Here is a 243,793-nt window from a genome sequence, read left to right as displayed (position 1 = left end):
TCAAACTTATAACACCTCGTCGTCGGGGGTTTTGCGTCGAGGGTTAAAAATAGAAGAGGCGAGCTGTGACGGGTAGTGATACGCTGATGGACGTATCTTATGTAAAAATTTTGCAATGGACAAACAACTATGTAAGTATGCGGCAAAACAGTCTATCAACACCTAGCGGTAACCACTGTCTAACCGTTCGTCGCTCAGCCGAGGGTTGACCGTAGCATTTGGTCGTTTAAAATAGACGCGTCGAGCGGCGGCGGGTAGTGATACAGTGATAACGCGTCGACGCCGACGCCTCCACCGTTGCCGCGAGTGACCGTGAAGTGTTTCTTGTTTGGATTTTTGTTGCATAGGTGAGTTTACGGGGAATTTTTTGAATTGATTTTTTTTGCGGAAATTGGTATAAAAAAATATTTTATAGATTTTGATATTTTTTATTATAAGTAATGATTTTGAAATAAACTACTTTGAGTTTATTTTATTTATTTTAATAATTTGTTAACGTTTTGTGAATAAAAATAAAAACGTATTAGAGTCGATAAATATTTAGGTTAAACGTTTATTAAAATGTGTATAATATAAAATATTTAATAATTTTAAATTCTAATTCACATAATAATAATTATATATTATTTAAATGACATTATATTCTAGAAGCTAACAAACTGCACTTTGGTAAATATAAATATTTAAAATGAAGGTAGTCTGATTTTTTGGCGGTTAATAACATGTGACTTCAAACATATTCATATGGAAATAACTAATTTTACTAAATTAATTAAACACCAGGTACCACTTACTGTTTTTTATTCTAAATGTAGTTTTACATATTATTTTGCTAATAAATTCGATTATGGATTAGCCTTTCTTGCCCATCGAATATGACACAAAAAAAATACATTTTCTATTTATTTAACTCCTTAGCTTCCCATGAGGTGCATATAACTATTATAAAATGTATTAATAAAAATTAAAATAATATTATAATATAGTTATGGAATCAACCTGTATGAGCAATAATTGGCTTGAAATAAATTTAGATTTTTTTATTTTTTATTAATAACTATGTATATTTTTATTTCTAGGCCCACGAATTATGTATCATATTTTACTTATACATATTTATACATATATATATATATATATATATATATATATATATATATATATATATATATTATTATTATCATCTTCCTTGGGTTGCTCAAACGTATTGATTGAGTATTGACATGGCTCATGGAAATTTAATTTATGAATACCTACATTTAAATAAGGTTTAAATTTAGTCAATAAACCCATTATTTATAAGGTGAAGAAGTTACGAGACCTTGCCGTTTAGGAATTTGCCGGCGCCGGGGACATTTTTCACATTTAATTACTGTTTCGTTATTTATTAGTTTTATTAATTAGTTATATAATTGCTAAGGTCGCTTCCGCAAGTAGCTAGTGAAACAGAAATTGAGAAACAAACAAATAATTTCTTTATTTCTTGTTATAAATGCTACTTTTTATTCCATACTCTTATTTCATATATTTTGGTAATGTTAATTATTTAAAATGACTAACAGTGATTTGAATTATTAACAGAGCTTAAAAAAAGGTTAACTGGAAGAGATCCCTCAAAGGGATAAGTTCGCCTTTGTACTTCACATCTCAATGTATGCTATTTTTTTAATGTGTTTTTGTACAATAAAGAGTTACTACTACTACTACTACTACTAATACATGCATACATGTGTATGTGCATAGAAAATAATGCAGTCACTAACTCTTTATATACCTACAACCTACATATTTTATAACTGAAAAGTAAGGTTCAAAATTGCATATTTACGTAGGTATAGACAGATACTTTTAAAAATGCATTCAAAATTTTCTGGAGTCTGCTATTGCTAAATTTTACAAAAAACAATGTCTTATGAATAAAAGGTGAAGGTACGGGGCTCTTGGTAATGTTAAACGGACAAGGGGCAAATGCCATTATAAAACATCATTATTACATCAGGTGTGTGTATTTTTTACCAAATATTACCTTAAAGTTTTGCCTCAGTAAGTAGTTACTGCCCTAAGTTAGTTCTCGAGTATTGAATATAGGTAAATCCATACGAATATTATAAATGGGAAAGTGTGTGTGTCTGTTTGTTTGTCCGTCTTTCACGGCAGCTGCCGGTGATTAAGGCTACCAGAGCTCAACGAGGGTGTGGTGTGCTGGTGAAAGGAGGACTTACGGAAATAATTTGTTCCGTCTATTGTCCTTTGAGTCGCCGGCAACCCAAACCCTCCTTAGAACTTGTACACTCTTTTTTGCTGTGTACTTAAATACAGAAAAAAGTAGTGTAAGTAAAAGTTTCTAATGGGTTGGCAACGCGCACGTGACACTCCTTGAGTTGCAGGCGTCCATAGGTTACGGTGACCGCTTTCCATCAGGCGGACCGTATGCTTGTTTGCCACCGATGTAATATAAAAAATAATAATAAGAAGAATTTGGTAGTAACTTTTTAGGCATTATTTTATGTCCTCCGCAGAACTATCTTTATACACAAGGAGCTCAATGAAAACTTATTTCCATCTCAAACTTTAAGTGGGTAGGTAATTTTAACTAAATTTAAAGTGTTTAGAAAGCGACACGATACCAAACTTGGGAATCCCTTCATCAAAATCGAACGGTTTAGTATGTATGTAGTACACATGAGAATTTCCGGAAAAAGTTGGGTCCTAATCTGAGTTTAAATTTAAAAAGTCAACATATACCTAAGTGTACCTAAGTATGTAGTTAAAATTCATCGTCATTTTAGTTAAGACCGCCTTCGGCTTCGGGCTTTAATCCTTACTCGCTCGGAAAGCCTAGTTACCGCCTTGTCTAACTCAGCTTCCTATGAAATGAGAGTTATAAATGTAATAATGTATAAAATTGCACACGGCCTAACCCTAAACTTTGGCCCTAGGGTGATTTCAGAAAGGCGTATTTTGTAGATTAGGCGCGTCATATTCTTTGTGGATATCCCTAATTCCCTATGTTTTTAACGAGCTTTCACACGCATTATTTTCCCTGCATTTAAATCGTAGGTATAAAACGATATATTTTTTTTAATCTTTATTTATTTAGGAGCTTTTGTCTTTTTGACATGGCCATGGCTCCATCGTTTCAAAAACAGTTGTTAATCATCAGATTTTAGACATAGATTTATTGTATTTAGAAGCCCCTATACTTGTGTATCTACTGGCGGCACTCCACTAAACTACACAAGTACAAGGTTGCGTCAGATGTAGGGTTGTTCAGAATACTCTGAACGATCATCTGAAACAGCTTTTTTTAAAGAATTGCATTATAACACGTGGATAAGATTATGTTTTCGCATTAGCCAAAATATTACATAACGATAGCATTGACCCTGACCGCGGCCGGTACCTTGGTTCGATTCCGCCGGTGCCTATTGCTTATGCAAGCTGCTCTTTCCTGGTTCAGAAGGAAACTAATGTTTATAATAAATATGTTTTGGCAAAATATGAGTTATGCGCCGGCTGGGCCTTGGGCTAAGGCCAAATTTGGGAATATTTTTTTAAAAGCTGTATAACGTAAATAAGCTATGGAGTGATATTAGCATTTAGGTTTATATATTAATTTATTTATTTTTTAGGATTGATCTTACTGTTTTTTTAATAACTAAATAAAATAAAATAAATCTAACCTAACCATTACATTTCAAATCTAGACGACGAGTGTAATTAAAACCGCATGTCATACAATATGTATAATAAATGCAATATAATGTCAAATTATAGAAAATAATGAAATTTTAAGAAAAATAATTAATTTAAATAGATGAAATATTATGTATTCGATATTTTCATCATTATTTGGCTGCATTAACATTAATTCAGAATAAACTTATCACATTATAAAATAGTATCGAAGCAATGACATAACAAATTAAGGTACACAACAAACCTAATTATTGTGCAAATATATATTACCTATTAGTTATTTTTTACGTGCCCATTCTATTGTACTCGTAATACAACATTGTGTATATCGCATTGCTAGAGGTTGTTTACCTTTTTTCAGTATTTAGGGGTATTAATACTGGCTGGTTACATGGACGATTATTTTTTCCGCTACTAGTTTGACGTTGTTTGTCAGTTCAATCTTAATGTTTATCATAAGTCATAACAAATTCAACTCTTACCTAATTACAACCTTGTCATTTTGAATATTGAGTTTATTTGCTTACTGCGATTACCTGTCCAATTTGAAGTTTACTGTGACAAAGCTTTAAAGTGTTTTACAGTGACATCTTAGCTGTCTATTGGTAAACCTTATGTCGTTGCAGTAACGTACACAAATAAATAGTCTTATGGTTTATGATGGTAGTTAGCAATTATTTTATTGAGTGTAGAGCTAAAAGTCAAGTAGAGCTGTACAGAAAATTAAAAATTCAATTTAAAAAAAAGTAACGATCAGATTAAAAGGTGTAAAATATAATAAACAAGGGAAATAAAAAAACACACAATGAACCAGGAAGATATATTAGGGTGCAAATATACTTTTTTTTAAATAAATGCGTCACTTCATATTTGCCACGAGATAAGTTTTATGACGTCTTAAACATATTATACAAATATCCGTTAGTTTTCGCGGTAACTCGCTAATTTTACTACAGGAAAATAAGTAGTTTTCTTAACGTAATTATTTTGGTGATTTAGGATTTAGGTAACTCATTGTTCACTGACATACATAAATTCAGGGGGCCGAATTACACATAGGCAATATTGAAATCACATACTAACGTTATAAACGAAAATTCTCTTTGGGTAGGCGGTACTTTAGGGTAGTTTAGTACTGTAAAGATCGTTATCAGCGTGCTGTATTGGTGGCAGAGTATGGTTGGCAAAAAAACAAATACACAAGTATTTAAAACACTACATATACTTAACAAATTATGAAATATATACATATTTATAATTACTTAGTCAAATTACATTGAATAAATAACTAAAATTTGTTCAACATATTTGGCTGTCAGTCGTTTACGTCGATTAGAAAAAATCCATTTTAAATAACTAAATGACCTTTCTACGTTGACAGAAGTTACAAGAAGGTTGTTATAAAATCTAGGTATTGTGTCATATCCATACTGTGAATGAAGATACTGGGATTATTCGTGCACTTTATTACACTCCTCCGTGCTCGTCTTACTTCGTGCACTACTTTTGACTTGAACTCACCTTGAACTACTTGAATAACAATTCTAGATAATTAGTCGTATCTAGAGTGCATTTGATTATTTGGATTTAAATAATATAATTATATGTCGCGTAATGTATTTTTATGGCATACATAATTGTCATTTGACGTATATTGTTTTAAAATATAGGTGTAATCCTAAGAAGGTAAGTATTTATTTTGTAGTTAAGAACAAAGTGAATATTTAAATGTGTTTGTTTTTTTTTGCCAACCGTACCACTTGCCACGAAAAGTGCACCCTGATAACGATCTTTATAATACACAATAATGTCTTGATTCATATATATATTTTTACAAACGAATCGAATCAATATGATAAAAGACAAATGACTTTGACTAATGGGAGTAGCTAGGGAGGATACAAATATACTTAAAATAAATGTAATTACCTACATAGTTACAATAATTGGTATGAAATAAATTTAATTATGTTTGGTGTAGTAAGTATTTGAATAGGATTTAAAAATTAAAAGTTAATGATTTTCGAGATGACTATATGACTAACCTTAACCTGTCAATAAGCAGCCTTGCCGACGTGACGGATATGTAAGCGATGCACGTTCTCTGAAGTGCATCACGGTGCAGCAGCGCCCTTTGCACGTCTTAGTTTATAAGGATGCATGCTAACGAAATATTGGATGAATTTATGTAACATAATCTTTTTCTTCTTATCGTGTCGACGTTCCTTTCTTTTTATACAGCAGATGCCCAATAGGCAGCAGCATTTATGAGCGCAAATGTACCTACTTTCTTTGTAATTTTCTCCGACCGTTCTTAGTCTGGGATCGGTCTGAAAACCAGCGCCGGGCATCTTGTCCCGGCACTCGCTGAGACCGAAACCCTTTGCCCAATACAAAAAAAAAATATCTCTTTACTCACTATAATAATAGATATAACTCATCTGTAATAGTTTTTAATAATTGCATGTATTTTGTTGTAACGGTATGTATAAGGCAATAAACCTTTCTTATTCTTATTCTTATTCATTAACAGCCCTGGCTGTTGCGTCTCTCATAATTAATTAATATAATTAATTTTACTAATACTATTATTTAATTAACCTTTCAACCATCGCAGTTCCATAAATCGGTCATACAAAGAGCGCACGTTAAAGGCCGTCGGCATTTCTCCGAAGTCTGACAAATAGAACAAATTTTAGTATTTAACTTGGTTTTACAGGCGACCACACGAAAATTCTGAGCGGTTAAAATGTAAAACACATAAAACATTGGCTTTAGATAAAATTTAATGAAAATACGATAAGGGCTTTCAATTCTGAAAAGAAGACTCGAATTGTGGCTGGGTCGCCATGTACGGACGACATTAATAAAACAACAGGTTCTATAAAGATTATCATATATTCTGAATCGAAAAGCCAAGATAAAGCTAAAGCAATGCTTATCTCTTACATTACATACTACCAAAGACATATATAACTCCGTATAGACCGATAAAGTCTAAGAAAAAACGTACCTCAGTACCATATTACAGAAAAAGGTACGGTGGCCTAGATGGCATTACACCTTTGGGGTACGCTCAGCTAGATGGCGCTAATATTAATATTTGACACTTTAAAACATATTAAGCTAAGAATATGGGCCAAATTGTCAAAACTGAGGTTCAAAAGTTTCAAGCCTGTGTCAAGAGATGGCAGTCTATGCACTGTGATTACACATTTTACTTTGACAGTAACTCTCTATAATACTAGATCCTCTTTGATACTACACAACAAACATGCATTTAAAATTAAAAACATCCACTGTTAATAAGGGTCTTAGTATAAACAAACATTTGTAGATAATATAAATGAATAGACATTAACTATGAATATGTAGGTATGAATTTACTGATTAATATGAAATAAACAAGTCTCAATCTGTACCCTATTTGTCAAGTTCATGGCTCGTGGCTTGAATATTCAAACATATTAAAGTTCTATATGATTAACAACTCAATGCATGTCCACACTTTTTTTATAAAGTATTTTACTTCGTGATGAATACAAAAATGCATTAAATTCGACTGTGTATTTTTAATGAGGTGTTATATTCTGCTAAACAGATACAAATAATATGCATAATTTGTTGACAAAGTCATTTCGTCACTACTTTTAAAAAATCTCGTATCTCACGCTGTTCCTCAAAGTTAAAACGCAGTAAGTCTATATGCATTCCATACATACTTACTACAATTTTCTTTTCATTGACAGACGAAGATACAAGTTTTTTAAAAGTAGTGACGATTTGTCGCTTATCGAGTGACATGCTGGCAGTAGCCTCAACATAAGTCAACACAGGGTCAAAACTGACTATGACATATGTCTGCGCTGCGTATTATTCTCTACACATCTTGCTCTTTCATATGTATAATGAGCGAGATGTATAGAAAGTAGGTTAATCGCTTGTGAGTGGATATGCTACTTTGTTAAATAAAATTAAAATACCTACCAAAGATAACAAACCCAAGGGTTATTTGACGTCATGTCATGATTCAATTTTTTTCAGATCATAAATTACTAAGTCCTGTAATATAATATATGCATTTTTCCACCATGATAATATTTTTTCACCACACCAACTGTAATCACATACAAATTTTAACTCGATGTCTTAACCTGGCTGCTAGATGTTATCTATAAATGATGATTTTGAATCATAAATATTGAATAAATTGATGGATTTCATTTATTTTGATGTTTTATAGTCAGTATTTTGTTCGTGTTGGTGTGGTGAAAAATTTTGTGTTTCAAACCCCGACGCAAAAACGACGCTTGCTCGGGTATCAATATTGTGTTATAAGTTTGACGTATCTATCGTCTGTCTGAACAGGCATCTTCTGGGCGATCTCGTCTGTGTGTCAAGAGTAAGTTTATAATAATAATAAAAAAAAAACTATTAAACCCCGTGTGTGGACATCATATCTATCTGCTCCCCGAACGGATGAACCGATTTAGATTTTTGTTTGAAAGCTGAGTTAGTCTGGAGTGTTCTTAGCTATGTTTCATGAAAATCGGTCCACTATGTCGCGGTCGGGGGTTTTTTCAAAATTTTAATTTTGTTGTTAGGTTATGACCAGAGATCGGATTTTTGTGCGTCATCTCATACTAAAAGTCATTAAAATGACGTAAGTCACTAAGAATGTCGCAAATCCGTCCGATCTCTGGTTATGACAGATGATCAGCTGGACTAGAAACATTCGTATCATTTTCATAAATTATGTAGCATTGTACTAATTGACGATCGAGTTGAGTATCAACATCCATGGTGTCTTCTTGTCGCACTTAAGATTCGCCGACGATATTGTTTTGTTTGCCGAGTCCCTGGATGATCTCCAAAGCATGCTTCAAGGTCTATTCCATGCTTCTTTAAAGGTAGGTCTCAAGATGAATATGTCCAAGACCAAGGTTATGTCGAACATCACTGGAGATTCGAATCCTACTATAACGGTTGGAGCCGAAAATCTGGAGATGGTTAAACAATACGTTTATCTTGGACATATTCTATCTTTTGATAAAGAACAAGACAAGGAGATATCCAGGAGAATCCAGCTAGGCTGGGCGGCATTCAACAAACTAGCGGACATCCTTAAGTCAAATAATGTTCCACAATGCCTGAAGACTCGTCTCTTCAACCAGTGTGTCCTGCCCACCATGACATATGGTGCCGAGACATGGACGCTCACTAAAAAAGCTGTGCATAAGATACGGGTAGCACAGAGAGCGGAGTTGAGTAGCTTATCTAGTATATATAGTAGTCTGTTTCAGTACTTCATGAGAGTGAACAGGATGACATATGGTTACTTAGATCCTTCCTTCCGTCTATATTTTTCTCTGTCTATAGCCGATACGTAAGGCAAGACGAGACATAAGTGTAACATAAGTCATAACATCCAGAGAGATACGCATTGCAGAGATTTAGGCAACCATGCGCCAACTGGGTCACCGAAACCGTATTTATTCCGATAACCAAATTAGTTTAAAGTAGAACTTTCTAATAATAGCTGATAATAATGTTTTGTTGGCCTATTTATTAATGAGATTTACCAATAAAAATTACTTAATAATAATATCTGTGTCCATTTTGTAAGAATTATCAATATGGTGATGTGTAAGTAGTACATGTTGACAAACACGTAGATTTTGTGTAATACGAAAGTCCGGAGTATCTGTCTCAGCAGCGGCTGGTCCATACAAGCCGATTCTCACCGGCTTGCCTAAAATGGTTTACTAGTAAAGTACCTAATGTTAAGGTAGGTTTCTTTTTGCTCAGTGTTGCCTAGCAGAAATTTTCACCAGCCGCCACTGGTCTGTCTAGAAAACGATGGCCAAACTTTTTTTACATCAAAAAAGCAATTTTTCTACACTGCTAGTCTATATTTTAAAGGACGGCCGGATGTAGCCTTTCCGGTCTAGAATAAAAAAAAACATATAGAAATGACGAGTACATTTGTTTCCACCCAAAGCTCGGCCACACATGCGCGTTTTGAGAGCGTAGGCCGAGAGTTAGCGGATCGCAATGATTGCGGTGCGCCGGACGAACGATGGCGTTGCGCCCAGCGTACGCCGGCGGGAACTAACGCGCACGGATTGCGAGCGGAATGCGCGCACATTCAGCGCGCTTTACACTCCACTGACGCTACGCTTTCAAAACGCTTTATGTGTGGCGGAGGCTTAAAGGCCACCCACCATACATTCATGTCACCTTTAAGTTAATCACTCAATTAAATCATGCTTATTTAAAGACACAGAACTCTATTCTAAATAATGATTCTCAGAAATTGCATGGACCATATTTTTTATAAACCGTGTTTCGAAAAAAAAAATGGTTCATACCGTGTAGTGAATACGCACCCTTAGTACATAAGGTTACCGTTTCATTGATGTGTTAATTGTGACTTATTGCATAATTTACTATTTATTTGCCATGAACTCTTGAATGAAATGTTAGGTTACTGCTAAATACCTATACCAGGGGGGTTACCATGACGTGCTAAAGCCGTTCAGTTTAGGTTGAGAGAGAGGGACGGAGCTATGTAACTGCTATCTATCTCAACCTAAACTGAACGTCTTTAGTACGTCATGGTAACCCCCCAGTACTCTAACCAAACTCTAACCCAGTCAAAGCGGTCGACCTCAATGTACTAAACACTATTTAGCAAATGGATAATTAATTATTCATTAAAAAAAAATATTTTCTTAAAGCTAGATTAATGTATTTTTGAAGTAATTAGCGTTGTCTTTGAAACTAAATGTGTACTGAAGATAACTTAGATTAAACTCTAACGGTACGTAAATAAGAACTTACATAAAAAAAAACAAAAAATGCATTTATTTATCGCAATTTTATTATTTAAGGCTTGTAATTACAAAAAAGCTTAACTACACATCAATTTATTGTACATACAGATACTTAGGATTTTGAGGCAATGTACAAATTTATTCAGTTTTAAACCTCATACACACTCAAATACATTTTTTTTTCTTTTATAGGTTATTACAAAAAAGTAAGAATCAGACGGATCTGTCTATCCACTGCTAAAAACGTCATCAAAAGCCAGTTAAGTCCACACCGTGGATGATTGTATCAAAAATATGCAATTTAAATTTTATGGCTAATCTAAAACAACACTATTTAGCAAGTTACCCATGAGACAAGACACGTGTAAGCGAACACGTCATCAGTTTTTTGGGGTCCCACAGTCAAAAAAATAGGACCTTCTTTTTCTTACCCTTATCCTTGTCTTCCTATTTCATTCTTCTCTATATTTCGTCATCTCAGCACTAACTTCTTTCTTTCTTATATCTTCTTATACGAGTAGGTACACCAACCATCTATCGTTGTCCAAAAAACTAGGACCTTATAGCTGTTTGATATGGCCTTAGGACTTTATCTTATATTTATAGTACCTATACCTGTCGTCGTCATCTGCCCCTCTAGCACAACTTGCACTGTCGCGCGCGAGTCCATACTTGAAGTCGCGTTTGATGTATGGACTCGCGCGCGACAAGCCAAGTTGTGCTAAAGGGTCTGTTCCGTTCGTGGTTTACCTAAAGTTGTATAATTTTCATGGATTTTTTGAATCAACCATCAAAAAAATTGTAATAGTAATTTGTACAAGCAAGATAGTAAAGTTGATATCTGAATCGAGTGACAAATTTGAGTTGCAAGGAAGCGAAAGATTCTAATTTTTGGAGTAGTGAGGGACTCAAAAGTCCTGAAATGTAAATATTTTCTCAAACATGCAATGAAATATTGTCTTTACGTTCTATATAATGGACTCCTCGGAAGTATCGCTTTTTGAGCGCAACAACTCGAGAGGCCTGAAAAGATATTTCATACTACTTTTCAGGCCTAGGCCTCGGTACGCCCGCGATTCGGAACTCGCGAAACGAAAACGGATACGCACCATACACAGCCACAATGGAACATATAATACCTACCTTATAGTTTTGAGTAGTATTTTAAGTAGACAGAAATTTCATATGAAAATCTATTTGACATCAAACTTGATCTCATTTCATCACAAAGCCGTTTACCGGAATAAGGTTTTCCCCGTATTCCATAAAATATATAAAAAATAAAATTCGGTTATTGTAAGTAGTTATTGAATGCGCAAAAAAATATGTTTGTTAAGAACAATAGATTGTACCGTTTAGTTAACATGTTGGTGACATGATTTGTTATGTTTTGTATTTTGGGAAATACGTCATTTGTACTTAACTACGTAAATGTGAAACACCTGATGTGCTACTTTAAAAAAAGTAATAAACAAAAAATACGCATTATAAATTTCAATGTTTTTCAGTTCAGTATTCAGAGTTTGAAAAAATAGTATTGATCCGAGTGAGACCATATTCGGTATAGTGCTACATCCAATTTTGAAAACGTAGAAATAATCTTTAAAAAAAAATTGGTTGAAGTCGGATAACCTTCCATGCAAAGGTCAAACATTACATTACTTTTTTAAAAGAATCCTTTAGATAATTTTTGAAAATAATACATATCCTTTAATGGGATCCGTGAACGGGGAAACTAATTTGTCACAAATTAAACTTGATGTACCTACAAAAAAAAAATAGGTAGGTACTCGTACATCGCTCTCAAAACCGATGAAAATTCTACAAGATGTCGACTGATAAAGTGATTGAACTAAACTAGGTCATATGTAGGTAACTAGGTATCAATATCTTATATTTACCTATCTATAGATACCTGTCTCATTCACATTGACGAGCAAATTGGTCAAATATATACTTGAATGCAACGTGAATACGAACTAAGGCACACGGTTTCGTGAACGATATGTTCTAAAATGAACAAATTCGGCTGTCTTTTGCGGACGTTGTCCCGTAGCCGTTTGGTCTTATCTATCGTTGGAATAGAATGGCCACAACGGGCCTAGCCAAGATGATAAATAAATAACTAGATATTATCAGACATTTTTTACACAGATTGACTTAGCCCCACGGTAAGCTCAAGAAGGCTATAGTATCGTGGGTATTCAGACAACAATATATATAATATACAAATACATTTATACATAGGAAACATCCATGACTCAGGAACAAATATCCTGTGCTAACATCACACAAATAAATGCCCTTACCGGGATTCGAACCCGGGACCGCGGCTTAGCAGGCAGGGTCACTACCCGTTAGGCCAGACCTGTCGTCATATATATTACTAGCGACCCGCTCCGGCTTCGAACTTGTACTATACCTAAATGTAAACCTCTAGAATCACTCTATCTATTTACAACAAACCGCATCAAAATCCGTTGCGTAGTTTTAAAGATTTAAGCATACATAAGGACATAGGGACAGAGAAAGCGACTTTGTTTTATACTATGTAGTGATTGGTCAGTGATATAACTAAGTTCAAAATAAAATTTGAATTTATCGGAATGATAATCTATAGGTACTTAGGTATAAGCTTCAATGAGGGCTACTGCATTTTGTTTCGCTACTAAGGACGCTACTTAAGATAAATGTAGGTACCCCTACGGTTTAATTTATAACCCGTATAATGCTTAATTAATACACACTGTATAAGCAGAAAATAAGTAATCAAGAGATGTTATATTTTCTCAGAAGGTTATCACTTTTGAACTACAATAATAAAAGTGATCTCTTTTGTTTTGTCGCGTTGAATAATTTTATTGAGCGAGTATACTTATGAATGAATTACGATGTTTATTTTATTGTAACTATCAACTTCCTTTTTTTGTATCACTGTAAAATTGGGTTAATAGTTATTTGTTTTACAAGGAGCAAAATTATATATTTTACGGCGAAGGCGTTTATTGAATCTTAAGTGAGGAGTCTATGCTGAGTTGCATCCTGAGCATATTATGCGAGGCGTGCGGTGGAAATTGTGAGGAAAACATTATTTAACGCAAAATGTTGTATCACAATTAATATAAAAGTTCGACCTGTGTGTGTTTTTAAAAAATGTGTACAAAACGCGAGAACTTAAAGTGTAATATAAAAGTGGCACTTTGTTCGTAGTTGGCACGCAATTGTCCTTTTAAAAAAAATGCAACAATAAACAACGTAAACTGTACTTTTATGTATTTCTACTTTTTGGTGGTTTAGTGGTCTCTCCGTAGGTGGGCATTTTCAGAATTTAGGTTCCCCCAATTAGCATAAGTCGTTAACAAAAATTAACTCGCTGTCAGTTTTGTGACGACCACTAAGCATAAAATATGTATAAAAATTTACTTTTTTCACATTCTGAATGTAGATTATCGCTTAAAATTGATGTAACTAACACAAAACAATATTTTTATTGAAATTTCATGCTTAATTATCATCACAAAACTGACAGTGAGTTAAGTTTTGTTAACAACTTACGCTAAGCAATTGGGGGGTCCCAAATTCTGAAAACCATATCTCATAGGTAAGCGTGCTCCACCGTAGACCGCATCATCACTTACCATCAGGTGTGATCGTGATCAAAAGTCTACCTATCTATACTAAAAAAAAAAAAATTCCCAGGTACTTTTGACAAACTGTGAAATACGTTTTTTACTTTAGCTTAGGCTTAGTACGATTTGATGTAAGTACAAATCAAGACATATAGAATATTCTAGAGCAGCTAAGAAGATACCTACACCATGATAGTGAATTGTTGACGGTCGTGATATAACGGGTCAACTGATAACTATTTAGTACATGGCCCTTCATGTTTACACATCCGTGTATCATGTCAGTGTAAACACATGTTCAATTAAAAATTCACAAATACAATCAATAGGCTAGTTTCCTATACTTAAAATGAAATATTTTATGCAGTGCACGAAATAAAACACCATCTAAGTAGAAGAAAAATGTGGACAGTAGTTATGTTTAAACATAACTACCATTTAATAAGTCAAAGAGAAATATATAAAGTAAATGAATTGACCGTGATGTCACTCCTCAGTATTTCATAGTAATTTTCTTTTCTCAAACATGGTATGAAATATTGATGTTATGTGTCTTATAATTGGCAGCGAAGTATGACGTTGCAGGTGCGGCTAGGACGATTGATAGATAATGGAATTTCATACAAACCTTGCAGGCCAAGGCCGGCAAAGTCCTCTTTTTTAATTTCCAAACACAGATAATTGTGACATAACATCCAGGTATTTAGCCAATTAAAAAAAACTATAAGGGGCTTTATAGACGTGTCGACTGCAACTGGTACGGGCCCTAGACAATATTTGATTTTGGGTGCGTTTTCATACAAAAAAAATTTTTTTCGTTTTTTTTTGAATTTTTTTTTAACTTTTTGTTTTTTTATAAGCGTATACGGGGTGTCAAAGGGGAACGAAAATTCGATTATTTTTGCGCTACGACGCACCGTTTAGGAGATACAGCCATCCAAAGTTACTATTTTCAGTAGACTTTATTTATTTCATACCATGTTTGAGAAAAGCACTATACATACCTCGGCGGGAAATGGGGTTGCCGGCCGAAGACATATAGACGGCCGAGCTAAGCGAGGCCGGATAGGTCTGAGGCGGGCAACCCCATTTCCCGCCGAGGTATGTATAGTGCTTTTCTCAAACATGGTATGAAATAAATAAAGTCCCTTTGTCCCGGCCTCTGTAGTAATGTACTAATGTATATAAGTATGTATTTATCTATTTAAGTATGTATATCGTCGCCTAGCACCCATAGTACAAGCTTTGCTTAGTTTGGGGCTAAGTTGATCTGTGTAAGGTGTCCCCAATATTTATTTATATTTATTTATTCCATATTAGCAAATCGTTTTGACAGTTCATAAAAAGAAGCTGATTTGACTATTAGGAAACTAGTCAATAATAGGGTTGGTATACTATTTGACATCTCTTTGCGCGCACACAGTACCTACATTGTACAGTCAGCACCAAAAGTAGCGGATCAAATAGCGCTCCAGAAGTTTTGTAACCACTATTTTGTAACCGCTAAACGTAAAGAGATGTGTCTGTACTATCAGCTGCAAAAGTGCATGGCGAATTTATCAATGAACTAGCTTTTTCCCGCGGCTTCGCCCGCGTAGTACCTAATCTATTTTCCCATACAAACTTTGGAACCCCATTTCACCCCCTTAGGAGGTGAATTTTGAAAAATCCTTCCTTAGTGCCAGCGGTTTCGATTCTGCGTTGAAATGTCAGTCAGTTTCTTCTTTTATATATTTAGATTCATTCATATTTTCTCCATGCACTTTTGCAGCTGATAGAAAAAAACCGGCCAAGAGCGTGTCGGGTCACGCTCAGTGTAGGGTTCCGTAGTTCTTCGTATTTTTCTCAAAAACTACTGAACCTATCAAGTTCAAAACAATTTTCCTAGAAAGTCTTTATAAAGTTCTAATTTTGTTATTTTTTTCATAAAAATATTTTAACTTTGTCATTTGTAACTGCGAACTGTACAGATTTATATATAGGTATTTAAAGAAGTTCTTCAGGATGTCAGATACTTTTGGTGCGTTGTTTCATCCGCTACCATTGATGCTGACATTGCTGACTGATGTTACGTACACACTATATGACTTGAATTTTGACAAATCTAAATAGACGAAGGGTTAGTGCCATACATAGTCGACCCTGTCAAAGTTTGGTTTTATAGGAAGTCCTATCAGTCCGATTCCCATCATGTGGGTCTTCGGCTAGTTTGCCGATTATCACGTAAAATACGTCTTTTTGTAATATTATTAATTTTGCAGTAATGTATCTACATAAATGAAGTTAAATGTGAAGTTAACAATACTTATTTGTTTCAGATATCATAAGTCAAAATGACGATTCAACACGTGCCTAGTAAAGGAAGGATATCTATAATAAAATTCCAGAATTTCACCATACAAAGAAGACGTAAGTGTTTTTTATACTTTTAAATGTAATAATTTTGAAATTAATTACCACAAATATTAACATAGTAGTAGGTATGAGTCATAGATCCCATACATTTTACTTTAGCGCTTTGCAATAATAAAGGTGAATAAGGTGAAAAATGTACTCATTTCTATGAAATCGACTGTACGGTTGGTGTGAAAAGTATTTTACTAAAATATCTAAGTAGGTACAAAAGTGCTAAGGTAGGTAGGTAAGAGCAAAGACTCTTACACCCAGAATGTAGAAAAATGCGAAAAATGAAAAAAAAAAAAAAAAAAAAAAACTAGGCGCGATGGGGTATCATTCTTTTATGGTACATTTCAACTCGCTGGTGCTAGTTGTGCTACTAAAACAAATCTAAATGGCACTCTAATCAATAGGAAGCCATAAAAAACTAAAAACTTGGCTACAGTCTCAAAGGCTCAAGGATTATTTATATCTAAGGGCACGGCAGTGCCCCCGCCAAGTCGAGCAAAAAATAGGATTTACAATCTTCATACTAAGAATCGTACCTCGATTTTTTTAGCGCCACCTATTAAATACTATCATAACTACACTGATGATGTCTACATTTTTTTTTTCAAAATATGTATTGACTTGACATCATGATTTTAAAATAAAGAAATATGTCATTTGTTCTTATAAAAAATAAAAACACGCAAAAATATTTGGGGAAAATACGATTTTGGCCACTTCCAGGCCTGGAACAGCGCTGTCTAGTTTTAAACCTAAAAGGCCCATGGGTGAATCAACTTTTTTTGCCTGTTATTACCATGGTTACGGTCCCCTGAGTCACGCTGGTTTTATGCAAAATTATGCTACTTAAACTATGCAAAGTTGCAAACAGGCATTTTTCTGGTGTTAACATGCCCTTTCCTTAATTTTGCCTTTGTCTGTTGTATTGGTTTTGACTGTCCCGTATTTTATGGTCCTTGGTGTCGCCAGTACCTTTTTTAATCGTTCGTCGTTTTGTTTTGTTACAGAGCCTGTCATACGATTAGTGTACGGTTTCCTCCTAGTGGTCATAGCGATCATTATGGTGATCATAGATCCCATAGAAATATTCACAGAATGGGTAAGTTCACTTATATATTAAATTATTCATATACGGTGTAACATGAGAGAACCGAAAGCTTTTAACTACGCATGTCGGAGGGCAAAATAAAGATAAAAGACGTCAAGCTAATTTCGCAAAAAAAATTTTTTATAAGTTTTTTTTTGATGTGTTTTTGCATAAAAAAGAAATGTTATTCGTAAAACTGGCACTTCAAATAAAAATTTACATTTTTTTTAAATACTCTTTTGCAATGAGTTACTAGTTATTTTTTGACATCTATCAACGAGGATAGTTAGATTATGTCCAATAACGGCATCATCGCCATCAAAATAGCGTTTTTCTTCTGAGAAATAATAATTAATTGTTATTTTTTTTAAATGCTTATAACCCTGAAAGTAGGTAAAATCCAGAAAAGTTTATAAATAACATTTTACTCTCCTAATATGATAAGGAATACGCTGATAATATTATTCGGCTTTCTTATACAGGGTGTAACATTAATGCTGGTGATCCATTTAAGAGCATAACCGGTATTGAATAGCGGTTACGAATACCACGTCCTTTTTTTAAAATAAACACCATGAAAATTAAAGGTACTATAGATAGAAGGTAATGTATAAGCCGTAGGATTTATCTTCGGCAATTATGTTACATAGTGTATTACACCGTGTATAACGATCGAAACAGAACTTAATTCTGTAGGTGTCCTGTTATCTCTGGTCTAAATTTAATTAGAATACGTCAGACGTGGAAATAAGCCTCATATTGTGTTGACTTTCCTAAACTTTTCGTTGGCCCCGCTGTTGAAACCCATACAAATCGTCACTACTTTGAAAAAATCTCGTATCTCACGCTGCTCCTCAAAGTTAAAACGCAGTAAGTCTATATGCATTTCATACATACTTATTACAATTTTCTTTTCATTGACAGACGAAGATACAAGTTTTTTTTCCCCTCACTAGCTCGGAAACACGTGTTTTGTCCTTTAATACCAGCGGGTAAAAACGCATTTTATCCACTAGTGGGTAAAGTAATTTGACCTTGAATAAAGTCAAATTAACTGCTTTAAAATTGATAAAAGTAGGTGTATCTAGTAATAAAGATGATTTACCACCTGTGGAACTAGTGGAAGCAGTGATAAACGCATTTTTTGCGTTTTAGTTTCCTCGCTATAGTGAGGGGATAAGTTTTGTGTTACACTCGGGTGCAAATGTATTTTACTTCTCGTGTGTTAAAAACTCGCAAGTTCAGGATTCTATTCTAGAACCACTCGCTTCGCTCGTGGTTCAACTATAGAATCCTTTCACTTGCTCGTTTTTCAATTCCACACTCGGCGTTAAAATACAACTTTGCCCCCTTGTATAACAAATAACTATTAAAAGTAGTGACGATATAGACAATTCTCAAAAATATGTAAGTACTACAATGTCATTTTCATAGGAGTTACAGCAGTTGTTGTTTAACCGCACATGCCAACGTTGATATAAAATACTAACTGTAAAATATCAAACTAAATCAAATCCACTAATTTATTCAACATTTATGATTTAAATTCATCACTCATAGTTGGTTATATGTAAATTATATCAGCCAGCTTAAGACATCAAGATAAAATTTGGATGAAATTACTTTGCACTCTTGTGGATAAAATGCAATTTTGCTATCCGTTTTCGAATTGGTTGGTGTGGTGAAAAATTATTTTTCCAAAGTTAAAATTTGTGTCAGCCCCCTTAAACACTCAAAACCTGATTTTATACATTGACAAGTGTCACTCATGTCACGTTGACATACACGTTTTTCACATACCTTTTCTTAACTGATCTTAAAAATCTTCTTACTAAGGTCCACATTGTTGTCGTACCCCTGACTCGTATTTCGTCTATTCTACGTAACTAATCCAGTTTGGCCGAATACAAAAATCGTACATTAAACGATCGTGTCCTGAAACCGGTTATGGTGTGACGTCAATACTTTACGTAATTTCACTTGTGAAAAAAGAATCTTATTTCTAAGGTGTTAAGGGATTTACAAGATTGAGAGATCAAACCCGAAACCCCGAAACCTGAGTTTGTGGCGTAGGCGAGAGGCTGGCAACCTGCCACTGCAATGTCACAATTTGGATTTCTTTCAACCCCTTTTTGCCAAGAGTGGCACTGAAACATAGTAGTTCATGTGCTCTGCCTACCCCTTTATGGGATACAGGCGTGATTATATGTATCTATGTATATGTATCTATGATAGATCAAAGAAGAATGACATTAACGAGCCTGTGTGCGTAGAATGCACAAACGCTCACGAAACGCTCACGATAATATATCTTTCATACTATCTCTCTCTATCGCTCTTGCTTATTGGCGCGACAGAGCCAGACTACATTTCTGCGGCGTTTCGGTGGCGTTTCGGGTCGCCAAAATGCCGTTCGGCTACGTCCCCTGGTAGTAGGTATGGGTCATGCTCATGAGCCTGACTGTGAAGGGGTTCGTTCGGGGTTCGAATCTTGTTAAGGGCATTTATTTGTGTGATGAGCACCAATGTACGGTACACTCTTAAGCTTACAGTCAATTTGTGTAAAAAGTCTAAAATTATTTATCATTTTATCATTATTAGAGAATTTTTAAGTCCGCGATTTGTACAATTTTGGGTAATACAAAATTATTCTTACCTACCTACTTCAGAGATCGGTGGCTATCACGGGTTCTTGAAAAAGCCTTCTTTAAAATGTTAAAATGGCTCAGAACACGCAGTCTTTGAATAGTCATACCACTTTTTGAAAATCACGATAAGTTTCCCAAAATATTAATTTGCAATACACATTTGTCAGGAATGGCTTGTTTTGGCGCTAATTTTGAATCAATTTATTTCTCTGACTATTAGCATTAATAGTTTCCTTATTATCAAAGTTAAACAAATCAAGGTCCACACAGTGCAAACAGACTGCAGCTACTTTTGTACACAATGTATAATCTATTGTGTTAATGTATGCTGTGTAAGGTGACACATAGCTAAATACTTAATGAACCTCAATTAGTATTAGGGTTCTAGCAGAATTATCAGTAGCTTCGTCCGAAAGAGTGGGGCATATTACTGAGCCAGGACCCTTTTGTTTTTGCTGCAACGCACACAGCAAACCCACCCACATTTTAATTGTATGCTATTGTTGTTTTTTCTGTAGTGTTAGTACTTATTATTGTTTATTTTTGTTTTAATTGTGTAATTTTGGTGTGTATTGTTAGCAAACAAATAAATGATTATCTTATTTTATCTTATCAATGTTATCAATTATTTGTCGAATTTTCGCGTCAATCATACTTTTGTGTTTTATTAGATGAGCGGAAAGTAGGTATATAATATGAGATCTAATCCATTTTTATATAATGCATAAAAAACCATGTAAAACTTTAGGAAATTGCCGCAGTAATTTGCAGTTTGATAATAATTACCATTTGAGTTGTTACGCTGCAACATGTCTTCTAAATTAGAATGATTTTAAGATGCGATTAAGGTGACTCTACGATGCGATATCAATATCAATACTTCAGTGTCTAAATTAAAAATTTATTAACAAACACGTCAACTATCCAAATTTTTTGACGTAGGTATTAAAGTTCAAATCAAGCCGTAAGTCATAGACAATCCGTTCAGTGTCCATCGTATCTCATTACGTCATAGATAGCAGACTTATTTCACGAGTACGGTCCCTGACCCTGCGCATCGCCGCATCGAAAATCTGCGCACGCGCCACTTAGTCCGTTTATGCCACTTTCCTTGATCCGTCATAGGGTCCGCAGGACCTTGATATTGACGGAAAAATAAGGAAATTTCCAGCTTTTTATTTCCTGTTTATTTGGATGTATTCCAGAATCCTTGTTTGATTTAAATTTTTTATGATTTTAGTCATAATTACTGAGTGTTTATATTGCTTACGAAATAATATACATAATATTTTCCTTACATAATAACGTTTTACTAGAAAATATCACTTTCACTAAACGTAACTTTGAGTCCTAGGAAGTCAAACATGATTTTCATCTAAAAAGTTTAACGGTTTAAGGATTTCTCGCTAGAACTGACAGACTCTAGGCCGGAAAATCCATAACTTTGTTTTTTAAAATTACGACACGTCAGTAATCACATTTTTTTATGTTACGGAACCCTAAATATGAAGTGACGGCCGCCCCGACACGGGCCCGTATGACTCACTAAAGATGTAACAGACAGATTTTGTATTTATTTACTGTATATAGCCTATTAGGTACACATAGCGAATCAAATATTGATTGATAGAAGGAAGACCGTAAGGTTACAGCCTCGCGTCTGGCCTTCAATGTGTCTCAGGGCGAATACGAAACCACATTCGCGCATGTCACGAAAAAATGGCAAATGGAAAAACACCAATGTCGACTTTCAAGATGTCTCCTGGACCACCCTTTATAGACGAACTCTTTCTCAAAAAAAAAAAAAATATTGTTCACAATCTTTAGGCGTGCGGATGATTTTAAAATTTAGTTTTTTTTTTACTTGCCAGTGAAAGGGTTGAGATAATTTCTATTTAGGTATATTAAATCTCTAGGTTAATTAGGCATAATAACTCGTTCTTAATCGCGGCTCAACTTACCTCAGTAAAAAATATCTTATTGTATATTACACGTATTTTGAAGATTTTAGGGCTTTAGGTTTTCTGAAATTCTCATTTAAGGCTTCTCTAAAACCAATTCCTCTTACAGTCTTAAGCAAATAATCGGCCAATGTTGAAATATTGTTGTGTTTAAGCGCGTTATATTTATGGTTTTGTATGCTTCAATTTATTTTGTGCAATAAGGTTTAAACAAACATTCAATTACGTCTTCTTTACACTTTACAAATAAAGTCGACAGGCAAAAGCTCTCACGTGCGGTCTTTGCCATTGTACCACCTTGTACTATAAATTGAAGATAACAAAACTTGTGTCAACGTAGCCTAAGCTGACTTTGGGTTCGCGGTATTTCCCCTGTTTGAGGACATCTGATTCTAAATATCAAAAACTCGACGGAATAAACATTACGATACAACTGCGGAAAAGAGGAAGTTCGGAACGAGTGGCGATAAGTCAAATCGACATTTTTCTACAAAGCTACGTAATTAAAATAAAATAAAACAATTTAGTAATTAGTATTAAGTAACTAACTATGTTTGTAACTTGTACTAACACTTTAGCACCTAAGGTTAAGAAACAACAGTAAATGTGATGAAAGGGAGCCTATTCCTGCCAACAAACTGTTCTACAGTTTGGCGGAAAGTTTTATGTAAACTGTTCACTTTTATTAAATAAATAATTTAAAATTTAATTTTTTTTTTTCTGTATATATGGTCATTTTGACGCCCGGTTTGGCTCAGTCGGTAGTGACCCTGCCTGTTAAGCCGCGGTCCTGGGTTCGAATCCCGGTAAGGGCATTTATTTGTGTGATGAGCACAGATATTTGTTCCTGAGTCATGGATGTTTTCTATGTATATAAGTATGTATTTATCTATTTAAGTATGTATATCGTCGCTTAGCACCCATATTTAGTACAAGATTTGCTTAGTTTGGGGCTAAGTTGATCTGTGTAAGGTGTTCCCAATATTTATTTATTTATTTATTTGAAGTTTCGCTCTGATAAAAAACGAACTACTTTGTGAACTAGTGCGGGAAAAATACCGGCTGAAATACAATTACTGATGAAAAAAATGTATCCGTTAGAAATTGAAAGGTTGTAAATTTTGATAAATTTTCTGATAAGTTTTTTATTTAACACATAACCACATAGTTAGGCTATAAAACGTCCAATACAAATACTTGGCCATAAATTAATTATTAATTGGGCGATTAACGCCCAATGTCACGCTATTTAAACAAATTAATTCACAAAAGTGGCCGATCTGACATCATGAGACAAACTCGTGAAGCCTTCGAGAAATTAAAAAGTCGTTTGAGCACATTTCTACCACAAAACTAAATATCCTCTAGGTCCAATGGGTCCTGGTGCGAACAAGGTTTTCACAGAAATCGCTATTAAGGTGCGACCACACCGCTGCTCAAAAAACGCAGACTGTACGGAAACGCAGTGACGTATCGTATCCGTACCGTTTTTACCGCATGCTCCCCACACCGCTGCTTAAAATACGCAGACGGTACGGAAACGCAGTGACTTTCGTATGGGACACGTCGTGCGTTTCCGTACCGTCGCCGTTATTTGAGCAGCGGTGTGGTCGCACCTTTATTTACATCTTTTTTGATTCAGTCTGCTGATTACGAAAAATCATGAAATTACATCACGATATTTGACAATATTGGGTCAAAATTTTGAATCTTCTTGATTGTTTATTGGGTTTACGAAACGCGCTTTCATGTTTTGTCAATTCTACACTTTTAACCGACAAAAGATAATGTGTAGAAGGATACATTTTTAATCTCACGGTAAAGTACACTTTATGTACCATACATACCATGTACCATATGAGTATGTCCCACTTTGTCGATTGCTATAAAGCTGCTTTGTCAGTTTATTCACATAAACCGTAACAAACAAAGTGGGGCGTTTTACTAAACACACTCACATAAATGTAGACATACAGGTAATTTTTAGGGTTCCGTACCTCAAAAGGAAAAAACGGAACCCTTATAGGATCACTTTGTTGTCCGTCTGTCCGTCCGTCCGTCCGTCTGTCAAGACCCTTTTTCTCAGGAACGCGTGGAGGTATGAAGCTGAAATTTATATCAATTACTCAGGTCTACTGTCCCTTGAAGCTGTGAAAAAATCAAACTTCTAAGCCAACGCAATCAAAAGATACAGCCGTTTATGCCGCAAATTTTCGACACTTGCGAGGGAATCAAAACCTACAGGGTGCTTCCCGTGAACTCAGAATCTTGAAATTTGGTACGAAGCAACGTCTTATAGCATAGATAAAGGAAAAATTACGAAAACCATAAATTTTTAGTTACATCACATAATATATTTTTTTTTAATAATTTTAACCTTACTACCCATTTCCTCATAAACGCGTAGAGGTATTAAATTGAAATTCATACCAAATACTCAGGTCTATAATACCTTTAAGCTGTAACAAAATCAAACTTCTATGTCAACGCAATCAAAAGAAACAGCAATTCAAGCTGCATATTTTGAAACTCGCAAGTACTCGCAAGGGAATCAAAACCTAAAGGGTACTTCCAGTCGACCTAGAATCTTGAAATTTGGCATGAAGCAACGTTTTATAGCACACATAAAGGAAAAATTTCGAAAACCTTAAATTTTTAGTTACATTACAAAATATATATTTTTTAATAAATATAAACTTATTACTTTTTTCCTCATGAACGCGTAGAGCTATCAAGTTGAAATTCATATCAAATGCAGGTTTGTACGGAACCCTCGGTGCGCGAGTCCGACTCGCACTTGGCCGGTTTTTATAAAGCAATTAACTAGGTAAACTACCTATGATATTTAAATGTTGCACAAAGTTTTTCCTCAAAAGTTCTGAATGACCGGGGTTCGACGACCGGTCTGGCCTAGCGAATAGTGATCCTGCCTGCTAAGCCGCGGTTCTGGGTTGGAATCTTGGTAATGGCATTTATTTGTGTGATGAGCACAGATATTTGTTCCTGAGATGGGGGTGTTTTCTAAGTATTTATATATTATATACATAGTCGTTTGAGTACCCACAACACAAGTTTCCTTGAGCTTACCGTGGGACTCATTCCATCTACGAGACTTCCTATAACCTACTGTTGTGCCTACATTGAGAGAAATTACAACCAGTTTTCATGGTCGTTCAACAAGTTTTTTGGTTAAAATAGCGCCTACGTGCTCTTTGGTTCAAACAACAAGCTACTTGACATTTGAATCGGCAATATATTTGAATCAACAAGTCGATTTTATAAAAACAACCTGACACATATTGTTTTAAACATACGTTTGGCTGATTTAAACGGATAAACCGCAACAAGTCGAACTTGTTAAATTCACAATGCAAATTTCTCTCAGTGTACATTTGTCCTACCCATAGGACATAAACCGGCGGTATGTATAAGATACACAGTTCAAACTAAAAATACGTGTAGGAAGGAGGTTAATATTTATTTATTTAATGCACCTTTATACTAAACGTAGAAGAGGAAAAGGAGTGTCAGCTAACCTTTACTAGTCTACTATTAACTTAAGGCTGATAAGTTGCTATGGTTATTTTCGCCTAATAGGATATTTAGTCAAAACCGAGTCAAGGATAGCCGGATATCCAGTAATTTGCCAGACGTTCCGTGCAAAACACAAACAACCTTGCAGTGAGCTTTATTACTTATTTACTAAAGTACAGTCAATAACATTAGGAGTTTTGTTAATCAGAAAATATTAAAAAGAAAATATCTGAATATCATCATTCCATTGCCCTTTTCCCATTATTTGGGGTCGGCGCAGCAGATAATCTTCCTCCATTCCTCTCTATCAGCCGTCATTTCCATACTAATACCTTTCAATCTCATATCATTTATCACACATTCCATCCATATTAGGCCTTCTACTACCATTGTATCCATCCACCTTCATATTTACCACTCGTTTTATAACATTGCTTTCATCCCTCCGCATTACATGCCCATACCATGCTAATCTACTTCCTCTCAACTTCTCTGTCACTGGCGCTACTCTCAGGCTTCCTCTTATATACTCATTCCGGATCTTATCCCGTCTTGTCACACGTCACACCACACATCCATCGCAGCATTCTCATTTTATTCACATGCAGTCTTCTCTCATCATTCGTCTTGGTGGCCCAGCACTCACTTCCACACAGGACGAGAAGAAAATATCTGAATGTGCACCAACGTAATGAAATAAGCGATGGATGGGTATATAATTTTAGATTAATTAATTAATTGTGCTGCCCGAAGTGTTGAATGTTATTTGTTTACCAACTATTTTTCGCCACTTTTCCATAGCGATTTTTATTAACATTGAGATTGACTCTGCTCTGATAATTAGATTAGATTAAGATTAGAATATATATGTAATGAACTATTCATAAGAGCTTGTAATTAGGCCTACATGAATAAAGATATTTTGAATTGAATTGAATAATAATATTTTTCTCATATTTGATGCAATGCAATAATGCACCGATAATATAATATTTATATATAAAAAGTATGGTTTTATATTTTTCATTATCTTACGTAAAAATGTTATAAATTATTTATCAAAATTATCTTGCGAATGAATGCGTAATTTGGAAAATTTTCATGTGTCACATATTTCATCCCCTGTGAAAAATATTATAACGATAAATGGGCAAAATCATGCGGCTTGATAAATCTTAAACCTCAGCTACCGTGACGTAAAATGTGACGTCAATTGTGCATCAGTCCCCTTGACGAATGCTACGGCAGCCTCTACGTTTCAAGTTTGTCCACCCGTCGATATAAATTAACCGAGCACGTGCGTACAAGCGTGTTCTTGAAGTATGTAAGCAGGTTTTTATGTAATTGTAGTTTGTTTTGATTTTGCACATAAATTAGGTTAGATTATAAATTATCGAGTTTTATTGTATAAACTGGTCCAATATGATATGATACCTGCGAGACGAATCTGTTTAAAAATTAAAAGGGCTTCCGTGTTTTGACCTAGGATAATCTTATTAAGAGCAATTTAAATTATTCTCATAGAAAATAATCTGTATTTTTGAAAGAAATCCAAATTATGTTCTATCTTTTTTAACTCATATCCCACAGTTACTAAATTATAACCCATGAAACGTACTTGTACCTAAATTATAACTGAAACGTACTCCTCTTAGTCAGAAGAAAATAACGAAAAGTTTTCAGTAAATACTTATGGTGTTTTTTCCGCACTACTCTCATTAGTAGTCACGTCTAAACTTTAAAAGGCCATATTGTACCTATTGAAAAACTTCGTACGATACAGGTGCGAAGATGGACACTTATGTGACTAAGTTTTCTACTGATAATTATAGCTGGCGTGCCAGAGTACCAATCCTAAATTTAAAATAGTTATTTGTTATACAAGGGGGCAAAGTTGTATTTTAACGCCGAGTGTGGAATTGAAAAACGAGCAAGTGAAAGGATTCTATAGTTGAACCACGAGCGAAGCGAGTGGTTCGAGAGTAGAATCCTGAACTTGTGAGTTTTTTAACATACGAGAAGTAAAATACATTTGCACCCGAGTGTAACACAAAACTTTTCCCTCACTATAGCGAGGAAACTACAACGCAAAAAATGCGTTTATCACTGCTTCCAGTAGTTCCACAGGTGGTAAATCATCTTTATTACTAGATTCACCTACTTTTATCAATTTTAAAGCAGTCAATTTAACTTTATTCAAGGTCAAATTACTTTACCCACTAGTGGATAAAATGAGTTTTTACCCGCTGGTATTAAAGGACAAAACACGTGTTTCCGAGCTAGTGAGGGGAAAAATAAATTAACATCTTCAGTACTTACATTTATTTTTACCTGTATTGTCCACAGAAAACGCAGATAAAGAACGACTCGTACATAATGCGGATGTGGGAGAACCCTACGTACAAGCTGTACGCGGATATCTATGTGTTTAACTACACCAACGTGCCGGAGTATATGGCGGGCACGGAGAAAACTCTGCGGGTGGAGGAGGTCGGCCCTTTCCATTATCAGTAAGTACATACCTACGTAACATAATCTTGTATTTAGATAACCTAACCACAAACTTTAAATTTTGAAAAGCCTCCGACGTAGTGGACCGATTTTCATGAAACATGGATAAGAACACTCACGACTCAGCTTTCAAACAAAAAAAAACTAAATTTGTCGCGGTGGGGGTTTTTTTCAAAATTTAAATTGTGTGGTTAGGTTATTAAGGCTATAGACTGACGCTAAGGATTTTTGTTTATGCCCGTTATAGGGTTAAAATCGGCCATTGTAAATTTATATTAGCAAATAAGTTTTCGAAGAGTTTCAATATACTCGTGTCTTGTCCAATATCCGAATGCAGGTCATTGCTGACAGAAACGAGGCGAAACACGTGACCCCCGAAAAAGACATAAATATCCATCTAGTAGACATACTAGTTTACCGTATGAGAACGGATGGTCCGCTTTATGGTGCAATTTAAATAAATTAACAGATTCCGTGAAATGTGTGTTATCCTAAATATCCTAATAAACAATATTTTAAATAGTCCACCGTCAGTTCGCGTCAAAAAGTGTCAAGATTAAAAAAAAAGAAATGTCCAATAAATCTTGACACTTCGGACAAAACCTCTTCAATTCAATCAGGTAAAACCGGCCAAGTGCGAGTCGGGCTCGCGCACAAAGGGTTCCGTAGCAGCAAATATAATTACAGTTAAATCAACCTATCTCAAAAACTATAAGAGATACTTTGATCAAACCAAAAATCGTTGAAAGAGTTAATTAGCATGCATCACCTCTATTTTTTTTAGAATTTTATACCCCGTAGTTATAAAAATAGAGGGGGGGGACGACTTTGAGCTGATATCTCAAAAACCGTTCACTTTAAGAAAAATGTTTTTTAGAAAACTTTATATCATTTTAAAAGACCTTTCCATTGATACCCCACACGGGTATGTACATCGAAAAAAAAATTTTCATCCCTCAGTTACATGTATGGGGGCCCCCCCAATTCTTTTTTTTACTATTTAGTGTCATAATTTTGTAGCGGTTCATACAACACATATTCCCATCAAATTTCATCACTGTAGTACTTATAGTTTCCGAGTAAATCGGCTGTGACAGACGGACAGACGGACAGACGGACAGACGGACAGACGGACATGACGAAACTATAAGGGTTCCGTTTTTGCCATTTTGGCTACGGAACCCTAAAAATGCGCACTTAACCGTAGTATGGGATAAGTGAGCGTAGCTAAATTAAGTTGAAGTATGTTTTTTTATTATTATTTTAAACTAACTAATTTTGATAACATAAACTTTATTGAGACATAACCTAGCTTCAAATGTTATAACTGAATAAAATACTTAAAAACATTATTTACAACTTTCGTCGTGCCAACTTTTACATTTAATTTTTTTTTGAGTAAACGAATAATTTCATTTGGATTTTAGGTAAATAAACGAATTATTCACCAACATGTATTCAATTTGTACACATATATCACAAAATTCTCAGATATAAAAAACAAATAAAGGAGTTGAGCACACTTACCCGCTGCGCACAGTTAACCCACTTGATCTTTCTCTCTCTCTCTTGTAGTAATTAGTAATTACATAGTTACATATATATTCCATTTGATTTAAAAACTTTAATATGATGTTAAAAAAATAAAAATAATATGCCTTTAATATATACGATAGTAACTGATATATTTTTTCACCTTTATCCATATATATTTACCTCTATAATAATTTTACTCTTTCAGAGTTTTGTAAATATCTACAGTTGATTTTTTCTATTTACGTCATGTTTTTCAGCAATTATTTGTTTAAAACTATGAGGCTTTGACGCATGTCGACTAGGGCACAGGGGTCACAATTTTAGAAGCGTAGATTTACATTTTGCACAAACTTTAAAAAAAAGGTTTGATTTCGCTATTTTACCATGACTAGGAGCACTGTTGCTTACCTATAACAATTTTTAATGGCAAAATGACATTCAATGAGTAACCAAATGATTTTTACCCATTAATTCAACGCACCTATTCTTTATGAAATAAATGGTATATGTAGAGTCTGTTCGGAGAGAAGAGTCATGAAATGTATGGGGTCCAATACATTCCACGAGTTCCACGACTCTTCTCTTTCCGAACAGACTTTAGGACATTATTACACACTTACACAGATTGACTAATATGGTAAACTCAAGAAGGCTTATGTGGGTACTCGAATAAAGATATATAAATAGTAGTAGTAGTAAACTCTTTATTTATTGTACAATTAATAACAAAAAACACAGTAATTACAGTAAAGAACACTACAAAGGCGAACTTCTTCCCGTGGGTGTCGTAGAAGGCGACTATGGGATATGGGTTAAATTGTGGCGTAGGCGAGAGGCTGGCAACCTGTCACTGCAATGTCACAGTTTCGTTTTCTTTCAACCCCTTATATGCCAAGAGTGGCACTGAAGCTTAATAAATAAAATAAAGGACATTCTTACACAGATTGACTGAGGCCCACGGTAAGCTCAAGACGGCTTGTGTTGTGGGTACTCAGACAACGATATATATAATATATAAATACTTATATACATAGAAAACATCCATGACTCAGGAATAAATATCTGTGCTCATCACACAAATAAATGCCCTTACCGGGATTCGAACCCGGGACCGCGGCGTAGCAGGCAGGTTCACTACCGACTGCGCCAGACCGGTCGTCAGAAGTAACTTAAGAAGTTTCATGTGCTCTGCCTACCCCTTTATGGGATACAGGCGTGATCGTATGTATGTATGAATGAGAGGAAGAACAGAAAACATCCACGACATGACTCAGGAACCAATAACTGTGCTCGCCTCGTGCTCGCCATACAAATATTATGGCTACTGGGATTCTAACCCAGGACCATTAACTTAGCAGGGTCACTAACCACTAGGCCAACCGGTCGTCAAACTGTCATATTAAATGTCGTTTAGCAGTTGTCATGCCGAATTCTGGTTATACAGGCTGCATTATTATTACAAGACAACTTTTAAAAAGTCAATCCCATCAATTAAAAACGTCTAGGTCTATAAAAAAACGAAGAATTTAGAAAATTTGTAATTCTGGTTTTAAAACACGTGACTACACATAGTAAGGCGTTAGTATTCTAATAGATCGGAGTAACGTTTATGATGGACTAGCCAAGGTGATAACCAAAATGATTTGTATATTCTCTAACATTCTAAACTACAATTTAATACCAAAACTTCAAAGATGGCCGACTGTCACTGACACTTGTCAAACAAGTGTCAGTGTCATTGTTGTTAAACTTGTTAATATCACCAAAATAACAGTGTAGTACTTTAATAACAGGGTCTAATCTAAAATGGTAGTTCTAATCAAAATAGGTGTCTAAATCAAGGTCTTGGAAGATAAGACCGTGACCGCCATTATAAATAGCTTGTTATAAACGGCTTTTCGGCAATATTTCACTATTTTTGAGCCATGCAATGTTAGACAGGGTAGTTGATGTTTCAGCATTTGACGTACAGAATATTATGAGTTTCATATAAACATCTATTCCTGTAATAGGTAAGATTGTTTTCAAACGGTTGAATTAAATGCTAATAAACCTTAAAAAATTACTACAGGTATTGAAAATGTCATTTCTATAAACCTTTTCTGTGTTTAATGACAATAAAATATTGGTACCAATTTAACTTTTTTTAAGTTTATTTGTTGTTTCTAGTATATATTAGCGCCATAGTGGCTAACGTTTCGCTACGTAGCGTAAATATTGGCATGTTGGCTACACAGCCTGTTGTCTGATGTCACAAGCACGACATAGGGTCGTGTTTGGAATTTCACGTTTTAATTTACATTTGTATTCCTCATTTAGTTATGATCCATTAAAATTTAGAAATGTAACATGAGAATCTTGGACTATTTATTTTTAAATTAGAAATTCAGAAGTTATAAATACTTTTAGAAATTAACAGAAACGTCAAAATCCGCGCATTAGATAAATTTCCGACATTTCTGAAGAGGGAGATTGAAATTGGGTAGGTAGGTAAATATTTTTTTTCTCTTTTTGTAAATTTTAATACTCTTAAATATTTAGTTATAAAAAAGTAGTAGTTAGTAGTTAATATTTATAATATTAAATAAATAAATAAATAATAAATAAATATTGGGGACACCTTACACAGATCAACTTGCCCCAAACTATGGCGCTGATCACCGCCTGCATAGCGTTCAGATATGTCGGAAGGGCAGGCCGCATAGCTGCGTGTGGCCCACAAACTAAGATCTTAGGGGTCAGCATTAGGAAGTTTACTTATGAAATTTATCTTTATAATTTATATACATATCTACACTATTAAGATGTCTTTTCCGCAGTAGCGTTTATCAAATTCGCCGGAAAATTAATGGATTATTTAAATTGACTCAACTGCGAATCAAGACAAATTATAATTCAATTTGCCATACAGAAGCAACAATTATTAATCATATTGTGTGTAGGTATCTACGTACAAATATGTTATCAACACGGCGCTTTTTTTCTATCAAGCCAACTCATTTTATGGTTTTATTTTTATTGTACTCCAAATATTTCTGTGTAATGTATTCATCATCCTCCTTGCGTTATCCCGGCATTTGCCTCAGCTCATGGGAGCCTGGGGTTCGCTTTGACAACTAATTCCAAGATTTGGCATAGGCACTAAGTTTTTACGAAAGCGACTGCCATTTGACCTTCCAACCCGAAAGGTAAACTAGACCTTATTGGAATAAGTCCGGTTTCCTCACGATGTTTTCCTTCACGGAAAAGCGACTAGCAAATATCAAATGACATTTCGCACATAAATTCTGAAAAACTCATTGGGGCGCTCGCCGGGGTTCGAACCCGCGACCTCTGGAACGAAAGTCATTGTAATTGTAATTTATTAATTTACATAATTACTTACCACTAAAATTGAACCCTTAATATAACATTCTTCAGCAATCGTCGCAAGAACACTAGCGACGTTTTCTCTCTGCACCTCCAGCGCCAGACTTAGACTTTGGGCAAAGAAAGTGCCAGGTCGTGTGCCCTCGTCGTCACTAAACTAAACGGATGAGTCCAAAGTCAGACGCCTTCGGCGCGTTCATAATTAATGAGTCGGGCAAGCCCGACGCACGCAGTCCAAAGCTGATGGTGCCTCGGGCTCATATACTTAAAGAGTCGGGTGAAGCCCGAGGCATGCGTTCCAAAACCGGCCTTACATGGCTCCGCAATTCAAAGATAATCCTGGCTTCCAAACGAGAGACAACTCCTCTAGATCCGCTACAACACTGTCGCCCCAGAGGTATTTTGATAGACCCACGTCCTGGCGTCCTCCATCTGGTATTATTTTCTTGCAGTTGGTCTTCCCAGATACGCCCTCTTAGCAGCCCGGTCCTCTCCCATTCTCACTGGGTGACCATTGTGACCAAACCAATTTTCACTAAACTGGTTGTATTTTTGCAGGGAGCTACGAACAAACGAGAACATCACAATCAACGAAGAGGATGGGACCCTCACCATCATGCCTAAGATCGTGTTGAAATTCCTTCCAGAAGAATCGATAGACCACACCAAAAATGTCAAGCTGTATCTACCTAACATCGCTCTAATTGTAAGTATTTTTGGGTTACTGTTTACTGTACATTCAACCAATTGGAACCCTAGGCCACTGTAGAACTATGTGACAGTGACGTTATAAACAGATTGTAAGAAATCTCTTACTGCTTGTCATTTTGACATGGTTGTAGACTGGCCTAGGGTTCCAATTGGTTGACTGTACCTTAAAACAAAATTAAATGCTTTGAAAATCCTGTCACGACCCATTTTACATGACGGTGACGTGCGAACTCACACAGATTGCGGACTGTTGCTGTTACGTACAATCAAATACCGTAATGTAATGAAACTCGAATGCGAGTTTTAGGCTGTTTATTCTCATGCCGTGTAAATGGTACCTTATGGTTCTTTACCTTACGTTTCTGTTTTGTATTATAATTCATACTCGTAACTGTATTCAGTCAGTAAGCGTCGTATTTATCATGTTTCGACCATGACTTCTTGATATCTCTTCTTGTGTTAATAACCTATTTGACGTCTGTATTTACTATAACCAAAGACCTATATAACTTCGTAAAGACCGATAAAGTAAGAAAAAAACGTACCCTAAAACCATACAGAAAAAGGTACGGTGACTAGATGTATTTACACCTTTGGGGTACGCTCGGCTATAATATTCATATTTGACATTTTAAAACATATCAAGCTAAGAATATAAATTGTCAAAACTAGTTCAAAAGTTTTAAGCTTGTGTCGAGAGATGGCAGTCTATGCACTGTGATTACATATTTTACTTTGACAGTCATTCTCTATAATACTCGATCCTCTTTGCTATAACTAAGTATAACTCCAGTATGCAACACTTAGGTTTCAGATGATAAAAAGTTCTTAAACACAGACATATTTATAACTAGCAATATCCAAGATACTAACCCAATATCTGCGTAGTTATAGTTATAAACCTACTTACACGTATCGTATTTAGAATGTCCACATGTTAATAAGTGTCTATGTCAGGTACATTATTCCTTTAAGACGATACGATACAGGTCAATTCTCCATACAAACGCTCTCGACTATTTCCTCCCTGGTTTTTGAAGATAGAGCAATGATTTTTTCAACACAGATTATAATTATTTTTATCTGTGTCGGACCGTTTAGATTTTTTTGCTATTTTTTTTTAAAAGACGCTAGAGCCAATCAAAAATTTCTAAAAACGGCCTTTTTCAATATGGCACAAAAAAGGTGTAATACTCAAGATCGGTAACAATTAACCAAAAATTGTTATTCAGATTCTCAAAATTTTAAAGATTTTTTCGCAATATCTTTTAACTGAGTTGTTCTTAATGGACATTTTTTTTTTCGATAAATCTAGTTAATAACACTAGTATATTTAACTGAAATTCCCAAATTGAAAGGGGGACTCCTTTCCATTTTAGCATTTTCGCTCCCGTAGCGTCTTAAATTATCTTGATCAAACTAACCACCTTATTCATAAAAAGTTTTTGTCCCTTTCTGTCATGCTGACTTACGTTTTCGCAAGAAAGAGACAAAACACTAATCAGTTCAGTAACTTCTTTATGAATATGGGAGTTGGACTAGAATATTCGGTTACCAAAGCTAGTCCTTCACGACAGGCCCTTCCAACCCGTTTTCCTTGCGGTCGCACTATTACCAACTATTATAATTATTATTACCCTTGTTACGTGTTTAGACCAATTACATAAGTCACCCACTTTGGCAAATGAAGGGTTGGGTTAACCGTTCACTTTAAATTTATGGCAATTAAACTTATAACGGTATTTAGATATTTACACTAAATATTTGAAATTGGCTAGAATACCGTAGAGGAATAAGTAAGGGAAGAGTTTTTAACTCCATACATCAGAAAATGCGGGTTATTTGTATAGGCATAGTTAAGTGACATCTAGCGACAATCACGCGTCAATCACGCGTCAAATGTGTGAGTTATTAGTACCACTACTCGATACTAGGTGGCAACAGTGTCTCGTCGGCCAAAAATTTAATATTAGAACAGTTTACAACTTATATTACAAGCAGAAGGAATTGAAAACAGAATACTGATTGATACTATTTTAATATTATAAAAATTGGTGAGCATTACAATCTTTGTTCGTCGCGACATCTATTGACAAGTAGCAGTACTGATAATTTACGCTAGTTGACGCGTGATTGTCGCTAGATGTCACTTAACTATGCCTATACAAATAACCCGCATTTACTGACGTATTGAGTTACAACTCTTCCCTTACCCTCTATGGTTATACTGTAAACAAACATTACTATATTCTGTCAAACAAGTTTGTCAGTAAATAAGAACTAAGAAAACTATAGATAACCTTTTCTCTTGCACCCTAAAGAAAAGGATGCATATATTTTTCTTTGTTCTTATTTACTGACAGACTTGGTTGACAGAGTATAGTACAACAGTATTTACTAATTGTCAACCGGGGTATCTTAAAATAAAGAAATATGTCATTTGTTCATAAAACATAAAAACACGCAAAAATATTTGGAGAAAATATGATTTTGGCCACTTCCAGGCCGCACTGAGAGAAAATACAACCAGTTTTCATGTCCGTTCAACAAGTTTTTTGGTTAAAATAGCGCCTACGTGCTCTTTGGTTCAAACAACAAGCTACTTGTCATTTGAATCGGCAACATATTTGAATCAACAAGTCGATTTTATAAAAACAACCTGACACATATTGTTTTAAACATACGTTTGGCTGATTCAAACGGATAAACCGCAACAAGTCGAACTTGTTAAATTCACAATTCAAATTTCTCTCAGTGCGCGAACAGCGCCATCTAGTTTTAAGCTTAAAAGGCCCATACATTTCAGGGGTACTTACGGTTTTTTGTATGGGTTTTGTCAGTCCAGTATTAAATCGTTCTTGGTTCAAATATATCCCGTTTAGGAAATATCCTCAGAAGACGCAGTTATCCCACCACACGCAAATACTCCGGTTGGAAACGTATCTTATCAAAGTATATAAAATATGATTTATCTGGCCATAAGTATTTATTTATAGGCCTAAATGATATTCGTATTAATAATTAGTATCATTAATATCATCAAAGACATATATAACTCCGTATAGACAGATAAATTCTAAGAAAAAACGTACCTCAGTTAGTACCATACAGAAAAAGGTACGGTAGCCTAGATGGCATTACACCTTTGGGGTACGCTCAGCTAGATGGCGTTAATATTAATATTTGACATTATAACACATATTAAGCTAAGAATATGGGCCAAATTGTCAAAACTGAGGTTCAAAAGTTTTAAGCCTGTGTCAAGAGATGGCAGTCTACGATTACACATTTTACTACAACAGTAATTCTCTATAATACTCGGTCCTCTTTGATATCATTATCGATAACTAGCTTGATTTGAGTAACATTTATGAAATGTTTTAAAACTTTAAAAGTAAATATTTGGTAGTGCGAATAGGTATGTTATTTACTTTACAACAGTGAAATGGTCTTACACGCCCATTCACCAAATTCCAGAAATTTCCAATGCCATCGACCGATAATAATATTTTAAGACAAAGAAACTTATCTGGAAGGTCAAGACTTTTGTCTCGTTTTCATAACCCACTTAATTAGCAGTAAAAAATATAAAAATTTTACCTTCCAATAAAATTGTTATTATTTTGCCTGGTATATCCGAGGTCTTATATAGAGAGCACGTCGTAGACGTCGCATCGGACCGATAGATGGCGCCATCGTTCGTTGCAAGTCGCTCCGGCGTCACACCGCCGCGATGTTGGTAGTCCCGTTTTCCCCACCTGCAACATAAGGCTCCTACGCGCCCCCACCCGCCACCAGCCACCCTCATTGTTGAGGAGAAGTGCCGACGGTATATTAAGCCTACCAGGAAGGCATCACTCAGACCTCGGATATACCAGGCAAAATAATAACAATTTTATTGGAAGGTAAAATTTTTATATTATTTGTGCCGTTTGTATATCCGAGGTCTTATATAGAGACCTGTTTATTATCTCCTGGTGGCGAGTCAGCTGGCGCGCAAGCCTTTGGTAGCCCTATTGGCATAGCATAGAAGAATAAGTGAATCGGTTGTTGAACCGATTTGACAGATGTATCAGTCGAAATCGCCTTCGATCCGCGAATATCTCGGTGCCAGAAACGCCTAAAGAGATTTTCGTGATGACGTTTAGCTTTAGTCAGCGAATAGTTAGAGAAATGACATTATTATACATTGTAGGCGAGGCTGACTTGAACAAGATACAAAAACCTTAGATACACTTTTATTATTAACAGACACGTTATTTTATCAGGTTATTATAAACCCAATTTCAGACACAAAGTGTGGAAATTAACTGTAAAAGTAGTGTAACTATCTGTACTGTAGCAGGGTAACGTAATTGATACTGCTTTTGTCAACCCTTTGTAAAAATTATCTAAATCAATATTAGCTTTGATATGACTATTTAAAGTCCAACGTCTTACGTCCATATCAAACACAGAAAAAGGTCATCACTCACGCGCCCGAGGGCTATTTGTTACGATACTGGTATTTTCGATCAGACTATTTCGCGTCAAGCGAGCGCGGTTACAAGCGAGACTCCTGAACTCTGAACTCTTTTTAGTGAGGGCATTTGAGGATACTGATCGCTCGGTAAAACTAGCCTAGAAGATGAAAAGTACGAGCGCTGTCGATTGCTACTACACTGGACGGAGGTATCAGTCGATTTCTTCAAGTCAGTCATTGACTCTTAGGGTAATCCATTACCTAATCCAAAACCCGATGCGACGTATTTCTACTTCGTGCAATGAAGGTCGACAGTGTAGACTGAGAGGTGACGTCCGTGTCGCATCGCTGGTGGTTGCTGAACACGTCGTGGTAGCAGGTCAAGGAGTGAATTAAAACACCGCCACACATGCGCGCTTTGAGAGCGTAGGCGGAGCGCAATAATGGCGGTGCACCGCACAAACGCTGGCGTTGCGCCCAGTGGGCACTAGCGGGAACTAACGAGCGCGGATTGCGAGCGCAACGCGCGCGGGACGCGAGCGGAATGCGCGCGCATTCAGCGCGCTGATAGCGTAGCGTTAGCGAAGCGGAATGCGCTTTATGTGTGGCGGAGGCTTAATACGTACCGTTGTACGGCGTAATGCAGGGCTCTCGCAGACGAAGAGGTACGATGACGGGCGAAGCAGAAGAAGGCGAGGTCACCGAAGGTCACTTACTTGGCTCCCAGGGGGTGCATACTGACCTCGTACGACAGTCTGTTGGAGTCAGCAGTTACTGTCGTAGTTACTCGTAACAGAAGAGATGTAGTCCTGCCATCGTACAGCATAACATAACATACAACCGAACTGTGCATAGCATATAGTGCTATGCGAACCTTAATCCGGCTGCATGTCACTTCAGTCGCCAGCGCCACCGCCTGTTGAAGATTATTTTCCATCGGAAGAGCTTTACTTTGTACAATATTCCGATTATTGAAGGTCTTATCGGGCTGCAAATGCAAGCAAAACAGGAGCGATTGGCCTACAGCTATCGGCAGCTGTACGAGGTAATGCTGGAAACTGCAGCGGTGCAACCTTCCTCTGTAGACTACGAAAGTTGTGAAATTGATGAAATCAGGTTCTACGATCGAATCAAGCACTATATTAATTCAGTATAGTCGAGCCAGATGATAACTACTGAAGTCCTCCTGAGTTCCTGGCCCCTTTCGCTTTGAGCTGGAATCTCAAGTTCACTAAGGCGAAGCGGGTTTATTTTTCCCAATTTGTTTATTAGAGGCTCGGCGAATAAGTTAATCTCTCGAATGGACAGGAAGCGCCACAAGCCTCCGGGAAATCGTCGTGTACTTGGAACCCCCGCGGCCAGATTACCGATCGGTTTTGGTGTCCGCCCGGTAAACAGACGCACGCTCAGGATGCAGCACGCTGGCTCGAATTCAGATCTGGACATTCTGAAAGAGTTTTTTTTTTTTTTAAATTCCGCAAACCTTTACGATGTCTTTGACCTACACAATGAGCGACGTACAGGAATCACAGGGTCGTCTCGCGAGGCGCCTCTCCGATTAGATAGCTCGCGAACATCTTCAGGACACCCTCGCAGCAGTGCGGCTCCTCGTCCGGTTATTGACGTCTTACCTCGTTCAACTATGGGTGGCCAAGCCACGTTAGGACGTAGCATCTTTAGAATTTATCTGTTCTCACTTCGGCGACGGAGGAGTCATTGGTCAAAATAGAGTGTAAATACTGTCGAAGTACTTCACGGGAACTGGAAAGAGAAGAGTGGATACCATAGTGTACGGGATGTCAGCTGATAGCGGCGCCCGGCGTCACATTGGAGGGCAGTATCAGCCTGGTTAGCAACAGAGTCTGCAACGATACCGTAGCAGACGGAGCCCGGATATGGTCGTGGCACCATTGTAGGGGAAGACAGTGCTCGCGGTGAGCGTGACATCTTAGGCGCGACGGACGTTATCAGCGTGGCGGCTAGCAGTACCAAGGGACCACATCAGCAATCTTACCAGCTTGTCACTGCAGCAGACGATGTTACGTTCGGCGGTGAGATTGAGACGGCCGTCGTCAGCTCGAAAGGCGTCTTCGATGCCCCTGTCGCGTCACGCAGTATCGTGTTCGGTGGCCCTCTCGAGGTCGCCGCCGTCAGCGCGGGAGGCACCGGCGCCAGCATGACAGTCAGCTACATCGGTGAACAGCATCAACAGAGTTCGCGGCGTCGTCACGGCAGACGCGGCAGGAAAATTAGCGACGCCTTCGCGGCAGCCGCAGTATTGCGCTCGGTGGCGCGATGAAGGTCGCCGCGTCTGCAATCTTACCTCGTGCGATCGAGGCGACATCAAGGCACCAGCATCAGCGTGTCGGCCGACGACACCGGTGGAAAACTTCAAGTAGCTTGCGGCGATGTCACGGCAGACGCAGCAGAAGGATTGCGACGCCTGTGCAGCGGTTAACAGTATTACGCTCCGCATCACCACTGAGGCTTGTCACGGCAGACGAACGCTCTGCATCACCATCGAGGCGCCAGCATAAGCGTGGCGGCCAGCGATACTGGTGGACAGCTTCAGCAGGGTCGCGGCGTTTTCACGGCAGATGAGCGCGCTGCATCACCATCGAGGCGCCAGCATAAGTGTGGCGGCCAGCGATACTGGTGGACAGCTTCAACAGGATCGCGGCGTTGTCACGGCAGATGAGCTCGCTGCATCACCATCGAGGCGCCAGCATAAGCGTGGCGGCCAGCGATACTGGTGGGCAGCAGCAGGATCGCGGCGTTGTCAGGGCTGACGAACGCTCTGCATCACCATCGAGGCGCCAGCATAAGCGTGGCGGCCAGCGATATTGGTGGACAGCTTCAGCAGGCTCGCGGCGTTGTCAAGGCAGACGCACGCTCTGCATCACCATCGAGGCGCCAGCATAAGCGTGGCGGCCAGCGATACTGGTGGACAGCTTCAGCAGGATCGCAGCGTTGTCATGGCAGACGAACGCTCTGCATCACCATCGAGGCGCCAGCATAAGCGTGGCGGCCAGCGATATTGGTGGACAGCTTCAGCAGGCTCTCGGCGTTGTCAAGGCAGACGCACGCTCTGCATCACCATCGAGGCGCCAGCATAAGCGTGGCGGCCAGCGATACTGGTGGACAGCTTCAGCAGGATCGCGGCGTTGTCACGGCAGACGAACGCTCTGCATCACCATCGAGGCGCCAGCATAAGCGTGGCGGCCAGCGATATTGGTGGACAGCTTCAACAGGATCGCGGCGTTGTCACGGCAGACGAATGCTCTGCATCACCATCGAGGCGCCAGCATAAGCGTGGCGGCCAGCGATATTGGTGGACAGCTTCAGCAGGCTCGCCGCGTTGTGGCGGGGGCAGGTGGCCGCGCTGGTAGCCTGCATATTGACGACAGATCACTAACGGCGCGGCGCTCGCGTCGGGGCAGCAGCAGACATACTTGTTCGGCGGCACCGCAGAGATGGCCATCGTTAACGAGGAGGCAACTTCTACGCAACTTCGGCGGCGCCGACGCGGCGGACAACACTGCCGCGGTCAGTGGCGCTATCGCAGCGCTACAGTAAGTTTCGGCGCCGACACGTGTCCGCCGTCCTCCGCACCGAATCGGAAACCGAACATGTTCTTTCTAAAATAATATGAAGCTGCTCACCCATTCGTCGGAGAAATTCAAACCTCCTTGGAGCGCGGTATTCCTCCACCGCGCCCGCCGCCGCCGCCGCCGCCGCAGCCCGCAGGTCGCGCAGCCCGCGGTCGCGAAGCACGTGGTCCCCGGAGCACGTGGTCCCCGGCGGAGCAACTTACCTACGTTACCGCTTATATTCTCGCGCGAAACTTTTAATACGCGGATAACACTTCCTACTTTAGTCTCGGAAATGCGAATTTTAAAAAGAAAACTGATTAACGGTAACGATTTTTGCAGCATGGAACTTTCTTACAAAAAAAGTGGGTAGAATCATAAAGCACCGCTCGTTCATTTCTATCGTGAGAACCCCGAAAGACGAATAATGATCGCTAGCGAGGCATAATATATCTCATTATTCAAGACGAACGAGCGTAAATTAAAAGGGAAGAAAGAATTGACGGATGAAATTGAAAAATTTCATAATTCCGAAATGTGTTATAAGCCACTTTTTAAATAAAAACACGAATAACTCTGGTTTGACCAGAAGTAACAAGGAAATAGAAACTAAAAGATTAATTTCGAGACACCATGCTGTAAAAATGTTCGAACGGAATACGCGACAACCGGTCACTTCGGCGTTCGACGAAACAATGAAGGTGGCTGGTGGCGGGTGGGGGCGCGTAGGAGCCTTATGTTGCAGGTGGGGAAAACGGGACTACCAACATCGCGGCGGTGTGACGCCGGAGCGACTTGCAACGAACGATGGCGCCATCTATCGGTCCGATGCGACGTCTACGACGTGCTCTCTATATAAGACCTCGGATATACAAACGGCACAAATAATAACAGAAATAGATCAATCGTGTAGCGCTATCGCAATATTCGCAATACATATAAACAAACCTACCTTGTGTATCTTATTTATACATATAAAATCCATACTAATATTATAAATGGGAAAGTGTGTGTGTCTCTTTGTTTGTCCGTCTTTCACGGCAAAACGGAGTGACGAATTGACGTGATTTTTTAAGTGGATAATTGGATATAGTTGAAGGGATGGAAAGTGACATAGGCTACTTATTGTCTCTTTCTAACGCGAGCGTAGCCTCGGGCAAAAGCTAGTAAAGAATAACTATAAAGTAACAATAAACTATAAGACGTTGAAGTATGAAATACTAGCTTTTTCCCGTGGTTTCGCTCGCGTTAGAAAGAGACAAACAGTAGCCTATGTCACTCACTCTCCATCCCTTCGAATTTTCGAGTTTTCATGCGTTTTTCTTTCGCGTTAGTCAACGTAAACTATGGTTGTTAATTTCGCCGACCGCACGTCGGCTCCGCGTAGCTCAGTCGTAAGAGGTCGGTCTAATGTTCGCAGGCTGATCGCAGGTGTCAGGTTTCAAATCCCGGATAGAAATTAGGTTTTTTTTTGTATTTATAAGAGTTTTTTTAATCTAAAGACGTGATATAATCAAATAGAACCGAGCGAAGCTCGGTCGCCCAGATATTGTTATTTAAAACGTCAAACTGCGGCGAAATTATGACGTTGACTTAACCCTTGTAGAGGCGGTGCTATGGATATAGTTACCAACTTACCTTCGCCTGACTTAATTACTGCAAAAATATGCAAAGTTAATTTTACGAACTCACATGTACTTAGCAGTCACGCGACATGTTTTTTTTAGAGCTAAACATATTTTTATCCAAAACGTTATAAAAAAGTAAACTTTGAAATATATAAAAAACCGGCCAAGAGCGTGTCGGGCCACGCTCAGTGTAGGGTTCCGTAGTTTTACGTATTTTTTTCAAAAACTACTGAACTTATCAAGTTCAAAACAATTTTCCTAGAAAGTCTTTATAAAGTTCTACTTTTGTGATTTTTTTCATATTTTTTAAACATATGGTTCAAAAGTTAGAGGGGAGGGGGGGACGCACTTTTTTTTCCTTTAGGAGCGATTATTTCCAAAAATATCAATATTATCAAAAAACGATCTTAGTAAACCCTTATTCATTTTTAAATACCTATCCAACAATATATCACACGTTGGGGTTGGAATGAAAAAAAATATCAGCCCCCACTTTACATGTAGGGGGGGGGTACCCTAATAAAACATTTTTTTCCATTTTTTATTTTTGCACTTTGTCGGCGTGATCGATATACATATTGGTACCAAATTTCAGCTTTCTAGTGCTAACGGTTACTGAGATTATCCGCGGACGGACGGACGGATGAACGGACGGACAGACAGACATGGCGAAACTATAAGGGTTCCTAGTTGACTACGGAACCCTAAAAATGAACTTGACTGAATCTATTTTCACACGATCCGATATTTGTATAACCTTGAACAGTGTCATCGTCAACATGACTTTCTGCGGGGTCAAGATCAATAGGAAGACACTAATGTTAATCGTTGATGGAAATTATTTACTAAAACTCGTTAATGGAGGAACTAACGGCAAGGATGGTTAGTTTACGGCGAGGCTAAACTGTGTAATTGCGCATTTGACGGAGCTATACTTAGTTGTCAAAGTAGACCTCAGGCCCCCATAAGCCGTGGCAAATGCCGGGATAACGCAAGAAGGATCATGACGGAGCTATACTTACCAGTGGCGGCTGGTGAAAATTTCTACTAGGCAACACGGAGCAAAAAGAAACCAACCTTTATATTAGGTTCTTTACTAAGTAATCAATTTTAGGCAAGCCGGTGGGAATCAGCTTGTACGGATCAGCCGTTGCTGATACTTACTTACTTATTTTACTGGGCCCTCACCCAACTAAGAATTTTGCCTGATACACGAGGGAGCTCTTTGCCTTCCGAAGTCGGACAGGTTTGGAGCAACTTGAATGTACGAGTATAGACATTCAAGTTGCTCTAATATAGTGCCAAAACGAGGTAGCACTACTACAACTGTAACCACCCTAGTTCCTCCTCGATTCCTAGTAGGATTTTCTCCTACCTTCTTTATTGCAAAATGGTTAGCTCTTATTCCTGTAGGTATTGAAAATACGAGTATTCTAAACTACTATATTTTTCAGGCCATCAGCACAGTAGCAGCGGACCACTTGCCCTATCTTGCCAACAGTGGCCTCTACCTCTCTGCGAAGACCATGGGCTCAAACCTGTTCAACAATATGAACGTGCATGAATTCTTCTGGGGCTTCAAGGACCCCGTGGTCACGGTTGCCCATAAGCTGTTCCCTGGCTGGATTGATTTTGACTCCGTTGGGTTGTTGGATCGGGTAAGTCTTCATCTTTCACTCTAAATACAATGACTATTTCAGTGATCTCATCAACAATAACACAGTATAATAAAGAGTACTATCGTACAGTATGGCCACTCCTGCTCCCCGCTGAAATCGCCGCCCACCCCGTCTCGGTTACCTGACAGTTACCGCCTGTCAAAAACGCGAACAGTCGACCTGTCATATGTCACTCATACAAGCATAGTACGCGTTCACCTACACGAGCTTAGACTGTGTGCTAGGAACGAGCCTCTTTCATATATTTGATCGCCAGTGTCCGAGGTGTAACAATAATCAGACGAAAACTCAATTTCAAGATGAGTATATCTTTTCTGTTTTTATCAATAAAAATATCGTATTTTCAAACTAGAGTATGAAAAAAACTAATGATGAATGGCAATAGTCTTTGCACCAGGTACGAAATCGCAGGGACCTCTCCCTTGTTTTACGGCCCACTTTCTCAATAAAGGCCCTACCTATACCATCAGACTAGGCTCTCTACTGATCTTGAAGGTGTTTCAGTTTTGGAAGACTAGGTTTAGTAAAGGAAGTTCAGTATTCTGGTATGCAAGGGGTAGCTAAGAGGTTTACAGTTATTTTACTAAACCTTTTACAATATTTCACAGTTCTATGCCGAAAGCCCAACGAAAGTGGTGCTCGAAATGAAAGATGAGAAGAGACGTTACTCCATCAACTCTTGGGGCGGCTTGGGAGGTATCCCGCAGCAGGGTTTCACCAATTTGAATAGCAGGTAATTTGTTTTTTAAGTTTAGATAAGTCAAGATCGACTAACCAAAGAAATCTAAAGACGCTCTTTTGTTCAAAAGATGCAGCTGTCCTCCCAAACTATATTCTTAGAGATTATGGTCGCTAACTGATATTTTCTGTAACTTGTAGATAGAAATGAATAAGACTGTGCATGTTACATGTTAATTAATGGTCTTAGATTAAATCCCTGGTCCCTGTAAAATCGAAAATGAAACTCTCTAACTCTCATCGTTGCTCTCGTCTTGACTAAAAATACTTTTATTTTACTGTTAAATAATGTATATTATTTGTTTTGCAGCACCCTTTGCAATCGCATAAAGGGATCGTACGAGGGTCTCATGATCTCACCTCGCATGACTAGAGACAAGATCATCCCACTGTACAGACGACAAGCCTGCAGGATCTTCCCCCTCACATACGTCAAGGACATGAATGGATACAGCGGACTTAATTATTATAGGTAAATTAAATAATGCTACAGTATAATAAAGAGTACTATCGTACAATATGGCTACTCCAGCTCCCCACTCCACTGAAAGTGCCGCCCACCCCCTCTCGGTCACCTCACAGTTACCGCCTGTCAAAAACGCGAACAGTCAACCTGTAATTTTTCAGTCATACAAGCATAGTACGCGTTCACCTACATGAGCATATTTGATCGCCAGTGTCCGAGGTGTGCCTATGCAGATAACTCCTGATAAAAACATAAATTTTTGATGATCTGATGGCTGAGAGATAAGGAGGAACAGTGGAATATGACTTACATGGCACTAGAATTATAATCGTGGTAAATAAGACATTCGATGCCCGCGTTGCAAATAAGAGCGAATTTGATGGATAAGAGAATAGTGTCATTTACATGTCGTTCTCATTTCTGATGCTTCTGATTTTGTCTATTTTCTAGGGCACCAATTAAGTCAATAAGTCTTATTCTATAATCTGGGACTTCAGTTGGGGAATATACTTCGCTTTTACACATTTTTATTTACCTAAACTTTCTAACTCATTTAAAGAAATCCTTTTCAACCTACTGACTGATGTTAAATTCTTATGAAGTCGGTTAAAAATAAGACAAATGCTTAATTCTTGTCGCGTTGTACAGATAATTCAACATGGAATCTATCACTGCCTACTTAAATACGTACTCGTAATATGTGAAATGCATAACAAGTAGCTAATACAATGATTAAATGTAAAATTCAAGTGACATACATTCAATGACAACAAAAAGAATAAAAGTGGTCATAGTGCCCCTCCTTGGAGAGTTCCTAATTTTTTCAAGATGAACCATTGTTTAAGCTGTCAAATGCCTATCTAAAATCAAACTAGTTTCTGTCAAGAGTTAATATTAAATCCATATCAAACTATTTTTTTGGTCTACATAAATTGTAGGTAAATTTATATTTTGTTTACAGATACGAGATAGCAAAGAACGCTTTCAGTAAGAGTTCGCCCTTCGCTTGCAACTGCACGTCAAAATGCTTGCCTGAGGGATTCGTCGATATTAGCGGTTGCTACTATGGTATGTTTTTGATATTTATTATTATTTTTATTCTCAGTAACATTTACATTCGTTTATTGTTCAATACAGGAATCAATCGCCATATTATTGTTTCGTGATACTTATACGTAATTGAATAAATGTAAAGTTTTAAATACACAATAATGACTTAACAAACACTAAAAACATTGAAATATATATATTTTTTTAATAGAAAAGGAACTTGATGTCTCAAAAGCTAAACGAGCTACTTGACCGAGTACGTCATTCGCTAGAATTAAAATACAATAATGGCGGGTGTCATAAATTTTGGCTGCAGCCAAAAAAGGCCCTCGCGCGCATGGTGACACGACAAATAGTCGCGTAGACATTGACTTATATATTAATTAGGACATGGCATACAGAACTCAAAAATGGTGTTAGCAAAGCGGCATCGAAAACACTGCTGATGCGCGTCAAGCGTGCAGTTTATGCGACCGCGTGATGTGTTAACTCATCAACAAATCTCGTTGGAGCATTCCAATCCAAAGCGCATTGAATGAGAATGTTTAGTCAGAATTATATGAATTGCCTCATCCTTACTTTTGAAATCATTGTGCGTAGATCAATTTGAGATCGTAATTAGTATGAAGTTTGCGTAGTAAGGGATATGGTAATCCTGTTGACGGGTAATTAAAGTCACTGCCGAAAAGCTGCTTCGGTAAAATCTAAGTTGCCTCTTATTTTAAAATGAAGTTATCACAATATTTTTGAAGAGTTCTTGTCGTCCTTGTAAACACAAATTGTTTTCAGAAGTGGACTTTGAATTTCAATATTATACACGTTAAACTAGTAAAAGAAATAAAAACCCTTAAAATTTATGGACGTACCTATTAAAAATTAATTACAAAAATTGTCGAAATACCTGTTATTTGAATAAAATTTGCTTCTCTTGACGTCACAAGAGTCGGGTCCTTGCCTACTTCACGCCGCTTAAATAAATCTTAAAAGATTTAATAAACAAGTACATAAATAAGTAGATTAAATCAGTGGTTGGTATGTACCATATTTCTGGTTATTACGTAATGTCATACGATTTATCATTTGTTGATCTATATCGATAAATCTTCCAAACTGGAGTGTTGTGTTTTAGCATTACGAAGATTAATTAGATTTGTACTAACATTAATCAAATTTTTATCGGCTATGTCAAACTGCTATGCAAATATGCGATTTAGAATAATAATGAAAACAACGATGTTTTTTTTCCTATGAGGTGAAATGTCAGCCATTTGTACAGTTCTAGTTTTATTTATGCAATAAACATTAAAAAAAAATAATAGGAAGGCGTTCCTGAATTTATGATTTGATTTATAGTGGTAATGTTCACAAGTTTGCAACGTTTATAAAGTTTGATTTCATGCCTAGAAACAGTACAAAAGGTGATGATGTAAAAGACTGGTGGTTTTAAACGCTACAAGATCTTGCAAGCTAGTTTCGTTACAATGCGGAATTTGATCGACTGGCTTAATTAGATGTAACCTCAATGCCGCAAAGTTTCTAAAATCGCACGCAAATCGCGTCGTCTAATCGAGCCTTTAGTTTATAAGTACGTTTTTGTTTTAGGTTTCCCGATAGCGTTGTCCAAGCCTCACTTCATGGACGTGGACCCCGAGCAAGCCAGCTACTTCACCGGCATGCACCCCGACCCTGAGAAACACACCACTAAGATCGACGTCGAACCTGTAAGTGTCATTGTCAGCTGCTGATTATTCAGGCACTAGTCCCGCCAAAAGCAAGAAAGCGCTATCGCTATCGGCGATAGAAAACGAACAAAAGATACTCGCTATCATCGCGTCTCTTTTATTTATACGGGAGCGACTGTCTTTTGTTCGTTTAGAACGCCGATAGATCAACGGTCATCGCATACTTTCTTTTAATGGGAACAGTGCCTAAGTATGTGGTGGTCTTTGTTGTGCTGTTAATCTCAGTCAAATGGTCGTGAGGCTATCATATCTTCTTTAGTTTTATGCTAAGAGATTTGGCTTGATATTTAAATCTGATAATTTGAAAATATTTAAACGAGGCAGCCTCATCAAAGAAGATGCCTAAGGATTCGAAGACCTGATAAGATTTTTTGCATTGCATCGATGGAATTCTCTTTGTCATATCTTTCCAGCTGTTCAGTATTCTTACCAGTTTTTTTTTCTTTCTAGACTCTGGGCGTTCCTCTATCGTTATACTCGAAGATCCAAGTGAATATGGCGGTGCGTACTTCAGCTGGGAATCCCATCACCAGCCCGCTCAAGGATAAGGTCCTACCTCTGGTGTGGCTGCAGATGGTAAGAATTTTTAACAGATTTGGAAAATCCTCATTTCAAACTTATTTCATATTATGTACCGCTAAAAGTCCTGTGCAAGAAAAAAATGCAAGAAGATGGTGTTGTAGGATGGTCATTTTCGAGACCGGTGCCCTATAAAGTAGTAGTTTGAAACTCTGAGAAATGATTGCTGGTTGCAGGTATTGTCGAAAGCCTTGACAGTAAAACTTACCAAGTCTGAAAAAGAGAAACGAATAAGGGTTAGATGAAAGTTAGTATTAACACACAGGTTCTCTATTTGTCTCGGATTCTCTCGATCAAAATTACCTATGCAGTTTTCGCTCGCTTATAAAAAAGGTTCTTACTCTCTTCTCCAGTACTGCAAGGAGCCCCCAGCAGACGTCATCGAGCTGCTCCGCCTGCGGCTGATCATCGGTCCCCCCGTCGTCATCACCATCGAGGTCCTCCTCTTTCTCGTTGGCTTCTGCCTCGGCGTCCAAGGCGCCTACCGCCTCATGAGGCCCAAGTACAAGCTCAAGGAAATCAGACAGGACTCCAAGGTCATCAGGAGGACCAGTATCAGGAGGACTAGTCTTGTGATTAATATTGCTGAGAATAAGTGCTTCAGGGAAAGTGATGAGACGGAGGCTGTCTCGCTCCTTGGAGATCCTCGGGAGTTGCAAGAATTCATAAGTCGTTCGTGAAGGTTCAAAGTGAGCTTGTAGTAACTGGTATTAGTTCATAGCATTCAAGTTAGTTTTTAACACCTATAGTTGTGAGTTCCATTTATGGGAGCGAAATTTTATTTGCTTAGTCATCACGATAGGCCAAAGTAGGATCTCACGTACCTATTTGAATCATTTTGTTGATGTAAGCAGGTTGACAAGCTTTCATCCTACTAGTGTCCCCCAAATTAATTTTGATGAACCTATTTTCTGTAGTCTAGAAAGAAGGAGACAATGCTTTTGTGTTAAAATCATCTATAAAGTAATCTTTATACCAAATAAAATGTTTAGGTTCTAGGTACATGAATGTTGTGTCAGCCTTAAGAGCTGATGATGGCCTAAATTAACATTCCCTTAGTTTTAAAGTACTCCACCTATTGAGTCGGTTGTAAGTCATGTAAGCATATCACTGGTTGAATTGTAAATGTACCTAGTAATTGTAGTTTGTTCATAGATTTTTATGAACTAATGTCAAAGTATGTGTGCTATGCCAAGAGAGCCTATCTGTGAGAAAGACAAACATAAAACAGTATGCATTTTAATTATTTTTGATTTACCTAAACATTTTTGGCAATTAGAGACAAAGTATGTTTTATATGTCAAAATGTAATGTTGTTAAATATTTTTTGGTATTTCGTGAAAAGGATCCCTAGAAAGTGCCATCGGGTCCAATGTTGGCTCCCGGTAAAAATGAGCTAGTGGCAGGCAATGTAAAATAGGACTAAGTAAGTTTTGAAATAAATTCTTGGGATAGCACAGCAGATCATCAAACTGTTTATCGTCTGCGACGATAATGATTTATATCATATTTCAAAGGTGGATTCAGAGTCAAATACTTTGTAGACGAAAAACAGAGTATTAATAGTTACCGTTGAGGTATTTGTAAATAGAACGGTTAATTTCCTTGTTAATGTAATTAATTTTAATTAAATGATTAAATGAACTTCACTTAAGAGTTCGCAGCCAGTTCGGCTCAATTTCACCTTCCCATAAAAACTAATATTCATTCTAATTTTAAAACAGCGTTGTAAATAAACTTGACACAATCATATGTGGCTTATTTGTTTATTGTAGTCCAAATATGTACATAACTTCAGCTGAAAATATCGCACTAAATATGTATAGCAAAACCAAGTTTTGTACAAGTTTAATCTTGCTGTATTTTATATTATTATAATTATAATGGTACCAGAAGCCACATAAATGAATTACTACGTTTTATGGAGTGGAAAACGAGGCTTCTTGCAGACTCTTAAGTTCTAGTTAGGTTGTGCAGTTAGTACGAGTATGGTGATCGGGATTGGTTGAAACCATTTTATAATTTTATTTATTTTATTTATACACGTAAAACAATGAATATTTTAAGTAAATTGTGAACTGATATTGAAATAAGATTGAATGATTAGTCAATTTATAAATGCAATATTTTATAAGTACAAGATATTAATTGGCGAAATAGATTAAGTCTAAATAATTTTAATGAATAGGGAGGCATGACGCTTAGAAAAAATATGGTGATATATAATATCTGTTTCTAAGTTTTTACTACACCAAAATTTGAAATAATTGTAATTTTATTTGATAATTTAATGATTTGTTTTATTTTATGACGAATTATTTGCTTCGGAAAGTTAGGCCATTTTTGTTATATTATTATAATTTGTGTTTAAAATTGTATTTTGTCGATATCTATACAAGTGTACCACTGATCTGGGCCCGATTTAACTCAAAGAAAATAAGTGTCTAAATATTTGGTGTTTTCCTCATCTAATTGGTACCTAATCTAATTAGCAGCAAAAGTAGGAATAAATAATAAATGATACTCGTAGTCACATTACGAAAAAATATCTTAAGTGAAGTCGGGCCTTAAGCTTGGTAAGTGAAACCAGATTATATCCATAAAGATAATCAATATTGAATCTCTAAAATCTTGTAAAAACTAAGTCCTTACTTTAAATTTAAGTTGGTAGGTGGTTAGACTAAAATGAAACAAAACCTGAAAAATTTGCTCAATTGCTCTCTGTCTACATATTTAGGTTATTTATTTATGTTTAATGTTACTTAAAAACGAAAAGAATAGTACAGACAATTTACTTTGTTCGTTATAAGAATAGTGAAGTTATGAACACAAATAATAAAATAATCTGGAGAAAACGTTTGCTATGTATACACTATATTATGTTTATAATTTTAATGAAACAATACCTACGTTTTTTTTTGTGGCAAGTACTGAGGTCATTATCTAGAATCCAAAATTTACATCGCAAACCAATTGGACTTGGCTTATTATGTTTGTAGGTTATATAAAATTGATTTCATGTCTACTATTTTATGTGTATATATTTAAGTGTTCAAAACGCTTGCCTTTTATTAGTAAGATTTTTGTAAGTCACACAATTGTCAATTGTTTTTGTAAGTAATATTGAATAATCTGATAGATTTGCCGAACAAAAATAAAACATTTTTCTCAACTTTATATAACGTAAAGTGAGGCACAGATTACAGTAGAATCTCAAAAAAGGAACAAATAAGGCATTTAAATTCGAAGTCTGGTATACTTACTATTTAGTAAAAATACATAATTTACATGTCTTACATAACTACTATACCTACATAATAATCACCTTTAGGTGCGTGGCAGATAATTTTTACAAAATTATAATTTCAAGAAAATAATTTCAATTCAAACTGAATTAAGATTAAAACACAAAATTCAGTTGTTTTTGTTGTGCTTTATCATGTGAGTGCTCAAAAAATGAAGAATAACACTACTGACTTTTAAAAATCTTGTATCTAGAAAACTTGAATCTCGTCCATTACATAAATCCTATACATTTTTTTTGTTATGGATAGATTTTTTTTTCAAATTAGTGCCGACAAGAGATTCTATTGTCCTAAGATTCATAGTTCCATAAAATTAACAGAATCGGAATTATTTAATGCAGCAGGCAGGTTATACATTAATCTAATGTTTTTTGCAAAATTGTTTAAATTCCGATTTAGAAATTCATTTTCTTCACAACCGCTGACCCCACTAAAGCCACGGTCATTGTGATATTATTGTTTAATACTAAAACCTGACAAGATTTTATTCGGCCCCGAGATAGTGTCGATATAAGCAGCTGTATGTTCACAATTTACTGATGTGCTGTGCAACGAAAATTTCCAAAATTGCGAAATATTCAACGTTGGAATAATTCTGAAATATTCTTCAACTTTGTAGGAGATTGAAACTTTCCATTCCATACATTTAAATGTCCTATATTTCTTGTGAAATTTTCATGAAATTTCCAAGAAATATTTTTTTTGGAAAGTTCCGCAGCATGCACCTCACTATATTTAATTATTTTAATTCGCAAAGTGACAGATTAAGATGCCTTCAGTTTGCTCCCAGCTACGGTTGAACCTTTTTAACCGACTTCAAAAAAAGGAGGAGGTTCTCAATTCGACAGAAAGTTCTTTTTTTTTTATTTTTCGATTTGTTTTGTTATTTTATCATTCTAAAATTTTTGCACGTCTTATTGACATTTTTGGGGTTTTTATAGTTGCGAAAGGCTTGGTTTTTAAATTGAAATTCGAAGCGTTTGTTCTCAAGAGCCACTAAAAAAAAAAAACAAACCAAATAAAATCTTGTCAGCATAGGTACCCGACTAAGGCCGTTTTCACATTATCCGATCCGATATCGGGTGTCGGAAGGACTTCAATAGAAAAAATCCAAGATGGCGCCTGTAATGTATGGGATATTGGTCCGACATCCGATATCGGATCGGATAATGTGAAAACGCACTAACACGTTGATACATTAGTATTAGGTTGTAAATATTACTTAAGCGAGGCGATGTGCTGTTGAATAAACATTGTGTATGTCAATGTTTGGCTTTTATTTTAAAGTTTATTTGTGTTTCCTTGATCTATGTTAGTTGTTTTTTCACATGATATGTTACAAAAAATAACATATCTATCATATACCTACTTCCTAATAAATACTCATTACATGATCATTGGGCTATTTTTGATATGTAGTACACTAGTACAGCGGGGCAAATTTTTAAATATTCAATTTTTTTCCTTTTTAGGGTTCCGTAGTCAACTAGGAACCCTTATAGTTTCGCCATGTCTATCTGTCCGTCCGTCCGTCCGTCCGTCCGCGGATAATCTCAGTAACCGTTAGCACTACAAAGATGAAATTTGGTACCAATATGTATATCAATTACGCCGACAAAGTGGTAAAATAATAAGTGGAAAAAAATGTTTTGTTAGGATACCCCCCCTACATGTAAAGTGGGGACTGATTTTTTTTCATTCCAACCCCAACGTGTGATATATTGTTGGATAGGTATTTAAAAATGAATAAGGGTTTACTAAAATCGTTTTTTGATAATATTAATTTTTTCGGAAATAATCGCCCCTAAAGGAAAAAAAAGTGTGTCTCCTCTAACTTTTGAACAATATGTTCAAAAAATATGAAAAAAATCACAAAAGTAGAACTTTATAAAGACTTTTTAGGAAAATTATTTTGAACTAGATAGGTTCAGAAGTTTTTGAGAAAAATACGGAAAACTACGGAACCCTACACTGAGCGTGGCCCGATACGCTCTTGGCCAGTTTTTTTTCCACTATTAACTTGAGCTCCATATGCATCCACTGAAAACGCGTGCCTTTTTTAATGCAAAAATATGTAAAGAAATAGATTAGTTAAAATTTGTACCCAGTCTTAATTGCCCTGCTGTATCTACTCTTGACTAGCGCGATAACCAAAAATGAGTTTGGCCCCCAACCAACAAAAGAGCACGGCACATGGCGATAAGTAGTTAATTTAATAATTAACATGTATATTCATTTATCTTTATAATAGTTCACTGATTCTTGTATTTAATATACTAAAATTACTGCTCACTTTTTGATGAAGGTAATAATCAAAAGAAATACTTACTACAAATAAGAGAACGCATAAGAGTATTATAACATTCTGTTATTCTTACAATAATTTATTCGATTTCTTAGTTTTGAGCGCATTTATACAGATGGTCATATTTACACTTATGTAAGTAACTATAGTTACTTCAATGTAAATGAAACTATTAATCTTAAATATTGTACACAATTAAAACAAGAATTAAAAAATAATTAAATTTAAAAAATATAAGTACAGTATTTATCTATATACAAATGAATCACAGATTTTTGAGTGGTTTCAAATTTACAGAATTATAATCTAAAATCCGATAAGAAAATATCCTCATTTAAAACTAACTTAAGTCGAATAGGTATTAGGTACCTGTAATGCCTAAATTTTAAACAAGACATAAATTAAAATAATAAGATAAACTTACTTTAAAATATCAGAAAAACAAAAACATAAGTATATAAAAATTTAAAACTAGAGGTACGCTGAGTAGTGGTATAATTAAATAAAAACTATGGAATTGGGTTCGTTACATACTAAATTATAAATAATAGACTAGAAATTATAATTAAAAATTGCATGGTAATCAAATGTTATGAAATAAATTAATAAAAATAAATAGGTAAACTTTATATTTAGTCTAAAAAAAATATGTATATTTCACCCAATCACAGGCAACTTTAATTACTAGTCTCCTAAAGTACATACTTATAACACCTTTTGAATGGGCCATTTTTTTTTCTAAGTTGTCCAAATGTTCACCCCACGTTTTTTTTGGATTTAGAAATTTTTAGTATGTAGTTTCCACTCAGAATCGCGAGTTCTTTTAATCCAAATCAGGAGGAACAAAGTGTCCCGAGGTTTCTTTCCCATTCCACCATGGTTTGTTAGCATTTTTTTAAACATTTTGTATGGCGGTAACGGAATGGAAGGTTTGGAAAATGTATGGAAATCTTGGGACATTTTTTTTCTCCTATCAGGATCGAAAGACCTCACGATTCTGAGTATGAATCGCGTAAGAAATACCCATGTTACAAAAAAAGTGAGGTGGACGACTTTGAAAAAAAAAAATACCCAAATATGCCTAGGTGCCGTAATTTTTTACTATGTTGAACGGGCAAAGTTATAAAATATTACGTATACTACTATAAATGTCATGGATTTGCTTTCGGTTAACTTTACATTGCACAAAGATTTTTCATACCTTCAATTAGAATCAAGGAATAAATGATGAAGGCACTTTGTTGTACTTTCCAGTTAAGCCTGACCAGAAATGTACATATGTATATAATGTCATATACAAAGAAAACTCCAGCGTAGGTACTCCGTTTTAGTTTATCTTGCGGATAAAAATAATGATTAAAAAAAAAAAAAAAAAAAAAAAGCTTACCGGGCGAATGTGATTTTTTTTTGTATATGACATTTATTTAATGTTTATAACATAATAGTAGTGTTACTACTTAAAAATACAAGTAAAATATTTTCTGAAAATAATTTAATTTGTTCTTATATACACCACGCCGTACACCACAATTTTATTAGAACTATTTTCTTGATACTAAACTGAATTGTCACCCCATACATCAGAATAACAGCGCCCTCTTGACAATACTCATATATTTTTAGTCAGGCTTTACATGTGACCAATTTGAATTCGTCAGAAAAAAAGTAGACTTTTTCACAGTAAACTTCAAAGATTCTATTCTATTCTAACGTGTGTCGACATCGGGTAATAGCTCTCTGCGCGCGCAGCCGAAACCGAAAGATGTGGGTCCGCGCAGCTCCTAGGGTATACCCTAGCGGCATTTAAGCATCAATATCAATCTGCAGTAGCCACGTTTTGGTAATCCCTATATTGTCTAAACGACGTCAGCCGTGATAGTTTCCAGGAGTACTCCAAGGGGCTTTTCTTTTAAGAGAGCAGTCTAGTTGGTTCGACCGGCTGGTGGCCGTCAGGCGGGTCAACCCTGGTATCGCTGGGAGGACAGTGTGGCACGGATTGCGTCAGCTTCAAGTCAGTGACTGGCAATAGGCCGCGGAGGATCGGGACAGGTGGCGATCTCTCAATTCAGTCAAGATTCACTTTAGATCATTGAGCCAAAATAAGTAGATAGTTTAGTTAGTCTCATTGCTATTGTAGCATACACGTGGGCGTGGGCGTATCCAAGGGACATACACATTGGGCGTCATATCCAACTGCGCGCGCACACAAGGATGCTCCGCGCAGCTTTCAATTTCTGTAAAAGTGACCAGTGTGCGTAGCCGAATGCACAAACGCTCACGAAACGCTTGCGATAATATCTCTTTCGTAGCTATCTATCTCTATTGCTCTTGCGTACTGGCGATGGCGCGACAGAACCAGACTACTTTTCTGCGGCATTTTGGTGGCGTTTTGCGTCGCAGAAATGCCATTCGGCTACGGGGCCAGAGGATCACCAACATTTGGCTAGCGACGCTTTAGCAGCTCCTTTATCTCATTGCTACGTAGCATACACATGGGCGTATATCCAAGGGACATAATGTTCGACGTTGGTGTAGACATCGGGTACTCCCCTGCGCGCGCAGCCTGAGCCGAAGGATGTGCGTAGCTTCTAACGGCTGCTGCCCAAGCTGTTATAAAAGGGACCAGATGACCACCAACATTTGGCTAGCGACGCTTTAGCAGCTCCTCTATCTCATTGCTACGTAGCATACACATGGGCGTATATCCAAGGAACATAATGTTCCACGTTGGTGTAGACATCGGGTACGCCCCTGCGCGCGCAGCCTGAACCGAAGGATGTGAGTCCGCGCAACTCCCATCGGCTGCCTGTCCGGCATTGGAGGGGACCGCCGCTGTCACCCTGAAAAGTAAATAGAAGTGTTGTCAAAATGTACTTAAATAGAAATTTTGACGTTCATATGCGCATTAAATATTTACTTGAAAAATAAATATTTTATTTTCAATGTTAATTATAATTTCTAATAGTTTGTCAAGTTTATCAGCTGACTATTGAATACTCATTGATCCAATTCGAACAAATCCAAAAACAAATGGTTTGAGTTTAGAAGGCGTACTGAGGATATTTTGACTTTCTCTACTCCTGTCTACCTCATATATGTTACCTCTTGATGGTAGGTAGGTACTTGTTACGAGTACAATATTTACTGAACTCGTAATAGGAGAATTGTGTCAGTTAGTGCGTTTTCACATTATCCGATCCGATATCGGATGTTGGACCGATATCCCATACATTTCAGGCGCCAACTTGGATTTCCATTGAAATCCTTCCGACATCCGATATCGGATCGGATAATGTGAAAACGGGCTTAAGGAGTTTTACTTTTAGTTAATCAGGTTTTTTTTAAACTCGAACAGAATTATTTTATCAAATAAAAATTCGTGAATTTTGCCTTAAACCCACTCCCATTCTTGCATGCGATTTTATATATTTCTACGCCAGGTGTTGGCAGAATATGCTGTACCATACAATGCAACTTGTTATAACATCTCAATTGCACCTACCATATTCTTTGAAATGTAAATAAGTAGGTATTTAATCATTTTATTCATTGTAATATTTTGTAAAAACATGTAAAAAAAAAACCTTAACTAAAAATATTTACAAACTATTCTTTGAAATAAATATTATGATATGTATAACCATATCATAATATTTATTTCATATGTAGATAGGTTCTCCTTTGCGAATGATTTTGTGAGATTTAGATTGGTAAGCTATTAATAAGAAATGCAAGTGGTAATTGTTACCTAATGGGCAGTTATACTAGTTATCAAATATTGTAATCTATGTCATGAAAGCATTGAAAGTATTAGTCACGGGATATACTCATCAAGTTGTCTTAAACAAATATGTCGAAGCTTATCTTGATTTGAAGCTTGATGTTATGCTTCGATGGGAGATAATAACACACAGTATACTTAATGTTAGCAGTACTTTAACCATTTTGGCCGGTGCATCCATAATAATAATTGATTGATACGATACCCCGTGTCAAGATAAAGTGTCCCCGCTATATCAAAAATTGCTAATAAATAACTCTTATTCATATTGTATTGAACAAAAGATGTAATGTATCTACTAAATTCATATCGTCCATGTCAGTGAAAAGGTTATGTCGTGTTAACTGAATGATAGCACGGCATACACTAAAGAAAAGGGACTAAGTCCAGACTAAAAATTTAGCCACATTTTACCACATCATGAAATTAATTCTAAGCTTGGAACACAAGCTTCAGATCAGTATCTCTGAGTGCGTAGCCGAATGCACAACAAACGCTCACGATAATATCTCTTTCGTCGCTATCTATCTCTATCGCTCTTGGGTATTGGCGCGACAGAGCCAGACTACATTTCTGAGGCGTTTCGCGTCGCAAAAATTCCATTCGGCTACGGGGCCTGGTCTGGCGCATGAGTAACAAATAAAAATTTTACACGGCTTCAAATACGAGTACATAAACAAACAGAAAAACTTCAGTTAAGGTACTGTTAGTAATGTTGTCACTGTGCACTGTGGTCTATTAGATATTATTGGACTATTGTCTTGTATATTTTAATTGTCTTCTTATTCGTTAATAGACGTCCTTGATTTTAACATTGGAAAGTTAATTGGATGCTTTCGCTTTGCCGATGTTTTATTTCCTAGATTTTTTTGCGATGACGCAATGGTTAGAAATAAGCATAGCTTTTTTGGGTTAGTATGCAATGCAAGATATTTCTTGAATGGCGTCGTTATCATTTCAATATTGTGGAAACTGGCAGAATTACTTTTTTATAAAAATGAGTCATTAATAAGCTTTATATAATAAGTAATTTTTTTTAATTTTGCACATTACGCGGTATTAAATTCAATGAACTCTCTGGCGGATCCCAAACTACGCTGAGCCTGTATCATGGGACCGAGTGCAATACGATAACTAAAGTTGGTCGGTCACGTGCAACTTTAGTTGTAAAGTCGTATTCGAAGACCGCAATAATATCTGATACGATCTTTTTTGTAGAGTCATAGAGGGTGTCACATCTTTTTGCGACCTTCGTAGATAACTTCGTAGGTAACATTTTATCGCAGGTGACTGGACAAGGGCATCAAATCAAGGGTTTCATTGCATTTTCACGAGACAGGAAGAACAAACAACGTAGATACTTAGTTATATTTTTCCTGGTCCTCATGAATCAGAAATCAAAGTATTCAGTATGTTTAACTTACCACACACGCTCCCGTGCTTCCATCCGTACTCCCCGCGCAAAGATGCCCCTCATTCAGCGGCAGCGTCAGCGAGTATCTCTCCCGGCAGATCCTCAGCGGAAGCACTGGTACCTCCGCCTCTAGGAGCACATCCGTTAGCGTCCCATTCGTCTGCTCTCGTCCCCAACCCGTCGCGTAACACTCATCCTTGAAATCCAACCCGTTATTATCATCTATAAACGGATCTATCTCATCATCGAACATCAACTTCTTATCAGTCCTCTCTGTTTTCCTCCTATCTTTAGACATTTTTGTTTTAATCAGTTTAACAACACTATCTAAGGTTGCACTTGGGTATACTATATCACTTTTCCTTTCTTCATCAGCTTTTTGGATATCTTCATCGGTCTTCCTATTTGTATGTCTGTTGCTATCGTTAGCTACTCTCACGTTGTATCTCATGTTTTTGTTCTTTTTACTGACGAACCCCGAGAATATCGTCTTGGTTAAATTATTAAGTTTTTCTAAGTATTTTGTGGCGGTGTCTGGGTTGGGTTTGGGTGGTCGTTTGGCCTTTTTGGGCGGTTCTGTGGAGGTGCTGGGTGGGTTGAGATCTGGCCGCATGTAGAAGGTGGTCCGCTCTGTGTTGAAGGCGGGTGGCTCGAAGGGGGGTAAGCAGATTGTTTTGATGCGGCTTCGGGCACTCACGTCGGCAGGCTTTGTGAGCTTCATTAGAGCTGGAATTTCAAAATGTTTGCGTTAAGTTCATAAAAAGGAAATCAAATGGGATCAATAAGAACCAGACAAAATCAAAAAAATTTTTGTTCAGGATTCAGGTCGTATTTCCTAAGATACGTATGCTACCCAGAGCCAACACTGACATCGTACTCGTAGTTTAAACCTAAACAATTTGGTCAATCGAGTTATAATAATGGGATTCATGAGGAATCGAGGGAACTCCTCAAACCTTAATGGTATACGTAAGTACATAATATATATTGATTTTTATTTCCATCAAATACTATCAGGATTTTATGATAGTGTGTCCTTTACCTATATCATGCTGATAGTTATGGAAGCGATGATGCAGCACTATCCTCTCAATCGGCACGTAGGCTCCCTTTTGTTCAGCTCGGTCCCATTCGCCGAGAACTGCTGTCCAGAGCGCGGGTACTGGCAGGTTGAACAACTCACTGGAATGAGAGGGGACGAAGCTGAGAGGTTTGATATGATGGAACGTTTAGTAGGCCCTCTTTGGACATGATGTGTCAAGTACTTTTTTTAATGGACCCAAAACTTGGATAACAGATTCGAGTAACAAAAAATACAAAAAAGAGTCAAAGGTTACGTCCATTAAGTATTTAAAACATTGTAAAATGAATTTGATGAGCCAACAAATGGTTGAGTGCTTAGAGAATTGGCAGCAGCTTAAACGCATAGAAACCTTGCAGCACCACTATCTCTTCGATCCTCGCTTCTCTTCTCTATCGCGCTCTGCATGTGAAACAGAGCGCGATAGTGACCACACCTAGTAAGACATGGGAAACCATCCGAATGCCCCAGATGCCCGAATATCGTGGTTGATGCACGAAGATCCTGGATCTGTATCGATTATAAATCATGGAAGTATCTGGAAGACCTGGATGAATTTGCTCGTTTATACAGTGCACGATAGTGAGTATGAGCCAGAGTCTCGACAGCGGCCGGACAGGAAATCTGGATGTTCAAAGCTTGTGAGCAACTGCAAGACCTTGAGACCTGGATGCCCTTACTTGTGTATACAGTGTGCTGTTGTGAGCAGCCACAGAGGATGTACTAGGACGCCGCCGCACCAGTGCCCGATGAGCCCGAAGTTTGGGTGCAGCAGTTGCAGAGACACCTGGAACGTGCAACATTCCTCTACAAATTATGAAATTCTGCCCGAATCTTGAGGTAACATGCTCTTTTCGTACAGATCCCAAATAAGGCAGGCGTCCATAGGTTACGGTGACCGCTTTACATCAGGCGGGCCGTATACTTGTTTGCCACCGACGTAGTATTAAAAAAAAAAATAAGAAAAAATGCATCAGGATGGGTGATATGAATAAGAATATGATGGGTGGTATGAAGTCAATGTTTGGATTAATCTCCATTCGTTTCTTTCCATCATCTAGATGATCTAGAGATAGTTGGCACTTGGCAGTCCTCAACTGTACCCTTCTCCAGAAACTTCCTGTCTAATTGTGAAATGATCTGTAGGCAGTCTTTTGTTTGCAAACTGGTCCAACCTTCACTTCCAAGAAAAGAGTGTTCTCCCATGATTTGTCATCCACTCACATGATAACTGTAGCCTTCTTAGACTAAGTTCAGGGTATACCTGCCACGGTCATGCCCCGCGTTTGGATTCTCTTCCCCAACTGTTGCCTGCTGTGTTTCCGGACTAGTATGACCTTCGTGAAAAGAGCGTTCTGCTGTCTATCATGTGTGTGTGTGTTTGTCTTGCCTGTGTTCACGAATAAATGTTTATTCTATTCTATTCTATTCTATTCTATTCTATTCTATTCTATTCTATTCTATTCTATTCTATTCTATTCTATTCTATTCCTATTCTATTCCTATTCTATTCCTATTCTATTCTATTCTATTCTATTCTATTCTATTCTATTCTATTCTATTCTATTCTATTCTATTCTATTCTATTCTATTCTATTCTATTCTATTCTATTCTATTCTATTCTATTCTATTCTATTCTATTCTATTCTATTCTATTCTATTCTATTCTATTCTATTCTATTCTATTCTATTCTATTCTATTCTATTCTATTCTATTCTATTCTATTCTATTCTATTCTATTCTATTCTATTCTATTCTATTCTATTCTATTCTATTCTATTCATTCTATTCTATTCTATTCTATTCTATTCTATTCTATTCTATTCTATTCTATTCTATTCTATTCTATTCTATTCTATTCTATTCTATTCTATTCTATTCTGTTCTGTTCTGTTCTGTTCTATTCTGTTCTGTTCTGTTCTGTTCTGTTCTATTCTGTTCTATTCTGTTCTATTCTGTTCTATTCTATTCTATTCTATTCTATTCTATTCTATTCTATTCCTATCTTAAACTTTCTTCCGTCAACATGGCTGTAGCCCATTGAATCTAAGGGTATACCTGCCACGGCCCGATATATGCTTGGGTTCTCTTCCCCAACTGTAACCTGTGTTTTTGGACTGGTGCAGTCTTCAAAAATATTAGCCTACTCCCATTTTTTATCACCCGTCATCATCATCCTCCTTCCACGGCTCATGGGAGCCTGGGGTCCGCTCTGACAACTAATTCCAAGATTTGGCGTAGGACTAGTTTGACGAAAGCGACTGCCATCTGACCTTCCAACCCGAAGGGTAACTAGGCCTTGTTGGAATGCTGTATTGTAATATGCAAATTAATATAATATTATTGGTGTCAAATATTTAACATTAAAATCATGTGAATTACAGCAAAAAATACTTTAACATATTACACAATAAAAATTACACGTCAAAAAAAAAAAACTAAACCTAACTTAACCTAGATATGTTGGAATTAGTCCGGTTTCCTCACGATGTTTTCCTTCACCGAAAAGCGACTGCCAAATATCAAATGACATTTCGCACATCAATTCCGAAAAACTCATTGGTACGAGCCGGGGTTCGAACCCGCGACCTCCGGATGGAAAGTCGCACGCTCTTACCGCTAGGCCACCAGCGCTTCACTTCATTTTTTATCACCCGTCTACGTAATGATTGCTGGGGGGTTACCATGACGTGCTAAAGCCGTTCAGTTTAGGTTGAGAGAGAGGGACAGAGCTATGTAACTGCTATAGCTGTGTCCCTTTCTCTCGACCTAAACTGAACGGCTTTAGCACGTCATGGTAACCCCCCTGAGCATTGAATCTAAGCTAGATGAATAGAAGGTATACCTGCCATGGCCACGCTCCGCGCTTGGACTCTCTTCCCTTGATGATGCGCAGTTGTCCCGCTGTTCGTTCCCGCGGCTGCCGTGTGTGTCGGCGGAGCGGGAGGCCGCACTCTGAAAGTAAAACGATAATTCTTGAACTATCTTGTGTTGTGTTCCTGCCGGTGAGTAAGGCTGCCAGAGCTCAACGAGGGTGCGGTGTGCTGATGATGGGAGGACTTACGGAACTGACTTATTCCGTCTATTGTCCTTTGAGTCGTCGGCAACTCGAACCCTCCTTGGAACTTGTGCACTCCCTTTTACTGTGTATTTAACACAGCAAAAGGGAGTGTACAAGTTTCTAATGGGGTGGCAACGCGCATGTGACACTCTTTGAGTTGCAGGCGTCCATAGGTTACGGTGACCGCTTTCCATCAGGCGGGCCGTACGCTTGTTTGCCACCGACGTAGTATAAAAAAAACTATTTTCAACAAATAAAACTCACGTCACGTGACCCTGCAGATATAAATTTTTAATCAGTCATATTTTATACGAAAATCTTTGTACAAAAATATGGGAAGTCTCGAAGGTTTCCGATGCAGAAAATTATCATCACAATCTGAGTTCGAGTACAATCATTTAGTAACGTAACCCATTATTGTATTGACACTGAGTATCAGTTTAGTCTAAGCTTTTTTCTTCGTCCCAAAACAAAAAGAAATAGTGGCTAACTTTTCTAAAAAAATAATTATGGATCTTACAAATTGTCACAAATCCATGTATCTACATTCTACATACAACTAAATGTAGAATGGCAGATTTACACGTACAGCTTCATTCGAACTTTATACATGCAAAAAAATCATCTCGACAAAAAGCCGTTTTGTGTGTCACACTTTTAACTGTGTCAATCCTATCCATATCGTATTTACGGCAAAATTTAAAGTCCAAATCGAGCAGTAGAGGAAATAGTTCACAATTACTCAATTACTTTACCCACAAATTTAACAGTAAAATCAGTGTACTTTGTATTTCTATAACATTAATTAACATTAGTTAAAGAATAATGTAAACAATGACAAGGGGAATCCTGTTCCACCGTGATACAGTTTTTACTAGTACGGGGATCAGATGCCGCTTACTCAAAGTTTCATTCCAGTTACCATAAAGTTATAATTATAACTTATGTAACCGTTAAATCACGATATTTATAAGTTTACTATTAACTGTAAGCATATATGTACTACACAATGCTAAATAAAGTTATTTTATTTATTTTATTTATTTTATTTACTATGTAAACAAAGTCGTTACATGTAACTTAAACGACAGTTAAACCAAAACGGTAGTTATTAAAATAGTTGACGCTACAGGCAACAAAATGATCGAGTATGTGATCGCGTGCCTTCATTTAAATAATGGAAGTAGCATTCTGTCGCGTATAATACTGTCTGAGTGACATAGTACGAGTACATCCGCTAGACGTTATCACAGTATAATAAAGAGTACTATCGTACAGTATGGCCACTCCCGCTCCCCTCTGAAAGTGCCGCTCACCCCCTCTCGGTTACCTCACAGTTACCGCCTGTCAAAAACGCGAACAGTCGACCTGTCATATTTCACTCATACAAGCATAGTACGCGTTCACCTACACGAGCTAAGACTGTGCTAGGAATGCTCCTCTTTTAATATATTTGATCGCCAGTGTCCGAGGTGTGACGTTATGTAGATTTTTTTTTATAATAAAGGAGACAAATGAGGGTGAGGATACAATTTGGTTAACCTCAAAAGTCTCAAAACAAGAGGATTCGCTGTTACAGCACGCTTTCCTTAAAGGTTTGATTATTGAGCGCATGTTACAGACAGGCACAGTCTTTCCTTAAAGAAACTGTTTATCTGAAAATTGCCTTTGTTGCTTTATATGTATTTTGTGTTTCTTTTTTATTCCTTTTTGTGTTATTTAGTTATGTATAACTATGTATATATTTTTATCCATTGTCTTTATGACATGTTTTGTTAAACTCTTTCCTCTCATTTACTCAAAAGAACTGTAATGGCGGGTGGTGTTTTTGTACTACAAAACTATTGACGGAATGATGACAGCTTACAGATGAAACAAGCGCTTTGCATTAGGACCCTTGAGTGGACGACATCCGGAAAATTGCGGGTCACAACTGGATGAGACTAGCTCAGGACCGGGAGAAGTGGCGTACTGGAAGAGAGGCCTTTGCTAAGGCAGTGGACGATAAAGGGCTGATATGATGATTGTTATTGGTATGATCTTTTCTAGGATTGGACGGAAATACCGTCGGTGACTGTTCTTTCCACAGTTTTGTCGTAGAGTCGTGTAAAAATGTTTACACATCTCACAGTTTTTTTTTCAAAGCCCCAAACATTGTGGATCGATTTCCATTAAACATGGCTCTCACACTCTCGACTAATTCAGCTTTCAAACAAAAAAAAAACTAAATCTAAATAGGTTTTTCCGTTCGGGAGCTACGATGCCACAGGCATCACACACAGACAGACAGATACGTCAAACTTATAACACCGCGTCGTTATTGCGTCGCCGTATTTATTATTGGACATTTTTTACACAGATTGACTGAGCCCCACGGTAAGCTCAAGAAGGCTTGTATTGTGGCTACTCAACAACGATATATATAATATACAAATACATATATACATAGAAAACATCCATGACTCAGGAACAAATATCTGTGCTCGTCACACAAATAAAATGCCCTTACTGGGATTCGAACCCGGGATACCTACATTTTTTTGAAAATACGACTGAGTGTAAATAATACAGTAAGTACTTATGCATGAATATTATGCAAAAATGCAGGGCGTGAATAAAATCAACATATTATCTGTCGGAAAAAGTGAATTTCCTTGGGAAATTCAGAAAACGCGCGAAAAACGACGGAACTGTTTACGGGAAACAATATATCGGCGCACGCGACGATCCACGCTTAACTTCCTAAATTTCAACCTTAACTAGTCGTAATTAGAATGAAAATCGTAGTGTAGAAACTTTGATGACTTTGCTTTGTATTAAATCGTTTACTCATGCGTGGTTTTTTTGCTTGGACTTTTTTTTGCGGTTTATCATTAACACGCTTTTATTAGGTCGTCGTGTATGTAACTATGTATGTAATGGAATCTAAGGAAGCTAATTTAACCATCTTCCAGGAGTCGTAGCGTAATGAAAATTGGCAGCTATATGTAGTTCCGATGACAATACAATAATATGGTACTGTTGAGCTGATCTGATGATGGAGTCGGAAGATATGAACTGGAACTACATGATGGAACATCGTATCATAGCCGTTTTTGGGTTTCTTAGAAAAGTCTTGTAATGAACTTTGACTACAATTAGGTTTCAAGGTCTGATGATGAAGCCAAAAGATATGAACTGGAACTACATGATGGAACATAGTATCATAGCTGTTTTTGGGTTTCTTAGAAAAGTCTTGTAATTAACTTTGACTACGATTAGGTTTCATGGTCTGATGATGGAGCTGGAAGATATGAACTTGAACTACATGATGGAACATCGTATCATAGCTGTTTTTGGGCTTCTTAGGAAAGTCTTGTAATGAACTTTGACTACAATTAGGTTTCAAGGTCTGATGATGGAGCCGGAAGATATGAGCTGGAACTACATGATGGAACATCGTATCATAGCTGTTTTTGGGCTTCTTAGAAAAGTCTTGTAATGAACTTTGACTACGATTAGGTTTCAAGGTCTGATGATGGAGCCGGAAGATATGAGCTGGAACTACATGATGGAACATCGTATCATAGCTGTTTTTGGGCTTCTTAGAAAAGTCTTGTAATGAACTTTGACTACGATTAGGTTTCAAGGTCTGATGATGGAGCCGGAAGATATGAACTGGAACTGCATGATGGAACATCGGATCATAGCTGTTTTTGGACTTCTTAGAAAAGTCTTGTAATGAACTTTGACTACGATTAGGTTTCAAGGTCTGATGATGGAGCCGGAAGATATGAACTGGAACTACATGATGGAATATCGTATCATAGCTGTTTTTGGGCTTATTAGAAAAGTCTTGTAATGAACTATGACTACGATTAGGTTTCAAGGCCTGATGATGGTGCCGGAAGATAAGAACAGAAAAAAGGGGGAGGGGGGGGGGAGGGCTCGAGGGGGGAAGCATGAAAGAAAGTTCAACGTAGTATTTAAAATAAGTTAGCGTTTTCTTGTGACCTTTCAGAACAAACAAAGGGGGGCTCGGGGGCGAAGCCCCCGCTTAAAAGAAAGATCAACGTTGTATTTAAAATAAGTTGGGTTAAGGTTTTCTTGTGATCCTTAAGAGAAAAGAAAAGGGGGCTCGGGGGCGAAGCCCCCGCATGAAAGAAAGATCAACGTAGTATTTAGAATAACTTGGGTTAGCGTTTTCTTGTGACCTTTAAGAGCAAACAAAGGGGCTCGGGGGCGAAGCCCCCGCATGAAAGAAAGATCAACGTAGTATTTAAGATAAGTTGGGTTAGCGTTTTCTTGTGACCTTTAAGAGCAAACAAAGGGGGGCTCGGGGGGCGAAGCCCCCGCATGAAAGAAAGATCAACGTTGTATTTAAAATAAGTTGGGTTAGGATTTTCTTGTTATCCTTAAGAGCAGCGAAAAGGGGGGCTCGGGGGGCGAAGCCCCCCGCATTAAAGAAAGATTAACGTAGTATTTAAAATAAGTTGGGTTTGGGTTTTTTTGTGACCCTTAAGAGTAACGAAAAGGGGGGCTCGGGGGGCGAAGCCCCACCGCATAAAAGAAAGATCAACGTAGTATTTAAAATAAGTTGGGTTAGCGTTTTCTTGTGACCTTTAAGAGCAAACATAGGGGGGCTCGGGGGGCGAAGCCCCCCGCATAAAAGAAAGATCAACGTAGTATTTAAGATAAGTTGGGTTAGCGTTTTCTTGTGACCTTTAAGAGCAAACAGAGGGGGGCTCGGGGGGCGAAGCCCCCGCATAAAAGAAAGATAAACGTTGTATTTAAAATAGGTTGAGTTAGGGTTTTCTTGTTACCCTTAAGAGTAACGAAAAGGGGGGCTCGGGGGGCGAAGCCCCCGCATAAAAGAAAGATTAACGTAGTATTTAAAATAAGTTGGGTTAGCGTTTTCTTGTGACCTTTAAGAGCAAACAAAGGCGGGCTCGGGGGGCGAAGCCCCCCGCATAAAAGAAAGATCAACGTTGTATTTAAAATAAGTTGGGTTAGCGTTTTCTTGTGACCTTTAAGAGCAAACAAAGGGGGGCTCGGGGGGCGAAGCCCCCCGCATGAAAGAAAGATCAACGTTGTAATTAAACTAAGTTGGTTTAGGGTTTTCTTGTGACCCTTAAGAGTAACGAAAAGGGGGGCTCGGAGGGCGAAGCCCCCCGCATAAAAGAAAGATCAACGTTGTATTTAAAATAAGTTGGGTAATGGTTTTCCTGTGACCCTTAAGAGCAAATAAAGAGGGGCTCGGCAAAAAGAAATACTTAAATTTTGTTTGAATTAGTTGAAATGTGACAATATTTTCTAATCGAGTCAAACAAAATCCCACTAGCTGAGAGCTTCAAAACAATGTATGGCGAAAGTATGTCTCTCTAATGTCTTCAAAAAGTCCGCGATGGCACATGTCTATATTGTCTATCTTTTACGGATAACTTACTAGGTATAAACATTTTTATGATAATACCTTAATAAGAAGGTAGCCGCTATTTATTATTAAGTAGCAATTAGCAATAAGTACACGTTAAGCCACAAATGGCATGTAAAATCCGCCTACTTGAAATTTTTTTTTTTTTTTTTAGTTTATTCAGAAACCAAACAGTCACATAAACACATTACATATTGGCAATACAAAAATGTACTGCAAAAAAAGAAAAACAATAACAAAAGACCTGGAGGTTCATAATTGTAAACCAAATAAAGTTCACTAAATGAATATAAGAAAACAACATACGTAACGTAATACAAGAAAATTAAACTTATGTATAAATGTTAAAAGTATTTTATTATTAATGACTAAAAAGTATAAAATAAATTAATAGTTTAAAAAACACTATAAAACACGCTTTTATAAATGCACGTAAAAGCCAAAAATAAATTATGGATCGTTCAAGTTGTCTCTATTTGTGAGCTGAAGTTTAAAAACTATGTGCTTTTAATTATAATATTTGATTGTAAAAGCGTGGGGCGCTGGAACAGGAAAGACTTTCTTGTAAACAAATACTAATCCGAACTTCCTGGCGAATGAAGTTGCATAAGAACATAACGTTTACATATGCCGCCTAAGGGTTACCAAAGAGAACAAAAGATATCTCGTCCACGAACAAGAACTCTGCATCCTGTCACTGTAGACACTTTCCCCTTTTGTACTTTGATTACCGGAAAAAAGCGGCGTTCTAAGTGTCGGTGACTGTCGACTCTCCTCGCTACTAGCGCATATTTTGTCTGAGTTCAACAAACTGGTACCTACTTTGAACACTGACTTTTAATTGATTTGACTGTTTAATGTAGAACCTACTAGTACAAATAGAGACAACTTTTAATCTGATTTATAAAAGCGTGTTTTATAGTGTTTTTTAAACGACAGTTTTATAGGTTATTTAGTTTCAATAATTTTGCGTGCAAAACAGATTGACTAGACAGAATTATTTTACAAAACATTCATCATCCTCCTTGCGTTATTCCGGCATTTGCCATCGCTCATGGGAGCCTGGGGTCCGCTTTGACAACTAATTCCAAGATTTGGCGTAGGCACTAGTTTTACGAAAGCGACTGCCATCTGACCTTTCAACCCGAAGGGTAATTAGAGGCCTTATTGGATTTATTTCAGTTTCCTTACGGTGTATTCCTTCAACGAAAAGCGACTGGTAAATATCAAATGACATTTCGCACACGAGTTCCGAAAAACTCATTGGTACAAATGAGCCGGGGTTCGAACCCGCGACCTCCGGATCGAAAGTCGCACGCTCTTACCGCTAGGCCACCAGCGCTTCATTACAAAACATTAATTGAATTAAAAATAATTATAATTATTAAAATGCATGTAGCTACATATTATAAAATATATCGAGGACAGTTCGTAAGACCGGAAAGTCCTGCAGGGCAATCATGGTCGCACGATAAATGATAAAGCATCAGGTCGTCCCTATCGCACTTACAAATAGTGGCCCGATGTTTTATCATTTATCGCGCGACCATAATTGCCTGCCTGCACAGGAAGCACTTACAAATAGTGCGATATGGGGGACGGCCTGCTATTTTATTGTCTATCGCGCGACCATGCTTCCCGTGCTGGTCTCCTGTCGACTCAGGGTACGTAATTAGCCGAATGCACAAAGGCTCACGAAATAAAACGCTCGTAGATATCTCTTGCGTATTGGCGCGACAGAGCTAGACTGCGTTTCTGTCGGCGTCTAGCGTCGACGATAGCCATTCGGCTACGCCGGCTGGGAACGAAATGATTTTTTCAGTACAGATGGTGTTTTTTTACGCACTAGTGCGAGAAGTGGTTCATTATATGCCAGGTCGAAACTTCTAAGGCTCATCTGTACTGAAAAACGTCGTATGATACACGTGCGAAAAGGAAATTCGTAACTCGTGTCGATTTAAAACACTCCCTTCGGTATAGTGTTTTAATTTATCGCCACTCGTTTCGAACTTCCTTTTTTACGCACTTGTATCGTAATGTACAATTGCGTTTCACGATATGCCTAGGTAATTCACGATTACAATTATGTTTTCCCCTCACTAGCTCGGAAACACGTATTTTGTCCTTTAATACCAGCGGGTAAAAACGCATTTTATCCACTAGTGGGTAAAGTAATTTGACCTTGAATAAAGTCAAATGAACTGGTTTAAAATTGATAAAAGTAGGTGAATCTAGCAATAAAGATGATTTACCACCTGTGGAACTACTGGAAGCAGTGATAAACGCATTTTTTGCGTTGTAGTTTCCTCGCTATAGTGAGGAGAAAAGTTTTGTGTTACACTCGGGTGCAAATGTATTTTACTTCTCGTGTGTTAAAAAACTCGCAAATTCAGGATTCTATTTTCGAACCACTCGCTTCGCTCGTGGTTCAACTATAGAATCCTTTCACTTGCTCGTTTTTCAATTCCACACTCGGCGTTAAAATACAACTTTGCCCCCTTGTATAACAAATAACTATTATTTATTTCTTCGTTTTAAAACTCTCGGGTCTTTCGAGCCCGGTCATTTATAAGGCGTGCGTGGGGATATAGATCCAACATGTAGAGGCAGTTTGGAGATATTTGATGTAATTTTATTAATTATTATTAATGAGGTGAGTAACGAAATATAAACACTATGGCACGTAATGGCAATTGCTTGCTATAGCCCTATAGGCTTGTTTGCTTCCTTTATGATAAAAGTATAATTTTATTGTGTGTTAAGGGCGGTATGTGAAGCATTGCAAACGACAGGCTACAAGTCCGACGCAGCATGGCCGGAGGGATTTAATAATGTGGTATAATAGTAAATATAAATACCTACTATTTAGCACCAACTTGTACCTAATAAAAACAAATGCCAACTCAAAAAAGTTTAGACATTTGGTCACACCTCGACTTGCAATTCGGTTTTAGTCACGCAAGCGCGACAAAACAACACAATACTGTTTAATTAATGGCTCTTTGGCTAAAGAACTATCATTTTCACACCATTTGTCTCTACATTGTAATGAATATTGCCATTAAACACGTAACTAATGCCCACTCACTACTCATTAATTATAATTGTAGCTCGTGACCTAGGTTTTGCTCTATGTTTTATATAGAGGCGAGTTCTGATTGATATAACAGGGTATGAATTTGTTCGGCAACCCATGAAAGGAAACGAAACGTCAATTTAACCGAGTCGAATCCCGTGCTCCCCTGGATTTGGTATATCTGGATATCTTATCTATCTTTCAGTGTCAAGAGACCAGAAATTGAACTTTTTACATTAATTAATCATAGTTACTTTTAGTACTGAATGAACTTGCATACTTACTTACATCCGTGGGTTTCCGGGAAATGTAATTTTGTATTACATCTGTAGGTACCTTATTTTTAAATACGTCTCTTCTCTTCCCACACAGAGCCTATCCATAACAAATGAAGATCAAATCATTGATATCAGAATATGCCTCGTTTTAAGTGTCTATAGAAATAGGTGTTTGCTTTTTCAAAATCTATTTGGACACACACATAAAAGCTAATGGCGTTCACTTTATAAGAACAATCACAATGATAAGTTACTTTTTAACTGTTTAATGCTCTGCGTGTTCAAAATTGTCAGCTTAAAAACTAATTGACAAAAAAGTATAGACAATACTGAGAAGTAAATGTAGAAACTCTATAAACTTAGTAAGTACTTGTTACAATTAGTCTTTAGTGTTAATTACCTATGAGCTAAGGTTAAATCTGTTCATGCTCTGTCGTGGTTATTAGTAGCAAAAATAAAACAATTAAGGTAGGTATTAAGTTTTATAGGTATGTACTTAGTCTTATACTCTGTACTTAAGGGATTAAAATAAATAAATAAATATTATAGGATATTCTTACACAGATTGACTGAGGCCCACGGTAAGCTCAAGAAGGCTTGTGTTGTGGGTACTCAGACAACGATATTATAAAATAAATAAATAAATAAATATTGTAGGACATTCTTAGTATTCTTACACAGATTGACTGAGGCCCACGGTAAGCTCAAGAAGGCTTGTGTTGTGGGTACTCAGCAACGATATATATAATATATAAATACTTATATACATAGAAAACATCCATGACTCAGGAACAAATATCTGTGCTCATCACACAAATAAATGCCCTTACCGGGATTCGAACCCGGGACCGCGGCGTAGCAGGCAGGGTCATTACCAACTGCGCCAGACCGGTCGTCATAGACATAAAAGAACATAAACAAATATTTTTTACATTTTCCAACATAGCAGGTAAGCATTTGTTGGTCATCCAACCAAATAAACAACCTAGCGAATCTGTCATTGAGTAACTTTCTTATTCGGTCGTGTAATCTTTTTATTTACCCTCAAGCAGGATAAGCCTTTTGAGGTTATATTCTGTTTACATTTATCCCTAAAGATATAGACTACAGGCTAAGGTCAAAATCTATCTTTTCGACGGTGGAACAAGCATCTCCATCACTCATTCATATTATAGTGACACGATAGTGACAATAGGCTACTTGCCTCTAGTCAAATCAGCTTCTTTTTAAGATCTGTCAAAACGAGTTTGAACGAGTTGCTAATATGGAATTAATATGAAATCAAAATGAGTGACGTCACGGTCAACTCAGATACTTTATACAGAGTGGGGCCTGTAACAAAGGCGAAGAATTGAACTGTAGGCTATTCTCCTTATACTGATCAACATTTGTTCAGTGACTTTTAAAAATTATGAAGTCTTTAAATTTTTAATTTTTCATACAAAATAAATATTAGCTTCAATGTACGCCATTATTGTTGTCATTGACGTTGTCTGTCACACTTTAGACTTAACAGAATTCGCAATACATTACCTCTTAGAAAAAACTTTCAAGGGTGATAAAAATCAAAATACAAGTTATTTTTAAACCGAACAAATGTTGATCAGTATAAGGAGAATAGCCTAGGGTACAATTCTTCGCCTTTGTTACAGGCCCCACTCTGTAGATTTCTACCCGACTTATTAAATAGAAATTGGATTTATAAATAACTTCTGTCCATGTTTTTCTTATATGATGCTTTATTTCGTGCATAGTATAAAATATTTTATTTTAACTATAGTCATGTTTCTTATTCCTTGCGTTCCTATCACTAAAGAGCGTCTAGGCTGTCTGTTGTAAAACTTTAAAAATACCTAAATAATGTGATTTTTTAGACCATATATATCTCTTTATTTACTTTAACTCTCAGGCTAGGCTATTATATACTATTAAATAAAAATAAAATACAAAATCACTTACAAAAAACAAATACAATATATAAGGTTAGACCCTTGACCTTATTTTTTAGACCATCTGACTACTCTAGTTGCATTTTGAAAATCGTGACTAACCTTTAGGAGAAGCGGTCGTCGCCTCTCCTCTTGTCGGATTCAAGTGTTGTGTAAATAGAGTAGGAAAGTGAAACTAGTTGCGTTTGCTTTAATCTCAAACCTACTTCAATAACAGGACACGTAGAGAATAGAGAAAGACACAAATATCAATGTTAAACACTTTGAAGTATAATGTCTGTGAGTTCTCGGAAAACATAAAAAAGGCTTCGAAATGCGCGTTTGATATTTTACTTCTAGCTATGTCAAAGTTTGTCCTCGAAAACCTGCACCATATAGCATAGTTTATCGCAATTCACCATATAGAATACCCAGTTTATCGAAAATATTTATATCAATATATACAGAATCAATTCATGAAAAGTACGGAATATAATTCGACAAATCGGCTACAAACTATGAACACGTAACTAGTACGTAATACTCTTTTGTTGTAGGCTTGACAAATCTTCACAAACGGGCTGTTTAGGGAGTGTAAAAAAGTGGTATAGTACTTAAAGTAAGTTTTACCTATTTGTAGTTGATAAATCAACTGCAAAGTCACAACCAAAAATATATTGTTACTTCAGGTAACTTCAGGTACCTTAACAGTGAACCTTATTGTGTCGACGCAAGTGATATTTTCTTTTGTTAAACTTTTTAAGTAGGACACAATTTGAATACACAGTTTCCTATTACGCCTATTGCATATACCTAGTGTGATTTACGCTTGAATAATACATGTCATTTCACACGTCGCCGCCTGCATGCAAAGCCGGTATGTGTTCTCATTGAATGCGCGAGCGCAAGTGCGGATAAACCAACATATTTCGGTATCGCGGTTACTATCAGAATAATACAGGTGTCTCGACAGATATCCGCGCTTCCCGCCGAAATTATCGAATCGAATGATTCGTTATTCGATAGAAAACTAAAATTGCTATTAATTGAACTGGCATGTTATAACATGGACGAATTCATGAATAGAGAAGTGGCTAACCCAACCACAAAAAAAGGTTTAAATTAAATTTCATGTAAATAGGTAAAAATCAAATTGTATAATGTATATTTTTATCATGTGAAATATCTTAATACTAATTTACTTAAGTTTAAATTATTGTATACTTACTTATAAAAAATGACGTGTAAAATATCATATTTTAGCAATAAACAATGTGAATCTGAATCTGAAAAATATCAGCGTGCGTAGCAGAATGCACAAACGCTCACGAAACGAAACGCTTGTAGATATCTATCTCTGTCGCTCTTGCGTATTGGCGCAACCGAGCTAGGCCCCGTAGCCGAATGGCATTTGTCCGACGCCAAACGAAAACGAAACGCCGCGCCAGTTTGTCCGGCTCTGTCGTGCCAATACGCACAAGCGATAGAGATAGATACTCGTATCTAATTACTAGCGTTTCGTTTCGTGAGCGTTTCGTGAGCGTTTGTGCCATTCCGCTACGTACCCTGACTACCATTCGCGGCGTTTCGTTTTCGTTTCGCGTCACAGAAATGCCATCGGCTACGTACGAAATGCACAAACGCACGCTATCTAATATCGTTATCGTAGCTAAACCTCTATCGCTCTTCCGAACAGGCGCGACAGAGCCAGGCTGCGTCAAAGCGTCAACGATTGTCATTTTGGCTAGGCCGGCAGATTTTAAATATAAATACAAAATATTTTCTAAATTTTTTTTATGGCCTGGTGGATTTCACCCCTTTCTATCCGTCTCAAAGTCTTTAACGAATGCGCACACGACGCCGCTCGGTAACAAGTTAACAACACGCGCTTGGCGAGTTGATCGGACGATTCGAGCGATTTTATATTCTACTAGCTTTTGCTACGACCAAAGACATATATAATTCCGTATAGACAGATAAAGCCTAAGACAATGGCCTAGATGGCATTACACCTTTGGGGTACGCTCAGCTAGATGGCGCTAATATTAATATTTGACATTTTAACACATATCAAGCTAAGAATATGGGCCAAATTGTCAAAACTGAGGTTCAAAAGTTTTAAGCCTGTGTCAAGAGATGGCATTCTATGCACTGTGATTACACATTTTACTTCGACGGTAACTCTCTATAATACTCGATTCCTCTTTGGCTACGACGGATAAACAAACAGACACACACACTTTCCCATTTATAATATTGGTATGGATTGTACCGCCGCGCGCTTAGTGTCCAAAGGAAATTTTAGGAAAATATTGAGTAAGGTTCTGATACAGATATCAGCTATATCATCACACCTCTTTAAATATTGTCGCTTATAACATTGCACCCTGTAGAGTGTTTCAGTTTCATGAGTGTTGATAATCAGTAGTTTTTGTCGTCTTTGATTATATTTGTTGTTCATCCTTTTCTTCTTCCAGCAAACATTTTTTGGGCGATTGAAAATGATGCTAAACAAACCTAAAGTATTAGTTGGACGTCGATAACTCTAATCGCTTTGGGAATGCGTTGATTACGCCATCTGTGGAGACCGTTCGGAAAGTGTTTGTACAAATTTGCTCGCATTTTAATATCCTTATTACGATGCTTACTGTAACATTTGGAAACCCAGTGTCTTGTTTTTTTTAATGGTCAATACAGTAGCTGGATACCGTTCTTCCGTTGTAAAACTTGTAAGCGACAAAATGTTATTTTTAAAGTTTGACGTGTCTATCTGTAAAATCATCAGTAGTCGAAGGTTCCAAACGGATGAACCAATGCCGATGATTTCGTGATTTTTTTGTTTTCGACAATTTTACGTGAAAACTGAATTAATTTTTAAAGTTTGAGGAAGTGATATTAGCCATGTTTTATGAAAATCGGTCCACTAAGTATGTCGGGGCGGTAGCTTTTTCACAATTTAAATTTTGTATCGTGGTTATGACGTAATTAAGTAATTTTTAAGTAAACTTGTGTATTTGCATTTGGACGTCATTTACCGAAAACCCCTTCGATTTCATGTACACAGAAATTAGTCCAGGGGGGTTACTATGACGTGCTAAAGCCGTTCAGTTTAGGTTGAGAGTGAGGGACGGAGCTATGTAACTGATATAGTTGTGTCCCTTTCTCTCAACCTAAACTGAACGTCTTTAGTACGTCATGGTAACCCCCCTGATACTAGCCATATTTCAAAACACTTTCGATAAATCAAGTTTCAGACGCGGAAGCGTAAGCAAGGTTCCCAGATCACTAGCCATTCCCATCTATCCCATTATGTTAGAGTGAAAGCTTGTGCTATTACAGAAGGTCGTCGCTCCGCCACTGCGTTCGATTTGTCGCTTTCTTGTCATTGGGCTTTTTGTATGATCATGCAGCTTAATATGCAACATGCATAGTAGATCCACAGTATAATAAAGAGTATTATCATACAGTATGGCCACTATAGATCGATGCTATTAGTGTTCATCGTCCTCCTTGCGTTATCCCGGCATTTGCCACGGCTCATGGGAGCCTGGGGTCCCCTCTGACAGCTAATTCCAAGATTTGGTTGGTTTGGTTTGTTTTCCTTCACCGAAAAGTGACTGGCAAATATCAAATGACATTTCGCACATAAGTTCCGAAAAACTCATTGGTACGAGCCGGGGTTCGAACACGCGACCTCCGGATCGAAAGTCGCACGCTCTTACCGCTAGGCCACCAGCGTTCTTGATCGATGCTATTAGTGTTGTGATGGAAAAAAGTTTTTACCGACATCAATGTTGCTATTTCAGTCAGTCTCAGTACAAGATATTGACTGAACTAGCATCACACGTTTCCGGAAAAATACGAAGGAAACCCTTTTCGCACTGCATCTGTACCTATAAAAATTTCATTATTTCATTTCATTATCTGTACAGTCACGGACTTTACATCTCACAGTTAAGCATAGTTAAGCTATGACGTTCCAGTATAAAACGAGCTAGAAGTGGATCAACAATTAAAGTCCGTGACCGTACCTATAACAAATTGATTTTGAATCGAGTTTTCGATAGCTCATATTACGAATAGGTACCTATAATATTTAAGACTAACATAATTATGAACATTAAGTACTGTAGTTTCCAAAGAAAACATCTTGTCGCACAAAAAAGTTGGTCGCCGAGAATGACAGGTCATTTGTACTTATAAAAATACAAGTAAGATTTATTTATTTTATTTATTGTTTATTAAGAAACAAACGGTCGTGTACAATCATTTTAACATTTATATAAGTAAAACTATATTAAACCTACAGTTTCCTTAATTAGTTAAAAATACGATAGCTTATTTCATATAAGAGGTACTTACAATTAATCAGTAAATATTTAAGTTGCAGTGTAACTAAGTACCTATAATGATACAGCTAAGGTTGCAAAACTACCTATTGTTATTTTTCGTAGTACTTTAATTATTATTTTTCGAACTAACTTAACTTAACTAATATTGTTAATTTGAACTAATAATTACTATTTCAAAGCTTTCTTGACTTGAGTAAGATGATTCAAGGGCGCTATCTGGAAATTATTTCACAGAGATCAAGCAATCAATCACAAAGGGATCCTCCAAGCGCATGAAAATCGATCTGACGTCTCTCTTGATTATCTCAATGACCTATCCTATTACGATAGAAGTGACATAAACAACATAAGCTATCCATCACGAGCACCATGAATCCAGAGAAAGTAGCCGCGACCTGCTGGCATTCATTAAACGAACCTATGTAGTATCAACTGTGATTACGTAAACATTGCAGTAGAAGGTTTTTGCGTATTTTACAATGGAGATACTGTAGTTTGGAGCCATTGTTATTCAATTTTCTGTTAAAAAAAAAACAAAGTAGTATATTTGACGCGAGGCGTGGGCTATATGATAGTCAGCATAACAGTTTAGTCTGGTTTTTAAAATAGGTAATTGATGACAAAGGGGCTTTTTAACAGTCCGATTAATCAATCGGGTATCTTAAATATTACAGGGCCATCTTTGACATTCGGATCGAGTAGGTAATGTAAAAAAGCACTTATATCACTAAATAAATACAATGTTAATTATTAAAAAAAATGATGACATCTATTTAAGTTATAATTACTAAAAATATCGAATTTCCCAGAATAACCCCCCCACTGACCCTACAACACAACGTTTGTATGAAGAAAACCCACTGTCGGAAACAAAATGAGAAGATATTACTGACTTTATTGTAGTTTCTAACCCTCTTAATGTTTTAACTTTAGAAGTATCTGACTGCCTTTTATCGATCACAAAATTTTGATTCATCTTAAAAACAGATGAGAGGGCTGCCTATCACCTGATCTTTAATGTAAGTTGGATCACATTACAATCAAGATGTTCTGGATACCATTCTGATTAAGAGCAATTAATGTTAAGCCAAGAAGCGTTATAGCTGAACGAGGAAAATATTCAAAAATGTAAGGTTTGCAAAAGAAGCGCCGTGTCGCGAGGAGCTAAGAGATTCGGCTGAGTAGAAAATAAAACTGTATTCGCCAATTCCAGAAATTTTATAAGGTTAGTAATAAAAATGTCGGAGATACCGACTTGTTCTAACCTGATATTTTGTTTTGTAGTTTTTGTGTGAAACTAACAATTAGCAAGAAGCTGTGCAGGGTCGGGATAAGAGGCGCGCTCTCGTGATCGTGAAGATCCTCTTTGGATCGCAGAGCCATATTAGTTAGTTGAAAGTTTAGTTTGACGACCGGTCTGGCTCAGTCTGTAGTGACCCTGCCTGCTGAGCCGCGGTCCTGGTTTCGAATCCCGGTAAGGGCATTTATTTGTGTTATGAGCACAGATATTTGTTCCTGAGTCATGGATGTTTTCTATGTAGGTATATAAGTATTTGTATATTATATATATCGTTGTCTGAGTACCCACAACACAAGCCTCCTTGAGCTTACCGTGGGACTCTAATCTAGTCTTATCTTGTCCACAGCTAGTTGTAGGCTTTTTTTTATTTGACGATCTAATAGTTTGAGAATAAAAAACTTGAAATTTGTCAAGAAAAGTGTTTCCAGATTGTAAACGCAGAAATTATGTGTATCAATAACCATTTAAGCTACCTTAAAAATACTACAAACTTATCTAGTGGCATAAGGAACCCCAAATCGTGATATCCAGGTCGAATCCGATGGTATCGCGGACGGAAGTGCCGTACTGCCTAATTGCCGATGGGAGATTACATTCCGACTGATAATGAATCTTTTGGTAAAGTAGCCGAGATGAGCCGAGGCAAAGATGCCACTGAAGCTTTAGTAAAATAATGAAGAGTTTTCAAAAGCAACGTAAAGTTTTTGATGAATTTATAGTTATTTTCGCTAGAGATGCTGTAAAGTGTTTTTTGTAAATTCCTCTTCTTTGGTTTCCCTCTCCTGTTACTTCCACTACCTTCCACGTTCATTCGTAATATCTTTCTCGTTACATGCCTTTCATCCCTCCGCATTACATGCTAGTCGTTTCGCTCTTACGCCGTGTCTTGCGTGGGCGACGGTCGCGTGACCGTCGCGCGACCGTCGCCGTCGCGTCTCATACTTCCATATCGATAAGGTTTGATTTCGTATGCGTTGCATCGCCGTCGCGCGTCCATCGCGCGACCGTCGCCCACGCAAGCCACGGCGTTACTTTTTCTACTATCGGTGCTACTTTCAGGCTTCCTCTAATATATGATATACAATTCCATATATATGCCGATGACATACAGCTCTTCATATCGTTCAAACCAGAAGACATGCAACAAGCTGTTGATAGTTTAAATGAAGACCTACACCGCATTAACAGCTGGTCAGAAAAGAATAGCTTGGTACTAAACCCGACGAAATCTAAGTTCCTAGTACTGGGTTCAAAAAAGCAAGTTAGCCGTATCATAGCTTCTAATCCTCAAGTAAGCATTTCAGGAAAACATGTGGAGAGGGTTTCAGAAGCTCGCAACCTAAGCCTGCTCATGGATAGCTTTCTACATTTTGAGAACCACATTTTGGAAACCGTAAGGAACTGCTTTTATAGACTAACTGTCCTATACAAAGTTCGTAACTATCTCAGTGTTGATATGCGTATAAAACTGTGTGACACACTCATCTTGTCGAAACTTAATTATGCCGACACTGTATATGGTAACTGCTTACTCTCTCAAACTAAAAAAGTCATACAAAGGCTACAAAATGCCTGCACACGTTTTTGTTTTCCAATACCCCCGCGATCCCACATTACCCCGCAGGCCCGCATCTCAATAAAAACAATTTATTAAATATGAATGGTCGTCGTACCCTGCATTTTGCTACACTATTGTTCGGTATCGTCAACACTAAGAAACCCTCATATTTGTACAATAAAATTTCTTTCTACCAGCGACGTGTCAGGCGTAATCCTCGACTGATCTGCCCAAGGCACAATACCGCAGCATTTCGTGGCAGCTTTCGTTACGCTGCCACGAAATGCTGGAACAATCTTCCACCACCAATTTGGGAGAGCACTACAGTTAGTGGATTTAAGGCAAAACTAAAAATACATTTAATGGCACAACAAGGTGTTGCTGCCCAATGGCATCAGTCTAAATAGCTCGGATAATAATTATATTACTATTAAGCCGCAAGTAGCTGTGTACTGGTAAATAGCATAATTATATTACCTATATATATATATAGAACGCTGGAACAATCACATCCTTAATATTTATAAATTAATATAATCCCTATTTATAATATACGTATGTATGTATCACCCAATTGTATTACTTAAGTCGCGCAATATGCCGTCCCGCACTCCTCGCTGGCTCCACAGAATACCAGCGCCGTTGGCAACGCCTAGTCGTGCCAACTGCATTGCTGAGTGGAGACCATTTCAGCTTCACATATTCTTTTCATCTGTTTGTATTGTTTTCTTCTTCTAGATTTTATAATTGTTTCTTTGTACTTTATTTGTTATTATGTAATGCAATAATGTGTGTTGCCTGAATAAACATTATTCTATTCTATTCTATTCTATTCTAATATACTCATTCATTATACTCGATATATTAATCCGTTTCCATAGTTTTTTAACCCCCGACGCAAAAACGACGGGGTGTTATAAGTTTGACGTGTCTGTCTGTGTGTATGTCTGTCTGTCTGTCTGTCTGTCTGTGTGTCTGTCTGTCTGTGTGTGTGAGTCTGTCTGTGGCATCGTAGCTCTCGAACGGATGAACCGATTTTGATTTATTTTTTGTTGTCTGAAAGCTGAGTTATTTTCATGAGTAACTATCGCGGTAACCGAAGACAATATTATGAAAAATATATACTTGTCTTTGTTGTCTTACCACGGCGCTTGGTAAATTACTCAGGCAGAAGTTTTGAGGGAGTTGTATGAAAAACTTGTGCCACTTACCTATAGCCTGAAGTACGATAAAACCTAGGTTTTACCGTACTTTGGGCTTTTATACTGACATAGTATGTGTCGCTTAACTTTAAACTCGGGTAAACCCATTCTGAATTAAGGTTGATGTATAAAAAAAAATATATATATTATCTGAAAAAGAATCAACCTTATAGCAGAACTAGCTTTTACCCGCGGCTTCGCCCGCGTAATAAAAGTATTCATTAAGATTTTCATTTGGATCCTTAGGTTTCTCTGTAGGTATATTTATCTGCGATTATTTCAATTGCACATAATACTTTTGCTTGCAATGATTGTAGAAATATTACACATCGACCACAGCGTAGGTAATTTTATACACGCTGGGGAAACCTTTATAAACATCCCACATAGCCCGTATTTCGACACTATGATCGGTGGGTAAAAAGTACTTTTTTCTATTATCCCTTATAATTTTTTACATTTTGCTTATACTTATCGCAAACGTAATCTTCAAGCAAGCAAACAACGATCGTCTTAGAGCACATTGATTGTAAGAGACCGCCGACCGATTATCCGTATCCCTCTAACGATACCCATATTATCCGTATCCGTATCCCTATCGCTATCGCTATCCCTATCGCTATCGCTATCCCTATCCCTATCGCTATCCCTATCGCTATCCCTATCCCTATCCCTTATCAAGACACTTTAAGTTCTCGCGCTTTGTACACATATTTAAAGTCACATACAGGTCGAACGCGATTAATTAACATTATTTTTACCTTTTTTCCCAACGTTTCGGCCAGGTTGCACTGGCCGTGGTCGCGGAAGACTGACGTCCCAGCAAAATGTCGCCGGAGATGTAAACAACACAAAACTACCCGATATTAATTTATATAAATGTTCGGGGTAGACAAATAAATATAATCTACCCGCTTTTAGTTAATGTTTATTTCCCACCATGTTTATTTTAAAGGTAAAAATAATGTTAATTAATCGCGTTCGACCTGTATGTGACAAATATATGTTTAATGATTTCTTATCAAGTGCTAAAATATAAAGTTTCATGGTTTTATCTTTTAAAATTAAGAAATCCCATACAAACTTTCAACCTCTTTTTCAACCCCTTCATCCCTTTTTTTTCGAAATAAAAAGTAGCCTATGTTTTGTCTCAGGGTCTAAAGATTGTCTGTTCCAAATTTCATCAAAATCGGCTGCGTGGTTTAAGCGGGAAAGCGTAACAGACAGACAGACAGACAGACAGACAGACAGACAGACAGACAGACAGACAGACAGAGTTACTTTCGCATTTATAATATTAGTATGGATTAGTATGGATGGATGGATTTACCCAAGTTTGAAGTTAAGCGACCCATATACAGAGTGGGGCCTGTAACAAAGGCGAAAAATTGTTATATACATATATTAGCTTCAATGTACGCCATTATTGTTGTCATTGACGTTGTCTGTACACTTTAGACTATTTGTATTGTAATTAATGACATAAGAAAGCTTATTATTGTCTAACTATTCAGAATATCCCTCCCAATCATCTACAAATAAGTTTCCTTTAGAGTCACTTCACTGACAAGTCAATAGTCAAAACTAGACAAATTAATCTAAACCTCAATGGAGTCGAGAGTAAAAACAAAAGATCCAAACAACTGTCAAAAGAGATTAAATAAAGCTTGAAAGTTGTCCTTTGAAAAGGCATTTAACATTGTACGATTCGCTTTCGTACCTCTATTTAAAAAGTTATGGCTTTCGGACAAATCTTAATCTAAAAGATGTTTGCGGTTAGGTAGGTTGTGTATGTATGTAGGGTAGTCATAAAACTGTATTAATATGTATAACGTGTTTATTTATATGATATAACGTCTATATTGCTATAGTTTGTAGGTTAGGTGTAGGTTTAGCTTAGGAAAGTCTACCGTCTCCAATTCTCCTTTAAATTCTCTAAGGTTTACTGGAATAAATCCCTTAATGGGATAAGTTCACCTTTGTACAAATGATGTGTGTGTTCTTTTTTAACCCCCGACGCAAAAACGGAGGGGTGTTATAAGTTTGACGTGTCTGTCTGTGTCCGTCCGTCCGTCCGTCCGTCCGTCCGTCCGTCCGTCCGTCCGTCCGTCCGTCCGTCCGTCCGTCCGTCCGTCTGTCTGTATGTCTGTCTGTCTGTCTGTCTGTCTGTCTGTCTGTCTGTCTGTCTGTCTGTCTGTCTGTCCGTCTGTCTGTCTGTCTGTCTGTTCGTCTGTCTGTCTGTCTGTGTGTGTGTCTGTCTGTGGCATCGTAGCTCCCGAACGGATGAACCGATTTAGATTTAGTTTTTTTTAGTCTGAAAGCTGAGTTAGTCGGGGGTGTTCTTAGCCATGTTTTATGAAAATCGGTCAACTATGTCGCGGTCGGGGGTTTTTTCAAGTACAATAAAGTGTATTACTACTACTAATATTTAGGGTACCATATAATAAGCATTGAAAGCAGTGAGAAATGGTTAAAACGACATCCTACGAGTAAAATGTAAGTAAATACCAGGGATTATTTATGTAGGATTTACATACTTCATACTAAGAATCGTACCTCGATTTTTTAGCGCCACCTATTAAATACTATCATAACTAAACTGATGATGCCTACAAATTCATTTTTTTTTTCAAAATATGTATTGACGTGATATCAGGGGCGGCTCACTCCGCGATTCTATCGCCGCGCTACAAGGACCTAAATGCCGGTGGCCGCGATATCGCGGCCCGTTCACTCGTGACGACCTTCGCGCGGCGCAATAGAATTCAATGTCGGCTGCTCGCTAGCGGTCCCTTTGTAAATGTAGGTAAGAATTTTAGAATGGCGGCATTTTGTAAACATCAAAGGAGTGAGCCTTCTGTACTTGTACTATTATATATTCTGCGGTGATATCATGATTTTAAAATAAAGAAATATGTCATTTGTTCTTATAAAAATAAAAACACGCAAAAATATTTAGGGCAAATATGATTTTGGTCACTGTCAGGCTGCGAAACAGCGCCATCTAGTTTTAAGCCTAAAAGGGGTACATTTCAGGGGTACGCTTTTTTGTATGGGCTTTGTCAATCCCGTATTTAATTAAATAAGAAACTAAGACTAAACTTAAAATGTTGGGATTTCGGAAAATTATTTTTTCAGTTAATTTAAATAACTATGTATAAAGTCTAGACTACAGCACTTAACTACTTACCTCCTATTTATTTAACAATGCCTTTGAAGTACATGATCCAAGGCGGTTTAAAGATGTCGAGAAAGATAACTCGCTCTCGACTTGACCTTTTCTTATGAATAAAAAACAGACAACGAAGCCTTAGAGATGCGTTTAGTTACGTGCATTGTAATCCAAATCATACGTCAGCTTCTGATTAGCTGTTGTGTCATTCACGGAGACGCGTGCTTTGATACGTAATTGCTATGCTTTTAAAGGCTAAATAAATAATGTGTGCGTCTTTGTGAAAGACATGATCTATAATTTCGTATTCAATGAGGCATTGTTATGTGGTCATGGGTCATTCTCGTTGCGTAACGTGATTTTGTAACTACAAATAGTACTATCTTAAGAAAGTGTACTAAACAGAATCATTCTCAAGTAGGTAGGTAAGTATATTAAACTTTTTGAGACTATAAACTGTGAGTTAGCTTAATAAAATATTTATTTAAAGAAAAATTAAGTACGTGTATTGAAATCCGTAAATCCCATGAATATACCTGTATTCTTTTGGTTTTGTGATTTTTAGTATTGCAATTATTTAAATCAAGGATAATTTATATAGGATTTACAACCTATATACTAAGAATTGTACCTCGTTTTTTTAGCGCCATCTATTAAATACTATCATAACTACACTGATGATGCCTACAATTTTTTTTTAAATGTGTATTGACGTGATATCATGAAATTAAAATAAAGAAGCATGTCATTTGATCTTATAAAAAAAACACGCAAAAATATTTGGGGAGGATATGGTTTTTGCCACTTCCAGGCTGGGAAACAGCGCCATCTAGTTTTAAGCCTAAAAGGCCTATACATTTCAGGGGTACGCTCTTTTGTATAGGCTTTGTCTGTTCCGGTATTATAGAGGTATGGTCATTGATTTAAAATAATAATTTAGTTCGTAGTTGTTTGGAAGTTAAATAACAGACTTAAAAAGTACATATTTAAAAGCTTTCCCAACCTCTTAGTTTACTCTTTTCCAATTGAACTTTGACCAGCAAGCAGGCGCCGGCCTAATGCTATTAATAACACGTTACGTGCGCAGGCGCAGGCGCCACCGGTCGAGCGTACCATTTGTTGCGCTTCCGGTAGCCATGTTTGATTTTAAGGGAATTTGTCTAGTTTACCCTTCGGGTTGGAAGGTCAGATGGCAGTCGCTTTCGTAAAAACTAGTGCCTATGCCAAATCTTGGGATTAGTTGTCAAAGCGGACTCCCATGAGCCGTGGCAAGTGCCGGGAGAACGCAAGGAGGATGATGATGATGAGCATGTTTGATTTTAGAGGCATTATTTTTGACGACCGGTTTGGCTCAGTCGGTAGGACCCTGCCTGCTAAGCCGCGGTCCTGGGTTCGCATCCCGGTAAGGGCATTTATTTGTGTGATGAACAAATGGATTTTCTATGTATATAAGTATTTATTTATTTATTTATTTAAGTGTGTATTTCGTCGCTCGCTTGTCGCTAGCCTGTGTGGTGACGGGTTAAGAATTTCACCACCCCTTTCTTCCCGTGGGTGTCGTACGAATGGGCTATGGGTTAAATTGTGGCGTAGTTTCACTGCAATGTCATAGTTTCGTTTTCTTTCAACCCCTTTTGATCACTGTGTAATGTGTTCTGCCTCCCCTTTAATATGATTATTTATGTATTTCGTCGCTATTACAAGCTTTGCCTGATGGATGGTGTCCCCAATATTTATTTATTTCTGATGGATGATACTTTGACCCAAAATTAGGCGGACACTTTAGGAGTTACATGACTGTCTAAAGAAAGACATCAACGCGCATTTGACATGTGCATTGTGAAGAAACAAAGTCACGCTAATATTCTAAAGAAGTTTTTAGTTTTTATGTAAGCAAATGGAAAGAAACCTAAATCAAAAAGTGTCACAAGTGCGAATGCAGACCTTATTGGAGTTAGTCCGGTTTCCTCACGATGTTTTCCTTCACCGAAAAGCGACTGGCAAATATCAAATGACATTTCGCACATAAATTCTGAAAAACTCATTGGTGCGAGCCGGGGTTCGAACCCGCGACCTCCGGAACGAAAGTTGCACGTACTTAGCGCTAGGCTACATTTGCTATACTAAAACATGCATCTGTTTTTATAATGATATCTTGACTAGACCGCTGTCTATCCATTTGTTACCACTTTTTACTCGCAATTGCGTCACACTGCAACGTTCCATAACCCACTAGGCCAATGCATCTTTACACCAATTCCCTTAATGGCCTAAGTCCAGTTTCGGGCGGTAATGGCCACGATCCGTCATGTGACGCAACATCCGACCCGCAGTTAAGTCATAGTTGACCGCTAACCACATACGGCTGAAGTGATGTAATGGTGATGTGTGGTACAATTGGGTGAACTTTTGAACTAGCAAGTTAGTCTGAAGCCTGAAAATATTGTGATTTACTCTGAAAATGTTGGCACACAACGCTTAAATGTACTAGTAAGTACATCAATTCGTAATAAGGACCGGTTGCATCAAACCGTCTGTAACCGTTAAAGCGTTCGTTAAATTTTATTGTATGGGAAGTTCCATAGATGTCTGCTGCGTGACGATGATGTGTCTGTTAAATGTGGTTGATGCAACTGTCCCTTAGTCAGTAAAATTTTACAACACAATTTTTCGGGAATGCTCTTTCATACTTATTTAAAACAGGTCAAATAAAAATACGTTTCGTGTATATTATCGGTGGTTCCTGGGTCCAGACGTCTTTTTCTCATAAAAATGGATATGGATATGGACTGGATAATGGTATTTCAGAAGAACGAAATAAACTAAAGCTTCTTAATGTATTAATGACATAAGGTCGGGTAGTCTATCTCGCGGCGACATACTCTCGCGGCAACCATGTGCTAAGCCTACAGGATTTGCGAACTTTATATGGGTACTTTATAGGGTTACTTAAAGCTGGATCATTCTGTATGTCTTACATTATTTATAATAAGCCTTATCCAAGGAGATTAGCAGACACAGATTCAAATAAATATCACGACACGAGCTTATTCCACCATCCCCATTCTACCATCGGACTCTTAGACGCACGGCCGGTCTCCATCCTTACTTGGTAGATATTCCGCGAATCCGCACGAAGCGCTTTGCTTCTTCTTTTCTTATGCGCACTGCCAAGGAGTGGAATTCCTTGCCGGCGGCTATATTTCCGAGCTCATATAACCCGGCAACCTTCAAGTCAAGAGTGAACAGGCATCTTCTGGGCGAGCTCACTCCATCGTAGGGCACGTCTTTGCCTTTGGCTAGTCTGTGGCCAAGAGTAGGTACCTAAGCCCATTTATAATTTAAAAAAAATCACAACGCTTTTCCGTGGGTTTATTACTAATGGTGATGATATTTCCGCTTCCTCTTATAATCTGGCAGCAAAGCTCCGTTGCAGTGAAAATGCATTCCGCGGCATGCAACCTCGCTGGTTGCGCAAGCGCTGTACTTTTCATTTCCATCACGTGTATCTTAGATCATACTCTCTCGATCTATGCGTTATAGTTCATAGTTCTGGGTATACGTAGCCAAATGCGCAAACGCTCACGGTGCTTAATATTTGTTTCGTAGATGTCGACAGAGCCAGACTGCATTTCTGTTGGCGTCTGGCGTCGACGATTGCCATTTGACGACGACGACGATTGGCAGGCGTTATCGGGCATTTTCTGAATTTGGGTCCCCCCAATTAGCGTAAGTCGTTAACAAAAAATAATTCGCTGTCAGTTTTGTGACGACCGTTAAGCATAAAACATGTCTAAAAATTTACTTTTTTCACATTCTGAATGTAGATTATCACAAAAAAATACTTTTATTGAAATTTCATGCTTAATTATCGTCACAAAACTGACTGTGAGTTAATTTTTGTTAACAACTTACGCTAATTGGGGTGTCAAAAACTTTGAAAATGCACTATCAGTGATAGCCTATCACGTTCTGTAAGTACGAAAAGAATGCACAGACGCGATAGGCTATAGGTATTATACTAACTTGTTGTAATTAAAAACCGGCCAAGAGCGTGTCGGGCCACGCTCAGTGTAGGGTTCCGTAGTTTTCCGTATTTTTCTCAAAAACTACTGAACCTATCAAGTTCAAAGTAATTTTCCTAGAAAGACTTTATAAAGTTCTACTTTTGTGATTTTTTTCATATTTTTTAAACATATGGTTCAAAAGTTAGAGGGGGGGGACGCACTTTTTTTTCCTTTAGGAGCAATTATTTCCGAAAATATAAATATTATCAAAAAACAATCTTAGTAAACCCTTATTCATTTTTAAATACCTATTCAACAATATCACACGTTAGGGTTGGAATGAAAAAAAAATATCAGCCCCCACTTTACATGTAGGGGGGGTACCCTAATAAAACATTTTTTTCCATTTTTTATTTTTGCACTTTGTTGGCGTGATTGATATACATATTGGTACCAAATTTCAGCTTTCTAGTGCTTACGGTTACTGAGATTATCCGCGAACGGACGGACGGACGGACGGACGGACGGACGGACGGACGGACGGACGGACGGACGGACGGACGGACGGACGGACGGACGGACGGACGGACGGACGGACGGACGGACGGACGGACGGACGGACGGACGGACAGACAGACGGACATGGCGAAACTATAAGGGTTCCTAGTTGACTACGGAACCCTAAAAATTATGTGTTTAAATTAAGACTTTAATATACTCTGTCAACCAAGTCTGTCAGTAAATAAGAACAAAGAAAACTATATGCATCCTTTTCTTTAGGGTGCTAGAAAAAAGGATACCTATAGTTTTCTTAGTTCTTATTTACTGACAGACTTGTTTGACAGAATATAGTTTACAAACTAATTGGTGAATAAATAGTTTTTTAGGGTACCTAGCAAGAATTTGGAAACATAACACAGCACAAATTACAAATTATAAAATCAAAATACAAGAAACAATAATTATACAAAATAATTGAATAAAAATTATAATATCTGCCCTATACGTAATAAAACGTCTCATTAATCAAAGACACATTCCTTGACTTAAAATGTCATATTGTCAAAGGTTAGAGTTGACAAATCTGCATGTCATCTTGGATGTCAGGAACGTGGCTTCGGATGCGAACTATATGGCAAAGGGTTAAGTCATGTCTTGTCTTTTAAGACTCAGGTCAATATTTAAGGGTTAGGAGTTAAGATATGTCTTGTCTTTAAGTCATTAGTCATTTGTTGGCGATTTGTTGTTTTGGTTATAATATGTTTAAATGAATAGAATACCTATATAATTAAATGATTGTTGTATTGTATAACATCTACCGCGGAATGGAATGGGTATCGAGACAAACCTTATTGGTTTAACGATACTTTAATATTTTAAATAGGTGTCTCTTTTTTTTTTTTTTTTTATACCACGTCGGTGGCAAACAGTCTGCAAACGTCTCTTTTTGCAGCCCTAACCACCGGCAGCTTGGGCCCTGCCCCCGCTGCTGGCGGCACCCTAGGTTAGGTTTATTATAATGTGTTTATCTGTTTTTATTTTGTTTTGTATTTTACTTTTATATACATTGTAAAAACCCTAGCCTAAGAGAAAAAATAAATAAACGAAATTTTAAATAGTACTTATTAAATTAGCATTAGCAGCAATTAAAACATGGATCATGCTTTAAAGAAACGGGTCTATAAATATTTGGAAATAAAATCTGAACGTGCCTTTACTTTGTTCAGCTCTTGAGTGGTCAATGGTAAAATTAAGGTTTTTCCATCCCAACTCTTAGAGGAGAATATGGCGGTTACAAATGTAGTGTGAAAAGCTTTACCTTCGTATTTTTCCGGAAGCGTTCGTATTTGATGCATCGACCTACAATAGGGACTGAGCTCACACTTTTTTTGCCATACTAAATTGAACCTTATCACCTGCGCATAAAGGCGTTCTTGACAGACTAGCAAAAGTGTGTCCACATGAGAGGGTCAAAGTTGGGGCTGGTGTCCCTCTCGCACGTGTGACCAGTGTTAAAAAATTACTATAGTAGTAGTATTTTTACCTGTATGATAACTAAGTTTATAAACTTCTTAAATTATTTTCGTATTATATCGAGGCAAGGGTATTAATACCTTGTAACGAATTGGTAAGTCATTACTATGAAGCCATAAAACCAAAAAATTGCGCAATTATTAAAAACCTTTAATTGGGTATTAGTAGATTTGGTAGTAACTTTGAATATTGACTGGTATCCCCAAATGATGACAGTGATGACGTCATTCAAATGATTTTGATAGTGGTAATAAGTGCGAGAGGGACACCAGCCCCAACTTTAACCTCTCATGTGGACACACTTTTTGGCCTAACAACTCATTCTGGTTTAATTATAATTCTGTGATTTGATGCTAGTTCAGACAGCGTCAGTACGTCTTGTACTGAGACTGACTGAAATAGCATGACTCGTTACTACGTTTCTGTAAGAATACGAAGGAAAAGCTTTTCACACTCTACCGATTATTGGAAAGAAGAAAAAATATTCATTCAGGGTTCGAACCCAGGACCGCGTCTTAGCAGGCAAGTTCACTACGCGCTAGTCCAGACCTCGTCTATACCACTCTATACCTACAAGTAGCAATGAGTAAACATTTTATACATTATATAAAAACTGAACTATGCACTATGTCTCGTACTAAATTAGATCTCAAAGCCGTACGAGTGGCGCCACAATTAAACACAAAGCTGTCTGTGTTGTCAAATGCCATTGTTGTCAACGAACGGTCAACGAGAACAGAATGGCGGCATTCCTGCGCGTGCGCCTAGTTTCTCGTTGCGCAACCGCAGCTCACCACGTGCTCTATGTTTGTGTCCGGTTCCGGTGCCAAAATGTCAATATTTAACTACGTATGTTACTACGTTCGGATCATTCTTAGAAAACTCAATCATATAAAGAAAACTAAGGTGATTTTAATGTACAGTTCCGTAGTCAAATGTGAGATTTACGATCAAAGTTTTTCATTGACCATCCGTCTGTCTGTCCGTGTAAATATCACAAAGCTGAAATTTGACATGAATGTATTTTATCGACAATAAAATGAAAAATACAGGCATTCTATTGCGGTCAAGTAACATATTTTTTTTTATTAATTTATTATTTTTTTGCTACAACCCTATAAGTATTATTAACACAAATAAATATGTATTAAACTCAAATTTAAATTTTAAAAATATCCAACGATGACCCAAAGACTTGTAAACACTGCTTTAAACTTTGAAACTACACACACATTTAAATTAATTAAGGTAAAATATGTTTGAGAGCGCACTATTCGCCAACAAACTGGTTCCAGTTTGGCAAAAAAAAAAAAATTTAGTCATAAGTAATTTTTAATTTAATGTATTTTAATTTTAATAATATAATTATGATCCTATGTTGATCGCAAAACAAATAAATGAAATAAAAAGAAATAAGTTTTTTTTTAAATAACCTAACCTAACCACAAAATTAAAATTTTGAAAAAACCCCCGACTGCGACATAGTTGACCGATTTTCATGAAACATGGCTAAGAACACTCCCGACTAACTCAGCTTTTAGACAAAAAAACTAAATCTAAATCGGTTCATCCGTTCGGGAGCTACGATGCCACAGACAGACACACACACAGACAGACAGACAGACAAACAGACAGACAGACAGACAGACAGACAGACAGACGGACAGACAGACAGACAGGCAGACAGACACGTCAAACTTATAACTCCCCTCCGTTTTTGCGTCGGGGGTTAAAAAAAATAGGGACTTAATCGGGTATCACTACATTTTAAAACTAACATCCAATGTTACAGGGACGGGATATCCCCGTCGTGGTCTCGGAGAAGACTTCTCCGCAAAACTTGTCGAAAAGTAATTAAATTAAACTTACATACATTATTTCCCATTACCAGCAAGAACTTTGGAAAATGAACTTTTAGCTAGTCCAACGTAATGTCAGTTACGTAAGTACCGTCACACTCGGTTTCCAATCTGGCACGTGCCTTGCCGAAAATGACAGTCATTTTGTTTTATTGCACTGTACACGAATTTTTAGATCAGGAAATCATCAGTTTAATGAAAGTTAATGGTGCAATACGGAAGTGTTATATTAAAAGGACAGGAAGATGACTTAAATAGATGGTAATAGCTTGATTACAAAAAAAAACTAAAAATATTTTTTGTACTTTAACATTAGGTAAAATAAGTCCCAAAAAAGTGGAATGATTTTAAATAATTCATAATTTATACATAATAAAATAGAAACATGTACGTTATTCAATCATAACAATATATTTTCAATTGAGTGACAAGCAAAATATGTCAACAATGTCAACAACAGTAACTAGGCAATAAGTATGAGAAGGTTTGATAGTTAGATGGCCCCTGTACACACATGGCCAACGGTTCCACCAGCCCTTTGTGAAACCCTTTGGCCAAGATAAGAGCCGCTGTTTACACATTGGCGAACCAATCACTTGGCATTGGCTCTTCATGAAAGATGGACGTGGAATGGAAAAGTCTAGGAAATTCTAGATCATAGACATTGACAGAAAAATTTGATTAAAAAATAATAACCCCGTAGTAAAATTTAATTATTTGATATATTAACAATTTTTTTAATATTATGATAAGGACATTTATCTTTTTTAGGAAATACATTAAACATTTGCAAGGTTATTTTATTTCCTAAAATCTACACTATTATTGACATAGATAAACTTATTATTTTCGTAAATATTTCACTACCGTCCTCTCTGACGGCTGACGACCAACTGAATGAAGCGCCAACGTGTAAACGCAGTTGGCCATTGGCGCCAAGATCCTTTGATGTGTGGACAAAAAACCGACACGAATCGGTTGGCCGGCAAGCGCAAGCGCCAACTGCCAACTTACGGCCAAGTAGCCCTCTACACACATGGCCAAGGGGGTTGGTGGAACTGTTGGCCATGTGTGTACAGCGGCCATATGACAATTTCCAAACACAGATAATTGTGACATAACATCCAGGTATTTAGCCAATTAAAAAAAAAACTATAAGGGGCTTTATAGACGTGCCGACTGCAACTGGTACGGGCCCTAGACAATATTTGATTTTGGGGTGCGTTTTCATACAAAAAAATTTTTTTTTCGTTTTTTTTTATTTTTTTTTTAATTTTTTGTTTTTTTATAGGCGTATACGAGGAATTAAAGGGGAACGAAAATTCGATTATTTTGCGCTACGACGCACCGTTTAGGAGATACAGCCATCCAAAGTTACTATTTTCAGTAGACTTTATTTATTTCATACCATGTTTGAGAAAAGCACTATACATACCTCGGCGGTAAATCTCGCTTCGCTCGGCCGTCTATATGTCTTCGGCCGGCAACCCCATTTGTCCCGGCCTCTGTAGTAATGTACTATTTCACCGGTGAGGCTGTCAAAATCATTTTAGAGGTGCTACTAAGCTGTACTTAAGACGCTACAGGAGGAGTAAATTCTCCATACAAACGCTCTATTATTTCCTCCCTGGTTTTTGAAGATAGAGCAATGATTTTTTCAAAACAGATTATTATCTCTATCTGTGTCGGACCGTTTTGATTTTTTTGATATTCTTATTTTTAAAGACGCTAGAGCCCATCAAAACTTTCCAAAAACGGCGTTATTGATTATGGTGTAAAAATGTGTGGTATTCAAAATTGGTGACCATTAGCCAAAAAAATTAAACGGTCCGACACAGATTATTTCATTGTTATTCAGATTCTCAAATTTCGTTACTATTGATTAAGTTTTGAAGGGGGAACCAGTCGAGAGCGGAACCCCGATTTTAAAGATTTTTTTGCAATGTCTTTTAACTCAATTGTTCTTAATGGACAATTTTTTTTTGATAAATCTAGGTAATAACACTAGTATACTAAACTAGAATTCCCAAACTGAAACCTTTCCATTTCATCATTCCATTGTAGCGTCTTAAAGTAAGAAATAATAATGAAATATGATACCCAACTTCATAAAGAAACAGTTTTTAAATTACCTGATCGAAATAAACGCATTACGTTCCAATATTATTAGCTATGTAAAATAATATCGCAACAAACGACTTTTCGTATTTCAGAAGCTCATATTTTCGAACATCGCTACTCGAACCTATGACGCAACCAACGCGCAAATACAATAAGGCCCCGTTTACACTAACGAGCGGATTGAGACGCAATCGTGTCATCTCCCGACCCCGGAGAAAGCGGTCTAGGGTTGCAAGTAGGAAATAGCTTTCCGCTGTATCGGGTAAATGCCAACGAACTGTAATGCTATACGTAATTAAGCTAATCGCAATCGATATTGGACATCCGGCGTTTTCTCGACTTGCAATCTGCAATCACTTTTTCTGGTGATATTATGATTAGTAATCACTTAGAATTACTGGTAAGAAATGTGAGAATTTGGTCTCTTATCTGGTGATATGTTACAAGTCTGGCGTCAATGTATGGAACCCAGACGGCAATCCCCAAAGTCAATATTTGCCAGGTTTGCCACGACGTCGAACGAAAATAACATGTAAATTATCAATTCATCCGAATCAGCTTATCTCCCTGTACCAAGCACAGGTCCGATCGTGCGTGGAATACTGCTGTCACCTTTGGGACGGTTCCGCCAAGTATCAGCTGGCGGCTCTGGATGCGATAGAGCGTCGGGCACATAGGCTCTTCGGCGATGACCCTACTCATTTTTATATTAAAGGCTAAAAATTGCAGACCCTACCCCCTACACCGCCGTCGAGTTGCTTGTCTGTCGATATTCTACCGGATACATTCTGGGGAGTGCGCTCAATAACTGCACGACCTAATTCCTCCTTCTCCTTTCCATCTTCGGACGTCTAGACGAGGGGAACGAATGCACCCGTATGTGGTTAGTGTTCCATTTATCCGCACAAAGCGATTTGCCTCATCATTTGTAATGCGGACTGCAAAGGAGTGGAATGCGCTCCCAGCATCGTGTTTCCAGAGAAATACGACCTCGGTCTCTTTAAACGTAGAGTGAATAGGCTATTACTGAATCGGTGAGCTCCATCTTAGACTCTGTCTTCACTTCCCATCAGGTGTGACTAGGATCAATCGCCGATCAGTCCATAATAAAAAAAAAAAATTTAAAAACAAATGAAAATTACCTACTTTAACCTTTTACCTAACCTTTTAAAAGTAAAACCTGACCAAAAATATATGACTATTGTTAAGACGGCGCTGATATTCTGATGTATGCGATGAAAGTTCACTATACGTAGTATAAAGAAAATAGTTCCAATGAAATTCCGCAACATGGCGCGTAGTTTATGTTTATGGTCAGCCTTTTTATCCTGATGATGACAAGTATATCCTCGTTGAAAGACAAAAAAGACCGTCTGCACTAAATACAATAGAGTAAGAGCGTTGGCAGAGGAAGGTTCACAGATTCTCGGTCAAAAGTCTAGTCCATTTGAAAAAGACTGATTTGTGTCACACCTAATTGCTATATTTTTCCCATGACCCTGTTTTAATGTAAATAAACCGAGCATCAGATATAATCGTCGTAGAAACTGTTCTTTTAGCTCGCGGCGGCTCAGGGCCAAAGTTATTGCCAATTGTTTGTCATCCCGTGTTCCAATAAAGTTTTATGATTGCTTTCAATATAAAGACACTCTGCTTTCTGAGAAGTATGAGTGGCTGTGTCGATTTTTGAACTGGTCTTATTTTTGAGTCTCACGCGTACGAATTCAGAAAATTGTCACTGAAAATAATAAGCAAGTGACCATTTTCGGATGGTACGGTATTTTCGCTGAAAAATCCACGTGGATGTACGAAGAATGAGAAAGGAGAATTATAATTGACAATGTTGAAGATACGAGTAAATGAGGAAAAATATTGGACATATACACATGACGACCAAAAAAATTTGGAAGGAGGGAATACTAATGATGAGGATGTTATTTGTGGTCGGATTCCGAATGAAGACGAAGAGGTGAAAATACTGGTCATGTGTAAAGTTACGAGTACGCTCATGTAAAGTTATCATCATGAATGAATGTTGATCAGAAGGATAAAAACAAACAAGTCATACTGTGTGAATAGAAACACAGATTTAATACGTTGATGTAAACCGCAACATTTAATACAATTTTTTAAAGCGTCGAGGCGTTTTTACGGAAAAATGAAATGGAATTTTTCAATAGTCATTACGAGCATAGATTGCACTCTCACTGGCCTTCTCACCGACCTTGGGACGGCTCCTTGCTTATGCTGTCACGCACACGCGTGCTCCGTCATAGCGGAAACTATCGGCTACGCTCTGTATAAGTCTGCACATAAGAGTAATTTGATTTCGCGAATTTAGGTACTTAAAGTTTTATATATACTGTTTTTATTTTCATTTAAGGTGGCTCGCTTTCCATACAAAAAACATCTACCATTTATTTAGTCATCGCACACTACAACTAAATAAAAATATGCGCATACATCTACTATACATTATCCGTCGTCGCGGTAGTGAATGAAATACATTGTTTCATACAGAAATCATGGACAAATCCTTGTGAATTTTTTATTAATTTTACGTAAATGTGCGTGCCAAATTTTGTGTACAGACACAGAGCCGTCATATTTCGCGCATTTTTAGTTGACATTGTCATCAGTGACATTTGGAAATGGCGTCTCGGTCAAACGACTGACTATGATGCAGAAGATCGTGGGTTCGAATCCGAAGTTTTTTTTAATCATTTGAACTTTTATGGATTTATTAAGTATTTTTTATTTTTTTAATGGAATATTTGACTATTACTATATTGCTTTCCTATTTTTTATTTTCATACAAAAATACAATACAATCCTTTATTATGCCTTTGTTGATAAAATAAAATATTACACGTCTGGTATAATACATTATACATAGGTCATAGTGTGGGCATAGTATTAATAAAGTATTGCATTTACTGAGCTGGTTGACCTATGTTATTGTTGTGTGAATGTTTTTCTTCAACAACTAAATGGTTATATACAAGAATATGGGTACGAGTAGCTTTTGCACATTGTAATTTTTCCTCAGTCACCCGTTGACCACGAACGCTGTAAAGTGTTTGAAACATCGGGATGAATTTTAAACTCATTATACGCGATTTAATCCGTTTTCATAGTTTTTATTTCATGAGTAACTATCGCGGTAACTGAAGACAATATTAACTAAATGGTTACAAATAATAATTATCATCAATATAATCTGGTCCAGGCAGGCAATTATGGTCGCGCGATAAATGATAAAACATCTGGCCGTCCCTATAATCGCACTTACTAATAGTGCGACAGGGACGGCCTGATATTTTATCGTCTATCGCGCGACCATGCTACCCGTGCTGTACTAGCTTTTGCCCGCGGCTTCGCTTGCGTTAGAAAGAGACAAAAGTAGCATATGTCACTCTCCATCCCTTTAACTATCTCCACTTAAAAAACATGTCAATCCGTCGCTCCGTTTGGCCGTGAAAGACGGACAAACAAACAAACACACATTATCTTTGGTGAAACAACGAATTCTTCCACTTCAGATTATAGAGTAACCAGCTTTTCCCATTTATAATAAACTAGCTTTTGACCGCGGCTTCGCTCACGTAAGAAAGAGACAAAAAGTAGCCTATGTCACTCTCCATCCCTTCAACTAAATCCCCTTAAATAATCACGTCAATTCGTCGCTCCGGTTTTGCCGTGAAAGACGGACAAACAAACAGACACACACCCTTTCCCATTTGTAATATTAGTATGGATTTGACATTATTATTTATATTTAATTAATTATATATGTATAGCCCAATTTCGTCGGGAACAGCGTGTTATGTAATGGCGTCGTTGGTGTACAGTCGTCTGTCACGCCGTGAAGGTGCGTTCGATTCCCAGGATTCTATTAACTTTTTGTATTTTTTTGGATATAAATTTCGTATTTTTTATTAACCGAGCAAGAATGGAGAGCCGAAGGTATCAATTTTATCTTAGAGAACCTATTGATATTTTTATTGTCATTTTGATTTTCTATTTATTAAGTTGAGATATAAAATACAACTTTTAATACCCTCGCTAAATATAATATTTTATCGAAATTAGGTACTCCTTAGATAAAAAAAGTCCACTTGAGTTTTTAAAGCATTACGTTACTCAGTTAACTATTGCATTTTCATTTACTAATTTAAGATTTCAAAAGCGATTTGAATACCAATTGTCCATCGAAAATAAACAATTAGAAAAAAAAATCATTCGAAGAAACTAAAATTTATATACTTTTTTGGAATTTTTAAAAATATCAGATTAGGATAATTATGTTAGAAATTCTGAGTTCGACGAGCCCAAAAATTATTACCATGTAAGAGAATAGGTTTTCAATCTTTTTTGTGGAAAACCTCAGTACTACTGTACACCATAATAATAAAACAAAAAATAGTGTCTCATAGTGTTGTGTTTGCCGGTGAGTAAGGCTGCCAGAGCTCAACGACGTCAACTAATTTGCCGTCTATTGTCCTTTGAGTCGTCGGCAACCCAAACCCTCCTTTGAACTTGTACACTCCTTTTTGCTGTGCACACGCAGCAAAGGGGAGTGTACAAGTTTCTAATGGGGCGGCAACGCGCATGCGACACTCTTTGAGTTGCAGGCGTCCATAGGTTACGGGTTACTCACATAATTCTAAAGATTCTAGAAGTATAGATTCTCTAATGAGCATAATTGTGTTTAGCGCCACCTCTCGACGAATTCGCGAACAATTAGCCAGTTTTATAATGGTAGCTTGAAAGTATCCAGCCGATAAAGTTCGCTTTTGGGCTTGATCTTTTAAAAGGTCTTTCAGTGTATGGTATCTATTTTCAGTTTATAATTTATATATAGTAGTGTTACTACTAGAAAAACAAATCAAAAAAATATATAATTAAATAATTTGATTTGTTCCCTACATCATTTGTATGTGACTTTAGCTAAAAGCCATGTGAGAAACCGCCAATCAAAAATGAGGTATTTTAAAAATGTAAAAAATCACGTGAAGATCGCGATAACGTTCCCGTATCAGATTTCTATCTTTTTTAGTTTTGACTGGTTGTCTTGATAAGATTTTATTTTTTATTTTTTATTGATATTGATTGTAAATATAGTCATAGGTATTGACTTACATGTGACATCTAAACCTGCGTGCACGCCAGTACCGGCAACAATTTTGTCAAGTTAGAACCGTTTAGTTTCGGCCAAGGTTGTTGCGGATTATCGACTTTTACTTTTCTGCACGTACGGCGATGAAAGTGGCGCCCGCGCCGGGATCCAGAACGCTGCGCATGCTCATCCGAATGTAGGGATGCTGCGTGGGAGTTAGAGAGCGCTGTTTTTCGTGCGTAAAATGGGAAAAGGGCCTGAATATTGACGGTGAGTAACAATGTTAATCATCAACCAAATAGGCACAGAATTGTCAGAGTCAAGGTCACTGGTGAAATAGCTCACTGGTGGAAAAATACCCAAAATCAGAAACTCCACCTCACATATTTAAGTACCTATTAAGACTACGGTTCACAAATGCGTCACATAGTTAACTGTTATCAATGTATTTTATACATAGACAGTCAACCAAATCTTGGCACTAAAAAAACAGCACATTTGAAAAATGCACGGCTCAGCGGCCAATCGCATCGTGTTCATACAACGCGTAACTACTATTAACATTGACACTTAAAAAAATATTGAAAAGGGGCAAATGTATGATTCCCATAGAAAATTTGAATTTCGCACGTTTTTTAGTGCTAACATTTTTAGTCCGTCTGTAACCAAAATTAGATACTGAAACACCACCACATTAAGACTACGGTTACAAGTTTGACACGTACTTAAGTGTTATCAATGTATTTTATACAACTTGTTTCCGGTACCACTCAAAACCTCAGACACCCCAACTGATTTTTATTTTTTTAAACTCATCTAGAGTATTCATCTTTTAATCTGATGGTTACTTTTTTTTATTTAATTTTCAATTTTCTGTATAGCTCTACTTGACTTTTAACTCTACACTCAATAAAATAATTGCTAACTACCATCATAAATCATAAAACTATTCATTTGTGTACGTTACTGCAACGACATAAGGTTTACCAATAGACAGCTAAGATGTCACTGTAAAACACTTTAAAGCTTTGTCACAGTAGACTTCAAATTGGACAGGTAGGTAATCGAAGTAAGCAAATTTAAACCCAATATTCAAAATGACAAGGTTGTAATTAGGCACGAGTTCAATTTGTTATGACTTATGACAAACATTTAGATTAAACTGACAAACAAGGTCAAACTCGTAGCGGAAAAAATAATCGTTCAAGTAACCAGCCAGTATTAATACCCCCAAATACTGAAAAAGGTAACCAACCTCTAGCAATGAGATATACACAATGTTGTATTACGAATACAATAGAATAGGCACATACAAAATAACTAATAATACTAATTTAAACAAAAATATTACCCCCATCAAGATATAGCTCAATCGATTCTACTCTCGATTCTGGACAAACGGTTTTCAGATTTTTAGTGTTAAGTGAAACACGGTGCAGAGGTAGTATCGTTCAGAAACATAGTACCAAAAGCAAATAAATTCTAATGCTGATTTTTACTTGCCAAATGGTTGCAGAATAATTTGTTGTCAATTTAATAGTTACCTACTACATATATCATTATGTCAATAATGTTTTACGATTATTCTCTTTTGATGTCTTTATTTTATTAATCAATAAAAAATATATAGTGCAGTAAACACACGTAGCTACTAAAGAGCGTACCTGTTTTATGGATTAACCTAAATCAAACCGTGTCCATGCAATAATGCAGCTCGCTGTACGTTTAAACAGTGATTTATTTTGTAAAGGCTAGTAGTCTATTAAAACTTCCTTTTCGACCACAAAGGCCGTTTTGAAAATGATACCATGTCGTTTGGATTGACAGACGCGCCATGGTCTTAACCCAATGAAAGCATTGGAGAGTGAATAAATCAACACTTCCACAGTCTTACTATCACAGAACATTGGTAAAAACCCGGAATAATCAGCAGACAAAGGTACCTTTCCATCATTCCGAGAGCAGGGAAATGATCGATTGCCGTTACGGGCCGCAAAACATGAGAAACTATGGGGAACACTATTGTTTGCAATAATCGAGTGTGAATTATGGTTATTTGTTTGTTATCGTATTATATTTTATAACCTTTATAACTTTGCAATCATGTTATCGTTGTAGATACTTATCGGAACCTCTGACCATATCATGGTCGTATTTTTGTCACTTGTCATGTCATGCATCACTTTCGCACTTACATACTTGTTAGAACGTGACAGACATGGTGACATTGGTGACGAATGACAGATAGCCGTCCATCTTAGCCCTGCTGAAGGTCATTTGTTTATTTTCTAATTATTTCAATGTTTATGGAACAGTGGATCTGAATGAAGATACAAAATTACAACATCAAATCTTTTATAACGAATTAAGCACGGGAAAGTGGCGCGAATCCAATTTGGATCAAAAACGCAGCCTATCCAGTTGAAATATTATTAATTTCTGTATAATTTTATGAATCTCATCGCTGATGCATCCGTAAATGTTATGACAATTTTCCTTGTGTTTGAGATCAATTATTTTTTATTTTTGTTTATAGGGAATGTACATTTCTAGAATAGTTTTAATTTTAAGGGACCTCAATAGGTGGGTGAAACTAATAGGTAAATATTATGATGGTCGCATATATTCTTATATGTTTATTCAGTTAAATAAAAACCAAATTAGTTCATAAACTAACTAACTAATATGGCTCTGCGATCCAAAGAGAATTTTGGCTTCCAAAATGACAGCACGCCACTTATCCCGATCCTGCGCAGCTTCCTGCCAATTATCGGCTTGTAGCTGACACAAATCCGCCATCACACTGTCTTTTCAGCGGTATCTGGGTCGACCCACCGGGCGGCCACCAGTTGGTCTTCCCAGATACGCCCTCTTAGCAGCCCGATCCTCTCCCATTCTTAGTAGGTGGCCAAACCAGCAATGTCTGTGGGGTTTTGTTACGCCGATGATATTTGCTTCGCCCACCGTTCCTCTCTTTCGGTCTTCCTCCTTATCCTCCACGTGTCGTCGTCTCGTCTCTCTTGACAGGTCCCAGGATTTTGCGATAGATCTTTCTTTCTGCTAGGAGCTGACTTTCCTCTTTTTGTGTAAATTAGTTCATAATCAACAAAATCAAAATTGTATTCAAGTTCAAGAACAAAATTTCATTCCTTCCTACTTAAAATCCCATGAAGTTGTAACTTCTCTAGTAGCAATAATTGATTTGCCTGTACTTTATATAGTAGTAATTGGTGCAGAAGCCTAAATAAGGTCAGACAGTTTTGTCAGAACAAAATATTTCCTTTAGTAGAAAATATAGATTTCATCTAAAATGGTTTGGAGATTTTTATCATCCCGAACAAATCTAACCCTTATAAATCCACTCTTGGAGCCTGTAGGCCTAGCACATAGACCAAACATCTTTTTCTAACTTTATTAATGACATGATGATGGGTAGTCTATCTCTCGGCGACATACTCTCGCGGCAATCATGTGCTAGGCCTACAGAGGTCCAAATCATGCCAAATCTCTAATCCACCAACGTAAACCACGAGCTGCACAACAATAGTGACAATGACCTCCAGCCAGGTTTCATTTCGCTATCTTGAACGTTTCATTTCAAAGTTCAAGTCAAAGTTTACAAACTTCGAAAATCGAACGCGACAAGTGGAACTAATCAAAGCGACAATTTCGCCGATTGATCCATTGTGACGTCACACTATAATCATGTTACCGACTCCACTTTTTTACTCTTTTTTCCTTTCGACCGTTTCGTAATGGCCGGATACTGTACCCGATAATAACCCACCAACCTTATTTTCAAGCTTTTAAGGTCTTTTATACGAGTGTAATATCACGTTTCAAGATCGGTATATTTCGGTGTAACCAAATAAATGACGTTTTCATAGTCTGTGGTTATCTTTATGTGGTCGGTATTACCGAGTATTACACAATTACAAATTGTGTTACATAAATATTATGCGTGCTATTGGATTTTGTTATTAGCTGCGCTTAAAATGGATCTGGGTTAATTATAATTTGTAATCAAAATATTTACATCGTTTGCTTCCGATGTAAGAGTATGTTAATGTCAGATACTTAATGGATACTTACCGTAATCTTAAAATTAAGAGGATACAATTATAATTAAATGGTTAAACGGTATGTCTGTATTTTTTATTTCTAATCTTCCGGTTTTTTAATATCTTACAATATTTCAACGTTTGTTTGCAATCGTATCGAAATTGTTTTTCAGAATTCAGAAAACACGACATTTTTAATTAAATTTTCGTTGGTGGCCCTTAGATGTTTGTTGATCATTCTGATTTTGGTAGGTTTGATTTTGAGTTGCGCATTTTGTTTTCAAATTCCGTCATATTTCCATAAAATATCTGGGCTTCCACCCAGTTTTTTAATATGTTTTTTTATCAAGAGAACTCATACAAGAATGTACAAACTACAAAGAGAGCTCCAATACTGGAAGAATGGTGACGGATTTATCAAGCTTGGTAAGCCCCTGATATAAAGATCATAACAATTTGACGAAGACGATGGTGTAGCGATAAAGAAGAAAATAAAATATCAGAGTTAGACACAATCGTGACTGTTCGCAAAATGGTAAAATTCCGAGAACCTAGGTCCCTAATTTAAATACGAGTGTGACGACCGGTCTGGCTCAGTCGGTAGTGACCCTGCCTTCTGAGCCGCGGTCCCAGGTTCGAATCCCGGTACGGGCATTTATTTGTGTGATGAGCACAGATATTTTGTTCCTGAGTCATGGATGTTTTCTATGTATATAAGTATGTATTTGTCTATTTAAGTATGTATATCGTCGCTTAGCAGTTAGCACCCATAGTACAAGCTTTGCTTAGTTTGGGGCTAAGTTGATCTGTGTAAGGTGTCCCCAATATTTATTTATTTATTTATTTATTTATTATATATACGAAGCAAAAGCTTGATTTTATTTTTAAATGAGAAACAAGAGTGTGGTAAAACAAAACCAGTCTTAGATAATTATAATGAAGTTTATGAAGTTCTTTATGTTATAATATGTGGTGTTTAATTTAATCTGAGTTTTTTCTCCTATTTGTGAAACATTTAAATGATTCATGAGAGTTGCCTCAAAACTGTCTCTTAAAAATCAAAATGATACATTGGGATTCGTATCCTTCCATAAATATTTCGAGGGTTTCCTGGAGAAATAATTTGTCGTTGAAATAAGAAATCTGTGTAAATTGCACATTGTTCGAATTTCAAATACCAGTTTGCTCAACTTATCGGGTTTCACTAGTAAACCCTCGATTTGTCAGATTTGGTCTTTTAAGGTAACTATTTTCTCAATTAACAGTAATAAAGAAATCGTCCTTAAATTGATACAATCGCTTAAAGAAACTACAATAAAACAAATCGGTTAGTGCAAAATTGATTCAATTCAATTAGAAACTCCGTTATATTTCGTAACAGTCCGATCGAACTATCCCAGGCACATGATTGGTTGCAAATTATCGCTCGCCAATGGTTTCTATTCTACTTATTATGTATTGTTCGCGAAAACCCCTTATTTAGATTATTATGGATATCGGTGATATGAATAATGGGATGAAAGTGAACGCCCGAAAATGTTTAAAATTTGCGGAAGATTATTGCGAATTTATTTGTTGATAATTTGGCATTGTACTTCCTTAATGTACCATAGTAATCATAGCTTCCATTGTACTGTCAATACGTGTCACATAGTAATATTATGGTCGACATGTAATTGTAAGCTTTACTGTATTATCATGAAATAAATTACAGTAATCTTTGGTACGGCGCTACTTAAGGTTTAATTGTGTGTTGTAATATGTTTTTTTTTTATTTATTTATTTTTATTTTTTTTATTTTTTTTTGTTTCATGGAAAACCAACAGCGCTATATGTATCTAAAAAATTACAATAAAAGTACAAAACCAATTACAGGTTTTCTTCACTTATAGCTACATAATAAATTATGAAAGAAAATGATTTTTCTAAATATGAGTCTTTTCTATACGTGGATAGGTCGATTCGAATATAAAAAAATAATGGAGCCTATTTGATGGCGAATATGATGAACATTAAATCTATAGGATATACCTTAGTAAGGACTGTGTATTTTGTACATTCCCAGAAAAAAATAAGGATTTTATTTTGTGAGCGCTTGCAGGAAAGATGAGAAGAGAAGATAGTACATGTTTACTGAAAAAGTTTCTAACCCAATTAGTCATAGGCAAGGCACTACCTGTACGTAAACCTAAGTATATGTCTATCAGTATACCTAGATATTTTTCTAGCACGAACGAAGTGACACTAGTGACTTCCTTCCGATATTTAGTTCATCGATAACTTACATTATAATATGTCATTAATTATTGCCGTGGCACTGAATCTTGAATAGCTTCATGTGTTCTGCCTACCCCGTTTAGGGAATATAGGCATGAATTTAGGTGTACTATGTAACATTTACTTATTATAAAAATGTCACATATTTGAAAATAAATTTAGAATAATAATAAAACGAACCATATTTTAATAGTTTACATAATTTCTTACATGATTATTCAAGATTTTATAATAATAAAAAAAAAGATTATTATTAGGGGTAATTAATAACCTTATGTAAGGCTATTTATCGATAAAAGGATTGTCGATGTTTTTGACATAATAAATGCTTGTTGTTGATAATATGGATTTTTTTTTTATCTGAAATAAATGAATTTTATTTTTTTTTTTTTTTTTGTTAGTACAACAGTAACAACTCGACGTTCGTGCCGAAAAAAATATCTAGGTATAAACATCAGTCTTATGTTCTCTACCTATTTAGACTTGTCAAAATAGTTAAACGATTTCAGAAATTAGATTCAAAGTTACAACATTGTGTTGCCTACGCATTTTATCTACACACAATTTATGTACACGGACCGTTTCAGGGTGTTGTATGGCTGCTTTTTTTAATCATGACCTATGATAACAGAATTTACTATGACAAAATAATAAAAAAGGGAATAAACAAATAATTAGGAATTGGTTTTGATGGATACAACGTTTCTGATTCGATATTTTTTTAACTAGAAAATATTTATATAAAATCAAAAATAAAAGATCAATAAATAAATACAAATTGCAATTACGTTTTGTTCAGTACTTTGCCTAATTTAGTTCTACATAACTGAAAAAAAAACATATTTTATTGGCTAAGATTAGGTCTATGGCGTAAAAATAAAAAATAACAAACTCACCTCTCGGACTATAAGCTCCCCCAAAGTCCAAAAGTTGTCCGAAAATTAAAAAAAATATGACACTCCTGCTCACACCAACAAAACTACACCGGACAACATTATCACTACACAACACTAATATCACTTAAACATTACTATTTAAAAAAAATGTTATGTTACTAAATTAATTTGGTAATCGAAATAAATTCGTGAACGCATCTGTATTATTTTTTTAAAGTTTTTTTTTTTTCAGGAAGCGACCGCTACGGGCGGCGTCCGATTTAGAAATGGCAGGAAAAAAGCTACGGCTGATTGTTGTTGTTGACTAACGATACAATGTTTTTACTTTTTTCCGCGCCTGTCATCCCCACTGGGAAAATGTTGCGCCGATTCTGGGGTCCGTAACCTTTTATCTGTAATTCGTTTTATAAAGGTAAGTTCTTTGGAATACCTTTATTATGTTAGTTTTTTTTAATAGGTACTTTATCTGCATTCATTTTGTAAAACATACAAAACACTTCTATGAAATTATTTTACAGATTTAGCATTCATATCGTTCATTGTTGAGATTCACGGCACATGTGACGTTAATATTATATGATTTACTATATTAAATGTACGGTCGGCAACACCGTCCTACAAACTACAAATTTTCAAATACCTAACAAGAAAATTAAAAACAATAACCCATTTTGGTTGGGATGCTACCTGTTCCCACTTACAAAGATATAGAATTCCCTGAATTCCCGAAAATCAAAGAACAGGGATATCCGGGGGGCAATGAACTAAGATTTTATGAATTTTACTATTTCTAAGCGCAGTGCGACATCAGCTCACAGATTGATTAGTAAGTAGGGATTCTAGAAATTCTAGAATAAAAACCTTAACTCGGAAAGAAACAATAATTGTACCAAACAGTTGACGAACCCTGCGCTATAGAGAGTGAAATGAAGGCTCGCCGGCGCGTGCGCAGCGTGAGTTGCAGTTGCCGGGCGGCTCCGGCGCACCGCACACATTAGGGTTTGCTCCCGGGAAATACCGGTACCGAAAGTACCGGGAATTCCCGGGATTTTTAGCCAAGCAAAGAACCGGGAAATCAACTTGAAAAATCCCGGTACTTTCGGGAAATATTTTTAGTAAAATTTTTTGCTACAAAATTTATTTATTTCTGTTTATATTATTTAAACAGTTAAAAAATAGTTGTAGGTACAGTAACACGCGCTTAATCACTATTTAATAGCGTGTGCATGTGCATGGCAGTGGCAGCCTGGCAGCCGTAGCCACCGCGATACCCTAGCTAGCCCCACTAGCCAGTTCAGTAGTCGAGTTTTGTATTTTTGGTGAAGGTTTGTTATATTAAGTTGTGTATTTATGTTTTTTCTCTCAATCTCATTTGACTCATTTCTCTGCATGTTATAAAACCCTGTTCGCGAATTTTGCGATAGACTCAAAAACTACCAAACGGATATTTATGCGTTTTTCACGTATGTATGAATAGAGTGATTCATGAGGAATGTTTAAGGTTTTTCTTATTATAAATTAATTATTAAAACATGACATATGTGCTAAAAGTCGGTGAAAATCACGCTGCTAAGAGCTTCAATCGAAAACCCTGCCCGTACGTACCGATCGACTTATAACAAAATAATGTATGGTGGAACTGTCGCTCTGATAGGTACATAAATGTAGGTCTAGAAAAAAATTCGGCAATGGCTTATGTCTAACTTTTAATGATAACTGCTATAAACATGCTTAACTTGTAAAAAGATGTTTAGATATATTGTGATATTACGGTATTCCATAGAAATTTTCTCGAAAACGATCCCTCTGACTAGCAGAAAAATAGTGCACCATCTCAAATGTTTTGTTTCCTGGAGTTTAGGTATATTCTTTGATTCAAATAACATGTTTGGGGAATTTTGTGAGGTTTTACTGCCGGGCGATAATAAATTATTATATTTCTTTAATAGCATTTGTCTTATTTCTTTTACTAAGCGATTAAACATCTCCCAGTAATGGCAGATCGCTTAATCGGAGCAATGTATTGCAACGGTAACCATTGGTGTCTATGGTAGCCAGATAGTAGTAGTAGTAGGTTGCAGAATTCTTCACGATTTTTTGTTGTTGTTGCACGGTATAATCTCACTATGAAAATGACTATGAAATAAAAAAAGGCAGATAAAACAATACGCCGAGCGAAGCCGGTGCGGTTCGGTTATGGTAATATATCAATAAAAGATGAAAAATGCCAAAAAATATGTTGATATATTTGAAAAAGCGAAAAAATTAGACCAGTCCCGAAAGTACCGAAAATCCCGGGAAATCCCGGTTCCATATTGCTTCGGTACCGAAAATCCCGGTTCTTTAAAACAGTACCGGTACTGCAATCCCTAGCACACATATGCTGAGGGGGAAGGGGGGAGGGGATGTGATAAATATATCCCATTTTTTTTAAAGTATATCTCAGATTTCTAGATTAACTTGACCGCTGCCTGCACCCATATTTGCCCCTATGATTGATCAGAATCTTAATACATGAGGAATATGTATATAGAAAAATTATATCCCACATCTTGAAATAGTTGCTGTTAAATATTTAAAAATGTCTATAAAGGACATTCGGCAGTTAATATAACAATAAATAAATAAAAATATTGTATTTTGCCAGAATACTTACGTAGGTGTTGAAAATATTCACATTTGTTACTTGTAACTATTGTAAAAACGAAAGCTAAGTTCTGTTTAGTGTGTAAATCAAATACTTACAGTACACTATTTTACAAAAATATGTCACTTACAAAATCCGGTTAGACGGACCAAATGGTCCTCCTAGCCGGACCACCATCTGAAATTACTGACATTGAATTCCTAAAACTTAGAAATTATTCTTTATCATTATTATATTATTCAGTCTTACAGATTATAATAAAGACAGTACCTGATCAAAAGATCTTTACAACTGATATAATACTTCTTCGTAAGCTCCATCTGGCGGCAGTACATCTAAATGTCACAATGATACAACTTTTACTTTCATTTTCTATTTTTTATTACCACGCCCTCTAGCAAAGTTCTACCGAACTAACAAGAAAGTCGATATACGGAGAAAGGGACTAGCCGTTGTCGTTTCAAGCTACACCCACAGATGGCGCTAACAACGCTAATTAGGTTAAATTGCAATAACCGTAAGGTTGTTCATCCTTCTCGCTCCTACACTTAACTATGACCGACGAAAGAGACAAAAACGCAGTGTCAATGTATCGTAACGTAAACATTTCTGTTAGTTGCGACTCAGGTTCCACGGTAGCGGGTGTCGACGACTATCCAACGTGTTTAAATACATTTTACACGAAATACAATACGATATAAAGTGTAATTGTTTAACAAAACAGTGTTATAAGTTTTTAAACAGTGTCCAGTGTTGTTTGAAGTTAAGTTTTGAGTGTTTTTAAGTGATGCAGCCGAGTTTTTGTAATACTAACGGTATTAGTGCCTCGTGAACTTTGTCTGAATTTTAAGACACACCTAGAGGCTTTTGAAGTCTGGTTTTTGTTGGAACACAAAAGAAACAGGATGTAACTGGGCACGTGTTATTTTCACTGACAAATAGATTTAACGGTGAGTTCACTTTCGTAATACATTAGTCAACCGGGATTGTTAACCTTTTGCGATTCCTAATAAGTTTAGTAAAGATGTAATTAAGTTTTGCAGCTGTTCAACTGGATGACTAATTTAGACCTTAATCACATTGAATTGATTACAAAATGTTTTAAAAGAAGTGTTAATTAACCGTCGTAACCCCAACTCCGCATATAAAAAACAAAAAAGAAAAAAAAAACATCTAGGCACAGGCATCCCATACAGCCAATTATTTTTTTTAATCATAAACTTTTATAAGTATCGGGGCGTGTTTGAATGCCAGTTATTGAAGAGTTTTATATATTTATCAGGTTTTTACACGTCTGGGCTGCCATTTAGCGAACGGCCTTGCTTAAAGGTCCGCCATTCTCTCGTTTGTCACGCACGTTGTTGATGTCGAAAATGCAGGATTATGAATCATTTCTATACAAGGTGTGAATGAGTTTTGTATCAAGAGGTTTATCGGCCGTATGCTTAAAAAATTGAGGAAGGTCAGATGGCAGTCGCTTTCGTAAAAACTAGTGTCTACGTGGAATCTTGGGATTAGGTAGTTGTCAAAGCGGACCCCAGGGTCTCATGAGCCGTGGCAAATGCCGGGATAACGACAAGGTGTGAAGAGTATTGTACTTAAAAGGGGTTTCTCGGCCGTGTGCTTGAAATGTATAACCAGGAAGATCAGATCTCTGATCAGATGCCAATCGCTTTCGTAAATCTTGGGATTAGTTGTCAAAGCAGACCCAGGCTCTGATGAGCCTTGGCGAATGCAATGAGGATGATGATTCTTAAAATGTAGTTCTTGAAACATGCCAACGTGCGTACGTAACCTCGGGCCTGGAGTTACACGCGTTAACAGGTTACCTACCTACGGTGATCGCTTACCGTTTAGCGGACTATATGCTTCTTTGCCATCGACTTGGTATAAAACAAAAAAAAATCTTTAAAGAAACTGCCAAAAAACTACCAGGCCTGCCCTGTTTTGGACCGTCATGTCATCCACTCGTCACACTCTATTTTTTTTTTTTTGACTGATTCTTCACGCCCTGTAGGTAAAATCCTAAATTGCTTATGTTTAATTGTCTTGGTTGGTGGTTAACCAACTAGACTAGTATCATTATAATGTGCATTGCATAAAGTTTTCAAACAAAAAAATGTGTTATTTTTTCTGTGATGTAAGGTTTGTGATCCATGGCGTTAAGAGGAAATAGGATTACCGCGTCTAGATAGGTGTATTAATGCCGTTTATCGATCTTCAGATAAATATACACGCTATAGTGAATTTCAGTTAAATGTTCTCGATTTACCGAGATAATCAATTTTAGTCAAGCCTGTATGAATGAAAAAAAACGTGGTATCCATACTCATTACCTAAATTTCATAGACAACTCCTAGGTTAAAAAATATTATGAAAATACTGAAAATATTTGCGAAAAATATTCAGCGAAAATGAAAAGAATTTCAATTAGAGAGTTTCAGTTAAATGTTCTTGCTTTACTGAGAGAATTATAGAAAAAAACGTGGCTATATGACAACTCAGGTTAAAAATATCCTAAAACAATCTTTAAAATCGAGGTGCCGCTCTCGACGGAAAACTTCGTAATGAAATTTGAGAATAACAATGAATTAATCTATGTTGGTTTGTTTAGTTTTTTTGGCCAATTGTCGTCAATATCGTACAGTTTTTTGCGGCATAATCCATTGGGCCGTTTTGGAATTTTTGTATGGGCCTTTAAGAATAAAAATATCAAGAAAAGCAAAACAGTCTGACACCGATAAAATAGAATCTGTGTTGAAAAAATTATGTCTCTAGCTTCAAACACGGAGGAAATAGTCGAGAGTGTTTTTATGGAGAATTGACCCCTCCTTGGCGCCTTAAGTAGTTAGGGTAATGTTATGCGGGTGTATAATACTCAAGTATACTGTTGCATTAAATTACAAATTCCTGCCGTCTGTGGGAAGCCAGGGATTCAAGCGGCAAGCGTATGTTCAGCCACCGGCATAAATATGTGATGAATGGAACCTTGTCACATTAACGTCTTGTTTGAAACGTCATACGAAATTGTCTAACGATTTAAAGCGACAAGGGACAGAAACCGTCACTTATTTATGCCGGTGACTGTTCATGTTCCATGGAACGAGTTGGTGTCCCTATAAAACGTTTTTTAAGTTTGTTATGTGATTCCTGACGGGATCGGAGAGGTGAGAGTTGGTAAAGGATATAAAGGTTATAAAGAAATATTGAGTTATTTTATTCTTTCCGACTACTCATAAATATCACGCTTTATTGTTATCACAAAGATGGCCATCCTCTTTCCAATCTGGGACCTGTTTCTCGAAATATATTAGTTACCTAGTATTAGAGTGTTGCCATGGCAACCCGACAGTTCCTGACCCCGTAGCCGAATGGCATTTCTGCGACGAGAAACGAAATCGAAACGCCGCAGAAAGGTTAGTCTGGCTCTGTCGCGCCAATACGCGAGAGCGATAGAGATAGATAGCTACGAAAGAGATATTATCAGGCATCGGACAAAAAGTGCCTATTGTAATAAAGCAAATGTAGCTGGAAGCAGTGGTTTAAATGATAAACCCCCATACCGGAGCTCGAGGGCCACGGACATGCCCTCACATGAAACTGGAAGCAATAGATTAAATGATGGAACCCTGTGACTGAGCTTTTGAGCCTTGGCTTGGCTCACATCTCAGAAGTTGGATAAAGGATCTAATGTCCACAAGGTGCGTAAACGTCACTTGGCCTTCTAAAAGTTGGTTTGATAATAGAAACTACAGAAAATATGTGTATAAATGATACAAGATTTCATTAACTTGTTCGATAAGAGGAGCAAAAGACAGATTGTTTTGTTTACTTAAAACCAAAAGGTTTTTGTTTGGTGCATCTAGCATAACTTTGTTTTCAGTTGATCAAATTATTAACCATTTCTTTTGTATTGTTTGTTTTTGGGCTGTGAGATGAGAAGCTGCCATACACAAAGGAACAACTCAAGGAATCAAACAGCTGATGTATGATGAGAGGTAACTTAAGGGTTGAAGCATTAGCTCTTTGGTGAAACTAACTATGTCATCAGCACAAGCCTTGAACATGTTGATAAGGATATGAAATGCTAGATGGTAAGAATGGCATTGGACAGAATACACAGTATTCTGGTGCAGTGCAGGTACTCAGAGAAAACTGATTAACACATGTAAGTTGAATGTATATTTATTCTTTTGGATGGTTTACTGAAAAGTACTTTTTTTTTAGTTCAGACACATTGGTTATATAGTACCTATATATATGTATGATGAAATATAACAAAGATAATGATATAGATTAACAATCCAAAGTTTTAGCTATTATGAAAAATGAGAAAAGAGCTTCAAGCAGTAGCATGCTAAATTAAATTGTTAGCAGGCTATGTCGGGTTTCAATATAAAGAGATTTTTACCAAGCGGCACACAGGTCACAGGTCATAGAATATATAAACTGTGGTTCATAAATCAGAATACATAGCTCAATCAGTTATTTGAGGTATAAGGTACAAAGAAATTAGTTTTGATTCCGTAGCGCAATATTTATTTATAAATATTTTGAGATCTAGGCAAATGAATACTACAATGTACATAGTTGATGTTGAATGCTTTATTTAATAATTTAAGGAGAGTAGGCAAGTAAAAAGTGAATAAATAAAATCCCAGATGATAAGAATCCCAAATGTGTAGCGGTACTGGTAGTGACATATTAAAACTGGTAGAGTGAATCAGATCTCTATTCCAGACTATTACCTATTGTGTAGTAAGCTAATCAAAGGTCCGCTTATACTATCAAGCCTGAATTTTGTGAAAGTATGAGTAATATTTATGCAATATAAAGATATAATGGGTTTTCCTGAATTGATTACTCCTCAATTATGGATATTATTAATTACTTCAAATTCTTCATTGATTCTCTAATGATTTTTGTGACCGACTGATATGGATAACTGGCATGATTAATCACGGGGTTACATACAAAGGTAGTTAAGTAATGTTACTAATGATATAAACAGTACATGAGTGTAAAAGAGACACACAACCATTTCATGGTGTCACTATCTTTTAACACTAAATTTCTAAAAGGTTACTCCGAAAACAAAGGTTACAATTTCAAAGCATCATCATTTTCATCCAGGGCAATTGGCCTCTGATTCCATTTCGAATTTTGGTACTGTACAATGTACATCACGAAAGTATGCCTTTGAATATTACCATGTGATATTTATCTATGTTGATGATCAAATATGTATGTAAGTATATAAGGTTTAGTGATAACCCGGTTCTTTTTTTAGTTTTTGTTTTAAGGGATTGAGTATGCACATTACTTTTCCCCACTACCAACATGTTAGAGAGTCAGTAATTCTATGGAATTATTCTAGAAAAGAACACAAATAATTTATAGTATGGTAGATTCAAGTTAATAGACAGAGTAATTATTGATGTATTTTAAGTAAACACAACTACCAGGTCGTAACTTTTAGGTCACTATATTTAAAATTGCAAGTGCCTAGTAAAGGTAAAAATTACAAGCCAGTTCAAGGTATACAGTGCCTAGTAAAGGTAAAAGCAGGTGACCTGTAGGTACCTACTAATTAAAATTTAAAAAAAAAATCAAGTTATATAAGTAATTTAAATTAAATATCAAAAAAACCATGCTTGTTTGAAATACCAGCAGAACTTTTTTTTATTCAATTATCATTGAAAATGGACTTTAAAAAAAGTAACAATGGTAAATAAAAGTATCTACTTCAAATTGTTTAGGTACTACCAAGTTTTGGTATTAATACATTTATTTGTTCGGATTCCTGTTGTATTGATACATCATTGGCCACAGCATCTTAGCAGATGATTGTTGCAGTGATTTTATTGTGTGGTGTCGATATGCCGTACATTGTCTTTGGTGGCTTAGTACCTAGTCCAATGATACAAAAAAAAGGTAAAATCTAGAGTTTCCAGAGTGACTTAAATGTACTTATGTGGTTAACGGTAAATGACATTTTAATATAAAGAAACCTTGCGAAATAAGCCAGAAAGGGAGGAATTTGGAGTTGGTTTAATTTTTCATAAAGCATCATGAAATCAACTTTTGATCATAATATTTGGTCTAATTAATTATTGTATGATGGAGACTCAGTGATGACCAGAAATAAGTAGGTAAATTTAATCGTATTAAGGTAACCAACGAATACAAAATTGAAGGTTACATTTTATTTAGAAGAGTGCTGTTTACATCCAAATAGAGCTCGACGGCTGTACCAATGTAACAAAAAGAAGAAATGAATAAGATATAAGTAACTGAACTTATTCTAAATAATATGGCTGGTATGCAAATAGCGTTTTCGGCTCCGGCCAAAGACTTCAGAGGTTCATTTGATTTTGTCTGAATAATGTTGTTTGTTGCGCCCTCGTGAGTCGCTGCAGAGCCAGAGGTTGAAGAGATGTTTCTGAAATTTCCGATTCCAATAAGTAGTTGATTATTGCCATTATGAATCTGCGGGTTAATAAACAATTAACGTTATAAAACTGCAAGAGAAAGAGAATGTAATACGTAGGAAAGTTCATTGAATATTTGTATAGGTACCTAAGAAGTTTTGTTTCATTAAAGGTTACTAATAGCTACAAGATTTCAATAGCTACCCAATATATTCCCAGGGATGTTGCATTTAATTAATATTTACTGATAAACTTACATAACGCCATGTTTGTATTTCAAAATGGGGTAGGCAGAGCACGTGAAACTGCAATTACGAAGCCAATTTGGCAATTAAGGCGTTAAAAGTAACGGAAATTGTGAATATAATACTTAATTTTCTAAATATATTCAAGGTTGATAAATGAAATTAGTATGAATGTCATTGTATTAAATTAATGATATGAATCTTTGATTAAAATACTGAGAGTATCTACTGAGACTAATGTCCATGACGTCTGATTACTGATTTAATTTCAATACTGATAATTTTAGGTTTTAAGGTACTATACTCAATAAGTAGCAGGTCTCTTGAGGGTGATTTTTCTATGCTTTTCTATGTTGACTGAAAGTTTGTTTCGATGTATATAACAGGGTTAATAACCAGATAAAATCGATGATGGATTATAATGATGGTAATAATCTTATACCTAGACGAATTATAATGATGATGATCGACTGTGTCTGATCGAATTTTTAATGTCTGTGGCTAGAACGAGAATTAGGTACTGACAATAGTATAATGTGTTTCTATTTGTTTTATGTTCCAACGCTGGTAATATGGCTGATCGGATGAAATTGATGATTTGGAAGAGCCTCGCTGCAAGAGCACACTGATGTAAAGAAGGTTAAATCTGATAGATGGTGGAGCCACTGCCAGCGGACCGAGTGCCAAGCTGCTGGTGATCAGGGTCGCAGAGTCGCCGTACTGCAGTGCCGTGTACTTACACGATAAGGAAGCGAATCTCTCTATATGTGCATTGATTGAGTGTCGAGATTCAATGTTATAAGATTAATAGCTGGCACGACTATACTAGTCTTTATATACATATTGTAAAATCTTAATTGAGTGCCGAATTATGGCAGTGTGTAGTCTAGACCAGGCCATGATAGTAGGTAAAACAAACAAAGCTATGTATAGATTGTGACTTATGTCGATTCGAAGATTCTTGTAATGTAAGCTTGTTGCGTGAATCAAATTTTAAACAAAATATTGATAGGTAAATTTATGTTGGAAAACTGCTCAGAACAGGCCTTAAAGGCAGACTGTCTGGGGCAGGCCCTGATTGTTGATGATGATATTATTTACCATAACAAACATATAAGATTGAAAAGGTTAATACCTTTTGATTGATTGATTATGATGAATGAAGGAGCAGACTGTCTGGAACAGGTCCTGACTGGGTTGGGCCTAACATTCTAGAGCAGGCCGTGAAGGCAGACTGTCTAGAACAGGCTATGATACCAGTTTGGCATTCTAGAGCAGGCCGTTATGGCAGACTGTCTAGACCACACCAGTCTAGAGCAGGCCATACCAAATTATAAAATTATATTGATTGATTAGGTTGAATGAAGGAGCAGACTGTCTGGAACAGGTTTGGGTAGTAGCCTGACATTCTAGAGCAGGCCGTGAAGGCAGACTGTCTAGAACAGGCTATAATACCATCTTGACATTCTAGAGCAGGCCGATATGGCAGACTGTCTAGGCCACACCAGTCTAGAGCAGGCCATAATTTAATTGATTGATTGGCAGACCGCCTTGATTAGTCAAGAACGGGCCATAACAAATTATATTTTGTTGATGAAAAGAGCAGGCCTTAAAGGCAGACTGCGGATGTTTATGGTATAATATCTCTTATTAATATGTTCAGAACAGGCCTTTAGGTTGACTGTTAATGATATATACTTTGTTAATATAATTAGAACAGGCTTGTAAGCAGACTGATTATTAGTGATATAATATACTTTATTAATATGATAAGAGCAGGCCTAGTCAAGTAGGCAGACTGTGATGGTAATTAGAAAATATACTTTTGCTAATATGTTATACTTTGGAACCGGCCTTGAAGGCAGACTGAGATAGTTAATGATATAATATAAAAACCTCGATAATATGATTAGAATTGACTTTGTAAGCTGAATGTGACTATTAATGATATATTATACTTAGTCAATACTTAAATAACAAGCCTAGTAGGCAGAGATTGATAATGATGTTTTATATACTTTGATAAAATGGATAATCATACTGGTTATAAAACAGGTATTGTAAACAGACTGAGATAGTTAATGATAATACTTTGTTCATATGATTAGAACATTTGTGGACAAACTGAGAGTGTTAATCACTTTATATTATGTACAAAATTCAAACTGCCTATGACATTGTTAATGATACATAATTCGTTAATATGTTTAGAACTGACCTTTGAAAGCGGACTGAGATTATTATTTATATATATACTTTGTTAATGTGATAAGAACAGTTCCTGAAAGCTGTGAAAGACCGAGGGTTGCGATTGATCAAGACACGCATTGAATATAATGATCTAATTTGCCAGAATGTTGAGTAGGCCTTGAAGACAGGCTGCGGTTGTTAATGGTCGTTTATACCTACTTGTATTAATTGCTTGGAGCAGTCTATGATTGTAAATTAGTTGCTAGATTGGAAAACTTCAACGAAATGCAAGCTGTTACAGCTACTTGATGTAGGTAATGCAAGTGTTTATAATATGTTGAATATTACAAAAAAAAGTTATGCATAGGTTTAGAGCAGGCATTAGGACAGGCTGTATTGATGTTGATTTTTACTTACTCATAAACTGTCTAGAAGAGCATGATTTAAGTTCCTTAATATATTAATGAAAGATAGGTAACTGCAGATTAAAAGTGATCTTGATTTGTGATTTTATGAGATTAAAAGGCTGATGATTTTATATGTGTTAAACTGATAGCTCTTGTATATTTAATAACTGTAATAAGGTTACGAAAGAATTTAAGATTTTGTATATGTGTTATACTGATTATTTAATAAGGTTTAGGAGAAGGATACTGTAGTAATGAATGTCTGTGGATTGATACTGTAGTAATGAATGTAGACATTAAGCGTAGATAGGTACCCGTACCACTGTTATTGAGGTGAATATGTTTAGTGAGAGGGCTCACTTTATAATAAGGACGGCCGAAGCTGTAAGCATCACAATGAATAACATTCTGTATATATAGCCTTATACTGATCGTAGCTCATCTGTGCATGGGCTTAACGAATGTCAACAGTAAACGTCAGATTTGGCGGCACTTCACTTTTTAGGTTATAAGAGTTTTTGTACGGATTGTAACTACTGATAGTAGATGATTAATGATTTGATTAATGTTATATTCCTGATTATTATTTGACACTGTAATTGAAGCAATCAATGTAATAAAGCAAATGTAGCTGGAAGCAGTGGTTTAAATGATAAACCCCCATACCGGAGCTCGAGGGCCACGGACATGCCCTCACATGAAACTGGAAGCAATAGATTAAATGATGGAACCCCTATGACGTCAAACCACTTATAGGATGATTTTAAATAGTATCTATGATTTTCATAAACAATTATCACTTATCTGTTTATCAACCTCGTTATTAAACGATATCGCCACTTGAAATGAGTAAGTACGTACGTTACGTTTTTTACTAATCTTACCTACTGTTCCCACCTTTGAGTTTTAAACCTATTTATCTGAGGTTACCACAGATTTATTCAGTCCTAATTGAAGGGATGTTTACAAAAACAACATAACTGACTACACTGGTTGACACCTGTCACGATCAAAAATGTTGTTCTAAAAGTGTCAACCGCTCTAAGCAGTTATGTTGTTTTTGTAAATATCCCTTCAATTAATTTCAAATAATCGTACTTTATGTTAACAAATCTCGTGAATACATATTTTATTCACTAACATAATCCTACCTGTATTATGAATTCCATAGATTTATTTACGATTATTTTGTTACTTCATTAATACTACTTTGTTACTACATGTCACACGGAAGTTTAAATACCAACATCCTGTGTAGAAGATTACCTACGTCATTTTTACGTCATCCGCACTTTTTGTCCGATGCCTGGATATTATCGTGAGCGTTTGTGCATTCGGCTACGCACACTGGACTATATTAGTCAAATATCATTCGTGAAATAGGCCCCTTCCCCAATCGCATGAGATGATCGTGACGTTTGTACAGGCCATTACATAAGTACTCCTCATTAGTCAATTACGTACCTAACGGTCGTTTGTCACTCGCCATTGTCATAGGAATCTGCTAATTTTAACCGCGTGTTGATTTAAAGTTTTAAACTACAAACTTGCCTAGTTAAAGGCCAGTGACTTGAGATTCATATCTGCTTTTAAAGACTTTAGCAACACGTTAAACATATATATAAAGAAAATTCAGTAGAGACTTACTTAAGGCCGAGCCACCCTACATACTTTTTTTTTTTTTTTTTATTTATTTTGAAAAAAAAAACAACTTAATACGCACGTCTAATTACGCATATTACGCATCCGGTGTGGCTCTGCCTTTACTTCCGTTGGCGCTACAACCCTTTGTGGATCTTGGCCTCCTCCAGAATCTCCCTCCAGTTGTCACGATGCTTGGCTACCTTCTTCCAGTTAGTAAACACGCTGAGATGAGGCCATTTCGTGGCACTTCATTACTTTCTGTCTTGTTGTTATTATGTGTTCTTTGTCTTGTCTGTGTTCACGAATAAATGTTTATTCTATTCTATTCTATTCTAAACTGTCCCATCTTTCTCAGGTCTTCTTCTAAACATTCTATTCAGCGTTTCTTCAGTCTGGATCTCGGTCTTTTTTGTTGTAGCGTCCATCTTGTCATTATTTTTGGAGTACTGTTGTCCGGCATCCATCTAGTATAGAAACATGTGAACATAATGTAACCAATATGACTTTTCTTGCAGTAATGCAGTCGGCAGTATTGAGGTCAGATGTGAACTGTAGCTGCATTACTGTTACTGCGCTGTTTCGCCACTGTACGCTGGCTATTTCATTTATAAAATGAGTGACGGTCGTCGCAGCATTACTGGCATTACTGCCACGATCAGGAATTTCATTGCGTCTCACATTTTATCATGGAATCTGACAGACACAGCTGCAACAACGACGCCAGAACAGTAACGCTGCTGCAGTTGCTAACCGAACCTATACTGCAGCATTGCGTCGACATCTGACAGACGTAGCTACAACAATGGCCCTACAACAGTAAGTGCGTTTTCACATTATCCGATCCGATATTAGATGTAGGAAGGATTTCAAAGGAAAAAAAAAACAAAGATAGAGGCGTTAATATATGGGATATCGGTCCTACATGCGATATCGGATCGGATAATGTGAAAACGCACTAAGGCAGCTGAGCAGTCAGCTGCAGTTGAGTACCAAAGGTTACCTTTACTGTAGCAGTATTTCAGTGCTAATTTGCTACCGATCGCATTGCTGTGGCACATGTCAAAATGACCTTCAAATTCAAACCGGCCAGCCATACTGCCAGAATGTTTGTCTCACTGCGATCTGTAGCGAGACATTGTTGCAGAAATGGAGTGTTGTCTGAATCCGAACGACACCTTAAAAGGGCGGAAAGCGAACACGGTAATAATTTTGAACCAACTCCAATAACTTTCTGATAACAAACTGACAGAACAAGGCGACAATAAGTCTAACTAAACCTTGCAAAGCTCACATTTTATCAAACCTTCCACTTTAAAATAACTCTTATCTTCACCATTAACAAGGATCATATTCATCTGTTATCACACAATACTTGTTTATTGTATAGCACAGACGTTTCATTGATAAAGGTCGTATAAACCTTAGGGTTTTAGGTTTCTAGGTCATTCTAGACTTGAACGATGATAATGACACGTTATCCGGTGTAGTGGAAAGCAGCTGAACCGTAGGTCAGCTATAATTATGATTTAAGATCTGTATCGGTCTGTAGAATAGGTAAAGTAGATACGGATAAGTAAGTGTGTCATAAGGTGAAGTGTGTCAGGTCTTCATTTCGGCTGTTTGATGGTCAGTATTTATTGAGAGTTCAATACGTTTACCACTAATCATGAGTAGCTATAGTAGCAAAAGTATGAACTCGCAAAACCACCTGTGATAATGAGTAAAAAGTCCAAATGTAAAGGCCAGACATCCGTATTGACTTTACTGGATTTGAAAAAGGCCAAATGTGATAAGGTATTGACTTTACTGGATTTGAAGGGATAAAACTAAGGAAAGGTTTTTTTATATGTGGCCTGTCATACTAATATCTTAGAAGCTACCTGAAGGTTTAACAGACAGAGCAGCAGGAGGAAGATGTTACAAGACTTTTAAAGATATTACAATTCATCGATTGAGTTGTCAAAGCGGACCCCAGTCTCCAATGAGCCGTGGCAAATGCAGGGATAACGCAAGGAGGATGATGATGATTGATGACAATCCACGATTGTGTTGAAATTTTGAATGACTTCGTAGACCTAATCTGATGATGGATGAATGGAAACACGCTAATAGTTGTCCTTACCTCTTCTCCTGATCCTCAGCATTGAGGGAATGAGGAAAAAGAAGATGATGGAGTCAGGAGGTGTTCATGAGAACTGTGCGAATTGTGTGATACGACAACTTACTCAATGGAAATTTTGTCAGTTTGTTGTGTTGTAGGTTGTAGGTAAAAGTTCTTACTACACCCAGTTAATATATAATAACGCACAATTTCATGATGTCATTGCGAACGACAGTGCAGTGTCAGCGTGGGAACATCGTGTTGTATTCCATATTTCCTACTTACTCAATATAAAAAGCAAGATCAACATTCGAAATCATCAAAAATGAACATACTTGCTTTAAAAATTCTTTATTTGCATGAACATATTTACATAATTAAAATAAGAAACTAAACCTAACCTTAAAAGCTAACTAATGTCTAAAATAGGCCCTTCAGGCATTGTACCAATGATACTGGCGACATTTCCTCGCTGTATCGCAATGCTGATACGTTGTGCGAGGAAGTCGCCAGATCTTCGGTCACCACTTGCTTAAATTAAATAATCTTAATTTGGATTTAGAGAAAAAAGGTTTATCAAACCCAGAAAAGTTAAACATATTTCTGTTCTAATAGGTTACAAATGTTCAACAACCAACATCAAATCAAGATTAGATCAACAACCTTCGAATGACACTAATCTCAAAACACACTCTGCAGTCGCTCATAGCACGTTGCATAAGGCGAGGCCGGTTTGGTACAACTGGTTGCAGGCAATCAATCGACCAAGAATGCCGTACGAATTTTAGATGCAGACGACCTACATTTTTAAAGATTACTGTACGTTACAAAATATAACTATGACTATCAACTAGATACGTCAGCAATGTAATAATATTTTTCCTCTCTCAGTTATTCTAAGGTTAGCTGGAAGAGATCCCTTAAAGGGATAAGCTCGCCTTTGTACATAACCGTTATAATTATTCTCTGTACATGTAATTTGTTCTGTGCAATAAAGTGTTTACTACTACTACTACTACTAATAATAATACACATTTTAAAACCACTGAGACTTGAACTGCATGGCGACCTTTTGGAACTCCAGTCCAATAGATTTTTAAACAACTGAGCTACCAAACAGGCATGTGAACAAGAGTCAAACCGATAGAGTAAAAACCGGCCAAGTGCGAGTCGGGCTCGCGCACAAAGGGTTCCGTAGCAGCAAATATAATAAACTTATTGATCTATCTTATAAGGTTCAGCCATCGTTTTCAGTGTAAGCACAATAACTTAACCAAAATTACAGTTAAATCAACCTATCTCAAAAACTATAAGAGATACTTTGATCAAACCAAAAATCGTTGAAAGAGTTAATTAGCATGCATCACCTCTATTTTTTTTAGAATTTTATACCCCGTAGTTATAAAAATAGAGGGACATACTTTTTACGACTTTGAGAGCTGATATCTCAAAAACCGTTCACTTTAAGAAAAATGTTTTTTAGAAAACTTTATATCATTTTAAAAGACCTTTCCATTGATACCCCACACGGGTATGTACATCGAAAAAAAAATTTTCATCCCTCAGTTACATGTATGGGGGGCCCCACCCCCAATTCTTTTTTTTACTATTTAGTGTCATAATTTTGTAGCGGTTCATACAACACATATTCCCATCAAATTTCATCACTGTAGTACTTATAGTTTCCGAGTAAATCGGCTGTGACAGACGGACAGACGGACAGACGGACATGACGAAACTATAAGGGTTCCGTTTTTGCCATTTTGGCTACGGAACCCTAAAAACGACACGTCTGTGGACAATATTATAAAAGTTCTGGTAACATATTCGTACCCCGCTCTATTAGAGTCTCAAGAACTGAAAAAATATTTCCCGTCAGAATGTATGTAGCCTAAAAACTAGCTTTAGATTTCTTAGACTTTTGGCATTTTTACAAGAGATGCAGATTAAAAAAAAAATGGACACCTATTTTTTTACACAGATCAACTTAGCCCCAAACTAAGCAAAGCTTGTAAATATGGGTGCTAAGCGACGATATACATACTTAAATAGATTAATACATACTTATATACATAGAAAACATCCATGACTCAGGAACAAATATCTGTGCTCATCACACAAATAAATGCCCTTACCGGGATTCGAACCCAGGACCGCGGCTTAGCAGGCAGGGTCACTACCGACTGAGCCAGACGGGTCGTCTATTATTATTCCGGGGATTATTCCGTTTTTCTTTTAGTTTATAAATTTAAAACGGGACTAACATTGACTTTGGGTCATAAAAGGCCACTTTATGTCGGTTACACGCGACTTGACACCTCACCTAAGTTTTTACGAGCATGGGAAGTGGACATTTCATTTTACTTACAGTTATGTTTCCAGTTTCCCTATTTTTATAGACAGTCCATGTTCTCTGCGACCTTGTTAGGCAGTAGTAAAATATAAATATAAATTATATGAATGTTAGGCAGTAGTAAAAGGCAGCAAATTATAAAATGTAGGCGCGAAGAGTTGACTTCCCATAGGCACATCTCGGACACTGGCGATCAAATATATGAAAGAGGCGCGTTCCTAGCACACATTCTAAGCTCGTGTAGGTGAACGCGTATGGTACGCGTTTACCTACACGAGCTTGAGTGAGATGTGACAGGTTGACTGTTCGCGTTTTTGACAGGCGGTAACTGTAAGGTAACCGAGATGGGGGGTGGGCAGCACTTTCAGCGGGGAGCGGGAGTGGCCATGCTGTACGATAGTACTCTTTATTATACTGTGCCATAGGGTACAGAATATTTTTAATTTAACTGTTTTCTCTATTCACTTTTTGGATAATGTGTGTCAATGCCTTGGTATGTGGCATTCCATGCTTTAATGGTTCTTCCGCTTCACCTAACATAAAGACTAATTTCTGAAGTAAACCAGTAAAATATTTCTGAGTAAGAGTTTTCCTTAGTCCTGTCCTTATTATCTACTTGAAGCGTATGGAGCCTTCTGATAGTGGAAAGCCACAGATTATCTAAATACGCACTGTGTAGGCACTAGGCAGTCAGTGTTACGTTAGTTATCACCGAATAAGAAAAGTGAACGCATACCCATTTGCGGTAGGATATCCAGTCCTTCCTTGTCAACGTTCCGTAACTGGTTCAGCGATTAAAGGCGTTTAAAATGTGATCTCTCGTAGGTACTATGATAGCTGTAGATTATAAATAATCGTTGGTTGGACAGTAGAGAGTTGTAGGGCGTATGTGCAAGGAACGAAAAAGTTTCCACAAAACAAATAGGGGATAGCTCATTGTCCTCATTATTTTAGATTTGTCTATTAGATCAGGAAAGTGAGTTTTTAGGGTTCCGTAGCCAAAATGGCAAAAACGGAACCCTTATAGTTTCGTCATGTCCGTCTGTCCGTCTGTCCGTCTGTCCGTCTGTCCGTCTGTCACAGCCGATTTACTCGGAAACTATAAGTACTACAGTGATGAAATTTGATGGGAATATGTGTTGTATGAACCGCTACAAAATTATGACACTAAATAGTAAAAAAAGAATTGGGGGTGGGGCCCCCCATACATGTAACTGAGGGATGAAAATTTTTTTTTCGATGTACATACCCGTGTGGGGTATCAATGGAAAGGTCTTTTAAAATGATATAAAGTTTTCTAAAAAACATTTTTCTTAAAGTGAACGGTTTTTGAGATATCAGCTCTCAAAGTCGTAAAAAGTATGTCCCCCCCCCTCTATTTTTATAACTACGGGGTATAAAATTCTAAAAAAAATAGAGGTGATGCATGCTAATTAACTCTTTCAACGATTTTTGGTTTGATCAAAGTATCTCTTATAGTTTTTGAGATAGGTTGATTTAACTGTAATTTTGGTTAAGTTATTGGTTTATTATATTTGCTGCTACGGAACCCTTTGTGCGCGAGCCCGACTCGCACTTGGCCGGTTTTTTTCTACATGGCATGTGGATTTTTTTCGAAATTTTGAAAATTTAAGTTCCTCCTTGAGTTGCAGGCGTCCACAGGTTACGGTGACCGCTTTCCATCAGGCGGACCGTGTGCTTGTTTGCCACCGACGTAGTATTAAAAAAAAGTTGCCACATCTAATCTATGGTCATGCGGCCAGGAAACATTGGTATTTGTTGTTGACCTTCTGCACAAATATATATGTAACAAACAGTCTATCTTTAGAACTGTATGTAATATGTGGTAATATGTAATGACGATATAATATACATAACTCGGGTAATACCACATGAAATAATATATGCCCCAATTTGTCCTACTTTGTGACATCGAAAACATAAACCTGACGATAAAAAAATCGCAAATAAAAATGAAGATATAAAGTTTCTACTTTGCCCCTTTACACACACGTCTTATTAATATGGTAATTTAAATAATCACGTAATCACACTGATGCCTGTAACTTTAAAACGTGATTAAAATTAATAAGCGTCGCAGGCGCAATCAGAGGACTTGCAAACAACATGCAGCATCAAGGTCAGCTGCATTCTTGCGGTCATAGGAACAACGTTAGCTGTATAGAATGCATATTAGTGGGAAAGAGGCAGGTATTGTATGTAGCCGAATGAATAAAAGCTTACGATAACAAGCGTGGATCCAGCTTCGTGCCCAGAGGGGGGGGGGGTCACGTAGTCTATTTGTATGGCCAAACTAGGCTCCAGGGGGGTCATGACCCCCATGACCCCCCCCTGGATCCGCGCCTGTACGATAATATCGTTATCGTAGCTAGCTATTTCTATCGCTCTTCCGTATTGGCGCGACAGAGCCAGACTGCGTTTGGATCGGCGTGGCGTCTAACGTCAACGATTGGATGACGTCTTTCCGATATAGGGAACTTAAAATAAAATATTTTATACCATGTACGAAAAAAAGCGTCAGATGATTATAAAAAAAACATGGACCGAAGTTATTTTTAAATCGAATTTATATTTAATAAGTCAGGTAGAAATATACATAAAGTAATTGAGTTGACCGTGACGTCACTCGATTCGGTTTCATATTAATTCCATATTAGCAAGTCGTTCAAATTCGTTTTGACAGTTCTTAAAAAGAAGCTGATTTGACTAAGGAGGCAAGTAGACTATTATAATTATGTATACCTAGAATTGGCCCGCATCACCCCGCATGTCTTTACTTTTTGTTCAGAACGCATCCAAAGTGACGTCACTGATGGCTGAATGGAATGCATTTGAAATTCGAAGAACGGCGAGGAATGAAAAACAACTGCTGACACAAACAAACGAAGACGCATACATTTTTATAAATATTCGTATTTTGTTATGGTTCAGGAATTAAAAAGAAAACGTCGAAGCCTGCCTAAATCTCTGCAGAGCCCGCGCTTTGCCCCACGGACCGAGTGTTTCGACACAATGAATAGGCTAGTTTCCTATACTTAAAATAAAATATTTTATGTAGTACACGAAATAAAGCACCACATAATTAGAAGAAAAATTTCGGCAGTAGTCATGTTTAAACATAATTTATATTTAATAAGTCAAAGAGAAAAATATAAAGTAAATGAATTGACCGTGACGTCACTCCTCAGTATTTCATAGTATTTCCATATTAGCAAATCGTTTTGACAGTTCTTAAAAGAAGCTGATTTGACTAGTAGGAAACTAGCCTATTATCATAAACATCGAAGATATTATAATCCGAATAATAATGATTAATAGGCTACTTTCCTCCTAGTCAAATAAGGTTATTTTTAAGAACTGTCAAAACGATTTTGAACGACTTGCTAATATGGAATATGAAATCGAATTGAGTGACGTCGTGGTCAGCTGATTTACTTTATATATTTCTAGCTGATTTATAACATATAAATTGCATTTAAAATAACTTTTGTCCCTGTTTTTCTTATAATTATCTGATGTTTTATTTCGTGCATGGTATAAAATATTTTATTTTAAGTACAGTCAAGTTGCCTATAGTGTTTATTGAAAATTCACTTAGGCATCTCGTCATCTTCTTCTTTGTAAGAAGTGCCTTGCTTCCGTTGGCTCGTTTCTTTAGGTCGACGGAATCCGCAAAATTGCCGGTCACAATTATATGAGACTAGCTCAGGACAGGCCAGGATGATGATGCTGATTTGTTCATTGCCTAAAAAGCAGAACCAACACATTTTCTGACCAGTCTGGCTCAGTCGGTAGTGACCCTGCCTGCTAAGCCGCGGTCCTGGGTTCGAATCCCGGTAAGGGCATTTATTTGTGTGATGAGCACAGATATTTGTTCCTGAGTCATGGATGTTTTCTATGTATATAAGTATGTATTTATGTATCTATTTAAGTATGTATATCGTCGCTTAGCACCCATAGTACAAGCTTTGCTTAGTTTGGGGCTAAGTTGATCTGTGTAAGGTGTCCCCAATATTTATTTCTTTATTTTTATTTATTCTCTTTTCTATGAAAGTTGTAGGGTCAAGTCAGATAGACAGACAGACGAATAAATAAAAAACCGGCCAAGTGCGAGTCGGGCTCGCGCACAAAGGGTTCCGTAGCAGCAAATATAATAAACTTATTATGTCAATTTATACACCTGCCAAAATTACAGTTAAATCAACCTATCTCAAAAACTATAAGAGATACTTTGATCAAACCAAAAATCGTTGAAAGAGTTAATTAGCATGCATCACCTCTATTTTTTTTAGAATTTTATACCCCGTAGTTATAAAAATAGAGGGGGGGGGACATACTTTTTACGACTTTGAGAGCTGATATCTCAAAAACCGTTCACTTTAAGAAAAATGTTTTTTAGAAAACTTTATATCATTTTAAAAGACCTTTCCATTGATACCCCACACGGGTATGTACATCGAAAAAAAAATTTTCATCCCTCAGTTACATGTATGGGGGCCCCACCCCCAATTCTTTTTTTTACTATTTAGTGTCATAATTTTGTAGCGGTTCATACAACACATATTCCCATCAAATTTCATCACTGTAGTACTTATAGTTTCCGAGTAAATCGGCTGTGACAGACGGACAGACGGACAGACGGACAGACGGACAGACGGACATGACGAAACTATAAGGGTTCCGTTTTTGCCATTTTGGCTACGGAACCCTAAAAACCGGATATAACTAGCGGCAGGTTATAGCAAGTACTTTTATGGATTCTAAGGAACGCCAGATGGTATTGGTAACGCGTATTGTTCGGAGGCGCTTTCGTTTTTCTTCCTTTCTACTTACAATGCCGATAATGTTTCATAACGACACCTTTGTATTGAAACAACTTTGGCATATTTTATGTAACGTCTATTGAGAAGTTTTTAAACATTGTTCCGTCTGGAAAACAGACGATGATTCACAGTAAGAAAAATAAGTGTCATTGTTTCAAATTCACTTGACACAGCGACAAAGGAGGGGTAAACCAAGGCAGCATCGGTGGTGCAATGTTATCTCCAAAGATAGGTAACCTTATAGGTGACCGGCCACACCAGAGCGTCGCGTGTCTCGGTGCGCGCAACGGGCGTCCGCGCCACGCCGCTTCAGTGTAATTCAAAAAACGCCTCCTCAGTACATTTTGTATAGGAAAGACGTAAGACGCGCCCCAGGTGGCGTGGCGGCGGCGGGGCGCGCGCCGCGCCGCTTGGCGGCGCGCCTTACGTCCTTCCTATACAAAATGTACTGAGGAGACGCTTTTTGAATTACACTCAGGTGGCGTGGCGCGGACGCCCTTTGCGCGCCCCGAGACACGCGACGCATAAGTGGGAACGCTGCCTAACGGACAAACGGACACATAAACTTAAAATATATAAACTTAATATACACTACAATATGCCCATATGGCAATAAGGTAGTGTATATTTTTGGCACCTTGCTCGTATCGATACATACATACATACAATCACGCCTGTATCCCATAAAGGGGTAGGCAGAACACATGAAACTACTAAAGCTTCAGTGCCACTCTTGGCAAATAAGGGGTTGAAAGAACTGTGACATTGCAGTGACAGGTTGCCAGCCTCTCGCCTACGCCACAATTTAACCCATATCCCATAGTCGCCTTCTACGACACCCACGGGAAGAAAGGGGGTGGTGAAATTCTTAACCCGTCACCACACAGGCTCGTATCGATATTCTGAATATACACATACATGATATACCAAAGGAAGCAGGATCCGTTTTGAATATGCATCTGATATGCACGACTATAAATACTATTAAGTTTAAGATAAGCGTAAAGATTATTAATTCTGCTAAATCAGCCATTATACGGCCGAAGCCGGTTCTGTGTGAACGGAGTATGTAAACAAGTTTCGTATCCGCAAAGGACGGTCGTTGGTCTCAAAAGTGGCCGGTTGTACTGTGAAATGATGTATATTAATGACCTACCGGATATAACAACACATCAATGCACACTCTTTGCTGACGATATATCGATTCTAGTGACATGTAATAATGAAATGCAATATAATAATGACATTAATAATACAGTAAAATCTATAATTGAATGGCTAGAATACAATAATTTATCTGTCAATATTGACAAAACTCAATATGTCCAATTCCGTAGTATAAGAAACAAAGGAAAGTCATTAGATGTCCGATACAATAACTCACAAATTAAGGAAGTCGATGTTGTAAAATTCTTAGGCATCACCTTAGATATGCACTGTAGTTGGAAAAATCATATAGACATAGTGTGTGATAAGCTCGTAAGATTTGCATATGTACTAAAACGACTTCGCAATATATCTAGTTGGAATACAGTAGTGATGGCTTATCATGGATACGTAGCGTCTCAGCTAAGATATGGACTGCTTGTATGGGGTAACTCTACTGACACAATTAGGGCTTTTATAGCGCAAAAAAAGTGTGTAAGGGCAATGTGTGGAGTACCCCAACGAGAATCTTGTAGGCCACTATTCGCAAAGCACGAAATTTTGACACTGCCTTGTATGTATATTTTTGAAGCTGCTGTGTTTGTAAAAAAATATCCACATTTGTTTGTCAAGGCTAATCAAGTATTCCATAGAAACACAAGAAATCCTAATAGGCTTGTAATTGATTTTGTTCCTAATAGTGCCCTTTTTATGAAAAGCAGTTATAACATGTGCATACAAATATTTAATGCTCTCCCAGATACAATAAAAGATCTTACCCTTAATTCATTTAAGACACAACTCTATCGTTGGCTAAAAATTAAAATGTTTTACTCTATTGACGACCTGTTTTGCATGTAATAGTATTACTTTAAGTATTTAGTTAAGTTTAGGTTAAGTGTATTTGCATGCTGAATCAGCAAAATATGTATAGCTCGATAAATGTATATACCTACCATCTCATTGTACCATATTTTAAGCGAATAAAGAATTTATTATTATTATTATTATAATGTTTAATGGAATTTTGTGTAATAAACGAAATGACAAATAAACGAAAATGACAATTGCATCGCTAATATCGCTATCCGTATCATCGAATTTTCCTTTGCCATTATGGTAATTCCCATTTTAAGCTGAATTGACACTATTGGCAGACGGATACGTTGACGTAGCTATTATTTCTGTTTATATTCAACAAATAAACGATTTGATATAAGAGAAACCCGAATTACGACAACTGTCTCTTAATTATTTTTCCGAAAAGCAGATTACCAACCATTAAGAAACCAATAATTAACAAATGACTATCGTCATATAAGCCTTCCATTCAAATATTAGCGTGTTCTGCGCTCGCGCAGCGTCAACCATACGATGTTTACAAATAGGTAACCCGCTTCCCAGCATTATTGTACACCGAGGTACTGCCGTATTCTCATCAGGTCTTAAGACAACCAGAGTCATTTTACTCCAGAACTTATGGTAGTGGAAAACTGCGTAAAATTAAAAAAATCTTCCGTTTGTGTTTTGTCAATCAATCAATCATTATTTATTTGCAATAAAACATAACTAAATGCATGCAAATACAATTATAAAATGTCACACAAGAAAATCAACAGAATATAATAAAACAAACACAACAATTATTATAAATGAAATAAATATAGCCTAGAATATCACAGTCAGAAATGTCAGAATCACGAAAGTTTGATAAGATATATTTTGGTCGTTTTAGAGCTCAACATGCCAGCATGTCTCTTGGGAGACGCTTCAAACTTTGTAGCCTACCACAAGCAAACCACTTTTGACATGTTGTCACACACAAGTGCGAAAAAAGAGAGAAAACGCGTTGAACGTGGTTCTTCTAAGATATTATGGCATTTTGTATGTATGTATGTAAACACTTTATTGTACATACTCGTAAGACAAGTTAGGACATAGAAATACAGTATAGTTATGGTGTACAAAGGCGAACTTATCCCTATAAGGGATCTCTTCCTTTTTGTCGTTTTTTTTCGTTTAAGAGGCATTTTGATCGTTTTAGAGCTTTAAAATTCCAGCATGTATCTTGGGAGACGCTTCAGACTTTATGGCATAAACTACCACAAACAAACTGCTTTTGACATGTTGTCACATAGAATGCGATGAACGTGGTTCCCGGTAGTCACCACCCTCCCTCCCCCTGAACTACGCGCTAACTAGTTCAACCTTCTGACTTTGCAACCTTCGACTCGACGCTGTATTAGGAACAGGTACATCTAAAAGATTGAGATTTGCTATATTACATAAATACATGTCTTAAAATTTGTATGACTAAAGTCAGCTTCCATCTGGGTTCAACCGTGACGGTTGTACCAGAAAATAAGAATCTTTTGTGGAAACATGTTCGTGTATGGTTTTCGCGAAAAGTCAGCTCGCGAAGCGTTGGAAAGAGCTACCTGCGGCAGATCCGAGATAATGTGTGTATTATAATTAAATATGTCGCTTTTACAACGTTTAGCTAAGTCAAGAACAACAAAATGTTATAAATGGGTATTAAGACGATACAGGAGGGGTCAGTTCTTCATACATACGCTCTCGACTATTTCCTCCTTGGTTTTTGAAGATAGAGCAATGATTTTTTCAACACAGATTACTATTATTTTTATCTGTGTCGGACTGTTAAAAAACTAAACGGTCCGACACAGATTATTTCATTGTTATTCAGATTCTTAAATTTCATTACGATTGATTATGTTTTGAAGGAGGAAACAGCCGAGAGCGGAACCTCCATTTTAAAGATCGTTTCGCAATATCTTTTAACTGAGTTATTCTGAATGAACAGTTTTTTTCTCCATAAATTTAGTTATTAACACTAGTATATTTAACTAAAATTCCCTAATTGAAAGGGGGGCTTCTTTCCTTTTAGCATTTTCACTATTGTAGCGTCTTAAAAAAATATAGGAACACCTTTTGCATATATTTTCTGCTAAGAAATTAAATGTATGTATTTCGTTTCCATATACAGTTTTTGAGAAGGTTCTGGAGAGCTTTACGGTTTACTTAGTTTGATTAAATTCATTGATTTGCAGAGACGTCTAGCTCTTAACTTGTTAGAACAAATTTTGAAATTTTTGTCTGAAGCTATTCTTATAAAAGCATATTCACAATAGGAGTTGGTATTCAAACTTATATTCACAATAGGAGTTGGTATTCAAATGTTCGTGTGCACCACAATACACCTTTTTCCACAAGAATTATCTAATTGTAAAACCGTTAGATTTTCATGTAGCCACGTAACACTCCGCAGTATCTGCGCCCGCGCACAGGAGCATAAAAACGCTTGCGTCACGCTTATACAAGATGTTAACCAACCGACGAAGCTAAGTATGCGTTTTAGTTGGAGTAATCAAATCACACATGATTTTAAGTATGTTTATGCGTTATCGACCGATGTGTTTGAAGTCGGTGCCAAGCCTTCTCCTTCTGGTTAAAAAAATCGAAAAAAAAACTACTATTCCTGCATTCCATATTTTAGATCGCTACTATAGCTGCATTCCATATTTTAGATCGCTAAGTATACTGACCTTGCCCAGTTTATACATTCTGGAAATTGCTATTTTTGTTAAATGTAATCCACAATGATATGAAAAAATTGCTGACATTCGAAGACTCCCGGTAAGACCTCAGTATGAAAATGCATTGCGTAATAAAGCTTGTCACACAGCCTTAGTACGAAAAAGTCTGTTGGGAATGGCCCCACAAATATTTAACAAAATACCAGACCATATTAAAATATTAAAACTTGGAAAGTTCAAGACAGAACTTAAATTGTTATTAATTAGAAAATGTTATTACAGTGTACAACAATTCCTAAATGATATTGACTTATAATTTATTACACTAATTTTATTTTTAATCTTTTGACATGTTACTACTATTATTATTAATTTTTTTTATATTAACTCGTGTTCGTAACAGATATTTATCATCTGAAATAACTCACCTACCTTTATCAAATGTTAACGTTACTATTACTTTGAGAGGTTTGTGACCTTAACGCGTTATCTTTTATACTAACGACATAAAAAAAAAAGACATGCGCGAAGAAATTTGTTTTGTCCTATTACTGGTAAAATTCTTTATGTATTGTATGAACAGAGCAACAAATTTTAATATCCTTCTCAACATGCTAACCTAGTTACTGTCATTTGTGTTTCATGGAAAATATAGTCATTCATTAAGTACCCATATTAGGGACAATTAGAATCAAAATATATTAGTACCTAAACTTATTCTTCATTATTACTTGAATGTAACTATCAACATTGAATAAACTTTTTAGAGATACAAACATCCAACAAAATATCACTGAAACATGAAGTTACTTATTTGAAAACATCCAACAAAATATCACTGAAACATGAAGTTACTTATTTGAAAATGAAAATTGAAATCCCAATAAATTAGGCACATTTTTTTGTGAATTTACTATATCAAACTTTAAAAACTTCTAGCCATGACATGGGAAGCTCTAATTTTATTCTTCAATTATAATCGCACAACTTCTAACCCTTGACACCTACGTTTTTTTTTTAATCAAGCCACTAGTACAGTTTGTAAGCCCAGTCATTTAGTTAACTCGAAATAAAAACACGCGTTCACCGAAAACAATTCGATTTTATCTAGTAATTCAATCAGATCAATAAACAGTCCTCTCAGGACTCAGGTTGTAACATCCGAATGCCAGCAGGCGCTCCAGCCAGCCGCGTAACATCAAATTTAAGAACTCGCCTGACTTCGTAAGCTCGTTTTTAATTACTCGTAATCGTCAACCAAATTTTAACTACCAATAGCTAACGTTAACGTTGCGCTACTAAGATAGCACACACACTAAACAGACATAGGTAAATCAATCTAAACAAAATGGTATTACAATATTCTTCCCCACGCTTCACCCGATAATTGTTGGTATACAGGTACTATAATGAAGGCTGCGTAAAAATGCTCAAAATATTTGAAATTGCATTTTCGATAAGTAAACCAGGTTAATTGCACAACATACTGAGCTAAGACGGCTAAACCAAATCCCACATAGTCTTAGTAAGTAATCTGTTCATTTAGTACGTCTACGTATCGAAACTTCTATACGTACATGGAGAACATCAGTTCACATACTCTCCTACATAAATCCCGTATCGCTAACCTTGTGAGGCACATTCAACCAATACAGTAACAGATCATAATAGAATAGAAGCAACTCACGGTAGCATTTAGCAGTCTGGCAGAAGCTTACAGTAGCAATACCAGTACCAGTTGGATCTTCACGGTTTCTGTAATAAATGTATTGGAACCAACCATCGTTTAAGCAACATTAGCTCCCATCTCAGCAGCAACTTTATCTTCATAGTTCATGGTGCGGTACCTATAAGATTTTTTTACGTTCTCTAGATACAGATTTTACAACAATATTAATTAGTAATTAGCATTACATAACATCAAATAAATTAACACAACAGAAATGAATCACAACAAATCACAATTCATAAAATTTTTACGTCAACTGTCAGATGTCAAGTGGGTATTTTTCATCATAACGTTTACGTATTTTTCACCAGCATCATCATGGGATTTCTTCATTATCTTCAGCATAAAAACTCTTGACTTGACTTAGGAATACCAGCTTTCTTTCCGCTTTCAGACCATCGTTAGGTATTTGCCAAATCTTGGCTACTAGGAGGAATTCCGTAGCGAATTCCAGTTGTTCGGCCCAGCTTCTGATGTCGGATCGTGGGCGTATCATACCAGAACCGTTGTCAGGACCCGTTGTAGTTGTTTATGAGAGCTTTTCAATGAAATACCATGTCCTTTTCACAGAATTTACTTCACAAAATCGATTACAAATTAAATTACGTTATAGATTACATCCCGCCTATTATTTCGAGCAAACTGCCGGATTAGACCGACGAATCTCCAATAACGCCAGCACTCCTCAACCATTTTCACTGCAGATCGATTGACAGCCTCCAATCATCTGTCCATCATCTGTTTTTCGATTCTGTTCTTTTAGACAGTAGCGTCCTCTCTGGCGTTTTGGCAGAACTCAGTCGAATACCAGCCAGGTTGTACAAAGTTGTAAACCCTTGTTTGCTCGTATTTGTCAAATATAGCGTCATAAAACGTATCTTAAACCACATTTTGGTCATTCTCCGACATATATATACAAATATTTATTAATTTTGAATACTGTATTTGACGAAGCAATTGTTTTTTTGTATTAGCACTTCAATATTGTTTGCATAAATTTCTGGTTGTATAGTATAATTCATGCTTAACAAAATATTGTTAAGCATGAATTATATCTTGTAATTACGCATGATTAATATAAGGAAATAGTCGTACGCCAGCAGGCAAAACATAGTGTTACTGACATATTTATTTATAAGACCAAATTTTTGTACTACTTACCTATGTTTAACGAATAAAAATATTCTGATTCTGATTCTGATTATTAAATATCGAAATTATTTTTTTCTTTGGTGTATGGCATCTTCAGTTTATACTTTTAATTTAAATATAGAATGGGTTCCCAAGCAAAATCATATAAAATAGAAAAAGAATAACACTGATTGTCTGAACGGATACTATTATTAAATTATAATATAATAATAATATATTATTATAAACTGTGGGAAATAAAGAGTATTGTAGTTTTTGTGGGAATATCGGCTCTACCACAGAATATATAATAGTACAAGTACAGAAGGCTCACTCCTTTGATGTTCACAAAATGCCGCCATTCTAAATTCTTACCTACAGTAACAAACGGACCGCACGCGAGCAGCCGACATTGAATTTTATTGCGCCGCGCGAAGGTGGTCACCACTGATAGAGGTGACTTAAGAGGTGAAAAGTTGGGTCCACGCCTATCAGAAGGCCTTGTATCCGGTTGTCGGGTTCTTTACTACATTTCATCATCTGCGGGCCGATTTTTGAGTCTCACGCGTTCGAATTCAGAAAATTGTCACCGAAAATAATAAACAAGTCACCGTTTTCAACCGATACCTATTTTAGTGACGAAATCCCGTATGCGAGATTAAAAAATCGCCCTCCTGGCTTAAAAACAACATAAGATAGCTAGGTGACAGAGCATATAATTACTTCTGTAACAAGAAGTTAGTGAAAAGCACAAACGTTAATGTATGCATTGTTAGACTGCATATTTACGAGTATTTCTAACTTTTACTTAAGTTCACAGTTCACATGTTTATTGTAAATTATGCACTAAACGCAGCTTCGTTATTAGATGGCTTTAAGTGGATGGAAGTTGTGATAGTCGATGGCTTGGCACCGACTTCAAAAATATTAGGTAATAAAATGTAGTTGCAAGTTTATAGCTAAAAAATATTGTTTTCAGTACAGATGGTGTTTTTTTTACGCACTAGTGCGAGAAGTGGTTCATTGTATGTCAGGTCGAAACTTCGGATGGCCATCTGTACTGAAAAACGTCGTACGATACACGTGCGAAAAGGAAATTCGTAACTCGTGTCGATTTAATGCACTCCCTTCGGTCGTGTTTTAATTTATCGCCACTCGTTTCGAACTTCCTTTTTTACGCACTTGTATCGTAAATGTACTATTTTCTAATATCAAATTTCAGGTAGGTAACAGATAAACCAGCCGGATTCAGTAAATATTTTTTTTATATTAAGATAATTGACCAGAACCGATAGCACGGTCGCGCTATAAACAATAATATCAGGCTGGCTTTCGCAGTATTAGTGCGATAGGGACGGCCTGATGTTTTATCATTTATCGCGCGACCATGCTTGTCTACCTGCTTGTGTATCGCTATAATTGTATAACATCGATTGCACTACATTGTTTCCCTAATCTCTAACGCCTACGAGCCTATTGTTCGCTAGACACTTTATTATAATGTAGAGCTTGCGATATTTATCACAGCGACATCTAACGACATATTTGGTAAACTTGACACAAAAAAAAAACTAGTTTCGAACGTCTTATCAAATTTTGATCCAAAGTAGATTGGGAAACGTTCTGATTCACGTATTGTTCTCCTAATCGCTAACACCTACGACTCCTATGATATGAGTGTCACAAAGTTTCCAAACTCCGTAACACCGTAAAAATATCTCTAGCGTAATGCAGAATTGTTATTAAATATAGCTCCATTCATTTCATCCATTATCTATAATAAATTTCTTTCCGTTGTCCTCTACACAAACACATATAATGTCCTCTATGCTGTTAAAATGTCGCTAGCGCGATGTAGAACTCGAGCTGTTCAATACAGTGCCATCTACCGGCATTTTGAGTAAACTTTACAACGTAACTATTTTCAAAGCAACATACTATTAAGATTTAGACCACACCAGATTGCGTGTCGTTGTAATACCCTTCATTGTTCTGCTAATCGTTAACACCTACGACTCCATTGTAATGGCTTCTGACTGTACTTTCTCAACTTTATGGTTTTAAGGTGGACATTACTTTTGAGCGAGGTATCCATTGTGTAAGTTTCTAGTGGTTTAGAATTTTAGATGAGGTTACTTCCGCGTGTTTTGTGGTTTGAGTTTGCAAGATAAGTAAAAAAGTTGGTAAAAGGTATGATTAAAACAGACGTTTACTGTGGGAACTAGCGGATCATACTTTTTTTTTATTAGCCCGTTATAGTGTCCCACTGCTGGGCAAAGGCGAAGTTACTTGTGGGAACTAGCGGATCATACTTTTTTTTTATTAGCTTGTTATATTGTCCCACTTGCTGGGCAGAGGCCGCTCCCCTTGATTTCCACAACTCCGTCTGATGTGCTTTTTCCGGACAGTCACCCATAAAGGTGTCCAAGTCGTCCCGCCATCTTCGCCTAGGTCTGCCACGTCCCCGCTTCTTTGTCGGCATCCACTTGGTGGTTATGTTAGCCCACCTATCCTGATGCAAACGGCAGAAGTCGGCCTGCTCAGCCCCACTTCTGCCTGGCGGTCTTTTCCCCTACGTCAGCTATGCGAGTTTTTGAGCGCAGCGTAGTGTTTACTTACATATAATTAATAAAAACTGTCTATTTACCAGCAATGGTTATTAAAGCACAATCATTAATGTTTAAAAGAAAACTCTGAAGTCTTAGATTATCAGGCCCCGTAGCCAAATGGCATTTCTCCGACGCGAAACGAAAGCGAAACGCCGCTGGCTCTGTCGCGCCAATACGCAAGCGCGATAGAGATAGATATCTACTAGCGTTTCGTTTCGTGAGCGTTTCGTGAGCGTTTGTGCCATTCGGCTACGCACCCAGATCAGAGAAACAAGCTTTTGCTATTTCGTAGGTTTAGTTTTTTTAGAAGCAAAGCGCTTAGTGCGAATTGGTGGAATATTTACCAATTGGACGGTGGAATAAGCTCGTTCTTGATTACATTCCCAGATACAATATTGTATTCGACCATGATTATGTTGTAGCAACGGAAATGAAAGTGGGATACTTTTTGTCTCTCACAAAAAGTGCAAGATCTCTAACTTAACCGAACACTGTCCTATACAAATAGATTTGAGTAGCGTGAGCGGTTCTTAAATGAATGATGTTGCACCGTATTGTAACAGTTTAAAGTTGAGATTCGAATAGCCTAGGTAGTGTAGGTCTACAGATGACTTATCAGCGCAGAGGCTTGACTTGGGAGCTTTTAATTTAAAATATATAATGAGTAAGTTGATGAAATTCATAAAAAATATTTAGAAAAAACAATGATCATTTTCTTTACCACGTGACCCCCCTGGGCACGACGAAGCTTGAAATGGGGTAGGTAGTTAGGTACATTCAACTCAAGTAGGTACATAACATATTCTAAACAAATATTTTAAAGTCAAGCTTCTGCATTACCCCACTTCTGCTTCACCCTACTAAGCCGCACACGAAACGTCACATTATGCGAGTGACCTCCACAATTTGCCACCGTTACCCACTCCGCCGATTACAGTACAGTTAAGCGTTAAGCCGGTTCCGATCCGACACACGTTGCATTTGTCGTAACTTGTCTATTTACCATAAATAAAGTGGTTATTGATCGCTTTTCTTAAGATACATGTCATCATGAAAAAAAAAATGTGTCTATGATTTATCGCATGTCAACAAGCGCACTGCACATTTCATTGCCAACGATTTAGGGATCGTGAGAAAACACTAAATTAAATACCTACTGGTGTAGTGTAGATAAGGTTCTGCAGCCTTCGTGGCGTCTAAAGAGCGGCCAAGATGTTCTGAAAATACGTTGATTGACATTTTATATTTGAATTTGGAACAAAAACTGTATTTCAAAAGAGCTTAATTCTCTAGGGAAATATTACAAAATTATATATTTTTTATATATATTTTTTTTTTTTTATTTATTTACACAAAGAAAATTACACAGTATGACAGTAAATAAAACTAAAGCACCGTGAATTTTAAATAAACATTACAACAAGTAACACAAAATAAAATATTAAACAGCAAAATTAAACATAACATAACACACTAAATATACTAAATAACAGATGAAGGCCTAGCATCCAATCTCACACAAAACCTCAGGCATTCGTCACGTACAAACGCCCATCTGCTCGCAAAAATATCTACATTAGGTGCCCCGTCTAAAAACTCATTCACCATTTGTATTGCACGAACTAACGGTGACTTGCGGCGAGACACGGTCCGTGCGGCCGGCACCGCCAGTAAAGGGTGCCTACGTTCACGGAAGGCATATTTCGTCACAGGAGGAACAAACAGACGTACCAGCTGGGATACTAAAACCGGGCAATCTGACTCCCCTTCAAAATACCACAAGCAACAGACATCAGCACGAAATTACGCCTAACTTCTAACGAGAAGAAACCCAACGTCCCCAAAAGGAATTTTGTTGGGTACAAGAATGGGTAATACCCGTACCTTTTTTTATAAAAGAAGCGCAAAAATGTTTTTTGGACCTTTTCAAGCAGCAGGATATAGGACGCTTCATGGGGATTCCAAACGGCTGATGCTGTCTCTAGCTTACTTCTCACGAGGGCAGCATAAAGAAGCTTTATGGCCCTGGGATCGTCAAATTCTTTGGCGTTGCGGACAACAAACCCAAGCCTGCGGTAACAGTCTGCAGCAAGCATTGTCATATGCTCGTGAAAGTTAAGGTGGGAATCTAAAACAACCCCAAGTCACGTATTGATGTGACACGGGCGATGGGTTTCCACCCCAGGAGATACTGCCTACACAGGGGACTACGCACTTTACTAAAAGTAATAACCGCACATTTGTCAACATTGAACTGAAGTTTGTTTACAAGACTCCATTCATAAACCCGATCAATATCACTTTGTAAAGATTGTAAGTCAGACTCTTCCTGGACCCTGTAAATCAGTTTCAGGTCGTCAGCATAGAGTAGGCATTGCGCATGCTTAGGCACCAAGGCTAGATCATTGACCATAACGCCAAAGAGCAGAGGGCCCAAGATAGAGCCCTGACTGACCCCGGAACGGGTGGGGTAGGCACCCGACACAAAGCATCCGTGCTGCACATATTGCCGTCTATCACGTAGATAACTAGCAAAAAGGCAAAGCAGTTTAGGCGAGAAACCAATGCTGCATAATTTGCTTAAGAGTACATCGTTATCTACGCGATCAAAGGCTTTTTTGAAATCGAAGTACAGCACGTCAACCTGCATCCCTCTGTCTAAGTAGCCCGAAACGGAATCAACCAAGGTTAAGAGATTCGATTCAACAGAGCGCTTTGGCCTGAAACCATGTTGTGCATTATAGAAAAGACACTCACTAAACGAGTATGTCAAATTGCATTTGAAGAAATTGCACGCTTAGATACTTGCGCTTACGCTTTGTTTGTTCCGATATATCTACATATCCACCATAAACCACGCCCTCTCATCGCGAACTTTTCTTCAGAATTCTTTTCAAACAGAAATCATAGATGGCGCTACGTGTCACGATTAAACATTACAAAATTATTAACCTATAGATTCAAAGGTATATATGATATGTGTCCTAAACACATTCAACTGTCTTCCACAATTTGCCACCGTTACCCACTCCGCCGATTACAATACAGTTATGCGTTAAGCCGGTTCCAGCATACATCACATGTTGTGTCGAATTGCACCAAAATGACAGTTAAATTGGCTTCTGTGAAGTCATCATGACATATGTATGAAACAAGCGCATTTTAATCACATTATCATTTGCGTAGGTACGTAGCCAAATGCACAAACGCTTACGATAATATCGTAATGATTTAATGAGATGCCCTAATAAAATATTATAAATATTATAGGACATTCTTGCACAGATTGACTGAGTCCCACGGTAAGCTCAAGAAGGCTTGTGTTGTGGGTACTCAGACAACGATATATATAATATACAAATACTTATAATACATAGAATACATCCATGACGCAGGAACAAATATCTGTGCTCATCACACAAATAAATGCCCTTACCGGGATTCGAACCCAGGACCGCGGCTTAGCAGGCAGGGTCACTACGCGCTAGGCCAAACCGGTCGTCAAAAGGGATATCCCTTTTGTTATGTATGTACCCGATATGTTGACCGAATGGCCGATGTAAGAAGCGCCTGGCAACCGTTGGCTTGTTGGGTGGACGACATTCGAAAAACTGCGGGGCGCTCCTGGATGAGATTAGCCCAGGACCGGGATAAGTGGCGTACACGAAGGGAGGCCTATGCTCAGTAGTGGGCGATTAATACAATACAAATACAAAAAATACAAAAATTATTTATTTCTTTAAACACATGGTCATAATTTAGGGGATGGAGCCGCCCGGTAAGCAAGGAGTTGCCTGTGTTGGGAGGCCCCGCTCTTCCCTAGGTTAACAGTATCTACATTTTTTTTTTTAGCACTAAATGGCTGAAATGATGATGATGATGAATACCCCTTTTATATTTGGTTTACGGGACACCCGGTATTATTCTTATTAGATCTTTTACACGTGAGTAAACTATTAATATTTACTAATTCGGTGTACATTAGTAGGGTAAATAACTAAATATTAATTGCAAAAAATACTTTGCAATCAAAACTAATTATTGTTAATTATTGCGAAGGTATTACCTAATTAATTTAATAGTTTTATCTGTGCCTAATAATCAACCTTGGACTGTGAAAGTGCTGTCAGGTTATTTATATTAACGAATTCTGTCAAATCTCATTAATTGATTTTGTCAATGCAGGTGCACAGATCGGCCCATTTGTATCGCCGTTTTTTAATGACACTGATGTGATCGGTTCCCATGTGAGCGGAGTCGAACATACACACACAATTACGTCTGTATCCCATAAAGGGGTAGGCAGAGCACATGGAACTACTCAAGGTTCACTGCCACTCTTGGCAATTAAGGGATTGAAAGAATTAAAGAAGAAAGGAAGAACTAAATTGTGACACCGCAGTGAGAGGTTGCCAGCCTCTCGCCAACGACGTCACAATTTAACCCATATCCCACTGTCGCACAGAAGGTAATAAACACGAAACCTCAAAGTATTTCAATTAATTTCTTACGATCAATTAATAACGTGATTAACGTCTTTTATTGTGATTCCTGCTTAATGATTAATACGAAACCTTTGAGAATAATACAGTGAAATACCGTTTATCGAAAGTTTCTTTATTAATACAAACAGATCTACAACAACAAAACAAACAATGACAAACAAACTGTTTATTAGTAAATTCCCCGCGGTTTTGCTTTCGGATTCTATTTAAGATATTATGCTTCCGCATATTTATTTTTAATTTAAATACTTATATTTTTTTTACCTTGACAAAGTCCATATAAAATTCAGGCAAGGACAGCTTATTAATTTGGAGCTCAAGTTTTGGTTATTTAGTATTTTTGGTGGCAGTTTACAATTTAAAGTGAACGGTTTACAAAAACTGCCGATATGTACTTGTTTAATTTTAGGCTATATGTTTTTACTGTCTTTTCTTGGCCGCAAAGCTTTTCTTGGTTTCAAAACATTTTTTGGTAATCACTAAAATAGTAGCTTTTTTTGACGAACTTTTCTTTTGGTGATCATTAAAATACCCTTTTTATTTTTTCCAGAGACGAATTTTTCCACTTTTCCTTTATTCTCGAGCATAAAAAATCGATTTCGTATCATCTTCCTTTCATTATCTTTTCTTTTAGCCACATTCTATGGGAGTCTGGGATCCGCTCAGGGACTACTCCCTGGAATTGGCATAAGCACATTTTTTTACGAAAGCGATTGCCGTCTGGCCTACCTTGCCTTTCCAAACTAAGCCCTATTGTAATTAGTCCGGTTTCCTCATGTTTTCACCTAAAAGCGAATGGCAACTATCAACGACATTTCGTACTTATGTTTGAAAAAAAAAAAAACGCTTCTCACACTTACCTACCTACTTGCCACAATTTTCTTTTAGTGAAATTGCCGCAATTGACAAAAACTCGTAATTCCAACAGTAATCCAAATCAATCATAGGTTACAAATCATACCCACTCACGCCCCCTATTTCATCACGTCATAGTTGGATTTTCACACATCATTTCACAGATCATACCTTGTCATATATTTCGTCATGTCACTAGTTTGATTTTTCTCCCGACACGAATTTTCCCCTTTTCCTTTAAACTAGCTTAACCAACATCCTCTTACTATATAACTACTTCTTTCGTATACTTATACTATCAGCAAAATTTGACAAAAACTCGTCATTCCAATAGTAATCCAAATCAATCATAGATTACTACAGATTTCTTCATTTATTTCGTCATGTAGCAAGTTTGATTTTCTCTCGACACGAATTCTCCCCCTTTTCCACATCCATAACTAGGTACTTCTTTCGCATACTTACCACACTTTACTTTCAGTGCAATTGACAAAATTTGACAAAAACTCGTCATTCCAGCAGTACTCCAAATCAATCATAGGTTACAGATTCTCACGCGCACGCATTGCGTCACGTCTCACGTGAGAATCTATCGCAACCTATTGTGTTTGCTCTGGTTTTAACTTGGGTGTCGTAAGGATATGTGCTACATGATCTTAGTTACTTAGGTAATTAGTGAAAAGATGACTTGGACGGTGTTATGGAATAGCGAACTAAGCGCCAAAATCCGAAAAAAAAGTTATGAATGCAGTTCGGATATAAATGTGATAATCTATAGTATTGACTATTTATTTGTTGAAAAATCATGCTTACAGCCTTATTTTAAGGGGTAGAATCAAGCGACATGTTAAAATTTGTATGGCCCTGTGTACTAAGTCGTTACGTAAAAACGAATTGAACGCCAAATTTACTTTTACAAATTATAATAAGCGTATATTCTAAATCGTAAAATCGAGTTAAACGCCATAAAAATGTTATTAATTCGTTTTGGTTTAAAGTTTTGATGATTTATAAACGCAATATCGATTTAACCGCCCTAATAGTGTCGTTTAATTCGTTGTTACATATTTGAAATTGCAGGATATTTCGCTTAATGAGAACTAAGTATCAAGAGGTTTTGTTATATCATAATATCTTATGTGTGTAATTCTGGCTAGTACTAATGAATTATTATTAGTTACAATGCCAATTTTGCCATATATGCTGATTTTTTTGACATTTATTAAAAAAGTTGATTGGAGAACAAAACTAAATTGTTAGACGGATTAGTCCTAATCATTGTGGAGGAAAACATTGTTGTTGATTTATTTACAATAGCACTATTTACTCAAATATATGGAATTTTATTTTATTCCAGTATTCACTTTACCTCTAACAATTTGCATTAAAGAATCAAGCGACAAAATATGTCTCATAGTACGCTACGACGAAATAAATTAACCTCATCCCAGTATTAGTGTGTAATGTATAATGAAGTGTGCCGCGAATTAGTTTCACAACTAGTTTTTATTTAGTTTTAGTTTTTTCGGTCGATGCAATTTTCTGCGTTTGGAAACTGTACGTTCTAGTTCCACTTTTGGATTTATTGATCTTTGACGCGTTTGTTTCAATCTCGATTTCAATATGACTTTATTGTAACAAAACTTTATTACCAATTGAACGAATTAAACATCAATCAATTAAACAATCTAGGTAGATAATAACGGATTTTTAATGATTGACGGATCTCGGTTTCATTTCAATTGATTACCTACTCCCTCTCTTCCTACTGTATATTATAAAACATACAAGAATTCGTTTTAAAATACACTAATCTATAAATATTCTTCAACTTGAGTTTTGTTCAAAAGGATCGCACATTGAATTTGTGTTCATTACACTTTATGTACTTAGCGGAATTCGATTTCAAGACCATCGTGTTCAAAGGTTTATATCAATGCACACTACACACACACTAGGCTCAAAATATTTTTAGCTAAAAAATAGCCTAGTAGAAACCTAGTTGGATAAAGCGGACCTCAAAATAGTGTTGAGAATAACCGAGTGAATGTCGGTAAGTACTATGTTATTTAAGTTCGCAAACAAGGCAATAATGCCAATAAGTTTACATTATTGTTTTATGCACGAAGACACGTGCTTTACTGGGTCTCTAACTTATGACTAACGAAATTCTGACCAAAAAGTTTATGGGAAAGAAAGGGGTCCCTGCTTTACTGTATGTATGAAAGGAGGAAGTGAGATTTTATCAAATTTGACATTTACATTTTTATACCTCGGAACTTAATATTATTTTTAATATATTTTATTTTATTCTACGTGAATTAATTTACTAATATTGTTATACTGACATTTATTTTAGTTATATTTGATTTAATTTCGCTTCCATGGTTTTCAATTAATTTATTTATTCTAATTTTGTAATGACATTGATAGAAAATTTAGTTTTGTAGAATACTAACCATATATTTAATTATTATGTAATTGCGTACTAACAACAATGATCTCAGTTGGTCCTTGAAATAAATGAATTGAATATATTTTACTAATAAATTTAAGTTTTGCGAATCCTGCGTTTGATCATGATAAACAGGATCTAAGATACCTTCTTATTCCATGTCACATCTAGCCATCAAAGTACAATAATTATAATTCTAATTGAAGACAAAAGCCTAAACAGTATTGCAACATAAAGCCATTTAGATTCAAGAGCGATTCTCACAGCCTTAAGCCTAATCTCTGCGTTACAGCAACCTTGTCGCAGCCTAAAACAATGGCTTACAAAATTATAATTACAATTACAACTAACGTTTACAATTATGAACTAGTTACACCTGTTACACGGTTAAGTTATTGCGCTTTAGACAGTATTTTAACTTCGTAATGTATACTGTAATTACTGTATCTGTAGCCAATAAACGCAAATATTTCTAAGAAATTAGGGTTTTCTGTTTTTTTTTTTTTTACTGACTGCGATACTTAGGTGCCAGGTCGTTCAGGCAGCAAACCTTTAAGCATCCGCCACACATAAAGCGTTTTCATAGCGTAGCGTTAGCGGAGCGCAATTATAGCGGTGCGCCGGGGGAACGCTGGCGTTCCGCTCGGAATCCGCGCGCATTCCGCTTGCAATCCGCGCTCGTTAGTTCCCGCCGGCGTCCGCTGGGCGCAACGCCAGCGTTCGTCCGGCGCTCCGCTATCATTACGCTCCGCTAACGCTCCGCCTACGCTTTCAAAACGCGCATGTGTGGCTGAGCTTTTAATCCACCAATGAAATAAATGTTGATTTAGGGTCCCCCCACATCTAGCGTCTCGCGAGCGTCGCGTCGGGCCAACTGTATGGAAAAAGACGCCGCGTCGACGTCGCTGGCAAAGCAAACCAGGCGAGAGTACCTAACCGCAGTGTAGACAGGATTTTGTGTGAATTTATAAAAACTAGAACCTACGACCTAAATTAGCTCAAAATTTAATCATTAAATTTCTCGTTTCCGAACTTCGTCTCCGTTTCCGACATTTAATAAATTAATATTTTTTTGCACGAATTTGGATTACTCATATCTCTCTTTTAGCTAGTAATTCAGACCCTAATCGTGACACTGGCTTGGGTTGGCTTTGCCCATACTGTTGGCCCGACGCGACGCTCGCGAGACGCTAGATGTGGGGGGACCCTTAATATGATAGGACGATTTTGATGATTGCTGTCAGAAAAACCTGGCGCCTTAGTGTCGCCGCCTAGCGAAAAAAAAATCGATTCAGAAAATTATCATTGAATGGAATCTATGATCTAAAAAAAAAAACTGATGACGGCAGCATGTAATGAAAATATTGAATGTGTAAGTACATTATTTATAATATGACGGTTAAACTGAACTGACTTCTCAAAATAGTTAAGTCATGTATTTGGGTTCTCATTAATGTTAATAATACTCCTACTCGTTCAATAGAGTAAAGTAGTTGTATTGTAAGTAAAATTGTAGTAATTTACATTTTTTACTACAAATAACTGCTTCACTTCCTCCGGACGTGTTGCAGACGATGTTATGTTGTTATCTTCACCATTATCACAGGCACGTATGTTATAAAAGTCGCATATTTTTTAAGAACGGCCATATAAAAATGACATTTTAATTTGACATGTAAAAATATGAACCTATAAAATTGTAATATGTTGTTCAGAGAAGTAAAATTATCTTACTGTGAGGACTCTGCCTTGCAATGTTTTTTTTTTCTTTACGGGTACCTATATAGTTTATCGGACACATAGTGAATAGTGATGAAAGGTAGCACGTACAGTTTAGTCATTAAATGTTACTTAAATGAGCACGTTTAAGTTCTGTTTTTATAATACCTACTTACTACAGATGTATAAAAGTGGTCATATTTGTCTATTGACTTTGTTTCAACAATACAAAGAGGATATTCCTTTAAAAATCTTTGAGTTATCGCATGAAGTAACACATTTATTAATTTATATTAATATTAGTACTTATAAATACAAAATTCGAAAAAAAAAATCATAAACCACCTTGCTGCAACATAAAATACTGGTATCAATGTTTTGACTGTAACCATCCAGCAAATGACTAAATGGCCGGAGCTGAGGTCAATTGAATCAATTATCCCGTGCAGATCCAATTGTAGAATCATTGCATCTGAACCGGGAATATCTAATTGATTTGTTTATTGGGTTTGTGTGGTAATGTGGGTCATGGGGACAGTGTGCGTAGTAATGTATTATTTAAACCTCCCTCTAATTAACGCGAAAATATAATTTAATAAAAAAATAACTATTTTTCCCTTGAAAACGCAATTATGAATACCTTACGCCTTGGCTTGCGTGGGCGACGGTCGCGCGATGGTCGCGCGACGGCGATGCGACGCGTACGAAATCAAACCTTATCGATACGGAAGTAGACGACGATGCGATGAGACGCGACGGCGACGGTCGCGCGACTGTCGCCCACGCAAGACACGGCATTAGAGAAACGCAAAGAAAACGATTAATTTACCTCTATTTAGGTATAAACAAGGATTTAATTATTTTTTTTAACCCCCGAAGCAAAAACGACGGGGTGTTATAAGTTTGACGTGTCTGTCTGTCAGTTTGTCTGTCTGTCTGTATATCTGTGGCATCGTAGCTCCCGAACGGATGAACCGATTTTGATTTCGTTTTTTTTGTTTGATAGCCGAGTTGTTCGGGAGTGTTCTTAGCCATGTTTCATGAAAATCGATCCACTATCTCGGAGGTTTTTCAAAATTTTAATTTTGTGGTTAGGTTAGTTAAATAAATATATGGACAGCAGAGTACTTGTATAAAAGACACATGCGTTACTATTTTGCTACGAGTAGTTGCCTATCTCCACAACGGCAAAAATAAGTCTATCGAGAGCTCTTAAAAACAATATGTTTATGGTATATCTAAATACTCTATTTATACAGTAGTAGAGACCTATTTATAATGACAATTATAGCATGAAAATGATGTGATGTGAACATTTACAACTAAACACACAATGACCTTTGCAACTGCGACCTTGCCGTCGAGGGGACCTAATTGAGAGCCATCAAATTGGTCCCAAGACCTATTTGTGCCTAATCGAGACCTATCACAGACCTATTTGATCCATTTGCTGGTTAACGATTTGAAAGGCTCCGGGTACCAACATTTTATAAACAGAATGAGTTTGCAAAGACTAATAAAATATCTGGGCCCCAGTTTCATATACCTACAATACCTACACATAAAGCTGGACTTAACACCTGCAAGTTATTGCTCTAAGTTTTGAGACGCTGTCATTGCGCTCCGCTAACGCTACGCTATCAAAACCCTTTATGTGTGGCGGAGGCTTTACCATTAGGTACCTACAGTAAGTTGCAGAGATAATTGGACAGTGTTAATCCGAAAAAAAGTTATGAATGCAGGTCGAATATAAATATGACAATCTATGGTTTTGACTATTTTTTTGCTGAAAAGGGGTAGAATCAAGCGACACATTATAATATGCAATACAATACAATACAATAATTTATTAATAACACCAGTGTGTACATGGCAGTGTGTATGTATGGCCCTGTGCTAGTGCATACATAGTAGTCGTTACGTAAAAACGAATTGAGCGCCAAATTTACTTTTACAAGTTATTAATAATAGGTATTTTCTTTTTAAACGTAGCAATATACTAAGAAAAAGTGACCAAAGCCTCCAGTTACCCCCGACTGGAATCGAACCAGCGTCCATTGTTATCGAGGCAGTGCCTGAGCCATTCGGCCACATGAGTCCTGATGACTTGGGTCGAATTTTTCCAAGTATATGCACTTCTGTTACTAAAGGCTACATTTTTGAGAGTATTTTTTTATTTTAGTAATCAAGGTCCTCTAATTGAATTCAGTAATATATAAAGAAGTTAGTTGACTGACTGACTGACTGATTCACATATCAATGCACAGCCGAAACCGCTGATCCTAAAGATTCCAAATTTGGCACGTAGGTTCCTTATAAGGTGTAGAAGAGCACTAAGGATTTTTCAAAATTTACCTCCTAAGGGGGTCCAAAGTTTGAATAAGATTATTTTTAGTACGCGGGCGAAGCCACGGGAAAAACGTCCTACGTTGAAATTAATTGTTGTTTTGTTTGTTTCAGACGACGCAAGATGGAGATACGGTGGTCCTTGCTCGTCCTATGGGCGGCTTTTTCGTGGATTTCAGGTGAGAATATTAATAAGCTACCTTCATTATATACAATACTTGTCATTTCAGAACCATGAGTCCAATATAAATAGAACACGGCAACATGCTTACTAAAATTACAGGCTCAAAGAAATTAACATGTGTACGAAAATGAGTAATATTTTCAACAAGGTACCTTAGGTAGTTGTTGCATATCACGCTCTAGTAGTTTTACATTTAATTTCCCTATAAAGGGTTTTCCGGCCATATTTCCTCACCGTATTCGATTACACCACAATTAAGTACTCTGCTAACCGAGCTGGCCTACTGATTAGGGCAGACACGTTATAGTTAGATATATCTTATACAACGTATTTCCGGTATCACTCAAAACCTCAGACACCCCAACTGATTTTTATTTTTTTAAACTCATCTAGAGTATTCATCTTTTAATCTGATGGTTATTTTTTTTAAATTGAATTTTTAATTTTCTGTACAGCTCTACTTGACTTTTAGCTCTACAATCAATAAAATAATTGCTAACTACCATCATAAACCATTTAACTATTTATTAGTGTAGGTACGTTACTGCAACGACATAAGGTTTACCAATAGATAGCTAAGATGTCACTGTAAAACACTTTAAAGCTTGGTCACAGTAAACTTCAAATTGGACAAGTAATCGCAGTAAGCAAATTTAAACCCAATATTCAAAATGAGAAGGTTGTAATTAGGTACGAGTTCAATTTGTTATGACTTATGATAAACATTAAGATGAAATTGACAAACAACGTCAAACTCGTAGCGGAAAAAATAATCGTCCAAGTAACCAGCCAGTATTAATACCCCCAAATACTGAAAAAGGTAAACAATTAACCTCTAGCAATGCGATATACACAATGTTGTATTACGAATACAATAGAATAGGCACATAAAAAATAACTAATAATACTAATTTAAATAAAAATATTACCCCCATCAAGATATAGCTCAATCGATTCTACTCTCGATTCTGAACAAACGGTTTTCAGGTTTTTAGTGTTAAGTGAAACACGGTGTATATAATACATATTTAAATAATATTTGAAATTTCCTAAATAAAATGACAAGCATCATCATTCTCCTTGCGTTATCCCGGCATTTACCACGGCTCATGGGAACCTGGGGTCCGCTTTGACAACTAATCCCAAGATTTGGCGTGCCTACGTTACTTACCCGCCTAGTTTTACGAAAGCGACTGCCATCTGACCTTCCAATTCGATAACTAGGCCTTATTGGAATTAGTCCGGTTTACTCACGATATTTTCCTTCACCGAAAAGCGACTGGCAAATATCAAATAACATTTCACACATAAGTACCGAAAAACTCATTGGTTCGAGACGGGGTTCGAACCCGCGACCTCCGGATCGAAAGTCGCAAGTTTTTACCTCTAGGCCACTAGCGCTTAATGACAAGCATCAAGGATCCATTATTTTCATTCTACTACGGCATTTTTACCGTCCCGAACGGCAATCTAAAAATGAATATTTAAAAGTATGCATACCTACTAGGATTGTAAAAACTCCGATTAGCCGTATTTAGTACCACATTCAGGTATTAAAGGATTCAGGATGTAATTAGTCATTCGGTATATTTCTAAAGGCACGTTTGCGCACTATCACAATATTATTTGCACATTATTTGCACTTTTATTTCTATTTTTATGTCACGGCAATTTAATATTATCATCTCCTTACTTTAGAGGTATAATGACTGTAAACCTATTTCACTCATACAACGTGATCTGGGTTCCGGCAGAATATCAGTGCTTTACTCGAAAGGGTGAGGCGTATAGCTGAGTCGGAACCCTTTTGTTTTTGCTGCAATGCACACAGTGTGAAGCAATTATTTTAATGATGTGGATGTAATTCTTAATTTTTAAGTCAATTTGTATGTTTCGGTTCTTTTCTTTGTTATATTTATGTTGTATTTTTAATTGTGTGTTATTGCAGCAATCAAATAAAGCTTTTATCTATATATGTATCTATCTTAAAGCGATTTCCAACCCGTTGTAAATGAAGCATTAGAAAAATCTTATCGTCACTACTTTTAAAAAAACTTGTATCTTCGTCTGTCAATGAAAAGAAAATTGTAGTAAGTATGTATGGAATGCATATAGACTTACTGCGTTTTAACTTTGAGAAGCAGCGTGAGATACGAGATTTTTTCAAAGTAGTGACGTTATTTTATTGGCCTATTCTACTAGGTGAGGTAATTCAAGGAAAGGTAGAGCGTATCCATTTTACCATCAGTATGAAATGTCTTATCTATACTAAAAAAAAAAAAAAAAAAGGTAGAGCGTATCCATTTTGTATGAAATGCTTCTTACGCTGACCTACTGATTAGCGTGGTCGTGCTAATAGGCGCGAAATGGTCGAAAACAACGCACTCCATACAGCAAACAGCTAGTGACTTTCTCTAGGGCGTGTAACTGGTGCCTTTTGTGGTTGCTTGGCAACGTACTTGAATATCTTTAGCCTGCTGCAATGCAACCCAGAAGGAAATGTATTATTTTTGAATTTAGAACACTGTGAAACAATATATTTTAGGTTCTAAATAGATGTTGGAATATTTATTTATACATATTTATTTATTTATTTATATGTACAAATAATTGTGCTCGTCCCCGTCCTTAGGAGGGTATAGGAGCGTGAATAGAAAAAGAAAGAAAAAAGAAAAAATATTTATTTGGTATAAAACATATAACAAGATACATAGACGCAGGTGAATGCATGCAATGAAAATGCATTAGGTACTGTTATACCAAATAGGATGCCGCTCAGCGTAGACCGTATCTAAGTGACAAGGCACTGATTTTCAGGGCACCCATAATTATAACTAAATTTAAAACTAAAACAAGAACATAAACAGAATAGGAAATGGACATGCACAACTAAAACAATAAGAGAGAAGCAAAAGAGTAAATAAACAGGAACAGATAGTGCGTTTAGCTACGGAGACTTATTTTTTAATGAATAGAGCTTTGAAATCTCCCGTATCGCGTCGCGAAATTCGCGAGTGACTCTTCTGCGCGTACCTATCGATAATAATAGTCAAGCCAAACAAATCATATCTATTTTTATAGCGATCAAGGATAAATTCGTAAAATGTATCGTTGTTATTTTTCGTTGTAAAGTTTATCCGCATTAGGGAGGTAAAGTAACACATCACATGTAACATACTCGTAATATCAAAGCAGTTAACAGGTTCAGTTTAATAAGACACATTTATTAGTAAACACGCGATCAACGCGTTCATCACGGCTCTATTATTTAAGTCAACTCAACACATTCATAATATTGGTCATTGATGACTGAGTGGCTAGCCGAATGGCACAATCGCTCACGAAACGCTCACGAAACGAAGCGCTATCCATCGGCTTGATAAACAGAGCCAGCGGCGTATCGCTTTCGTTTGGCGTCGGAGAAATGCCATTCGGCTACGGGGCCTGATGATTTATCCACGGCGATAAACGATAAAATATGAAGTGACGAAGTGCAAGAGCGTGTAGATATTTGAATATTCTTACTTACTTCACTTGCTCAGCGACCCAAAATCAGGGCTATTTCTTTTGTGTATTCTGTGTGTATTGTGACAAACAAATAAACGTATATCTATCTATCTATCAAAAAGGATCTTGGCCTCCGACACAAGAGATCGCCACTCTGCCCTATCTTGCGCCTGTGCCCTAGCTTGCTCCTTTGAATATAGTCAGCATGAAATAAATAGTGACTGACAAAGTGCTAAAATTACCTAATTGTAACACACGCTTTGTTACCATTGAAATAGGATTTTGTACCAAAATAGATTTTTCCCTCGCTTTTGGATGTTCAGTGATCTACATCATTTGGCAATCTATCACAGATTATAGAACAAATTCTTTTCCTGATCTCTGCGTGGATAAGACTAAAATTGGAACAAAGCACGATTGTTATTTTTGGTACGTCTGTTAACCATCTTTCGTTCCATTTAATATAATTAAAGTGTTCGCGAACTTTCTCCGGCTGACCGCGGTTACCGAAACGGTCCCTAAGTGCAGTCATTATTGTTAAACACATGCCGAGGCTGTTTCAACGAGTAACTGAACAATACCAGTCTTGGAATTGCTTATTTTGAAGAGGCGAAATCATGAATGAGATGAATTATCATTTAAATAGTGCGCAGTCGGCCAAGCACGGTATCGCGATAAAAGCTATCAGGTCAGGCCGTCCTTTTCGCACTATTTTTAAGTGTGATAGGGACGCACCGACGCGATAAAGTTTACAATACTAGTGTGCTACGGCCGCTGGACTCAAAACGCGTACAAAATTGTCCTGAGTAAGGTTATGGTCTCCTCAAATAACTGATAATCTAGTTGTGCATATACCTCTACGATTAAATACTCGTACTCATAAACGTATTCAGTTGCTCACAACCACGCCGCCAGGCGGTCGGAGTGGTTTAGTGGTGAGCACGTTAGCCGCGTAAGCTGAAGACCCGGGTTCGGTTCCCTTCTTCGCCACCAGCGATCTTAGTCGCTTTTTCTTTGCTGGTGCCGTAGCCGAATGGCATTTCTACGACGCGAAACGAAAACGAAACGCCGCGAAAGATACTCTGGCTCTGTCACGCCAATATGTAGGTAAGTAAGAGCGATAGAGATAGATATCTACGAGCGATTCGTTTCGTGAGCGTTTGTGCTATTCGGCTACGTACTCTGGTATGGTCTATGGTATCTATTTCAATTGTTAATTTATTATATCTAAATGTTCCAGATGCAGAATCCGCGGATGCCCTCCCAGCCTTTACGCAGGACATGAACAACTTGCCGTTATCAGAGAGCACACCTGTCGGCACAATTGTCTACACGTTACAAGGGACCAATCCTGGTGGTGGACCGGTAAGTTTTCTTCTTCCTCTTACCCTTGCTTCAACGTCATTCTCATCCATTCGCCTCTCTTTCATCGCCTCTGTATTCCTATATATCCTAAATTCATCCATTTGCGTTTCGATCCAGCGTATTTTTAAGCTATACTGCTATACTATCCCGTCTTAAATCATAGCAACGAGCCATATATAAAAAAATCAGATCGGCTTCATCATCATCATCTCTTGTCCTCTTCCCATTATTTGGGGTCGGCGCAGCAGATTTTCCTCCTCCATTCATCATCATCGTCATTTCCATACTAACACCTTTCACTCTCATATCATTGTTCACACATTCCATCCATCTTTTCTTAGGCCTTCCACTACCGTTGTCGCCATCCACCTTCATATTTACCACTCGTTTTATAACATTGCTTTCATCCCTCCGCATTACATATCCATACCATGCTAATCTGCTTCCTCTCACCTTCTCTGTCACTGGCGCTACTCTCAGGCTTCCCCTTATATACAAACCTTCACATAAACAATAATAAATTTAAATATTTTCTGCATTCATGGCGAAATTCGTCGGAGTAGCAGTGCCTTACTAATTTAATATTCCTTGCGTGTTTTTTTCAGGTAAAATATAGTTTGGTGGGAACTGACAAGTTTTCAGTTGATCCTGTGTCAGGAGAAGTTACTCTAGTCCAACCCTTAGATAGGGAGGTAAGTTAAAAAATATTATTGTACTTTTTATAGTTAGTAAACAGTAAAAGTTACCCTTCAGTAACTAAAATTAAAAGGGCAAGTTCTCGAAATTTTTATTATCAATTAGGGCTGGTTCAATAATACTAATGTATACTTTTTTCTTCAGAAAAACGATACCTTAAGGTTTCTCGTATCCATAAAGAACGAACACAACGAAGGTCAGACTGAGTCCGTGACTGTGATAATATGGGACGAAAACGACAATCCGCCGGAGTTTAAAAATGTAAGTAATATATATAATTAAGGCACATAGAGATATGATTAAGTATGGCTCGTGAGGCAAAGGATGAAAAGTGGCAATCGTAAACAGTACGGTCATCATCGTCCTTGCGTTATCCCGGCATTTGCCCCGACTCATGGGACTTGGGAGCCTGGGGTCCGCTGTGACAACGAATCCCAAGATTTGGCGTAGGCACTAGTTTTACGAAAGCGACTGCCATCTGACCTTCCAACCCAAAGGGTAACTAGGCCTTATTGGAACTAGTCCGGTTTCCTCACTATGTTTTCCTTCACCGAAAAGCGACTGACAAATATCAAATAAAATTCCGAAAAACTCATTGGTACGAGCCGGGGTTCGAACCCGCGACCTCCGGATTGAAAATCTCACGCGCTGACCGCTACTAGGCCACCAGCGCTAACCAGTGCTATCGTAAACAGTACGGTACGGTATTTTCATTTGTGTAGATTCCCAAAAAAATATATGTCCACAAGTGTAAGTCTTGCTTTTGATATGATAACATTGATAACTATGTTTTTTGTTATCTCCTTATTATTAAAACATACTCATTACTTTGTCTAAGAGATTCTTTATTGTAGCTTACCATACTCACAGGAATCAATCGAACTAATAATTGCTTTCAGAGTCCTTACGAAGTATACGTACCTGAAGATGAAGTAGTTGGGAAGACAGTGTTACAGAACATCCTGGTGGAAGACAGAGACACCGTTGGTGATAACCTGGAGGTCGGCTGCTTGCCCAACGATCAGGTATATGATAATTATCAGCACTAACCTGGAATGCCCTGGCCTCCAAGAGTGCTTAATGTCCCGGATCTGTAAGTTCACATTTTTGACACATTTGTTTTGAAGTATGTTGCGATGTGGCTAAGACGTATCGTTTGCCAAATCTAACGATTAATTTCGAATTGCAGGTTGAATCGATTAGGCCCTATTGTACAAGGAGGCGCTTAAACAAATATACGATTTCTATTAACTTACTGAGGGGTTACCATGACGTGCTAAAGCCGTTCAATTTAGGTTGAGAGAGAGGGACGGAGCTATGTAACTGCTATAGCTGTGTCCCTTTCTCTCAACGTCTTTAGTACGTCATGGTAACCCCCCTTAAATGTCATTTGAATCGAAATGACAGACTCTGCCACAGCACTACTTTAAAAATAAAAATGAATAATAAATGACATGACAAGTAAATCCTGCGTAATAAATTAATACCTATCGTAAAATACTCACTAACGAAGATCCGCAAAAATGTGACATGTGTAAGATTATGTTTAAAGTAAGCGAAATATTGTTTTTAAATACTTGATTTTTTTAAATATTATTACAGGATTTTATTTAAAATTTCTTAGGTTGCGCGAGTTTACGTTTTGTGGACGCTGTCATGTGTCAAAAAGAGGTTCTTACCGCTCTGGGACAATATAGTACATTACCCATACAAAAAATACCTTATCTACCCACGAAATGGTTACGTATGCTCCTTTTGACCCTTTTCTGGGAATGTAATAAGTAGCATTATACCTAAATAAACAATAGTGGTGTATAAGTTTCGGCCTTGCTTGAAGCAATAAATCATAATCTTCAATTTTTTTTTTCTCATTTCCAGTGGCCCGAAGCGTGTGATATCTTCGAAGTGGTAGCCCTCCAATCCTCAGCTAACTCATACTCTGGAGTCCTAGTACTAAAGAAACCTTTGGACTACAATGAGAAGCAGTTCTATCAGTTCCAGCTTTACGCTTCCGTAAGTATACGTGTATTTATAACAAGTTAAAGTCACACATGGGTCGAAATGCGATTAAATTACATGTTTACCTTTCGGCTAACGTTTCGGCCAGGTGCACTAGCCGTGGTCGCGGAAAAAAGGAGGAGGAATGTTGAAAAAAAAAAAGGTAAAAATGTAATTTTATCGCGTTACGACCCGTGTGTGTCTTTAAAAATACAAGTGTACCTCCTTGGTCCACACATGAGGTCATATTTAATAAGAACTTTCATGGCAAATGTTATCTGGGGCCCATTTCTCAAAACTGAAAGTTACAAAGTTACAAGCGGAAGTCTCTTTCCACTTGTCATGTACTGTCACTTGTAACTTTCAGCGAAGCGGAAGTCTCTTTCCAACTTGTCATGTACTGTCACTTGTAACTTTCAGCGAAGCGGAAGTCTCTTTCCAACTTGTCATGTACTGTCACTTGTAACTTTCAGCGAAGCGGAAGTCTCTTTCCAACTTGTCATGTACTGTCACTTGTAACTTTCAGCGAAGCGGAAGTCTCTTTCCAACTTGTCATGTACTGTCACTTGTAACTTTCAGCGAAGCGGAAGTCTCTTTCCTACTTGTCATGTACTGTAACTTGTAAATTGTAACTTGTAGCTTCAAGAAATTGGCCCCTTTTCAGTCCATCAAATACTTGGTCGTATGTGACCTAATGACCTTGTTCCATTTACTCTACCTTTGTACTACTAGGTATTTTTTGTAAGGACCACTGAACAATTTTTTCTCGATGGCAAGAAATTGTACAGCAAGTAATATTTGTGCCCGATGTCAGCAGTTGACTACTTACGATATTCTACAAAGAGTAATTCCACCGGAGACCGAAGAGCTGGCAGCTTCCTCGCTCAGCGTATTAGCTTGACGATCCAGCGAGGAATGCTGCCAGCGTCTTCGGTACTATGCCACAGGGGCCGTTTTTAGATTTATTTTAGTTTAATTTTAGATTTACTTAGTTTAATTTTTATTTTATGTTTAATTTTAGAATAATTTTAGATTTATTTAGTTTAATTTACCTGTAATATTATTTTAAAATTTTGCCATTAAATGTATTTTTTTTAAGAGTAGAACAACAGAAACAAGATTATGGATTTTATGACCTATGATTTTATCCTACCCGTGTGGTGACGGTTAAGAATTGCACCACCCCGTTTCTTCCCGTTGTGGGATATGGGTTAAATTGTGGCGTAGGCGAGAGGCTGGCAACCTGTCACTGCATTGTCACAATGTCATCTTCATTCAACCCCTGCCAAGAGTGGCAGTGGAACTCGAGTAGTTTCATGTGCTCTGTCTACCCCTTTATGAGATACAGGCATGACTGTATGTATGTATGATTTTATTCTAGCCCTGCAGCAGGGCTAAGATAGGCTGTCTATCATTTGTCACCTTGTCTGTCTCATTCGAACAAGTATGTAAGTGCGAAAGTGACGCACGATATAAGTGACAAAAACACGACCATGATATGGCCTCTAATTTGCAATTAAATACAACATATTCCATCGTATTTCTTCCAGGACGGAGTTCTCAACTCCACAGCCCCAGTGGAAGTCAAGGTTGAAGACGTTCAGAACTCCCCACCTGTCTTCAGTGGCGCCCTCAGCGGATCTTTGGCGGAGGATGCTCCTGTGGGGACTTTGGCTTTGGTCGTTCGAGCGAGAGATGCTGATCGTGTTCAGCCGAGGGAAGTCTTCCTTGAGTTGCTGACCAGTAAGTAGTTCTTCCAACCTTTTTCACCTGGTCTTTGGTATAATTTACTCAAAGCAACTGATAGGATTTAAAAAATGAAACTATAATAAAAAAGCAGAAGCGATTTGCCGTTGGTCCTTCGAACCGGAGGATCAAAGTGAAAAAAAAAAAAAGAATTTTAGTTGAATATTTGTCATTTTCAGATCCATTGGACTATTTTCTGCTAGACAGTGCTTCGGGGAACCTGACAACAGCTAAACCGCTAGACAGAGAAGCTCTAACTGATCCCTCATCTCCTCTCAACCTAACAATTAGAGTAAGTAGTTATGATATTGGTCCTTTTAAATAGTAAAAAACTTACCTGCCCGTTAAGATGTATTCTTATGGGTTGATGTTTGCTAGCCTGAGGCGGTTGAGAATTGAGGGAAGGCATGGATAAATTCGCACACATCCAGCAGGCCTCCGGCAAGGTCAGAGGCCGCAGGTTCGAGTCCTGCCGGAGGTGTGAATTTTTCCATTTTTCCTTTAATTTAAAAATAGTAAAAAACACTTAATATTCTTAAAAGTAAACACTTAATGTTTTTCGTGCATTCATCTCTTTCTCCGTGATCCTTTTTAAATGCTATTAAAATTGTATTTTTGAAATATTATGTAGTTGTTACAAAGTTCCTGATGTACTCAAATGTTTTCCACAGGCTACAGAAATAGTAAACGGCTCCCCCCTCGTCTCCCCCCTAACTTCCTCCATCGCCACCGCAACGATCACGATACGAGACGTCAATGACGAGCCACCGAGATTCTCGAAACCTGAATACAGAGTAGAAGTCCCGGAGAGCTTGCCTGTTGGCACTCCGCTACCGAATTTGGATATGGTTGTTACTGATAGAGATGTGGTAAGTTGTCATTGTCACTAACTCGCTATCATATGTGGACGATGAACCAATACCATGAAGAGGTTCCCGTGATGCCTGTGAGTAATGCGCTCTCTAATTTGCGGGCGTAGCACATTAGTTCGATAAACTTTATCGCATCAATAAGTCCCTATCGCACTTACAAATAGTTTGAAAAGGACGGCCTGGCGTTAGATCGTTTATCACGCGACCATGCTTGCCTGCCTGGATATCGTTGCTGATGCAAACGTGGTAAGTTTATCCTATCACTATTATAATAATCAATGCTGTGCCACCGGGTTTCAAAAAGCCTGAATACCGAGTGGAAGTCCCAGAGAGCTTTCCTGTTGGTACTCCGCTACCGAATTTGGATATGGTTGTTTTTTTTGCTATGATATGTGATGTGAATGATGAACCATTTGATCCTTAAATACCTTGAAGCGATTCCAAAAAGTTTGCCCGTGGTTGTTTTATGTTTACCTATGAATTTAAAAAATTTATTGAAGGAGCAAGCAAAGTTCTTATGTTCCCAGGGCACGTCCCGACGTTACGACCTTCTTAACCTCTGGATTTGAAGGATTGTTTGATCACCTACTCAATATTGAAATGTTTTTATTGTTCTACAGGGTTCAAATTCCATCTTCACCCTTCGACTCTCTGATGAGATGGGAGCCTTCATCGTGGAACCAGCCAACGCCACAGGAAGCGCTTCTGTTACTCTTCGTCTAAACTCTAGCTTAGACTATGAGGATCCTAACCAGAGGAAGTTTATCTTGGAGGTGAGATTTAAACTATGTTCTATTGTTTCAAAATTTATGCTCATTACTCTGTCTTTGAGGAATAAGATGTGGCGTTCATAGAGGGACATTAATTTACCAAATTTTTTAATGGTAGCACTCATTTCATCAGAATACTTTTGGCGACTTTTTAACCCCCGACGCAAAAACGAAGGAGTGTTATAAGTTTGAGTGTCTGTGTGTATGTCTATGGAATCGTAGCTCCCGAACGAAGGAGTGTTATAAGTTTGAGTGTCTGTGTGTATGTCTATGGAATCGTAGCTCCTGAACGGATGAACCAATGTAGATTTAGTTTTTTTTTGTTTGAAATATGTATTAGTCGGAAGTGTTGTTAGCCATGTTTGATGGAAATCGGTCTACTATGTCGGGGTATTTTCCAAAATTTACACACATTAAAATTTACATGTTTTTTTTTTTTCTTTTTTTCAGGTGATAGCTGAAGAGTCACACACTTCCCCTCGCCTTTCTTCCAAAGCCAGTGTCATAGTAACAGTGACTGATGTCAACGACAATGCACCAACTTTCGCTGATGAGGCGTACTCTGCTTCTGTGCTTGAGAACGCTCCAGGAGGCGCCTTAGTTGCCATTGTAAAGGCTACAGATAGAGATACTGGCAGGTAAGAACAATTATATACTTCCGAAAATTCTAACCTTCTAGAACATTTTAGTGAGTTCCGTCCATTGATGTCCGTTGAGGAATATTCTGCTTCCACGCTTGAAAACGCACTATGATTGCCAGGGACAATCTTTGATTGTTTTTTTTTATGAGGCAATCTTGTACGTTGTAGCAATGCGGTAAGAGGATAAGGATTACCTCGTCGTGATATCTTTTCTTATCATGTTTTTAACATTTTTAAATAGTTTTTTCTGTTTTCAGATTTGGAACCGATGGAATTATCTACCAGCTGTCTGGCAACGGTGCAGAGCTGTTTAAAGTCAATAACAAAAGTGGCGCCATCACTGTTGCACCTTGCATCACCCCAGGCACTCCACCTTGCCTGGATTATGAGACCAGGAGGGATTACTTCTTGCAGTACAAGGTACATTTTAAATACAAAGAATAGTCTGAAATAGACTTATGACTCAATTTCAAAGTGATCAGTGCTGCATGTAATGAGGAGGAATGAGTCTCATATATGCTAAAGAATGTTAGAGATGAATGTTGACGGATGCAGAGGGAGGATTAACCCAAAGATGGATTGTGTGAAAAAGAGGATATGAGAAAGAAAGAAGTGAGTATTGAGATGACGGAAGATAGACGAGAATGGAAGAGGAAGACAACTTGTACCGACCCCACATAGCGTGGTAGGAATAAGATCAGCGCTGCCTGAATTCTTGAGGGTTTTTGCTAAATTGTATCATGCCTGACTTAATTGTAGCTCCATCAAGTCTATCTTCATTCTTAAAGCCTCTCAGCCATAGATCGAAACTTCGTCAACACAGCGCTGCAACAAATATTCTTATTGGAAAACCTACATTTGAAAATTATTTTCAGTACGTTTGGTGTTTTTTTACGCACTAGTGCGAGAAGTGGTTCATTATATGTCAGGTCGAGACTTCGGAGGGCCATCTGTACTGAAAAACGTCGTACGATACACGTGCGAAAAGGAACTTCCTTTTTTTTCGCACTAGTATCGTAATGTACTATTTTATCATTTTTGTTGCAGGCTATTGATGATGAAGGTGCCGGACAGACGACGGTAGTGCCTCTGCAGATATCTTTACTGGACTCCAACGACAACCCTCCAGTGTTCACCACGAGCGTTTACAAGGCCTCTATAGATGAAGACGCGATCAAGTTCGAACCGGAATTGCAGGTAGGAATGCAAAATATTGTTTTCCAAAATTTGTCTATTAAGCTTTAAAGATATTATAAGGTATGAAAAATGCATTTTATTTATGTTTTACAATTATCTCAGTGTGTTTTGCATTTATTTCGTAAACTTAACTGAGATAAATTGTTATAATTTATAATCTGACAACATGCTCTCTACTCGCGCTTGACCGCGTGCGTACGCGAGGCACCCACCGTTGCCTAGCAACGGAGAGTACAACATATCAAAATATTGAACTGAATGAAAGATAAGTGAAATTTTAGTTCAATCATATGATTTATCTGCTTTTTTGAACATTGCATTTAATTTATACGCAGTATTTTCGAGTTCGTTTTCGTTAAAAAAGTGTTTGTTATCAAAAACAATGGATTTTATATGAATAATCTGATGTAACTCAAGATACACTAGTGGTCGCAACGCCGCCGGTTGAAGGTTTTGCCTTATAACTGTTTCCTCTGTATTTTTCTCTCAAATGTGATGAAAAACATTGTGTGTAACTCGGGGAAGTATAGACATGGGACACAATAACGCCGTGTCTTGCGTGGGCGACGGTCGCCGTCGCGTCTCATTTTGATAAGGATTTCGTATACGTCGCATCGCCGTCAATAAGATTAAGACTGAAAAGCTTTGCTGAACTTATCGTTCTATAATAAACATCGAACAAACAACCATTTTGACCAGATTTAAGGTCCTCAATTTGTTAATTCACCTCGGAGGCTAATAAGTTAGGATTACTGAGAGGTTTGCGTTGTTTTATATTGTACTAGCTTTTTGCCCGCGGCTTCGCTCGCATTAGAAAGAGATAAAAAGTAGCCCTATGTCACTCTCCATCCCTTCAACTATCTCCACTTAAAAATCACTTCAATTCGTCTCTCCGTTTTGCCCTGAAAGACGGACAAACAAACAGACACACACACTTTCCCATTTATAATATTAGTATGAATGATTATGCATGATTTAGAAAATGTCTCGACTTGGCAGTCACCGAAATATGCTATACGCACTGTAATCGTCTTATTTTAATATAAATTGGCACAGACAGATGAACAATTGCGTTACTGGATACCAATCAAGGGTTTGTCTTTGTTGAATTATTTGGTAGGTACATAAATAAAAAAATAATAATAAAAAAGCCTTTTATTTCTTGCATTTTTACAATGTCAATAATTCTTACTGATTATTATATTCATTTCATTTCATTTAAATTCCGTCTATTATAATTAAATTAAATTTCTAATCTTTTGCATATTTATAATTCAGGTTATGTATAATTAATTATGTCAAATATAGTATCATATGTCATTTGTTAGCAAGAACCCCTTCTCGGGTGAAGGCCTCCTCCAGAGTAAGCCAGTTGGATCTGTCCTGGGCTTCTTGTATCCAATTTTTTCCTGCCACCTTAACTATCTCGTCCGACCATCGTGTGTATGGTTTGCCGCTAGCACGTTTTCCTGGTGGTCCTGGCCATATCGTTATTTGTTTCGCCCATCTATTTGACTTCACATACTCAACCATATCTTTTGCCTCTCTCTAGGTCAAGCTCGGGATGTGGACACCTCATCAGAAATCCGGTACTACATCATAGAGCCACCAGAACATCCGTTCTCCATCGATGATGTCAGTGGAAAGATCTCTCCGAAAGCCGGTGGTGTGGCTACTAACGATAGCAAGATCGTACTTACTGTTCTGGTAAGATTAGTTTTTTGTTACGAGTCAATAATTCTACGTTTGTGGTAAACATGTAGCCCTGATATCTTCTGTTTAATAAGTGGATAACGTAAAACTGTACCTTCAAGAAAACTGTCCTCACAAAAACATTAAGGGAGGTGCATCGTTCATGAGAGACGCGTCTGTTGCCGACGTGTTAACTTTGTTCTGGAACATATATCAATAAATTGTACCTAAACTGTACCTCATTAAACTGCCAATAATAAAATTTTAATCACACGTGATATCGGTCAAATCAGCAACAATTTTTTTTACTGCTCATTTATTTAAATGAATGACATGTATTTTTGCCGATCAATTTGCAACAGGCGCTTGTTTTCTACTATGCGCCCCAAGCTGACGTCAGAACGGCGTGTCTATGTAACTATCTATTTAATGTTTAATTGCTTGAGGTACAGTTTTCTTCACCATAGTACAAGGTAGTTATTTGTTGCAAAATTATTCAACATTAAAACAGAACATATCATGTCAATATAAATAACGAAACTAGTTATGGAGGTTATTTTAACAAATTCTAGAGACGTGCTCGTTCAACACCGTCTTAACAAACTTCGGAAAGGAGCAAATCCCACAATCTTATTTATAGCGTGCAATAATTAATAGATAATTTATGTGTAAAATTTCAGTCAAAATGATTTGTTTGTATTTGCGCTCTGATCGTCACTTCCTACTACTACTCTCTACGTCTCTACTACTTTCTACTTGCGATTCTCATTTTTACACAAAGGGACCGAGTCCCGATATTTCCTCAGCGAAATGATCGATCAATAGCAAATGATTACAGATTTCTCAATTTTATGTTTTTTTTTTCAGGCCACGGATGGCGTGCATAACGCAACGTGTAAAGTGGAGATCAACATCCGCGATGTCAATAACCATGCGCCTGAATTCGACCAAGATAAATACGAAGCTGACATCTCAGAGGATGCTCCGCCTGGTATGATATCTTGTCTTTTTTAGACTTTTCCAATCCTAGAGAAGTAGACCTTCTTAAATGTTTGCTATTTTGGACTATTTGAGGTTCTTTCTATCCATTTTGATCCACCTACATACATACAATCACGCCTTAATCCCATAAAGGGGTAGGCAGAGCACATACAACTAAAGTTTGTGCCACTCTTGGCAAATAAGGTGTTGAAAAAAAAAACTAATCCTCTGAGTCTGAATTTCCTCATGAGTACAATCCAGGTCTCTTTAAAGAAGAGTAAATAGGTATCTCATAGGTAAGCGTGCTCCACCGTAGACCGCATCATCACTTACCATCAGGTGTGATCGTGGTCAAACGTCTACCTATTTATTCATACTAAAAAAAACATCGCAATGACAGGTTGCCAGCCTCTCGCCTATGCCACAATTTACCCTATATCCACACAGTCGACTTCTACGACACCCACGGGAAGGAAGGAATGGGTGGTGAAATTCTTAACCCGTCACCATATGGGCAATAACGCAATAATGCGTGCTGGGCAAGGTGAGCATGTATTATAAAAAATAATTAGAATTTGGCTAACGTTCGATTCACTCACACTTTAAACTTATCCTCTAAGGCCCACTTGCACCAAACACGTAACTCAGCGTTAGTGGGCTGTCATCTGTCAAATTCCATATAAAATGATGGGTCAAGCCTCCATTTTCGTTGGTGCAAGTGACTCTAAAACGAATAATATACATATATCTCCAAAATCATTCAGATCTTCATCAATTTCTCACTTTTTCTTCAGGTACGGAAGTAGCAGCAGTTCGCGCCACAGACCTTGACAGTGGCGTCAATGCCGAATTAAAATACGCCATACAACAAGGCGCGTTGGACGCCTTCGCTATTGATAACGTCACTGGCGTGGTGACTGTTTCTTCTAAACTGGACTATGACAAGCGGAATACTTATCGGATCACGATTGTCGCTGCCGATCTTGGTGAGTTAGATCTAATCAGAGTATAATATTAAGATTAATTAAACAAAATGCTGAGCAAGCACAATTTTAATTTTCACTAGGAATTCAGCAAACAGCAGAGCTCTCTAGGGTGAATTTGAGTCCTTCTAGTTGCTTGGAAGACGAAGCGTGCTCCATGTAGTTATGAAGTTAGCTCCTGCACCTGCAGGGTTAGCACATGATTGCAGCAAGAGTATGTCGCCACGGATAGACTACTCGTCCTTATGTAATTAATATAATTAAAAGAAGACATGTCCTCTATCTCGCGGCGACATACTCTCGGGGCAATCATGTGCCAGGCCTACTGGCATGCAAGCATGGTCGCGTGATAAATGATAAAACATCAGGTTGTCCCTATCGAAGTTACAAATAGTGCGTTTTTTTAATCGCATTTTTTGTTGCCAAGCAAGGATACTTACTAACTTACTGTGATGCCAAATTCTGGTGTTTATACTGACATCCCGAGACCAAGAAGTCCTAAATCAGTAATAAATCTTTATCTTTCTAGGCATGCCAAGCCACACCGGCACCACCGAGCTGACCGTCCACGTCAGCAACGTAAACGACAAGAAACCTTACTTCACCCCCACCATACAACGGGCCGAAGTGTCAGCTGATGCAGAGCTGGGGACAGTTGTCCATAACCTGCTGGCTATGGACCCGGATATAACTGATAGCGAGCAGCTGGTCTATGAGCTGCCGAGGAATAAGATGATTAAGGCTGTGGATAAAAATGGACAGGAGGTAAGAACTATTTTGTGACTTTAAGTACTTCACTCCGTCCATACCAGGGGCTGATGCAGAACTGTAGGTGTGGAGTAACATAATTATGCCTGCGGATAAAAATGGGCAAGTACCAAGCCTATTTTTAACCCCCGTCACAAAAACGACGGGGTCTTATACGTTTGACGTGTGTCTGTCTGTCTGTTTGTCTGTTTATCTGTCTGTCTGTGTGTGTGTCTGTCTGTGGCATCGTAGCTCCCGAACGGATGAACCGATTTAGATTTTTTTTTTGTTTGAAAGCTGAGTTAGTCGGGAGTGTTCTTAGCCATGTTTCATGAAAATCGGTCCACTATGTCGCGGTCGGGGTTTTTTTCAAATTTTAATTTTTGTTACAAGCATTTATTCTACTTGCCTTGTTAGTATGTTAGTTTGGGTCAAAACGTAGAAGCTAAATTTGAGCCACTTCCCGGTTTCCGATTGAACTGAAATTCTGCACACATAATATATGTAAATTACGTGACAATGCAATGTTATGGTATCATGGAGCTGATCTGATGATGGAGTAGAAAGGTGGTCATAGGAACTCTGTTATGAAACGTCGTATCCCCATCGAGTAAGGGGTTTTTAGAAACGTCTCGGAGAGCAGTAGATGACTGTTCAAAGAAAGGTACAGTCAGCGATGAAAGCTTGTGCCAAAATGATTTAAAAAAAAAACTTATTTACATTGTAACTAAATATGAAGGGGCTGAAGCATGTAAGAGCAATTTTAGAACTACTGACGAATGTTATAGTTATAACTTACTCTTTTTATTTACAGGTCTCAGACGAAGGTATCTTTGACTCATGGTTCTCCATTCTGTCAAACGGCAGCGTGGTGGTGTCACAACGTCTTGACAGGAGCCGGGCGGCGGTGCTATCATTACCTGTCACTGTCATTGACGCTTCGGCCAATCCGCTACAGGAGGCTGATGGTAAGAAAAAGTGACAACCATAATGTTTTTTTGTACCACGTCGGTGGCAAACAGGTATACGGTCCGCCTGATGGAAAGCGGTCACCGTAATCTATGGACGGCTGCAACTCAAGGGGTGTCGCATGCGCGTTGCCGACCCATTAGAAACTTGTAAATGTTTTTCAGTTTTTCAAAGATTTGAGTACCTTACACACCCCATTTTTGAAGAACTGTATTATGATATTAAAGATTTCCCAAATACAACTTTGGTCATTCGGTCGTTCAACTAGAGTCAAACCAAGCCAAGTTCGCATCGATTTGTTAGCTTCGCCTGCACCTGAACAAAGTAAATTTTTCATAGAAGTTTGACGTTTAATGTGGCTCTCAAAATCGCTGCCAGCTTTGCTTGGCATGATCTCATCATCCTGCTTGCGTTATACCGGCATTTGCCACGGCTCATGGGAGCCTGGGGTCCGCTTTGACAACTAATTCCATGATTTAGCGTAGGCACTAGTTTTACGAAAGCGACTGCTATCTGACCTTCCAACCCGAAGGGTAACTAGGCCTTATTGCAATTAGTCCGGTTTCCTCACGATGTTTGCCTTCACCGAAAAGCGACTGGCAAATATCAAATGACATTTAGCACATAAGTTCCGAAATACTCATTGTTACGAGCCGGGGTTCGAACCCGCGACCTCCGGATCGAAAGTCGCACGCTCTTACCCCTAGGCCACCAGCGCTTCCATGATCTTTGATTGGCATGATCTATCTTCTGATATTTTACATTGGAAATCGATTTAAGTAACCTTTATTTCCACAGGTGAACTAATCATCAACATAGTGGATGTCAACCGCCACGCCCCTACATTCTCCCAACCGGCGTACGAAGAGCATTTAGTGGAAGAGCAGCCAGTTGGAACCGTGCTCAACAAATATACTGCCACGGATAAGGAGACACCTATCTCGGCGCTGGTCATCTCTCCACCTAGCCCGTACTTCCAGATTGATAATGTTACAGGTAGGTAAAGAAGAAGATTCTTACGCCAATTTGTTACTCTCTGTTCGGGTATAGGGCTGAGTAGTATTCATCGAGTGACTTTCGTTCTGGTCAGCAAGAGTATTTAGTAGAAGAGCAGCCAGTTGGAACTGTGCTCAACAAATATACTGCCACGGATAAAGAGACGCCTATCTCTGCGCTAGTCATCTCTCCACCTAGTCCTTACTTCCAGATTGACAATGTTACAGGTAAGTAAAGAAGTAGGTTTTTATTTCAATTTGTTACCATCTGTTCGGGTATAGAGCTCTAGTCATATTCTTCGAGTGGCTTTCGTGTTGGTCAGCAAGAGTATTTTAGTAGAAGAGCAGCCAGTAGGGACGGTGCTCAACAAATACACTGCCACATATAAGGAGACGCCTATATCTGCGCTGGTCACATCTTCACCTAGTCCTTACTTCCAGATTGACAATGTTACATGTAGGTAAAGAAGATTTGACTGAATCCGTTGACCGAATCCATTGACTTCATTTTGGTCAGTTAGTTTGTTATAGTAAATTACCATGTTCTCCTACCTTATCTCCAACACATTCAACTCCTGTTCTACGAAAAGATTTGAGCAAGGCGACCTTGTTTTGTTTCCATTTGCTAAGAATCTTTTCCCCTCACTAAGCTCGGAAACACGTGCTTTGTCCTTTAATACCAGCGGGTAAAAACGCATTTTATCCACTAGTGGGTAAAGTAATTTGACCTTGAATAAAGTCAAATTAACTGCTTTAAAGTTGATAAAGGTATTAGGTGAATCTATTAATAAAGATGATTTACCACCTGTGGAACTACTGGAAGCAGTGATAAACGCATTTTTTGCGTTGTAGTTTCCTCGCTATAGTGAGGAGAAAAGTTTTGTGTTACACTCGGGTGCAAATGTGTTTTACTTCTCGTGTGTTATAAAACTCGTTTTTCAATTCCACACTCGGCGTTAAAATAGAACTTTGCCCCCTTGTATAACAAATAACTATTTATGTCATGTCCATTTTGGACTTTAGTATAATATCTCCTAAGGATACACAAATATGGTTTAATATTTAGCGTAATAACCACTCCCTCGTCGTACTGATACTTGTTTCCTCCTGAGTATCAGAGTCCATTAAAAAGGCGAAAACATGTATAGAGATAAACTGCAAAAAAGTTATCCATATTGCTGAGTGTCCGTTAAATTCCTTAATGTTTTTGTTAATATTTTGCAGGTGTAGTAAAATCCACACAGCGTATAGACTACGAGACAGTCCGTACCATCAACTTCACACTAGTAGCTTACGACTCTGGGGTCCCACAGCGGTCGAGTACTGCACAAGTCATAGTACACGTAAGTATAAAAGGAATCAATGAGTCTAAACTGAGGGTAACAAAGAATCAATTAATCTTTTTAACTAAAGATATGAGTACCTAAAGGGATGAGTACCTAAAGAGATGTGACGAGTCAGGAATAGTTCCAAGTGACCAAAAATTACATTTCGGCAAGGTTACTTAAATGAACAAACATTGGGCGTTGGGACTGTTGGGGTTTGCCCAAAATGTCTACTAATAATACTCATCAGACTGATTGGCCCAATCGAACTATAATCTCTCTGTCAATTTGCGATATAATGGAGAAGTAAAACAGCCCTTTTGAGGACTTTTTTTGTTGCTCATCATAATATTTGTATATCTAGTTTTGCATATAGCGCTGGTGGCCTAGCGGTAAGAGCGTGCGACTTTCAATCCGGTGGTCGCGGGTTCGAACCCCGGCTCGTACCAATGAGTTTTTGGGAACCTATATGCGAAATGTCATTTTATATTTGCCAGTTGCTTTTCGGTGAAGGAAAACATAGTGAGGAAACCGGACTAATTCCAATAAGACCTAGTTAGTTACCCTTTGGGTTGGAAGGTCAGATGGCAGTGGCTTTCGTAAAAGCTCTCGCTAGTGCCTACGCCAAATCCTGGGATTAGTTGTTACAGCGGACCCCAGGCTCCCATGAGCCGTGCCAAATGCCGGGATCAAGCAAGGACGATGATGATGAGTTTTGAATATAAAAAAAATATACCACCAGTCAATCAATGTGACACATACTTTGCTTCTTAGGTGGAAAACGCCAACGATGAAGAGCCGGTATTCGCTGCGCCACAGTACGATGCCAGCTTGCAAGAACATGCGCCAGCGCACACGAGCGTTGTCACCGTCAGCGCTGTGGATAAAGACGAGGGTAAGTTTAAAGTCGACGCCTACAAATTTCTACGCATTTTATCTATCGTTTAAGAAATTTGCCAAATTGATAAGAGCTGAAAATTCCAATGGTAATAGACTAGTTTCCTATACTTAAAATAAAATATTTTATGCAGCGCACGAAATAAAGCGCCACATAATTAGAAGAAAAATATCGACAGCAGTCAGTTTTAAACATAATTTTTATTTAATAAGTCAAAGAGAAAGATATAAAGTAAATGAATTGACTGTGACGTCACGCCTCAGTAGTTCATAAAAAGGGGATACCCCCATTTGCCAGAATTTCATTTGCCATAATTTTATTTGCCATCCTATTCAACAATCATAATATTGTTTCTCATAACATCTTATGCCATAATCATTGTTTACTATATTAATCTAGTGCCAGAAACTTTGTTTCCCATAAAGTCAGTTTCCATAATTTCATTTGTCAGAATCATCGAAATCCGTAATTACCACATTCCATACCATCATTTGTCATACAAATTAGCGTCCAGAAAAGTCAATTTCCATAATGTGCTTTGGCAGAATCGAAAACTACTATATTAGGTACTAGAAGGACTAGAGAATGAAACTGCTATCAGAAAGTAGGTTAGGTTAGGTTAGAACTGTGACCCCCTGGAAAATGAAACTGCTATCAGAAAGTAGGTTAGAACTGTGAACCTCTGGAAAAGGAAACTGCTTGAAAAGTAGGTTAGGTTAGGTTAGAACTGTGACCCCCGGAAAATGAAAATACTATCAGACAGTAGATTAGGTTAGGTTAGAACTGCGACCCCTGGAAAATGAAACTGCTATCAGAAAGTAGGTTAGGTTAGGTTAGAACTGTGACCCCTGGAGAATGAAACTGCTGGAAAAGTAGGTTAGGTTAGGTTAGAACTGTGACCCCTGGAAAATGAAACTGCTATCAGAAAGTAGGTTAGGTTAGGTAATAATATGGGCAACAATTAATATGGCAATAATTGCTTATGGCGTTTGAATATTCTATGAAACCATATTATTGCACTTAATAATATGGCTAACAAATAGTATGGCATTGTATGATTATGGAAGGTAATATTCGGATAAACAACGAGTATGACATATGATTTTTATGGTAAACAAATCATTCGGGCAAATGAAATTCAGGCAAGTTAGATTCGGGCAAATGAATATTATGTTAAATGACTGTCGGGCAAACAATAGACAACCCATAAAAAGAAGCTGATTTGACTAGTAGGAAACTAGCCTATAGTCCTTACATTGAAGAAACGGATAAGAAGGGGACATATTTACAGTCAAAACATAGATAATTGATTCACTGCGACCGTTAAGGTTCCACTGCACTGGTCCCAGTAGGGTCATTAGCTCAACCATTCATAAATTACTATGAATATACCTTAAATACAGTCATTGTCTTCCTCAGGTGAATTCGGTCAAGTCCGCTACAGTCTCACCGGCGAACTATCCAACATGTTCTCCATCGACGAATTTTCGGGAGTGGTCACCGTAGCCGAAGGAGCCGATATCGACAGAGAGGTCACTAGCGACATCTGGCTTCGAGCTATGGCTAGCGATGGAGCTCCACCTACGAAACAAAAGAGTAGCAGTGTACCTGTGAGTAAATGAAATGTTTTAGCAAGTCACAAGACACCTCAATAGACTAGTTTCCGATACTTAAAATAAAATATTTTATGCAGTGCACGAAATAAATCATCACATAATTAGAAGAAAAAATATGGAAACTGAGTTTTGAGCCTGTGTTTAGAGATCATAATTTCTATTTAATAAGTCACTCCTCAGATATTTCATAGTAATTCCACTATTAGGAAACCGTTTTGACAGTTCTTATAATACTTGATCCTCTTTGGGAAATGAAATGTTTCAGAAAGTCACAAGACCTCAATTACAATGACCACCTAAAGTCTTGTTTCTCTGATCTGATTACAAAATCTTCAAGATGGTGGTTTAAGTGCTATGCCTTTAAAATAAATGAAACAGCAGCGTTCCTGTATTGTCCCAGGACAAAAATCATCCCATTTCAACAAACGCCTTGCGAATACAAACGGAAACTCATTCGAGTGACAACTGTGCACCCAGCTTACCTTACTTCCTTTCGGCTCTCATCGCTCAAACACGGCTTAACCCACGCTCTATGTTACGATATAGAACGATGGATTTTTCTATCTCTTTTAATGCTGTTTTCTTTTTTCAGCTCCACATAAAAGTCCTGGACATCAACGACCACGCCCCTGTCTTTGCCCAGAGCGTTTACAAGGGTACCATCTCAGAGAACCTTCAGCTGAACCCACCGGCTGCTATCCTGCAGGTTTCTGCTGAGGATAAAGATGAGGGGTTGAATGGCAAAGTGGAGTATGCGATCACGGAGCAGAGTGTGCCTGGTAAGCATTTAAGTTCATTTGATTAACCTGTCGAATTCCCGGCGTATCAGAAATACGAATATGCCTCCTGATTGTGGCTCCTAAATTTAATAATGGGCACTTTTTGTTTAAGTCTAATATAAGGAACTTTTTAAGCGCTGGTAGCCTAGTGTTAAGTGCGTGCGACTTTCGTTCCGGAGGTCGCGGGATCGAACCCCGGCTCGCACCAATGAGTTTTTCGGAACTTATGTGCGAAATGTCATTTGATATTTACCAGTCGCTTTTCGTTGAAGGAAAAGATCGTGAGGAAACCGGACTAATTCCAATAAGGTATTCGGGTTGGAAAGTCAGATGGCAGTCGCTTTCGTAAACTAGTGCTTATGCCAAATCTTGGGATTAGTTTTGTCAAAGCGGACCCCATGCTCCCATGAGCCTTGGCAAATTCTGGGATAACGCAAGGAGGATGATGATAAGGAATTTTAAAAAAAGAGCATTTGACAAATCTCAAAAAACTAAGAATATTATTTTCTACCCCCTTTTAACCCCTTGTTTGCCAAGAGTGGCCCTGAAGCTTTAGTGGTTTCATGTGCTCTGCCTACCCCTTTATGGGATACAGGCGTGATTGTATGTTGTATGTTATTATTTTCTACTTACCAACGTAACATTATCTTTTTACTGATCACTTTTTATCGTCTTAGGAACCTTCTCCGTGGATCCAATAACCGGCATCATCTACCCCGCCCGTCCAGTCACTGGCAACACAACGTATCATTGACAGTGTCGGGTACGGACTGCGCTGGCGCCGGTCTGGCCGCGTCTGCGAGGGTGGACATTACAGTGCTTAGTGTGAACAAGCATAGCCCGGAGTTTGTGCTGCCGCCGCCTGAGCAAAGACAGTTGGAGATACCTGAGGTACCTACACATTTTAGGAACCTATAGTTAGCATCATAGATAGATAGATAGATCTTTATTTGCATTCCAATATGTTACATGGGCATATTCATAATGGACACTGGAAAGGGTGTAGCAAAAATTGTTTACAAACATCTGACATTACTAGTATAACCCGCTAGTTCCGTTTTCTGTAACACGACCTATTTCTGACCTCATAAGAACTTCAACCTGAGGTGTTTTTACATCCGTTATCTCTTAATCATGTAAAATTGTCTCAGTAAAGCAATTGTTCTTTCAGAACGCCGCTCAGGCGGACTACCTAATAACAACAATCAAAGCAACAGATGAAGACAGTGGTGAAAATGGCCGCGTGTCATACTTCCTCAAAGTGGATAACCAGAGGGTTAGCGAGACTCCGGAGTTCAGTCAGGACAGAGATACTGGGGAACTGAGGACTAAGACTTTCTTGGACAGGGAACATCAGTCTGAATATATGGTGAGTGAGAATTAATCAAATTTCAAAGTGATAGATAGGAAATTAAAATACAAAATACAGGTTTTTAAATACTGGACGTATCAAGAACAAGAACTGGCACCAATGGAATGAATAAAGGAATGAAAATATTAATGAGTGACAATTGCACATCAAAACACGCCTAGCATGATAGGGACTGATATGCAAGCTTAGTTATTGATAGTTCTAAGTTTATAATGACGACTAACCAGATGATGAATATCATTTTATTTGGTGCCGTGACCAGGATATTCAGTAGTCATTAATTGGTGTGGTGTTTCTCATTATTAGGTATTCTAAGCTAATTGTTGCAAATCAAGATATGCTTATTTTACAAAATTCGGGTCCTAGACTATGTTGGGGGCAACCTACTGATGTGGCGAAGGAAATTTTATAATATTAAGAAATTTTCAGCATAGGAATAATTCGGAAACATTCCTCGTTTTTTTGTATGAAGATTGAAACTTTCTAAAATTTAAACTTCTTTCTAGTGAAACCTTCATGGAATTTCGAAGAAAATTTCAATTCTTTTGGGAAATTTCTGCAACTTGCACATTCCAACCCATTCATTTTATGCTTTAAAAAAATTGTGTACATCAATAAATATTGCATTCTCAGTTGGCGATAGCAGCAGTGGACAACGGAACCCCTGCTCAGTTCGAGAGCTTGATGATACTGACGGTGGTGTTAGCTGATGATGATGATAATACGCCACGGTTCTCAGCTACCAGCTATCAGTTTAACATTAAGGAAAACTCGCCCGCTGGAGCTATTATTGGTAAGAAATCCATATGAGTTCTTGCTTTAGGTACTTATATTATCTTATATTTTATGGTTGCAATAATGTCTTTTAGTTCTTTCTTTCTTTTCTATGTATATTGGTTTTCTAACTGAGTTTTCGGACAAGTTCCTTAATTTACCAAAGTCTTGATCTTGGCTGTCGTTTGATGGCGTAAAAAGTAAAAGTTTACCAGTTATTTCATTGTCTCCGTCTATTTACTAAATGCTTTTTACTTTCCGACTACAAGTTTCTACTCACCTAATTCTTAGATCTATATGTATATGGTTTTGTATACTTTTGATATGGATAGTCGTCTCTTGTGCCATTGTTTACTTTTTCCGACCAACAACTTCTAGTACGCATTCTGAATCTTCTACATAAAAACATTTTTCTAGTAAAATCCCGTTTTACAGGCTCTGTCAAAGCAGTTGACAATGACTCTGGTGAAAATGGAAAGGTATACTACCACATCTTAGAAGGAAATGAAGATGGTGCTTTCACATTAGACAGAATAAAGGGCGTCATTAGAGCAAACATCAGTTTTGACAGGTAAGGTTGTATAATATATATTTTGTGGATCTTCTTCAAACTTATTTTATAAATAAGGAGGTTAAACTTTATTGCGCAATAAAAAAATATAAAGCCTGACCAGAAGTATATGACTACGCGTCATGTTGCGGAATTTCATTTGAATTATTTTTTTCGTACTATTCTGAACTGTTGCCGCATACATCAGAATAACAGCGCCCTCTTGACAATAGTTATATAGTTCCGGTCGGGCTTTACAAAAGGCAAATATAATGTCAGTAGGCATTCTTTGGAAGTATTCTAGAAATATCATCAGTTACAATATTATACTCGTGTTAAGTTTAAGATTCCCATTTAGGCAGCCAGAAGGTATACTCGTACCTGCAAGTAGGCAAACGCGGCATATTGTTGATCTTTTTTTTTTTAGAGAAAAGCAACCCGAATACTCCTTAACAATATACGCCAGCAACAACCCGATACTGGAACGAGCTGCCGCTGACTTCAACTCGGTGGACAACAGTACAGAAGGGCAAGAGAGCAGCGTCGCTGTTGTCAAGGTCAAAGTTTTGGATGAGAATGACAATGAGCCTAAGTTCCCGGAGAAGACGTATTATGCAGGTAAGAGAAATTTGGTCTTCTTTCATACCACAGCAATTCCCGAATAGTTTGTACATTTGGATCACGTGTCCGATTTTGATAAAAATTGGTAGACTATCCATGATGCTGAGCAAGATCAGACATTTCCCAAAATGTTCTATGTAGTTTGTATGAAACCTTCCTTTTTTGTTACCAGATTTCTATACATTTTCGGTAACAAACAAGGAAAGTTTCATACAATCAACCTAGGACATTTTGGGAAACCTAGTGGATCGTGCTCAGCATCATGGACTCTATCAGCCTACCAATTTTTATCCAAATCGGAGACGTGATCCAAACGTACAAACTTAACGGGAATTGCTGACCAATCTCTCCCGGCTGATTTCGACGACGGCACCTGTCCTTTGTTGTGCTCGCATGTGACTCGCGTAGCCAAGTTTATATACAAATACCTATTCACATTTTATGCAATAAAATTAACTGGTGTAGTCATAACAATTTTTTTTTTTTCGCGTCACAGATTAAAGACCAACTTTTGAACCATATAAGTTTTTTTTTTCTTCAAACGGCATTTATAACATTAATAGAAGTAAATGAACTTAATAAACTAAACGAAAAATAAAGAAAACTACTTCACTAAGAACGAGAAAAAAAGTTTGTATAACAATAATAATTCGTGTACACTTTTTCAAACCGCACATTCACTTTTGTTTTATTACAACCACTACCGTCACTTTCTTCTGCTGCTGTCCTTGGACCTCCAGACGCCATGCTCGACCAAGGACACCAACAACTCCCTGCTGCTCCATATTCTTAAAAACTTTGCTCTCGGCAGTTGGTATTTAAATTTTAAGATGAAAATGATGAAATTTAGTCCATTTTAAAATCACTTTTTATATACGTTTCGAGTGTCCGCTGTTGTAAAATTTATGACCTTCACTGTTATTTCACTTTCCAAGTCCTGAGACGGGCACACTACAGACGGGCAAGGCACACCATTTGTACACGTGGTCATTGGTGTGTTAACCTCTGTTGAACTTCATAGTGTGGCTATTAGTGGGCAATAATACTCAGTGAAAACAGTAGGTACAGAAGGTAAGGAGGAATCGCAGTGGTCAAGCTCGAATTTATAATGACAACGAGTCTAAGTTCCCAAAAAGACGTATCATATTATAGAGGACACAAAAGTGGAAATAGGGAGTTGAAATTAGATAAACCAACTAGGTATTCGACCAATCAACGCACGATTGTTTTCAAGTAGCTTTAAGTAGTTTTTTTGCTTATAGTAAATTCCTGTTCTAGCAATAAAACACACGGCGCGCGTCAACGAGGCCATTCTCTCAGTGGCCGCAGAAGATCCAGATCTAGAAGAGAACGGAACTTTAGTGTACATGGTAGCGGCTTCCAATCTGTACAAGTTTGGTGCTTCGAAGTCCAGTGGGAGTGTTGTTTCATCTCCATTCAACATTACGCAAGAAGGTGAGACTACAATTCGAAGTCTAGCTGATCTATAGACGTGTTATACAACCTTTAAAGTTTTTGAAACTATTATCGTCCTTGTAATGTTTAAACTAATATGTCGTATTTAAACGCAAAGTAGGTGTTGTGTCATAATGTCTTCGACTTTGTTTGAGCTTTTTTTATTTTAAAAATAGTACCTATTCAAAAATTTCCATAGGTAGGTACGATTTTCATATCGTTCACTACGTTACTGTAAATAAAGTCTATAAAATGGTAACGTAATGGAGATTGAATTCTTCACGCACTTTTTCTTTCGTCAACAGTGTTGAAAAAGAATGAGATGGACATGAAAAAAAAATACAATAAAATGATTAAATGATTAGTCCGATTTCACAGGAGTGCTGATGACGGCGGGATACATGGCTGAATATAACCAGGACCGGTTCGTGTTGGACATCATCGCGCGCGAACTCGCGCCGCCGCATAGAGAAGCCAAAGCGCAAGTTTACGTAAGTATATTTGTTCAAACAGAGTGAAGTTAGTTCAGTGCATAACTACTTATTTCTCAAACTCTTTGAATTTGGGGTCTTTGATATTGTTAATAAATGCTCAAATATTTTGTTTAGGGATATTACTCTTCAATTTATTCAGGTTGTGGTAAAAAGAGTAGCTAAAGAGCATTAAATCACTACCTTATAACATTTGCCCTTTGTGTCTCCAGATATGGATAACAGACCGTTCCTCCCTCATCCGAATGGTGGTGTCCCGTGGCTGCGCTCGGCCCGAAGCCGGTGTGCGCCGCCGCCTCTCCGCCGCCAGCGGAGCCCTACTTGTGCCTGCCAGGAGACTGCACCTGGTGCATGCTGATAGGCTGTACGATGACTGGTAAGTACTATTTGTAAACAAAGTAAATGAGAAAGTTGACCAAAAATAGTACAGGACCTAATGTAGAACCCTGTGACACTCCTCATACTACAGTTTCTCTAGACTTGATTTCCACAGATTTATTTTATTGTGTATGGATGATTAATGTTCAAATTGTGACACTAAAATGTCCGTTGGCAAATTACAATGATCTAATTTGAGAAAACGAAGTTTATTGTCATGTTTCACGGTATCAAATGCTTTGAGAAGATCAGAAAATGTACAAATTGCACAGTACTTCTTCTAATACCTACTTCTTTTCCTTTTCAGGTGCGAAATTCACCTACTACCAGTGGACCCATCCTCATACCAGATCTTACCGGTTGAGAGGGTCCTTGAGACCGTAGACTCAAAGTACGACGAGCTAAAAGATGTGTACCAAGAATATGGCGTCGAAACGCTCACGGCTGCCAGCGCTACTGCCAAAGGTAAAACAAAAACCTGGTCAAAGATCCTTGTACCTATACTTGTATGATGATGGTTGCCTCAAGCTGGTATCCCTCAAGGAAAGGCTCTAAGAAGGAATCTTCCTCGGATCCCTAACTTTTGCAGCATCTTCTAGATAGATCGTTCCAATTATGTGCGTTGTGTTTGGAACAATTGGAACCCTAGGCCACTGTAGAACTCATGGTGACTTACAAATCAAATTGTAAGAAATCTTTTACTGCTTGTCATTTTGACATGGTTGTAGAGTGACCTAGGGGTCCAATTGGTTGACTGTAACAATAAACATACCTATACCAAGACTTATACTTTTAATGAACGCTTGAACTATTACATATGAGTCTATGTGACTGAGTACTGACCCTGTAGGATAAACTTTTATTTTTTATTTTAGCGCCTGACAGTTTCGACCCAGCATTAGCAGCGTTGATAGCCCTGCTGATAGTGCTTTTCACCGGAATCGTGACTTTCATAGTTGTCTGTGCTTGTTTAAAACATTGGTAAGTAATTCATCTTTGTATCTTTGTAGATACAACTACAGCATTTTTTTTAACAGTTTAATGGAAAACAGGCAGTATACTAATTTAAAAACAGATGTACTTTTAACAAGCATCTTATCCTGGTAATATTTGATAATGATTCTCACTGGACATTCACGCATTCCTGTTTCGCTCCATGGTTCACTAGAGGCATTAAGTCCGCCTGTTTTACTTTCTTTTTAATTTCTAATAAAGTTTAAAACAAATAAACAGCGGTGGTATATCTAATAACCTTGAGAATATTTCAACAGCTCATATGAATCTTTCTTCCAGGGTGATTCCCCCACCATCCCTCCAATCCAGCAAGGGCGACAGTCTCGCCCGGCGGCGGATATTAGAAGAACTCAGTACCACTGAGAACCCACTATGGCTGGAGACTAAGCTACGGCCGTATGAGGAGCAGGAGTTGACTATGAACGTATTTGGAGACCAGGCGGAACAGGCCAATGTGGAACCCCCGCAGGTTGGTACCCGAAATCAGATTGTCGCTAGCAAAATAAACTAAGTATAATGGTAACAAAATGTTACTCATCTCTCACTGAAAAAAAAATGAAAAATTAAAAAAATATTTATTAAGTAAAGAGTACATTACAAGTTGATTAACATTGGTAACCGCACTAGGCATGCCTGTATCGCGGCAACCAATAACATACGTTGTGCCAAAGTACGATTTAACCGGTTGACAGATTTGAATGTTTGGTCAATATGACTACGCCTACAACTATGTATAATACTTACAAAATAATAAAAGAAACAAAACAACATACATCAACTATCCTTGTGAAATTTCAACTATTTCGAGTTTGGACAATTCTTTTAGTCTCATCGTAATTTAATTTGGTTAGCCATTCCCTTAAAAGCTGCTTGGTTTAAAAACTGGTTTATCTTTAATATCTACGTGTTACTACTATTTAACAACATTAAATTATAGTATGTTTTAACTTGTGCTCACGCTTTTTCAACGTGTCTATATAAAATCGACCTGTCAATACGAGTTCCGTTACTATGCTTACGCTTAGGCGTAGGTGTGTTATGGTGTGATTCTGTGGGGATTTAGTACAAAAGTTATTAGCACTGTTTTTGTATAAAAGCTGTAAGTAGCGACTGATGTTATAATGTCATCCCTTTCTATCTCACTGGGTCTCCATTGACAGATTTAAGAGATAGCATTACAGCATAGCATAGACTGATCGCCACTTGATAACTTTATAGATCGTGTAAATCACAACGACGTGCAAATTTGGAAAGTAGCCTTTAATGACTTCACAATACCAACGAAAAGACACGTCATCGTGAATGACGCGTGACGTGTAATAAGGACGCACACTGACATTTTATCCCGCCAGGCGGCGCCAGTGCAAGTGCCCAGACATGTCACTATCATTCATATGTGTGAGAGAGAAAAAATATCTTCTCGCTCTTACGTATGAAATTCACTATCTGTGCAATGGACTGGCGCCATCTGTCATAACCTTTGAGTGTGCTTCCTCATTGTTACAATTTGTTTATGACAACAATTGTGTTTACAGACGGACAACACATACGCGACGATACAGGGTAGTCGCGCGACAGAGCGGTTTGGCGACTACGCGACGCTCGGCGGAGAATCTCCCACGCCGCTAGAAGCTGCCTTAGGATTTCAGGTCAGGCCTTAGGATTTTTGATATATCCTGGGAAATCGAGTAACGAGTCGAAAACATTAGCAGAAACGTCTGCAATCGATGCCACTAAGCTTAATTACTAGTTTTATTTCTATAATGCACTAGTTTTGTCACATTACACTTCATTGAAGCCAAAATACTATTCTTACCTCTGCCTTCTCCTTTTGTAGATGAATTATTATTTTTGATCAAGGGGAGGATAGTCAGGGTAGTTCTACTAATACCAGTAATACCACAATGTTGTATGTGTTTGCTGTGTGGGCAAATGAGACATAATTATTAGGAAAATAAATTATCAGCTTTGAAATTATTAGACTTAACAAGCCATATTTATTACAGGGTAGCACATTCAAGCCGCCAACACCAGATACGCCGGAGCCCCCGCCGCGGCCTACGGCCGGCTTAGGGCAGCTATGATGGTAACTAAACCTTTTGGTATTTATGTATCTTGATATCATTTCTAACAACGTCCGCTTCATATTTAGTTTCAAACAAATGACGCTCAATTTTTCGATCTCTGTTCATAACAAAAGTCACGCAGACAAAAATCGTTAAGGAAATTAAAAGTAGCATTTTTTGCAAGAACTCCAAAAGCTCCATTAGATTAGCAGTAATTTTTAGTCTCTTATACAGTTAAATATATTTAACAATTAATATTTTTATGTTTTATATTAAATAAACATATTATTTTCTTATTTTCAGGAAGGTGTCGCAATCTTGCTATAATTAGGTAGTAATAAAATGTAAGCTATATGTAAATAAAGTCTCAAATGTAGTGCATGTTGGCAATGTGTTATATCCCTCTTCATTCAAGTAAATAATTATCGTTTTGAAGACTGCATATACGTTTTGTTACCAATTTGTTTCAATTTATAATACTTTGTCAACGTCCATGGTTAGAAAGTTTTAAATAAAATTATTCCCAGAAATTGTGATTACATGATTTATTTGATGTTTTCAATGGTTAGCATCTTGAAATTCTAGGGTCTAATTAGAAAAGACAAATAATGAATATTTAAATAGTTATACCTATTAGCATCGAAGAATTAGGTACTTTGCTCTAAATGCCAACATTTACAAGACAAGGACTGAGAAACGATATTATGATGTACATTTTAAAACACTGTAACATTCCTTATTTATTACTTGTTAATAATTGAAATTATTATAAGGAATTATCATATAAATGTTTTAGGTATATAATGTATAGCACTATTTAAATTGGTGCCGTGACCAGGATTATAAATAAAATTTTACGTAAAGGCCCAAATAAATGTAACAATTATAATGAGGTAATTTTATCGAAAAGGTCGTTTTGATCGACGTCGTGTAAATACAGTATTGATGTAACCTGACGTCATTACTGTCATCAGACCTGCTAGTATGACTTGCGTTCTTGCGGTACCATAACCCTCTTTTTGATAAACGATTCACTCAAGTTAACAAGCTAATAAAAATATTTTGTCCCTTTCTATCACACCGATACGTCAGAAGGGACAAACGATTTTATCGGCTTGATAATTTTAGTGAACGTTTATGAATAAGGGGGTAAGTCTTTAACAACTTCACGCGAAGTTTAACTTATGCTAGGCGGTCAGGGGTTGCCACGACGTACTAAATCTATTTAGTTTAGGTTGAGTGAAAAGGACAGAGCTATAGCAGTTACATGCTTATGTCCTTTTCTCTCGACTTAAACTGAAACACTTTAGTACTTTGTGGTAGCCCCCAAAGGGACGTTAACAAGTCGTAATACTTTTTATTTGTATGAGGAATGAACTCTATACGTAATGTTGTATTTATTTGCTGTATCTTAGCCATTTAGTATTTCTTTTCTCATTTGCATTTTAATATTGATTTCATGATGATTGTGCTTACAACCTTTTATTTAACTGGAAATTATGTATATATGTACGGGTGAAACCTTTCGGCTCAATTTTGAATCAAATATGTTTAACAAATTGAGCTGAACTGTTGTATACTCACCTATATGTTTAAAATCGAACCTGATGAGAGTTGCTTATTTTGAATATGTATGTAAAATATTATTAGTACTTATTGCATAATAATGATATCTCGTTTCTGTTACTTCGGCAGCTGTGTTATTTTATCTATTGAAACTGTTTTTACCATTTTCAATGCCATAATTATTCGTGTACAAATAGTGTACAAAGAACGTTACGTTTTAAATTGTTTTGGAAGTTTAGTGTCAAAAATTCGTTTGTATTATCATATTTTATTTTTAAATATGTGTCTTAAGTATTTTAGATGTTAAAAAGTCATTTCTAGATCTGTATATGTAAATACTGAACTATTTTTATACCTAAAAGTATTATTTAACAACGAAAATAAATAAATCTTTTAAATAATGAAGTACGCTGCTTTTTAATTCAATGCCTACCTCTTTATTTTACTAATAAAATATTCATACCAATTGGTGAAAATATTACACGTAGAACTGTTGTTATATCTTTTATTACAAAAATATTTTACATTACAATAAAATATTAGACAATAATTACGTCAATATAAAATATATTATTAATAAAACAACAAATTGTACTAGTAGGTACTTGAACTTAAATGTTATTAAATAAAAATAATTATATTCGGAAAAATTCTGTCTCTAAATTAAGACAACATTTACTACAGTAGATACTGTAGGTAAGTACTATAATTATGTACATATTCGTTTTTTTTTCTTTGAGTAGAGAGCGACCCAAAATGAGTATAAAATTTGGAAATAATTCTCTTCTCAAATTATTATTTTTTAAACCACTAAAAAGATATCTAATTTCAAGATTTTTCCGAATATAACCTCTTCTTCAACTATCACAGTGCTCCTTAGTACGTTTCTATGTTAAATTAGGTAACATTTACTAAATTAGAAAAGCACAATTTAGGACGTGAAATTATACACATGCTACCTACGACACAAGCCTTATTTGGCTCCATCTTATGATACATCTTTTATAATGTACAAATTATGTACATTATAAAAGTATCTATTAAAACAATTTTGTTTTTACCAACATGTCGAACCGAAAGATAAGTTTCACCCAATAATTTGGAACTGATTAACTTTTTTCAATACATAGAAATATTAATCAGAAAGATAAAACATAATGAGATATTTCTAAATCGTGTTTTCGCCAGGCGGCGCTACTGGGGCGCCCAGTGGTTCTGGCAGCAAACTTCAAAATCCACCAATCAAATAACTGTCGATTTGATATGCCTGACGCTTCAATAGCGCCGCCTGGCGATAAAAAGCGATTCAGAAAACCCTCATTGGTCAAAATTTTGATCACAACGTCTCTTACCTACAACTTCAAAAAGATTCTTAACATCTAATTTAGTTTAATAATAAGTTAAACTTGTATCCTAAGGATGAGACCAATATGCTATGCTTTGGTGTGAATCGAGATTGAAATTGTCTAGGTATTTTTCCTTCATTTCATTCTCAAGTCAAAAAGCATGGACCTCATTTATAACAAGAATCTTGTTCGGTATCAGCATGGTTGTGTTTTTATCACTTATCACCATGTCTGTCACGTAAGTCACGTTCTAACAAGTAGGTATAAGTACGAAGAAGACGGGCTATCCATGTGATAAAATACAATAATGTTGACACCGCAGATATTGTGATCGCGTATTTATCATTGATAGCTATTGATAAAATACCTCTGCTTTGCCTAAAGGTTGACTGGTAGATATACACTATGTAACATAATTGCCGAAGATAAATCCTACGGCTTATACATTACCTTCTATAGTACCTTTAATTTTCATGGTGTTTATTTTAAAAAAAGGAAGTGGTATTCGTAACCGCTATTCGATACCGGCTATGCTCTTAAATGGATCACCGGCATTAATGTTACATCCTGTAGAATGCTGTCTGGCATTAAGTCCGCCTTTTGTACTATAAGTTTTTTCTTTCTTTGTGTACAATAAAGATTAAATAAATAAATAAAATATTTATAATCACTTTCGTAAAACTAGTGTCTGCGCCAACACTTAATAGTTGTCAAAGAGGACCCCAGGGTCCCGTGAGCCGTGGCAAATGCCGGGATAACGCAAGAAAATACATATCAGCAGTGGCTGGTCCATACAAGCCGATTCCCAACGGCTTGCCTAAAATGGATTACTAGTAAAGTATATAATGTTAAGGTATGTTTCTTTTTGCTCAATCTTGCCTAGCGGAAATGTTCACCAGCCGCCACTGATACATATAACACATTGAACAAACATGACAGTGAGAAATTGACACAGAATTTATTTTACAGTGATTAATGATGATGATGAAATATGCGATATGCGACCACAATATCGTTTATATTTATTTACTTAGTTGGTAAATAAATAAATATGAGCATTGACTTGCTCAAATTAATGGCACTTTTGAATTAATTAAACACATATGTGGTACTTTCTTCTTGATTTATATTATTTAGAAATGATTTTAAAAGCCGACTTTGTAAATAGTACCTACTTAATAACAGCAAATATAATATTTTAGAACATACTATAGGTACCTACGCTATTAATTTTAGCTAAATAAGATTCGATAATTTTTTAACAAATTGGTACTCTGATAATTAAAAAGTAGCTTATTGACATTCAAGTTGGCATGTATTCAACCGAACTTGGCTGGCAATGTGATCGAATCTCGAATAGCAAAAAGATTCTATACAATTCAAAATCATCAATCGATAAAATCTGTGCACATTTTGATCTCTAATTTCGTAAAAGGTGCACGATTGTTTTGAATTGTTTAATCGGTTCGTTAAAATTTTAAAGGTTTCGTTTATATAAATTTAACATTATAGTTCTTTTCACCCTTTAAGGGAATTTTCAGAATTTGGGTCCCCCCAATTATCAAAAGTTGTTAACAAAAAATTAACTCGCTGTCAGTTTTGTGACGACAATTAAGCATAAAACCTGTCTTAAAAAATTACTTTTTTCGCACTCTGAATGTAGATTATCGCTTAAAGTTTATGTAATTAACACAAAAACGATATTTTTATTGAAATTTCATGTTTAATTATCGTCACAAAACTGACAGCGAGTTAATTTTTGTTAACAACTTTCGCTAATCCCAAATTCTGAAAATTCCCTTAAACGTCACGTTATCGCAGCGCGTCATTGACCATTGTGAACAAGCGTTGTCAGTATGTTTGTATTTTTTCAGTACAGATGGTATTTTTTATACGCACTAGTGCGAGAAGTGGTTCATTATGGTCGAAACTTCGAAGGGCCATCTGTACTGAAAAACGTCGTACGATACACGTGCGAAAAGGAAATTCGTAACTCGTGTCGATTTAAAACACTCCCTTCGGTCGTATTTTAATTTATCGTCACTCGTTTCGAACTTCCTTTTTTACGCACTTGTATCGTAATGTACTATTATCACCTGTCACCAAGCCTGTCACTTCCTAAGAAGTATATTCGTGCGGAAAAGGCGTGATGATAGATGATAAAAATACAATGCTGTCACCGCTCGTCGGAATGCACAAAATATAAGTATTTTTTTACGATTTGATACACTTCTCTAACTCCTCAACAGCCTTGTCGGCGCGAGCCCTCGTGTGTTTCCGCACGTGGTTGAGCTTGCGCGTCGCGTGCGCAACCAGGTCTTTGTACGCGTGGCGGGAGTGGAGTATGTCGTCGCGAACTCGGTTGATCTCTTGGTGCGCGAGGTTGCGCCAGCGTTTCATGCGGGGCATCGTCTGGAATTGTAGAAGGACGAAATGAGATTTAAATTGTCGCAAAAGGTGGTTTATTTAGTCACATGCATAAAAGACGGAGTGAATAGCTTAGACAGCAGCTCAGGGGCAGATTCAGCTTCGTGGTCAGGCCCCAGAGGGGTGGGGGGAGGGCACCATCGACTATAAGGTCCCTTTACCCAGATAACGTCACATATGACGACGCGTCATATAGCGGAATTTCATTAGAACTATTTTGCTCATACTATACTAATCTGTAACCGCATGTTACATGAAACACAACGCCCTCTTGAAAATAGTCATCCATACTAATATTATAAATGGGAAAGTGGGTGTGTCTGTCTGTTTGTCCGTCTTTCACGGCAAAACGGAGCGATGAATTGACGTGATTTTTAGGTGGAGATAGTTGAAGGGATGGAGCGTGACATAGGCTACTTTTTGTCTCTTTCTAACACGAGCAAAGCCGCGGGCAAAAGCTAGTATTATAATATTTCGGGTCAGACTTCATTAGATTTAAAAAAATTCTATTCAGATCAAAACGGAGTATTTGATATTTGATATTTATTTATTCAAGAAACAATATAACATTGTATTTGAAATGACTTATAGCTAAATTACTTAACACTAACATGGAATCAATTTACAATAATTATACATTAAAACAAACCTGAAGGAAAACAAACCTGAGTGTGCCTCCAAGGTGAAGAAAAAGAACGGCATGTTGCCTATGATCATATTTCTATGATAAACATATGATAGTGGACTATCGGCCTTAGTATTGGGCCTTGCGAGGAAAAATTAATTGGTACGAGTAGGTAATTACTTATGTTTTATCTCTTACCTCACATGCCACTCCGCAGTCCAAAAACATCTTGTCACATTTCTTGATATAATCGTCACTCTGCAAAACAAATGATGAGTAATACATATATTATATTATATGATGAAATAAAATGCGTGCTGCTGTCATGTACATGTTAGTAGTAATTTGGCAAGAAGTCAATGAATAAATTAGTCGAACGTTGGGTCATATTTACTATAATTGAACGCTTTACGTATTGGAGTTCGTGAAGTAATAAAGTTAGGTAAATTATTAAATATGTACAAGCAACCAATTGGAACCCTAGGCCACTCTACAACCATGTCAAAATGACAAGCAGTAAGAGATTTCTTACAATCTGATTTATAACGTCAGTATCACATATTTCTACAGTAGCATAGGGTTGCAATTGGTTGACTATATCCATTGAGGTCACCTAAGCTAATCATCCTTTAGCTTCCAGTTTTCATGGTCTCATATCAATGGTAAAAGTAGGTTCGCTTCGAGAAGAGGTGACCATAGTTAAAATAAAATTGACTCGGTATCATTAGTCTTTATCCCTTATTACCTTGTTGACATGCAGCGGAACACAACCTTCGTGCGTCATGCACTAGACTCAGGTCGAATTTTGACGTGCATGTTCAATTCATTTGCCAGTTTGCCTCTTATATTATAAAACAACTATAAAATAATACTATACCCTGTTTAGATGCATTCGAAATACAATCATTATATCATAACAGGAACTTATTAATTGTGATGTTTCACCGCACTGAATGTAAGGTATAGGTCGAGTTTTGCCGTGCAGTCTATCTATTCGTTTGCTTTTTTGCCTACTGTATGAAAAGCCCTAAAGTACAAGATGGGTTACCTTGTTGAGATGCATTCGGAACACAACCATGTGTCCTAGCAGGAACTTATGATGGTTCTCGGCACTGAATGTGGCCGCACGTCGTGCGTCTCGCACCGCCTCTGCTACGCTCAGGTCGAATTTTGACGTGCAATGTTCTGGCTGAAATAATGAAAGAAAATTTGGTATTATTGAGGTAGGAAAGTATTCTTGTTTAATAAAATCCTGGTAAGATGGAAATATTGTTTTACTTTCTTAAGGCAATGAGTAAGTTCATCTGTGGCCCATTTGTCAATGCTACAATTTAGAAGAGGAAGTACCTTTTCAACTTGTATTTGAATAACTTATATGTATTTAGGGTGGAATAGGCCCCTGGATATTGATTTGACAACAAATCACGTTTGTTATATTTTTTTTGTATTTCTTTTTAGATCTTTTATCTAAGTCGTATCAAAACCAGTTCAAATCTAAAACTAAATTGTCAAATAAGAGTAGCTCTAATATCGGTGTTGGTATTAACAATACTTATTCTCAAAACTCTACAAAAAAATCTTGAACATGGCACTGCATAATCTAGACTTTTGACTTATTTTTTATAATATACAAACATATATTTATTACGACTGGTCTGGCGTAGTCAGTAGTGACCCTGCCTGCTACGCCGCGGTCCTGGGTTCGAATCCCGGTAAGGGCATTTATTTGTGTAATGAACACAGACCTTTGTGTTCCTGAGTCATGAATGTTTTCTATTTATACATATAAAAGTATGTATTTATCTATATAAGTATGTTTATCGTCTCCTAGCACCCATAGTACAAGCTTTGCTTAGTTTGGGGCTAGGTTGATCTGTGTAAAGTGTCCCCCAATATTTATATTTATTTTATATTTTTATTTATTGATAATAATATTAGGTGGCCTAATGGAGCCAGCGTAGTCCCATGGACCAAGGCTCCAAAATAAATAATGATTAAAAAAAAATCTAGACAAAATATTTACTCGTACGTGTCGATAAATATTAAAAATATGGCCTATTACCTCGTGTTAAATATTTATTACCGCCAAAGACATATGTAACTCCGTATAGAAACCATAGATGGCGACTAGATGGCGATACACCTTTGGGGGACTCTCGGCTAGATGGCACTAACTGTTTAGTCAAATATGATTAAGAATCTGGGCCAAATTGTCAAAACTAAGGTTCAAAAGTTTTAAGCCTATGTCGAGAGATGGCAGTCTATGCACTGTGACTACACATTTTTCTTTGGCAGTAACTCTCTAGAAACTCGATCCTCGTTGATTACCGCTAAACCACCTTCCTGCGTGTAAACATAGCATCCCATAATAAAATATTGTGGGACATTAAATTCGGTGCGCCATTCAGAAAGCTGTCAATAATTATAGACGACCACGGACGGGTGACCTCATTGTAGTGTGGCCACGAAACCGGCGATTCGAAGTTGGTGGTAACTTTATTATTATGGTGTAGCTGGCTGTAGGTAATCGCATAAGTCATGTGTTTATTTTATGTGACGTGAGATGAACATATTTTACAGAATATATTGACACTGCTAGCACAGTATAATAAAGAGTACTGTCGTACAGTATGGCCACTCCCGCTCTCGGTTACCTCACAGTTACTGCCTGTCAAAAACGCGAACAGTCAACCTGTCATCTCACTCATACCAGCATGGTACGCGTTCGTCACCTACATGAGCTTAGAATGTGTGCTAGGAACGCGCCTCTTTCATATATTTGATCGCCAGTGTCCGAGATGTGCTGCTAGTCACATTACGTGATAGTTACTAACACATAGTATAACGAATGGTTATCTTAGAATATACAGTATGTCCTTGGAATCAGGCATATCTAAAATAAATAATTCAAGCAGGCAACTGCACATGGGCTGATTTTTGTACACCCGCCATACTGAATACATTACAGGTGATACTGATGTAGGTGATTTTTCTAGCCATTTTTTGAGTCTACGTCTCTACTTTAAGCCGTGGATTCAGTGAACTTAACACCCAATACAAAAAGATCAATACCCAAAGGTTGTCTGGAAGAGATCACTCGTATCGTAAGCGATAAGACCGCCTATTGTTACATCTGTTTAATTTGTTTTTGTTTCTTGTGCATTACTTGTAAACTATGTGAGGTGTGCAATAATGAGTATTGTATTGTATCAATAAATAATTCAACCATATACAAGGACTTAAGGACAATAAAGCTGAATATTTTCAGCAGCCGCCGGTTTCGTGGCCACACTTGCGCGAACGCCCGTCACTGTCAAGGTAATTCGTTACGACGCGAATGCTTGTGTCGCGTCATACCCGGTCCCACCTAACTATTCTATAGACTGTTAGCTGGCATTGATGAAGCTAACTGGCTTAATGATGCTCATCTAAAATTTGACTAAGGACCAGTTGCATTAATAGATTAACAGATCAAACTTAATTAGCACATAATTAATTTTGGGTGAGTTGGACCAAGACTCAAACTTCGATAACATTTAATTTTTACATAATGGAAACCAAATGGTAAAATGTATAGATGTTACTGTAAACGCTCAAAGTACTGTAAACCTAGATTTTACCGGTAAATCCTAGGTCTTACCAATGCCGCTTGGTAAAGGCCTGGAGTAAGAAATATTTATTTCTTGTTTACGGGCATTTTCAGAATTTGGGTCCCCCCAATTATTTAGCGTAATAATAGCGTAAAAATATGTCTAAAAGTGTACTTTTTTCACATTCTAGATGTAGATTATCGCTTAAAGTTTATGTAACTAACACAAAAACAATATTTTTATTGAAATTTCATGCTTAATTATCGTCAAAAAACTGGCAGTGAGTTAATTTTTGTTAACAACTTACGCTAATTGGGGGGTCCCAAATTCTGAAAATTTCCTTACTTCGGGCTTCGACCGGCATTGATTTGGTAAAACCTAGGTCGTACCAAGGCGATCGATAAATGTATCAGGCAGAAGTTTTGGGGAAGGTCTCTAACTATGAGAAACTTGTGCCAAGAGTCCTTACTTTTGTGTTGTGATTTCCCAGTCCAATTTCGAGTCTATGGATAACATTGGAAACCTGTTGCTTCAGGTAAAATTGAAACTCCTGACATTAAAATATCGCTGTGCTTTTGATGTATCGAAGGATTAACTTTCTATGACATTCAGAGGTTAACCCACATATTACATCTCCTAAAACGGTCAAAGAAAATTCTATAAATAGATGTGCGACACCACTATCGTGATCCAACTGTACCCCTAAGCCCTAGGTTGTCTGGAATGCCGACCCTTTGAACCTTAACGACGCTTAATGTAGTCACGAGCGGCCTACGGCAACCGTTTTAGATGTCAGTGCGTACTATGTTAGCTGTCCTAGGGTGGAGGTCAACTGACACACTAGCTCTGCTGTTAAAAGTTTAGGAAACTACCGCCAAAACATTGTTTGATTCAAAATCTAAAAGATTACTTGGCCAATCCGCGAATAGACACCGTGCTAGTCAATCAGTGCTAACCCGTTATACTTATGTAGGTACAATTGTATCGGAATTGAATTGGAATTAGTTCGCTTTACTCGCGATGTTTTTACCTACACTCGACTCCACCACAGCACCACAGCGTGAGTTATTTTTCACATTGTATTTTTTTATACTACGTCGGTGGCAAACAAGCATACGGTCCGCCTGATGGGAAGCGGTCACCGGAACCTATGGACGCTTGCAACTCAAGGAGCGTCACATGCGCGTTGCCAACCCATTAGAAACTTGTGCACTCCCTGTACCTACACAGCAAAAAGGAGTGTACAAGTTCTAAGGAGGGTTCGGGTTGCCGACCGATAGACGGCACAAATTAGTTCCGTACGTAGGTGCTTCCGTCACCAGCATCGCACCCTTGTTGAGCTCTATTTTTTTACGTAATCTATATTTTAACAACACTTCGGTCGAATATTTCCATAAGTAGTAAATATCCAACAATTTATGACAACTATGACATCAGCGCAATCGTAAATTATTCAGATTTAATACCAATTTTCATAAAGTAATAGTTTCTAACGTGTAAAATGCACCTGCCTGTCATTACAGCAGTTTGTTAAATATTTTAATACGCTATTTCCAAGTTGATCGACGAACGATGAATTTAAAGAAGGTAGAAACATGCCAACATTCCGATCCTGCCATTAGGTGGGTATGGCTACTTATGTACTACTACCACAGACCAACCCCTATAGACATCTATTACAAGACGACTCGCGGTGGCCAGCCTTCCTAGTATTTGCACTGATATAAGCGCGGGCGCTCGCCGTGCCCGATCAGTATCGACCAAGTAACAGACCCGAAAGCAGCGCGTGTTTTTCGCACAAAAAAATTGGAAAAGGGTATTTTGATGCCTTAAAGATGTCCACCTGTAGTGTGAAATGGTGTGGAAAGGTAACAAGAAGCTCAAATTTAAAAACAGACGGCATTACATTCCACAAATAAGTCATATTTATAATTTATTCAGAGCCGGCATAGGTCAACTTACATTGGCCACTTACGCGTCAGTAGAGGGACAGTCATACTTCTGTCCCTTTTCATCTGGCGCGACTGCCCGCCGTCCTTGAAACGGCCAATCACAGCGCGCTTAACACATTCCCCGCCCGCTCCTCGCACCCCAAACACTGGTGACTCGTATCGCGAACCAAATATACAAGACTGCCACTCTATAGGAGGTTCTCTGTGACTACTACTCGTGTCCAAGGTACCCAAGCGCAGTGTCGTTTGAGATATTAAGTGCAAAAATATGCGAACTAGACATGCCATGCAAAATGTACCTACCACCAAAAACACATCTTTTTTGATAGACACTGTTTACTTGTTTAGTGATACCTTGTACCTTTTGGATACTGTGAAGTATTTCAGTCTTGTAGTTCAACTAGTTCAGTAAAAGCGCTGGTAGCCTAGCGGTAAGTACGTGCGACTTTCGTTCCGGAGGTCGCGGGGTCGAACCCCGGCTCGCACCAATGAGTTTTTCGGAATTTATGTGCGAAATGTCATTTGATATTTGCCAGTCGCTTTTCGGTGAAGGAAAACATCGCGGGGAAACTTATAATTACTCAATGCGGGGAAACCGGACTAATTCCAATAAGGTCTAGTTTACCCTTCCGGTTGGAAGGTCAGATGGCAGTCACTTTTGTAAAAATTAGGGCCTGCGTCAAATCTTGGGATTAGTTGTCAAAGCGGACCCCAGGCTCCCATGAGCCGTGGCAAATGCCGGGATAATGCAAGGATGATGATGAGTTCACTAGTTCAGTAACTTAACAGATAGGTACAGTCAACCAATTGGAACTGTAGGCCACTGTAGAACTATGTCATAGTGACGTTATAAATTAGATTGTAAGAAATCTCTTACTGCTTGTCATTTTGACATGGTTGTAGAGTGGCCTAGGGTTCCAATTGGTTGACTGTACTCGTATGTCTCATCAACAGCATTCGTTTCAGTTCTGTTATTCATGGATTTATTGAACGAATTGAAGAATTAGACACTTATAAATGATTTGTAGTAATAAATATAATAGGGCCTGTGTGGTGACGGGTTAAGAATTTTACCACCCCCTTTCTTCCCGTGGGTGTCGTAGAAGGCGACTATGGGATATGGGTTAAATTGTGGCGTAGGCGAGAGGCTGGCAACCTGTCACTGCAATGCCACAGTTTCGTTTTCTTTCAACCCCTTATTTGCCAAGAGTGGCACTGAAGCTTTAGTAGTTTCATGTGTTCTCAGCCTACCCCTTTATGGGATACAGGCGTGATTGTATGATGTAAATATAATATAATAATTATCAGTTTTCGTACAACTTAATAGTGATATCAGCTGTTCATTATAATGTATTTGTTTTGTTTCTGTTTTGCGCTGCTTTTACTTTTTAACCCCCGACGCAAAAACGACGGGGTGTTATAAGCATGACGTGTCTGTCTGTGTGTATGTCTGTCTGTGTCTGTCTGTTTGTCTGTCTGTCTGTCTGTGTGTGTGTCTGTCTGTGGCATCGTAGCTCTCAAACGGATGAACCGAGTTAGATTTAGTTTTTTTTAATTGAAAGCTGAGTTAGTCGGGAGTGTTCTTAGCCATGTTTCATGAAAATTGGACTATGTCGCGGTCGGGGTTTTTTTCAAAATGTTAATTTTGTGGTTAGGTTAGTTGTATTTGTTCTAAGTGTCAATGGGTACACTGAAAATCAGTGTCGTAACACTATTAATTATCGGGCTGCAACAAATGACTAAGTGCTATCCTTTTCCGAAACAGCACTATAACTTCATTTATTTTCTTAGATTTAAGCCTATTTTGAAGTCGGTATGTCGTTTTAAATGTATTTCGAATAAAGTCTCATTCATTCATTCATTCAAATAAAATTCTATGAATTAAAGATATAATATCTAGGATTTGCTATACTCAAAATAAGTACCGAATTACCTATTTATGAATCATTGACAACTATACTTCATAGCATAAACTATTCAAAGCATCGCTGATTTACACAATTAAAATTCGTAATTTGACAGCGTTCGTCACAGACTAAAATGTTCTCATACATTCATTTGCAATAACTGGCGGCCTTGCAGTTTATGCACTACTTCATATTTTATGACCGCGCGCAAGCCCGTCTGATCTTTCTGGGTCGTGTAAGAATTGTTTTCAGTTTACGTTTCCAATTTGTTATGTGCAAGGTCGAAGTGCTTGTTAAAATTTACCTTGAATAAGTAATTCCCATTAAAATATAAAAAAAAACTAGGATGTCAGGGGGCTTATTCGTTACGCGCCTGCGCGAAACTTAAATAACGCAAAAACAATGATTTGACTGAACCACAGAGAAATAAGTAAGGGAACTCCATACATCAGAAAATGCGAGTTCTTTGTATAGGCATTTATAGTGACATCTAGCGACAATTACGCGTCAATCACGCGTCAAATAGCGTGAATTATCAGTAGCACTACTCGATACTAAGTGTCAATAGTGTCTCGTCTGCCAAAAAGTTAATATTAAAACAGTTTACAACTTAATATTGAAGCATAAGGAATTGAAAACAGAATCTGATTAATAAATACTATTGTAATATTAGCTAAAATTGGTGAGCATCAGACTCTTCGTTCGTCGCGACATCTATTGACAAGTAGCAGTACTGATAATTTACGCTAGTTGACGCCTGGTTGACTCGTGATTGTCGCTAGATGTCACTATAACTATGCCTATACAAATAACTCGCACACTGATGTATCGAGTTACAATTTTTCCCATACTTATTTTCCTCTATGGACTGAACATAGCAAAACAGTACTGGTATTTTTCGTTCAAAAGATAAATATCATATGACAAACATGAATATGTATTCATCCCTAAACAAGTAGTTTTAATATTTATTGAAAACCAGATTCAAGCCCAATGGCCTTATATACTGTGCAATATAGCCATACACTGTGCAATATAGTCAATATTGGCTGAATTATTAAATTAAATTATCATAAACTTCTACAGCCACACAATTGCTTGACGCTACTTATGATAAAACAAATGACACTCGACTCAAGTGGCAGTTTAACACAAGCATTATTATAATAAAGATAAAATTTTATCAAATTAAAGAGTATTTAATAATAAAGGCTTTTATTAATATCTATTTGATTAAACGTGTTTTTGTTATACTTATTCCCAAGGACCAAATAATACGGGACAGACAAAGCCCATACAAAAAAGCGTACCCTTGAAATGAAAGGGCCTTTTAGGCTTAAAACTAGATGGCGCTGTGTCGCAACCTGGAAGTGGTCAAAATCATATTTTCCCGAAATATTTTTGCATGTTTTTATTTTTTGTAAGAACAAATTACTTACGTCCTTCTTCATTTTAATATCATGATAACATCACTACACGTCAATACACATATTAAAAAAAAATTGTAGGCCTCATCAGTGTAGTTATGATAAGTAGTATTTAATAGGTGGCGCCAAAAAAAATGAGGTACGATTCTTAGTATGGAGACTGTAATCCTATATAAATTTTATCCTTGATTTAGCCTATACTATATAATTTTAGTAAAGATTCAGATCAGACCCATCAAACTATGTATAACCTTTTTTTAACCATAGCCTACATAAATATCTTCTATTAGTTTAGTGGCGTATTGAAATAAGAATAAAATATGGTCAGGGGGCCGATTTTTGAGTCTCACGGCGTTCGAATTCAGAAAATTGTCACTGAAAATAATAGGCAATTCACCGTTTTCAACCGGTATTTTAGTGACAGTGAGACTCAAAAATCGGCCCCCAGGTCACGCAATTGTGATTTAAAAATTACCTAATATGTACTATTAGTAGGTACTTATATCATACAACGTTACTGAGCAATTCCCGTTAAGTTTGTACATTTGGATCACGTCTCCGATTTTGATAAAAATTGGTAGGCTGAGGGTACGTTCAGATGACAAGCGTACAACGCGCGTTGAACGCGCGCAAATTTTTTGTATAGTGTTCACATGACACGCGCTTGCCGGGCGTTGAACGCGCGTTGCCGCGACCGCCATGGTTCAGTCAGTAGAGTTCTTACATTTGTCGAAGATGGACGTAGAAACAGTTTTAACGGTGATATTATACCGACGATTGAAACGACGCGCCAGAAGACGGAGATATCGGGTCCACCGAATTTTGTCAACCAGGCTGACTGAAAGCCATGTCATACTTGTCATATTCCATACCGCAGGACGTTTCTCTATTTCGTCTATAAATAATTCCGTATCAAAAGCTTCGGTTTCCATTTCGGACGATTTCTGGACGACCCGATGAACCCTAAAATACGTCCATCCGCGTCGAAAGCGCGCGCTCAACTGAACGGAAATATAGAAAACCAATGATCTCAAAGCGCGCGTTGACGCGCGCTGACAACAGTCGAAGAGCATGTTCAGATGACAAGCGCTCAACGCGCGTTTTGATAACGCGCGTTTACAACTACATAACAACTTATTCAGGCTGTACACATGCTAACGCGCGTTTTATTAATACGCGCGTTGAACGCTGCGCTAGCGTTTGGGTACGTTCAGGTGACAAGCGTTCAACGCGCGTTGAACGCGCGCTAAATTTTTGTATAGTGTTCACATGACACGCGCTTGCCGGGCGTTGAACGCGCGTTTCCGCGACCGCCATGGTTCAGTCAGTAGAGTTCTTACATTTGTCGAAGACGGACGTAGAAACAGTTTTAACGGTGATATTATACCGACGGTTGAAACGACGCGCCAGAAGACGGAGATATTGGGTCCACCCAATTTTGTCAACCACGCTGACTGAAAGCCATGTCATACTTGTCATATCCCATATCGCAGGACGTTTCTCTATTTCGTCTGTAAATAATTCCGTATCAAAAGCTTCGGTTTCCATTTCGGACGATTTCTGGACGACCCGATGAACCCTAAAATACGTCCATCCGCGTCGAAAGCGCGCGCTTAACTGAACGGTAACATAGAAAACCAATCTCAAAGCGCGCGTTGACGCGCGCTGACAACAGTCGAGCGCTAGCGCAGCGTTCAACGCGCGTATTAATAAAACGCGCGTTAGCATGTGTACAGCCTAAATAAGTTGTTATGTAGTTGTAAACGCGCGCTAACAAAACGCGCGTTGAGCGCTTGTCATCTGAACATGCTCTTCGACTGTTGTCAGTGCGCGTCAACGCGCGCTTTGAGATCATTGGTTTTCTATGTTTCCGTTCAGTTGAGCGCGCGCTTTCGACGCGGATGGACGTATTTTAGGGTTCATCGGGTCGTCCAGAAATCGTCCGAAATGGAAACCGAAGCTTTTGATACGGAATTATTTATAGACGAAATAGAGAAACGTCCTGCGATATGGAGCGAGCGTTGAACGCTTGTCATCTGAACGTACCCGAACGCTAGCGCAGCGTTCAACGCGCGTATTAATAAAACGCGCGTTAGCATGTGTACAGCCTGAATAAGTTGTTATGTAGTAAACGTGCGTTATCGCTCTGAAAGTCCATGATGCTGAGCAACATCCACTAGGTTTCCCAAAATGTCCTATGTAGTTTGTATGAAGCCTTCCTTTTTTGTTACCAGATTTCTATACATTTTCGGTAACAGAAAAGGAAAGTTTCATAGAATCAACCTAGGACATTTTGGGAAACCTTGTGGATCTTGCTCAGCATCATGGACTCTATCAGCCTACCAATTTTTATCAAAATCGGAGACGTGATCCAAATGTACCTCTACTACTTCATTATAAATTTCATGACGCATTTCAATTTCCTGATACACGAGTATTTTGATCTGACCAAGAAGTTGTGTATGCAGTACTATTGACTCAAGTGGGAAATATTTACTAAGCCAACGATTATCGTCGAAAAAACAGTTTGCATCGACGGATAACGTCATTAACAGACGATGCACAGATCAAAATAAATTGAGCTATTAGCTCTACATATTCCTTAGTTTCAATTGCGTGTTGTCTGACTTCTATTTGACATTCTTTAAATCTTTGGATGAAAAGAATTCTGTTACCTATCAGCAGTCAATGGGCCTAAATGGTGGGACGTTATCATTTCTAATTTGCAACGCGAAACGAAAACGAAGCGCCGCGAAAGGTAGTCTGGCTCTGTCACGCCAATACGCAAGAGCGCTAGAGATAGATATCTACGAGCGTTTCGTTTCGTGAGCGTTTGTACCATTCGGCTACGTGCCCTGTACATTATACCTACAATACTTTTAGCTTAGCGTTTCATATTGGTTGCCCCTGTTATTAACCCTCGGCGCAAAAACGACGGGGTGTTAAGTTGGGCGTGTCTGTTTGTCTGTCTGTTTGTCTGTCTGTTTGTCTGTCTGTTTGTCTGTCTGTTTGTCTGTCTGTTTGTCTGTCTGTTTGTCTGTCTGTTTGTATCTCTGTCTGTCTGTATGTGTGTGTGTCTGTCTGTGGCATCGTAGCTCCCGAACGGATGAACCGATGCAGATTTAGTTTCTTTTTGTCTGAAAGCTGAGTTAGTCGGGAGTGTTCTTAGCCATGTTAAAAATCGGTCCACTAATTCGGTTTTTTTTTACAAAATTTTAATTTTGTGGTCAGGTTTTTTTATGAAATATAACGCTAACCCGCCATCAAAAAATCTCTCCCAAATAGGTACCTAAGTATCTACCTATAGAATCGAAGCAACACAACTACTTATGTACTTATTTCTGTATTATTTCATGGAGATTGACCTAAGCAGTTACGTAACATATTTATAAGTACATAGAACGTTTCTGAAAATTGTAGTACAAAGAAAATAGACCGGGTATTGCAAGTTAAAACTTCTACCATTTGTATAGCTTCGACTGTACGGCGGACTAGGGTCATGTGACCCAGTTTGAAAAAAACATAGTCCCATAACATTGAAAATACAGTCTCGCAACACTAAGTATCGCTAATTCGTAATTACTGATAAAACGGCGAAGTAAAACCTGTACTAAGTGCTTACGCTTAGAAATGTTCGCCAATCTGACCAAGCTCAAATGAAAATCGTTGACGCTAGACGCCGATGGAAACGCAATCGAGCTCTGTCACGCCAATACGTGAGAGCGATCTCTATAGATACGATAACGATATCATGGTGAGCGTTTGTGCATCTGGCTACGTGCCCTGGCCTGAATGCGAGCGACGTTACAATTAGACATTTAGCGCATATTATACATGGAAACGTTTATCTTTCGATTAGGTTATGGACTGTACGAGAGCTGAGCGTTACGCGATAAGCGGCATAACCCACGCTAGTATTTATAGGGCAGATTATTATGGTGCGGTGTTATATTCGATAACGTCTACGTACGTAACTTAATATAAATATTATGTTTCCTTCTCGTAGGTACTGACATTTTGAGTGCGAGAAATAGAAGAGGGTTTCTTTTTTTGACAATTTTTTTTGATATTTTTAATGAATTTTAGGTCAGTTCTACTCAGAATCACGAGCTCTCTCTATCTCACTAAGAGAAAAAAGTGTCCCAGAATGCTGAATTTCCTCTTTCGTTACCCCATAAAAATTATAAGGAAATGGTAAGACAATAGAAAAAAATGTGTAGGACACTTTTATACTTATTAGCATTGAAAAAGCTAGTGTTTCTGAGTATAGATAACATAAAAATTATCAACACATAAAAAAGTGGACAGAAAAAAATAAACGCGCAGAAATTCGTCTTCGTAGAGCGTTGTCTCTTTCTTACTTATTATGTGACGTTGATTGTCTCTTTCCAAAGACCGATGTGCATTCTTTATGGCCGTTTACTGTACGTGGACGTTAGCGATTTGTCAGTGCCATATGCCGCTCACTGACGCGACGCTACCAGCGCGCCGCTTGCGTTCACTCTGTAGCCTTAGAATTCGACATTTAGCGCATATTATACGTGGAAACGTTGATCGCGCAGTTATACAAGTTTGCTAACGGGCGACCTGCGGTGCACTTGGTGCAGGTCACGGTGCAACCATGTTGCTTCCAAAACGGCGTATAAATTCTCTTCGGCGATAGGAGAAAAAACTTTTTATCCTTTAAATGTGTTTTATCCTTTAAATGCCAGCGGGTAAAAACGCATTTTATCCACTAGTGGGTAAAGTAATTTGACCTTGAATATTGTCAAGTTAACTGCTTTAAAATTGATAAAAGTAGGTAAATCTAGTAATGAAGATGATTTACCACCTGTGGAACTACTGGAAGCAAGCAGTGATAAACGCATTTTTTTCGTTGTAGTTTTCTCGCTATAGTTTTGTGTTACACACGGGTGAAAATGTATTTAACTTCTCGTGTATTGAAAAACTCGCCAAGTTCAGGATTCTATTCTCGAACCACTCACTTCGCTCGTGGTTCAACTATAGAATCCTTTCACTTGCTCGTTTTTCAATTCCACACTCGGCGTTAAAATACAACTTTGCCCCCTTGTATAACAAATAACTATTAAAAAGTTAAGTTTAAATTAGGTATTGAAATAGATCAGGAACGATTTTTTCTTCCGTATAAAACAATTAAAGAAAATATGAAGCTGACAACTTAGTGTATTTTCGCACCAAATGAGGAACTTAAACAATTTCCCAGCTCATATAATCTAGCAAACATATCAAGGGTAAACAGGCACCTTCTGGGCGAGATATCTCCATAGTAGACCACGACTTCGCCTCGGCTAGTCGCACCCTCGTACGCCAAATTTTATCAAAGTCTGACTAAAAACAAAAAGAAAACTGTTTTAATTCCTGTAACATAATAAAGAACCGGAATAATCAAATATTACATTAGTTTTCTTGCATTTTGTAACACTATCGATAAAAGCTTGTTGAGACATTAGAGTTGTCAGTAAAAGAACACACACACAGCGTTATGTTCATTACATTCATAACCTTATTACTAGCTAGTATGGCCTAAATTTGTACGCTAATTTTAGTTAAAAAGTGCATTAGAAGCGTAATCCAATGATTTAGACCAAACGCCAAACTGTAAGCGGTTATATTACGGTACACCGCAAATGTAGTAAATGCAGTAGTACAACTTTTTTTAGAAAATCTGAATCGAAATTAAAAAAAAATGAAAGAGCTATAGTTACTGTCAGCTGTAAAAGTGCATATAGAAATCATGAATGAATTCAATGATGAAATCGCCATGTACTTTTGCAGCTGATAGTACATGGATAAATATAGGCAGGTATCGGAGCGGCCAAGATGCTAAATAATCATCAGAATTTGCCTCCAATATTCAGGCGTTAGGTTTTGCGCTCAGATATTTTTAATATGGTCCCGGGCGCTCAAATGTACAGTAAGCTGCAAAATTGCATGGAGAAATTTTCCATGCACTTTTGCAGCTTAATGTTACCTGATGGCGACTAACTATATTAGCTATTCATAGATAAACAAAACCGGCCAAGTGCGAGTCGGGCTCGCGCACAAAGGGTTCCGTAGCAGCAAATATTTAACCAAAATTACAGTTAAATCAACCTATCTCAAAAACTATAAGAGATACTTTGATCAAACCAAAAATCGTTGAAAGAGTTAATTAGCATGCATCACCTCTATTTTTTTTAGAATTTTATACCCCGTAGTTATAAAAATAGAGGGGGGGGGACATACTTTTTACGACTTTGAGAGCTGATATCTCAAAAACCGTTCACTTTAAGAAAAATGTTTTTAGAAAACTTTATATCATTTTAAAAGACCTTTCCATTGATACCCCACACGGGTATGTACATCGAAAAAAAATTTTCATCCCTCAGTTACATGTATGGGGGCCCCACCCCCAATTCTTTTTTTACTATTTAGTGTCATAATTTTGTAGCGGTTCATACAACACATATTCCCATCAAATTTCATCACTGTAGTACTTATAGTTTCCGAGTAAATCGGCTGTGACAGACGGACAGACGGACAGACGGACAGACGGACAGACGGACATGACGAAACTATAAGGGTTCCGTTTTTGCCATTTTGGCTACGGAACCCTAAAAACAGGGTACGTAGCCGAATGGCACAAACGCTCACGAAACGAAACGCTCGTAGATATCTATCTCTATCGCTCTTGCGTATTGGCGCGACAGAGCCAGACTACCTTTCGCGACGTTTCGTTTTCGTTTCGCGTCGTAAAATGCCATTAGGTTACGGGGCACCTGATGGCGACTATAAAAGTATAATAACTATATAAGTAAACAAGGTAATATTCAAAAATTGGATTGCCGTAGTAGAAAAATCATCTAGTTACGCAACTTACGCACAATACCTAAACAATAAGTATTACTTATTCTATTTTTTTTATTGAACTTTGCTGTTTGCGACGGTTTCCGTTTGATTAAGGAAGTAAAGTAAAAAGTTAGTGTCTCATAAGTATATAACGTATTCATTAAAATGCACATTGGACATTAGACGAGAATAGAAGACATGGCATGAATTATCCAGTGTTTACTCTCATTGCGACTCAACTAGTTCGGAACATGCGGAGTTAGGTTACTGTTATTATGCACCTGCTGTGGAATGCATCCTTGTGCATAATGCATCCAGCTTGCGATTACGGAGGCATGCCTATTGGCCTGGTATTCGCAGTTCGTATGGCTTATTGGATTATTTCGGGTTAGGTGATTCGCAAGTATTCCGGGTAGGAATCCATACTTGGGAAAGTGTGTGTGTCTGTTTGTTTGTACGTCTTTCAACGCAAAACGTATCGTCGAATTGACGTGATTTTTTAAGTGGAGATAGTTGAAGGGATGCAGAGTGACATAGGCTACTTTTTGTCTCTCTAACGCGAGCGAAGCCGCGGGCAAAAGTTAGTAATTTATATACACGGCATCCCAAGACGTCTGTCTGAATGTCAAGAGTCGTGGAATGTATTATTGGACCCCATATACTTCAGGACTCGACTTTCCGAACAGACTCTATGAAATGATAGTAAGGTACCTTAAATATCGTAGATATGTATTGTAAATATTTCATAGTCTTGGAATAGCCCCTGTACAACTGAGGCATACATATGGTGATTTTTGTGTTTTTAAAGGAACAGCATGCATTTAGGTACGGAACAGTGACATTTGGTGCAGTGGAACTGCTGATGATGGCCAGAACGGAACTCTTCAAATCTGAACGGCACGCTTATAGTGACTTTGGTATTTTTATAAGAACAGCATCCACTTTCGTCCAGAACAGTGACATTTGGTGCAGTGGAATTGCTGATGACGGTCAGAACCGAACTCCTCAAATCTGAACGGCACGCTTATAGTGACTTTGGTATTTTTATAAGAACAGCATGCACTTTCGTCCAGAACAGTGACATTTGGTGCAGTAGAACTGCAGATGATGGCCAGATCCAAACTCCTCAAATCTGAACGGCACGCTTATAGTGACTATGCCATTTTTATAAGAACAGCATGCGCTTACGTCTAGAACAGTGACATTTGGTACAGTGGAACTGCTGATGATGGTCAGAACCGAAATCCTCAAATCTGAACGGCACGCTTATAGAGACTTTGGTATTTATTCTTATTCAATTCAAACCGAAAATGATAGTCAGAACCGAACTCCTCAAATCTGAACGGCACACTCATAGTGACTTTATATTTTTGTAAGAAAAGCATGCATTTAAGTTCAGAACAGTGACATTTATTTAGTTATGTTTGTTAAGCATATTGAGTTTTCAAGTCAAAGTTTGTCAAGCTTCGATTTCTTATAATATAATCGGATTCATGAGGAATTGAGGAAACTTCTCAAACTTTAACGTTATACGTATATTCATTTGTGTTGCCATATAATAATTAAAGCATTAAAAGCAGTTTTAAAAAAATACTTAAACACATTTCTACATAATCCAACATTCGCAAGTAGCTTTCACCAGAACCCGAAAGGCGACGGTTTTTTTTACTTAAAAATTATTACTACAAGTTTTTATTCTACTTGCCTTGTTATTATGTAAGTGTGCGTCAAAACGTAGAAGATAAAGGACCCACTTCCCGGTTTCCGATTGAACTGAAATTTTGCACACATATGTAAATCACGTGACAATGCAATATTATGGTATCATGGAGCTGATCTGATGATGGAGCAGAAAGGTCATAGGAACTCTGTTATTAAACGTCGTATCCCCATCAAGGAAGGGGTTTTTAGAAACGTCTCGGAGAGCAGGTAGATGACTGTTGAAAAAAAAGGTACAGTCGGCGATAAAAGCTTGTGCCAAAAATGACATTTTTGCAAAAAAACTTAAGTATTGTAAAGTTTGGTATGCTATTTAAGTCAACGAGAGCTCACTACATATAGAATAAGTGATAGTTTAAATTAAATCATTAGGAAAGACACATGTGGGTATTGTAGGTACTTGAATTTAAAATAACAGCTGTACAATGAACAATAAGAAACGTTCTATAAATAAAATGCAATAATTGCATCGGGAACGGTCATGTTCATTGGCGTAACCAGAGTGCAAAGCTTTTGCTCACGCGCAGCGAAATATAAATCTGGTGTCAGTCTTTGCCAAGGTTTCTCATCGATACTGAAGATTGCGACTATGTAGTAAGTACAGAAATGCTCGGGTAATTTCGAAAGGTGAATTATAATTGATATGATGGGAATAATGGTGATTTTTATGTAACTTTCGAAATTAAACGACTTCCGAAATCACCCCAATAACCTAAAAATACAAAAGTATCAGCCTAAAAATGAGATTGATAAATAGATAATACATTATTAAATAGATAATACATTATTAACACCGCCAGCATCCTGGGTTCACTTCCGAAGGACGGTTCTCTAGGTGAGATTCTTTATTTTAGTTTTAGCTTTAATTTTATTTTTTGTTGTGTATATTTATATTGCTATCCATTTTGTGAATTTTACAATTGGTACCTATGTTTTATATCACCTGGGTACCTAGCCAAATGCTCACGATAATATAGTTGTCATAGCTAGCTACTTCCGTAACTGTTGGCGGGACGGGACAGAGCCAGACTTCGTTTCGATCGGCGTCTAGCGTCAACGATTGTAATTTGGCTAGTCCGGCGGTATCATGGTCACTTTTGCTAAGCCTCCAGGAGTCTAAAGTGCAACACTATGCGCCAATCTATTGCTAGTATCTAAATATTCTCAATAATACAATAACACCACCCGCGTTACATTATCCCAAAACACATGAACGATATTTCCGAACATATTCGAGAAATGTAGACTACTGACGTAACCGGATGAAATATCCCGATGTAGGGAAAGCATGAGGTGTAAATATTTTGCCATGCGCACACGCTCAGAATTTGGTGATCGATCGGTGGGAAGATGGCTATTCACAATGGTCATAGAGTTTTTAAAGTTTTTTCGATAACCATCGATATTCATAAATTAAAAAAATTAGACGTGTCATATCAGGTGAGATACCTTCTTCTTTATATTTAAGAACTTTGCTGCTGCCAATGGAGCTATCCTTCACTTGCACATCCTCTGACACCTCCTTAACGCTACCTATGGTATAACAAACCATGGAACTAAACCATACCTCGGACACTGGCGATCAAATATGTGAAAGAGGCGCGTTCCTAGCACACAGTCTAAGCTAGTGTAGGCGAACGCGTACTATGCTTGTATGAGTGAAATATGACAGGTCGACTGTTCGCGTTTTTTTACAGGCGGTAGCTGTAAGGTAACCGAGAGGGGGTGGGCGGCACTTTCACCGGGGAGCGGGAGTGGCCATACTGTACGATAGTACTGTGACTAAACTGTGGAATGAACTGTCACATGCGGTATTTCCGGATACCGTTACGATAGTACCTTCAAATACTGTGACTAAACTGTGGAATGAACTGTCACCTGCCGTATTTCCGGGCCGTTAAGACCTTCAAAACTTCAAGAAAAGTACTCCCATCTTAAAGGCCGACGACAGTGGCAACATACCTTCAACCCTTAGGGTGTTTCGGATGACAATGGGCGTCAGTGATCGTTTAAGACGCTACAGGAGTGAAAATGCTAAAATGGAAAGGAGCCCCCCTTTCAATTTGGGAATTTTAGATAAATATACTAGTTAGTGTTATTAACTAGATTTATCGAAAAAGAAATGTCCATTCAGAACAAGTCAGTTAAAAGATATAGCGAAAAATCTTTAAAATCGAACTCCGCTCTCGACTGTTTCCTCCTTCAAATCGTAACCAAATTTGAGAATCTGAATAATAATGAAATAATTTGTGTCGGACCGTTTAGTTTTCGAAATTTTAGAATCTGAATAACAATGAAATAATCTGTGTCGGACCGTTTAGTTTTTTTGGCTAATTGTTACCAATTTTGAAAATCACGCCTTTTTTGCGCTATAATCAATAAGGCCGTTTTTAGAAATTTTTGATTGGCTCTAGCGTCTTTAAAAATAAGAATAGCAAAAAAATCAAAACGGTCCGACACAGATAAAAATAATCATAATCTGTGTTGAAAAATCATTGCTCAATCTTCAAAAACCAGGGAGGAAATAGTCGAGAGCGTTTGTATGGAGAATTGACCTGTATCGTATCTTCTTAACGCTACCTATGGTATATATAACCGGTGAACTAGACTTTGGAATGAACTGTCACCTGCGGTATTTCCGGACCGTTATGACCTTCAAAACTCCCATCATAAAGGCTGACGACAGTGGCAACATACCTTCAACCCTTAATGGTGTTTCGGATGACAATGGGCGTCAGTGATCGTTTACCATAAAATAGTCGGAAAAATTCCAAAGGTCAAATTATGCCAGTATGCTCAGCAAAAGAGAAATGTTTGCGAATACCCCCGGCATTGGCCTAATTTTAGCTATTGATTAGAAACACATTTGTCCCGAGTCATTAGTACACATACGTCGTGATCTGCGCACCGATGCATTTGCATTTGCATCACTGTTTGGCTGACTTGTCTGTTACGAGTTACGAGACAACCAGCTGTCCAACTGTCTAGCAGAGGTTTTCCTTTATGTTTCAGACCATGCTAATCTATATGTAAGTATTTTTTCATTAAACAGAAACGTCTACGATCTACATATTTTTGTAGGTGAAATTCAAACCTCCGACTGGTCTTGAACCTGTGACGTTTCTTCAATCGCTGTTCCAAAAAGGTCATATACGTGAGTGTAAGATCCTACAGGATATGAATCCTCATTTTCTGACCTATGTGTGTACTGTACCTATCAGTTTTTCTTTAAGTTTACTATGATGCTAAAACTTAGATCATAAAAAATACCTAGATTTCACTGTCCAAATCATGCTTATTGCTTGTTTGTCACAAAAAGGTTATATGAGGGTGTGGATTTTTAAAATTCCAATTTAAGATTGATCTAAGATCTACATACCTTACTATGCTTAAGAAACCTTATTATATTAATTAACTAGCTTTCGCCCGCGGCTTTGCTCGCGTTAGAAAGAGACAAAAAGTAGCCTATGTCACTCTCCATCCCTTCAACTCTCTCCACTTGAAAAATCACGTCAATTCGTCGCTCCGTTTTGCCAGACGGACAAACAAATAGTCACACACACTTTCCCATTTATAGTATTAGTATGGATTAGAGAGGACAGAATCACCTCCTAGTTAGAAAGCACAGCTAAATTACATTTCGTTTCTGTATTAAGCATATCATTTAATAAGAGACTGAAAAGTTGGGTCTGTGCATGTGACACTCATGAACTAATGTAAAGTGAAAAGTTTTTGATTTGAGAACAAGATGTCACACTCTAACGCGGACGATACCTAATGTAGATTTAAAAGCAATAAGACTAAAAATTTATTTTATGCATCAGGCGTTTAAAGGAGGTCAAAAAAAACGAGTGGCGTTATTAACAATTTGAGGCGAAGCCGAAAATTGTTAATAAAACGCCACGAGTATTTTTTGACTCAGTTAAACACCGTTACATACAATACTTTTTCTACGACCATGCACTTAGTTTTTAATAGTTTTCTTGAATAACTTTCGTGAAATTCACATTGTTTCCTGTATTTTGACGCAAAGGTTTGCACTGTCAGCTCAGCTGCCCAAAGCCTTCCCACGCACGCGCGCAGTATCGTTGTAACAGTGCGTTTAGTTACAGAGCCAAACAATTCGTTTTCAGTTTTTTCGATACTGCGCGCATGCGCGGAAAGCCGGCGGACGCTGGCTTTGGGGAATAGACTTTTATGTAGGGTTTTAAAGATCTGTGCACGACCCTGTAAATGACGAATAAACAGTTCGGGAGTAGAAAAAATATTAATAATAATAAGTTCCGTAAACAATTGAAAGGGAGCGACCCGATGAGCCAATGAGTGATAAGAATAACGATTAATCACGATGTCATTCGGTAACAGTTTATTTATATATCCCTGTCTTACACGCCTATTGCCAACACAATACAGCGTATAAACCTAGTACCGACTGGCGCCGTTTCATACTCAATCTACATGTAATAAAAGTCAAATTAGAATGAGTGTAAAGTGGCAGTTAACGTTTTGTAGTTGTGAAAATGATGTGTTCTAAGAAATCCCTTGAGTCTGATTCGGATTTATGATTTGTTACTGGTTTGAACTGGTTTTGATACGACAGGTTACGATAGCATGATTTTCACTTTATTACTAAATGCAGTGAGTTATGTTTTTCCAAAAAGCATTTTTCCAAAAAAATGTCTTGGAAATGTTAACTTTTTGGGCTCATTTTATTATTACATATTATAATTTAAATATAGGCGAGGAGCTACTCCGCTGACATAGGCTCAATGTCACACAAAATCTCATAGTTCATTATTTGGAAAGTCATATCACTTGGTGATCAATGAAATATCCATCAGTTTTATAGCTTACAAGCCAATTATCTAATTTAAAAAAAAAAAACATTAACTAAGAGCAGTCACAGTACCTAAATTATTTGTACAGGTGCATTAGAGTAATTACGAAAGTCGTACAAAAATCACCATAACTTCCATCATATCAAGATTTACCTTTCGAATTACCAGAGCATTTCTGTCATTCAGAATTACCCTAATGCAACTTTTAAACTTGATACTTGAAAAAAATTGTGTTTTGTTTTGACACGATGTCGTGTCAAAACAAAAGAAAAACTACAAGTTATGGAATATGAATCGGACTCATTGTGATTACGATATAAACTAATTTTAGCAGTTGGCAGCAATAGTAATACCGTAAATTATAATCATTCATGCACCGTAATGGATGTAAACACCTTGAGTGAGAGACTGATAGGTGACATGTTTGTATAAATTCATTGACGAAAATTTTATTATCGTCATACTTTTTGGATGGTACCCAGGCAGTATAATTGTCTTTTAAAAGGACCTTTCAAACATTGCATATAGTATATAGTATTAACATCTTGGCATAATTAATGGAAGATTTTTTTAAATTGTGATATGTACAGTCAACCAATTTGAATCATAGGCCACTGTAGAACCTTTGCACAGTAAACGTCAATGTGACTTCTTATGGCAAATGGAACACACTTTAAATGAGGCAGGGTTCTAGAGTGGCCTAGTATTCAAATTGGTTGACTGTACATTGTAGGCCGAAGTTATTTTTCATCAACCCTCCCCACCCCTCCCCCCTCTGCGTCACCCCTCTACCCCTCCTTAAAGAGCCAAAAATGCGGTTTTTCTCGATTTTTGACAAAACCGTTGAAGATACAGAAAAATTGCAACAAGGACCAACTTTCGTGACAGATCACGCGAAAACTATAAAGCTGCTAGCACTAAAGTGTTGATGAGAGATTTGTAGTAAATTTATTAAGAATTACCTCGTTCCTACACGCTTTTTCTGTATCTTATAAAGTGAGTGAGATATGACAGGTCGACTGTTCGCGTTTTTGACAGGCGGTAAGTGTAAGGTAACCGAGAGGGGGTGGGCGGCACTTTTAGCGGGGAGTGGGAGTGGCCATACTGTATGATAGTACTCTTTATTATACTGTGCCTTAGGTATCTCAAAAATACACTTATCGATATAACCGCCTCTTGTGTATAAAATGAGTTATTCTATCGATACTTATATGTATAGCGTTGCTTGCATTTATAGTCGATAAATGCAAAATTACTAGCCAAATTTAAAAGTGCCATGAAAATTCTTATTTCAATGTGGATTAAATTATCCTGAATATGGTCTACGAGTCCAGTTAAATTTACAGCATATAATAATGTCAAGGAACGGCATAATCAGGTCATACAATATAGCACTGGCAATGATGGCAATGGCACATAATGGAACAATCGGCTTGCATCAGATTACGGCAAACGCAGCCGCCAACCTACCAGCATTAGAGGGGTTAATGCCAGTACCACGTATAAAACTAGACATGACTTTGGTATATCAACCTTAGGTGTTAGTAATAGAGTCAATATTACAGGAAGAAGCTAGAGACAGATAGGAGGACATCTGTATTTGCAGCCTGAAGTGCATCTTATATCATACGGGTTTAAATTTATAGAAGACTAGCTTTTGCCCGCGGCTTCGCTCGCGTTAGAAAGAGACAAAATGTAGCCTATGTCACTCTCCATCCCTTCAACTATCTCCACTTAAAAATCACGTCAATTCGTCGCTCCGTTTTGCCATGAAAGACGGACAAACAAACAGACACACACACTTTCTCATTTATAATATTAGTATGGATCAAGACAATTCGTGGTTTGTTTTGGCCAACGACGCTCTGTTTCGCAGCCTTGAAGTGGCAAAATCATATTGTATCACGTGTTTTTATTTTTTATAAGAACAAATGACATATTTCTTTATTTTAAAAATTTTAAATTGATATCACGTCAATACATATTTTGAAAAAAAAATGTATTCATCATCAGTGTAGTTATTATAGTATTCAATAGGTGGCGCTAAAAAATGTACGATTGTTAGTAAGTATGAAGATTGTAAATCCTGTATAAATCGTCCTTGGTTTTGGCTATACATTTATATTCTAATTATTTTAATAGAAGTTGGTAAGATTTTAAATTGTAATGAATGGCCACTCATCAAGAGATGTTTTACTCTGGATATGTACATGGGATTTGCGATTATCGCGCCATTAAATGGGGTTATCCGTTATTGATTTTAACGTGCCATTTTATTCGCGACGTAATAACGCTCTTCATATTTTTTACTTTGCGTTTTGGATACAATGCATTATGTATGGCACTGTTTTGTATTGTTTAAAATTGAACACAATTTGTAATATACTCACCAAGATTTTTTTATTAGGTACCGGCGTTTTATTGACGTAAAATAATCACGTACCTGCGTACCGAATGGGATTTATATGGCAGTTTTTTGAGTTTTCCCTTGTGCTTAAAAATGGGAAAGTGTGTGTGTCTGTTTGTTTGTCCGTCTTTCACGACAAAACGGAGCGACGTATTCGCGTGATTTTTTAAGTGGAGATAGTTGAAGGGATAGAGAGTGACATAGGCTACTTTTTGTCTCTTTCTAACGCGAGGGATATAAAAATGAATACCTAAATAGTCCCTCTCTATTTCCGTAATCATGATGACGTAAACAAACTTTAAGGAGTCTGTATGTACATACTATTATTTTAATTTGCAAGAATGCGCACACATGCCTAAAGCAAGTGCCTAGAACATAGCCCACGAGAGCTTGCTCGATGACCTATTTTCCGATTATCCACACGAACATCGGCTTCGGTATGCATTTCGCTTATCTCCGCAATAGAATGTTAGATATATCTCAATAGGCGCTGCGGTAGGTAAGCTTTGTTTTGTTTTTGTAGCTCATATACTCTGTCAACCAAGTCTCATATTAAAGCTATATGCATTTTTCTTTAGGGTGCAGTACAGATGTTATGTTTTTTTACGCACTAGTGCGAGAAGTGGTTCATTATAAATATGTCAGGTCGAAACTTCGGATATCCATCTGTACTGAAAAACATCGTACAATACACGTGCAAAAAGGAAATTCGTAACTCGTGTCGATTTAAAACACTCCCTTCGGTCGTGTTTTAATTTATCGCCACTCGTTTCGTACTTCTTTTTTGACGCACTTGTATCGTAATGTACTATTTCAGTACAGATGTTGCTACTTTATCGCACTAGTGCGAGACGTTGTGCCTATGTTGAAACTCAAAAAAATATAATATTAATATTCTTGCAGTTCAAACGGCCGTATGTACTGAAAAACGTCGTACGATACGATACTCGTGCAAAAAGGAAATTCGTACTCTCTCTTTTCCGCACTTGTATCGTATAGTAATGTGTGTACTAATTCAGTGAAGTATCGTCAACAAAATATTATACCTACTATATTTCTTTTCATCGAACGAAAAGGAGTAGTTTACCTTTATGGGTAGAGTGTAGACTCACTGTTATAATTCCAAAACTGTTCCAATTGCTCTTAACCGAATGAGCTATCGAGAGTTACCTAAAGGAGGGCAATGTATCCTAACATGCCTAACCCAGTGACATGTAAAGAAAATAGATGGTAATAAATAGTAAGTGTAGTGAACCAATGGCAAAGCGGAGATGCTTTCTCGTGCTAATTGCTAGTAAGCGTGAATCTTTAGGAACTAAATATGACCTTGAAATGTCGCGAAATTTGTTTTAAGCGGCGTTATCAAAAACTTTTTAAATTCATGATTCAAAAACTTTAAAAATGGGTTAGGTACCGCGGATACTCAGTATTTTTTACATAATTACGTAGGTATGACGTCTGAATTATGCACGTAATCAATAGTAAAATATAAATATATACCTAAATAGCAGCTTATGTACATAAGTAAGGTGCATTAGGGTAATTCCGAAAATCACATAAAATCACTATCATTTCTATCACATCAAGATTCCCCTGTCGAAATCACCCGAGCATTTCTGTCATTCGGAATTACCCTAATGCATCTTACTAAATAATATAGTAAACTTTTCTAACATATCATTCAGTAACCACCAATTAAAAAATCAAAAACACTTACAGCATTCTTCAACGTATCTTCTACCCCTTTTTTCGTCTCTTCCTTCAATAGCATCATCTCCTTGATAAAAGTCTTCATGTCCATCCCCACTTTGGCCGAATACTCCGTGTAAAGCAGCAGAGCGTCGTCCCTGGCGGAACGCAGTTCGTCACGCAGCTGCGTCGTTTGACGTTGTTCGACGTCGAGTTCGACGTCGTCGACGTCATTGACGTTCGGGTCTTCTCGGACGTACACGTATGTTGGCTGGAAAGAGGGGAAAATTAGTTAATGGTGACTTTTCTTTAAGAGTTGTTAGCGTTCAAAGTGTTGAGTGTTACAATTATTACAAAGTAAAAGTACCTACCTAGTCTACCTACTACTGAGGTATTTTTTAACATAATTATGGATCTAGATCTACTTTACATAGCATAGTACTGTGTTGTAACGAAAAATTTATTTTCTCAAACATGCAATGATATATTGTCTTTACGTTCCTTAAAATGGGCTGGGAAGTATCGCTTTTTGGGCGCAACAACTCGAGAGGACTGTAAATGGATTTCATATTATTTTTTAGGCCTAGGCCTGCAAAGTAACTTTTTTTATAAAATATTGTCCTTTAGAGCATTTTTTTTTATTTCATTGTATGTTTGAGAAAAGCACTATACATGCCTCGGCGTGAAAACGGATTTCCAGCCTCGTATCCCTATCCTAAGTATATACCCACTTGGCCGGAAATCCTCATTTTCCCGGCCTCTGATGTAATGTACTATTAATGCTATAAAAACATTTAATAATATTAAATATTTAGCCTTCTGTTCCTCAAACTTAAATTACACTTTACTATGATTTATTTCAGCAATATTCGTTTTCATAATTTAAAATATATGTCATCAACACGAGAATTCTTAGATTTAAACCAGAAAAGTAAATGACAACCAACAACAAGAGCGTTTCAAGTTTCTCTCTTCTATCAGATGTTCTCAAACTCATATTCTTGCTCCCCCACCATCTACTTCTAAATTCTATAGCAACTCTTTTACCTTCCGGGCTGTACGGTTGTGGAATTCCTTACCAGTAGAATTAAGACTAGCAAAATCTCTTCCAATTTTCAAAAATCAGCTTAAATTATACTATCTATCTCTATCTTAAGTTGCCATTTTTATTTATTGTATTTATGTATGTATGTATGTATGTATGTATGTATTATGTGTATGTAAGGTATATTTATTTATGTATTCGGTATATATGTATGTGTGTTTGTGTTGGTTTTCTCTATATTTTTTGTTCTTGCACTGCCTGTTAACTTTTGTTTCTGTTCCGTTTTTCCAGCTACCCTAAGGTTGTCTGGAAGAGATCGCTTTTTAGCGATAAGACCGCCTGTTGTTACCTAGTTATACTCTCACTAAACATTCTGTATACATATAACATGTAAAATGGTGCAATAAAGAATATTTACTTACTTACTTACTTACCTAAACTTGTTACCTATCCTACACGTATGCTATGTTTGCGAAAATTTCGCATTAAAATTAGCACAAACTAAATTGCAAATTTTTTAATTTTAATGTCTGCCGTAAATTCTAATTTTATAATCTGTGACGTCAGCGCAGCTTCATTACTAGGTTTTAAAAATATCAAGGCTCTAGAAATTCCAAGGTTTATGTATAGTAGATTGGAATGTCGAAAATAAGCAAATTAACGTTTTGGTATAATCTTAGTAGTTCAGATTCAGCGCTCGAGCTTTCAGACAGTTATTGTTTCAGTAGTTCAATTTATAACGGTTTTTTTTGAAGATGAGTTACTGGAATTTAGAGCGAGACTCTATCATATCCATAAATCAACGGGGAAAATTTATAACGGACACTGATCAATTGATCATACTCTATATTCTACACAATTGTTTTTTTTTTTATAATATCGTATATTATAAGAGGCAAATGCTGATGGAAATAAATTAACGTTGCCCGTGGACTTTTGCAGTAACATAGGGATTACACGCGTTTTGCAGACCTTTAAGTTCAGAGTTAACAATTTTCTTGTAAGTTTCTAAGTCTCTTTGGCCTAAAAATACTGTGGGCGACGGTTTATGCTCTAGTTTAGCTGTATGAGCCAGTGTTAATGGACTACAAACAACATATTTACCATACCATTTGGCCACTGCCAGCAAATGCATATCAACCACACTTTACTAGACAAGTTATACATTTTCACGACACACGCTGTTTGTTTGAGGACACTAAAACAACAATAACTCAGTTACAGGTGATAATTAGAGAACAGACACTCGCATATGTTTTATGCGTTTTAGAGCGATTTCGCACTGCTTCGTTCCGAATCCTTTGAAAATAAGATCCGTCATAGCCATAGAACTATTTGTATGGTAGTAGTTCTGTTTACGCACAAGGTCCGAAGAATGACGAAAAAAATAGTGCGTACTGTAATGACTCCGCGCGGAAGAAGATAAACTTCATAAAATAACCTCAAAAACATAATTATTGTCAAGTGACCATCACATGTTTGCGTTTTAGCCTAAGAACGGTGCGATATTTTTGAAAATAATTCTACAACAGTAGTTTTTTTTCATATACTGCGTTTAATCGCAATTTAAAAAACCTATATAAGTAAGTAATACATAACTGTACATTTATATATACCTATACGCAATTTATATATGTAGCAACTTTACATGCACTTTGTACTTTACACACATATCTATATTTCGCACGCACGCACGCACGCACGCACGCACGCACGCACGCACGCACGCACACACGCATGCACGCACGTACGCACGTACGCACACACACGCACAATAGACGGGGAAGATACGGGGTTCTGTCCTATGCATCCCGAAACTGAACGACCGACCCGTAGGAAAAGGGGCCCATCTGAAAACCAGCGCTGGATATATGTATACAAGATACCCACTCTTTGTGCGAAGCCGGGGCGGGTCACTAGTTTCTAATAACTAATAAGACCAGCGTCGTCCGGTCTAATAGCGCTCTAAGCCAAACAAATTGTCGACGGAAACGATCAGATTGCATTGTTTAGATACTACAACTATTACTGTTGGAACAGTTCCGCTGTTGTTCTCAGAATAGTTCGATGTTGTGAATTCCATTCTAGTACTAGTACTTTTGGAGATTCACAGAGTTGTAGGTATATCAATTTAAACTATACGTATTTGAAAACATTTGGGCAGCTACAAAATAGGCATAAATAAATAAATAAATATTATAAGGACATTCTTACACAGATTGACTGAGTACCACGGTAAGCTCAAGAAGGCTTGTGTTGTGGGTACAGAGACAACGATATACATAATATACAAATACGTATATTATGTATATAGGTCTAGGAAAGTACAGCGGTCTCGGCACCGAATATATATTTATCCCATTCGGCGTCGAGACCCTTGGCCCGTGGGGCCCTGGCGCTCTAAGTCTCTTCAAGGACCTGTCGAAGAGACTGAGAGACGCCACCGGAGACCGAAGAGCTGGCAGCTTCCTCGCTCAGCGCATTAGCTTGACAATCCAGCGAGGAAATGCTGCCAGCGTCTTCAGTACCATGCCACAGGGGCCGTTTTTAGATTTATTTTAGTTTAATTTTAGATTTATTTAGTTTAATTTTTATTTTTAGTTTAATTTTAGTGTAACTTTAGATTTATTTAGTTGAATATTATGTAAAACACAAATTATTATTGTAAAATAAATACGCAGCGTAAGCGGCAGTTTTCAATACGTATATAGAGATACATAGAAAACATCCATGACTCAGGAACAAATATCTGTGATCATCACACAAATAAATGCCCTTACCGGGATTCGAACCCGGGAGCGCGGCGTAGCAGGCAGGGTCACGACGCGCTAGGCCAGACCGGTTGTATCCACCAATTCATCTCACTTTTAATAATGAAACTTAAACAACTAACTAACTAACTTAAATTAATTTCAAATGGATACAATTCATACAATATGTACATATACTAATATTATAAATGGGAAAGTGTGTGTTTGTTTCTTTGTCCGTCTTTCACGGCTAAACGGAGCGACGAATTGACGTGATTTTTTAGGTGGAGATAGTTGAAGGGATTTGTCTCTTTCTAACGTGAGTGAAGCCGCGGGAAAAGGCTAGTAATTCATAAAGTAGGTTTAGTAATTGCAGTGTTAGTGCGTCTTCACATTATCCGATCCGATATCGGGTGTCGGAAGAATTTCAAAGGCAAAAATCAAAGATGGCGGCTTTTAAATCTATGGGATATCGGTCCTACATCCGATATCGGATCGGATAATGTGAAAACGCACTTACAGTATGAGTTTCTCATTCATTACTCGTTTATTGCTATTATGCTATTCTATGTAACATTAATTTTGAATGAGATTACGTTGAGGCACTCTGTTCGGTCCTTGTTTGTTTATTTTTCTTTCTGACTCTTGGAGACCATATACATCTCCAAGGAAAAAAGTAGATTAAGTATATATATATATTTTTTTTTTCCTTTGCTTAAGACAACAAGAGTCTTTTACAACTCTAAAGTTATTTTAGTTATTCGTTTTTTTTCTTCATGTATAATTTTTTTAGATGTACTTTGACACTTAGAGACTCTATACATCTCTAACATCTCTTATTAATAATCATAATAGCTTTGTACTTTGTATAATTTCTTGTGTTAATATTTTTTTTTTTTTATGAATACTTTTGCTTATTAAATTGTATCTTGTTTTTTTTTTTTTTAATGCATGTTAATTATTAGATGTAATGTTTTGAAAAGAAGTGGCCCGCCGAGTTTCTTGCCGGTCCCATAGTGGATACCCTCCTCAAACTGAGGGGGGACTGAAATCTTCTCGAGGCTGAGGCGTAGGGTTAGAGCCGGCGTAGTTTTATTTGACGTTCATAAGCGCATTGTAATATGCCTACTTGGAAAATAAATATTTCATTTCATTTCATTTCATTTCATATTTAAAAAGAAGGATGACATGTCATATAATTAGTGCATAAGTAGGTACATACGTAAGTATAGAAAAAAAAGGATAACATGTCATATAATTAGTGCATAAGTACATACGTAAGTATAGTGCATTAGGGTAATTCCGAAAGTCGTCCAATTAAAGTCACATAAAAATCACCATTAATTCCATCATATCAAGATTCCCCTTTCGGAATTACCATAGCATTTTTGTCATTCAGAATTACCCTAATGCATCATATTTATGTTTTTATCTCGCAAGATGGAATACCTAGTCGGCAACATAAAAAGTCTGCATTCTTTCACACGGTCGGTACTTATGTGGTAGCAATGTGTTTGCTATTTTACGACCATAATCCAGTACTTATGCTAGTACTAGTACTAGGTATTAATGTAGATGAGAACTTGTTTGAAAGCTAAAAAGTCTGATTAGCCTGATCGCCAGGTAGTACTTTAGTTGCTTAGATAACTACAATGTTTTACTACCTTTGGGAACGAATGCCGGGAAAATTTTGTATGGTGGATGGATGACGCGTAGGACAACTGTGACTTTGAAAAAAAATGTAAAGCCTGACCAGGCAGGCAATTATGGTCGCGCGATAAATGATAAAACATCTGGCCGTCCCTATCGCACTTACCAATAGTGCGATAGGGACGGCCTGACATTTTATCATCTATCGCGCGACCATGCTACCCGTGCAGGAATATATGACTATTGTCAGGAGGGCGCTGTTATTCTGATGTATATGGTGACATGGCATGGTGGTGAAATGTAGGAGTGTTACTGAGGTAATGACACGTCAAGACTTAGGGAATAACTGTTTATTTATTTGAAAATGCATCGGGTTTAATATTGCCATCTATTTCAAGGTAATGTGTTCTCATATTTCAAAGGTTATCGTTGTACATAGCATAATTTAATGATCTGTAAAAGGTGGGTCTCTATCTATGTGTGGGTGTATGACATTGCTATGTGGTTGGAGGAGGTTTCCCAAACTGCCCAAGACCGGAGTAAATGGAGAAATATGATTCGGGCCCTACACTCCAGCAGAGGGTAACACGATGTAAAGAAGAGAGAAGTAGATATGGTGACAGTTCAGTATCTATATTATATTAGGTACTTATGATGAAAATAGTTATGAAAAGTTTTTCGCGATTTGTGACTTTTCTAGCCGGAATTATTTTTTGGTCCCGTACAAGCTTTTGATCCTTGATAGGAATGAGATCGATTGGCGTAAAAAAAAAGTTTGTCAAAAATGCCCTTTTTCTCGCACTCTGTATGTTTTTTCCAAAATCTGTAAATACCATTTTAAATCGAGGGAAGGTCTTAGACCATTTTCACGTAGGACCACGTGATTTCATAGCTGTCCTTACTGACCCGCTATCAAAATACACCCTGTATATTACTGTTCAGGCAGGCAATTATGGTCGCGCGATAAGTGATAAAACATCTGGCCGTTCCTATCGCACTTACTAATAGTGCGATAGGGACGGCCTGATATTTTATCGTCTATCGCGCGACCATGCTACCCGTGCAGCACGGGAAGCATGGTCGCGCGATAAACGATAAAATATCAGGCCGTCCCTATCGCACTTACAAATAGTGCGATAGGGACGGCCTGCTATTTTATCGTCTATCGCGCGACCATGCTTCCCGTGCAGGCTTTATCATTTCATAACAGTACTTATCGACTATTTTCTAACACAGCAAAAGAGGTTTGTTTTGTAGATTGAAACACATATTTTTTCCCCTCACTAGCTCGGAAACACGTGTTTTGTCCTTTAATACCAGCAGGTAAAAACGCATTTTATCCACTAGTGGGTAAAGTAATTTGACCTTGAATAAAGTCAAATTAACTGCTTTAAAATTGATAAAAGTAGGTGAATCTGGTAATAAAGATGATTTACCACCTGTGGAATCACTGAAAGCAGTGATAACCGCATTTTTCGCGTTGTAGTTTCCTCGCTACAGTGAGGGTAAAAGTTTTGTTGTTACACTCGGGTGCAAATGTATTTTACTTTTCGTGTCTCTTCGCTCGTGGTTCAACTATAGAATCCTTTCACTTGCTCGTTTTTCAATTCCACACTCGGAGTTAAAATACAACTTTGCCCCCTTGTATAACAAATAACTACATATTTGAACGTCTGACACGGTAGCAAATTACCTACATGGAAGTTCTCTGTGTTGGCAAGTTCTTAGCTGTTTAAAACTGTAACTTTATCCACATAAGTCTACTTTTAATGACAGAACAGCTTAATTGTGCACACTTAGGACACGTGTTTACAAAACCAAGTTCGATCTTATGAGCAGGGTGAGCCATATACGATGCTCATTGAAAGTCTCTAGGGTTCGCCCACGATGGTTGCAACTGAGAAGGATTTAGACTAAAAAGGTATGATTGTATTATCTTATACCAAAAGGTTAATAAAGTTTACTCAAGTTTAATATATTATATAAGGTCAACGAAAGTGTAAACAATCATTGGTATAGGATATAGGAGCTGAGACACTAATACCAACAAACGATTCTGTGCGAGTCGATATGAAGAGTTATAATTTGATGTATCCCAAAAGTTTTGGTTGTTCCCAAAGTCAATAGGCATCAGGAGAAACACCATATTTACGGGTAATTAATAATGATATTGTAAAAGAGAAATAATGTATTGTCCTCTTTAGTTCAGTGGTTTACTACTAATAATTTACTTCTCAATGCTAAAAAAACTAAATGTGTTAGATTCTCGTTGCCTAATGTCCAGCATACGAATGACGTACAAGTTTTTTAAAGAACGAGACATTAGACTTTGAAAACAAAGCCGTTTTTCTAGGCATAACTTTAGATCTAAAACTACAGTGGGGTTCGCACATCTCTACATTGGCAAGTCGACTGAGTTCAGCAGCATACGCAGTTAAAAAAATCCGTCAACTTGCAAATGTACAGACGGCACGGCTGGTGTATTTTGCATATTTCCATAGCGTCATGTCTTACGGCATTTTATTGTGGGGAAAAGCCGCTGATATTAATTCTATTTTTATTTTACAGAAACGTGCCATTCGCAATATTTATAATTTGGGGTCACGTGTGTCCCTCAGAGATAAATTTAAGGAGATCAACATCCTCACTGTTGCTTCCCAATATATTTACGATAATATTATTTATGTAAAAAAAATATTGACATGTATAAATTGAATAGTGATGTACACCATTTTAACACCAGAAATAAAAATAAATTGGCGATCCCGCGATTCCGTTTACAAAAAGTGAATAATTCATTTATGGGGAACAGCGTGCGATTTTATAATAAGTTACCACCTAATGTATCTGAATTGTCAATAAATAAATTCAAATCATTCGTAAAACGACAGCTCCTGCAAAAGGCTTACTATACTGTCAAGGAATTCGTAGAAGATAAGGATGCATTTATGTTAAATTAGAATAAGATGTACATATATATAATTTTAAGTTGACATGTAAAAGTGCTAGCATAAGCCTATTTACAGAATAAACATTTTTGATTTTGATTTGATTTGATTTGATTCTTGTCTCAAACTTATTTCAGTGCATTTCGGCATAAAAATTGTGAAATAAATGGGTCCTACACTAATTCAGCTTTCAAAAAAACTAAATCTAAATCGGTTCATACGTTCGAGAGCTACGATACCACAGATAGACACAGGCAGACAGACAGACACGTCAAACTTATAACACCCCGTCGTTTTTGCGCCGGGGGTTAAAAATAAAGGGTCGAGTTACAATCGACGTCTTTGTTAGGAAATGGAAGGACACAGCAGGAACTTAGGACCGGGAGGGTCTTAGGAGGAACTTAGGATGAGGAGGAATGCCTTTGACCAACAATATGCTAATCTAGACTTTGACGACCAGTCTGGCCTAGCGCTTAGTGAGCAGGCAGGCTGCTACGCCGCGGTCCCGGGTTCGAATCCCGGTAAGGGCATTTATTTGTGTGATGAGCACAGCTAATATTTGTTCCTGAGTCATGGATGTTTTCTATGTACATAAGTATTTGTATAATTATATATATCGTGTCTGAGTACCTGCAACACAAGCCATATTTAGCTTACCGTGGGACTCAGTCAATCTGTGTAAGAATATCCTATAATATATATTTTATTTGTTTAATCTAAATAATAAATGATGACATCATGTCTTAGCACCGTAGCTATAAAATAACCCATCAATTTACCATTTAACTATTACGATTTACGTGTTTCATTAACGTTTCATAACGATGAATCACCAAACAGTTACATACTAAATAAACCGAAGTATTATCATGAAATCTATTCACCTGAAGGCTATTTCATTGGAATTTCTCTCCATTTTCATGTAAAATTAAATCTTTTGTTTTCAGTATGATGCATCCTTACTGTGACTAATGTTTTAAGAACTCGCTGCAATTGTTTGCTAACATATTTTGCTGTTCTTAAACACCTTAAGACTCTTATAGTTGCTCCGTATTGTGTCACTTTTGCTTGATTTTTGATAACAGGATGGCAATAAAGATGTATGTTGTTACGTCATAGAATGCAATGTGTGTGATATTACATGACCTTGGGCGGTAGATTACGGTGTCAATGTCAACGGCAATGGCACGGGAAATATAACACCAAACCAAACTATAATGCAATGGGTATTTTTATCCTTGATGCATCATATGCATAAACTGAACTGCATATTACATTATAGTATATAGATTGATTAACACAATAATAAATAGTTTAGACTTTGGAATAGATAAAATATAAAAGAGTAGGGCCACTATAACTTCTATAAGCATATTTTACTTCACTAATATAAATTTTAATTGCACTGAATCCGCTTCATTCGTAAAAGGAGCCGTTCAGTTTCGGTTGAGTGAGAGGGAGGGATGGAACTATATAACTGGTACAGCTGCTGTGTCCCTTCTCTCGATCTAAACAGGTGCCGTAGCCGAATGGCATTTCTGCGACGCGAAACGAAAACGAAACGGTGTTCTGGCTCTGTCGCGCCAATACGCAAGAGCGATAGAGAGAGATGTACAATACGATCGTTTCGTTTCGTGAGCGTTTGTTCTATGTACCCTGAACGGTTTTAATAACCACCAGAAGAATGATTTTTCACGTGCCTTGTAAACGATTGATCAATAATATGTACATCGGGAAGTCACGGTGAATTGATTGGATGAGCGTCATGGGTAATATAACAGATCAATTGCTATGAACTTTATATTTAATTAAATTATCGTTTATTTCTGCAACAGAATGGTTTCCGTTAATACAGGAGTTACAAGGCTATGCATGTATAAGAGAAGTTCTTTAACGCGCTTCGACTTCTCAAAAATATTCTTCTTGAAAGGTTAGGTTAATTTGAATAATCCCAGTTAAAACTATAGCTGCAGAACTATCTAGGTACAGTAAAAAAGGCTAATGTGGAACTCTGCCGTGCAAATTTAGAGGTCCCCAAAAATCTACTGTCGGATATAGTTATCGCCTCATCATCGGTCATGGTCGAGAAGCTCATGAATAGCTAAAGCATCTAAGAATTCGTAGGACGTAATTGCACAAAAAATCCCTATGGGTCGAAGTGTACTCATAAGGGTCCCTGCAGATAAAAGATAAGATAGTTAATATTGAGTCTATCTAAAATTTTGACTGTATCTTTATCTCTCTTCAGGCGTTACTCGATTGCATTCTCAGTAATTTCTTTGGACGGTTTTTTTTTGTTTTCAGTATCGTATATTATTTTTTCCTGAGGATCGTTTTTACTGTCAAAGTAAAATGTTCACAGTGCATAGACTGCCATCTCTCACACAGGCTATCGTTTTGATTTTATTCTTAGCTTGATATGTTTTAAAATGTCAAATATTAATATTAGTGCCGTACCCCAAAGGTGTATCGCCATCTAGCTCACCGTTTTTTCTCGTTTTTTTCTTAGACTTTATCGGTATATACGAAGTTATATAGGTCTTTGTGCCTACGTATGTTTTCTCTCTCAATTATCAGCTAGCAGTTCTTGGGTTTTCCCCTTTCAGATTCAGAAGAAGGTCGCATAAAATTTGTCATTTTCGTACAATAAGTATAAAATCATTATGAAATTACATCTTAAGAAATACTTTTCTAAGTATGCTGATTTTAATCCAGCCGCAAAGAAGCCTCAAGCATCAGACTAGAGGTCAAACAAGATCAGATAAACTATCAGATATTTACATGTCAGCGATAAAGCGGTATCTCTTACCGCTGATAAGAATTAATAAGTGACCTAACAGCGAAAACATGACCTACGCGAACATGAATAGTCGCCGAACAAGGAAATGTAATCATTTGTAATCAATAGAACTTGTAATGTAATCGGGGATTCTTGAGAACTTGATAACCCGCGGCCCTGGGCCCTGAGACAAGTTGCCAATCGCTAATCGTGGAGCGTCTTTCTAGAAATACCGGAAGAAAACACAACACATCTCAATGAAAAAACTTCTATTTTAGAGTTTTTATTAATTCAATTAGACTTACAATGACCGGGATATAGATAGACCGTGATTGAAATATCGGGACCTCAATAAAATCAAAAAGGTAATCACGGTCTATAATATATCCCGGTCAATATAAGTCTAATGAAACAACCGTGAATAATTTATAATTTTTATAAATTTAGCCCACAGGTACATATCTAATATGTATATAAATACTGTATTCCTAAAAGGAGTAGGCAGGCCTTATGAAACCTCCCAAGATCCAGCGTCACTTTTAGCAATTATGGGCTTGAAAGAAAAAAAAATTGTAAAATGCAATGACAGGTTGCTAGCCCATCGCTCGCGCTACAATTGAAGCTATATCCTATAGTCTACTTCTACGAAACCCATGGGAGGAAAGAGGGTGGTAAAATTCTTGACCCGTCACTATACGAGTAACGGGGGTGTTGCCCATTTTGGCAATAAATCAGTAATTCAAAATTTGCGGCTTTAGTGAAAAAGGGTACGTCTCACTTAGCTTAGGTGTGAGCATGTGCCGATCCGATATCGGATGTAGGACCGATATTCCATCTATTTAAGCCGCCATTTTTGATTTTGCCTTAGAAATCCTTCCTGCATCCTATATCGGATCGGATAATGTGAAAACGCACTAAGAGTTATGTGCAATTCACATATGCGCAGCTACTATCCTATTTGTAGATGTACCTATAGATAGGTCTCCTTTCCACTGGGTCACAGATAAAAACTCATTTATTTCACCTTCTTATGTGCCTTTGCCTTTACACATAGTGTTCGCAAGTAACATGATCACCATGTGACGTTTTTCCTGATGTATAGTCCCGTTTATGAAAAGGTGTCAAGAGCACATGTGTTTTATAAAACAAACAAACACTAGATAACGACCGCATACCAGCTGAATATGCATTGATAAAATACCTGTCTTATCTCTGTTTTCTTTGAAAATATGTAAAATTATTTATTGAAAGATTATGAATCACGGAATTACGTAATCTGTATGAACATTTTTTAAAGATTCAGAGACATTCCGCATAACAGCTGATGTTGTAGCAAGTTGTAGGAAAAGTGACACATATGGCAGATAGGCAATCTGTAGAAATCGGTTTATCATGTCCACGGCCGATCGTCATATCCGGAAGATCGGTTCCTATTAAAATGTTTTGACTGTAGTCATGTAGTGACATCGCTTTAAATAGTTGTCCAGTACTCGTGAACTTCGTCGATTCAGGGGTTCCATCCGCCGTTCAATCTCGACGGGGTTCGAATTCGAACCCACAAACTTTGGTTTTGATGTCTTTAACACTTACATAGTAAATTAATGCTATAATTATAGTTCTAGGCTCTTAATGCTCGTGTGGCAATGTCAGAATAAAATTTTATAAGTACTCGTAGTTCTAGATAAAGTTTCATAAAATTTTATGATAATAAGGAAACAATGAACCATCAGGTTTTTAACAATGGCTATTGTTGAGATATTATTGCATAGAAAAATTATATCATAGTTATAATAATGAAATTAATGTTGCTAGTTAAAACTGAATGAAAGGTAAAATGAGGGTGCAGTGCATTAGGGTCGGGAACGTGTCTCTCTGGAGTTGAGGGCGTCCATACACTACGGTTGCTGCTTTGTTCCAGAGTCATGTGTTTTTATGCTACCAATCGACTTTGATAAAAGAATACTAATTCCTCAAAAGATAATTTGTAAGAAATTAATCACCACGATTTTCTTATGGATAAATTAAATACCTTGCCACTACACAGATTCTTTGCATTTCTTTCTAAATTTTAATATCCAGAAAAAGCACGCTAATCTAATAAAATAATTAATTAACACCATTCAAAAGAAACATTTCATCACAATATTTCAAGGGTCAAGTCCACGGGAAAATTATCAGTATTTTTTTTAGGCATAGCCTTGTTTATGCGTCCTCGATATTTTAATTTCTAAATAATCTTTCATGATTAATAAATCTTTAAAAAAAAACGAATAAAAAATGTAATTTTAAAATTATTTATATAATAAATTTTCCTATTTTCATTTTTATCTTTTGAAGTAAACCTTTGTAACTTTAATCAAACCTGCTGAAAATCCCAATTTGAACAACAAACCACTTCTTTCCTAGTTATTTTATTTCGTAATCCATCTGAAAAGCACAATTTTTTCCAAGACAAAAAACTTTTTGTCATTTCAATTATTTTCCTTTTGATAATCCATCAGCTAAAAGCACAATTTTTCCAAGGCAAAAAAAATGTTTTAATTCAATTATTTTCCTTATTTCTTTGATAATTTTCCCGTAGATCGAGAGGAGCGAGTATAGATCGAGACTTCGAGAAAAACCTGCGCAGACGCGATCACAACGAGCGCGGCGAGCGCGAGAGCGGCGCGCGCGGCCATAATGCACTGACTGCAGCCGATGCGCGCGCGCCGGCACCTGAACTGAACCCCGTGACGCGCTGACACGTGAACCCCATGACGTGCGGTGACCGGTGACGTCAGGGTTATTGGATATTTTCATTTGTTTTGGCGATGGCGTAAATCGCGAAAGTTCAGGAAGCTATTCGATTGCAACCAAGATGCCGATCACTCAACAAACAGTTATGCCGATCAAGCGCGGATCCAGCTTCGTGCCCAGGGGGGGGGGTCACGTGGTAAAGACCCAGGCCCCAGGGGGGGATCACGTGGTCTATTTGTATGGCCAACCTAGGCTCCTAGGATCCGCGCATGATGCCGATGGATCAGAGTACTAAGCCAACGTCACAGTCACTTGCGCTTCGTAAGCGCATCGTAGTTAGCTCTGGCGCAACAGAACTAGGCTGCGTTTTGACCACGTGGCGTCAACGATTGTTACTTCGGCTAGGCCGGTGATGATAGACTTGGCGCCGATTTTTGAATCGGATTTCGTGAAATTCGTTCAATAATATCTCCACTACTAGCGATTTAAATTCTACTTACAGAATCCAAAACGAGTGGTCATTGCCACTAGTTTTAAAATTACTAGCCGTCCTTTTTCAAAAATGAGCATTTCTTTTTTTTTGCCATTTTTTTTATTTTGATTTTTTAGGGAATTTTAGGTCAATTGTACTCAGAATCACGAGTACTTTCTATCTCATTGGGAGACAAAAAGTGTCCAAGAATTCCTTACATTTTTGTTACTTTCCTCTTTTGTTACCCCACACAACATGTATGGAAAATGGTAACAAAATAAGAAAAAATCGTATGGGACAATTTTTTAACTACTAGGATTGAAGAAGCTAGTGATTCTGAGTAGAAATACCTTATTTTTTTCAAAAATATCACATTTCATAAAAGTGGCGAAAAAAAAAAACATGCTCAAATAGCATTACGTCGTTTTCCACAGACTTTAAAACGGCGAATTCGTGCGTTAGAAATTCTAAAATCAATCCCTTGAAGTACATTTACCGAATTTTGTCTATTCCATAGTTCAAAAGATCATGCATGCAGCATGTAGGTAAATAAAGTATTTCAGTAGGTATATCGTAGATTGCATTGTTGATGTGTTGTGTTTATATTATTATTTAAAGCCTATACTGTGTCCCACTGCTGGGCAAAGGCCTCCCCCTTCGATTTCCACTCGTCCCGGTTATGAGCGATCTCCGGCCAGTCGCTGAGATACACGTCCAGGTCGTCCCGCCATCTCCGCCTGGGCCTGCCAGATCCCCGCCCGTCTTGCGGCACCCATACGGTGGCTATTTTAGCCCACCTCTGTGGGTGCATACGGCAGACATGGCCTGCCCAGTCCCATTTCAGTTTGGCGGTCTTAACCCCAACATCTGTAATGCGTGTTTTTGAGCGCAGCGTGGAATTGCGGATTCGGTCAATCCGTTTTACTCCTAGGATGCTGCGCTCCATAGCTCTTTGGCAAACCTTCAATTTGGTCTTTTGCGCCTCGGTGAGTGACCACGTTTGAGCACCGTAGGTTAGGACGGGCAGGATGCACATGTCAACGAGTTTCCGTTTCAAGGTCAGAGGAAGGTCGCCCTTCATCAGTTCCTTCATGGACCAATAGCTCCTCCATGCATTTTGGATTCGTCTTTCGACTTCTTTGTCCTGTCTATGGCTGAAGGAGACTAATTGGCCCAGATACAGATACTCGTCGACATAGTTTATTACCTGCCCGTCTACCTCGACCCTACGTTTTGTGTTGTGTTTAACATTACTAATTGCGAAACCGGCGCGACCTTTATGCATTACAGTCGACGAATAGTTTTAACCTAAGGTCAAGACCATCTTCCGCAGTTTTCTAATATTTTTCTTTGGAAAATATTGAATTCTATATTATGTTTTTTTGAAGCTTCCAATTCCAAAACATTCCCAGATTTTTTCAAAAACTATTGATTTAAATTAAAGGTTAGGCAGAGTGTGGATATTGGCTGTCCGAGCTATATTTTAGATTGAATATTTACAAACACAACGTCCAAAACATAAATATTCAAACTGCTGTCACATATGTAATGGTTTACTTTATGCCAGCATAATGCATACATATGCAACCTCCAATAATTACAACATTAGTGTGTTTCTATAACCACAAATTTAAAATTTTGAAAAACCCCCGACCGCGACATAGTAGTCCGATTTTCATGGAACGTGGCTAAGAACACTCCTGACTAACTTAGCTGTCAAACAAAAAAAACGAAATCTAAATCGGTTCATCCGTTCGGGAGCTACGATGCCACAGACAGACACACACACAGACAGACAGACAAACAGACAGACAGACTTTTTAACCCTTTTTAACCCCCGTCGTTTTTGCGTCGGGGGTTAAAAATGACTAGACTCCGTCGCGTGCGAATAATGAAAAATCGTGTCATTCTCTCATTCACAAACATTGATTTGTAAAATTTCAACTTCAGCAGCAAGAGACGAGCCAAAAACGTGTCTTTGTGAATCAAAGAGATAATACAGATTGCAGTGACTACTTCCTATAAAGCAGGCCTAACGTTTGCTTTTGCTGCCAACCAGGGTGCGTAGGAAAAGCCTAGATGCCAATCGAATCTCTACGCATAACAATAAGGAACGCATCTTCGTGGCCGGCTCTAATAACGAAGAATGATACAGAATAAATACAGATAATTTTGCTACGTTATACTTGGCATATTGAATACAAAAAGGTCATCTTGGCGATCAACAATCTTTAAGAATATCAAAGTATTCGAGGAAAGACTCCTCAATACTTTAGATGTCAAAGGCCAGCAACGCAAAGACAGACCGAAGCCCTCCTACGTATATACATACAATACCTCTGGTCAACTCTATTGTAGCACTTGCCAAAGAGTCTATAAGACGAAGTTCGGCCTGGCCAGCCATATTAGAGCCGATAACAGATGTAATCCATAGTTGCTGAGGTCGCCGTCGCCGAAATCGGTGAGGAGGACCATATGTTGAATAAGCATCCTGGTAGGAAAAACGTCTTGTCAGAATAGGTACTTTTATTTATGAAGCCATTCTTCTTGACAAACATATAACGTAATATATTAAGAATATGTTCCATTGTTGACTTGTACTAGGAGCACCCTGAAGTACCGATGACGCATTGCATGACGCAAGGAAGTCATCCAGCAAGAACGACTTGTTTCCATGCCAGAGTGTTGGTAGGAAATCGAGACTATCGAGTTTCATAAGAGGAACTCAACTTTTCGAGACATTGCGCTTTAAAACAACAGAGGTTTTCCTAAAATCGGAGTAAAGAATGTCGCCAATAGGTAATCGCCTTAATTCTCTATTATTGATTAAGTATAGGTAGGTATGTAAATAAATACCATGTAATGGTATACCTTGTTAATTGGTGTACCTACTTTTTAAGTGAAGATAGTGAATGTGAAGAATAAATTATGAATAATAAATAAAAAAAAGGATGATAACTTTTCTTAAAAAGTGAAGATAACCTTATGCTTTTGAAATGAAGGTTTATAAGCTATAAATAACAGTAACGCCGTGTCTTGCGTGGGCGACGGTCGCGCGACCGTCGCCGTCGCGTCTCATACTTCCATATCGATAAGGTTTGATTTCGTATGCGTCGAATCGCCGTCGCGCGATCATCGCGCGACCGTCGCCCACGCAAGCCACGGCGTAAGTATGGACGATAGTACTAGTGGGCGATAACAGCAAAAACAAATATGAACAATACTTTAGTCACAGTTGCAGAAATAAATTATTATCAATGATCTATTTTGTATTACCTAACATCTAAGCTAATTAGTTTTGACATGTCATGAACATGTAAACACAACATGATTTGATTAAATATATGATCAAAAACAGTTAATCAATACCTTAGAGGTCTAAAATTAATCTTTTCATCTTTTGTTCGTGTGAGTTTGAGGATGCTTACCTTCTTGGAGTCAGCATAAGTGGTTTAACTTTCAACCCACAATGTTGACAACATTCTTATGTTTGAGTTGATGTTGAATTTAAATTGAGAACTTTTGGACCATAGTTGGGTGTGTTCTCGGTAAAAATGTAACGAGAATTATATAAAATACAGAACCAGGCTCATGAATTTTTCCTTTATGTGTGCTCCGTTGCTTCATGACAACTAATTCAAGATTTGGCGACTGGAAGACACTTTAGTTTTGATTCGAAAGCGACTTGCGATTTCAAAATATGACCTTTGCTGTTTCTTTTGACCATAGAAGGATTTTGTAACTATATTATAGACCTGTCAAATTTCAAATTTTTTATGAGGAAATGGGTAGCAAGGTTAAAATCAAAAAAAAGTATGGTATCTAAAAATTTATGGTTTTCGTAAATCTATGCTATAAACGTTGCAGCAATTTCAAGACGTTCTGAACAAGCCACAGATTTTTTCCCTTGCAAGTATCGAAAATTTGCGGCATAAACGGCTGTATCTTTTGATTGCGTTGGCTTAGAAGTTTGATTTTTTCCTTCACAGTAGACTTAGATAATTGATATAAATTTCAGCTTCATACCTCCACGCGTTCCTGAGAAAAAGGGACAGACGATACGGACAGACGGACAACAAAGTGATCCTATAAGGGTTCCGTTTTTTCTTTTTGAGGTACGGAACCCTGGAAATTTAACAGATAATATAGAAATACAGAACAGGCGAATTTCCACCGATTTTCAAAATTAGTGTTGGCGTAGACACGAGTTTTACGAAAGCCTGCCTTTTTCTAGTGACAACCCGAAGGTAACTATAAGTAGGCCTTATTGGAATTAGTCCGGTTTCCTTACGATGTTTTACAGAATCAAAAATAACAAGTGCTATTTAGTTATTAGACCGCATTAGTGGCTATCCTTGAGTGTATGGACTTTGTTTATGTAGCACGTGTATGTTTGCTATTGTGATAAGAGACGACTTGAAGAAGTGCATCCTTATTAATGCATTTTCATAGTAGTGGGCACTTTAGGAAAACTTTTGATTGCTTTGATCGTTACACTTACCATATCTAATATTTATCTAACGATTAAAGATAAAAAACTTTCCCCTCACTAGCTCGGAAACACGTGTTTTGTCCTTTAATACCAGCGGGTAAAAACGCATTTTATCCACTAGTGGGTAAAGTAATTTGACCTTGAATAAAGTCAAATATTGACCGGGATATAGACTGATTACTTTTTGAAATATAAGTCTAATGATAAAAAACTCAAATAGGATGAATCTAGTAATTAAGATGATTTACCACCTGTAGAACTACTTGAAGCAGTGATAAACGCATTTTTTTGCGTTGTAGTTTCCTCACCATAGTGAGGGGAAAAGTTTTGTGTTACACTCGGGTGCAAATGTATTTTACTTCTCGTGTGTTAAAAAACTCGCAAGTTCAGGATTCTATTCTCGAACCACTCGCTTCGCTCGTGGTTCAACTATAGAATCCTTTCACTTGCTCGTTTTTCAATTCCACACTCGGCGTTAAAATACAACTTTGCCCCCTTGTATAACAAATAACTATTAGTCTCCCAAAGGGAACGCATCACATACATTTAACACTTTGTGAGAGTGAAAGAGACAGGAATTGCAGATAAAAACATTGAATCAATTATATTATTATGCTTAATATCGGCCTCTAAGGGTCTCCCCAAAACTATCGACGCGGAATCGGCTGTCCGTCGACCAAGAATCGCTTGTTAGTATGTACATGCGTATGGCTGCATTCAGCTTTCCGACGCGTAATCGTCTTCACACTAACATTCCGCGAGATTCCGAGAGATTCTGCGTCCATACACTGAGAGAAATTCTGCGTCCATTCGACTTGGTTTGTTTGAGCCAAACGTATGTTTAAAACAATATGTGTCAGGTTGTTTTTATAAAATCGACTTGTCACCGATTCAAATGAAATGTAAGATTATTTTAACCAAAAAACTTGTTGTGAAAACTGTTATCTAACATTATTAAAAATGTAAGATTTATTAAAACATTATTGAAAAAAATAGGTGGGATTGAGTGGTCTATTCTTGTACACCATAGACATATGCCTGGTCGAATGTTTGTCAAACTTATAACCCAGACGACTGAAATCCATCATGACATTTTGGTTATAAGTAAGTACAGATGTAGTGCGAAAAGGGTTTCCTTCGGAAACGTTCGTATTTGTCACGCTAGTTCAGTCAATTCGTTACATCTTGTACTGAGACGGACTGAAATAGCATGACACGTTCGTACGTTTCCGTAACAATTCGAAGGCAAATCTTTTCGAACTACATCTGTAACCACTTTATTGTACCTACAAGATAAGAATACAACACATAATATTTAAAATAAAAAGTTATTCATGTCCTTGCACTTTTTATAGAATTATTCATGGTTTGGAGTGTCTGAAAAGTATTTGAATTTCGACTGATCATGATCAAGAAACAAGGCGAGTCTTGAAACACAATTTTAGTCACCTTTATAAATATCCCATAGTGTTTGAACAAATAAATAGGGCATTCCTAAATGATAACTACAACTAGTTATAATTACTAGTTGTAATTACTACAGCTGACCTAATCCACGAAATATCTCAAAACATATTCAAATCGCATTGCAACATGAATCGAAGCATCGATTTGTACAGTTAAAGGCAAAAATATTAAAACCTTAAAAAAATTCTATGACTGGTAAAAATACAAAAAAAACTGGTCTTTATTGTTTGACGCACATATGTATTTAGTTAAAATATGGACAAAAAATGAGAACTTCTTATATTGATAAATACATAATTATGTCATTATCAAGGAAAAGGTACCACTTTGACGTTTGAGCATACCTACCCTCTTAGGTAACTTGTGTAAACAGCTAAACATACCTACGATTAAGAATCCTTAGGATAAGACACCTTTTATTTGAGAATGACAAAAATAATGTTTTAAAACGATATTTTATTAGTAGAGTATGTGCTAAGCGTAGGAGTTGTTAAAAGTGACAGAATAGATTAGGTAAACTGCCTTATCAACGTAAAACATAGTTTCAATAAGTACCTAATGGCCGGCCACGTCTATCGCGTGCACCCGGATAGGTGGGCTAAAATAGCTACCAAGTGGATGCCGACGAAGAAGTGTGAGCGGGGCAGGCCCAGACAAAGATGGCGAAACGATCTTGACGCCATCCTGAAGAACTGGACGGAGGAAACGGAGAATCGGTAGTCATGGAGAGCCAGGGAAGAAGCCTTTGCCCTGTTGTGGGACACTTCGACTTGTTGCGGTTTATCCGTTTGAATCAGCCAAACGTATGTTTAAAACAATATGTGTCAGGTTGTTTTTATAAAATCGACTTGTTGATTCAAATATATTGCCGAAAAAAAGTAGCTTGTTGTTTGAACCAAAGAGCACGTATTTTTTTTTGAACGAACATGAAAACTGGTTGTATTTTCTCTCAGTGTAAGAAAAAAAAGTACCTAATTTTTTTTTCTGAAAGTAAACTTGCTGGCACACATGTAAAAATAATGAATAGTGTTGACTGTAAATAGCTGTTTGTCCAATAGTTGGAATTATTTGGCAATGGATTGATCGGGCAGTCACGGATCGGCTATGTTTGGATGAAACAAAACAAATATTTTGAAGCGAGAATGTAATAATATTATGTAAAGGTACGTGACTAGGATGAGTTGAGCTCTGTTTAGAACTTTCTCTATACAATACAGCAAGATTAATCTCAATGCGCTTTCAGTCATTGTTTCGTACATAGATGGTACAAAGACATAATTATAATTTCGTACCTATAGACAGATACATTCTAAGAAAAAAACGTAGGTACCTCGGATGTAGAATGGTTTATAAAGGATTTACAATCTTCATACTAACAATCGAACCTCATTTTTTTAGCGCCATCTATTAAATACTATCATAACTACACTGATGATGCCTACAAATTTATTTTTTTCAAAATGAGTATTGACGTGATATCAGGATATTAAAGTAAAGAAGCATGTCATTAGTTCTTATAAAAAATAAAAACACGCAAAAATATTTGGGGCCAAAATGATTTTGGCCACTTCCAGGCTGCGAACAGCGCCATCTAGTTTTAAGCCTAAAAGGTCCATACATTTAAGGGTACGCTTTTTTGTATGGGCTTTGTCTGTCCCGGTATTATATCGTCCTTGCTCGGAATCATCAAGAATAAAAAATAAGTTCAAAAACTAAAACCCGACTATTATAAAACGTATTATAACATTAAATGTATGTATTGAAAAGAATACACAGCTGTGAATTTCATGCATTGTTTCATAATTTTTAGAGCAAGTTTTATAGTAGTCGGGTTTTAGTTTTTGAACTTATTTTTTATTTAACTTACTTTGGGGTTACTATTTTATTTATTAAATATGAGGGCGCCAATGGCGCCCGGCTTATGACCGCGTGCGTCGGGCTTCGCCCGACACTTTAAATATGAGGGCACCGAAGGCGCCCGGCTTAGGATTATTAGGACCGAGTGCGTCGGGCTTCGCCCGACACATTAAGATAGAGGGCGCCTCAGGCGCCCGGCTTATGACCGCGTGCGTCGGGCTTCGCCCGACACTTTAAATATGAGGGCACCGAAGGCGCCTGGCTTAGGATTATTAGGACCGAGTGCGTCGGGCTTCGCCCGACACATTAAGATGGAGGGCGCCTCAGGCGCCCGGCTTAGGACCGCGTGCGTCGGGCTTCGCCCGACAATTTAAATATGAGGGCACCGAAGGCGCCCGGCTTAGGATTATTAGGACCGAGTGCGTCGGGCTTCGCCCGACACATTAAGATAGAGGGCGCCTCAGGCGCCCGGCTTAGGACCGCGTGCGTTGGGCTTCGCCCGACACTTTAAATATGAGGGCACCGAAGGCGCCCGGCTTAGGATTATTAGGACCGAGTGCGTCGGGCTTCGCCCGACACATTAAGATAGAGGGCGCCTCAGGCGCCCGGCTTAGGACCGCGTGCGTCGGGCTTCGCCCGACACTTTAAATATGAGGGCACCGAAGGCGCCCGGCTTAGGATTATTAGGACCGAGGCGCCGGGCTTCGCCCGACACATTAAGATAGAGGGCGCCTCAGGCGCCCGGCTTAGGACCGCGTGCGTTGGGCTTCGCCCGACACTTTAAATATGAGGGCACCGAAGGCGCCCGGCTTAGGATTATTAGGACCGAGTGCGTCGGGCTTCGCCCGACACATTAAGATAGAGGGCGCCTCAGGCGCCCGGCTTAGGACCGCGTGCGTCGGGCTTCGCCCGACACTTTAAATATGAGGGCACCGAAGGCGCCCGGCTTAGGATTATTAGGACCGAGTGCGTCGGGCTTCGCCCGACACATTAAGATAGAGGGCGCCTCAGGCGCCCGGCTTAGGACCGCGTGCGTTGGGCTTCGCCCGACACTTTAAATATGAGGGCACCGAAGGCGCCCGGCTTAGGATTATTAGGACCGAGTGCGTCGGGCTTCGCCCGACATATTAAGATAGAGGGCGCCTCAGGCGCCCGGCTTAGGACCGCGTGCGTCGGGCTTCGCCCGACACTTTAAATATGAGGGCACCGAAGGCGCCCGGCTTAGGATTATAAGGACCGAGTGCGTCGGGCTTCGCCCGACACATTAAGATAGAGGGCGCCTCAGGCACCCGGCTTAGGACCGCGTGCGTCGGGCTTCGCCCGACACTTTAAGTATGAGGGCGCCACCTTTTGGAAGTTAGACGGCACCTTTAGGACCTCTTGCAATGGGCTTCGCCTATATCGCTTATTCATGCCTATTTTTAACCCCCGACGTAAAAACGAAGGGGTGTTATATGTTTGACGCGTCTGTTTGTCTGTTTGTCTGTCTGTCTGTGGCATCGTAGCTCCCGAACGGATGAACCGATTTAGATTTAGTTTATTTTTGTTTGAAAGCTGAGTTAGTCGGGAGTGTTCTTAGCCATGTTTCATGAAAATCGGTCCACTAAGTACAAAATTTTAATTTTGTGGTTAGGTTATTCTTATTTTAATAAAATAATAATGTACCACCAATTATCCACATTAAAGACAATCCGCATACGCTTCGTCTTTATCATTAAAATGCATGCAAATCAGATAATTCAAGCGATACGAAGCCATTAATTCTAGACAATGGTCTTTAAGATAATAGTCTAGATAAACGGTGGGTCATCGCTGCCTTTAGACGAGTGGTAACCGCCTTGACTTTAGACTAGTCTTAGCCTGTGGATTTGTCCGCGCAGACTAGGTTAAAAAGGATTAGGTAATAATCAGAGAACAAACTTTATGTACACTGTCCTGTACCTAAAAGCACAGTATAATAAAGAATACTATCGTACAGTATGGCCACTCCCGCTCCCCGCTAAAAGTGCCGCCCACCCCCTCTCGGTTACCTATCAGTTACCGCCTGTCAAAAACGCGAACAGTCTACCTGTCATACTCATTCATACAAGCATAGTACGCGTTCACCTACACGAGATTAGACTGTGTGCTAGGAACGCGCCTCTTTCATATATTTCTTTTCATATATTATTTTTTCATACCTAGCGATCGGTGTGA

General features: G+C 37.4%; 4 protein-coding genes across 4 annotated transcripts; 2 read left to right on the top strand and 2 right to left on the bottom strand.

Moving 5' to 3' along the window:
• Positions 1–216: 216 nt before the first annotated feature.
• Positions 217–53,090, top strand: LOC125239726 (scavenger receptor class B member 1-like). The gene is made up of 12 exons (XM_048147372.1): positions 217–347; positions 16,483–16,573; positions 17,578–17,669; positions 28,147–28,310; positions 33,775–33,922; positions 45,062–45,265; positions 45,895–46,019; positions 46,335–46,496; positions 47,452–47,558; positions 49,143–49,261; positions 49,733–49,858; positions 50,215–53,090. Exons 2-12 carry the CDS (start codon positions 16,498–16,500, stop codon positions 50,539–50,541), a joined length of 1,650 nt encoding a protein of 549 aa, XP_048003329.1. The 5' UTR covers positions 217–347; positions 16,483–16,497; the 3' UTR covers positions 50,542–53,090.
• Positions 53,091–57,824: 4,734 nt separating this feature from the next.
• On the bottom strand, positions 57,825–110,133 carry LOC125234847 (transmembrane protease serine 2-like). Its single transcript, XM_048141267.1, has 7 exons — positions 110,130–110,133; positions 109,464–109,586; positions 64,595–64,704; positions 62,428–62,534; positions 61,709–61,848; positions 60,677–61,392; positions 57,825–58,311 (listed from the first exon to the last, which is right to left on the bottom strand). The coding sequence occupies exons 1-7, from the start codon at positions 110,131–110,133 to the stop codon at positions 58,150–58,152; spliced, it is 1,362 nt and encodes a 453-aa protein (XP_047997224.1). The 3' UTR covers positions 57,825–58,149.
• Positions 110,134–112,743: 2,610 nt separating this feature from the next.
• On the top strand, positions 112,744–189,024 carry LOC125235151 (cadherin-87A). Its single transcript, XM_048141602.1, is given in 39 exon segments — positions 112,744–113,060; positions 154,492–154,556; positions 159,309–159,433; positions 160,039–160,125; positions 160,274–160,390; positions 161,029–161,154; positions 162,008–162,142; positions 163,678–163,870; positions 164,053–164,165; positions 164,545–164,742; positions 165,366–165,518; positions 165,966–166,153; positions 166,414–166,576; positions 167,204–167,355; positions 168,907–169,060; positions 169,913–170,036; positions 170,821–171,012; positions 171,539–171,774; positions 172,571–172,724; positions 173,524–173,721; positions 174,945–175,063; positions 175,820–175,940; positions 177,363–177,553; positions 178,152–178,338; positions 179,016–179,087; positions 179,090–179,229; positions 179,510–179,707; positions 180,344–180,503; positions 180,920–181,055; positions 181,462–181,652; positions 182,934–183,110; positions 183,489–183,601; positions 183,814–183,977; positions 184,287–184,444; positions 184,855–184,960; positions 185,273–185,462; positions 186,529–186,642; positions 187,000–187,079; positions 187,363–189,024. Coding segments are annotated over 37 exon segments (5,478 nt in total). The 5' UTR covers positions 112,744–113,060; positions 154,492–154,501; the 3' UTR covers positions 187,078–187,079; positions 187,363–189,024.
• Positions 189,025–191,940: 2,916 nt separating this feature from the next.
• On the bottom strand, positions 191,941–233,288 carry LOC125240425. The gene is made up of 5 exons (XM_048148319.1): positions 233,195–233,288; positions 219,430–219,672; positions 194,072–194,212; positions 193,222–193,281; positions 191,941–192,383 (listed from the first exon to the last, which is right to left on the bottom strand). Exons 1-5 carry the CDS (start codon positions 233,249–233,251, stop codon positions 192,186–192,188), a joined length of 699 nt encoding a protein of 232 aa, XP_048004276.1. The 5' UTR covers positions 233,252–233,288; the 3' UTR covers positions 191,941–192,185.
• Positions 233,289–243,793: the final 10,505 nt, after the last annotated feature.

Source organism: Leguminivora glycinivorella, chromosome 2 (genome assembly GCF_023078275.1).
Source record: "Leguminivora glycinivorella isolate SPB_JAAS2020 chromosome 2, LegGlyc_1.1, whole genome shotgun sequence".
NCBI classification, from domain to species: Eukaryota; Metazoa; Arthropoda; class Insecta; order Lepidoptera; family Tortricidae; genus Leguminivora; species Leguminivora glycinivorella.
The sequence above is the reverse complement of the archived record's forward strand: the minus strand, read 5'-3'. Positions and strand labels throughout refer to the sequence as shown.

Excerpts from the sequence above, each read along its gene's own strand:
- LOC125239726 (XM_048147372.1), top strand. The coding sequence starts at position 16,498 with ATGACGATTCAACACGTGCCTAGTAAAGGAAGGATATCTATAATAAAA. Across the intron at positions 17,670-28,146 it reads TAGAAATATTCACAGAATGG|AAAACGCAGATAAAGAACGA; the intron begins GTAAGTTCACTT and ends TATTGTCCACAG. Across the intron at positions 45,266-45,894 it reads CCGTTGGGTTGTTGGATCGG|TTCTATGCCGAAAGCCCAAC; the intron begins GTAAGTCTTCAT and ends AATATTTCACAG.
- LOC125234847 (XM_048141267.1), bottom strand. Across the intron at positions 64,705-109,463 it reads GGGAGCTTATAGTCCGAGAG|AGTGCGGCCTCCCGCTCCGC; the intron begins GTGAGTTTGTTA and ends TTTTACTTTCAG. Across the intron at positions 58,312-60,676 it reads GAAGCACGGGAGCGTGTGTG|GGTGACAGCGGCGGTCCCCT; the intron begins GTAAGTTAAACA and ends TTTACTTTTCAG.
- LOC125240425 (XM_048148319.1), bottom strand. The coding sequence starts at position 233,251 with ATGGCCGCGCGCGCCGCTCTCGCGCTCGCCGCGCTCGTTGTGATCGCG. Across the intron at positions 219,673-233,194 it reads TTGTGATCGCGTCTGCGCAG|CCAACATACGTGTACGTCCG; the intron begins GTTTTTCTCGAA and ends CCCTCTTTCCAG. Across the intron at positions 194,213-219,429 it reads AAGATACGTTGAAGAATGCT|CCAGAACATTGCACGTCAAA; the intron begins GTAAGTGTTTTT and ends TCATTATTTCAG.